General features: G+C 41.3%; 1 protein-coding gene and 1 non-coding gene across 2 annotated transcripts; one reads left to right on the top strand and one right to left on the bottom strand.

The window, feature by feature from the left end:
* Window positions 1–9,781: 9,781 nt before the first annotated feature.
* On the bottom strand, window positions 9,782–9,888 carry LOC119808625. The gene has a single exon (XR_005284534.1). It is a non-coding gene; the product is annotated as a U6 spliceosomal RNA (small nuclear RNA).
* Window positions 9,889–130,955: 121,067 nt separating this feature from the next.
* Ica1 (islet cell autoantigen 1) lies at window positions 130,956–269,786 on the top strand. The gene is made up of 15 exons (XM_038319065.1): window positions 130,956–131,023; window positions 149,564–149,648; window positions 152,326–152,491; window positions 158,138–158,210; window positions 164,944–165,067; window positions 170,838–171,036; window positions 229,486–229,611; window positions 230,713–230,811; window positions 242,558–242,655; window positions 244,505–244,557; window positions 247,405–247,467; window positions 247,573–247,611; window positions 255,689–255,958; window positions 267,528–267,617; window positions 269,601–269,786. Exons 2-15 carry the CDS (start codon window positions 149,632–149,634, stop codon window positions 269,720–269,722), a joined length of 1,539 nt encoding a protein of 512 aa, XP_038174993.1. The 5' UTR covers window positions 130,956–131,023; window positions 149,564–149,631; the 3' UTR covers window positions 269,723–269,786.
* Window positions 269,787–288,358: the final 18,572 nt, after the last annotated feature.

Here is a 288,358-nt window from a genome sequence, read left to right as displayed (position 1 = left end):
AACAACAGGAACTGAGTCTAGAAGCAGAGCCGGAAGCAAGAGAGCCAGAGCCGCTGCTTTTTAAAGCAAAAGAGACCACGCCCAAGTGGGCTAGTATCTTAAAGGTTATTGGTTGAAGGAGTGGAAGGAGCTCTCCCCAGCACTGTGTCCTTTTTGCTGTTTACACAAATTCTTAGGAAGCCTGTGAAGAAAACAATTGTGAAAACACTTGGTGGAATGCTAAGTTTCTCTGAAAGCTAGAAAGAAAAGTTGACATTTTATTTTTTAAAAAATGAACTATTCATAGCAAGTGTCTCTGTCAGGCCATTGGCAGTGGGGACAGTGAAAGGGGAACACTCAGGCGCTGGCAGAATGGAATCGTGTAGCACAATACTTAAGCAAATGAACAGTGTATGTCACATATCCTAGAGTACTTATGAAGACCTTTGACCGCAAAGCTTTACTTCTGACAATCTACTCTAAAAACTAAAGGGAAACCTCACTGTCAGAATACCATTTAAAATAGTTTTAAAACTGAAGACAAATACCTGAACATTTTTACAGTAAACTGTTGGGCCTTTTTGGCTACTCAACACTTAAATTTCCTTTTGATTTAAGGGCAGTCTCAGAAGGGCTAAGAAATCAGGACCTCACCTTCCAGAGGAAAATATTACACAGACTTAGATAATATTAAAATTTAATAATAATTGATTCTATAAATTAATGAATCACAACATTATTTCAATTAAATATTTACAAAGTGTCTTGTGAAATGCAGGGCATTATGCAGGAAGCACATAGTTGAACTCAGAGTTACTGCTTACTGAAAGATAATTGGTATGATTAGTTGAATGTTTTCCTCTAAGTTTTATATCTCAAAACTCTAATCTCCAATGCAATGATGTTTAGAGATGGGGGCTTTGATTAAGTTCAGATATGTCACTAGGGTGGGTGCCTCGTGATGAAGTTAGAAACCCAATATGAAGAGCTACCAAAGATCTTGCTTCCTCTCTTCCTCCCACCACAGGAACAGAGAGAAGATACAACCATATTCAAATTAGGAGGAAAGACCTTACCCAGGATTTGACATCCTCTTCATCTTCGATTCCCCAGCCTACGGAGCAGTAAGAAACATATCCCTAAAGCTCAAGCAGCTCAGTCTATGGGATTCTATTATTGCAGTAAATTAAACTGACAAATCAGAAAGGAATACCAGCAAACAGCTAATAATTTGGAACATTAACAGTCATAGAGACTCATCACAGTAACTGATGGCCCTCTATTAATGAAGTTACTTGAAGAAGTTGTTCAAGGGAAGGCCGTTTCTCCTCCTCCTTCCTTTCTCCCCACCACTGTCTTGCAGATAAATTGGGATTCTGTGGTGCGTTTTTGTGATACAGCTGCAAGGAAAACACTCAAAGAAAAAGTTTATACACCAAAAGCTGTATAGTATATAGATATGCATATATTATATATTATTATATAAGCAAAATCTATCTATCTATATAAAACATAGGAATTATATAGGGAAATAAACTCTGTAAATGCTTAAACAGGTGTACTAACCATGAGTACCTTCATCAAAGATGTAGGATTTAACAAATTCAAGAAGTTACAGTGATTTTAATCAGTATTTGTATGGCTTTTCTGAAACCTAGATACACAGCCTGGCAACATTAAATGACATTCAGATGCCAGGGCTAAAGGCAAACCATAGGTGTGCTTGCAAAGAACTTACTATATAGCAATGCCAGAATGGGTGAGTCATCTGCAGCTTGCCTATCTTTGTCCTCTCTGTGCTTCATTCACTCCAGCCTTGAGGGACGCACCAGTTAGAAAAGTGCTAACAAGGAGTAGAAAGCCATTATGTGGCTCTTCCCTTAGTTCAGTGTGCAGGATATTGGCAGAAGATCCGTGGGCTCTCAAATTGGGGAAATAACTACAACCAAACAGGCTCAGGTGAAAACGGAAGTGATTTATCCAAGTGGGCTCCTTTGTAAAAGATGAAGGACCATGGGGATGAATACACCAAAATCAAGGAGCGAGCTACCAAATACTCTTTAGTTGCTGCATTAGAGACCCCCAGTACCTGTAGAAAAGTTTTGTGTGCAACACAGGCTTTATTGGTCATGAAATGTTTGTGAAGAAAGGATCCCTACTTGATAGAGAGTCAGTGGGTTCTTGGGAAGACTTCGGATATCACAAGTATCTTCAGTGAATGTTTTACCAGTCTTCAAAGGACATCTGTGTCACTGGGGACTTCATGTCACTGGCCAGGAATGACAAATCTTGGCTGCACAGAACATCCATGATGTCCACCTGTTGGAGAGAATTCTGATAAATATTGATAAATTCTGAATCAAGAACATTTTATGGTTCTTTGAAACAGCCCCAAACATTTACAGAAGTTATTTCTCTATCTCTGTAGGTATACGATTATCAGCAACAGCTGACAGACTTCTTTTGCTGGCTTTTTGATTTGTGTAATGTTCAGTCTCATGCCAACCAGACCTAAATCTTCCTTAGCCACTTGCTAAAAAACTTAATTTTTATTTTCCATAAATTAAACTATAGTTATATAGATATAAACATCTATCACTGCAAGGATTTTTGCTGTTGTGCTGTTTTGCTTTATTTTCTGAGATACGATCTCACTCTGTAGCCCTGAGTCATGTTGAAATTCTCCTGCCTCTGCCTCTGCCTCGTGAGTGCTGGAATCATAGGTATGTATGGCCACTCCAGGCTGCAAACATAAGTTTAGAAAATAGCAGAACTTCCTGGTAATAATGAACAAGAAATAGAAAGAAATTAATTCAGAATAATATTAAGAGAAAACACATGGGTCCAAGTACAGAAAGAAAAAAAATCAATCCTCAGCTCATTCAGAGTCACTACAAATCCTACAGCCATTGCAGACTGATGTAGGTATGTTACATTCTGTTTGAAGAGCAATTCTTAAAAAAAAAGTGAAACGGTAAAATCAACTCCCAAATTACATGGAAGTTTCTACTTCTAGGAGACTCAAAGAGTATCCACACTACAAATATAACTTCCATTCTTAGGCTATGAGAATATTTAATATTTAATCTTACTTGTAGTTTGTCTAGAAGTAGAGAGAATGATTCTCTCTTGCATGTACCTGTCATGAATACGACATCCCTGCTCCTTGACGGCTAAATTCAGTATCACTGCCCACTATTGACGGTAACAAAAACCACGATTACAAATATGCACAACGTCACTTAAGAAACCACCATGCTGAGGGCAAGTAAATGGAATATGTGCTGTCACAGCAGGAGTGTCACCTGGAAGTTCTCTCTCTAACAGTGACTCACAATCAGCAAAGGCTTCCCCAATACCTGAAAAGGTGCAGAGAGCAGTTTCTTAAAGTACATGCCAAGTAAAGCCAGGAGCTTCCATTTTCTCCACTAATGTATTGGCAGCATCTGGGCCAGGACCTGCTTGACATGAGCTCTTGCAGGACAAAGGAATGCACGATTCCATTTAACTGTTGGGGCAGCCTTTGAAGGAGACATGTGAGACTCAAGGACTGTTAGTGACTGGATGCCGCTCTCTCAAATGCTGTTCTTGAGGAAACTTGATAGGCATCTATTATATCACTTTTAATGTAAACGAAATCTATTTTATTTCTATGTATCTCTCAATCAGAAAGGCCAGATGGAGTTTACCTTGATCTGATGAAGGGTCTTACAATAGTAGTGAACTCCCAGTCTCTTGACAAAACCCCTGATAGAACAGGTATTAAGGTAGGAGAGATTCATTGAGTTCATAGGTTCAGAAGATGATTAAGTCCACAGTCATGTGGCCCTGTGTCCTATAGTGGGTCAATGCACCACAGTGCAGGAGAGTGTTCCCCTCGAAGTGGCAGGGAGCAACGGGAGATAGCATAAGGGGCCTGACTGCAGTATACCCCTCAAGAACATGTCCTCAATGAACTACTTCCTCTGACTTGGTCCAGCTCCCAGTCCCCACCACCCTCTAACAGAGCCACAATAGAACAAGCATTGAGCACTTGGCTTTCGAGTATATTTGATATCCACCATGACACTTAGCCACCTTACCTAAGAATCACATGGATTCCCTTACTACAAACTTCGTTCAGGAAACTTTTAAGCAAGACATGACATAACGATACTGTGATCTGCAAATCAATATAAAAGTCACCTGGTGGAGGGAGGGGCTATATTCTCAGAATTTTATAATCCCATAAAATCAAACTGCAGACAACTCATGGAATTTTATGGGTACAGATGTGAAAATAGTTTCTCTGAGACAAAAGGCAAGTTGTTGCTCCTACCACAGGGAGCAACACAGAGCCTATGGAACCTGCTTGAGCCCTGCAAGCAACACTAAATGATGGGCCAGAGTCCTGCACTCACTCTGATCCTGACTACAACTTGTCCTCTGATTTCCCAGATCCTGTCAGTTCCTAACTTCCCTTTGACATTACACCTTTGTGCTTACAGTAACTAGCATTTACTTTTTACAGTTGCATGCAGAAACCCTTGCTTGTGGATCCCTAAAAATTAGAACATGATAATAAAGTACAGTTACAAAAAATCCATAATTATAAACTAAATATGCAAATAATATAATGTGAGAGTAGCAAAATGCACAATGCTGTGTCTGTATAAATTAGTGCAAGAAGTTTTAAAACTGCACAGAAGACACAGGAGATACATCAGACCATTAAGCACTTTTCTCTGAAAATGCAAAACTGAAAGCTTTTTCCTTTCTTTCCAATGTCTTCGTTCAATTTTCTATAATGAATACCTAATTCATTTATAATAGAAAATGCTTATCTTGCAAAAATCAGGTTAGCAGGAAAATAATAAAGTTTGAAAAGACTCCATATATTAGAAATTGTTAATGTTTTGTGTGCTAAGCTAGACTAAAATCCCTTCTAATAAAAAAATCTGTTAGAATAAATGAACCAATACAGAAACATCCCTTGAGTTCATTAAAAGTCACATGCAGCCTTTCTCTCTGGAGCTGTGCTGCCTTTATTATTCCTCCTGCTGAGCTTATGGAAATCACTGAACAGCACTATATAAAGGAGCATAAAGGGTACCATCAAATGGAACCCTGGAATCCAGAATCTGGAATTTCAGTTTCCTATTAGTACTGTAAAAAAAAAAATCACATACAGTGCTTGGGATACTCTGAATTTATTATCTTACACTTAGAAAAATCAGAGGTCTGTAGCAGGGGCTATGAGTATAGCTCAGAAATAGAATGTTTGCCTAACATTCACAAGACCCCAAATCACACACATACGCACGCACGCAGACACACACACACAACACACACACACACACACACAACCCCTAAAGCATCTGTTGACATACCAGCAGTGCTGTGTGGTAGTGATGATGATTACAGACCCTCAGGGAGAACTTCACATTTTCAGCTTCTGGAGGTATCCTGAATTCTTTGTTCCTTGGTCCCCTCACACCATTTAGACTGCTCTGACCCTCTTGCATCCCTCTCGTAAGGGCCCACATAACAGTGTATCAGTTCAGATAACCCAGGTAATCTCCTCATCCTGGGATCTTGAGTTGACATCTGTATCATTCCACTTGCCATGTAAAACGGTTTTTAGAGATGAATGTGTCTGCATCTTTTTCCAGAAGCGAAACTTTATTCTATCATCACGTGTGGACTTTCACGATCTCAGCTTGAATTTGGAAGTCGTTGCAAGGGGAGGGTTAGGCATTATTAGTCCCTTTGGGAGCTCCCCATGAACATCCCGTCTCTGGCAGCTACTCACAGTACACAGTCTGATGAGAGGACGAGGTGTCCCTTCCAGGCCTCGCAGGGAAGGGACCTCATGACTCTACATTTCAAAACAGAGTTGTTGCTGAATTATTTTTTACCACCAAGCTTTCCTTGAAAATGTTCAGGAAAATTGGAACCTCTCAGTATTTGGGGTTAGGGATCTTTGCTACGAGGCTGCCATGTCCTTCCAAATATCTACCACATATGACAATATTTCACATTTATGGGGCGACCTCTCCCAATGAAAGATTTTATAGCCGCCTATGAGAGAAGTGAAGTATGAGACATGGGTTGTAATGCAACTGACAGGCATCCTGTGGGAGAAAACAAGAGTAACAGCTGGGTTTTATTGGGGATTTACTGTTGTGTAATATCAACCATTGTTAGAACAACAGAAAAATGACCTCACTATTTTTATAATATATTGTCAATCTGGGTGAGTTAAGGAGAAATTTCACATTTTATTTATTTCATTTTTCATTAAGTCTCATGAATTATATTTGTCTACCATTTCAGGATTACAAAATTTTTCATATATGATACTTAATATATACATCATTTAATTAAGCAAATTTAATATATTTTTTGAGACAGGATTTCTCTCTGTTATATTTTAATATGCAGCCCCATTCATACATTGAAACATACTTGCCAGAAGAAACAGCAATGCCTTAATAAACATATGAAAAGATTTTCAACATCTTTAGCCCTCATGAAAATGCAAATCAAACCTCCTTCTCATTCTAAATGGAATAGCTACTACCAAGAAAACAAGAAATAGCAATACTGGCAAGAATGCACCAGAAAAAAGAACTCTGTACCTGCAGGTGGGAATGAAACTTGATACAGCCACTGTGGAAACCACTAAGGTGTTTTCTCAATAATTAAAAGCGTGTTTATCATAATAACCCAGCTATACCAGACTGTGGTGTACACCTGAAGGACCAAAGTTAGCACACACTAGGCACACCTGACACCCCATTTATTGTGCCATTGTTTGTGAAAACAAAGGTATTGACTCTTCATAGGTCCCTGTCAACAATTAAATGGTTAAAGACATATAAATGTGCAATGGAGTATTATTTGGCCATTAAGAATAAAATAATGTCATTTATAGGAAATAAATAATAGAGCTGGAGACGTATCTAACATCAAGTGAATGAGCAGTTTCCAACAGACAGTATCACATATTCTCTCTGCTCTGAAGAGGTCTTTAAGGCACGAAAGAAGGAAAAGAGGGGGTAAGTCTGAGTAACAGGAGAACGCCTGTTGCTTTGTACACTATTAAAAGGGGAAGTTTGGGTGCAGAGTAATATGCACAGGGAGAATGCTATCTTGTTATACAGAGGAATTCTGTTACAGTGTAGCTCACTGAACATTTTATATCTGGAGAAATGTTCTCCCTATTCTCTATAAGAAAGGTTCCATTTTTATTTATATACACATCCCATGACTACAAAGAAAGTTTCTCCATGCTTGTAAAGATGTGAGGTATACCATTCACAGCGGGAACCTCTACAACTTCTCAAAACAAAGCAAAGGGTAGTTGTGTCTTTGGATGCCTGCTGGACTCACCTTAGCTGCACTCACAGTGTGTGTGTGTGTGTGTGTGTGTGTGTGAGAGAGAGAGAGAGAGAGAGAGAGAGAGAGAGAGAGAGAGAGAGAGAAGACTAGTTATGTTTCTAAGTAAAAACTAAAAAGTCCTACTGCCGAGAAAACTTAAAAACCCTTCACAACCAGAGACGAGCATTCGTCCCCAGGCATGCAGGGCACATGTCAGTCCAGTTCTGTCCTGAAGGGATGAGGCTGGTTTCTGTCTCTAATGTTCCATGTGAATCAGAAGGCTGAACTGATGGGAAGTTGACTGCGCGAGTAGAAAATGCAAAGAGCCAAAGACTCCCCCGAATTCTCATCTGCCTGTCTTTCAGTGTCCTCTGAAGAGGAAGCATTGAACTCTCTCTCTCACACAGCTTAGAGAACAGATAAAAGCAAGGGAGAAATAAAGCAGACGCTGGCAGACAAGGATAAAGCTGCACAAACAGGAGCTGCACAGAAATCTGCAGCCTGTGTTATGAATTATGTCACAGTTATTGAAAACAGTGCTGCCCAAACAAAAATCCTCAGGCCATATGCCCTTAGACTCTTTGCAAGTCATTGTATAAAAATAGAATGCAAGGGATTCCGAACATGATGGCACATACTTCTGATCCCAGCACTCCGAAGGCAGAGGCTGGCTAGACTCTATGAGTCTGAGGCCATCCTGGTCCACATAGGCAACTCCAGGCCAGCCAGGCATACACCATGAGGTCATGGTGAGGGTCGAGGGGGATGGGACACAAGACTTGAAGGATTTTTTTTTTTTTGATGAGACTGTTATACTCACTCCACTTAATTATAAAATTTTCTACTCTGAGAGAAAAAAAGATTCCAAAAAACAGGGTTTCAAGGTGCCACAGTTTGGAAGTCGGTTGGGGGCACAGAAAGCAAACTATCAGAAAGTGTTTAATATCCCACTGGGGCTGGAGAGATGGCTCAGCTCAGCTGTTAAAGGCTAGGCTCACAACCAAAACATATAAAATATCCCACTGACTCTAAACATGCAGGGGTGACGAGAGGGACTGTAGAGTCTGCTAAGGTTCTGAAAATTAATTAGAGACTTTACATAAAACAGTACCAACCGAAACAAAAGTGCGACAGAGCAACTGCTATGGACTTACGTGTACTGCGTTTAAATGCACTTTCACAGAAAGATCAACCAGGGATGAATAATACACATGTCCACACATACTGGAGCTGTGTGATTGCTTTGCCGCCAAAGTAACATAGCTGTGTTGAATTCAGTGTTGTTAAGGAAAGTGGTTTTTCTAAGGCTGGTAAGGGGGAAAATGGGAGAAGAAGCATTCAAAGAGGAAAGCATCCAGTGTCGGAAGCAATAAGCCAATGTCTGAAATAAAATAGAATATTTTTCCTCTCATGCAAGCCTTGAAGGAGACTTACACCTGCTTCTCCCAAGCCCATTGTTCCTTTATCACCTTCCCACAGAGGTGTATTAGTAGCAGATTAATTACGATCATTCTTCCCTCCTGTTCATCCCCTTGATGTTGCCCTGGCTTCTACTTTCACGGCCTGGAGTTGCTCAAGGTAAACTCATGTCTAACATGTAACGCTGGTCTCACCTGAGAACATGAGGATAAGTGAGACACAGAGCAGGAGAGTGGTGGTCAGTCAAGAAAAACAGGAAGCCACGAAGTAAAGCCTGGTAGAAAATTCCCTCATTAAGACATGACATTCACTGGGTGACTGAGTTCTCCCAGCCATCTTACGCAGATGTGCATACCCTGAGCATGGCACTGAGGCTTCCTACAACCAGATGGAGAAGACGTGTGTGAAGTAACAAGAGCCAGAGCTATAGCCAGAGGGCAAAGGACCAAGGGCAGCTGCTGTCGCTATGACATGGACTGCACCCATGAATGGGAAGCTAGAAAGAAATAGAAAAGAGAGCCCTGTGGGCAAGCAGGCATGACAGATAGAGCTCAAGAGATTGAAGTGAGTGAAGTCACCGAGTGAGTCTGAGAGGCATCAGTTGGTAGCAGTCTCGAGCCTGGAAAACTGCAGGTTCCATGCCCAGCCTCAACTCCCCAAGAGGCAGAGCAGAGCATCCACCGTGGCACAGTGGTAAGTCAGTGGCTATCCAGAGCTCACGCCCTGACCCAGAGAGTTGACCAATCCTCCTCAGTCTCAGCACCCCTAGTGTGGGCTGGAGAGATGACTCCGTGGTTAAAAATACTAGCTGCTGTTCTGAGATCCTAGATTGGATTCCCAGCACCGATATGAAGGCTCACTGCTGTGACTCCAGTCCCAAATGACCTCATGTCCTCTTCTGGCCTCCATGGGCACTGCATGTATGTGGTTCACAGACACCCACACACATAAAAATAAATGCATTGTAAAAAATACTCTACCTCTGACTTAGTTATATAATGTCCAGATTGTCATTTTTTAAAAAAATATAGAACATTTCACAGATTTGCATGTCATCCTTGTGCAGGGGTCATGCTAATCTTCTCTGTATCATTTCAATTTAATTTAATATATATGCTGCCAAAGCAAGCAAGATTGCCATTTTGATGAGCCTAGGTAGTCAAGACTAAGCTGTGACCCACATTTTTCATATGGACAGTGAATCCGAGAGACAGAGAATACTTGGTACCCCCAAGGAAGCTTAGCAAACAGCGCGTTTCCAAGGTACCAAACAACAGGCTGAGGAAACTCATTATGAGTAAAAATGAAATGACTTATGAGCTCTTTGAGTCTATTCCAACTTAAAGTTGAAAGACACAAGAAGGGCCTCTGAGATCTGAGGCCCTTCACAAAGACACGTATCTGAGCAATAGATCTGAGTAGATGTGCACACGCCCTTTAACACCAACACCAGTCAAGGGTTCAGGCCCAAAGACCATGTGTTCCCAAGCCCCCATCACAGATTCTGACATGCATTTCCACTTGACTAAGTCAGTCACTCTGCATCCACAGAGGGAGTGCCCCATCACACAGGTCTTCTACCCTTCTTTCTGTGCATCTATTCCTGGCAGAGATGAAAGCCAAGATGATTGTAAACAGCCTGACAGCTCTATTAAGGCACAGGAAATGATTCTTAACTGGTTAAAGAAGTAAAAACAACTCATGCAGAGAGCAAAAACATTTCAGAAAACAAAATTAGAAAAACACATTATGAAACAACAAGCTATTAGTGCATATAAAAAATAGGTTGTGATTTTAAATGCCTTTTGCAAATTATTTTGCTTCTAATAGACTCAGATAGTCCCATAGAATTGGCCTATTACCCGTAATCCTTCCAAATACCACTATTTTAAGCAAAGTATTTTTGAGGACTTTGAATGGCTTGTTAAGAATCATCACCATAAAAAATGTTATCTTTCCATCTTTGATGCTTTCTTAAAGGTTTGGGGGAAGAAAAAAATCCCATCACTTCGGAAGCTAAGATAGGATGATTCCTGGGTCCAGCATTGGCTCTTATCACAGACAATAAAAAGAGCAAATAGAATGTAGCTTGGGATTGGGAATAGGCAGATTCCAGCCCAATTAGCATCACAAATGAATAGTTCTGTGCATCACAGCACCAGGTGATGCTCTTTAATTTGTCAGTTTATTGTTTCCAGTCTTAGTTCAGAGCTTAGCATTCTGATGAGTTATCAAGTTTTAATTGAGTGGGTAAACACTCACCTAGAAAAGTGGTTGTGTTCAAACTTCTCAGACCACTGTGGTAACATTAAATTTCCCAGGTGTGACCGAAGTACGGCATTCTGTCTCAGGTATTTTATAGTGTTTATGGCAGAAGTCACAAAACAAGCTGCAACAGTAGCCAAGGCTGCAGATGGCTTTTCTTTTTCTCTCCTTTACTTTGTCTCTCATTAGTTCACTTTTTTCTTCTTTTTCTTCTTTCCTCTCACCCACACAACTCCTGTCAGAACAACTTTTTTAATATTAATATCAAATCAAGAATTCCATATGTCTTCACATTTCCGAAGGGTAGAAATATGAGTGGGGTTGAATAGCTGCATAGTCTCCTAGTCTTCCAGTCCTTAGCTGCTTCTGTTGTGTACTTGAACCATCTAACCCTCTGCAGACAGTTGCTCATCTCTGCTGTCAGTTATTGGTACACAGAGCCACATAGTGTGATTCGGATATAAAAGATTTTATAACGTAACTTCTACAACTGGGCTCCTTGATACCTTTCTCGCCCTTCACTCACCAAGAGCACTCTAAATAAAATCAGTTGGTCAAATGTTAAGATAAAATGATGGTAAATCAATATCAGTAGATGCCATAGACACCCAAGTAGATAAACCTTGCCGATAATTTGCCCTAATGATATAGGGGTAGGAGTTGCTCTTGAAAGAAAGGAGGCATCTAGCAAAGAAGGAAAATTTTTGAGTGGATCAAAATACAGGGAGGAAAAAATAAGGAAGAAAATGCAGTGCCACCTACAACTTCACTCCCCTGGGTCCAGCTCAAGGACCACCACAAAAAAAAGGAGTTGTCTACCTATATTCATATAAGTAACTTTATATAAACCAAAAAGGTTGCGTTATTTGTACACACACACACACACACACACACACACATTCATGTAACATTTAAAGAAAAATAAGGTAATGAATTTTAAAAAGCTCAAGGGGATACATGATAGGGTTAGAAGGAGGAAAGGGGAAAAGAAAGTGATGTTTTTATAATCTCAAAAATATAAACTCTCAAGTTAGATAACAACAGATGATGAGAAAGAGGAAGGGAGAACCAGAGGTTTTCCCAGGAGGTAACAATGTCATACAATCCCTTGCCACAAGAACAAGCACATTCCCCATGTTTCAAGCAAGTCTATTAGTGGAGTCTTGATGCTTTGAATGCTCAGGCTCACCTACAAGTCATTAATACGTCCTAATCTCATCATCTTCTAAATCAACAGTTCCAGTGACATAAAAATCTTAGTTTCATTATTTCAGCTTATTCCCAATATTTAATACCAAGAGACATTTTGAGGGCACTAACAGGGCTGCTTGTCAGGAACTCCTTTTGCAGAAGGCTAAAAACAAGCCAGGAGTGACACTTGAAATTGATCATCCTTTTAGCCATTCTGTCAGACTTCCGAAAATTAATGAGAGGGCTGCAGGAGGGAAGTGGCTTACCAGAACATCGCGCAAATCTGCTGATCTCAACTCACTGAAATTCTGCTTACCTAATGCAAAGCTCTAAGCACTTCACTTCTGCGCAGTGCTTACATTCTACCCAAGTCTTCTCAGTTTCCTTCACATGACATTACTCCCTACTCTGGCAAGCAGCAGTGTAATATTAGAGAAAGCAGAAGTCTCTGCCTCTGCTGTCACATAGATGAGAGAGGAGAGATGCTCAGCCTTAAACTACAAAATCCCTGTGCTTATTAAAACTCAAGATTCAGAATGCCCACACCAATGATTCAGTCCTGTCAGTTGGGTGACGTCTACAGAGAGCTGCTAGAGAGAGAGATGCAATGAGGACGCTATGTTGGTGAAGAAATGGTTTCACGAGGAAGATGGTCTGTGGCAAAGGTGAAGTCCTGCTATCTGTAGGAATGACCCCTGCAGTTTTCCAGATAGCAATACAGTAAGTATGTCTGACCCCTGTATATTATAGTGCACCCAAAGGAAAAAAACATACAGGCACCCAAAACTTGAAGGACTCCATTGCCAAGGTAATCACCAAGTCAACATAACTGAGCACATATGTTTGTCCTTCACTTCCTTACAAATCCTGGGCCTTAGAGATACATCTTCAGCCCTGAGCTGTCTCAGGCCGCACAGCGCCTACTGGGCCTTTGACAAAACTGTTCTGATTGCATTTGCAGGCATTTCTTCCTCCTTCTCAAATCAGTTATAAGGGAGCTTAGACTTATGTTGCAATTCTTCTTTCAGTGACCAGTATTTAAAATTTTAAGAATCACGTTACCCACTGAATCAACTAGGCAGGGATTATCTGGGCTTACAGACACTGAAGTGGCAAAGGCAAGCATGGAGCCTGCACCAGGTCCTCAACATATAGATTCTGATGGCGAGTTTGGTGTTCTTGTGGGACTCCTGACAGTGGCAGCAGGTGTATCTCTGACTCTTGCCTGCTCTTAAGACTCTTTTCCTCCCATTGGGTTGTCTTGGTCAGTCTTGACATGAGAGCTATTCGCTTTGTCTTATTGTATCTTATTTTGTCCTGTTTTGCTGTCATCTCTTGGCAGCCTGCTCTTTTCTGAAGAGGACATGGAGGAGCAGTGGGTCTGGGGAAGGGAGGAGGTGGGGGCAACTAGGAGGAGTGGAGGGAGGAGAAACTGTGCTCGTGATGCATTGTATGAGAGAAGACTATTGTCAATTTAAAAAAATCTTTATCCCCCTCCCAAGGCTCATGGATGTTTATGGAAAAGGGAACAGAAAGATTTTAGAGGCTGTAGATGACTTCAAGAAAACATTGTTTTCGGAACATAGCAGCTCTGCTGTGCAAATGACTTGTGTGAACTCAAGTCAGACAAAAATCTCACCCTGGAGAGGGGATGTGGGTAGGAAATCCCACACCCGCCTGAGGAGCTATTGGCATTTGATAGCTACCTGGAGAGGGAGAGGTTTTCTTTAATGGTATGACACCTGGTAGGTAAACCACACTCCAGAAGACTCCATGTCCTAGAGTAGTTGGTACCTAAAAAAGCAGAACAAAACAAAGCAAAAAGCTTTAAATATCTGTACATAACCCATACTTTGAATTAAGTATATCCCAATAACTACTAAACAGCACTGCCTTCACTTGAAAATATATTTATAGTCTTAAAACATTCAGAAACCATCACAGCTAAGAACTAACAAAATAATCATGTCTACTGCTGTTTAGGCAGTCATGTTGGTGAGGTTTTGTGAGTCTAGCTTCTATTATTCATAGAAGACAATCTCATTGCAAACTTCCTGATCCACTGGCTCTTACAATCTTTCATTTCTTTCTCACAATCGTCTGTGAGCGTTAGGTGCAGGAGTTGTATAGCACATATGGCAACTGGGACCGAGCTTCACAGTTCTGCATTTTGACTGGTTGTGGTTTTCTTTGATGGCATCCATCTGATGCAAAAAGACATTTCCTAGACATGATAAAGTGGACAAGGAAAAGCTCACATGAGCTTTGCATAAAGAACTACCCGCAACTGAGGAATGCGAAGAGCAAGAAAAACGTGTGCGTGCGTGTGTGTGTGTGTGTGTGTGTGTGTGTAAAACAAGAGACCATGGATTTGAAAAATAGCAAGTGTGAGTATAGTATATGGAAAGGTTTGGAGGGAGGAAAAGGAAAAAAATAATGCAATAACTTTATAATCTCAAAAATAAAAGATATAAATTTAAAAAAACACAGGAAGTTCACCAAGAACATACTTCCATTAATTTCATAGAAGCTATGGATTAGAGTAAGTCACTCAACAGGAACTGGTCAGAGGGGATTAGCCCTGACCCATTTCCTGAGATGTTTGGTTAGGGTTGTTAGAATTAGAAACACTGAGAAGTAGGGACTCAAAGGCAGGGATGCATTCCAAATGGTGAGACGATCATGTACAAAATCGGGAGGAATGAGCAAGTTGGAGGCTACAGATCAAATGAAGCAGAGCTAATTTTTTAAAAGACGCTTTGGCAATTTATTTTAGTGCCTCTTGGTTTAAACTTCTTTTCTTACATTCTAAAATATAATACTGCTATCTTTAAACCCAAACAGTGGCATAAATCCAAAAGGGGAATGCATTGTCACCATGCCTCCATTGTGGTATTCAAAGTGGATGGAAATTGAACTTATTAAAAAATCCTTGCCATCCACTTTTCCTAGTTCTCTACCCTGGGCGTGAGCTGCTGCAGATCTGAGTGGAGAGTGAGGGAGTGGCGACAGGCTTATGTATGCATGACTGCCATCAGAATCAGATGCTTCATTTGTGGACACACAACACATAAAAGAACAAATCCAAGCACTTACTGGAGCGGCTGGTGATTACTGACTATTCATTAAAAAGGTATTTGGCTTTTTCCAATGTAACCTTCATGTTCTTTGTGAAGAAATAGTCCATCAGGCCATTTTCCTATAAAATATGCAGCTCCCTATTTATTCTTCTTCAAGAATCCAAGCCCTGCTTTATATAAAGAACTGTGTAAAGGTTCCTAAGGCCTAGGGATTGTAGCTAAAATACTGGAATCACATGAGTGAGAGAGGGGAAAAAAACTAAATTAAACTCTGAAAGGGATGCTGCCCAAGTTAATACTTCCCTTGTGCCCCAGTGAAACTCCCTCTGACAAGCAGGGCTAAAATGCATTCCTGTAATTGCTTCTTTCCTCTGCATTGCTGAGCAATTGCTTTGCAACTCTGCCCTCCTGGTGCACATACATAGAGTTATCATGATGTGATCCCCAAATGATGCCTGGACCCAGAGAGCAATGTCTTATAAATCCTGCAGTCAAGAAAAATGGGAAAGATTAGCGAGAGAAGTAATTCTGTCTTCAGTGTAGCAGCATCATAGGCTTTCATCCAGAAAGAAGAGAAATGCACCCAGAATACAATCGCAGCTTGCACTTGGCTTTATCTCCCCTCTCTAGACAGTAGCCCACATAGCTAAAGATGGCCCATCAGTATGCTTGGGCTTCTCGGCATCTGTTCCCATCAAAGAAACAGCAGAACACAAGAAATGTCTTACAGAGTCCAAGACATGCTTTCTATCTTCAGGTTATCCCCGGAAGCATGCCTCCATCCTCCCTGGCATCAGTCTCGGAAGAGGAAAGGTGGACTTGGAGACTCCCCTGGGTTCCTTACCTTTAATAAAGCAATATGCATGCAATATTGTTTCTCTATTTCTTTTTAAAATTATTATTATGTGTGGAAAATGTAATTGTGGGGAGCATGAGTGCCACAGCAATATGTGATGCTCAGAGGACAATTCTGTGGAGTTGTTCCCTCCTCCTCCTTTATGTGGCTATACGGATTGCCAAGAGTTCAAGGCATGCATGCTTATCCACCGAGCTGTCTCGCCAACCTCTGCATCTTTCTTTCTTGAATTCTTCCTGACTCTGTATATGCTTTTGGTAGGCGCATGTTGTTTAAATCCAAAAAAGGTTGTTCTTTTTTAAAGCTTTCTCTGATAAATTTTGACCCCTTTTGTCTTAAAAGCCATTTCTTTAACTGATGTTTGTAATGTTCAGATGTTTGGGGAAAAACCGACAAAGCTGCTTGGGTTGGCCAGATTGCAAATCTTCAGTCTCATCTCCAATGTGAATACCACCTAATTGGTGCTTGTGTTTAAGTGCTGCGTGATACCAACTTGAGTGTTTTGACCTGGAACAAGAGGGACATGCACACAGCACCTGGATCTTTAGCATACATAAGTACTTATTCCAGAAGAGATCATAGAATATCACTGCCCGCCCCCCCCCCCCATGATTAGGGGTTTTATCAGGACTACTGACTGTTTTTATTGGTAAAAGTGAACAAATTCTCCACTCCACAGCATAAGTTCTAAACATCTAGAAAGTAACTGGGTAGCTCCCTTGCTTTGATTTGTTCTAACCTAACCTACGTATGAAAAGCCAATTGATAACAATATTTTCTGTTTCTGTTACTCTCTGTAGCTGTTGAGTCCTCCAAACAACTAAGTATACATTATTGAAACATCTTCCCAGGATATTTTTGGCTTTTTGTGGCTGCTCAAATAATATTAAACTCCAAAAAAGCAGAACTTGGATAGGTCATATAAGACGGTAAAACTTCAATACTTTTCTTGAGAGACTAGTACTAAGATCATATAGAAAAATCAACAGGACCTTCCAACTTTATTACTTCTAGTTCCAAGCCAAACCATATGCCAACAACTGAATGCTGGGTTACATGTATGTGAACCCATGCGTTCTCAATGGGATTGACACTTTAGTTCATATCATATTTGTTCACTGGATAGACCTTAAAATAACTTAAATTATAATAGTTCACCCTGAAAGAATATCTATGACCCCCCAGGTTCCCAAGATCTATTTTCCAAGCTATATTTAGGTTAAGAAAGAAAAATCCCTACGGTTACAAGGACACATTGCCACATTGTTTCCCTTTTTTGAAAAACCCTTCCTGAAATATCTCATTCTATTCAATGATTGAACAAAAAGATAACCATTCCTTGTGGCTCAGAAATGTGGATGTCACTTCCCACTAAAGTTCGTTTTTGTCTTGCTGCTGGCTCAGCACATCTCTCCTGGCTGGCAGTGGGTAGACCCGCTGCTCTGACTTATTCTGTTACTTACATGACAAAGGCTAACCCACCAAGGTCAATGTTGGCTATAATCCATCATGTTGCCAATATGTCTGCCGTGATTGATGGGACATTGCCCTGCAGGATCTCTGACTTCTGTTACTGTTAAGGTTTTGTCTCTCAGCCACATCAGGAGTGGATCTCCCAGATACGGTACTGTTTATCTCCCAATAACCCTCTGGGTTAAAATGGCCGATGAACTGGTCTACATCCATAGAGAAGTAGGAAACCATTACCAGTGTTTCTAAGGACCTAAAAAGTGTGCTGAAGTGTGCATCACCTGGGGAAAGACCTGAACTTAGTCCCTTGCTTACATGTTAAAATGGATGCTTCTTGTGTAAAACCGTGGCCATGATAAACACATTTCAACCTCTAAATCTCAGATGATGTAAACAAGCCCACCAAAGTAGCATTACATTTTTAGCAAAGTTAACAATAAGTCAGGGAATGTTATAGCTTTTTTTTAAAGAGGGTGATAATCTTACTGTTGTGGATAATAGGCTATTGGAGACATAATGAAAATCCTAATCCTAGGTCAATAAACACAATACTCTTGATTTCAAGCTTATCCTTGAGACAAACCTGACAACTCCAATACAGACAGAAGCACAGAAGTCGATTATGGGGGAAATACAAGTAGTCCGTGTGTCTGCTTTCTCTTGGTCACCTCCTTTTAATCGATAGGACACTGAGTCTCCAGATTCCACTGAATTAGATTTACAAAGCCTTTCTTTTTTCTCACCTGTCGCTAAGAAAAATCATTCATGGCATCCTGGATCTGAACTAGTGGAGACTGTATGAATCAAAAAGGTAAAAAAAAAAATGCTCCCTCCCCCACGGAGGTTGTCAGCTGTCCCATTGACTCAGCTCTGCTCTTGGCTGATTTGGAGGCTACTCTGGCATCGCATCCAGAGACTGTCGTATAATAAGGCACGACAATGCGGACTGTTACCAGGGAGAAACAGAACATCTGGTCTGGAACAAAAGCAAAGTCCATTGCTAAGAAGCCGCCTGGCCATCATCACTCAAGCGTGAATATGCCTGGTCCTGTCACCTGAAAGACGGGGTCTTTGGAGCCAAATGAGAGAAGATAAAACAGAACCACAAGGGAAAGAGGAAACCCCAAGGGAGAAATTATGTGTTATTTTCCCATAGCTTTTGCCTAAATGTAGAATAATCTCCAACCAGCCCTCTGGGATTTTGATTTTTCAAAAACTGAAATTTTAAATCAGCAGCATTGCACTGGTTTGTATGTTCTGTGATGTGAGATCTGTGGGTTTCCTGTTTGTTTAGCTTTGTTTGGATGGCTAAAGCTTCCTTTGCCATCCTGCTGTTATAAACAGAGCTAATGATTGGCATGTGCTTCCTAGAATCGTTTTAACTGCCAAGGACCTACTGATGCAGACAGCCACTCTGAGACCAGTGAGAAACCTCGTGAGCGATATGCACCTGCCACATGTCTTCTCTGGGGCTGAGCAGCTACACTGGTCCCCGGGGGTGTCTGTGGCTGTCCAGGTTGCTTTTTAAGCTTATTGTTGTTTTGTTGCTGTAAGAATTGAACAACACCTTTAGAAAAGGAGAATCTGATTTCCAGTTGCCTTAAAATGCAGATTAAAAGGGGGTGGGGGGAGCTTGTCCTGTTGACAAAGCCCCTGTCAACGTGAGAGCCATTATACTCTATATAAGGTTTGTGTATTTCACTCCTTCCCAGAACCATCTGTCTGAATTTAATTCACTGATAATTTTATCAGTCTCCCCATGCTTTGCCTGAAACCTCTCCATTGCATTTTTTATTCTCCACAGATGTTAACTCTTTGAATGGCAGTCTCAATGCCTTTAGAATTTTGATGAAGACGCACGCTCTTCCTGAAGGATCCATGCCACAGGCAGCTCTTTCCCACTGCCCTGCTGCACCCACACCCACAGTTGCTCTTTCTAACAAAAGTTGTGCTTGTCCCAGGCAAGCTGGTCTACCTGAAAAATTGTATTCATAACACTGTTGAGGAAGGTACCTTCAAGGCACCATCCCAGGCACAAGAAAAAGCCCTTCAGATGCCTTTTGGAAACATATTATTAGAGTATATTTTATATGGGTAGTGCCAATCTTCTTAGCGAAGTAGCACATATATTATCTCGAGAAAATAAAAACTAACTCAAACTATTAAAAAATTTTAAAATTAACTATTTTAATAAATTGCTTCTCTTTTCCACAAGATCATGTTTTTTATCTTTACTTTTCTTCTTCTCTCTTTCTTCCTCTTTCCCTCTCTCCCTCTCTTCCATTCCTCATTAAGACGGGCTCTTGCAATCTTTCGTCTCAATTGGCCCACCTACCTCAGCTTCCTAAATGATTAGGATTATAGGCTTGCACCGCTGCACCTATCAACCTTAAACCTGCCTTTTATTCTGTCTGTGTTTCGTTTGTGTGAGAAATGCCTGAGAGAGAAATATACAAACATATCAAAGATTGAATTTTAGCGTATGATGACAAAGGTTTCAGTCATCTTCAGTCGGAGCTGCTCATCCTATGGTGGCCAGATAACAGAGAGCCAAGAAGCGATAGGATAACCTTCACAGGCACAGTAATAACTTACATTCTCCAGGCCCCAAGTAAAATGTCTTTGCATAGTGGATATCACATTTGCTTTAAAAATTTCCCAGTAAGCATTTCTAAGTATCCTCATTGATCAGGGTGTGGTTCTTGGCATGAAAGGAAATCAATAGGAAAATTCACAAGACACTGTAACCTAGACCCTTGTGATCTAAGAGGGAAGACAGAGCACAGAGTGATGATTGACACAAAGCGCCACTCAGACATGAGCAAGGGGGGATTTTCTTAACCAGAAACTCTGTGCAGACTTCACAGAAAAATATATCAGTGGCTACTGTGGTGAGGGAACCTAAGGAAGCTATGAGGAGTAGAGATGAGAATGGGAATGTTGCCAAGAATAAGAAACTCGGGTGTTAGGAGCACTTACAGAAGGGCCACGAGAAGTTCTGGGGATGCAGAGTATACACTCTACCTGGATCCCGAGAACATGAAGGGGCGAGACCAGAGACGCAGTTAGAGATGGCGGAGACAGAAAGACACAGCTGAGAGGATGGACACAACGTCGCCTGCGCTCTCAGAAGGTAATGGCAGTTTCTTGTGGGACAGATTAGGAAGAGAGACATTAAAAACAGGGAACAATTGGAAATGTCATGATAAGGAAAGAAATAGACGTTCGGGGTTAGGTCAGGTGTATTTGCAACGAAAGTCAGCAAATTTGTTCAGACTTTTGGGATGGGAGAGATGCCGTCAAGTCAAAAGACACTGGTGCGCTGAAGAAAGCACCGAGACTAATGGGCTTTGCGGGTTTGCGTCACTCTAGGAAAACACGTGGTCTTGTAGGCGTCACCACTCTTTCCCAGGTGAACCTGACCCAGCCCTTCCTGGAAATGTCTTCCTCACACTGAAGAACTGTGTTTTCTTCAAGCAGCACTGAAGCTGTTTCTTGAGCAATCACAAAGCCCCTGACACTGGTTTTGTGTCTCTGGAGTTCTAAGTGTCACTGGAAGGAAGCATCCTGAGACGCTGGGACAAAACAATGGCCAGAAAACCAAGGGTTGACTCCATGGTGTTCCAGACCTAAAGAATATGATCCAGGAGGAAGATGGATAAGCGGTGGTTTAATTAAAATGACCGATGTCAAACTTTGAAAGTAGACTACCAAGTACTTAACAATGAAAACTGGAGATGATGAGGACAGTTATTATAATTGGTCCTGAACAACAGCATGATATACTAGCTTAAAGTGTAAATCTCAGAATATGGCTTCTATTCATTTTTGTTGAGTTTAAAGATTGGTTATGTCTATCAAGCAGGCTTTCTGAGTAGAAAAATTCCATTTAGAGCAAAATTTACTAAAAACTTCTAAAGGAGCTACTGGGGAGAGAATTTAGCTTGATATGAAATTTGTTCGCCAAAATGCATGCGCTTTTCCTTCTGAATAAACGGACTACATTCCCATCCTCCCTGTGGTTAGGTAGACTCCAGCTGACCTCTGCCCAGTTTAAAACAACCAGAGATGATGTTATTCACTTGACAACCTTAAAAATTGCCTGATGTGATCCTCATTACTTGTCCTTAACTGTTTTCTGATAAAGTAAAATGTCAAAGCAATCCATAGCCTCCACACTGGCGGGGCCAGTGAAAGAAAAAGCCGAGTTAGGCTGTTTTCCCATCAACCCTTGCTGTACTGTGATGTGCTTGGGAAGAACACTTTCTGAAGTCAGTATGTAGCCAGTCACAAGTCACTGAGACTTGAGAACTGGGTGTTGTAGCAGGTAGCCTACCCTGCCAAATAAAACTTTAGGATTTATAGTCAGACAGCATGAGGGCTGAGGTTCAGCTCCTAACTTAAGTAACTCAGAACACATGGCAAGTGAGTTCATCTCCTGGAGCCTCATGGTCCCTACAAAGGAAACAGGGAAAATAGATGTGCTGTGATTATAAAATACAATATATATAATTTTGGCATTGCCTGGCAATAGAAAGACTATGATAGAAGGTAGCTATTAATATCTCGGCAGAGAGAAAATAATTTGTATGGCGTTATTAGCCAGTCTGGAAATAGTATTGGAAAGCGGAATGAGAAGCTAGAGTTGGAAGAAATATTCATCTCAAGCACTCCGTGAAAGAGATAACTATAATTTTATCTTCATCTGTTATGAAACTGATACTTCTAATTACAAGAACTTCTAGTTATTCTTAGAGAATGATAAAGGAATCTGAGATTTAGAGTTGGGATTCAAATTCCAGTTCTGGGTATCATCTTTGGTCATGACTAAATGACTGACATAGGATTTGCTCTCCTATTATAAATCATAAAACTAGACCAAATATATGCAGGAACTGTTGCCAGGATTTGATGACAAACTTCCCAGTTTGTATGAATCTCTTTGATACTCAACAGAAGAAAAATACGTGAACCCAGCTTTATAGGGATTCAATATTTCTCTCTAAGGCACTTTCTGAACTCAGGTATCCTAACCGGACATTCTTCAGGCAGAGGCTGGAAAGAGAAGAATTTTCCAGGAAAGACAATGGAGAAAGTGCAGATACAAACGCTAAGACACCCAGAGGCTATGGCAAAGTCCTGGGCAGCATGCGAGCTGGGCAAAACTTAGTGAGGCTAACCCTAAAGTAGCTGCAAGGAATTGATGTGTCAGTGAAATTTTTAGAGGATGTGAAGTGGGAAGGGACTTTGGAGTTCCAGACTGTCAGCATAGTACAAAGAAATTTCAGTTAATATCTTGGGCATTTAGTTAAGACCCTAAGAACCATACTCTCAAGTAAAGGACAGGCATAGGACTGGAAGGGGAAAATATCCCATAAATCCTCTCTAATAAAATCCCAAGCCCCAAGTTTCTCAGCCTAAGAAATACTCAAATACTGAATATGATTATACTATATTGTGGGGTGCTTACTTTGTATACTGCTGGGTGCCGAGCTCCACTTCTGGGTTCTACCTGCTATATAACCTGTCATTCTCCAGATATGGGAACTTAAATTATCCTCTCAGGCTCCATTGTGCAATGGATAGCACGTTAGATTTCTAAAAATAATCCCATATATTATCAAATGCCTCAGGGTGGTCTCATCATCAACTCTCCACATTCTAGGATCTAAGCAGTCTCCCATAAACCAATGGCCAATCTAATAAAAATTCCACAGCCTTTAAATACATAATCTACAAACCAGATAACATCCACAATGTCCATCATACATTTTTAAAAGTACTACACTTGTAAACCAGCAATGTGACCTAAAGGTAAATTTTAAAAGTGTATTCAGTAGAAGTAGTTCCCCAGAATGATGTAGGAATTGGAAATGCCAGAGAAACTCTTAAAACTCTATTATAGGCATGTTGAAAGATTTAAAGGAAATGGTAACTAGAATGAGTGACAAAATATAGCCTATCAATGGAAATATTGGAACTCTAAAAACAAACCAAGTGGAAATTTGAAAACTAAATACTTGACTATATGAATATAAAACCTCACTGGATATGTCTAAGAACAAAAAAAAAAAAAAAAAAAAAAAAAAAAAAAAAAAAAAAAAAAAAAAAAAAACCAGAAACAATAGCACCAAAGACCTTGGAAATGGATCAGTAAAAACCACCCCAATCGGAGAAAAGAAATAAAAAAATGCATTTAAAAAGGGAATAGCACTTATGTATTGTAAGACACAGTATGTTTAGCACCTAAATGTTTAGCAGACATGTAATAAAAATTTCACAAAGAGGAAATGAAGAGGTCAGGTCTTTGAAATACTTAAAGAAATGGTGATAAATATCAACCCACAGACCCAAGAAGCTGAGAGGCAAATTCAAGATAGAACAAATATACAGATGAGCATACTATCTAGAAAATGATAGAAAAGATACTTAAGCCAAACGTTTCACCAATAAAGCAAAATTACTACACACAGGAAGAACAAGAACGGTGTGTGTGTGTGTGTGTGTGTGTGTGTGTGTGTGTGTGTGTGTGTGTGTGTGGAGATCTCAAGATGACCTTAGGTGTTATACCCTAGGCCAGACCCACTATAGTGGCATTTAATTTGTATTTTACTAAATAAATCTTGTCTGAGGATCAGAAAAATAAAAGAGCCTCACTGGCCAACCTTACAGACCAGGCAGCAATGACGCACATCTTTAATCCCAGTAGCCACAGTAGCTTGCTATAGAAACTAGGCAGTAGTGGTGCACGCTCTTAATCCCAGATCTAGAGAGGATTATAAAATGGGAGGAGACAGCTCTCAGTCTCAGTTTCATTCTAAGGTTTCCTGGAGGCAGGATCACCATTTCAGACTGAGGTCAAAGTAAGAGCCAGTGGCTGGCTGCTTTGCATTTCTGGTCTTCAGACTGAGCCTCAATATCCGTCTCTGAGTTTTTATTAATCATTCTATAATCTACCTTTTAAAAAAATATCGGCTCTCTCACTGACCTGGAATTGCCATGTTAATTATTCTGAGTAGACAGCAAACCCCAGGCATTCACTTGTCTCTGTCTCCATAGTATTCCATAGTACATGCACCACACATGGTTTCTTTACGTGGATTTGGGGGACATAACTCGGGTTCTCCTGCTTGCAAGACAATACTTTACAGATTGAGCCACCTCCTCAGCCTCCCAAATGCATCTTACTTCTCATTAAAAACCAAAGGTTACACGACTGTGAAAAGGGACATTTAAGCGGGGCAGTGGTGGTGCACACCTTTAATCCCAGCACTTGGGAGGCAGAGGTAGGCGGATCTCTGTGAGTTCGAGGCCAGCCTGGTCTACAAGAGCTAGTTCCAGAACAGGCTCCAAAGCTACAGAGAAACCCTGCCTCGAAAAAAAAAAAAGGAAAAAAAACTTGAGTCCAAGGAACAAAGTGGTCCCACAGGACAGCGATCAGTGACTATTATATTATAAAGAACAAATTTTAGCCAGTTGACACAGTGTTCAGAAACAGGCATAGTTTAGCAATAAAGAATAATCTCCCCATCTTAAGTGATGCTCTGGTTATAATTAGAAAATTAAAAGAGCAAGACCCAAAAGGTTAAGACTATTTCCAAGAATTGTAACTGTATCTCAGAAGAAAACACAAAATATCCAACATCCAAAATGAAATACACAATATCTGGTATCTGATCAGAATTTGCCGAGAGCCAGAATATACAACCCACAATAAAGAGGAGGATAAATCAATAGAAAGCAACATGTAACTGAGACCAGTGGACCCAGAGGGGAGGAAAGATGGTGAGGAACTGGGAAGAGTCGAGGGAGGAGAAACTTTAATCAAGACATATTGTATGAAGAAAATTATCTATTTTCAATAAAAGGAGGAAAAAGACAAAAATATCACAGCTGTGACTGTGTTCCCTATGTCCAACATGGTCAAGATGCTTGTGAAGTGAGAGGAAGACTCAGAGGACAAGAGGTTGGGGCATTGAGACCTCGGGAAGAGTTCTCTTGGTGGGAGAGGTACATATTAAGTGTTAGGAAAGAAAAGATTGTTAAACTTAGAGAAGCAGAAGCAAAAATACACAAAATGAATCATGAAAAAATAAAGCTAATTTAGAAAACTAGACTATCCATGAACTCTGCTAAATTCAGCTGGTTGGATATTCATACATTAGAGCCACTAAATCAAAGGAAAGTGACCCGAACGACATTTGGAGATATGATGACCAAAATCTAACTTTATGAGAATCATAACCCCAGAAATCAAAGAAACCCAGAAAAACCAAAGCACAGGAAAATTAATTTAACTACTAAAATATGGTTGCCAAATTTGTCAGAGCCAAAGATAAAGATAGAAGCCTAAGAGCACCTGGGATTAGGGTGACATGTAGAAAAGAAAAGAAAAGAAAAGAAAAGAAAAGAAAAGAGGTAAAAACGAAGGCAGATTCCCCATCAGAAACAGAAGAGGCAAGAAGAGGATGGGCAGCTTCTGAGAGAAACTGAAAGAAAAAGGACCCATCATTCTATAATTTTATATGCAGCAAAAGTATGTCACAAACATGAACGCAAACAAAGATTTTTTTTCCATACATAAAAAAGCTGGAAGTGTTTATCACAAACCTGCACTGCAAGACGTTAAAAGAAATCCTCCAGGCAGAATGAAAAAGATCTCATGCAGAAATGTGGATCTAGATAAAGAAATGGAAACACTAGAAGTGGCAGCTTCATGGAAAATACATAAGGCTTTATCCTCATTTAAATCCCTCTACAAAGAAATTTGCTATCTTAATAAAAACTAATAGCAATGTACTTATGGGCTTAAGGCATATATAAATAAAAAGTATCACAAGAATAACCCAAAGCCTATATGGGGGAAATGGAAGTTATTATTGTAAGATTATCATATTACTATGGGGAGTTACAGTGATTCCAAATAGACTATAATAAGTTATGGGTGCATAGTTAAATTCTAGATCAATATTCTCAGAAAATATAAACATATGTAATTCAAGAGACAATAAAAAATATATTACAAAAAACATTCAATTATCCCGTTTCTTTCTTATTTGTACAAGTTTATCTCTTAATTACACAAGTTTTTAAACTCTTTACTTCAGTTTCTTGATCTCTAATTAAATACATTTTAATATTGTTATCCTTATTAATATGTGTCTTAAGTGCCTTGAGGGAAAAGACAATATATTTATTAATTTTTATATTACTATGATGGAATATTCAATGATCTTCAATAGTGACTACTTTCCAAAACTTTTTGAAGTCAAATGTTTTTAGGGACCCCAGTGCAAAGACCAGTGTGTGTTAACAACCCCAGCACAGAGACCAGTGAGTGTTAGGCACCCCAGCACAGAGACCAGTGAGTGGTTTTCATTTTCTTTCCCATTCTTAGATGTGAGATACATTTAAGACAAAAGAGTCCTATATAAAAAGAACATGCTGATAACTGCGTGAAGTCATTTGACATCTAGACATTAATGTGACAACTTGTCCTATTTGGTCCCCAAATAATATAGTTTCTTCTTGTAAGCTCATGGAGTGACCACCAGATGGCAGAAGGTGTGTGGTCAATCAAGAGGTTAAAGACATGCTAACTGGAAGAAGACTTGGATCCCAGACCCTGGAGAAGAGAATATTTGGTTGGACTCTTCCTACTAATGTAATTCAAGTCATTAGACAAGTCTATGGCCCATGAGATACTAATGCCTATGTTCCCTCTGCTTCTAAGCAGCCAGAGCCCACAAGTCCACGGAGAGGTTTGGTCCAGCACAGATTCACATCAAACAGATCTCAGATGCCCACAGCAGGAAGAAATGAATCTGAATCTAAATTCAACTGACTCAGATTCAAGAGCAGTAATAAAGAATAACAGAAGTATATCATAGAACCCATGTATTCTGTGAATATTCCTAGAAGGATGATGGCGTACAACACCAGCTTTCTAGTATTCCTGAGAAAAATATAAACCCGAGGATAAATAAATCACTAGACAAACCCAATATGAAAGTCAATCTGCAAGGTAACTAATAGGGTTCTCAAAGGAAATGGAATTCGTCCCCCATAAAGGACATGAAAGAGGCTGACAAGTGGCAGGTGAATGCGATGTGTGATTTGTGGGTGTGTATGATGTGTGTGGTTATGTGGGATGTGTGTATGTGCTCACGTGTGCAAATGTAGGCACCCATATCACATACCTAGAGGTGGACAACCTCAGGTGTTTACTTCCCACCTTACTTGCAGCTAAGTCTCTTGTTTAATGTTACAGATTTCAGAATGGTTGGCCCACAAGCCTTGGAGGATTTTCATGTCTCAGCATCCTATAAGAGTACTGGAATACAGATGTATGTTTCTAAATCTGGCTTTACAAGACTTCTGAGGATCCATATTCAAGTCTTCATGCTTTTGAAACAAGGGTTTTATCCCCTAAGCCAGATCTGTGGATTTTCCTCTCTGATGTCAACTTCTAAATGTCTACAGATGGCACTGTTGGGACAACTGTGCATTTGTATTGAGTCTACTTGTTATTTCTGTATTCATGTTAATGTCTTGGTTATGATATTATCAGTGGCTACATTGAAGCATGTCAATGTCTTAGAAGAGAAAGGAGTGTGTCAGAAAATCTACAGTTAATTCTGGAATGGTTCAAACCGGGGAAATTATATGTTACCCTGCAACGCACAAAGAGGTGCTTTGGATCTCTTCTGAGGCTTGAGCACCATAGTTTGTAGGCCTCTAGATAGTTATTTTTAGGCTAAATGGCAACAGAGAGGCTATGCAAGCACAAAAGTGACAAATTGCTAGTGGTTGACTCTAGGTGTTGAACTTATTTGATTTTTATTGCTCTTTTCTTGAATACTTCTTTCTAGGAGGCTGAACTTTACTTGAGGTGTTTTTCTACCTTTGGTGAAGAAATTTTAATTACTAATAGCACACCTGTTCTAATGGCAATCCATTATACCAGGGGAGGGGAGAGTGAGCAGCAAACCAGACATGATTATTGATGGAAGCTTCAGTGATTTGCTGAAAGGAAAGCAAATCCCCCAGCCCAACTGTGTTATCACAGAAGGTGTTCTGTGTTAGCCATCTGTCAGAGTCGGGTAAAAGTTTATACATTCTCCATCTCTACGCCTCTGACTGTGCATATTTCCTGATAATCTCTGGGTTGCAGAAGCATCTCAGAGCAGAGGGAAGATCCTTTTCCTTTGCACACAGGCTGCAGCGTGGGTCTTTACTCTCCTGGGTTGCCTTTCTAGTCTAAACTTCAGAAGTGACTATCAGTTCATCTATGTTCCTGGATGCTCTGTGCTCTGGCTAGGACCCATTTGTAAGTTCACATGTGGACTTCTTGGGACAGCAGCAGGCACAGTTATTGTAACTAAGTCTCCACCTGGGATGGAAGTGGGTCATCACATCCACCTCTGAGAAAGGGCAGACTTAAGAGCTGCTCTCAGCACCCAGGCTGTTCTCGCATATATAAGCACACGTTAATCCTTTGCAGGGCTTTACTATGGTTTTTTTCTTTTAAGTGAGAAACTTAGTATGGAGTCTGTGAGCCACTAAAATATGTGTTTCTAACAAACACCCTCTTAGCAAACAGCACGTCTGTAGTCCTCTCATTCCCTGTATTTCATCCTCAACCATATGAAACCAGAAACCCACAGAAGGACTTGTCAGATTTCAAAAGAAACAACACATTCTGCGATGGACCTTCCAGGGCTCACAGTCCTTTGGGTCTTCTTTCTACTTATGCATGTGTTAGGCCCTGTGCTATTTGTAAAAACAAAACAAAACAAAAAACGCACCTGTATTTTTTTCCCTGCATTGTTATTCTTTAAGCAGGGAAGGGGAGCACAAACCTCAAACATTTCAAAGTGCTTGAAAATGTTGTTGATGTCTCTGTATTTCTGTTGTTTTACCTCTAAAATAGGGATAAATTGCTGAGGGGGCTACATAAGACCTTTTCTCAAAAAAAAAAAAAAAGATATTCTTGTATTCTAACCAGAATGTTAAGGTGAAAAGGAAAAGAAAAATGTTGTTCTAATATTTTATATGTTTTATAGAAGTTCCTGGGGTCACTGAAGGTAAGGGCCATGGTGACCAGATGCTATACATATTTCTGGAGGAAAAAACTCATCAACATTCCTACCTAACTGTGCAGCTATGGTCTACAGTAACACCTGCCAGACACTATATGTCCACCTGCACAACAGTAACACTGTTATGAAAGTAACTAACTGTTCTCTGATTGGGACATGAGGCCCCCTACAAAGAGATAATTACATTTCTGGTACTGTAAACTCAGAAAAAGAAAGAAAGAAACATGGCTGGGATGTCTTAGGCCCTAAAGGCAAGCCTGTCAGTGTTGTCTAGCAAGGTTGTCATGGCAACAAATTACTTTCTAAATATTTATGTTTGTAGACAAATAATGGAAACAAGTTTCTAAGCCTTAGCCAGAGATGCCTCTCTTTTCAATAAATGGCAGTGGTCACACAGATTCATAGTGGATCAAGGTTCCAAAAAACAGTTATAGTTAAGTACTCAACACTAGAAAGATGTTTATGTCACCACCTCTCAGACTCAAGGATCACTGCTGTGTGGGATGAAGAACCAGAAGATGGAGAGAAGCTCTGTGGAATGCTGACTTCTGGGCATGGCATAGCTGATGTATTCATGGCTGCACAGCAGCCTGGATGCCTGCAATGGGTCTATATGAGACTGGGCCCGTTCATTTCAGATTATGGATTGGAAACAGGCCTCAGAGCCCTACCTCCAAGCATTTGTTGTAGCATGACTGTGTCCATACACACACACACAAACACACACACACACACACACACGCACATACACACACACATGTAATCATGCACACAAATACAAGTGCATGATAAATAAATGCATAAAAAGAAAGAAAATGGCCACAGATAATACATAAATCACACACATAGAGTTTCTATAAAACTTTATTTACAGTCAATATAATTTAAATGTTATAGACTTTTCATATGCCTTAAAATATTCATTTTCAATTTTATAGACTTTTCATATGCCTCAAAAGTATTCATCTTCAATTTTTGTTTTAAACATAGAAAACTACTAAGAAGACATGAGTTAGGTATAACATAAATTTAACCTAAGTGGAACTTAACTTCTGAATGCTTACATTAAATGATACTGAAGTAAAAGTCAATTTTTTTTTGCTTATTTATTTGATGAGTAGGATGTTTTGCATGTATGTCTGTTTGTGTACCACATGTGTCTGAGTAGAACAGAAAAGGGTACTGGATGCCCTGGGACTGATGTTACAGCCAGTTATAAACTTCCATGTAGGTGCTGCTGGGAATCAAACCCAAGTCTTCTGGGTGAACAGCCAGTGCTCTTAATTGATGAACCATCTATTCAGCTCCTGAAAGTCAATTTTAAAAAAAGATTGAAGCAAACTTTAAGTGCTTCTTTTTTTTTCTTTTATTTTTTATTTTTCCATTCAATTATTTATACTTCCTTCCCTCCTCCCAATCCCCTCCAGCTCCCTCACACCACTGTCTCCCTCTCCTGCCTTGCTTGAGAAAAGACAGGGAACCCTGCCCTGTGGGAAGTCCAAGGCCCTCCCCCCCACATCCAGGCCTAGGGAGCTGTGCACCCATATAGACTAGGGTCCCAAAAAGCCAGAAGATGCCGTAAAAACAAATCTCAGTGTCTTTATCAATGGCTTCTTAGTCAACCCCCATTGTCACCCACAGAGAGTCCGTTTTGATCACATGCTCATTCAGATCTGGTCCAGCTGGATTTGATGAGCTCCCATTAGAACAGGCACACTGCCTCAGTTGGTGGACCAACCCCTTGTGGTCCTGACTTCTTTGCTCGTCTTCTGCCTTTCAACTGGACCTTGGGAGTAAGTGCTTCTCTAAAAGCTAGCTCATCATCAGTAATTTGTTTTTCATTGTTTCCTAAAACCAAAAAAAAATTCTAAATCTATCAAGAGGACATAAAAATTATTTTCAATGATTTAAAGCTATTCAACTGGGCGTGCTTTAAATAGTCTTAATGACCTGAAGACACCACTCGAGAGCACATTTTTGTATAAATAACACGTAAGAGCACGGTCATTTGTGTAATGAACCTCCTCACTTGCACAGCTTCAGGGCTACCATGCCTGTTCGTTTAGAATTCTGGGTTTTATCCCATGCATAATGAACAAAAGCTTAAGAGGGGAAATCAGTTAAGTTGAATGAAGCTAAACGTCCCCAAAGGAACTATTATCATAGAATTCTTTAAGGAAAATGCAGATGGTGAGACGGTCGGTAGGAGAAAGCACTGAACTATCTTTAGATCTTTACCAAAAAAAAGCCTTTGCTTTTAATCATTGTACCTGTCAACTTTCAAACGATAACTGAGTAAAAACCTGGACACTTGACTGGCCGAAGCCTCTAAGAATGCAGTTAAATACCACTGTAGCTCAATGGTCAGAAATCCTGTGGCTTTCTCCACCCGCCAGTGTGAGGTGCAATGCCCCTTACTAATGTGTTAGGCTAACTTATGATTATCTCTGTTTTCTGACCGTGAAGGTCACCGCGACCTGTTTTTCTCCAGAGCGCTCTCAGCACTTGAAAATCCATCGTTGCTTCTATCACCCGTATCTGGCTCAATAGAAACTATCTTTGAACTTTCCTTTAAAGCAGACCTGCTGTTGTATTTAAACAAACGTATCATCGTTGTCTAGGCCAGAGGTGTGGCTGTGAGCAGATCAATGGCAAGAGCTTAAGAGAGCTAGAAAGAGGCCTCGGTGGGTAAGAGTGCATGCGACATAAGCATGAGGACCCAAGTTCAAACCCTCAGTGCCCACATAAAAAGCTAGGCATGACCACACTTCGTACTACTGGGGAGAGGCAGGAGGATTGCAGGGGCTTGCTGACCACCAACCTAGCCAAAAAGCGTGGTGAGTTCCAGGTTCAGGGAAAGCTCTTGTCCCATGGGAGGAAGTCTGAGAATGATGCAGAAGGACACCTGACTTTTTTTATCTGACTGCTGAGCATTTGTGGTGAATGGCCACATAGGCAGAGGCACACACACACACACACACACACACACACGTAAGCACACACACAGAACTGAAGAGACACAGAGACAGAAAAGCTAATCTATTTTGAAATGAAACCATAAAAGTTTAGAGGAAAAAATAAAGAAGACTCTGAATTTTACTTCAGGGGCTAGAGATATGGCTCAAAGTTCAGGGACACTCTGTGACCTTGGGAGAAGACCTGAGTTCCATTCCCAGTACCTTCATCAAGCTGCTCACAGTTGGTCCATAACTCCAGCTCCAAGGAATTTAACACTTGTAGGTTCTGCAGGCATCTGCACGCTTGCTCACCTGCACATGCCCACACAATACCCACTCCCAGCATGCACATAATTAAAAATAAGTTCTTAAAATTAACTTTAGCAATTAAATAATTGCCATATTCTGGGAAAGTAGGACTAGGGTAAAGTGGGGTTTGAGTGGGAACAGGTCAAGCATTCTATTTTGCTTGTGAATTTGTCCCCTGGCTCCTACAGGACAATGATCCCAGCCTTGCCGTAGAGCTTAAGATTTATACAGGTTTTCATATCAATAGGTATCTACTCGCCAGCGATAGCAAACTCAGGAGATGACGGTGCTGCTGAGACGGAAGTCCAGTTTAGTCAAACGCAAGCCAGCTGAGGAGATAGAAGGAACTGGTACTCCTTGACTGTCTTTGCTATCAAAGGATAGCATGTGTGTTTTTCCTCTGCTCAGAACATTGCAACCAGTCTGGGGCTAGTTCCTGCAAGTCTTCCGATAAATATATCACTTTCTGTAAATTAAGCACCACCTTACACATTCTTACACAGTCTGAAGGTCACAGATATCCTGGCTTTAGTAAAGTAAGGAATGAGTATTCCACAGCTAAGTTCTTATTTAGGGTTAGCTTTTCTTTAATATTAAGAATTAAAAATTGAAAGGAAGCAAGTCTGCAAAAGACAACTCACAAAGGAGTGGCCGCTGTCATACAGATGCCTGAGTCCCTCCATAAAATGATGTAATATTTGCATATAGTTTATACATAGAGTCTCAAAGGCTTAAATGATCTGTAGATTACTGAAACACCAAATACAATACTAGTAACTATAAAAATAGTTGGTAAACAAGAAAGACTTTCAAATTTTAGAAAACCCTTATTGCAGAACCCACAAACGTGGAAGAACAACTATATTAAATTTGAGGCACTATATTAGTTTTTTGGAACCATTAGGACAAATGAGCACAAACCATATGACTTCAGACAATGGAGGTTTATTCTCTGTACTACAGAGACCAGAAGTTTACCACCAAAATATTGCCAGGGTAGTAGATTTGTAATGGTTTGTCCTAGGCCTTCATCTGCTGAAACCTGAAATGAACTCTTGAATTAACAGGAAAAAAATTGTATGATGATTAAGAATAGAAAAGTACTGTATAAGTAGACACGATCGCCGGGCAAAAATTGGGAACTTGAGGGTGGGGCTAGACGGGGCCAAGGGAAGATGGAGAGAGAAAAGCGTGAAGGGGAGAATGGGGGGAGATCGGAGGAATGGGATGTTTGGGATAGAGCAAGGGTGGATATGGGAGCAGGGAAGCATATATCTTAATTAAGGGAGCCATCTGAGGGTTGTCAAGAGACTTGACTCTAGAGGGGTTCCCGGGTTTCCAGGGAGATGCCCCCAGCTAGTTCCTTGGGCAGCTGAGGAGAGGGAGCAGGAAAAGGCCAGTTCCTATAGCCATACTGATGAAATTTCTTGCATATCACCATAGAACCTCCACCTGGCGATAGATGAAGAAAATGACAGAGCCCCACATTGGAGCACCGGACTGAGCTCCCAAGGTCCTGATGAGGAGCAGAAGGAGAGAGAACATGAGAAAGAAAGTCAGGACCATGAGGGAACCTCCACCTGGCGATAGATGAAGAAAATGACTGAGCCCCACATTGGAGCACCGGACTGAGCTCCCAAGGTCCTAATGAGGAGCAGAAGGAGGGAGAACATGAGAAAGAAAGTCAGGACTGTGAGGGGTGCATTCACCCATGGAGACGGCAGGACAGAACTAAGGGGATCACCAACTCCAGTTGGAATGGGACTGATGGAACATGTGACCAAACCGGACTCTCTGAATGTGGCCGACAGTGGAGGCTGATTGAGAAGCCAAGGACAATGGCGCTGGGCTTTGATTCTTCTGCATGGACGGGCTCTGTGGGAGCCTTCTCAGCTTGGTTGATCACCTTCCTGGACCTGGGGGGAGTTGGGAAGACCTTGGTCTTAACATAGAGTAGGGAACCCTGATGGCTCCTTGGCCTGGAGAGGGAGGGGGGGGTATGGGTGGAGGGGAGGGGAGGGAAGGGGAAGGAGGAGGGGAGGAGATGGAAATTTTTAAATATAAAAAAATAAACCATGAAAAAAAAAGAAAAGTACTGTATACAGAAAATGGTGGTACCAAAGTCAGTTGCTCCTCAAAGGAGTACCTTTCTTGCTTAAGGGTTTTTTGTTTTGTTTTGTTTGTTCTTTGGTTTAGCTGATCATTTTTAAGAACTGCAGACATGGGAGAAGCCTAAAACACAGAAGTTTTGCATATATAAATGTTGCAAAACCATATATATGAATATGTAATCTTAAGAATATATATATTCCAAAATCTTCATTTACCAATGACAAAATCATAGGTCTGCCTTCTGGTTAGACATGTCCTCAAGCCTCTGTTTCAACCTTCTTGACCAAAGTTACTTCATTTTCTTTGTTTTTTCCTTGACAAAGTAAAGAGAAAATGTGTTTTTCCTCCATTACAATAACTTAGATTTAATTCCTGATGCTGCCACTTTTGAGCTGAGAAGTTTGAGATGAATTTGGCCTCTCCAAAGGATCAATTGTTTAGGACAGCTGTGAGGGAGTAACACTAATGATTTGGAGCTAGGTGATATTTTTCAGGATAATGGTGTATTTTTCTACTCCAAAAAGTAGCCACAAAGCTGGGGTCTCCCAGTTATCTGCACTTCTGACTACGTTGTTGGAAAATAAGAGATTCCTCGGACTTTCCCAGGTTTGAGAATATGCTCAAACAATTCACAGAATTCAGGAAAGCATTATACTACAGTGTTAGTTGAGCAAAACACAGAAATAAGAATTATCTATGATAACTATAAGAGGAACTATCTGAAGTGGTGTACAGTGTGAACCTTCTGTGACATCCCTCTATGGGATCAGAACCTAAATTTTGATTTTATTGAGGTTTCATTATACCAGTACCACTGACAGAATCCTTCATCATGTGATTAAACTCAGTCTATTGCCACCTTGTCTTCTTAAGAGGCTGGGTTCCTACTGCTTGACTCAAAGCCCAAAACCTCTCAGGGACGGATGGCTGGTCCTTCTAGCATATTCAGTCTTCATCTGGAAACTACATCGGGGCCGCCCCACTCACACTCAGAGTCCAGCGTATAACACTCTTATGACTTGGAAATTCCAAGAGTTTAGAGACAACATCTGATACCCCAAGGAGAAAAGAAAACCCAAGATACTGCTAATGGCAAGACCTGCCTCACAAGGTTGTTGTAAAGATTAAGAGATTATAAATGTAAAGCCATTGGAATATTGTCTTCCATTCTAGACACGGCAGCTCCTATTAGTCACTAAACATTAAATGTTTCCACACAGACTCAGCAAGGTGCTATTATATCTCACTTCCATGCAATATTTTCTGCTGGGCACCTATTTTCTCAAAATCTAGGTGATTCTTAATATCCTTAATATCAGTATGTGTACCAAACAAAATACTGTTCTTATAGAAATTCCAAAAAATGTTGATTGCATAATCTCTATAAATTAGTGTTCCTAATCAAGCCTCTTGTTACAAAAAACCAAAACAAAACAAAACAAAAAAACAACTGTTAGTATGCTTCTCTGCTGCTGTAATAAACACATCTACCAAAAACAACGTGGGTGACACAGTGGTTTGAATGAGGTGTCACCCGCTGTCCCTGGTATTTGAATATTGGTCCTCAGTTTGTGTTGTTTGAGGAGGCTTAGGAGATGTGGTCTTTGTCATAATAAGGATTTCTCTAATGCCAAACAGGAGTGCGATTTACTGGATTGCTCAACCTGCTTTTGTAAAGTACCCAGGGCTATCAGCCAGGGATGGCACTACAAATTGTGAACTGGGCTCTCCCACATCAATATTCAAGCCAAAAATGCACCACAGACTTGCCCTAAGGCCAGTCTGTTGGGGCTATTTTCTCAGTTAAGGCTCCCTCTTCCAAAATCTTTCCAGCTTGTGTCAAGCTAATTAAAAATAATATTAATGTTTTAAGAAGTTTTGTCAGAAATAGAAGATTGTTTGTGGAAATGACATAGGAGCAATCATGAACACTGATGTGTGCTTATAATCTTAGCAGTTGGAAGGCGGACAGGAAGATCATGAGTTCAAAGCCAGCCTAGACTACAGAAGGAGATTTTTGTCTTAAAAAACAAAAATCAAACAGTTAGAGGGAATAGGAGAAAACTTCAGCAAGGTTGCCTGGCAATATTTTTCTTGAGAAAGCAGGATATTTTGAGGTGATGTTTTTGTCCTCCCTTAATTCTTCAACTTCAGATTTTAGTTAAGACTAAATTCCTTATCAGAGATAGTTTGAAATATGGCTTCCTTTATATTCCATTTAATTTTACATCATTTCTCTGTGGTGAATTCTCTTGGCTATAGAAACCCTTTTTTATAGATAATTGAGTCTGTGAATGAAATCAAGACAGTTGAAGGAAATACAGCTTATTCTCTTCCCAGAGTAATATAAACCTGGCCTCCTTCCTGGAACCAGTAACACATGAGGCAAGTGACAGTCCTTGATTTCTATCAAAGACACCAGACTGTTCCCTGACAGTTGGGGGCATATTTCCAAGCTGCCTCATCTACTCCCCCATCTATTCAGGGCAAGCAGCCCTCGGATAATAAATGATGGGCAGCTGAAGCCACTAACAAAGAAAGAATGGATTGATAACTTATCTTCTCGGCACTAAAATCTGGGAGAAATATTCATTAAGCCCACTGTGCACAAAAGACACCTAGATCAAAGAAAGAAGGAAGGACAGGAAATGGAGAAGTACAAAACAAAGAGACAGAATCATCAGGAAAAACGGGCAATGTTCTCTGCTCTCAAGAAGTGGCACTAGAAGCACACAAACTCCTTAGCTAAAATCACAGAAGGGGTCATGTTCAGCTTTATTACAGGAAAGCAGGGCTGTGCCTTACAGATCATTACAAACAGTGCAGCGCGAGGAAAGTGGTGACATACACAATCAAACTGGCTATTGAGGCATGGGACCACGGAGCAGCAGCAATCACCATAGAAAGCAGGGCTGTGGCAATGCCATTTTAAATCCGTCTGATAGACAAACTGTATCGGTTAAATTTTCTCAGGGTGAATGAGTTTCAAACTCGTTATCTACAGAGCAGGCTGTCCCAAGATACCACTTTATTTATCCAGATGGAGATTGGAGACTATGGGTAAACATCACAGCTCCAGCCTCAACATGCTTTGTAGATAAAAAGCCAGTACAATATTTGCTGTCTGTGCCTCTGCATAAGGGTCTTATCCATTGCAGAAGGAAGGGATGGTGAGTCAGGAGAAAGCCCATGCTTTAAGAGGCAAGGCACACAGGGCTGTGAAATGGCAGATGCATTTGCTATGCAGATCATAAGGATGCAGGAAGTCCTTTGTGTCATTTAATGTTCCCTCTCTCCTTTTTAAACAGCTGGGAAGAATTCTAACCCCGCCAAGCTTTCTAGAGAGTAAGATTTCTTTTGTATAGAGGTACCAGCTAGCCTAAACACCCAGCAAGGTAACTTCACAAAATGCAGGTCGTAAAATACATATTTGTATTATGGTTGGATTTTTCTCTCTTCTCCTATTCCAACCTCTAGTTAGTTTCAGCTTAATGAAGTGAAGTGTCTAAAATGGAGCGGAGGGACAAGCTGCTTCTGCGAAGGTACAATAAATATAACTCTTAAGGGAAAGGCTGTTGGAGAAGGCTGGAAATGTTGTCTGTGGAGAAGATGAAAACGAATACAAAATTTAAGCATTCAATATAAAAATTTCATCAGCACTCCTTTGAGCAGTTTGCAGATATTGGTTGCGTTTATTGAAAGGAACAGCTGGATTTGGACAAAACAAAACACTCTGTCTTGAAAAATGCCCTAACTATTCTAACGAAAGTTGAATTTTATCTACTTTCTATCTATGTTATTTTCAGTCCAGTCCATTTCTCTAAAGGGAATTTTTCTATTTCACCTAGAAATGAGAATATTGTGATTTAACAGTTTCCTTCCCTGCAAACACAAACACACACACACACACACACACACACACACACACAGGAAAGAGAGAGAGAGAGACAGAGAGAGAGACAGACAAAGAGAGAGACAGAGAGAGACAGAGAGAGACAGAGAGAGGAGGGAGGGAAGGAGGGAGGGAGGGAGGGAGGGAGGGAGGGAGGGAGGGAGGGAGGGAGAGGAGAGACAGAGAGAAGATGATTATGTGTGCCTTGTTTATTGGGGTGGAAGGAGGGTGCTGCATTTGGAATTTCTTGGCATAAACACTTGAGACTGTGGGATTACAATCAGTGTGGGATCTTGTGGGATCTTCATCATGTGCATTCAAATAGCTAAGAGACATCTTTGTTGCTGCCTCTTTCTTCTTTCCATCTGTAAAATAAAGAACGGAAATTACATAATCAATTTTGCTCAAAATGCCCTCTTTTCTGAATCTTTTTTTGAGGGCTGTAGAATGGTACAACCTTCTTTCCTTTCTTCCTTCCTTGCTTACTTGTTTGTTTGCTTGCTTGCTTAAGGCAAGAGATCTCGGTCTAACTGAAATATTCTTTACTAAAATCCTGTTCTGCTGTGTTTAATCCTCATGATAACCCTATAAGTGGTGGCTGTTTTGAAAAATTTTTAAGTAAAATATTAATCAAACCTACACAGTTCAAATATAATTATCAAGATCTCATAAGTGCAAAAGTAAAATTGGTCTAGCACACCCAGGTCGATCAGACCACAAAGCTATTTCAACCACTCTTTAGAATATAACTAATATAATATAATATAATATGATAATATCCTGTGACTTCACTGTGCACTGATAACTGAGAGCTAAGCAAGGTCAGCTAGCTTGCACAGGGTCAAAAAACTAAAAGGACTCTAAAGCTGCAGAGAAACCCTGTCTCGATAAACCAATAAAAAAAAAACCCTAAAAGGATCAGCTTACAAACCTGATCCAGGTTTGTTTCCATTCCAAATTCTGAATTATCACCTCCAACCACAAAGCCTGATTTAATTAACATGCATTCAAATAGCCAGAGACATCTTAACTGAACAGAACAGATACATTTCCAAAGGACACGAGAAAATAAAACAGAGAGGAGCTAAAGATTCTATCATAGGGGCTTCTGTGTCATCCAACCCTTTGATCATGAATTTAGATACCAAAGTGGTATCGAAATGGCCATTATTCCCTGTTCCTGGGAACTAATTTTTTTTAATGTCCAGAGTTTGATGCTTTGTGGGATGTGGGGGCTGTGGTGCCCCCTTAGTCTGCACTAACTGGCCCACAAAGCACGGAGCACAGTTGCAATTAAAGAGGCCAGTTCATTGTCCTGCAGAGGTCTCATCATTCAAGGCCCGGATGGCTGAACATCTTTTGTCATGTGAATGGCTTGCTGCTTAAAACTTTAGCCCATCGTAAATAGTCATAGGCGCGTTGCAGTTGCCTTGCACAGGGAGCATGTACATATATTTTGTCCCATCAAAGATGACTTGAACAGTTCTCCTCCAATTTGCTGGGAGAAAAATGGCCTTAAAGCTGAGATTAAGAAGGGAGAAACTTCCAATAAAAGGGAATATTTTTCAAAAACTTGCAAGTGACTGCAAAGCCAGTTAACACAGAAAACCTTGTCACCCTAAGTATGCCATTTGTTATCACACACGCCGGAATACATCTATTCATCTTCTTTTAATTGCTTCGCTGTGCTGGAAGCACAAAGCAGCTCACTGATGCAGAGACGGTGAAAGAATATTTTGTCATGGAAACTTTGAAAACACTTCAAAGCAGGAGCTCCTCTTTGCTGACATGAAACCTTCTAGCTGTTTGTTGAGCATTGTATTGGGCTGATAAGAGTTCAGAATGAGAAGGCCTTTTCTTTGGCGGGCTTTTTATCTTCTCTTGCTTCAGGTGGTTAGGAAATGCCTGCAATTGTCGAAGCAGAATTTAGGAGACTAGTAAATTATTTTTCTTTTTTCTTCCAAAAATAGCAAATGAGTGAAATTATCTTTAAATCATCAGGGAAGTACATAGTTACTGCTCTGAGTGTATCTGATATCAATCTTGGAGTCATATGTCTGGGTAGCGTATGCTTATGTACGTGTGTGTGTGTGTGTGTGTGTGTGTGTGTGTGTGTGTGTGTATGTGTGTGTGTAGGTGTAGGTGTATAGGTGTGTGTATATGCACACATATGCGTGTGGAGACTGGAACTTGACACCAGATATCTTCCTCAGCCACTTTTCCTCTTGTTTCTAGAGGCTGCATCTCCCACTGCACCCAGGACTTTATCTCTCCCTCTCCAGTGCTCTGATTACAGGCAGTTGCTGGGGCACTCAGTTTGGTTTGTTTCTTAGTTTGGGTTTGGCTTATACGGATGCTGGGGGTGCAAACTTAGGTTCTCATTCAAGTACTGTACTAACTCTGTGTTTTTCTCCCACTCCCTCTTTGGACAGTTTTGAGTTCACTGATTGTCTTAGGAATTTTGCTAGAAGTTACCTGAAACCAGTTAGGCCCTTATACAGACAGCTCAAACACCTTGGGTTGTTACTAAAGCAAACTGACCCCCAGCTCAGAGTAAAAGGGTTTTCCTAGGGACATAAAATAAGCTTCACTAGCACAAACTGCCAGCTAAGCTCAGCGGAAACTTTCCCACGATTCCTCTCCATCTTGGGACTTTCTACTTTTAGCAATGGTTCTGTCTTCCTTCCATGAGCACATTATAAAAGCTTCCCCTCTCCCCTTCTCAGAGGGTGGGCTGTGCTGTGCTGTGATGTTGTAGGATTCATGAATCACCATTTGAATAGAGTCTTTAAAATAGTGACGTGTCTAAATGTATCTTTTAAGAAATAAACACTGGGTGTGTATATATTTTAAATTATTGTTTAAGCCTCTGGTGTGTGCAATGATCCATGTGTATTAACTGTGTTATTTCACCAATCTTTACATTAACTAACTGTAGTGTCAATATATAGATAACCTCAATTTCACTGATGACAGTATTGGCAACTTAATTATTGATGGGTAACAAAGGTCAGTGAGCCAAAAGTCAGGGTGTTCACAGCAAGACACAATGACTGGCCTGGTTCCTAGTCAGACAAAATCCCTGAACCCAGAAACAAGGGACAGCTTGAACATGAGTTTATTTTTCCAGTTTCTTTCCTTTTGACAACGTTCTGCCAGTCTTACACATAATTTGTTCAGAGATACTATCATTAAATGGAAATTTCATTAAATACTTCTTCACTTGCTGCAATGATCATAAGATTTCTACCCTGAATTCTCTTAATATATAGGTGACGGCTTATGTGGAAATATTTTGCATTCCTGAAATGAAGCCACCTTGACTCTAGTATGATGTAAATCTGATCTGCTGCAGAACTCAAGCCTCTCATATTTTGTCAAGATATTTTTGAATCTGTGTTTATCAGGGATATAGGTCTATAGTTTTTCGCAGCATGGTCATGCTAGCCTTATAGAATGATGTAGAAGAGTTGCTTGTCTTTGAATTTTATGAATTTATGAATTTATGATGCTTGAGAAACATCAGCACCAGTTTTTTTCCAGGTTTGGTGAAGTCCAGCAGTGAATGTATCTGTCCCTGGATTTTCCTTTTTTGGAGACATTTTACTACTGATTTGACCTCAGTATTTGCTCTTGTCCATTCTTGTTTACCAGATCCTTTTGATTCAATTTAGTTAGATAACACATGTTCAGAAATGTCCTCCATTCTTCTAGATTTTCTAATTTGTTAGCATACAGTTTCCAAAATAATCTGGAATGATTTTACATTTCCGTGATACCAGTGTAATAGCTCCCTTTGTCTTTATTTTATTTACTCATCTCCCCTCCCTCTCCCCTTCTCCCTTTTCCTTTCTTCCCTCCCTCTCCTCCTCTAGTCTAGCTAAAGATTTTCCAAATATATCAAGACATATAAAATATTTAACAAAGAAAAATATTATTTAAAAAATCTTAATTATATATTCATCCTAAAATCTGGATTTTACCTTTGAATATTTCTCTTATTCACCCTCAGCTCTATGTGGGAGAGATCCACACTTCCCTATCTGTAGAGACAGAACAGTGGGTGCTACAATATTGTCTTTCCTTTGCCTTGCTGATGGCCCAGGTCTCTGAATGTTACTGATTCCTTTTTCTCTACCGTTGGATTCGATGTTCTCCTACAGTCACTGCCTAACCATAAAGCTATACATCTGCCGCTAGAGTTCTTTATGAGGAGCAGATGAGGCCTGGAGGCCTCCATTTGATCATCTACTTCTTACCACTACTTTAAAACATTTCTCTCCATGAAGCAATCTATCCTCAGGTCATAGCAAATGGAAACAGAAATTCAGTTTTCCTTATTAGTAAGTTAACTCTAATATTTTTCTATAATAATTCACAAGCAACTTAATACATAAGCTTGGTGTGAGAGTTTAATTTGAGTATCTGCTAAATGAGTCTGGGAATCACCGAGAAGACACATCTTGGGCATGTCTGTGAGGGTTTTTCCAGACAGGATTAACTGAGGAGTGAAGACCCTGCCTCAAAGTGGGTGGCATCTTCCAAAAGACATCGGAGACAAAGGAGTGCAAGGAAGAAGCAGTATTGGCTGCCTGTCTTCACCTCCCCTTCTGAATGTATCTCTCAGTGCATGTTGCCACCCTCCATTAACATCAGATTCAGTCTTCTTCAGCCCTTAGTATGGCATCTCCAGGACTCTCCAGGCCCTTAGCTGAGTCAAGTCTGCTGCAGTACTCAGCTTTGTGACAGGAGCCGCTACCAGATTCTCAGCCTCACCAGCATGCAAAAAGCCATGGCGGCACAACTCTGTCACCCCTGCATAGACCAGTCTAAGAAATCCATGTGTGTGTGTGTGTGTGTGTGTGTGTGAGAGAGAGAGAGAGAGAGAGAGAGAGAGAGAGAGAGTTTTATGTTTTATTATACATACATTTCATTGATTATATCTCTCTAAAGAATCCTAATATATTTGGTTTATAAACCATAGATTGAGAGAAATCTTACATATAAGTAGAGTAAGACATTACAGAATTAGAAAATTCTACTTACAAACATACTTTGATATCAGAGAAGTTTATAGGAGGATCAGTAAAAAAAGACTGTTAAACAAAAAATTACATCAAGATAATACTGTGGAAATGAGGGGAAAAGAACAATATAAAATAAAGGACTCCGGGAAGAATTTGTTCTGGTACTTTTTAGTGGATGAAGTCACTGTCATTAGGTCCCACTGCACCAATTTACACATGACTAATGTAATACTTTTATTTCAAAAGGAAAAAGACCAGTTTAAGAGCTCACAAATGCCATACGGATTTGCTACTCTCAACAGAAATTGGAGAAAGGAATAGAACCCTTAAGGATGAGTCCCAAAGGCCACTATGTAGCTATCATGGAAACAGTAAATCTGTATAATACTGATTTTCCAGTTCCATTACTTTTGTTTCATGAAAAAAAGCTCTCATATAATTTATTCTTGTTGTTAGTATTATTGTCATATGGGAAGATATCAGCTCTTTAATGATTTAGCTTCTAAATGCTGTGATAATTTCTGTCCTTTGAGTGACCCTGCCACTTCACCTCTTCCTCTGTTATAGGATGGAGGGTAGAAATTGCAGCAAATCAAATCACAAAGCAGTGGAAAGGTTATTGTGTTAGGAACTGCTATTATCTTTCTGACAAAAATTATAACAAGCACAGGAAATTGTGCAAGTGGAATCCTTTAATAACTTACCCCTCAGAAATAAAGGATACTACCAAGGGTGCAGACTTTAGAACTAACAGAAATGGTTGGTGTTCAACAAAATGTCATAATTCATGTGTAGAATTGATTTTTGCAAACTTTTTGCTGAGGCTGTCAATAAATGAAATGACTGTTAAATCTAGCAATGGTTAGAGTAATAGGATGCTTGTCAACTAAGAAGTTGAAAGATGCTTCATTGTTCACTAATATTTCAAATGCTTGCCTGAGCACAACTTAATACAACACATTGTGCCCTGAATTCTCAGCTTAACACAGCCCCTCATGTCCTGGAATTCTGTAATTGTTTAATAAAGGTTGTGTTCACCCTCGAAGAATTTTGTGATAGCATGTTAGCATGTTCTCATCTGTATACTTCTTTCAAATGGTGATCTAAGCACACGTGTGCACACATGCACACACACACATACACCACACTGTGTTTTGCAGTGAGATGACAACCCTGATGTTTGATGGTGGCGTACTTTACTTTCTGACATGTGTTTATGAGTTTAGACTTTATAGAAAAATATCACTGTCGTGGGATGTTATTGCTGGAAAATGTGAACAAACATCGGTCCACTCCAGATAGAGAATTGAGGATAGGCTAAAGGACGGATACAACCAAAGCCAGACTTGGGGAATCAGTGAGTTAATGGGGTTGCTTAGAGAAGCAGAGATTTCTCAAAGGCAGGTGTATCACCAAAAGCCCACTCCAGCATGGGTGACAGATCATGAAAGCCAGGAATCTAGAAAAACACACTGCACAATTTCTGGGCTGTAAGACTGCCTCATTTTGGCCACTAGGCTGGTCTGAGCCTCTTTGGGGTAGCACACTTAGGTCTGCTTCTTTTAGGTGACTTAGCTTGTCTGTGCTTCTTCCAGGCCACTTGGCTCATCTGGGGCTCTTGTAAAGCTCAGCTTGTTTGAGAGTGTCTCTCAGCTGTCTTTACAGATTATCTAAGTATGGGGAGGCAGGACCGAGTGTATCGGGTCAGTTTTAGGGACTTCCTGAAGCCTTTGGGTTGCTTACTTCCTGGGCATAAGAAGCTTCCATAGAGGAGAGGATGTATCATTCATCCTCAGAACATACTATTGTTCCACCTCCTTCCTAGAGTCTTGTGTCTCAACAAGTTTCCCTCTAAAATAGATGGTTTTCTCTGAGATTAAACTGCTGCATAGCAGTCATTAAGTAAGGAGTTGCTTCAGACATATAAATTGCCAGTTATCATAAAACAAAAATTGGTATTAATGACTATAAAGATAAATTTATCTTGCATTTATGGCTATGCACCGTGATATATGTATACATTACACATCTTATCCTGTTGCTGAAGCACCATGACAATCTTTTGAAGTCGATAGTTCTATTACATTCATTTTAAAACAATAAATCTAATTTAAAAGATTAATTAAATCGACCAAGGACATTTTCTCAATCATATTTTTATTAATCTATCAATATTTCTTTCTCAAACAAAAACATTTGTTTCCATTTTGCAAAAAAATTATTTTGACAAAAACATGGTCATTTTTTCAAGGTCCTTTCTTATGATACAACTTGGTTTGGGTTTTTTTTGGTAAATACAAACGGCTTTACTTATCACAGTAAAAATCAATAAGATCAGGAGACAAATAGGTGAGTTACATAAGCATAATTTCTAATCAAGTAGGTATATATTAAATATGAAAACATATATTTGAAGGAGAGTCCCTTAAGCACTTATTTGATACAACTTTGTAACAAAGATAAAAAATGGCCATCCATATTAGATATCGATTTCTCACCTACTATTCTACTACTGTAATGAGTAGACTCACAATTTGTAGCCTCTGAGGGATGAAATGTTCCTAATGTTTAGGACTCTCTGGGTTGAACAGATCACTTGAGGTAATCAGCCAGGTGCAGCAACATTCTTCTCTTAGCCCTTGATAAGCTTCTGTCGTACTGAACATGATTCTGATGGTTCTGGAAGGAAAGAAAGGACAGCTAAAGCAAGAAGTATACTAAAGTTCCAAATAGAAGCGCTTGCGCATTCTCTCTCTCTCTCTCTCTCTCTCTCTCTCTCTCTCTCTCTCTCTCTCTCTCTCTCCACCATGTGTGTGCAGATGCATATACAGATGTGTAAACATACACTCCTCACTTCTGACATGGCAGCCCATGCTCCTTGCCCATCATTTTTATGTGGGTGATCAAGATTGAACTCAGTTCTTTACTATTGATGATTAAGCACTTTACCAACTGAATCCACTTCACTAATATTTATTGTTGTTGTTCTGTTTCATGTTTTGACACAAGGTCTTACTATATGATCCTGGATGAACTGGAACTCACTGTGTAAATCAGGCTGACCTTGAACTCACGTAGATCTTCCCACCTCTGCCTCTTGAGTGTTGGGATTAAAGGTATATGCCACATATGACAGTTTATCCTTTTTGTATTTCAAATTTTCAGCCCTTTGAACATGAATAATGGATGTTAAAAATACAGAAAGGCAACAAGTTCATGTATAAAACCATATTGGCCTTTATATAAATCCTGATGAATTTTTCAAGATCATTTAAACTGTCAAATGATTAGAAAACCAGCTGGGAACTACAGACCAAGATACTTTGGGGTAATAGGCTACTGAAAAAGAAAGAGAGATTTCTTAGAAAAATTTGATTCTAACAGATTTCACATATCCCTCTATAACTCCAATCCAATAGCCTTATCTGATAGCTGTTGAATAATGACATTTAAATTCTCCTGGACTATTATCATAGCTTCAGCAGCCATCTTTCAATGTAGTTCTTGCTCATTCAATTCCTATTATAATTTCCAGTGAAATAAAATATCAAAAAGTCATTCAAATTCATAGACTAAAGATAGATCTATAGTGACAAAGTAAAGTATAGGATAGAATTTATTAGTTTGATAAATTAATGAACATGAACAGTCACTCTGAATAATCGTGCCAAGGGAACTTTTTCTCTGTGTGGTTGGCTATTTTGGGTCTGATTTATCCATGTAATTGCTACTGCTCCTCATTTTATTTTGCCCATGTCAACACAACCAAGTCTCTACACTTGATTTTGAAAGCTTCACTATTTCATGTCACGTTAGCAAGTGAGACACACATAGCAAATTCTGGACAGGGTTCTGGTGACAAATGACTTCTATGGTTTGCACGTGTCTCTTCAATGACAGCTGCTGGGAAGAAGCATCACCTCCCAGCTGCACAACTTGATCCTTCTCTCCCTTGTGAATTAGGAGGAATTGAATGTTTGGCTTTAAAGTGGCACTTCACACTCCTCTCATTGAATATCACAATCGTGCCCAGACGAAAGGAAACAAAAAAACCCATCATTGGCAACTGATGGGAGAAAAAATAGTCCTCTCATTACAGGGATAATAAGCAGGATGTTCCCCCCGCTCCAGCCTTGCTTCTTAATTCTCCTTATTGTATTTTATTAAATGATGCAGTTTGAAATTAAGGCTCTGGCAACCTTCATGCACACTCTGCATTAACAAGCAAAACAGAAGCTCAGAAGAGCAGTATCAGCCCCTTCCAAAGGCCATCTGCTTTCTTCCTGTTACGAAACTTCAATTCATCAGCACAACTCTGAAGAAAATATTGATAGCAGAAATAGAAGCTTGCATTCTGAAACTAGTTGGAGGCAGGATTAGTGAAGCATTAGTAAACCTGGTTAGGTTGTGTTAATTAATAACTAATCCAGAGCTAGTCACTATAGTCTTTCAATCTTTTAAACTTTACTTACCTTGTTTATTCAACAAAATGTATTCAAGGTTCTCAGTAGTAAGGTAACCTTATTTCCTCATCATCAATGAAGAAAATGATGCCATCATCTTTGTTCTGCCTGCCTAGTTAGGTTACTGGAAGCATTACTATAAAGTCTATAGCAAATTAAAATATATGAACTTGTACCAATGAGCAACCAGAGAAAGTACATAATCATTCCATATCCTATGCAAAAACTTAAATCTAAATATGATTGTGACTTAGTGGAGAATTTGACATCTACCATCACAAAATTTTTGGTAATTTTCACTGATAAATCTGGTAACATATTATTTTACCATTTCAAAAGGGAAAAACCAGTGATCATAGAGTTTTTAAAATGTCATTATGCATGCTAGGGAAATGTCTCAATGATTCAGAATATTGACCGCTCTTTCATGGGATCGTGGTTCAATTCCCAGCACTCACACAATGTTCTCTAATTCCAGTTCCTTCTGGTCTGCATGTATAGACACATAAAAATTAGTCTCAAAATAAATTCAAGAGCCGGGCAGTGGTGGCGCACGCCTTTAATCCCAGCACTCAGGAGGCAGAGGCAGGCGGATCTCTGAGTTCGAGGCCAGCCTGGTCTACAAGAGCTAGTTCCAGGACAGGCTCTAGAAACTACAGGGAAACCCTGTCTCGAAAAACCATATATATATATATATATATATATATATATATATATATATATATATTTAACAAATAAATAAATAAATAAATTCAGAGTTTGCCAAGCACAATGTCTTGGAATTCTGATCTAACATCATATATCCCTAAGCCATGATGAAATAAGACAGGATCATGAAGATTAATTTTGTACAAAGAAGAAGACTGCATTAAGATTAGCCAGTGGATTGAGATGTGCATATTTTTAACACAGAGAATTCCAGGCACTCCTAACAAACTCATAACTTATCTCAAGAAAAATGGTTGTCACAAAGAAAACCTAAAATATGTGATGGTGACTTAGCAGTTAAACACAAAGTAGACAAAAACTCAATGTTGGAGGCTAGAGAAAAAGAAAGTGAATTTTAATGACATATTTGGGAAAAATAAAATCCGGACACTCTGGATTGTGGGCCACATGGATTAGAATCCGCATGATTTAGAATAAGAGCATCTAAGAGTCATATTTGTTGTGTTTGAAAAAGATGATATGAATGTATAAACTCATGAAAACCCCAGGTAATTTGCAAATGTGGTGCGGGAGAATAGTCTGTAATCTGTCAGTCATGTTTTAAATAAAATGCTGATTGGCCAGGCAGAAAGTATAGGCGGGAAAACCAGACAGGAAGTAGAAATGATGTAATGGGAACAGGAAAATTCTGGGAAGGAGGATGTTGATTCTTCCCACTCCTGCCCAGACCACCTAAGCAGCAGGATGTGATCTGCACCACTGAAAAAAGGTACTGAGCCACATGGCTAACAAAGATCAGAAAAATGGGTAAGATGTGAGAGTTAGCCAGTGAGAGGCTAGAGCTAATCAGCCAATCAGCTTTAGAACTTTAGAGACCTATGTGTGATTTTCTTTGGGGCTAAACAGTTGTGGGGTAGGGGGCAAGACAGAAACCCAAACAAGCAGACCTGGCCGTGTTCATGTTACACAAATAGAAATAAAAGAGAGATGACTAGTTCTCTACTGAGATGCTTACATGTTAGGAAAGCGAGTGCCGCTAGACTCCAAGCACTGAGACTTGATGTATTGAAGAGCACAATACACAATAAGCACAATATGGAGGACTTAGGACAAGGATGGGGTTGAACATGTGAACTTTCTAATACTTCAAGAAGCCATGGTGAAGTTGAGAAAGGAATACATGGAAGAGAGAAAGCCATCAAAGCACACTTTATAACTGTGTTCAGAAGAAAGTTCTTGATGTACTTGGTGCTCCATGGAACGTATTAAGAGTAGATAAAGCAGAAGCCTACTGTTTGCATGGGAACTGTTTGTTAAAGAAGCCATAAACCTGGTTAAAAACATTATTGCTGACATCTGAAGGCTTGCAATATAACTATTTGATGACCAGGATGCCAGGAAACGGGATTTTGCTGCGAAAAGTGTAGCCTCAAAGAGGATATAATGTTCACTATGTTGGAAAATTCCCATGTGTTGTGTGAGCTCATTGAGAAGCTGGCTCAGAAAATTGCATTGCACTCCCCCTGGGTTCCAGATCCAACAAATTTGTCTGAATGTTTCCTAAAGCCAAATTAAGGGCTGTACCCCAAGCCCTGTGACACAAGGGAAGAGAATAGAAACAGAGCACAAAAGTAAATATAGTGTGAGAACAACTAGCAGATAAACAAGTTCCAATGGAATGGAGGCAGAATTTCAGCCATGAGAAGCTCACCTGTGAAAAGAAACCTCAGCCAGGAACCTTAGCTGACAACCTTAACTTCTCCAGTTGGTCATGGATAATTGACTACTCCAGTTCCTTCCTCTTCTGAGATGTTCCTTGAACCTTGCTGAAGGAGATCTTTAGAAGAATGATAAGGGAGTTTGAAAGGGGAAAAATAAATATATATGTGTAAATATATGTATATATATGTATGTAATGTGAAATTTTCAAAAATAAAAGAATATTTTTTGAAAACTTCTCTAAAGCAAAAGCTAAGGTAGATTGGAATTGTTTCAGAAAATAGCTAAATATGAGACACAAGCTAGTTCTGTTACATGGTCATCCTTTCCTGAACAAACTGTTGGGATTTGAGGCCCTTGTAACTGATACCAGAGTGCCAAGTGGGGAAGCGCAAGAGCAATGGTGGCCATAATCGAGCTCTCTACAGTGGTGCCCAGCATAAGTAACGGGAGGGCCCTACCGATGCTATTTGGCTCATTGGACTTTTGATGAGCCTAAAGAACTAGAAAAACAGCGTCAGAAAGAGGCAAATTTACGCACAGCAAGTTCTTGCATAAACAAATGAAACAACAAAACTTCTTGTGTCAGCTAACTTTTATTGTTTAAAATATCTTAAAACATGATGTTACATTTCAAGAACCAGTCATTTCTCACACCTCTAGTTAGATGGTGTGGCTCTGAGGACCTGAGTCAGGCTTGATTTGTCTTATCTGCACTCATGAATCTGTGATTAACTAACAGGTCAACCGAGGCATGCTGAACTAGGAAACCCACTCTGAAGTAAGACACCTTTCATGTGTCTCTAAACCCTTCTATCAGTCAAGGTCTCCCTCACAGGACAAGTGAAAAGAGAGACAGAGAAAAAGAACAAAATAGCACAAGATTACTTGAGGCTTGGGAATAAACCTGGAATGCCATCATTAACTTTGCCAAACTGTCTGTCGAACCAAATCAGGAGGCCAAGCAGCATGTAAATAGTGGGGTTGTCAACTCCCTCCCTCAGTGGGAAAAATGCAGTCAATTTCAAGGAGAGAGATTTTGAGTGGGCAAAGATTGAGATTTTACTGAGCTCTGGCATACGCAACGTTGTTTTGTTTCCTTCGTTTTACCTTTTCTTAAAAGTAAAAAGTTGGTTACATTCTCCTAATTTCTCAGAAATTGAGGATTGAGAGCCATTGTCTGCTAATCATTGTCTACTATAACTTCTCAGTTTCAGAAACAAGTAATCTGAGGTCTACAGAAGCTAAATAATTTGATTAATGTTTCATAGGCAAAGAACTAGAAATTATTTCTGGTTCAGATTAGCGCTAAGAGCACTGCCTGCTCTTCCAAAGGTCTTGAGTTCAATTCCCAGCAACCGCATGGTAGCTCACAACCATCTGTAATGAGATTTGGTGCCCTCTTCTGGTCTGCAGGCATACATGCCAGACAGAATCTTGAGAATACTGTATACATAATAAATAAATCTTTAAAAAAAAAGCACACAAGTTATTGTTCTCCCTCCCAAAGACACTTTTAAGTCTGAACAAATATGCTTTTTCTCTATATGTTATCATTGCCATATTTGCTCTGAAACCATCCTGTCACTAACAGTAGCAACCAAGACCATGTTTCTTGGGTATGGCTCCTTTACTGAGGTCTACTTTGCTCTGCTTCTATCTTGTATATTCTGTTCAGAAATACACATGCCTGCCTGACAGTGCACCTATCGTTAGAAAAGAAGCATATGTTGAAGTGACCTGCTGCTAAGAGCTCCACATTCCGAACAGCAAGCTTCATAATGGGAAGAATAGCTTCAGATCTTCCGCTGCTTTTACGACTCATCTCTTTACGGACATCCCAGAACAGTTCACCTCATTAGCCATTATAGAGAGTTTAATTCTTCAGTTAATCTGGTGTTCATTCGGCAGAATGAATATTAATATCTTTCTAATGTAATTTTTAATTAAATATAGCATCCCCATGATTACACCCAAAAGATCTAAATAGAGTTTGAAAGAGAATACAGACACTATCACAATCAAAATCAGCAAATTCTGTTGAAATGCCTTTCGAAGGGCTGATCACCTATGAAGTAAGAGAATAAATTGTGAGATAATGTGAGACAGATCTAATTAAGATAATGAGCTATGATTATGGACATGATTTTTCAGGGTTAAAGCTCTTAACAAAAGGCAATCTATGGATATATTTTAACCATCGTCTCTGCTCTATTTGCTTATATTAGCTATGCTTCTTAAAAAGGGAAAACATTCATCAAAAGTAATGACCCTGAGACTTCGCAGCTACAGGATTTCAACTATTTTGCTATCACTGATGCATTTAATAGTTTGACAGACTCTTTTCTTTGTAATTTCGTACATTTGATTAAAATAGCATCTTTTCAAATCATACCATGCAGAGGGAGAGAGAGACATTAGGATCAACATTCTCTCAGGACCTTGAAAAGTATATTATGGGAGACATTTTGATTTAGCTAGCACGGATTTGGATGGATATTTCTGGAACAAGCTAACTAATTAGCCTGGCTCCAATAGCAGTGGCAGGTGAGACAACCAGGGGAAGGGAGTAATTAAGCTTTGTAGGTATGTCGGAGAGCCATCTCTGCTCCCTCTTGAAAGTGGCAACTCAGAGCAAGGGGAGGGGGGAAAGAAAGAGAAGCCATGTCTTCTTAGCTCACCATGGTTAAGAAGCAGAAAAAAAGTGTTTTCTGAGAAGTGGAAAACTAAAAAGGAGATTCTTGGAGGGGCCCTTGGTTGCAATATTTAACAAAGATGCAGCACTGCCCATTGAAAATTAAATCATTCACTAAAAAAGATGCTAACAGCTCTCCTGGGCCTGTCCACCAGCGCTGGTCCTCAAGGAGAAACATTTTAATATGACAGTGAAGCTGTATAGAAGGAGATTCCAGACTTAGTCATCAGCACATCCTCTGTGCTTTACAGTCACATTAAGAAGCATCATCCCGTGGTCTGTTTAGTCCCTGGGACACCCTGAGACAGTCTACAGCAAGGACAGTGTGACGCTGACACTGGCAGCAGCAACAAGGCAGTTAGGGCTCCATTAATTCTCCCGCTTCCAAGACCTTTCTGATAGCCCTCAAGGCTACATTCATAGCTGTTCACTGAAGTCTCAAGGCCGCACGGATCTTTGAGATCACATAACAAAGCAAAAGGGCAGACTCCAGGAAGAAATAAGGAGCGCCTTGAAAGCACACGAGTTAACTCCATTTTTCCTGGATTTTTACTGAATTCATTTTGCCTTCTTTTTTCTATTATATTACTCACCTATCTTTCCCACTCTAATCAATGCCTGTGTGGTATCTTGGAGAGAATATTGCTAATAATTCAAATTTGCATTTACAGTACTGCCACCAGTGCCTCTCTGACCCTTCATTTCCTTCGTTCAGAAAGCTGTCATGTGAGAACTAAATGAGGTTATGAAATTCAAGCATATTGAAAATGATAAGCCTCTACATAGTCACCAGAATCACAATGCCAGTGTCTCCTCTCCTCCATGTTAGAAAAGCCCGGGAAGCAAAGCCAGAAGCAACAAACACAGAGCCAGAAATCAGTTGGCACTGTGAGCAAGGACTGCTATTTATTTTCACGTTTGGTTTTTTCGGACACTTCTTTCTCTCCGGGCCTGGTGAGAGCTGTAGGACCTGGGAGAAGTTGAGCATGGGCACTGGCTCTTTTAAGTGCTGGGACTTAAGTCCATCAAACTTGCCTCAGGACCATGACCCATTCCTTCCCCTTTAGCATCTTCGCTCATCCTCATTGAATCCATTTTTGTCCTCTCTTCCCTAGAGACTCAGTAAGAGCAGAAGGAGTAGTGTGGGCTTTGTAGGCAGAGATCTTATTCTGTGACTTAGTGAGTGAGTTGCCTCTCCAAGCCTGGGTGGTTTGTTCTCCCCTATAAAATGAATTTCTAGGTATAGCCCTGCCTACTTTAAGTTAAAAAGCACCTTGGGTGTGGATTTTCAGCCAGTTTTCCTTCTCTCTTGAGCCTGTCCTTTGTTGTATCAACGATGACATGCTGTATTTCACCAGTCTTTCCCAGGATCCACTTACGTGCTGAGTCATTTACCAGTTAGTGGTTACAATCCAGAACACATGATCTCCCCTCCCCGCCTTTTGAGCAACTGAATACTGGCTCAAATTGAAGAATGTGACCAAAGTGGCAGCTTGTTTCTTCCCATCTCCTGTCTCTACCAACTGTTTTCCTATCTTGTGTGACCATTTCTACAGATCTCTTCCTTAGTACCCAATATAGTAATGTGCACTCAATATTTTTTTTTTTTGCACTCAATATTTTTACCAACACAATTCCCTTCCTAACTGGTCATGGCACTGTGAAGATCAGCACAATGCCTTGACCATCATCTCTACATTCACAGAGCTGGGGAACATTATTTTTTCATCCATGACAGGCCCTCTTGCTTTATCTTTCCCTCTAGTAACATACATTAATGCATCCTTTAGGCAAACTCAGGGAATTTGGTAGCGAGAGAAGAAATTCTGCTGTGATTCTCTTAATTTTACATTTTCCAGCTCTACTCAAATAAACCAGAGATCATTGTGAGGCAGTGGGAAGAAGAGGAAATACTAGTTAGTTGGTGCACGTCTAGAATATAGATCTATAATCCTAAGTAGTATTGCTACTCACGTGTATCTTGGCATTGTTGTTCAGTTCCCTGTGTCCTCACACGGCTACTCTCAGCACCTAAAAATACAAACCTTGTCTTCTTTACTTTTGCCTTCCGTCTCATAGAACGAATTTAATCAGGTGCTAAGGAAACGAACTGTTTCTATATGATACAAGAGCTGAAAACGCTGAACATCTGATTTCAATTAAAATGAATACTGTTCCAAATGCCGCAAGCTATCCCAATATAGCACAACAGTAATACGTGTTGTGTTTTGACAACTGCATGCTGTGTTATTCCAAGGAATCTGTAATTTGATATTTTTACCGTGCGTTTGTACCTTATTCACATTTCTTTGGTGCTTTGATCTCAAGGTTACATATTAAGGCTTCCGAGTTCTCACATCTAAGGCCCTCCAGCCGCAAACTGTGTCTCTCTTCCTCCTGATGGTATTTGTTCAGTCTTCTGTGCTGACAACTTTTATTTGGAAATATTCTACAAGGAATAATTGCAAGCAAAAAGCACATCCAGGATTTGGTCAACCTTTATTGAAATTGTAAACCAATAGCATGAAATAGCATATTTTATAGCATGTGACTGGAAAATAGTTATTATTTTTGAAACTCAACAAAATTTGTTTTCCTTTTATACCAGGAAGAAATATAAATGCATTGTTTCTCTAGCCTGTCTTATAGATATTCACCACCGGACAAAACAGAGGGGATTGTCTTGAGCAACAGAGTGTAGTATACAAAATCAATTTCACTTAAGGTTTTGCCCATTTAATTAAATTAACTTCTGATGTGGGTGTGGGAAAGAGAGTCCGTTTCACAGCATAGACTTTACGCTTACCTGAGACATCTGTGGTTCTTGCCTTTATTTTACTTATTCCCATATCTGATAGCTAGATTTTATTAAAGTTGTTCTTAACTAAAATGAAGTTTTTTACTCTAAGTATACTATTGTGTATTATGCTGACAGCTGTTTATTAAATACGCATTCCTAATCTTTTTAAGTCAAGAACAGATTCCAGTCAAATGAGTCCAAGCAGGATGGACAATCTTCAGCTTAGACTGTATGCTAACAATTACTAGGTATATCATCTAGATAGTTTTGTTTTGTGGGGTTAGTACTAACCTAAAGCTGGCTGTTTATAACTGGATAGCAGATGTTGTATTGACGTTTTCATCAAAACTAGAGCCCGTAATAGCATAGCAAAGTGCCATTTCATAGGAAATGCATATATGCATCTTTTTCGATATTTCCCTAAGAGATGATGAAAACTAGACAAAGTCCTAGATTATTGAAGAGCAAAGAAGACCTACTCCGCAGCACCCCAAAGTCCCTGCATCAAAGAAAAGAAATAGAGGCCGGGCGATGGTGGCGCACGCCTTTAATCCCAGCACTCGGGAGGCAGAGGCAGGCGGATCTCTGTGAGTTCGAGACCAGCCTGGTCTACAAGAGCTAGTTCCAGGACAGGCTCCAAAGCCACAGAGAAACCCTGTCTCGAAAAACCAAAAAAAAAAAAAAAAAAAAAAAAAAAAAAAAAGAAAAGAAAAGAAATAGAGACTGGAACAAGGGACCCCAAGAAGCTCAGCCATCATCCTGTGAAAATTTAAATTGATTGTCCACCCTTCAGCTCCGTAAGCAGTGAAAAATGGATTTTACCTTTCTTATTTTTTTCCAAGGGAGTGTCTAGAAGGAGTAATACTACGACATAGAATTGAGGTTATTGTGTTGTTTTGTTTTGTTTCCTGATGTGGAGAAAGTAGAGGGCAGGCGGAAGAGAAACATTTAAAGCCTAGTCAGCAGGCTCACGATGAGTTCTTTAGCACAGGCCTTACTGGTTTCAGATGGGAAGCCACCAGAAGTGCACATGGGAAACACAGCCCAGAATTTTATACGAAATGACAATGCAGTTTAGGTCTCTACAGGATAGAGGTATTAATGTTGGCCAAACCATTTGTAGATCTGACTTAGCAAATCTTATAAAACATGGAAATGAATTCCTGCTCCAGAAACATGAAACGCCTTCTCGATTGTGACTGTATCTACTTGTCTGAACAATCCAGCTTAGACTCCAACTCATAACTGACGTCTATGTACGACTGTAGCCTTAGGTCTTAAAAGTAATGATACTTGCCCGAGGGAAAAGACAGCAGTTGGCTTAATCTTAAACAAATTGTGGTTAGTTGAAAAATGCAATAAATCATATTTAGTGTAAATAAGATTTTTCCTGCACACACGGGAGTATTTTTTATTCCCATTGCCAGTCCAAATAGTTCTAGAATTTAGGCTTTGTCATTGCATTCCCAGAACACAGCAAAAAACAATGACTCTTCTGATCTGGCTTGCCAGGTGTTTTTACCCACAACTCATCTCTCTTCATCCAATCAAACAAATAAAAGAGGCCTCATAGCCTTTCTCTCCCAAAGCTGCCTTGGAAATAGGTCAGGAGGTCAGGGAGCGGTGCTCCTGGACTAGCAGATGGGGAGCTGTGCTCCTGGGCTAGAAGACGATGAGGAGCTGTGCTTCTGGGCTAGCAGATGAAGAGGAGCTGCGCTCCTAGGCTAGCAGATGAGGAGGAGCTGTGCTCCTGGGCTAGCAGATGAGGAGGAGCTGTGCTCTTGGGCTAGCAAATGATGAGGAGCTGTGCTCCTGGGCTAACAGATGATGAGGCAATGTTCTCCTGGGCTAACAGATAAGGAGCTGTGCTCCTGGGCTAGCAGATGGGGAGCTGTGCTCCTGAGCTAACAGATGATGAGGAGTTGTGCTCCTGGGCTAACAGATGATGGGGAGCTGTGCTTCTGGGCTAGCAGATGATGAGGAGTTGTGCTCCTGGGATAGCAGATGATGAGGAGCTGTGCTTCTGGACTAGAAGATGGGGAGCTGTGCTCCTAGGCTAACAGATGAGGAGCTGTGCTCCTGGGCTAGCAGATGAGGAGCTGTGCTCCTGGGCTAGCAGATGAGGAGGAGCTGTGCTCCTGGGCTAGCAGATGAGGAGGAGCTGTGCTCTTGGGCTAGCAAATGATGAGGAGCTGTGCTCCTGGGCTAACAGATGATGAGGCAATGTTCTCCTGGGCTAACAGATAAGGAGCTGTGCTCCTGGGCTAGCAGATGGGGAGCTGTGCTCCTGAGCTAACAGATGATGAGGAGTTGTGCTCCTGGGCTAACAGATGATGGGGAGCTGTGCTTCTGGGCTAGCAGATGATGAGGAGTTGTGCTCCTGGGATAGCAGATGATGAGGAGCTGTGCTTCTGGACTAGAAGATGGGGAGCTGTGCTCCTAGGCTAACAGATGAGGAGCTGTGCTCCTGGGCTAGCAGATGGGGCCGTTGACACTGGTCTTCAGCCGAACACAAATGGAAAGATGCAGCATGAATTATGATCTTTAAACATTTTCAGTGCCTTCTTAGAAACATCAAGGCTACCCAGAGCATGAGAGATAGTCAGGCCATAGTGGAAACTGAAAGAACTCCAGAGAAAGTGGGCTGGTTTTGCCTGTTGGGCATTTGTTTTGGTTTTTGAAGCAAGGTCTCAGGTAACTGAAGTTGAACTCCAGCTTATGTAGCCAAAGAGGGCCTTGAACTCCCGATCCTCCTGCCTGTTTCCCATGTGCTGCAATTGCAGGCATGTGCTAACCTTTTTTATCAGAAGGGCCAGTTCTCCACTGCACGGAAAAAGCAGGAACACTGGGCAGCTAGGGAAGCAAAAGTGAGAGCTCTGGGCTGCTGAGGTGGGAAACTCGGCCTTGACTTTAACGGCGTCAGCCACGAAACACAGAAGAAGCAAAGCTCCTCTCAGCTCACCAGCCCACTCCTTCCTGAGGATGTCTTCCTTTTCATAGTAAACTGTCCCTTTCCAAAAAGGTTTCTCTATACGAAGTAATGGAAACACTGCTGAAATAAAGACCTACATATTTACTATGCCAATTCTTCCTATACTCAATTAAATTGCATTTTCAGTAGAATCTCAGTCAATTTTCTAGCTCTCTCTCCCCTCTCTCCCACCCCTCTGTGTGTGTGTATGTATGTGTGTGTATACCTAAGTTGACCATTTGAAATTTTTACAAAAGACAACAAACCAATAAGCTTAAACAAACATAAATAAAACAAAGTTAGACAATTTACTCTATCAATTATCAAGGTTTATACTAAAGTTTTAACAATTAAGCCGAAGTGTTACTGCTGTCTGAACTGACAGACAGAACAACAGAAGACCAGAAGCCAGAAAGTTCCCATGCGCATAGCACAGCCACTTGATTTATGATAAATATGGGAAGATTAGGTCAGCTGCATTTTTAAATGGTGCAGAGTCACTTGGATATCCATCTGGGAAACAATGAAACTTGACCTTATTTCACATCATACAAAAACAAAAAAATCAATTCCTGATGAATTGCAGGTCTAAAAGTCAGAGGTGGGAGTGTTCACAAATCCAAAAGGAAACAACTTGGTAACCTTGGTAGGCAAAGATTCATTTAACAGCACAAAACTACTAACCTTAAAGGGAAGATTGGTACACTGAACTTCAATAATTTTAAAGATCTCTGTTTATCAAAAGTCATCACTTAACAGCATGAAAGGGTAAATTACACAGCAAAAGAACATGCACGCGATACCAATAGCAGACGAGGATACAGATTCAGGATTTTATTACGAATGTCTGTGAATCAATACACACATGGCCTGACAAGTGGACCAAAACTATTAATTAAAAGCTTTAACATAAAGTATTTTATTTGTTAGAGAGAAGGGATAGTGTGTTTTACTCTAATATTAATGTCGAAGTTAGAAGATCCACAAGAGCAAATATATCAGTGGAACACTGGAAGATGTTTCTATAAATAAGAAGCAGGAGTTGAAACGGTAATCTTTTGTGGATAACGTATTGTTAAGTACAGTTCATCGTACTCACCTGATCAGCTCGGTGTCCTCATCTATGACAACTTTTCAACATTATTGCTTGCACACAGATTGACCTCACAAGTGAAGGTGTGCATTGTAAACAAAGTAGAAGAGTAAGCTAAAGCCAAGATCTCTTTGGAATAGAAAGAAATAATGCTCATTTAACAAACTAAAGAGCCACTAGAAAACGCCATTTCATTATTCTCACATGATAAATACTTCCAAACAATTTTTTGAAATAAAAATGGCCCACAATTAGAATTTGTCTCCAATATCATTCATTGACCAAGAGCAATTGTTTCAAGAATGTTGATCTCTGGGGGTTTGAGCAAGAATAGTTGCAAAGGCTCATATATATAAATTCTTAATCACCAGAGAGTAACACTACTTGAAATGAATTAGAAGGGGTGACCTTGTGGGAGTAGGTGTAACTTTGTTGGAGGAAGAGTGTCATTGGGGTGGGCTTTCAGGCTTCACAAAGCCAAACCAGACCTAGTGTCCCTCCCTCCCTGCGGCCTCTGGATCTGGAGATAGAACTCTCAGTGACTTCTCTAGCACAGTGCCTGCCTGCATGTTGCCATGCTTCCTGCCATGATGACAAACTCCGAAACTGTAAGCAAGCCCCAATAAAAATGCTTTCTTTTGCAAGAGTTGCCATGATTGTTGGGTGGTTGTGGCACATGCTTTTAATCCCAGTACTCAGAAGGCAGAGGCAGGTGAATTTCTACAAGTTTGAGGCTAACCTTGAATCCCAGGATAGGCTCCAAAGCCACACAGAGAAACCCTGTCTTGAAAAAAATTAAAAAATAAGTTGCCATGATCATGTTATCTCTTCACAGCAATGGAGTACTAACATCATATTAAAATACCTCTTTACACAGCATACTTTGTGTTTTATTTAGAGTATGAAAAGTCACTCTATTTAATGCCACAATAATTTTGGCCATGGAGTATTAAATTTCAAGAACATTAGTAACAAATAGTTTCTAACTGAGCAGTCTCTAGAAACTGCAAAATTTGTTGACACAATGAGCAACAGAAATGAATCTTAAAGATATTTCACTGAGAAAATGCCAATTTTAAAGTGCACACTGTAGCCTTATATTTATATAAAATTCAAAATCATGCAAAACCTATCTAGGGTGTCAATAGTCAAATAACATATGCCTTACGGGAGAACATCATTAATGAAAACTTCAGCCTCAGTTTTAGTGACAAAGGAATAGGAAACATGTATCATTCATATTTTTGCTAAGATCGCTATTCCTCTAGCTAAAAGTCATTAATGTCTGTGAAATATCTGTTTCTGAAATTCTAAATAAAAAGTGCAGTGACTGTCTAAGAATTAACTCAGCAAAGGCTTATGTTATTTTACAACAAAGGTAATAAGGCTTGAGGTAGAGTCAGAAGGTGCCTGACTCAAATCCCAACTCCATCTGTTTCTAACAGTCTGGCCTCAGTCTATTTGCCGTCTCTAAGTCCCAGTTTCCTAAAACAAAGAGCAGAAATCATATTAACCAACTACTAGGTTGCCATGCATAGTAATAAAAAGCAAGGCTATGATAGGACCTGGTGGGTAGAAATTTTCTTTTTCTTTTAGGACAGGGACACATGTAGGGTGGGATGGTCTTGAACTTTCCATGTAGCTAAGGATGGAATCTATTTCCTAAGGGCTGTTATAAGAATAAACTACCACGTCTACTTTGTGAAGTACTGTCGATCAAACTCAGGGCTTTGTATATTCAAGGCTAGCACTCTATCAACTGAGCCACATCGAAGGTTCTTTCCAACTTCTGCATGTAGTAGAGACTCTGGTAGGGTCTCTCCTCAGCTTCGAACTTTCATTTCTTCACAGACCAGACCAGAGATTTGATAAATGACTCAAAGCCATATAGGTCTTGAATTTTACCAAAGAGAAGATTTAAAAGGTGCTAACTAAAAACTTATAATACCAATCTTAAGAACACAAAAGCAGGGAGATGATTTTATTTTATATAAATAAAATATATTGTTATTTACAAACGTTTGTAAAGACTCATTTGAAAGTCACCATAGGAAACACATCACGATTGTTTTAGTATTCCCAAGCATAACGATGTAAATTTCTATCTTTATTTTTATCATCAGTTAATTAAATGTACTGTCTCAAGGAGATGCTTGAATTAGTTAACTTCCTGCAGTCATATTCATTAATGTAAATCCACCAAGCTCATTATTTTAAGATTTCAAGTAAGCTTCTTCTTACAGATTCTGTGATGAAAACTAGGGGGAAAAATCGACGAAATTTACCTGTTCACATTTGAAATTTCTAAATTGATCAATGTGTGCAATTTCCTGAGCTCTCTGTGTGATACCCCAGATTTATGAAGGTATCAAAAGAGTGAACAAGGCATTCTACAGTCCCTTCGTGTTCATTCTATTACATTTTTCCTAAGTCTGTCACTCCAATCTGATTTCACCTTGCTTGTTAGGCTACTGGTTTGGCTGATACCACAGGAAACCCCAAAACCACAAAACCCCAAAAGAGTCTGGTTACCAGAAGTCTCCCCCATCTTCAAAGCACACCTGAACTATGCTGCCTCTCACCCCAGGAAAACTCCTCTCTCTGTACCATGTCTTCAACTAATGACCTTCTTTAGAATCCCAACTACTGTTTAGATTATACACTCCCTTGACAGACTCCTATTAAAGATCTGTCCTCTCTCTCTTGCTATACTGTAAATTCCTATAAAACACAAGGGAGACCTTCCCCAGTCAATTTCACCAACAGTTTAGGCTCAGTTTTGCTTCTGCATATTGAGTGAAAATGTCTGCCTAGAGACACAAGTATCTACCATAAACAGCCTGCCACAAAGTCTACCGTAGGCTACAGGCAAATTGCTCCCACATGACACAGCTACAGAAAATCAAAGCCTGTGCAGGGAGAAGCAGGGAAGTACCCCGGGCCCCAGGCAGAGGCACCAGCAGAAGTCCTACATCTTATATAGCACGTAGTATTTGTCTTTCTATCTTTTCTTATCCGGAAGATGAAGAGTATACTGTCTCCCATGCTGTTCTGAGTTCCAGGAGGGAGCTCACATGGCCTTCCTCCTCAGCAGGCTTCTTCACCCACTAGCATGTTTCAGGACACAGTGCCAGCAGATCAGAGCAAGGTCGATGTACTTGTTCCTCCACCTCCCCTGAGGGCAGAGTTTACGTCTCTACCAAAGGTCTCAGCAACTCTCTGCACACAGCTTCATTGCGTTCAGGTCCTGGAACTTCCCTGCCTCAGTCCAGACTTAGGAGCGGTCGTGCCACCCACAACCACTGATTTTCTTCTACGCTTCCAAGCACTTTCAGAATTCTTCAGATTGCTCAGTATGAACTGGCTGTTTCCTGGCAGGTCTCTGGGTGACACAGATGTTTTATTTATGATCTTACAGTTTTGATACTTATGATACTGAGTATGTGCTTCCTTGTTTCCTTACACAAATGAGTGTCACATGATAACGTGTTCTCGTCATGATTCAGGGTCATCAGGACTCTGAGAGATAACATAATTATTTATCTGCTTCTTCTATCTACTGTCCTTTGTGCTTTACGAATATTACCCCATCTAATATTTCCTTTTACGCTCATATCCAGACACAGTGGGGTGGGGGTGGGAGTTGGAGGGATGACAACTGAAAGTGGCCTGTGGCCCATTGTGTGAAATCAAGGAAGCATAGCTGTTGAGTAGTAAATAGAAATAATTTCGTTTCTAAGGCCTGGGGATATGGATCTATACGTAAAATGCTTGTTACACAAGTGTGATAAACTGAGTTCAGATCTCCAGTGTGCATTCATGCACATGCATACACACACACACACACACAAGCAAGCAAGGCATGGCAGCATGTGTCTGGGTGGGTAAGGACAGAGACAGGAAGATTCTGGGGTTTGCCGGTCAGCCAGCCTAGACAAAATAGCAAGTCTCAGGCTTGGTGAGAAACGCTGTCTCAAAAACTAAGAGGGCCAGTGAACAACGTAAATCTCTGGCCTCCTCATGGACATGTTTGGGCAGGCACATTCATGCATACACAAAAACACACATGCATACCCTACACATGTCAACACCTACACACACATGTGAGCACCCCCCCACACACACACACACACAGAGAGGAATATGAAACCAAGAGTATCTCACTGTCAAACTTGTGTCCTTACCCAGTAGATGAAATAGAATTAGTGCCCCCCCACCCCCGCACCTCACTGCCCTGAATCTGGAGAACTGTGTAGTAGATATATTGATTATTGTAGTTAGTGACACACATTGTTGCTCTTTTGCAGTCACAGTGATGATCTAATTGATTTAAAAATGTAATTGCAGCCCCATTGCAAATCTGGCAGCCACTGTCCTGTATGTCCCCCTCCTATAGCATCCAGCCTTGCCTATCTAATTGACTTCTTATAATTCACTATTGGTCAAGTAATATAAAATGTAGCCAAAAAGTCTTATGTGTAAAAATAAGACTTGCAGTTCCTTGGCAGAAGACTAACAGGCTTTGGAACCTGGAGCTATGTTCATGACTCACAGCTATGTTTTAGATAATTCTTGTCATAGTTACTTTCCTCATAATCCCAACAGACTGATAGGAACAATGTACAGACAGATGAACTTACTCTAACAATTGTACAATTTTATTGGTACAATTCATCATGGCAAAATAGGCATGGTAGAGTCAGCAGAGATTCTGGAAGAACTGGAAACAAGTCCTCAGTTATCCACATCCTCCTTGCAAAGCTCCACCTCCTGAAAGTTCCCTAACTTCCCAGAAGAGCTCTACTACCTGGGACCAAACACCTGAGCATATGAGAGATTTCACACGAAAACCGTAGTAGTAGTGTGCTACATTTTAATATAGAATGAAAACCACTGTTGTACCCGCACTAACCCACATAGCGTGGAGCACACAGATGCTCGAGCTGTCCCAACTGAACCTATCTTCAAGTTGTCTCACTGAAGGCAGCAGAAGCCTCTAGACAATTCCAGCTCTCAGCCATTGAGTCTCTTCTAGCCGCTAAACTCTTCCTACCTGGCATCATGGAGCAAAGATCTAAATCTGTCAGCTCTCTCTCTCTCTCTCTCTCTCTCTCTCTCTCTCTCTCTCTCTCTCTCTCTCTCTCTCTCTCTCTCTGTCTCTCTCTGTGTGTGTATGTGATTTATATGTGTATGTATATGTGATATATATATCACATAATATATATATATATATATATATATATATATATCACATATACATTTTGTTCAGGGAGAAAATTAGATCATCCATTCAAAGAGACTCTGAAAAGCTAAGCTGAACTATGTCCCTTAACTTTGCCCAGCCTAGACTCAAAAATTTGGTCTTAATAACCCACAGGAAAGGTAACCAATTCATCAGTGTTTCAATCTAAGTAAAAAGCAAGAATATCACAGCTCTCTGCAGAAAGTTATACAATTAATAACACCATAGTTGGCCCAATTGACAATATAAATAACCAATCAAAATGGTGTTCTTACCTTTCAAAAGAGAAGAGGGGATGAATGACAGAAAAGCTTCATTGTTAGAGTAAGGAGTTGAGTAATTGATGTGGGATTCCCCTCTTATGCTTATATGTGAATATGTTTTATTACCATTTGTTAATAAGGAAGCTTCTTTGACCTATGGCAGGGAAGAATATAGCTAGGCAGGAAAACTAAACTGAATGCAGAGAGAAAGAAGGCAGAGTCAGAGAGATTCCATATAGTTGCCAATGGAGAAAGGCACCAGAACATTTCCAGCAAGCCACAGCTTCATGGTGATGTACAGATTAATACAAATAGGTTAATTTAAGGTATGAGAGCTAGGTAGGAATTTACCTAAGCCATTGTCCAAGAAGCATTGTAATCAATATAGTTTCTGTGTAATTATTTGGGTCTGGGTAGATGGGAAATAAAGGCACAGTATCAGTTGACAAGTAATAAACAGCCATTTCATTGTAAGAGTCATTACCAACTCTAAGGTAAAACTTTATACATATGTTTGACCACATTTTGCTATTTGCTCTTAGCATTAACTTAAGCTACCTTCTCTTGCCAACAATGTCCAGCTCCTGCCTTCTGTGAATGGACACAGGAGAACTTATGACAGCCTTTCCTTAGGAACACTCCCTGAATCAGAGACCTAAGTGTGATGCATTTCCAAAGCAGTGTGGGCATTCATCACCAAGAAGACCACCAAGTCCTGTGCACAGAAGCCATGGCACAAGTAAGGCAATTCCAGGACAGGCAGGATGCATGAGATGGGGGTGAAATGAGAACATCACCAGGAAAGTTGACTGTCAGCGATCCACACGGTGCTTGGCGGTATGGTAAGAATAACTGGTAGAAGGTGACAAGGTGGGCTCAGTCCTCTGCTTGTCCTACCCTGTGATGAAACTGTCACGACAACACAATGCACACACCAGAGAAGATGTGGGATCTGATAACTAGCACAGCAAACACAAATGAGGAGATTTCTAAACATAGTAACAGTAAGAACAAAGGTCTTGCAGATGACACCCAGTGTTCAAGGACCATCCATCCATAGGCTACTTGAGCTGGGACACAGGAGGAGTAAACACAGACAGATACAAAGAGAAGTCAGAGGTTAAATAAGGAAGGGCTTTGGAAGCTTGATCTTTCACCCTGAATGTTGCAGTATACTACTGGGGGTGTCTGTGGTAAAAAGATGTTATCTAACTTCCCTTTAGTGGGATTTCTCTGGATGCTGTAGTAAGAACAAGTTGAAAGCCCAACACTGAGACAAGGGAAAAGCCGAGAAGAAATTTTACTTTCTCTAGATCTATTGGTGGCTTGGCCTGTACAGAGGCAATGAAGAAACTGTGGATTCTGAGTATATTTTGAAAGTAAAACCAACAAGACCAGCAGGGTGACTCGGTATGGAATGATCGAGTTCTTCATTGCTTTTCTTCACAGTGCTTATTGCTTTCTGACATACCAAAGATTTATTCTTCAATGTTTTTACTTTCCCTCCTCCATAAATAAAAGCCTCATGAAAGTAGACATTTTTGTGCCCGGCTCATAGTAGGCATTCAATAAGTGGTTGCTAACTGGATTAATTTATCTGGAGTATTTAAATCATGCATTATGGTTTCTTAACCTTATCTCATCCCCTTCCATTTGCAGACACTGTTTATTATAGGTTTGATCTCATCGCTCTACCATGAGTCACTTTGGCAAATTCACTTTAAATTGATCGACACTGTTTGGAAAGTGCCACGTAAATTATCTCCGTAGCTTGACTGCCCTGCTCTGCTAACTGGCACAAACAAACTGCTTCTGATGTGTAAGACATGGCATTAGGTCATGGCTGAGCTCTAATTGACTTGATTTAATTAGCATGGGTACCGGGGATGCACATTGACAAAGGCAGACCATATAATGGTCAGTCTTGTGCTGAGGTAATGTCGTACCTGGGTTCTGTTTTGAGTATAAAGGCCATTGATGGAGCTGTTTTGACAGAGCCATTCTGAAGCCAAGGACAACATAATGAGGCCAATTTAGGGAGATGACCTTAAGGAAGGAAGACTGACACGAAGGCTGCCGGAGTTCTATCTTTCGTCTTCCGTCACTTAGCTTTATTTTTCCGCTCTGAAATGTGCTTAACAGAGATCAAAGACGAGATGGTTCAAAGATGGGCTGAGTGGAATAACCGAACCTGTGTGTCCCTTCCAGTAGCGCTGGTATTGGGGAACGGCCTGCAGCAGTTCACGGGCACCTTTAGTGTTTCATGCATTCCAGGCAGGGCGGGGGAGGTCCTGGATGACCTCTCTCCTGCAGCCTCCTCTTTGAGTCTCTAGGCCTAAGAAAGGTGAAATGGCCAGCTGGGGTGGGATGCTGAAATCTGTGAAATATGTAACACAAACACCACCTGCCAAATAACTTTACTCTGAGTTCATTAAACCATCTAGTTGATTTTTATTTGCAATCCATGAACTGGAGCAGCAGCTCCTCTAGAAGTTTAGAAGAGTTCCATGACTAGGCTGGAGAGAGGACTGGAGAGGGCAGAAAACACCAGAAACAGGGCTGGAGGGGATTAGCTTAGCTTTAGGCTACTTCACATCTCCTTCCTCAAAAGGGCATCTTCTTAAGCTGGCTACAACTTGTCAGTTTAGGGGTACAGCTATTCTCTCTTCCCTTTCCTCCTCCCCTTTTCCTTCTCCATCTTCTTTTCTCTGAGTTCTCAGATGTGGAGGTAAACAACTCACAGATAAACTAACTACATTGTATCTGACATCATAAAACTCATGTATAATGCACTATGTGTATGCATGTGAGCAGAATGAATACTTTGTTTATATTCTGCTGCTACAAAAAAAAAAAATACAGCAGCTTCCAAACATCATGCATTAAGCAGCTGTTGCTTCTGAGGATCAACTTAGCTGGTCCTCTGTAAAAGGTTTACAGTCACGGTGTTTGGTGTCTCTGTTCCTTTCCAGAGCTCACAATCCCTCTGACAAACTCACTTGGTAGGTAGCAGCACTTAGCCCAGACCATCCTAAAGCCTGGCCACACCCCGGGGAGTTTTGCCATCTTAAGACAAGCAGAAAAAGACCTCAACTCAGAAAGGAACCAAGTCCACCTTTAACAGCTTTTATCTGATCAAGTCTGGCCCATGTGTAAATGATGTTATGTTCTATGATAGCACAGCATTGCCAAAGGAGTGGCATCTTATCACATCTGCCAAGTTCTACAGCTTAGAAGCAAGCCATGTGTACTACCTACACTAAAAAGAGGGCTCTTATGAAAACACACTGGTCTGAGAAAGAAAAAAATCCACTGGGAGTCACTTTAAACTGTGCACAGCACTGCTTAAGATTAGTTTAAATTAACTGTATGCTTTGTTACAAGTATAAACTGTCTCTGTTAAAAATCTAGCCATTATAACAATGAATAAAATGGAAACTCAAAGTTTCCAGTAATTGGCTAAGGGTCAGAAATAGAAAACAGATTTTATATTCTGACAACCTTGTCAAAATATTCTATTTTGTACTACACATTGTTCTAGGCAAGGCCCTAACAAAGACCAGTTCCATGATTCAATAGAGGACATCTAAACCCAACATGTCACTTTCTTAAAAGAAAGAACTCTGGAGGAAAAAAAGAAAAAACTTGCCAAACTCAGATTGTAAGAACTGGGCTCTCATTTAAATGTAAAAATAAAGTGTTCTTAATATGGGAAAGACATAAGTTAGAAAATGTTTATGTTAGTCCCTTGATAACCTAAAATGGCAAAGCCCTTGAGAATGCTCTGAACAACTTCTGGTAGATCCTGCCAAGGAGACCTTTCTAGCAATGCCTTGGCTACAAGGCCAGCAGAGCACATCTACAGAACTAATTCAAGGCACAGTCTTTAAGTCTCTATTTCTTTCATCTGTAATTTGGTATTTTAACCATAATGTACAATGAAGAAGTATTTTTTTTTCTGGTCATGGCTACTTTGGGTTATAATGCCTCTTGTGTTTCAAAGTTCATTTCTCTACCTAAATTTGGGGTGTTCTACTGTAATTTTATCAAACATGTTTCTATTCCTTTAGTGTGTATCTTGGATCTTTTTTTCCCTAACCCTTGTTTTCCTTCATTTGATGCCTTGATTATTTTCCAGGCTTCTTAAAATTTGTAACCATGTTTGTTGCTTTTCTGTTTGACTAATGATAGTATTTCCTTTCCTTTGCTTCCTATTTTTAATTCTTTCTTTTGCTTGATCTAATCAATTAATAATTCTTCTCATTTGATTTTTATTTGATTTCTTCAGTTTTTAAGTCTAGCATTTCTGTTTGATTTTATTTTCAAAAATCTCAAATTTCTTGCTGTTCTATTCCACATTGGTAACTTTTACATCTAGTTTCTGAATTGACTTCTCTATGCTTGTCACTATCCCCTTTAAAGTTTTTTATCATTTTGACAAACATTTGAACACTTTGGCATTTCAACTACTTTAATATCTTTGAATTTGATTATTGAGGATTATAATATTTTGGAGGAGTTAAGTTACTTTTTAATGTTTCTTGTGCTTCTATGTTGCAATATGTTCATTTGTTGAAACAGACCTCTCTTCCAATTTAATTTGGGTTCTTTTTGGTGAGCAGCCTTTTCTTGAGGGCTCAATTCCCAACAACATTACAAAAAGGAGAAAAGAAACTTCTCATGGAAGAGTCTTGCTTCTGCTATTTCTTTGATGATCTAGACCTGGAGCTGTCGGCAGATTGTTTTCTCATTTTTGAAGATAAATTTCTTTCTCCCCAAATCCTCTCCTGCAATCTTACTACTTCCTTTGTGACTTCTGATGCTCTTCTCTCCTTTCCTCTTCTCTCCTCTCCTCTCCTCTCCTCTCCTTTCCTCTCCTCTCCTCTTCTTTCATCTCCTCTGCTCTCCTCTCTTTTCCTCTCCTCTACTCTTCCCTTCTTTCCTTCTTTCTTTTTCTTTCTCTCTTTCTTCATTTCTTTGAAATATAACCTATTCTTTGTTTCTTAATTCCTTTCATTCACCATGGTAAATGGAAGCAACTTCTCATTTATTATTTTAGTCTAAATGTCTTCATTCTCAACAAACTAAGCAAATGTGTCATTAATCTGAATAGACCTTCCTCAAAGAATGCAGTTCTTGAGAATACACTCACATCCATTTCCCTGCTCTTTAAAAAAAATCAATTCATTCATTCACATAATGCAGAACAGTGTTTTGTCTGCATGCATGCCTCTACATCACATTCATGCCTAGTGCCCTTGGAGGTCAGAAAAGGGTATGGGATGCCTTCAAACTGGAGATGCAAGCTGAATCAGACAGTTTTATGTTGCCATGTGGGTGCTGGGAATTGAATCATGTGCTGTGGAAGAAAAGCCAGTATTCTTAACCACTGAGCCATCTCTTCAGACCATCCTTTTCTCAAAGAAAGAAAGAAAGAAAGAAAGAAAGAAAGAAAGAAAGAAAGAAAGAAAGAAAGAAGGACTATTCCAAGGAATTTAAACTGCATCTACCAGCAGCTTTTTATAAAATACTTTAATGAATTTGGTAGTGATTGAAAATGTCATTACACTTAAGAGTTCTGTAAATAACTCAGCAACCTAAAAATACAAACAATACTCTGAAACGTGATGTCATGAGATTATACTACAATTTTTGCTATAATCAAGTAAATCTTGGATAACTCAAATCAAGTCCTTACTGCTAACTTAAAGTGAACAACACTTTATGTAGATATGATAAATTTTGCAGGAGGGAAGAAATACAAACAATTGTGTTCTTAAAAGACTATTCTGTGATTTCCTCAACAGATATTTGTGGAGTGCCTACTGGAGCTCACACAGTGTTCTATGTCCAGAGAAAACAAAGGTAACCTAATAAGCAACATGAGATTGTGGAGGCAGAAAACAATTAAATAAAAAATCAATATATAGGATTACTGATGATGACAACTATTGCAGAAAAATAATAGAGATATTGTAATAGAGTGTGATTGGATGTGTAGCTATTTTACATAAGCAAGTCAGGAAGACTTCTCTGAAGAGGCAATGCCTGAAAAGACTCTTAAGTTGAGCTGAAGGTATAGCTGAGTTGTAGAGTATTACGGAAATGCACAAAGGGTTGGGCTTAATACCCAGCAAATGAGATATCTGAATGCAAGAGTGAATTAGACAAAGATCTTACAGAGACATGTTCTTGGCAGTAGTAAAAGCACGCTTCAAGCTCTGACAGTCCAAAGTTAGGTCAGAGTGACTGTACAGTGAGCAAGGAGAACTGCAAATAATAGATTTAAAGAGGTGGCCATGGGCCAAAGTAACACAGGGTCTTAATGGTTAATGATAGGGGGCAGTCTGAATTCTAAGTGTAATGAGAAGTAATTGAAGTTTGAGTTATTATGTATAAAAAGTTCTTATATCATCTTGACTATGTACTTTAAGTGATTTGAACATATAAACTCATTGAATCATCATACAAGGTCTATGAAAGAGGTAACATGTCTTTTCTATTATACAAATAAGAAAAGTAAGCCCAAAGAGATTTCATGGTATATCATCTCAATGTTTTTATATAGTGTAACCAGAATTTCAATGTGCACAGACTAATCTATTTTGTTTTGAAATTCACTTTGCTTCCGATGTATAATAAAAAAATAAGAAGATGAGCGGGGCGGTGGTGGCGCACCCCTTTAATCCCAGCACTCGGGAGGCAGAGGCAGGCGGATCTCTGTGAGTTCGAGGCCAGCCTGGTCTACAAGAGCTAGTTCCAGAATAGGCTCCAAAGCTACAGAGAAACCCTGTCTCGAAAAACAAAAAACAAAAAAATAAGAAGATGAAAATATTCCAGGACAAAGATGAAAGTGGGTTAGATCTTGCAGTGGCAATGAAAGTGAAGAATGGACAGGTTCAGAATATATTGACAAAGTAGAATAAAGATGATAGTTTATGCACTGAATATGCAAGGGTCCTGAAAACTGAGTGGACATGAAGGAAGATATGGTGAAAACAAGAGGGAGAGCTACAGACAGAAGGAGAACTGGAAGGTCACATAAAAAGTGAGGTACATTTTACATGTTTACACAGATACTGAATGAACAATAGCTTGTACAAATATAGAGTTCAGTCAAATGGTTTATCTCCATGTACAGATTTAGTATTCATCAGCTTATAGATGTTGTTTAAAGTAATAAGACTGAATGAGATGACAGAAAGGTTGAAGGTAAACACACAAGGAGTAAGCCATAGGCATCCTCTCTATCCCTCACACAGTAAGTGTCAAGCATAGGAAAAGGAGCTAGCAAAGGATGCTTAGAAAATACTAGTAAAGAAAACAGTTTTAAAAGTTTTGGGACTCACACCCTGATGAAGAAAATCCTTCAGTCAATGGCCTTTGAGAGGCTAGACCAGGTGGGGGGTGGCTCTTGGGGTACCAAAAAGCCTGCGGGAGCGCCCGTTCTCTCTCTTCCCATTTGCCACACCAGGATGTAAGATCCCATTTCTGTTTCCTCATTGTGACCCGCGAGTGTTTCCTTTTAATGAAGAAAAACCTTAGTATACCCTATTCAGAGCTAGTATGGGATTATTGGATTCACATTCCCCCCCCATCTGACACATTCTGCTTCATCCCCCCAAATCCAAATGAAATCATTTCAAGAAGGATGCAGAAGCCCATTGCCAAGTCATCAGAAAGGAGAGGTAGACTGAAGCCAAGACTTGGCATTTGAATTTACAAAAATAAAGGTAATCAATAGCTTTGACAAAACCAGTCTAGAAAAAAAATGCTGAGACAAAAATACCGATTAGGGTAGAATGCAGAAATATTAGGTGTCAAAGGGGGTAAGTGACAAAAAAAAAAATGTCTGAAAATCTTCACAAGAATTCCAGTGTGAGGAAAGTAAATAGAGAAATAGGAAAGTCTGCATGAGGTCTTGGAAGCCAGGGAAATCCAGATAACATGACTTTACGCTGAAACAAAACAGTAAAAAAGGAAAATTAGGGATGCAAGGTAAAAAAAAGATGGGTAGGGTACTCAAGGAAGAGGTGATAGGGTGAAAAGTTGTCCCCAAAAGAAACAAAAGGTTCATGAGATCAGAGACAAGACATCACATATCAGTATTGGACAAGGTTGTTCAACTTGTTGGCACAAAGATTGTCAATATTTTCTAAATGAATCAAGAAGTTCTATCCTCAGCTAAGGGCACAAAGAAAGGAAGTCCCTGGAGTTGAAAGTTTAGAGATACAGAGAGCAATCTGTGTGGTATACGTATGTGCGAAAGTGAGAAACTGAATACACAACAAGGAAATGAAGGTGGATTACATGTTTTATTCTTTTGACCAAGAGGAAATGACGTTTCCTTACTGGACCTTGACAGAGGCCTGATAAGTGTCCTCAGTGGTTTCTATAACAGAACTACTTTTGGTCATGTCTGTGAAGGTGTTTCCAGAAACATTTACCTGAGAGAGGAAGAACCACCCTAAATGTGGGGTTCAGGATCCCATGTGCTGGCAAAACAAACTGAATAAAAGAGGAAATCTGATGGATGTCTGTCTGTATTCCTCACTCTCTGATTCCTGGTCAGCTGAGATGTGAGCAAGCAGCTGCCTTATCCCATGCTACCATAGGATCACCCATCCCCATGCCCTTCCCATCATGATGGATCAGATCACGTCAAACTGTGAGTCAAGAGAAACTTCTCTTCCTTGTTCAATATGTGTTCACCGAAATTAAGAAAAGAGGAACTAGTACAGTGAGGTGCCATTGAAGAGTTGTGACAGCAATGAAATAAAGATCCCAATAAAGTTTTTAATTTGTGGCCATTATATGTCAGATTAAATGAGTAGACAAGGGTGAAGGTTAAGTTTGACATCACTATTTCAGAGGCTGTACAGGAGTTACAGCAAGGCCTAGGATATGATCAAAAGACAAAGGAGGAATCACCTGAAAATGAGGAATCAAGGGATCTAAGCAGGACCATTGGATGTGTCGCATACATTCTGTTACTAAAATAAATGAGAATAGAAAATGAACAGTGATGGACAGAAGGAAAATAAGCCCAATGCCAAGACCTAAGTTAAAACAAATGAACACAAACAAGGAACAAACAGAGGTTCTGTAAGTACCCCTAAATGCATGTGCTTCTGAGGGAAAATGGACTGGGAAACAGCTGGAATAAGGACATGAGACCGACCTTAGACATAGATGTGGCAGTAACGCATTCTGCATCTCAGAGGTTTCCAGGGACACCCAGATCTGTGGGTTAGAAACATAAACAATGCATTCAGAAAAGAAATTGGATTTTGCTGATATTGACCTGAGTTCCAGGAGACATTCCTGAAAGGTCTAGAAAGCCAATGACACAAACAGGAAGTGATACTAAGCCTTATAAGGACAAAAACTCATGATGATAAAGGCCTAGGGGGCGTCTGGGGATGACCAAGATAGACAAACAATTATGTATAAACCTCTGGCACCAAGAGCTCTAAAGCAAAGTGAATCCTCACTTCTGACTGGCACCTCCTTCCCAAGATTAAACAATATACTCTGTAATAAAGTATGCCACCCCTGCCACAGCCTGCAGAAAAAATAAAATGTTTTTCGCTCTTACTTTCCTCTCTCATCATAGATATGAAGCCGAAGCCAGAAAGTAACCACCTGTAAAGCCATGAAGTACCTTCATCATAACGGGTTCTATTCTTCCAGTCTCCATTTCTGTGAAAAATAGTTATTCATGCACCGAATAGATGGCTTCATTCACTCAATAGCATAGCTGACTCAGACAGTGTGTAAGACAGAAGGAATCTATCTTACTGGCTCAATCCCCAGTGCTAATTGTATCTAATGCCGAGTAGATACTCAGGAGAGATTTAATGAAAGAAAACATTAACACAACACCAGTATGTTTGTTACTACAAAATGAGATTTATAATAACTTAAAAAATTATATTAAGTATATAACCAAAATCATGTGACCTACAGATGAAGAAACACTTTCCTTGGCTCTATCAGTAAAAGGCCGCTGAGATTTATAGTAGATAGTTGAAAATATGTTGTCCTTAGATTCTCTTTAGGCATCTGAAAAGACACACAGCAAAAGTTAAGTTTGCTGTCTTAGTTAGGGTTTCTACTGCTGTGAAGAGACATCATGACCAGAGCAACTCTTAAAAAGGAAAGCATTTAATTTGGGGGCTGGCTTAGAGGTTCAGAGATTTGGTCCATTATCATCATGGTAGGAACCATGGTGGCATGCAGACAGACCTGCTACTGAAGAAGGAGTTGAGAGTTCTATACCTGGATTAGCAGGCAGCAGGAAGAGAAAGAAAGCCTGAGCCTGGCTTGTGCATTTGAAACCTCAAAGCCTATCACCAATGACACACTTACTCCAACAAAGCCACATCTGCTCCAAGGCCACTTATCCTTATAGTGCCACACCCTAAGAACCCACGGGAGCCATATCTATTCAAACCATCACAGTTGCTAACGCCAGTGATGTTGTAGTGCTATGGGCAGATCTTGGGCCAGTGGTCTAGAGAATAAAGACTAATAGTGACTTTTTAAAAGATGCTAAGTCACAGTAAAGTTTAGGAAAAATATTACAAAGTCAATAAAAACATACCACAGCAATGACTAGTTAAAAAAAAAAAACTACTTAAAGAAGGCAACCAGGAAAGGTCTGTCTGAGAAGGTGATATTTATATTTTAACTGAGACCTGAAAAAAGAATAGAGGAAAAACACAAAACACACACACACACACACACACACAAAAGAAAAAAAAAACTAAGAGAGAAATAAATGAGAAAAATCCTTGGATAAGATATAATTTTAAAAGCCTGGTGTGGATGGAACTGTGTGGTTGGGGTTATAAAGGAAAACAAAGGTTGAAGGTCACCAAAGTCAGGAGACGATTACTGTGTTGTAGAAGGCTCTTAAAGACTCTTAAGACCCACAGCCAATAAGCAGCAATAATATATCAAATATTGCTAGATGTTAGGTACTAAGAGAACTGACTCACATGTATCCTTGACTGGGGACCAACATCTATCACTGTGCCTTCTGCCCTTATCATGTGTCATGCTCCTCTTACTACACAGAAAGAGGTCATTTTGGAGCAATATTTTAGAAAGACAATATTTAAGGGAAGAACCGACTGGTTATTCCAGTATGTCTGGTGAACTAAGGCTCTCTGACTCACTGTAGAAATGAATAGATGATAGCAACCCTAACTGCTGCTCTAAATAGCAAAAACTATAAATAATTCAGGCATAAAATGGTTAGTGTTCCCAGAGTAAATATTTTCCTACAGTCATTTATAAATAATTGAGACTTCTGTTTGAACCACCTGTCTTTCTGTATTCCTAGGAAAACTAAACTGAATATACAGTTGCCTGTGACTCCACTTCCTGTTTCAAAAGCCACAGCAAAGAAAGACAAGGAAAGTTTTCTGTGTGTTCTACCCTGCTGAATCGTTTTTGTCATGGACATCACAGAAGCTGTGGGCACTACTGAAAGAGGAGTTGCTGGAGGGGAGCTGGAGCTGGCAATTTCACCTTCTATAGTCTTTGAATCTGTTGTACAATGTGAAGACTACAGAATTTAAGGACCTGCTCTCGTTCTCTGTCTCTCTCTTTCTCTCTGTCTCTCTCTCTCTGGGTCGCTGTCTCTCTCTCTCTCTGTCTGTCTCTCTTTCTCTCTGTCTCTGTGTGTGTGTGTGTGTTCATATGATGTAAGTGTGTATGTGTGCACATGTGTGCCAGCACTCATGTGTATAAATGTGGGCATGCACATGTCATGCCATGGAGTATATTTAGAGGTGCAAGAACAAACTCAGGGATTGGCCCTCACCTCATATGAAGCAAGACTTTATTATTTTTCTGCTGTACACATGCATCATGTTGGCTGACGTGAGCTCCTGGAGACTTTCTCATCTCCCACCCAATTTCCTCTTGGCAGCATTGGGATCACAGATGCCTGTGCAATGGGTCCAGCACTTGTGTGGGCTCTGGGGATTTGGACTCTGGTCTTATACCTTCATAGTAAACCTTTCACTCACAGAGCCATTGTCATGGTTCAGAAACTGGATTCAGTCCCTTACTTTGACCCATATTGGAGTCTTAGGAAAATTCTTTTTCTTGCTAAAACTTGAACTCTTCTTGCAGACATTATAGGAAAAAAACAGCAAAAAAAACAAACAAAAAGAATAATATAATAATTTCATAAACTCCTAGGAAAAAAGAGAAAATAGGACATTATAGTAAAGACTGGGAATTATGGAATTCTGAGTCAATAGTTCGGAGAAAGACTAAGATGAGGGAGGTGGTCACTCTAAACTGAAGGGAATATTAACACTGCACATGGAACAAATGGTGAACATTAAGTGCAAAGTCAACACTAAGCATTCCATAGAAATATGCTCACTCGTGTTCGCTGATGTACAAGAACTATGAATATGGACTGAGAGGATCAGGGATGGAATTCAAAGCAGGGGTGAGCACCCACGATGGTAGAAGAAACTAAAACATCAGCATCAAAGAAAGGGAAAAAAATAAAGATTTGCCCTGCCTCTGTTTACAAAAGGAACAAACGGCAGGTGGTCAGTGGTCAGCTGGGGAACTGCTAGCCTTTTCTTTCTGAAGCTCGGTTCTGCTGTCGGTCCTGCTGTCCAGTACAGAGGCCAGCAGAGAATAAGACTTGGATGAATGAGAGAAAAAAGCCAATACACTTACCTTAAAATTTAAGCTGGCTCAAATCCAAGCAACTGAAGGGCAACTTCTTCTGTTAGGAAGAAGTAGATACAAAGACAAAACAATTTAGAGTTTTGTTTATAGTGTTGCTTTAAAAAAGTAAAAAGTTAAAGAACCATTCACTGAAAAAAAAAGCACGTCCATTCACATATTTGTAGAAACTTTTTTTTAATTTATGATGTAAACAGTAGATCACAAAGATCAAATCTAAACAGTAAGATTTCCATCTGGTGTTTGATACTTTACATTATCACATGGGAAAGGCAGCCATTTTAAAATACAAGACTTACTGCGCCATTGGGGAAGCCTGAAGTATACTAATAGTCATTGGCGTATGCAGCCACCAGATGTCACTATTGGTTTAAACAAATACACTAGATCTTGCTCCAGGCTAATTCATGTGATTTCGGTATCTCTGAAAGCTGGGAGCGCATCCCAAACCAGGCAAGTCGTGAAACTAGGATCTAATTACTTTCTGGAACAAAAATCCAGACTGAGTCTAGAACCCTCAAACACCTTCTAGAGCTTTTTCTGTTCTATGTTTTTGTTTTGTTTTGTCTTGTTTGTCAAGTAAACAAGCCCAATGATTGCCCCTTAGGCTAGGATGCCACAGAAGAACCATATCAAAAGAATTGCCTGTGTCAAGTGTTAGTGTTTATTCATTTAAAAAAATGCTTCTGTCTTCTGCATTATCAACTGGAGATGACCTTCACAAAGATCTTGCTCATCAAAGTACAGTTGAAAGGGATTCTTTTTCTATAGGTGACATTTCAACAGCAGCCCCTAAATAGAGTTCATACTTATAAAATTTACAAATGAATTTCGGATCAAATGGTACACCTAAGATTGGTTTTTAATTTCTCCATTGTAAACAGAAGAAGTGCTATGACGCTTTGCCCCTGAGCTCTCTTCCCCTTTACAGGCCAGGAAGTGGTCTTCCGTCTTTGCCCTCACTTCAGTATTCCAACATGTAATTAATTCTCTCTGTCCTTTTCATCTTCGAGACTTCTACCCCAGTCGCAGGGAGGAAATATCTAAGCTCTTTCTATTCCTAATACACATATACCTTGGAAGTTGTTTACTCCATGGTAGCTCTCAGCACTGTGTCCTCCACTGTGAAAGAAAACCTCAAACCAACAGTGTTGAGACCCAAGCAGCAAACACGAGACAGCAAAGAAACACATGTGCGCCTGGAAGACAGAGGAAGAAACCCCAAGGAGGCCTTTGCTGCAGGCTTGTTTTTACGAAATCACATGGCTCCAGTGCTGTGACTTTTACAGCCATGTGAGTTTGCTTTTGTTTTGTTTGGCAGAATTACGCTCGATATTCAAAATGACAAGGAACTGTGAGTTGAGAGGGAGCAAATCACATCATCAATTTACTTCGCTCCTAGAGGTAATCGTCAGAGCCCGAATATAATCTGCGCCTTCAAGCAGCGCATTGACGATCGTTTAAGTATGTTCAGTGCTGTCATTCTGTCTAGGTTTCTGCAGGTGCTGCTGCTTTTTGTCTTTAAGATGCCATCAGTGTGTCTCTCAGACATGCAGCGTTCTGCCATAACACATTTCTGGTCAATGAGTTGAGTAATTCAGAACTTATGAAAATATGTTGTTCCATTCCCTTGCCAAAGAGGTGCATATTACAGCCATTAACATAACTGCAGTGATGTGATTTCATCATTTTCAGTGGAGTGTAAAGCAAAAATATAAAACTGACAGATAGGAGCCAGGTAAAGACATGGGCTTTTCGTAAAAGGTCATCATTAATCATGGTATCTCCATGAGGAACACCCTAGATAATTGTGATGATCTGCAAAAAGTACATTTCAGTGATTTTTTTTTTTTTTTTTTTTTTTTTTTTTTTTTTAGAAAATCTTGCCCATCTTACCCTTTTATTTCAGACTGAATCTTTTCCTGGTAGCTCATTTGATCTCTTGTTAAAGAGGTGGTTTAAACTAGATCATTTATCACATAAACTGTGATAAGCTTCAACCGCAACCTTGGATCTTCAAGCTTAAATCTTACCCCAGAGATTTTGATATAATTGGCCTGGGTATGCTGGAGTCATCAGACATTTGAAAGCTTCCTCAGAGATCCTAATGGGCAGGCAGAGATGAAAAATACTACTCTGAGCTTTACATTGTGTGCATGCATGTGTTAATGCATTGATGATTTGCTAATCTCAGTGCTATTGTAAGTGGGTATGCTCCTCAATTAGATGAAACTTGTATATGAGAAGAAAATCAACCAAGTTAAGAAAATATGACTAAAAACTAAAAACACCTCATAACCAAGCAAAAACCACCAGAATGGGACAAAACAAACAGGAAAGAAAAAAAGAACCAAGGAAAAAGTACAAGAAAGACATATAGACACAGAGACACACTCTCACAATACAGAAATCTCACAAAAGACCAACTCAGAAACCATAATATATAAACAAAAGACATAAGGTTTAAGAATGACCAGACAAAAATTATGAGACAAACACCCTCCAAAACCACCAGTGAGTTTGTACTGGTCATTGACTGCTGGGCAGGGGCCTGCCCTGAAGTGTGGTTTGCAACTATCCTGAAGAAAACTAAACTTTCCTTTGCAAGAGGTTGTCTATTGGAGAGAGCTTGTGCTTTGGGATGGGCATCTGTTTCCTCCCTCAGTACTGGGATCCCATCTGCCTTGAATCTGTGCAGGCCCTGTGCAAGCTACCTCAGTGTTGAGTTCACACGTACAACAGCCCTGCTCTGTCTAGAAGGCCTTGTTTCCTTTGTGTCTTCCATCCCCACTGGCTCATTCAGACTTCTTTTCTGTAAGGTTCCCAGAGTCCTGAAGAGAGGGAGTTGACCTGGAGCCTTCACCCCTTCTGACTAGTGTCTATGGTACTAGAAGGTACTCAGCATGCTATCAGAGGAGAAAGGTAAACACAAATTCAGATTCAAACCCTTTGATGTACAGTGGTGACCTGCATGACACGCTGGTACAACAGTGGCACAAACGTTGTGGGAGTAACCAACCACCATCTGATTAGATTCCAGGCCACTCTGTGAGTTGGAATCCATGCCTTACACTGCTGAGATGGTTAAGAGCATGAGACTAGCTAGGCCATGGACCTAGGAGAAAGCCAAACACTACTGCTCCACTAAAGGAATACAGCAATAAAATTACTCCTAATTAAATTCGGCTTTATTCATAATCAGTGCCTCAATGGGCCATCATCTGAGAAGCTTTTTCCGCAGTAGATGGGAACCAATATAGAGACCCACAACTGGACAATGCAGAGTGAACTATCTTGGAACATTTAGTCTTAAATAAGATGTCTCCCCCAAGAGTGAATTCTAAGAAATAGCCAAAGAATAGTGTTTGGGATGAGAGGAGATGGAAAATTGAATATAAAACAATTTACTGTTGCAGGATTGCTTAGAATGTGCATCCTGTTAATAGATTGGAAATATTACAGACTTCCCATGAGGCCTGCACGCATGTTGAGTGATGCAAAAATCTCAGACTCTAGCCTCCCCTCAGTTTTATAGTCTGTGCTCTTCATCAAAAAAAAAAATCAGACAAGACCCAAGGAGTACAGAAGACAGACAGAGCTTATCATAGAATAATAAGAAAGCATTCTGACTGGTAAAGGTAGGTAACAGCCTGAGAAACAGTTGTGCCAAACTCCATGAGTAAGCAAACTGCAATGTTTTCTAAAACTGTACGAAACAACATTTTTCTGTTCAAGTGACTGACAGGTCTATTTGGATTAACTGCTAAGAAAGGGTACAATAATATGGATTTGTTTTTTAACCAGAAAGTGTTCTGCTAGGTTGTAAACTTACAGTATTTTTGGAAGTTCACAAAGTCATCTCTCCACCCAGTGGCAGCGATACAAGGAAGCTCCCAATCTTTGAGTAGCAATCAGATCCTGTTCCTGATTTTACAGGGTGCTGATTATGGGGGATGGGAGGACTCCATCCTCAATGGCCCTCAAGAGTGATTTTAACTAGCCACCTAACATGCTGTTCCATGACAACGCACTTTAACAAATGTGACCCAAGGGTCTAACTTTCAAGGCAATAACAAGTAATGCTTGGAGCAAAAGTGTTATCCAAAACTTCCACTCTGCAGTGCTGATATGTTTGTTACTTGCTATTAGGCATTCCCCTCTGAATCTGTCACTAGAGGATCACCAGATATTTGGAAGTTACTGGGCTTTCGATCTAATGCTTACTCCCCTAATGGTTGAACTTCTGAAAGGGAATAGGATCATAAGGGTACTAACTTCATCAATGAGCTGATCATCATTGGCTAACCCTGCTGAATGGGCTACCAGGAAGTAAACCAGTTTGGAGAAAGTGGGCCACTGTGGGGTTGCCTGCTTCCTGGCTGGAATATAGCAAATAGCTTTTTTCTGCTGTGCCCTTCCACAAGATGTTTTTTTTTTCCCCTGCCAGAACTCTGAAAGTAAAGGAATCCTCTAAAACTGATTGGGTTTTTGGTTTTTGTTTTTGTTTTTTATTTTTTGACATAGGGTTTCTCTGTAGCTCTGGAGCCTGTCCTTGGAACTAGCTTTTGTAGACCAGGCTGGCCTCAAACTCACAGAGATCTGCCTGCCTCTGCCTCCCAAGTGCTGGGATTAAAGGCGTGCACCATCACCGCCCGGCCCTAAAACTGAAATTGTTAAATCTATAAACCAGAACATACCTTTTCTCTTTTAAGTTATTTACGCCACACATTTTCTCACGGTAATGAAATGCTGATTAAAGCAGCCGTTTCCTGCTAAAGGCCGTGCCTAGCGGCTAAGAATCCAAACTCAAGGTTTCTTAGATTGCACCCAGCATTTTTAATAAGAATTTCATAGCTGCATATAATGTGGTTTCAGCACATGTATCTCCTCTTTCCCTCCCTCCAAATTCTCCCTTATCCCCACCATAGTTTTCGCTTCCACTGAGTCCTTTAGTGTTGCCAAAGCGTACATAAGTATAGGGCCACTGGCTGGAGCATTGCTAACCTATCACAAACTACATCCCGGAAGAAAACTGACTCTCACTCCACCACCAGCAAGCAGCGACAAGCGGCTGCTCAGCTACAGGGAGGCTCACGAGCCCCCTCCTAACTAAACTCATAACCAGCACTTTTTACTTAACTTTTGCATTCAATTTAATTAATTTTACCACGTTTTTTTTACTTGTAAAACAGGAAATGTATCATGCTTGATGATATTAGACTTGCTATGCTTAGGCTATTGTTATAACTGTTGTATATAAGAGACTACTAAGTAATACTTAAAAGGAAGCAAAATCCAACCACATAAATAATGCCAAAGAAAAACTTGGAGAATATAACCTATAACTTCTGAACCCTCTGATCCACCTTGAGAATATGAAAAGTTTAAGAAAGAAGGCCGTCTCTGAAGAGACACCCAGGGACAATGTCTGCCTTGTTCATCGCCTCCCACCACCCCACTCTACAGAGGATTCTAATAGGCTCATTTGGAGACGCTAATGCTGCACTTTTGAGATTCTGAATCTGCTTTCTACCTTCAGCCCATAAAATCTGGCGGCTAGGGGATGGTTGTATAACTGCTCTAGGGGGAGGCTCCACCTACACTTTCAGAGTTTTCCAGAGTGAAACACATCACCATGTTTCCTTGGCACCAGAAGAGGAGGCAGAGAGGACAGCAAGCATCAGTGTGGTCCCAGAAGGCAGCAGCAGATGATGAGGTGAAGTCAGACTCCTAGGATCCCAATCAAGAGGGAGAAGGGTCCACCTAGAACTGTAATAGCTCTTCCAGGCAACAGTGAGCCAAGGCAGGAAAAAGGTCCTCAGGGAAGGAAATGACCTAGATTCCCGAAAGAGCCCCAGAAGGAAGACAATCTACTTTAAATAAAAGAATCCAAGAAGGGCAAACAGAGAAAGCTAATGAGAGTCCCTTTCCAGGGCCACGTTGCAGGGAAAAGAGGCCCAGGCTGGGCCACGTGAGCTTTCCATATTAAATTAAGATCATAGCTTGGTTAATGTCTTAGGCCTACAATCTAATTAGTGAATGGGTTCTTGAGTTCATGATCTTAATTGACAGTAGGAGGGTCTATTACTTAAGCATGAACAGAAAAGCATAGTGTCTGGAAAAATTTCCATCCAGCACCACGTAATGATTAGTGTACATGTTTTTTAAAATGATGGGAAGAAGAACTAAAGATGATTTGGTGAGACGCCCAAGTCCTGAGGTTAACACACCAGGAATACTTGTGTGTGCATGTGAGTGTGTTTGTGTTGATAACAGAATGTTTGGTGAATTGCCTGAACTAAGGAGTGATAGTCTCAGCTTTACATCTGCGCCATGAGAAAAGCAGTTCATGGACCAGAAACATGGACCTTGTCTGGGAGCTTTAGTGCCAGTGTCTTCTCTGGCCAGCTCCACATTGACTGCCCAGAACCCGCCTTTTAACAACACCCCAGAGGGAGCCGTTTCATGTGAAATTTAAAGGAGCATAGCTTCCCAGGAGGAAGCAATCTCAGCCTTCCTAAAAATGTTTCATGGGATCTGGGTTCCTGAGAAGTGTGATTTTCTGTATCCGTTACTGCTGATACCACAGGAATACACATGAGCACTCCGGCATTACCATGCCAGGTTCTTCTTGTCTCTCTTCTCTTCCTAGGCAAGCAGTTAACTTTTAACCTGGCTTAATATGTCATCTCCGCACTAGTGCATACGGCGAGGAAAATGGACTGGAAAGCTGGTGTCTCCCACCTGGTATTCCCAGGCTACCTTGCAGTAACCCAGGAAAGTTAACTATCTCCATGGCTGTTACCAGGCAATATGCGCCTATTAGCTTGTTTTTCATAGCTTGTTTTCCACTGTGGCCACTGGCTTTTCCGAGTTTCAGGGTATTGAATGAGAGACAGCTCTGCAAAGCACCACAGCCCGAGGAAAATGCGCTGGAGTGGTTTCTTCTACAGAAATGGAAACAAATCACTGCTTTGAATTCTTCCCTCTCTCCTTTCAACTTCTCCCACTGACTGGAAAACCCCTGGCTGCAGATGGAGAGACAAACTCCCATCTAAACTGGAGTAAGTAGACACAGGCATCAACGTGTAAACAGGTTTTATGTTCGAGAGCCAAATAAAACAGAACACAGCACCAGAAAGGCTTCCAGGCCCACACACCATGTCTCAGAAACCTGAGTTCATGGTATGTAGAGAATGCCAAATAAATTTTGAATAAATAAATAAGACATAGATGCACCAGTGAAATGAACTGCTTTGGAACTCATGTCCTTGAGTGGCTTCACATCCCGAAATCACCATGTTTCCCTGATAAATGAAGTCTCCATGTAATAGTGCTTGTTCACCCCTTCTTAAATAGGACCTCACCTAGTAGCTTGCAAATTCTATGCTTTTTCAACAAAACAATACTGAGATCCAGAAAGGACCGCTATCTCAAGACCACTAACAATAAACAAGTTCAAATTCATTTACCATGGAGCTGCAAATCCCTGAGCAACATCCTAATTCTTGGAACCCATATATTTCCCCCAGTATAACAGCATTAGTGCATCTTCCTTGTGGGGCTACTGGGATTTAACTAGGCCAGCATCTGTGGATGTGGAAGCAATAGGCCAGTATGGAATGCGTAGCAAGTCCTCCACAACTCCCTATACATTTCCTACTACCCACCAGCCCCAACACATTGGTCCACCTCCCTGTCCTTACTAGATTCAAGAATGACTTGAAACTTGTCCGGATAACTTTTAAAGTATTTTAATTTACTTATTAATAAATACATATTAGGTACTACACCATACTTCTATGTGTGCATCTTGTTAAGATGTTCAAATCAAAATAAGCACATCTGTCTCCTCATTGCGTCTTTATGATAAAATATTCAAAATCCTTTCTCCTGGCTTTTTCAAGACATGTAGTCTGTATCACCCACAGTCATCCTACTATGCAATGACACACTCGAATTTTCTTCCATCTAACCTAGAACCCAGGGACCAGCTGTCTACCTTCCCCTTTATAATCCTGAGCCTCTGGCAACCCCCACTTAACGTCTCAGCTTCCTTAAGATCAATGTTTTTAGATTCCACGTTTGAGTAGTCACATGGCCTGACTCTCATAATCATAACTGGATTATCCTTTAACCTAGCATCCTCCATAGCCATGTATGGCTGCGAACAGCAGAGTTGCTCTTTATGGTTGGAGTATTCCTTTGGTGTATGCCTCAGTCTGGTGAGGCATATAATCCTTTGGGATTACACCTACTCACCTGGTAATAGATAGCTCATTTCCATTTCTTGGTTATTTTGCACGGGGCTGCAGTTAAACTGGGAATGTAGATATTTCTTGCACATACTTTCGCTTCCTTTGGCTTCACATTTAGTAGTGCGATTGCCGGATCATACAGTGGCTCTATTTCCACTTTTTTTTCTTCTCATTTTTTTATTAAAATTTTCCATCTCCTTCCCTCCTCCTCCCCCTTCCCTCCCCTCCACTCCACCCATACCCCCACTCCCTCCCTCTCCAGGCCAAAGAGCCATCAGGGTTCTCTACACTATGTTGAGTCCAAGGTCCTCCCAACTCCCTCCAGGTCCAGGAAGGTGAGCAACCAAACTGACAAGGCTCACACAGAGCTCGGCCATGTCGTAAAGATCAAGCCCATCGCCATTGTCCTTGGCTCCTCGGTCAGCCTCCACCATCAGCCACTTTCAGAGAGTCCGATTTGGTCGCATGTTCCATCAGTCCCGTTCCAAGTGAACTTGGTGGTCTCCCATTAGTTCTGTCCTGCCGTCTCAGTGGGTGAACGCATCCCTCATGGTTCTGACTTTCTTTCTCATGATCTCTCTCCTTCTGCTCCTCATCAGAACTTTGGGAGCTCAGTCCGGTGCTCCAATGTGGGGCTCTGTCTCTATCTCCATCCATCGCCAGGTGAAGGTTAAGGCTCACAGTGAGCCCGTCCATGCTGTAGAGTTCACATTCATTGACGTTGTCCTTGGTTTCTCAGTCCTCCTCCACCGTCAGCCACATTCAGAGAGCCCGGTTTGGTCCCCTGTTCCATCAGTTCCATTCCAACTGGACTTGGTGGTCTCCCGTTAGATTTGTCCCACCGTCTCAATGGGTAAACGCACTCCTCACGGTCCTGACTTCCTTGCTCATGATCTCCCTCATTTTGCTCCTCATCGGGACCTTGGGAGCTCAGTCCGGTGCTCCTATGTGGGGCTCTGTCATTTTCTCCATCCAATGCCAGGTGAAGGTTCTATATTGATATGCAAGATATTCATGAGTATGGCAATAGGATCTGGACATTTCTGGTACCCTCTCCTCAGCTGCCCAAGGACCTAGCTGGGGGCGTCTTCCTGGACACCTGGGAACCCCTCTAGAGTCAAGTCTCTGCCAACCCTAGAATGGCTCCCTTAAGTAAGATATATAATTCCTTGTTCCCATATCCACCCTTCCTATATCCCAACCATCCTATTCCCCCAAGCTCTTCCCATCCTCCACTTCACACTTTTCTCGCCCCATCCCCCCTCCCCCCATCCCACCCCACCCCTATGTTCCCATTTTTTGTTCGGCAATCTTGTCTACTTCCAATATCCAGGAGGATAACTATATGTTTTTCTTTGGGTTCACCTTCTTATATAGCTTCTCTAGGATTTTTACAAATTATAGGCTCGATGTCCTTTATTTATGGCTAGAACCCAATTATGAGTGAGTACATCCCATGTTCATCTTTTTGGGCCTGGGTTACCTCACTCAGGATGGTGTTTTCTATTTCCCTCCATTTGCATGCAAAATTCAAGATGTCATTGTTTTTTACCGCCGAGTAGTACTCTAATATGTATATATTCCACACTTTCTTCATCCATTCTTCCACTGAAGGGCATCTAGGTTGTTTCCAGGTTCTGGCTATTACAAATAATGCTGCTATAAACATAGTTGAACAGATGTTTTTGTAACATGATTGGGCATCTCTTGGGTAAATTCCCAAGAGTGGGATTGCTGGGTCCTGGGGTAGGTGGATCCCAAATTTCCTGAGAAACCTCCACACTGCTTTCCAAAGCGGTTGCACAAGTTTGCATTCCCACCAGCAATGGATGAGTGTACCCCTTACTCCACATCCTCTCCAGCAAAGGCTATCATTGGTGTTTTTGATTTTAGCCATTCTGACAGGTGTAAGATGGTATCTTAACGTTGCTTTGATTTGCATTTCCCTGATTGCTAAGGAGGTTGAGCATGCCCTTAAGTGTCTTTTGGCCATTCGAACTTCTTCTGTTGAGAATTCTCTGTTCAGTTCAGTGCCCCATTTTTTAATTGGGTTCATTAGCATTTTAAAGTCTAGTCTCTTGAGTTCCTTATATATTTTGGAGATCAGACCTTTGTCTGTTGTGGGGTTGGTGAAGATCTTTTCCCAGTCAGTAGGCTGCCTTTGTGTCTTAGTGACAGTGTCCTTTGCTTTACAGAAGCTGCTCAGCTTCAGGAGGTCCCATTTATTCAATGTTGCCCTTAATGTCTGTGCTGCTGGGGCTATACGTAGGAAGCGGTCTCCTGTGCCCAAATGTTGTAGAGTACTTCCCACTTTCTCCTCTTACAGGTTCAGTGTGTTCAGACTGATATTGAGGTCTTTAATCCATTTGGACTTGAGTTTTGTGCATGGTGATAGATATGGATCTACTTTCATTCTTCTACAGGTTGACATCCAGTTATGCCAGCACCATTTGTTGAAGATGCTTTCTTTCTTCCATTGTGCACTTTTAGCTCCTTTATCAAAAATCAGGTGTTCATAGGTTTGTGGGTTAAGATCCGGGTCTTCTATTCGATTTCATTGGTCGATTTCTCTGTTTTTATGCCAGTACCAAGCTGTTTTCAATACTGTAGCTCTGTAATAGAGTTTGAAGTCAGGGATGGTAATACCTCCAGAAGTTCCTTTATTGTATAAGATTGTTTTGGCTATCCTGGGTTTCTTGTTCTTCCATATAAAGTTGATTACTGTCCTCTCAAGATCTGTGAAGTATTTTGATGGGACCTTTAAAGGGATTGCATTGAATCTATAGATTGCCTTTGGTAGAATTGCCATTTTTACTATGTTGATCCTCCCAATCCAAGAGCAAGGGAGATCTTTCAATTTTCTGGTATCCTCTACAATTTCTTTCTTCAAAGACTTAAAGTTCTTGTCAAATAGATCTTTCACTTCCTTGGTTAGAGTTACCCCAAGATATTTTATGCTATTTGAGGCTATTATGAAAGGTGATGCTTCTCTGATTTCCTTCTCTGCTTCCTTATCCTTTGTATATAGGAGGGCAACTGATTTTTTGGAGTTGATCTTGTATCCGGCCATGTTACTAAAGGAGTTTATCAGCTGTAGGAGTTCTTTGGTGGAGTTTTTTGGGTCGCTTATGTACACTATCATATCATCTGCAAATAACGAAAGTTTAACTTCTTCCTTTCCAATTCAAATTCCCTTGATCCCCTTGTGTTGTCTTATTGCTATTGCTAGAACTTCAAGCACTATATTGAAGAGATAAGGAGAGAGTGGACAGCCTTGTCGTGTTCCTAAATTTAGTGGGATGGCCTTGAGTTTCTCTCCGTTTAATTTGATGTTAGCTGTGGGCTTGCTGTAAATAGCTTTTATTATATTTAGGAATGCCCCTTGTATCCCTAATCTTTTCAAGACCTTTATCATAAAGGAGTGTTGAATTTTGTCAAATGCTTTTTCAGCATCTAATGAGATGATCATATGGTTTTTTTCCTTCAGTTTATTTATATGATGGATTACATTGATAGATTTTCGTATGTTGAACCAGCCCTGCATCTCTGGGATGAAGCCTACTTGATCGTAGTGGATAATTTTTCTAATGTGTTCTTGGATTCGGTTTGCCAGTATTTTATTGAGAATTTTTGCGTCGATGTTCATGAGTGAGATTGGCCTGTAATTCTCTTTCTTGGTTGAGTCTTTGTGTGGTTTAGGTACCAGGGTAATTGTAGCTTCATAAAAGGAATTTGGCAATGACTGTTCTGTTTCTATATTATGAAATACATTAAGGAGTATAGGTATTAGGTCTTCTTGGAAGTTCTGGTAGAATTCTGCATTGAAACCATCTGGTCCTGGGCTTTTTTTGACAGGGAGGTTTCTGATAACAGTTTCTAATTCTTTGCGACTCACAGGACTATTTAGATTGTTCACCTGGTCCTGGTTTAACTTAGGTATATGGTACTTATCTAAAAAAGTGTCCATTTATTTTACATTTTTCAGTTTTGTGGCATACAGGCTTTTGTAGTAAGATCTAATGATTCTCTGAATTTCCTCTTTGTCTGTGATTATGTCCCCCTTTGATGGTGTAAATCACAAACAATCCCACACCAGTTTGGAATTATGATTAATAGAATGGTTATTTATTTAAAGGGGAAAAAACTTACAGATCACCGTCCCAGACAACAGCCCTCTGCGCAATCAGGAAGGGAGCCTAGTCGTCAGAAGCGGAGCCGGAAGCCAGAGAGAGAGCTGAGGGAAGTGGCCGCATTTTTAAAAAGAAAGACCACGCCCCAGTGGGCTGGTATCTCAGCAGCTATTGGCTGAAGGAGCAGAAGGAGCTCCCACAACACCCCTTTTCATTTCTGATCTTATTAATTTGTTTGTTCTCTCTCTGCCATTTGATTAGTTTGGCTAGGGGTTTGTCAATCTTGTTGATCTTTCTCCAAGAACCATCTTTTTGTTTCATTGATTCTTTGGATTGTTTTCTGTGTTTCTATTTTGTTGATTTCTGCCCTCAGTTTGATTATTTCCAGTCTTCTACTCCTTCTAGGTGAGTCTGCTTCTTTCTTTTCTAGAGCTTTCAGGTGTGCTGTTAAGTCTCCAATGTGTGATTTCTCCGTTTTATTAAGTGGGCACTTAGTGCTATAAACTTTCTTCTTAGCACTGCTTTCATTGTGTCCCATTGGTTTGAGTATGTGTGTCTTTATTTTCATTAAATTCAAGGAAGACTTTAATTTCTTTCTTTATTTCTTCCTTGACCCAGGTGTGGTTCAGTAGTTGACTGTTCAGTTTCCATGAGTTTGTAGGCTTTCTGGGGGTAGCATTGTTGTTGAATTCTAATTTTAATCTGTGGTGATCCGATAAGACACAGGTGGTTACTAATATGTTTTTGTAACTGTGGAGATTTGCTTTGTTACCGAGTATATGGTCAATTTTCGAAAAGGTTCCATAAGCCGCAGAGAAGAAGGTATTATTCTTTCCTATTTGGGTGGAATGTTCTATAGATGTCTGTTAAGTCCATTTGGTTCATTACCTCCATTAAGTCTCTTAGTTCTCTGTTAGGTTTCTGTTGGATTGACCTGTCCATTGGTGAGAGAGGAGTGTTGAAGTCTCCCACTATCAGTGTGTGTGGTTTGATTGTTGCCTTGAGTTCTAGTAATGTTTCTTTTACATAAGTGGGTGCTTTTATATTAGGGGCATAGATATTCAGGATTGAGACTCATTCTGATGGATTTTTCCTGTAATGAGTATAAAGTGTCCCTTTCCATCTCTTCTGATTGATTTTAGTTTGAAGTCAACTTTGTTAGAAATTAGTATGGCCACACCCTCTTGTTTCTTAGGTCCATTTGCTTGATAAACCTTTTCCCAACCCTTTACTCTGAGTAGATGTCTGTCTTTGTGGTTGAGGTGTGTTTCTTGTAAACAGCAGAATGTTGGATCCTGTTTTCATATCCAAGCCTGTGCCTTTTTATAGGTGAATTGAGTCCATTGATATTAAGTGATATTAATGACCAGTGGATGTTAACTCCGGTTGTCATTTTTTATTTGGTAGTAGAGATTGTGTGTTTCCTTTCTTTGAGATGTGCTGGTGAAGGGTCGCTAGATGTCTGAGTTATTTTGGGTAATGCTGGACTCCTTTGTTTGTGATTTTCCTTCTATTACTTTCTGTAAGGCTGGATTTGTGACTACGTATTGTTTAAATTTGTTTTTATCTTGGAATATTTTGTTTTCTCCATTTATAGTGAATGAAAGCTTGGCTGGGTATAGTAATCTGGGCTTGCATCCATGGTCTCTTAGTTTCTGCAAAACATCTATCCAGGACCTTCTGGCTTTCATGGTTTCCATAGAGAAGTCAGGTATAAGTCTGATAGGTTTACCTTTATAAGTTACTTGACCTTTTTCCTTTGCAGCTCTTAATATTCTTTCTTTATTCTGTATGTTTTGTGTTTTGATTATAATATGGCAAGGGGATTTTTTTTTTTTTTTTTTGGTTTTTCGAGACAGGGTTTCTCTGTAGCTTTGGAGCCTGTCCTGGAACTAGCTCTTGTAGACCAGGCTGGTCTCGAACTCACAGAGATCCGCCTGCCTCTGCCTCCCGAGTGCTGGGATTAAAGGCGTGCGCCACCACCGCCCGGCTCCAAAGGGATTTTTTTTTTTGATCCAGTCTATTTGGTGTTCTGTAAGCTTCTTGAACCTTAATAGGAATATCTTTCTTTAGGTTTGGGAAGTTTTCTTCTATTATTTTATTAAATATATTTTCTGAACCATTGAGCTGTAATTCTCCTTCTTCTACGCCAATTATTCTTAGGTTTGCTCTTTTTATTGTGTCCCAGATTTCTTGAATGTTTTGTGATGCGAATTTGTTGGATTTGCTGTTTTCTTTGATCAGTGCGTTTATTTTCTCTATGGTATCTTCAGAATCTGAGATTCTTTCTTCTATCTCTTGTATCCTGTTGGTTATGCTTGTTTCTGTAGTCTCTGTTCGTTTACATAGATTTTCCATATCCAGCTGGTCCTCGGTTTGTGTTTTTTTTTCCTTGCCTCCATTTCAGTTTTCAAGTCTTGCACTGTTTCCATTATCTGTTTGATTGTTTTTTCTTGGTTTCCTAGGATATTGTTTACGGATTTACTCAATTCTTCAAACTTTTTGTTATTCTTCTCATCCATTTCTTTAAGAGAGTTTTTCATCTCCTGTTTAAGGGACTCTATTACTTTCATAAAGTCAATTTTTTCTACTTCTTCTTGATTAGTGTGTTCAAGTCCTCCTGTTGTAAGTTTGCTGGGTTCTGGTGCTTTCATGTTGTTTTTCAAATTTTTGGAGGAATTCTTGCATTGGCGCCTGCCCATTTCTTCCTCTGAATAATCCCCTATGGGTCTTCTTTTATGAGTTCAATTCTCCTTGCTGGCCAGGCAGCTCACAGGTAAAAGGCCTACCTTGCTGCAGGCAGGTTATTGACATAGAGGACCTCCCACCCGCCTGGGTGCACTCAATTCCTGGTCCTGGTGCTCAAATAGGCTGAGCTGTGGGATTTTGTGGCCCCAAAGACAGGAGGATGAAGGGGGGGGGGGTTCTGGGTGCAAGCTGGGAAGGGACAGGAAGAGAGAGGCAGTATCCGGGGAGAATAACCCCTGCAGGAAGACCTCTATTTCCACTTTTATTTCTCAAGGATTCTCTAGTTGAGGCCACTTTTCACTTATAACTTACCATGTGCCCTGATGTATGAAGTCTGACATGTGTTCTACTGATGTATACCTCCTCTCTTACAGCATTACTGCCCTGTTTTGAACAATAGCTATGTTGTGGATATTGAAGTCAGGCAATCTAATGTACAGTGTTTTGCCCTTTCTCTTCACAAATGCCCTGACTAGTCAAGGTCACATTTTAAAAAATAAAATTTTGATATTTTTTAGACTCTATAAATAATGTCATTGTTATTTTGATAGAGTGCCAAGAATCTGTAGATTACTTTGGGGTATATGGGCAGTATATGAGTATATGAAGAATTAATAATATTAATTCTTCAACTCATAAGTAAGGAATATATTTTCATTATTAATGTCCCTTTTAATATCTTTTACAAATATTTTATAGTTTTCATTGTGGAAATATTTTATATGTTTGATCAAGTTTTCCTTTTTGTAATTAATATGAGTGACTTTTCAAATAATTCTCAGTTGGCATATAGAATTGTTTATATTTTATGCCCATTAATATATTTAAGCTTTGCCGAGTTAATTGATTAGTGTTAGTTTTGTGATGGAATCTGGATCTTTCTCTAATTAAGAACCTGCCGTCTGCAAACAGTGACGATTTGGCTTCATTCTTTCTCATTTGGATACTCTTTATTTCTCTTGCCTAATTGTTGTGGCCAAGACTTCTAATATTATGTGGAATAAAAGTGCTAAACATTAGCATCTTGTTTGCACAAGATCTGAGAAAGAAAGCATTTATCTTTTCCTTATTCCATGTGATGCTAGTTTTATATGGTTTTTATCATGGTATATTATAACAATTGAAATTGTCTAATCCTATAATTTATTATAAAAAAGATATTTAATTAGATTCCCTCTTTCTATTTTCAAATTCATTTTTTCATTCATCTATACTCATTCAAAAATCATTTATTGAACACTTTATATGCATCAGGTATAATACAAATGCATCTAACTAGAAACACACTTCATTAGGTGAGAATTCCAGAGGTTTTGTTGGTACAAAGCTTGCCTAGCATTTACAAAGCCCATGGTTGAATTCCAATGACTGCATAAACCAGGCATAATGAAGCATACCTACAAACACAGCATTCAGTAGGTAGAAACAGGAGGATCCAAAATGCAAGGTTGCTCTTGACTATGCAGTGAGCTGGATCCCAGCCAGGGGTACATGAGACATGTCTAAAAACAAAAGAGAGAGAGAGAGAGAGAGAGAGAGAGAGAGAGAGAGAGAGAGAGAGAGAGAGAGAGTGACAGAGAGAGAGACAGAGAGAGACAGAGATAGACTGACAGAGTGACAAAGAGAGACAGAGACAGATTTATAAAAAGTTTACTGTTATAAAGCCGCTTGCTATTTTTTCAGTTTTAGATCAAGATTCATTTGCAAAGAAGTTTGTGTGAGCAGACACCAGTAGAAATGTCAATGACAAATAACTCTGGAGTAACTATTAAATACAAATACTCATATAGAAGTCTTCATAGAGAGTCATGTTCAAACTATGCTATTAAAAAGAACACCTGATAGTGTATATATATGTATATATAAATTTATATTATATGAAATGTCAGGTATTATTTGTAAACAGTATTTTATCATTATATCTTCTAGGGAGAAAAAGTTCAAATCACAATATGAATCAGAATGAAACAGCTACCAATGTTTTTAATCTCCATTTGGTGAATAATGTCATTGTTATGGTGTGAATTCTCCAGCACATGAAGCTATAGTTGCCATGATTCTCCCTGGAACTGACCGTTCAGTATGGCGCAGCACAATCTATTTAATCCTGCTCACTAACGAATTGTTTGCATTGGTATTCTTGTTTTATTTCCTGATGCTGTGATTAAAAACACTCTGATGAAGAGCAACTCAAGTGTTTCATTTTTTAGGTTACAGTCCATCATTGAGGGAAATAGGGCAAGAATTCAAACAGGAACTTGAAGCAGAAACCATGGAGAAATGCTGCTTGCTAGCTGGTTCCTTCACTGTTGTTCTTATGCCAGGCTAGCTTTCCTTACAGTGCAGAACCAGCTGCCAAGGCAGAGGTGCCATCCACAGTAGGTTGAACATGCATCAACTAACAATCCAGATAATACCACACAAGCATGCAGACATGCCAATCTGATCTGGGCAATTCCTCAAGTAAAGTTTCTCCTCTCACATGACTCTGGGCTGTGTAAAATTGACAGTTAAAGCTAACTGGAACACTTTGGTACTGATAATTCTTTAGATACTTCAAATCCTATTAAATTCAGTCATAGGACTCAGACTAAGACAAGACCACTGTCTTATAGAAAACTACAATGCCATTTTATGCTTTGGATACAGCTTTTATTGCATGTGATTTCATAGCCTTTACTTCCTTTATGCACAGAAAGAGATCATGACCCGTGGGTCTTCAGCGTGTTGTCTGGTCCAGAGGCTGTGTTCTGTACATTTTAATTCAATAAAAGATTCTGAACTGAACTAGAAATTTGTTTAAACATGTCCATTTTCCAGAATTTGAGAATTTATTGTAACTTTTCCTTGCATGCATGTTGTGTTCCCACTAATAAATATTAGACAGTGAAACAAGCTCTATTTCATTTAAAAAGTACCAGCAAGTTAGCTACAGTTTTTCTGTAGCTAATATGTAATCAAATATATAATATGATCAAATATATAAATAACTAAGTAATTCTAAAGTAAGATTTAAGTTTGAACTCCCTTGAAACCTAACTTGAACGCCCAGGTGCCACACATCCCACCATCATTGTGTTCCCTACCAAGAGTAAACATTCAAGTACAGATAGGAAATAAAGTACATCTTGGTAAATGTTGAAAGCAGCCAATACTCACCAAGACAACTCTTCTTAAGAAAGGTGGGTTGGAGAACACTGCTTAGACGGAGACATACGAAGTATTGTTCCTGTTTTTATTCTGCTCTGGACTGCTTTCTATTTCACTTTTCACTGCAGCGGATGAGTTATGCTTACAGCAACAAGGGAAGAAATCAATATAAAATCCTTCCTTAGCGCCAAACTAAAGGAAGGAGGCAGGCAGCGGGAAGGTACACACTTATCCCCTTGCCTGTTGTAAAGCGGACTTGTCCCTTGCTGTGGTATGTGGCAACAGCCTAAGCTGAGCTGTTCTGTGCTTTGGAAACAAAGAGAAGGTTACTGGACAGTTTCCCATACAGGGAAGAAGTTTCTAGCTGTGCTACCGCATCAGAGTCGGGATTAAGGAAACAAAAGCCTGGGAAAGAGGAGGCAGAAAAAATGTAAGAGTCAGAAGGAATGGAGGGCACCCAGAAACGAGGCCCTCTGAATCGGCAATGAGCAAAGCTCACATGAACCCACAGAGACTGAGACATATGCATAGGGGCTGCAGAGGTCTGCACCAGGTGGGGGGCCCTGGAACTGAAGGGAGAGGTGGACACGGGCCCTGTCTCTAATCCACAAACAATCTCCAGTTGATAACCACTCACAAACGAAATTTTAGTTTCTTCCAAGGGAGTCTCACCAGGGAAACAAACTATCTCCAGGGAAGGCTGCAAGCCCAGCAGTAGGTGGCCAACAGAAAACAAACTCAGCATCATCCTTGGAGGTTCCTTGTCTAATCATCTTTTGTCAGGGCTCTTTTTAAAAATTTTAATGTGTTTACTTTGATTATTTTACAACTATCATCATTACATTAATCTCAGTAAATAAACTCCACTGTGAGCTTTGAACCAAGAGAGGAAAACAATGTGAATGGGCGTACCCCAGACATTAACTAAGTCCCTCCGACACTAACTCTGCCCAGTTCACATGCTCGTAAAAGAATGACCTAATTTAAATGAGGTTCTAGCTAATCATATTAGCCAGTTATCCCTTAGGGACTGAAGCTAAAGGTACATCAGAAATGAACATGCTCCTCAGTAGGTACCCTTATGGGAAGAAATTGCTAGAATCCCGCTCCCCTTTTACTGATAAAGATTCCCTTGCAGGATGGACAGACTGAGGTTCCCTTTGTGTGGCGTCATTAGTGGTAATTAAAGGTCTATTTAGAAGTTATACTCAGTCTTCCAAGTTCGTGGAATAGAGTTGACTTAAAGTACAGAGAAGGGGAGACCCTAAAGGAACAAAGGTTAATGGCAAGTTCTATCTAGATCCTAGGGAAGGTCAAAATCAAAGTTGGCTGTGATAAGCTGTGTGTATTTCCTTTTGCTTCTCATACATTCTTGTTTCTCTTGCTCATGAGCTACCTTCATCCCTCAGTCCTGTCTGCTTCTACTCCAGTTGACTTCGTCGGTTAACTCAGAAACTTTTCTTCTCTTACACTTGTAATGTTTTCTTCTCTTAGACTTGTAAGATTCTAAGCCTCAACCCTCAAGTCCACCTGACCCATCAGGATCCATCATCCAATCATTGACTTTTCTTGTGTGGCATTTAATTCACATCCCATCATTACTTAGGTCCCAAATAGTGATCTTGTTCTGATCTTGATCAGGTGTTCCTATAAATGAGCCTTTTATTTCACTCAGGGAAGAAAATATCCGGAATCTGCCTTTCTGAGCCTGACTTATTTTAGTTAACATACTGATTTTTTTTACTATTATCCATTCTCAGGCTGCTGTCATGATCTCACTTTTCTCTATGGATAGATAAAATTGTATTTTGTGTTTACCATATTCCTTTGTCAGTTTATCTGTAGATAGTCATGTAGGCTGATTCCCTTCCCTTGTTACACTAACTTTTGAAAAGCAATTTTAAAGAAGGAGGGAATGGGGTCTTTTTAAAATACAAGTCATAAATGGATGGCTAGGCAGCAGCTGAGTCCAATCAGTTGGTGAAATGTAAGCAGTGTGAGCCAAAGAAGCCAAAGTCAAAAATGCCCTCGCAGCTGCTCTGAGATGCTGGGGTACTGATTAGCTCACTGCACTGTCTTTGGTCCTCCTGATCGCGCCCAAACACAGCTGACTGAAAGTAGTGGTTTCTGGTTGATGAAATCATCTGTGAAATTTTTCCATTTTTGATTTATTTCTTATTTCTCTTACTAATTTTCTCATGTGTAATCTATGCAGATCTAAAAACAAAACTTAATTTGAAAACAGTCCATTTTCAGTGAGTAGAATAATTTTACATGACTACCAAGAGGTTTTCATGGTTTAGCCCAGTTTTGCTACTAAATGAAAGTCCTGATTTGAGCAAGTTGATGCCTGACTGAATATCAAGTTGCAGCTCACATTCCCTTATATTGACTTTGCCATCTTAAATAAAAGCATTGCCAGTCAAGTTTCCTGTAACTTTTTTGTTAACTTTAATGAAGTTTATATGCACATACAAAACACACAGATGATTGCACTGAGAACTTTTAGTATTAAAAGAACTGCCAGTGTACTTATTTGGCAGCTAAGCCTCTTAGAGATAAGCATGCTACAGTTTACATTTGTGATAAGATTCACTTTTGGGTAAGAGGGTTTTAAGATATTTCCTTGTGAATAGCCAATGGGTATATGTGTGAAAAAGTACAGAGTATTGTGTAGATAGTAAAGATATGGTTTTGAATTCAAAGGATCTCAAAAATAAGATGATGTGCAGTTTCTCAAATGACCAAGGAAAATAATTTGGCTCACATTAGGAATGTTTTCATTCTCCTTACTGATTTGAATTAATACCAAATACCAGAATGTAAGGACAAATCCAAGTCTAATGTATTGATGAATGAATTTTAATTAAATCTTATAAACAGAAAAAATCTCATTTAACTAAGAAAGCTTCTTACAATTGAGGAAGATAATCCCAAAGCCAGCTTCTGGACTCCATATACACCCAGACAGGCAAGTGTACCTACACACATGTGCACATTTACATGTGCTACACAAATGTCTTCCCCACAGATAAAAATTAATTAAATAAATTCATAATTTTAATTAAGTAAATTTTTAAGAGAATTCTGCTTCATAAAAGACTGGGCAATAAAAATATTTGCCAAAATTTGAAAAAATCAAGGGCATTAGAAAAATTAAGAGGAGCAAGACAAAATTAATTTATGACAGTAATTAGAGAAGAATAAATACCATTAATGCAATATCTGGCAACGAGGCAAGAAGGAACTAGTTTCAGTAACAGAATAACAAAATTGAAATTAGGATGTTTTCTGACATAATGTGGAGTAAGAGAGCTGATGTCCTCGTGCACACACAACATGTGAGCTGTTTGTTTCAAGCTGACATTTCCTTCATGTTGTTTCTTCGGGAAAACTAAGCCTGAAGAATGTCAACCTGTGATTTGTAAATTGTGCTCATACTAAGTCACATATGGAAGAGCAAAGTTCAAGAAAAATAGAAAAACGTGTTTAGAAATGATGTCTCTCTCCATAAAAGTGTTGTTCCAGCTTCTCTGAGACATGGACAAAGTGACAGTTCATCAGGAAGGGTTGACAAGAAGGTGCTATCATCTTCCCGAAGAAATTCCTTTCCTTTGATAGACAAAGAACGAGCAAAGAACACAAAACTCTTCCAAACTCATAGGACTCTCAACTTCAAAATATGGGAAAGAAGATCACTTCTCTAAGGCAAATAATTTCAAAATCAGATCTTTCAATGAAATATTAATTCCTCTATGCCACTATGAATATAATTTTCAAGTTTATTTTGTATAGCAAATGTTAATACCATTTCTTATCTGAAATGCCTTTTTGACATATTTTATGTTCTGTAAAATGCAAGCCTATTAGTAAAGAGGAAAAAAATCAACAAAGCTAAGCCTTACAAATTTGAACTGAGAATTTTGACAATCAGGACAGACCAAAGAGATGTTATTTCATATTTGCATCTACCTGTTCCTTCAGAGTAATTCAAAATAATTAGTCTCTTAAACATTCAAGGTTAGTGCATTTCCAGTTGAGTTGAAAATAAGTATTAAACCAAAACACATGGTTTCTTTTTGGTTCTGTTGTATTCTTAATGATGCTGAGCCAAACATCTGTCTCAATCAGCAGCAAATTATAGGAGGCAGGAGCTGGGTGGTCTCCAAATTCTATGGATATTGAGATGAACAGCCTAGTCTTGTATTCTATTCTCTCAGTCTCTAATTTCATATCTTCAGAATTAGTCAATGAATATATAGTAAGACAATTGATACAAGAAGGGAGGGAAGTAAGGAAGAGGTAATGGAGGAATTTTGTGATGTAAAGTGTTTGTTCATAGAATCTCGAAAACTCATTGGGAAGAACAGACTAACCAAGTGATACGAGTCTCCCAGGACCCAGAAGGTATTTCTCATCTGTAAAACAAACAAAAAAGTGCATCTGGTTTCTTGAGACTCAAGAACTCTCACCTAATTAACTCTTTCAGACTATATTAGCTTGAATGCGGGCAGTTGGGCTTTTTATAAATGAAATTTAACTTAGCAGAAATATGTGCCCAATCCCTGGTAGTGACTTGACAGAGATGGTTTGCACTGTTTTCTTAGGGTCACTGTGAGTTGTAAGCTACCTCCTTCTTCTAATTGACCTAGTATTGAGAATAATTTCTATGACCATGGAACCGATGAGAAAGTACATTCCAAACTTCTGGTTCCTATTAAAACCAGTGGTGCTTCTTGGATCTTACCTTGAAAATAACAAATGAGAACATTTGAATGCCAAGGCCAGAAATACATATTTTTAACAAGCCTTCCCACCACACAGGTAATTATCAGCACTACTCAAGTTTAAGAACTTCCATTCATATATAATGAAAAATGTTAGATTTCAGGGGGAAAAAAGAATGCTAGAGAGGCATTTTATTTTTAAGTATTGCTCATCTGTGTCTATTGATCATGTGCAGTCTCTATATGGGACTTTAGGCAAAAAGGGGCACAGACAACAAGCCATGAAAGAACCCATCATCCAAGCAAGAATGTTAATAAAGGAAACAGAAGATTACAATATACTCTGGGAAGTCTTAGGACAGGACTGAGAGCAGGGAGCTTTGGCATCGGGGGTTAGGAAATACCTAATGCAATTGATACCTAGGCTACTGTGGAGTGGAAGCCATTCAGACTAAGATACCATAGACAGAAGTGAAGGCCGTGTACTCAGGTAGAGCAAAAGTTAAATACAATGACACGAAATCCATGGGAAGCATGGCATTTGGAGACACCTGCAATGCTGGTCCTTGTTTGGGAGATGACAGTAGTGAGGTCCTGGGTGGAGGTTAGGATGGAGAAGGTAGGAAGGAAACATGAATGTGGCTGACACAGGTCCTCACCTTCACCATAGCCTCTGTCTTTCAGTACCTGGTAAAGGGTAGATTTTTCTTGCTTTAAGGACAGAGAGAATAAAGCAAGGCATTTTAGGGGTCAGAGAGATGGCTCAGTGGTTTATAGTACTTCTTCCTCTTGCAGAAACTCCAGGTTTGGTTCCCAGAACCCACATGGTGGCTAACAAGTGTCTTTATCTCTGCTCCGGAGGATCTGGTGCCATCTTCTGGCCTCCTTGGGCACCTGTACTTACGTGGTGCACAGACCTCCGTGCAGACAAAACACCCATATGCATTAAAAAATTGAAGAATCTTTAAAAGAGAAAAATCTAACAAAACATTTTCTCATCATAACAATGAGTCTGGGCTTGGACATGTGACCCAGGTCTGGCTAATGAGCTAAGAAGTTCCCAAGGCTTCTCTTAAAGGTAACTCTCAGAAAAGGAAAGCCACCATCCCTCCTTGGCCATCAAGAAGCTGGAACTGCTACAGCGATCCTAGAATCAAGAAGAGACCCTCTCCCTCCTTAGCTGGGTATAAGTGGGTGAGTTAGAACATTTGCTTTAAACACAAAGGACCTAAGTTCACATCTTTAACACCTACATAAAATGCCTGACCTTGCTAGCCAAATTTGACAAGCTTCAGGTTTTGTGAAGGACTCTGTCTCAATAAATAGGATGGAAAGTTTGTTGGTTTAAATGGGAACGGCCCCCATAGGCTCATGTGTTTGCATGCTTAGCCCCCAGTTGGTAGAACTGTTTGGGAGCTTGAGAGTTAAGAAGTGTGACCTTGTTGGAGGAGTGTCTCTGGGTGTGGACTTTAAGGTGCACTCTCTCTCTCTCTCTCTCTCTCTCTCTCTCTCTCTCTCTCTCTCTCTCTCTCTCTCTCTTTCTCCCTCTCTCTCTCGGCCTGATGCCTGCAGGTCAGGATACAATGCTCAGCTGCTTCTCCATCACCATGTTTACCTACTGCCTGTTGCCATGCTCCCAGAATGGTAATGGACTAACCCTCTGAAACTGTAAGCCAGCCCCCAATTAAGTGCTTTCTTTTATAGAATAGCTTGGTCACGGTGTCGCTTTACACCAATAGAACAGTAACTAAGACAGAAGAGATGAAGAAAGACACCTGACTCTGATCTCCACACACCTGCACACAAGTGTGTAAACAGATGGGTATGCACGTGCACACAGAGAAAAGCTAGAACACAAGCGTAAAGCACCGACCTAGCCACCATCACTTAGCTGAGCTGACAAAACATCCTTGAAATTATTCTTTTCATTATCTGTATTTCCTGGCATGTGAGAAAAGAAAATGACATTATTTAAGCAAAAATGCTTATCATTTAAGAATTTTGTTGTATATTCATTTACTATAATTGTACAAATTCCTAAGGATTTTATTAAGACTGAATTGATGAGCCAGAGCCAGGTCACAAAAAGATATACAATCTCTTTGAATTCATGCTTTTCTTAAAATTTGTTTCCTCCTGAAAGTGGGGATTACATTCAGGTCCTCAATCATGCTAGACAAATGTTCTGACATTCTACACCAAACTCAACTCTTCTTTGTGGTATAGAAACATATTTCTAACTAATTTTGGTGAAACTGAGCTGGTATGGAACTTTTTGGGGTTATTCCCGTAATTTAGGAGAGACTGAAGAGTCCTCCTAAACTCATAAGCCGGGCGGTGGTGGCGCACGCCTTTAATCCCAGCACTCGGGAGGCAGAGGCAGGCGGATCTCTGTGAGTTCGAGGCCAGCCTGGTCTACAAGAGCTAGTTCCAGGACAGGCTCCAAAAAAGCTGCAGAGAAACCCTGTCTCAAAAAACCAAAAAAAGAAAAAAAAAAAGAAAAAAAACTCATAGAAATACTTCTACAACCAAGATCCAGGGACAACATGAAGTAGAACCCCTGATCCCAACCAATATGGTGATCGCAACCTCTCATAGAGGCTCCTTTCCACAGTTGGTCTCACCATTCCAGGCGGCTGTCGAGTTCCTGTACCTGCTGAGAAACATGACTGTTGTAGTCCCAAGCGTTTCCTCTTTTGGCTTCTCCTCCCCAACAAGCATTGGCACATCCCTCTTCAGTATTAAAGGGTCTAACTGGGCATAGTGACACACCCTTGTAGTCCTAACTACTGGAGCGCCTGAGAAAGGGGGATTGTTCAGGAGTAGTTAGAGCAACACCAGGAGATGACATCTCCAGACTGGTACAAAACTGGCATGATCATTTGAGGGGTGACAATGTATTTTTGTTTGGATTTGAGGCCTACTCCATAAGAAGGAACATACCTGGTACTATAATGTTTAGTATAATGAAAATCAGTGGCTGCTGTTTTGAGAAGACATGGGTTATTATATGAAAGTCACAATACATGGCATGGGATAGCTCCCTAGGAGTTCAGAGGCTCTCCAGAGGTCTCCAGACCAACACAGGCTACTGTCGCTGCTCTTAGTTACGCTCTTAATTACATGATCATACCTTATTGCTGAAAAAAAAATTCTCTGGTCCCAGCACAGAGAGAAATCAATCTCAAACAACTAGGAAATGCTGATTTGTTTTGATAGCACCTGAGGATACAGTGCAGACTGCAGACGGAGAAACGACTTCAGTGGTCTTAGCCAGCACCGACTTCGCATGCTGCAGTATCAGCCTCCTAGTGAAATGACTCTAGCAAGGCCACAGGCCACTTTCTAAGATAACTTGTGGCTGCAGGAGGGGATTCCATGTCTGGTACTATAAACCTGATCAAAAGCTCATGGCTGGGCTAGTCCTGGGCCTTAGGATAGAACCTGCTCTTGTTACTTAGCTAAGTGGTCATGTTGTGGATTTGCCTTCCAAATACTCATGTTACCCATAGACTTGAGCTAATGCTACCTTTGGTCCAAGATGTTTCTTTTAGCCATGAGCAACAGTCAGTGGAGAAACACATAACTCTCAAAGTGCTGAGAATAATATTGTAGGTTCTCAGCCCTAAAATGAGACATATTTATCAACTCACACTGAGGGTCTACCAGAAATTAATAGTTGTTGGGGGAAAGAGAATCATTCTTTTTTGAGGGTGTAGCTACTGACAGATTTCCCATTTTCTGATTTTGACCCCATGCTCATACGAATATGGGCAGAATTAATTGGACTATCAATTAATTGTGTTATCAAAAGAATATTTTTAAAAGAATGTTTATTGGGAAAGAAATGAGCAGAGTTGGAGAGAGAGAGAACATAAAAGGCAGACATGATCATATTCACTGTATACATATATGAAATTCTCAAGAATAAAAAACCTAAAATTTACTTAATTTTTGTTAATGCGTATGTGTCTAAGTGTGTGAACATGTATGTATGCATACACACATATGTTTATGTATGTGTGCACACACATAGTATTTACACACACAAATACTCTAAGGCCACAAGAGAGTGTTGACTACCCTGGAGCTGGATTAAAGTCAGTTGTAAGCTGTCTTGTGCGATGCTGGAAAAAGTCACATTCTCTGCAAGTGCAGCGTGTACTCTTCAGCAATGAATCCAGAGCCAAGAAAAAAGTATTTTAATAAAGAAAACCAAAAAAATAACTTTGACTGGGGACTGTTGATGTTATGATAAATGGACACATGGGAAATATTCTAAATATTTGTTTGTGCCCATCGATTAGTGATGTTCTCAGTCTTGATCAGATATGGTTCCTTCTGCAATAGGTAATAATTAATACAGAGACTTACAACTGGACAAAGCACTAAGAATAAGTGACTTAAGTGTGTTAAACATTCAGCACTAAGAAGGACAGCTACATCACCCTCCCAAGGTCCAGGAAGCATCATGGGAAAGGAGACCCAGGATGTCATGAGCAGGAGGACAGGACAGTGAAACTGTTCTGAGCGTGCAGTAGCTGATGAAATCCTGAACACACAGCAGCTGTTCAAAAGCACAAGACCTGAACAAGACCAGCAACACAGACAGGAAAGCAGGGAGACTGGTGGGACGAAGAAGGGAGTCTTCAGGAATGGGGAGGGGGAACAGAGCAGTGAGGGGGAGTATGCTCAAAATACATGCTTTCATATATGAAATTATCAAAAATTAAATTTTAAAATGTTTTAAATAGAGACCTCATCTTAAAAAACAAAAAAAGTTTATTTCGTTTCCATGGATTAAAAAAAAAAAGAGCTTCTTGTTTTCACAGCTGGAGATAACACCCCACAAGGAGCTACCAGGAGACTTTAATCAAAAGAAAGGAGAAGCAGTTAAAAGTTTAGTTTAGAAAGATTAGCGTGACTTTTGGCTAGAGAGTGGCTGCAGCTCCAGGAGGAAGGCAAGCAGACACAACTGTGGTCAGGCGGGGATGGCACAGGTAAGGTGAGCACCTCTCAACCCCTCTAACCCTCTGAGGTGAGTCCTCCCTTGCAAACTGCAAGAACCAGCAGTGCTTGGCTATTCATCTACTGCGTGGGAGGAAAGAATGGGATTCATAATTAAAATTTTAACTAAATTCTTTGGAAGGAGATTAATCAACCTGCTAGCTCTTCACATACTCTAACCTCTATTTTAAAGTTCAGGTGAAAAGCCAAAACATATTCAACACTGATTTAACACAAAGGTTATTAATAATTTGCAATTTTCTTTAGGGCTTAAATATAAAATGTTAGAGTCAGTAGTCAATCCATATGATATTTCTCTATCTATACAATGTAGTGTGGTAGAAAATCCTTTTTTATTCTATTTTTTTTAAAAAAAACTATCTTTTCTTATTTTACATACCAATCCCAGTTCCCACTCCCTCCCCTTCTCCCCCCTTTCACTTTCTCTCCCCAAATCCCCATCCACTCCTCAGAGAGGGTAAGGCACATTGCTTTAAGGAAGGTCCAAGGCCCTCCCTACTATATCTATGCTGAGTAAGGCATTCATCCAAAGAGAATAGGTTCCAAAAGCCAATACAAGCAGTAGGGATAAATCTTGGCCTCATTGCCAATGGCCCCAAAGTCTGTCCCAGCCATACAACTGTCACCCACATTCTGAGGGTCTAGTTTTGTCCTATGCTGGTTCCTTCCCTGTCCTGTTAGAGTTGGTGAGCTCCCATTAGCTCAGGTAAGATGGAAAATCCTTTACTACTTATTTTCCAGAAAGAAGATGGGATATCTGAGATCAAAGACAGATGAAGCCTCAGGCTATATCAAGATGTCAGCAAATGAAAATGAACTACAGGAAACAAAATTGTCCAGCAAATCAAAGAATGATCAAATGAAACTATGTATGACAGTGAGTAATTACCCCAACTGAATTATGAAACTTTCTGCTCCTGTAATTTAAAAGCAAATTAGGTGCTTCAGTTATTATTGGTAAAATTTTTTTAGACATGCAAGATCTTTTGCTACCTTCTGATCTGTTCCAGGTGGGTGTTTCCTAAGGTGGTCTATAAAGCAGCACATCACAGGGAAGAAAGAAAGTTGACAGGAGCCCGGGCTGAGGAACAAAGGAAAACAGGAAGGAAGAGAAGAGAAGGAGGAGGCTGATTTCCTCTGTACCAACTAATACTTTCTACTTCTTGTGGCTCAGTATTGGGACTGATGAGACAAGTTGGCAGACGGTCCCATTATCAAATTAGCCACCAGAGCCTGGAGACTGTCTTCAAGGTCAATGAAGCAGACCTGAATAATAACAAACTTGAGAAGGAAGCTTCTTTTACATTATCCATCTCCTGCCCCAGACTAAGAATTTTAAATACATTAAAGGTAAATATATATATATATAATATATATATATATATTATATATATATATCCACATGCATTCTGAGATGAATTCCTAATAACATTTCAGAATAATAACTACCAATGTTTTATATGTGAACACATGTGCTTTGAAGTAATAAACAATAGCCCAGTAGCTCCCAGGCTTGGCTATATGGAGAAATCACTTGATTGAAGATGATGATGATGATGATGATGATGATAGATAGATAGATAGATAGATAGAAAGAGATATCTCTGCTGCCTCTATAGGTTGTTATTTAATTGTCCCTTGAGTAGAACAACTATTATTTAGTAAATTAATTTGCTAATTATTTAGATATTTTGAGCTATGACATCATGTGCTTGAAGCTGGCTTAGGATGCCTGGTCTTCCTGTCTCTGCCTCCTGAGAACTGGGATTACAGATATGGGCCATCACTCTTAGTCAAGTTTTGGGGACTTTAAGTGTGAGTCTGAGAGCAGACAAGTTTGTGAAATACTAGATTATTTTCAGGTCATCTGCATGTTAATTTGTGGACTTTGAGCTCAGAGATTTTGCCGTCAAGTCAAAGTTTGTGTAGTTATATTTGGCATAAAGCTCTAGGTAACAATTATCTCAATTAATATCTGCTGAGAGCAACTAAAAAGGGGTTTTCAGCTTCTTCTGGCTATGATTTACCATGGTCATTGTCAGAATTTAGGAGCCCACCCTAAAACTTCTAATGAAAAAAAGGAACTAGATACAGGTAATTTCCAAGTGTGTACAGATTGGTTGTGGCAGTTTGGTTTGAAACGTTATCGTGAAGAATGTTCTTAGACCTTGTGGGACATGGAAGAAGAGCACAAAAAGGGGTTAGAAAGGGAGACTGGGATTAACGAGGGAGTAGGAGGGACGAGGGGAAAGGAAAATCTACTGGAACATTGTTCCAGAGTATCTTAATGATGGCTAACGCCTTGTCTGCTCATCTTAATAATAGTTTTCATTGTGGGATATTCCATCACACCAGGAACCCTGAGTTTGTGTTTGGTTAGTGAAATAAAATTGACCTTGGTTCAGGGGCAGAGCCAGCCGCTAGTTGACTGGAATTAGCCATTGGGAGTCCAGAAGAGCAGCAATTTGGATAGAGGAGACACAGGAAGGAATAGGACGGGGACTTGCAGTTTGTCGCTTCTTTTTTGATTCGGACCAGTGAAAAGACACCTCTTGCTTAGTCGCCTGCCAGAAAGGAAGGTTATCTGGCTGCTTCTCAGCCTCTCTGATCTAGAAGGTTTTCACCCCAACATCTGACTTCTGAGTTTTTGTTGGTAAACAGAATGATAGAGACTTAACTTAAACCTACTTATCACTACCATTGGGTGGGGAGGGGGACAAGACACTTGGGACTGAAAATCCCTCTGGGCCTCTCCTGGGTGGCCAGCAGGATGTTGACTATGGGGCTGTGGGGACACAGATGGTAATTAAAATATCAGCAGATTCATGTGCAGCTGCTAAGCTGACAGAAAAACATCAAGTTTTAAAATAAGTATCGGACATATAAATATTGTTACTGGAGTATGAAAGTCTGGCATGAAAAGCTGAAGAATTAGTGCAGACTTTACCAAACACAACCAAGAGAACTCACTTGCTTATCCACTCTCCAAGGGTGTTTTTAAATGTACAACTTCCCTCATTAACTTCTATTAAACACCAGAATCCAAAACTTTGCAATGAATATGACAGAGAGCACAAGGATGATAATATAGAGCCCACACTCTAAATGACCTGAGTATGCATGTAAATGTTTTGCTGAAAATTTTTGAAGCATTGGAGAAAAGTCTACTTAGCTTCTCTTAGTCCCTGTTTTCATCTGGTATAGCTTTGGTAGGCATTCTGGGAAGTACAGTAAGTACCTGGGAGAAACAGAAAAAGCTGCAGAATTGTGCATGGGTCAGGAGGTCTGGAGCTGGCCTTAGCAAGTAGAGATGACATTTATTCTGTGTGCATGAGTTCAGAAAGGAGGGTGACTGTGGGGGATGGAGAACAAAGGAGACAAGCAGAAATCAGTGTTGCAAGGTGCATAAGGCAACCAGGGCAGCTGATAAAGGCTTGGATGTCTTGATTAGGCTGCTGATTATGGTGTAAACTTTGGAAAACTTTAAAGTTGGGACTTCAGTCATTCAAAATAATATGCAATTAACTCCATTCTTGAAAACATTCAAGACATGGCTTCTGTTTTCTATTATTTCACTTATTCCTACCCCATCCCATCATAACTGCAGGCACACTCAATCCTATCAGAAAGCAGCTACAAAGAATAAGCACTAACAATACTTACTTTCTGACATTCTAACCAAGTTATAGTAATCAAATACATAATCTCAGGTGGAAAGAAGTTTTTAAATTCTGCATAAGAAAATTTTAATTCTACACAAATTCTTAATCGAGAGAGAGACAATGAAAAATGAAGGAAATGTGGAAGAAGAGCTGAACAACATGAACAAACTGATTTCTTATAGTGAGTCATAAGCTTGTAAATGAGCAGAAATTCTTAGTTTTGTTTTGTTTGGAGACAGGGTCACATGTAGCCCAGGCTGTCCTTCAACTCTCTAGGTAGTTCAAGATGACCTTGAATTTTTTATCCACCTTCCTACCCTTCTCCAGAGCTGTGGTTACAGGCATGTGCCACCATGTCCAGTTTAGCTTGATCCAGGGCTTTGTTACCTGCTGTGTAAGCGCTCTCCTGACCAGATTAAATCCCTAGCTCATGAACCAGTACTTAACAACTGTGGGGGTTAATCTGGATGGCCAGCTCAATGGGATTCAGATGAACTGCAGGACATATGGGTGAATGACTGTTTAAACTGAGGTGTGGAAACCCACTCTAATTTTGAGTAACACCCTTTTGTGAGCTGAGTTCTCAGACTGAATAAAATGGAGAAAGCAAGCTGAGTATAGGTTTTCATGGCTTCCTGCTTCCTGCTTGGGATTGGATGTGATTAGCTGCCTCAACATCCTTCTGCAGTGACTTCTATGCCAGGATTTACTATACATACTTAGTGCTGTAGACTGTATCTTACACTATGAAACAAAGTCGGCTACTCATCCACTAAGAATTTTGTTCCAGTTATGAGACAAATAACTAATGCAGAAAATCAGCACTGAGAGGTGAGGCTGCTGCTGTGGTACGTGAGACCACATTGTGGGCCTTTGGAAGTGGTTTACAGGAGAAATGTGGGAGACCTTGGGACTTGGGTTTTAAAAAGACTGAACACACCGTAACCAGAACTTAATGGGCCATCCTATGGAAAATTTAGAAAGCCAAAATTCTGCGAGAAATGTGGGCACTAGAATCCTGGATCACGAAGTTTCAGAGAAACAAGGACTCTGTGGTAGATGGGGCTAAAAGCCATTATGGAATGTTCTAGCGAAGCTTCTGGCAGTATTCTGCTGTATTCTGAGAACTTGGGTGAGACTGAATACAGGAGGAATGGGGTGACATGTTTGGGAGAGAAAAATCTCAAGACAGAACAGCACCGAGGCTGGGGCATGGTTATTGCTTAAGGAGGTCTAAACTGAAAAAGAGCAACAAGTGGGGCAGAAAGACAAATGCGTTTTTCCCTAGGGAAAGAGCTCTGGCGATAGCTGCAGCTGAGTCAACTACTGAAAAGGAGACTGTAGCTGTTAACTTGTTCTGCACTGAGACAGGAGGCAAGGTGCATTGATGACAGACCCACCCATCAAAGGCTCCGGTTTGTGAAACTATACATTCATTTTAAAGAAGAGAACTCAAACTGAATTTGCCTCTGAAGACATTCCAGCTTTTTGAAAACAATGCACGAGGGGAGTGTTCCTCTTTGGTCAGTGCACCGAGGTTTGGCTCCATTGGAAGCTGCAGGAGGTAGCAGTGCTGTCCATGTTGTATGAAATTCGCAGACATAAACAATAAGAGATTGAAGGGATGGTGGAGTTTTGTACTGTGATCCCAGAGAGCTGATGAGGCCAGAAAACTTGTATCAGGGTCTAAGTCCCTACAAGGAGACCATGAGACACCACTGAATGAAGTTATACAGGTGAGATCCAGATGCAGAGACCTGAGGATGTTAGAGACACTCTATACCAGGGAGTGTCTACTAAGGAAAGCTGTGTGCATTGAATGGAACCTGATCAAGAGAGAGAGGCTAGGCTTGCTACAGGCACAATGGGAGGCCAAATGATTTCATCAGGAGCCCCAAACATTACACATAGAGCTGCAATATTTGGTGTCTGCTCTGCTGTGCTTGGGTCTTGCTTTGGTCTGATCGTTATTTGCTACGGTTCCATTCTTCTCTTTTGGAAAGGTTGTGTTGATTATGTATCATTGTATATTGGAAGCATGTAATTATTGATTTATAGATACTCCCTGGAGTCTCAGCTAAGACTTCTACTTCAGGCTTTTAAGTAGTTTTGCAATTGCGACCGTCAAAACACTGATGCCAAGAAAATAAGGTCACTTGAGACTAGAGGGCAAGTTGAAAGAACTTGGGCCAATGTAAAGGTGTCTCCAGCAGGGAGGGTCCGTGGTTAACACTAAGCAGCTCACATTCCTTGTGCAGCAACTGGGAGGGAAGAAGTCATGGACTTTTATCACTGGGATACTCAGCACAAGAGGAATTGTAAAGGCCATTCCAGACCCTTTAAGTCCTGGACATTACACACCTAGAAATTTGGGAGATTATATTTCCCTCATTTTTTTCTGGTGTCAAAATTTAAAACTTCGTTTTCATTAACTATAAAATGCCTTTATGACAGCGATTTTAAAAAATAGCCACACATTACCACAGAGTATAAATAAAAATATAACTTTCCCTAACTTTCAAACCTTGCCAAAGAGCCTCAGTTAATATTTTAGTATTATAAGACTTTAGAGTAACATATAAAATACCCACTTAAATGGAATCATATTTCACATGAGGTTGTGCAAGTGGTGATTTACATTTTAAAAGGAAAATGTCTTAACCTCATCTCTCTTAATGGTTGTCAGTGGCTCAACATGAAAATATATCATAATTCAGTTAACCTATCTGTCTTTTAGGTGGACAATTTACTACTTTCAGACATTGGTCGTTCATCCACAGACATTCACACTGTAATTGTATGTTGTTTCTTCAGACAAAATATTCTAAGCAGACATGTCAGTCAAAAGATATAAACATTAACATTTTATAATATTGCTTGATTTCTTTCTATAAAAATATGTAAATTTTTACATCAGACTTCAGTTTATGGGACTGTGACACCCTTGTTTCCCATACTGTCGCCAACCCCATGCATTATAATTTTCATGTCTGTCCATGTCATAGGATTTTCAAAACAACATTATTTTAGGATTTTTGTAGTCTTTTTTCATACTGACAATTTCAGTTGCTTCTTTTATGAGTTACCTGTTCCTGTCATTTTTCCATTTGTTAGGTGGGGTATTTATAATGACTATCTTTGATATAAAAATAATTTTCTGAGTCAAATGAGTTAAAATTCAAATGTGGAATGTCCTCACTTAGACTTACATGTTGGGACACATGTCTCCAGCTACTGGTATTGATTGGGGATGTTATGAGATCTTCAAGATGTGGAAGCTAGCTGGTGAAAGTCGATTGTTTTGGGGAAATCTTTGGGGCTTATAGTCCAGCTTGGCTCATGTTCTGTCTGTGTGTCCAGGTCCCAGCAGAAGTAAATAAGTAGCTTAATGCTCCTGCCACCACAGCCCAAGCCACTCCGCTGACCAGTCTTACTTGGTGTGATGGACTGCACCCTCCTTCCCTGAACCAAGATGAAACTGCTGACTTAAGTTACTTCTTGTTGGGTGTTTGGTCACTGAGATGAAGAAAGAAATTAATATGATATATACAGTGCATATTTGTGAAAGTATGGTCAGAACTCATAATGGGAATCAAAGTGAAGTAGAAGACACCAGATATTTGACCTTTTCTGAAATAGTTAAAACAGACCCCATGTTACTCAAAACATTGGACATTACGGAAAGAAGAGCAGAGGTCCTCAAGAAATGAATGAGGTGAGCACTAGGTTGGGGTGGGAGGAACTTAACTCACTACCTGGAGAAAGTTTCCAGGCCATGATAGAAAGAAAAATACGCAGGCAGAGAAAGCAGTCTTCCTGAGTAGATGTGAGACTGGGAGTGTGTGCTTAGCAAAAGGTAAGGCACTAATGAAGGGGGCAGCATGCAGTCTGCGGAGCTTCCTTCTGAGGCACTCCGTCAGGGAGCACCCTTCACTGAGGTGACGAACTGCTAGTCTAAAGTCTAAGCTGTGTTAGTATTTAAAGGGTAGAGTGGCTCAAACAATGCCAAGTTTGCGTATTAGCATTCTGCCGCTGTGACAAAAGTGCCTAAGATTAAGAATTTATAAGGATGAGAGACTTTGCTCGTTTGGCTCTGTTTCTTTGGATTCTATGAAGAAGCAGAGCATCATGGTGGAAAGTAAGCCATGGAACAAATTCGTTCATCTTATGGTGCCTGAGAAACAAAGACAGAGAGAAGCAGTCAGCTCCCCTCTCAAGGATACTCCCCCATTGACCCAGCTTCCTTCCCTAGGCCCCACGCAAAATGTTCCAGCACTTCCCAACACATGGCCTTCAAGGGACATGTAAGATACCCCAACCATAACAAGTTCTTTTCCTTAAAGCTGTCCAGAGCAGTACCAGATTCATTCTTGACCAGTCTTGTTCTCACTTACATGACCAAGCTGATCCACCCAGCAGGAAAAGGGGGGTTTCATTCAGGAGTTTCTTGCAATAGCATAATCTAAAACATACAACTGTTTGGGTTTTTTCTTTCCTTTCCACTTTTTTAGTATTATTTTATAAACAATCTTATTTTACATGCCAATCTCAGATCGCTCTCCCTCCCATCCTCCTTTTTTCTTTTTTTTTTTTCTTGCCTTCTCCCCACCCCATCTCCCTTCTATACCTCAGAGAGGGTGAGACCTACCATGGGAAGTCAACAAAACTTGTCACATCACATGAGACAGGACCAAGGCCCTCCCCTCTGTATCTAGGCTGAGCAAGGCATCCTTCCACAGGGAATGGGCTCCAAAGAGCCATTTCATGCACTAGGGATAAATACTGGTTCTACTGCTAGTGGTCTGACAAACTGCCTAAGCCACACACCCATCACCCACATTCAGGGGGCTGAGGTCAATCTCATGCTGGGTCCCCAGATGTCAGTCCAGAGTCAGTGATCTCCTACCTGCTTAGGTCAGCTGTCTCTGTGGGTTTCCCCATCATGGTCTTGGCCCCTTTGCTCATATTTTTGCTCCTCCTTCTAAAAGACTGGACTCCAGGAATTGGCTCAGTGGTTAGGTGTGGATCTCTGCATCTGCTTCCATCAGTTACTGAATGAAGGTTCTATGATGACAATTACGGTTTTTTTCAATCTGATTACAAGGGAAGGGTAGTAGTTAAAGTACCCTGTCCACTAAGGCCGTAGCTGAAGTCACCCTTGTGGATTTTGGAAATTTTCCTAGTATCTGGCTTCTCACTAACCACATAATGGCTCCCTCTATCAAAGTATCTCCTTCCTTGATCTCCCTCCCTGTCCTTCACCCAACTCAACCTCCCCAAACCCTCATGTTCTCCTCCCTGCTCCATTTCTCCCCTCCCTACTCCCGTACCACCTTACCTCCCTCCCTCATCCCATGCTGCCAATTTACTCAGGAGATCTTGTCTATTTTTCCTTTCTGGGGGATCCATGTATGTCTCTCCTAGGGTTCTCCTTGCTTCCTATCTTCTCTGGGGTTGTAGACTTTAGGTTGGTTATCCTTTGCTTTATGTCTAATATCCACTTATGATTGAGTGCATGCCATGTTTAGCTTTCAAGGTCAGTGTTACCTCACTCACGATGTTTTTTTTCTAGTTCCATCCATCTTCCTGCAAATTTCAAGATGTCATTGTTTTTACTGCTGTGTAGTACTCCATTGTGTAAATGTACCACATTTTCTTTATCCATTCTTCGGTTGAGGGGCATCTAGGTTGTTTCCAGGTTCTGGCTATTACAAATAATGTTGCTATGAACATAGCTGAGCAAATGCCCTTGTGGTATGTATATGCATACTTTGGGTATATGCCCAAGAGTGATATTGCTGTATCTTGAAGTAGACTGATTCCCAATTTTCTGAGAAACCACACTACTGATTTCCAAAGTGGCTGTTCAAGTTTACATTCCTATCAGCAATCGAAGAGTGTTCCCCTTACTCCACATCCTCTCCAGCATAAGCTTTATTAGTATTTTTGATCTTAGCCATTCTGGCAGGTGTAGGATGGTACCTCAGAGTTGTTTTGATTCACATTTCCCTGATGCTTAAGGATGTTGAGCAATTCTTTAAGTGCCTTTTGGCCATTTGAGATTCCTCTGTTAAGAATTCTTTTTTTAGATCTGTACCCATTTTTTAAATATAAACCTTTTTATTATTATTTTTATTGAGCCCTACATTTTTCTCTGCTTCCCTTCCCTACCTCTCCCCTCCCCTTTAAGCTTCTCTCAAGGTTTCCATGTTCCCAGTTTATTCAGGAGATAATTTTTTAATTGAATTATTTGGTATTTTGATTTCTAGTTCCTTGAATTTTTTGTATATTTTGGAGATCAGTCCTTCATCAGACGTGGGGTTGGTTAAGAATTTTTCCCATTTGTCAGACTGTTGTTTTGTCTTGGCGACTGTGTCCTTTGCCTTGTAGAACTTTCTCAGTTTCAGGAGGTCTCCCATTTATTAATTGTCAATCTTAGTGTCTGTGCTACTGGTGCTCTGTTCAGGAAGTGGTCTTCTGTGCCAATGAGTTTAAGATTAATTCCCACTTTCTCTTCTAAGAGGTTCAGTGTACTGGATTTATGTTGGATTCAGTTTTGTGCATGGGAACATATATGGATCTATTTGCATTCTTCTACATGTCAACATCAAGTTATGCCAGCACCATTTGTTGAAGATGCTTTTTTCCATTGTATAATTTTAGCTTTTTTGTCAAAAATCAAAGGTGTGTTCTTAGGTGTGTGGATTGACATCAGGGTCATTAATTCAATTCCATTGGTCCACCTATCTATTTTTATGCAAGTACCAATCTGTTTTCATTACTATATCTTTATAATAGAACTTGATGTCAGGGATGGTGATGCCTCTGGAAGTTCTTTTATTGCACAGGATTGTTTTGGCTATCCTGGATTGTTTGTTTTTCTATAAAGTTAAGTACTGTTCTTTCATGGTCTGTGAAGAATTGTGCTGGGATTTTGATAGGGATTGCATTGAATCTGTAGATTGCTTTTGGTAAGATTGCCAGTTTCACTATGTTAATCCTACCTATCCAACAACATGGAAGAGCTTTCCATTTTCTCATATCTTCTTCAATTTCTTTCTTTAAACATTTGTTTGGTTAGAGTTACCCCAAGATAGCTTATGCTGTTTGAGGCTATTGTGAAGGGTGATGCTTCTCTGATTTCTTTCTCAGCCTGTTTACCATTTGTATATAGGAGGGATACTGATTTTTTTTTTTAGTGAACCTTGTATCCTGCAGCATTAATGAAGGGGTTTATCAGCTATAGGAGTTCCTTGGTGAAATTTTTCAAGTCACTTATATAAACTATCATATCATTTTCAAATAGTGATAGTCTGACTTCTTCCTATCTAATTTGTATCCCCTTTATCTCCTTTTGCTGTCTTACTGCTCTAGCTAGAACTTCAAGAACTATATTGAATAGGTATGGGGAGAGTGGACAGCCTTTTCTTTATCTTGATTTTAGTGAAATTGCTTTCAGTTTCTCTCCATTTAGTTTGATGTCAGCTGCTGTCTTGCTGTATATTGCATTTATTTTGTTTAGGCATGCTCCTTTTATACATGATCTCTCCAAGACCTTTATCATGAAGGGATCTTGGCTTTTGTCAAAGGCTTTATCTGCATCTAATAAGATGATCATGTGTGTTTTCTTCTTTCAGTTTGCTTATATGGTGGATTACATTGACGGATTTTCATATGTTGAACCATCCCTGCATCTCTGAAATGAAGCCTACTTTATTATGGTGGATGATTTTTCTGGTGTGTTCTTGGATTTGGTTTGCCAGTATTTTATTTAGTATTTTTGCATCAATATTCATGAGTGAGATTGTCTGTAATTCTTTTTTGATTGAGTCTTTGTGTGCTTTGGGTCCCAGGGTAACTGTTGCCTCATGAAAAGAGTTTGGTGATGTTCCTGTTGTTTTTATTATGCTCCTTTTGTTTCAGTTTGAGGAGTATTGATATTAGCCTTTCTTTGAAATCCTCATTGAACTCTGCAATGAAACCCTTTGACCCTGGGCATTTTTTGTTTGGGAGACTTTTGTTGACTACTTCTATTTCCTTGGGGGTTAAAGGTCTATTTAAAATGCTTATCTGTTCTTGATTTAATTTTGGTATGTGGTACCTATTCAGAAAATTGTCCATTTCTTTAAATTTTACAATTTACAGGTTTCTTGAAGTATCCTGATGATTCTCTGGATTTCCTCTGTGTCTGTTGTTATATCTCCCTTTTTCTTTCTGATTTTGTTAATTTGGATATTACCTCTCTGCCTTTTGGTTAGTTTGGATAAAGGTTTGTCTATCTTGTTATTCTCAAAGAACCAACTCTCATTATCTCATTGATTCTTTGTATTACTTTTTTGTTTATATTTTATTGACTTCAGCCCTCATTTTGATTATTTCCTATCATCTTCTCCTCCTCCTGGGTGAATTTGCATCTTTTTATTCTAGAGCTTCCAGGTGTGCTGTTAGACACTAGTGTGAGATTTCTCCAGGCTCTTTATGAAGGCACTTAGTGCTATGTGTTTTCCTTTTAGCAGTGCTTTCAAAGTGCTCCATAAATTTAGGTATGTTGTGTATTCATTTTTATTTAGTTCTAGGAAGTCTTTAATTTCTTTCTTGACCCAAGAGTGATTCAGTTGAGCATTGTTCAATTTTCATGAGTTTGTGGACTTTCTGCAGTTAGTGTTGTTGTTGAATTTCAACTTTAAGCAATGGTGATTCGATAAAATAAAGGGGGTTATTCCATTTTTTGATATTTGTTTAAGCTTACATTATTACCAAGTAGGTGATCAGTTTTTGTGAAGATTCCATGAGGTACTGAGGTGTACTTTTTTTTTTTGGTTTTGGATGGAATGTTCTACAGATGTCTGTTAAACCCATTTGAGTCTTAACTTTTATTGGTTCCTTTACTTTTCTGTTAAATTTTTGTTAGGCAGACCTGTTCATTGGTGAGATTGGGTGTTGAAGTCCCCCACTATTAGCATGGGGGGTTGATGTGTGATTTAAACTTCAGTAATGTTTCTTTTATAAATGTGGGTGCCCTTTTGTGGAGGGCATAAATGTTCAGAATTGAGACTTCATCTTAATGTATTTTCCTTTGACAGATATGAAATGTCCTTCTTCATCTTTTTTAATTAATTTTAGTTTGAAGTTTATTTTACTAAATATTAAGATAGCTACAGCAGCTTGTTTCTTTGGTCCATTTGATTGGAAAATTTTTTCCCACCCTTTACTCTGAGGTAATGTCTATCTTTAAAGTTAAAGAATGTTTCTTGTATGCAGCAGAAGGATGGCTCCTGCTTTCATACCCATTCTGTTAACCTGTGTCTTTTTATAGGTTAATTGATATCTTTGATATTAAAAGATATCAATGACCAGTGATTGTTTGTATCTGTTATTTTGGGGTTTGCATAAATAATAAATAAATAAATATTTTGTGGTGGTGGTATTGTGTGTGTATTTTCCTTCTTTCAGTTTTACTGGTGTGGGATTATCTATTGCTTCTGTTTTTGTGGCTATAATTAGCTTCTAATACTTTCTGTAGGACTATATTTGTGGAAAGGTATTGTTTAAATCTGGTTTTGTCATGGGATACCTTACTTTCTTCATCTATGGTGATTGAAAATTCTACTGGGTTTAGTAGAATGGGCTGGCATCCGTAGTCTCTTAGTGTCTGCAGCACGTCTGTCCAGGACCTTCTGGCTTTCAGAGTTTTCATTGAGAAGTCAGGCGTAATTATAATAGGTCTGCCTTTATGTTACTTAGCTTTTTCTTTTGAAACTCTTAATAATTTTTCTTTATTCTGTATGTTTAGTGTTTTGATTATTATGTAGCAAGGGGACTTTTTTTTTGTCCAGTCTACTTGGTGTTCTGTAAGCTTCTCATACTTTCATAGGCATATCCTTCTTTAGGTTGGGAAAGCTTTCTTCTATGACTCTGTTAAATCAATTTTCTGTGCCTTAGAGCTGGAGTTTTTCTCCTTCTTCTAGCCCTACTATTCTTAAGTTTGGTCTTTTTATTATGATTTCCCAGGTATTTTGTCTTAAGAGTTTGTTGGATTTAACATTTTCTTTGACCAATGAATCTATTTCCTCTGTCATACTTTCAATACCCGAGATTCTCTCTTCCATCTCTTATATTCTGTTGGTTATGCGTATATCTGTAGGTCCTTATCATTTGCCCAGATTTTTCATTTCCAGAATTCCCTTGGTTTGTGTTTTTCTTTATTACCTGTATTTCAGTTTTCAAGTCTTGAACTTTACTGTTTAATTATTTTTTCTTGAACTTTACTGTTTAATTATTTTTATTCTTGCACTTTCCTGTTTAATTGTTTTTCTTTGCTTTCTTTGTTTTTTTAAGGGATTTGTTGATTTCTTCCAATTTTTTGATTCTCTTTTCCTCCACTTCTTTATTTTTCATTTCATCTTTAAAGGCCTCTATCAGTTCCATAAAGTTATTTTAAAAGTCATTTTCTTCTGTTTCATCTGAATTGGGATGTTCATGTCTTGCTGATGTAGAACCACTAATTTCTGGCAGTACTATATTGCTCTTTATTGTTGAATGTGTTCTTACACTGCTGTCTGCCCATCTCTTCCTCCATTTGACACAGGTGAGGCCTGTAGCTTAGGAGGTCACTCTTCCTCCAGGTTTGTCCCTCTGGTGGATGCTGATATGGCTCTGAGGCTCCTCCAGGTGTAAGTGGGGCCAAAGTTCTGGTAGTCACAGATGCCATGGGTGATGGTTAGGGGTGTGGAGAAGCTGCTCCCAGGTCTCTGGGACTTTGCTGGGTGGGGGTAGGGCACAGGATGTGTCTCTGGGGACTAAGGCCTAGAGAGTAGAGCCCTCCAGTTGGGGACCCAGATGCTCACGTCTCCAGGTGGGGGCAGGGCCAAGGCCTGTTTGGGTTTTGTTTAGTGTGTGTGTGTGTGTGTGTGTGTGTGTGTGTGTGTGTGTGCGCGCGCGTGCATGTATGCAAGTGTTTTTTCTAATCATATTCTTCAAGCTAGATGAGATCACATGGACAGACCTTGTTGAAGGAAATCTAAAACTGATAGTTGTAGTGTGGAGCTGTGAGCAGGCCTGCTTTTCATCCTGCCTGGCTCCCAGCCGCCTGGCTAGCTTTACACTCGAAATAATAACACACAAACTGTATTCATTTAAACACTGCCTGGCCCATTAATTTCAGCCTCTTACTCACATCTTGACTAACCCATATCTAATCATCTTTGTAACACCATGAGTGGTGTCTTACTGGGAAAGATTCAGCACATCTGACCTGGTGGCTTGCTTCAAGGCATCTGTCTCCCTGAGGAGAGGCACGGTGGTCTGCCCCAGAAAGACAAGGCAAGGCGATTTATTAAGTTCCCTTCTCAGCATTCTGTTTGTTTACTCCGCCCACCTAAGGGCTGGCCAATCAAATGAGCCAGGCAGTTTCTTTATTAACCAATGAAATCAACAGATAGCTAGAAGACACACCTACATCAGATAGTGTTTTTAGCTGAAACCTTACTAATGCAGATAAAGGAGAGCATAAATACTGGGGAAATAACAATCTCTCCCAAAGCAAGTTTGTAGCTGAGTTAAAAGTAGATGAGACATCATCTTAGATTAAAAGAACTGGGAAATAGGGACCACAGTTCCAGAGCAGCTTCAAGTTCCTGATTAAATCAAATATTCAAACCATACTTTAGCTGGCCTCCAAGTATAATCAGTGCCAGAGTTCTAAGTGGTTCTTGTAAACCCATCTTGCATAAAGTAAAGGAGATCCTAAAAAACCTTGGAAGTTATATCCTAGTCTTTCTAATAAGTGATGTTTTGATTTTGGTTTGCTTTCAATAGAAAATGTGATCTCTTGAGGGTTTATTAGCCTTCTGTCTACCAAGCCAAGATACAACTGTGAACTCTGGACTCACTCTGCTCAGCTTGGTATAATTCCTAGTGAGAAGCAGAAAGATGTGCCATCACTGCCCCATCATACATGACAGACAAAAGTCTCCACCTGCAGTGGAGATGAGGTCCTTATGTGGGATTCCCCTCTGTATGTTGTGAATACCATTTGTGAATAAAGAAACTGCCTTGGCCTATTGATAGGGCAGAACTTAGGTAGGTAAGGAAAACTAAACTGAATGCTGGGAGAAAGGAGGCAGAGGCAAGGAGAAGCCATGTAGCCGCTGCCAGAGACAGACATGTGTAAACTTTGATAGTAAGCCACTGCCATGTGGAGATACACAAATTAATGGAGATGGGTTAAATTAATATGTAAGAGTTAGACAATAAGAAGCTAGAGTTAATGGGCCAAGAAGTGATTTAAATAATGTAGTTTCTGTGTGGTTATGTTGGGGCTGAGCATCTGGGAACCAACAAGCCTCCTTTCTTACAAGGTCCTATTTAGATGACACCTCCAGCAAATTCCTTGCAGAAATTCTAACAAATGGTAAACAGGGTGGAAAGGCAGAGCCACATTACTTGTGCAGAAATCTAAGTGGTTGCAACAATGAAAATAATTACCTTTCTCTCCATGTAAATAAGCCTTTTCTCTCCATTGTAGTCTTGATTTTGAAATGAAAGGAAGTTAATTTTAATTAATGAAAGTTAATGTTAATTAAACATGTGTTCTATTTTTATATGCACACACCAATTTGCTTAGAGATCTCAGCAGCACTGTGGAGAGTCTAACAAGTGCATTGTTCTTCTGCATGCACAGATCAAATTACCACAGAAATTAAACCAAAATTGATTAATATGCAATCACACTCTTGAGTGTATACAGCTCCTTTAAAAGTATAATATAGTTGGAGATGGACCTGAATGATTTTTCTAGTAAGCGTTAACCTTTATTTCAATTTGTCATGCCAGTAAGAATCAGGAAAAGATTTTAATGATATTTTTTAAATATCATTTTCCAACCTTCATTCTTATAGTTTGCTTAACTTTAGTCAATCTAGTGATTTTAGTTATTAGTTTTGGGTCTTAGACATATGGACTACAAATATCTATCTGCTGGGGCAGATATTACTGTTCACTTTCCACAAGAAAATAAATTTTTAAAATGGCTGAGAGTAAGAAAAATTTAAAATATTAAAGATATATAGCAATAATTCCTTAAAACTGATTGTATTGTATGTGAATTAGTAATACAGATGCTATCTGTGTTGCTATGTGAGAGGTGACTCTGTTATTGTCCAACTATGCTGAAGTTGAGACATGAATGTGAGAGAGGGACTTATCGGGGAGGTGGTGGGGATGTGAAGGAAATAAGAAGTGAGGGGAGTAGTAATTAGAATGTTATATATAAATATATATGTATATGTATGAAATTGACAAAAAGTTGACTAAAAGGAAAAACAGATATCATGAACGTTCCCTCCTAAAAAGCTGAGTTTCTTTATAAGTTAGTTGTGTATTGGGGAGGGAAGGGCACGTACTTGTGAATGCCCATTCATGTAGAGGCCAGAGAACAATTTCTGGTGTCATTGATCACTGTCTACATGTTTTTTTGAGAAATGATGTCTCATTGCTCTGGAAGTCACTAATTAGGCTAGATCCTCGACTGCCCATACCCAAAATAATCATTCAGAAACTATTTATTTGCAATACTATTTGGCCAATAGCTTAATCATATTTCTAACTAGCTCTTATATCTGAAATTAACCCATTTCTATTAATCTGTGTATGGGCACGTGGTTGTGATCTACCAGCAAGGTTCTGTCTGGTATCCAGTGTCTGTCTCCTTTGGCGGCTATTTGGTTTCTCCTTGACTTCACCTTCTTTCTCCCAGCATTCAGTATAGTTTTCCCCGCCTAGCTCTCTTTTGTCCTGCTGCAGGCCAAAGCAGTTTCCTTATTCATTAACCAATAAAAGCAACACATATACAGAAGGACTTCCCACACCACTCATGCATAATGGAAACTACTTAACCATCTGGCCTATCTCCAACCAATATACAAACTATTCTTATGAGCAAACCACTTACCCAAAACATCTCCTATGTTAGTGTTTCTAGAAGAATTAAAGTAGAACTTTGGAGCCTTGGTACAGGATTCTTTTGTTTGTTTTCCTATGTGAGGATCAGAGAGGGAGCATGGCTACCTGGTTCACCTCCACACACAAAAGCATCTCTTGCTACTAAGCCTAATACCATAAATGTGTCATTACTTGAATATGTACATATTTAACAGGACTTTTCTTACTGTTTTATTGCTGTGAAGAGTCTATGATCAAAGCTACTCTTATAATGTGAAATATTTAATGCATTTAATTGGGGGTTTGCCTACAATTTCAAATGTAAACCCTAAGGCCCGCCCCTAGTGACACACCTCCTCCAACAAGGCCACACCTCCTGATCCTCCCCAAACAGTTCATCAACTGGAGACTATGCATGCAAATATATGCATCTGTGAGGTGTATTCTCAGTCAAACATCACAGGACTGTTCATTCCTTCAACAGATGGGGCTGATTATGCAGTGAGATGGTATGGCTGTTCTTAGCTTATACTTCTTTCTGGAAAAGGTATTGGTTGTGCTGTGTGTGTAGGTACAACTCTTTGTGTGTGTGTGTGTGTGTGTGTGTGTGTGTGTGTGTGTGTGTATGTGTGTAGAACTACAAACACAGTCAGGCGGTGGTGGCACATGCCTTTAATCCCAGCATTCAGGAGGCAGAGGAGGATCTCTGTGAGTTTGAGGCCAGCCTGATCTACAGAATGAGTTACAGGACAGGTTCTAAAGCTACACAGAGAAACTCTGTCTCTAACCAAAACAACAACAACAAAAACAGCAAACAAAAACTACAAACACCATCTTTTTTATAATTTTATACAGCTTTAGCCGGGCGGTGGTGGCGCATGCCTTTAATCCCAGCACTCGGGAGGCAGAGGCAGGCGGATCTCTGTGAGTTAGAGCCCAGCCTGGTCTACAAGAGCTAGTTCCAGGACAGGCTCCAAAAAAGCTGCAGAGAAACCCTGTCTCGAAAAACCAAAAAAAGAAAAAAGAAAAAAAATTTTATACAGCTTTATTGACATATAATTCACAAATACCAGTGTTTGGTATATTTACAAGATTATAAATATGTGAAATAATGTCACTGTTAGAAATTTGTTGTCAATCAAAACAAGAAAAATAAAAACCCATGTGCTTTGGCTTTCCCTCCTTATCCACCCTAAATGATCACGGATAAACTTTTGTCTCTGTAGAAGTGTTCCCTATTCTAGACTGTAAAATGGACTAAATAGTATCATTTGCAGCCAATTCTGACTGACTTCTTCCCCTCAGAAGGCTTCCATATTTCTTCTAAGTTGCAGTGTGTATCAACACATTGATACTTTGAGACCTAACAAATTTTTACTGTGTATATATAGTACACATTGTTTATTCTTTTGTTCACAGACAGGTGGATTATTTGGGTCTACTATTTTGAAGTTTTTTGAAGTTACAGACACTCGTGTGTAAGTATTTCTATATTTCTATAGGACAGATCTAGGTGTGGAACTGCTGGGTCATGTGACAGATCTTGAGAATTGCCTGATTATTTTATCTAATGGTTGTAACATTTTTCCTTCCCACTAACAGTGCGGGAGGTTTCTGACTTCTTCACATCTCCAGATGGATTTACCTTTACATAGTATCATTTGGCTAAGGGTGGCAAGCTAGTGGAGGGTAACACTGTTGCCACAGCAAGCACATGAAGGCTAGGCTCTTGTGAGGATTAGTCCTCATTGTCAACTTAACTGATCCGGAATTTCCAAGAGATGTGCGGATGGGTGTACCTATGAGGGTATTTCCAAAGATATTTAACTGAGGAAGGAAGATCCACCCTGAATGTGGGTTCTATTTTCCATGTCATTGCCTGAAGTCCCAGCTGGGGGAAAAGGAATACATGAAGCTAAGAACAAACTTTCATCTCTCTCTGTGAAAGAATTTAAGGACACAGAAGGTAATCATACTTTTTGCCAAATTATAGTACAAGTGACCTCTATTTCAGTTTCCAATAGAGTCCTGTTCCATTTGGAAAGCTGACTATGGACCCAATATGATCAACCAATTCATAATTGCTGCCACTGTGTGTCCCCTCATATAATAAGAAAAGTAACTAACGCAGAAAATTGGTGCTAGGAAGTGGGACCATTGCTGTCATGGATCTGAGCAGTAGGGTCCCTGCTGTCACAGACCTGGCCTCAGTAGTTATAAGATTCTGTTTGCAGAGGGATGTGGGGATGTGGAAGGGTTTGGAGTTGCAGACTAGAGAAGCCCGAGATCTGTGAAGGGAGGCTAATGGGTCATTCTGGCCAAATTTAGGAGACAAGTATGCTGCGGGAAAGGTGGACACGGGGAGCCCAGTGTGAGAGCTTTCAAAACGGAAAAGGACTGTATCGGGAACTGAGGTAGAGGCCACTCATGCTCTAATGTCGCAAAGATGATGACTAACTTCTGTGTCCTGAAACAGTGAGTGAGGCTGAAATCGAAAGTCCTGGACTAAGTTGTTTGACAGAGGAAACTTCAAGACAACATAATACCCAGACTGTGAGGTGGTTCACGTGGAGCACTCTCAGCTCTACAGGAAAAGAGCAGGGAAATTAGAATTATGGCAATTTGGCCAGGAAAGATGTATAACAGAGTTTGAAGATGTAGCCAAAGAAGGCACAGTTAACTTAAAGAGATTAGTGCCTTCACTGGAAAAATAGTAAGGAGGATAGCCTGAGAGCAGGACCCAACACACAGGAAGTTCCAACCTCTAAACTGTAAATTTGTTTGAAAGAAGAGAGAAGAATTGAGAGTAGCACTGAGCAGGTTTCCTGTTCAAAAACCTAGAGAAGTAGCACCAGATTCAGCCACAGAGCACACAAAGACTTCTAACATCTGTGATAAAAAAAAAAAAACAAAAAAAAAAACAAAACTAAGAACAAGCCGTATCCTGAGCTGACAGTAAACCTTAGAAACATCATCCACATGTTCCTGCTTTTACAAGTATGAATAATATAAGAGTTATGAGGTCATGGAAGCTTATAGCAAGGTTCCAGAGAGTCATTGAGACTATGCAGTAGGTGGATCATTAGATTCTTGCAAGGGGCCCTTGAGAGGCCATTGTGTGACTCTGAGGAAAAAATCTGAGTTGCAATGGAAACGGCAGGCTGGCTGAGATGCCAGGACTTGGGGGAAGAGGAGCATCCACCCAGAAAAGTGAAATGAAGAGTTGAGCTGGGTCAAGGGAGGAGCTACATGTGCTTCAGGTAGCCGACCAGAAGAGGCAGGGCTTCCTAAGCGTGTGAATTCCAGACGATGCCGCCACAAAGCCCAGATGCCTAACCTGGGCCTGTTGAGTGTGTTGGTCTTGCTTTGGTACAGTCTTTCCTTACTATATCCCCATTCTTTCCTTTCAGAATATGGATGTTATTCTTTGCTTTGGTGTATTAAGTAGGTGGCCTTTTTGTTTTGTTTTGTTTTAATGTTTCAGGAGCTCGGGGTTAAAAGATTTCCCCTAGTCTCAGAAGAGTTTCTGGACTCTGGAACAATGTTGGGACTGTTAAGAATTTGTAAACATTTTTCCCTTTTTATTTTTTTTAACTATCTTTTCCATTTTACATACAAATCCCTGTTCCCACCCCTCCTCTCCTCCCATTACTTCCACCTTCCCCTCCCACCACACCGCCCCCATCTCAGAGAGGGTGAAGCACATGACTTTGAGGAAAGACCAAAGCCCTCCCTGCTATATTTAGGCTGAGCAAGGTATCCCTCCAAAAAGAATGGGTTCCAAAAGCCAATACAAGCAATAGGGATAAATTCTGGTCCCACTGCCAGTGTCCCAGCGATACAGCTGTCACCCACATTCTGAGGGACTAGTTTGGTCCTATGCTGGTTCCTTCCCTGTCAGGTCAGAGTTGGTGTGCTCCCATTAGCTCAGGTAAACTGTTTCAATGGGTGTCCCCGCTATGGTCTTGACCTCTTTGCTCGTATTCTCATTCCTCCCACTCCTCAACTGGACTTTGGGAGCTCAGCCCAGTGCTTTGCTGTGGCTCTCTGCTTCCATCAGGTCCATCAGATGAAGTTTCTATGGCAACATTTAAGATAGTCATCAATCTGACTATAGGGCAAAGCCGAATCGGGCACCCTCTCCACTCTTGCTTAGCGTCTTAGGTGGGGTCATCTTTGTGGATTCCTGGGAATTTCTCTAGTGCCATATTTCTTGCTAGCCCCATAATGGCTCCCTCAATCAAGATACCTCTTTTCTTGCTCACTGCCTCTGTCCTTCCCCCATCTTAACTATCCTGTTCCCTCATGTTCTCCTCCTCCCTTCTCCCCTTCTCTTCCCCTTCTACCCTTCTTTCTCTTTCCACCCCCATGCTCCCAATTTTCTCAGGAGCTCTTGTCTATTTCCCCTTCCCAGGGGTGTAGGCGGAGACTGCTTGTGTGTTCCTGGTCGCCCAGACCCCAAAATTACACAGAAAGTATTAATTAAAACACTGCTTGGCCTATTACTAACTCCTACATCTTAAATTAACCCATTTCTATTTTTTTTTATATTTTACCACAAGGCTCGTGATTTACTGGCAAAGTTCTGCCATGTCTGTCTCCTTCAGTAGCTACATGGAATATCCCTGACTCCACCTACTCTCTTGCTATATCTCTTCCAGCCTGACTATATTCTGCCCTGCTATAGGCCAAAGCAAATTGTTTTATTAACCAATGGTTGTAAAACATATTTACAGTATACAGAGGAGAATCCCACATCACAGGGGAATCTATATATGTTTCTCTTAGGGTTCTCCTTGTTACTTAGCTTCTCTGGGATCATGGACTATAGGTTCCTTAGCTTTGCTTCACAGGTAGTATCCACTTTGAGTGAGTACAAACCATGCTCGTCTTCCTGGGTCTGGGTTACCTCACTCTGGATGTTTTTTCTAGTTCCATCCATTTGCATGCAAATTTCAAGGTGTCATTGTTTTTTTTTACCACTGAGTAGTGCTCCATTGTGTAAATGTACTACATTTGTTCAATGGGATTCTTCTGTTTTCATGTGACTAACAAATTGCTATGGTAGGTAGAAAGAATCGAGTTAAGGGGAACTTTGGGGTACTGTATTCATTCTTGGTGCTTCAGTCAGTCATTTATTGGGTACCTCTGGTGTTGAAGAACATAGCTTTGCATTCCATTCAAAAACTATCATCTTACATTTTTATTTATTTTGATTTCCTAGGGATCAAACCAGGGCATTGCATGCTAGGTAAATGCTATACCAGTGAGCTTCATACCCAGCCCTAATCATGCCTTTTTTTTTTTTTTTTTTTTTTTTTTTTTTTGGTTTTTCGAGACAGGGTTTCCCTGTAGTTTCTAGAGCCTGTCCTGGAACTAGCTCTTGTAGACAGGCTGGCCTCGAACTCAGAGATCCGCCTGCCTCTGCCTCCCGAGTGCTGGGATTAAAGGCGTGCGCCACCACCGCCCGGCTAATCATGCCTTTTAAAACCCACTCTCTCCTGAGATTAGGTAAGGTCTCTTGGTTCAGACAACCGTAGGTTCAACCCTGGCTCTTTACCACTGAGCCACGTCCTTGCTTCCACCAGTCTTCCTTATGGCGCTCGAGCAGTATCTTCGCCCTCAAAACAGGGATAATAATTTTACCTACAACGCTGACCACGGAGAAAGACGCAGTGTAAAAGGCTATATTGACGTGGCATCCAGCTTTATGTTAGCTGTGAATTTCTGACTTGTTAATATCATTTTCCAGTAATTTCTCTTTCCACCCGCTGAACTGTTTTTTAGCAATGACTACTCAACAAACTCACCTATAGACATAAAAGGAGGGATGAACCCCAGCAACTATATCAATAAGTGTTAGGAAGCGCTATTTCACACCCCTTTCCTGTGATAGACAAGGTACTCCAGAAACTGTGATTTGGTTCTTGTGACAAAGGGTAAGAAGGGATGAAATGCTGTGTCAAAAACGAGTCAGTGACACAGGTGTGACATATGGATGTGAAAAACAGGTGTGAATACACATAGCCAGCTGTTTTCCCTTACCACAGTCTTTTGCCTTTAAGCACAAATTTGAGTTCCAGAAGCAAACCTCTACAGTTCTGGCATTGACCTCATGAAATCCCATCTGTTCAAGACGCCAAACTCTAAAGGAAGTAGCATGTACTCCTAACAGTACAAGGAGGGAACTGTAGGGCGGTCTCTGCCTTGGCCACCTGTAGACAGGTCATTGTGACGCGAATGCTACAGACACGTGGAACACCTGCCAGACAGCAGGGGCGGGGTTATCTCCGACAGCAAGTTCAAACGGGAAACCCTTAGAGATGAGGGTCACGCAAGACCCTAAGGAGTAGAGAGAGGGACTCTGGCTCCTCTCATCCCTGATTCGCCCCAAAACAAGGTGAGACCACCACCCTCTCCCCACCCGGATCCCGGGGGTCGTGGCAAGAGCTGTCGCCCGTCGCTGTTCCCGTGGGTGGGAGGCTGCGGGTGCTGGCGCGGTGCGGTAGCGGGGTGGGGGTGCCCGTTCGGGCCGCGGTGCTGCGCTGCGGCGTGCGCGGGCTCGGCGCTGCTATTCCGGCTGGCGGCGGCCGCTGCAGGAAGGACCGCTTCCTGCGCTCCCCGCCCCTTCCCTCGCCAGAGCTGACGCTGACGTCGGCGCAGGGAGCTGGAGGGACGCTCGGATCTCCGCCGGGAGGCTCTTAGGGGCCGGGGCTCCGAGGTACCTGCCCTCCGGGACCGGGACGGGGGCGAGCCGGGCGGGCTGCATGCTGCAGCGGGAGACGCCCGGCAGCCAGGGCGATTGGGAATGCCAAGCCAAGGCTGCCTCCGCTGCCCTTTGCGGGCGGCGGGTAACAGGCGGGTCACCTCGTCCGCCCCGGATTCGGGTGCGGGAGGAGCATCATTCCCCTTCCCTCCCGTGGGTCCTCCCTCAGGCCTGGATCCGTGGAAGATGCGCGCGCTCTAGGAGCGTGCGTCAGTTCCCGGGAAGCGGGAGGGAAGCCCCGAGAGCACCTGCTCCCACACCCAAGCCGCATACCCACAAGTCCCGGGCCTCCCTTTCCCAGGCGTGAGGGCCTACCCCCGCCCCGTCCAGGTCCCCTCTGGACAGGGACTAATGTCTAGGGTTGACTTGTTGCCTAGTTCACCTGCAGCGGTATCTGACGTTTGTTTTTGCTGCTCCTCCATTGCTGATTTTTGGCAGGGGTGGCCAAGAGCCGATGGGTACTTTTTTTTTTTTTTTTTTTTTTTTTTTTTAATGACTGGTACCAGAAGGCCTGTGGTTGGCACCTGCGGGCTAGGAAGAGTCACTGAGCATGCCACGTTCTTGTAATCCCTGGCGCGCGGGTTTCTTTGGGTGTTGCGCTGCTGACTCCGCCTTTCCTGCCCTGAGGTTAATGCTGCTCCTGTTTCCTCTGAAAGTATATCCTGTTAGGCCATTCTTCTCTCAAGCAGCTCTCGTTAACCTCTCCACTATCTTTTGACTTGGAGAGTCCCAAAGCTCCCCAATTTCTTTTTAGGGGCCTTTAATGCCCCATGCCCAAATGTTGGCCAATGGTATTACCTGCCCCTTTTGGAGAGAAATTAATGTTTAGAAAGGAGATGATATTTTCCCCTTTTTAGGCAGCATTGCAAATCATTTAAGAAAGGGATTGTCCATCAACCTGGGGGGCAGCCTTTGATGCCTAAGATCTGGTAACTGAAAATTATGTGAACCTGGAGAAGACATCTCACCAGCTTGTTTGAAAGTGGTGATGAAGGAAGGAAGGCACTCAGAATATTTGTTGACCATTGTGGTCCTATAAACGATAACTTTCTGAAAACATCACCGTTTATTTCAGCACTGTCTCTCGAACTGGCTCCCATGGTTCTCTGGTTTAAATCTGACACCTCTAGAGCTCTGAAGTTAGGGAGTAAAGTAGGACGTGATTATTAAATCCACGCTCCAACACACACACGCGCGCGTGCACACACACAAACGCACACACTGTTTATTGTTTTGTATATTTGCCTGTGCATGATTTATGAGCACGCTTAGCGCTTAGCATGCCGTGTCCCACATGTGAAGGTCAGAGAGCAACTTTGTGGATGTGATTGTCTTCTTCCTTCCACATTTGCATAGGTTCCTGGGCTTAAATTCAGGTTGCCAGCTTTGTATCACAAGTACTTTTACCTGCCAACTATGTCACTGCCCACCCCCAACTGCTTTTGTTTTCTTTTTAGATTTCAGTTTTTATTTTTATAACATCTTTGAAGAGAATATTATGGGTCAAAATAAGTTTATGATTCTTAGTCTCTCAAACATGTGATTGGTCTTAGCCCAGTACATGAGTTTTGATTGCAAGAAATGCTATATAAAATAATATTAATATTATATTAATATTAATATTATTATTATTATAAAATAGCATTTCTTATCACTTAGGAAAATGGTTGCAATGTTATTAAAAACGAATCTTGAGAAAGCATAGCAGTTAAACTAGAGTTCTGCTACTTGCAGTAAGTAGGGAAGACTGAGATTAGATAGCTGATCCGTGTTCAGCCAATGAAGCTAAAGATACCAGGTGGTAGTTGCTTGTGATTTTATACCCTTTTCACCATCTGGTCAACCTAAGTACGTCTCTAACTGCTGTGTCTGAGCATCCTTATTTCTGTATCTGAACATATGAAAATTACATTAAATCTTGTTCCCCAGTAGAAAATCTTCAACATGACTATTTTCAATGCATCCAATAACACAGGTACATTTTTTCCAGGTAGAAACAGTTTTATCAGTGGAAGGGGCGTGTCTTAGGGTTTCTATTGCTGTGAAGATACACCATGACCAAGGCAACTCTGATAAGTAAAATATTTAATTGAGGGGACTTGCTTACAGTTCCAGAGGTTCTGTCCATTATCATGGTGGTAGGGAGTATGGCAGCATGCAGGCAGACATGGTCCTGGAAGAGTAATTGAGAGTTCTACATCTTGCAGGCAACAAGAAGGAAACTGTGACATTGGGTGGTATCCTGAGCATAGGAAAGCCTGCCCCACAGTGACACACTTCCTCAAGTAAGGACATACCCATTCCAACAGAGTCACACCTCCTAGTAGTGTCACTCTCTATAAAATTATGGGGGGGGGACAATTACATCCAAACTACCACAGGGAGGGTGACAACTGTGACAAGACCTAGCAGAGTAAATCAGAGTTGAGCACGAGCTCTAGAGTTAGAGGAACCTGCAGGAGAAGATGGGGCACTGATGGGTCACCCGGATCAGGACGCAGGCTTCCTCTTTACTGGGTGATTTGACAGCTGGAGGCCTAAAGCTAGGTGGCAACAATAGAGCTAGCCAATGGTCACTAGTGTCTCACTGTGATCAGCTACAAGAGATGTGTGGTCAAAGGAGTGGAGTAGATTATAGTTTATGAGTCTTATTACCCCCCACACCCATCCAGACGCCTCATAGAGCCTCAGACTCCAGGACTGATAGAAGTGAAATCTTTTCCTTTGTCTTGGTTTCCAATTATGTTTTATTCTGCCATCATATATAGTGCCAAGGAAGACTGCAGAGAACATACAGGCTTTAAGTCTTAGTTTGAGCAGGATTGGAGCCTGTACAAAAATATCTTCCCAAGGTTCATGTGCTAAAGGCTTGGCCATCAATATGGTGTCAAAGGCTTAGCCACCAATGTAGTGTTCAAAGATGGGGTTTGGAGAACTGATGGGATCCTGAGAGCTCTAACCTAATCTATGGATTTGTTCGTTAATGGATTCATAATAATGTCAGTAGTGGAAGATGGGATTTAATTGGAAGAAGTGGTCCAATAGGGGCATACCTTTCAAGATTATGTCTTATCAGGTCTTGCCTCTTTTCTGTTCCCTCACTCTGTCTGCCTCCTGAATATCATGACATGAGAAATCCTGCTCTGCTCTGTCTTTTAGCTTCTAGGTTGACTTTCTTTAATATAAAATTTGTATTCCTAGAGAAATTTATACAATGTATTTTGATCCTATTTCCCCCTGCTTGACTTCTACTCCAGCTTCCCCAGGTCCACCTCCCACACCTTGGCACCCTCTGAGTTTTTAAAATTACTGATACATGCCTACATATATAAAAACACAACTACTGAATATGTTTGGTGTTACTTGTATGTATATGTTTTATGGTTGGCCACTTGCTATTGGATAACCAATCAGGGGAGTGGAGAAGACTTAATTAAGTTTTCCTCTCTCGCTAGTCATTAGTTACCCGTAATTTTCCATCTAGGGGTGGGGCCTTGTGAGACTTTCCCTGTCCACATTGGCTTGTCATCTGATGTTGTCATTGTCTGGGGTTTGTTTAGACTTCAGTAATATTGTTGAGAGTTCATGGATATGATTTCCCTGTGATAAACATATAAAAGACCTAATCTTGCACCAGACATCCTGGCCCTCTGCTTCTTAAAATCTTTCCACCTCAGGCTGGAGAGATGACTCAGTAGTTAAAAAGGCACAGACTGCTCTTCCTGAGAACCAGGATTCAATTCCCAGTGCCCACATGGCAGCTCAAGACTCTGTAACCCCAGTTCCTCGCACAGACATACACGTAGGCAAAACACCAATGCACATAAAAATAAATAATTTTAAAAAATCTTTCCACCTCATCTTCCATGGTGTTTTCTGAGCCTTAAGTGTGGGAGGTCGTGTTATAAATGTGTTATTTGGGGCTGGGCATCCCACAGTAAGTTGTTCTCAGAGTTCTGATCAGTTATGGCTTTCTGCATTGCTCTCTATCGACTGCAGAAAGAAGCCTTGATGAGGTGCGAGAGCTGAACTTATCTGTAGATATATGGATATGATTTACGATGCGATTGGATAATCACTCTGGCTTAGAAAAGTAGCAGTTGTGGGTTCTCCTCTAGGTCCCAAGACCATGGAATGGGAGAGAATGTTTTCTAGCTATATATCTGATAAAGGATTAATATCCAGTATATATAATGAACTCAAAGTGAAGAGCCAAGAAAGTAATCCAATTGGCATATAGTTCTCAAAAGAAGAAAGAAAAATGTCTAAGAAATATCTCAAAAAATAGACAACATTCTTAGGGACATGCAAATTTGAAAGGCTCATAAACTGTAATCTACTTGAGATTCCTTCTTGCCCCATCAGAATGGCTAAGATCAAGAAAACAATTGACAATAAATACCAATTAGCATGTGGGCAAAAGGAAGACCCTCATTCCCTGTTGGTGGATTGCAAACTGGTGCAGGCACTCTGGAAATCAGCATGAAGAATTCTCAGAACTCAGAAGTATATCTACTGTATCGCCCAGATATACTACTCCTTGGCACATCCTAAAGAACTGCACATCCCACTCCACGGAGATTGGGTCATCCGTGTTCATTGCTGCTATAGTCACAGTAGCTAGGAAATGGAAACAACCTAAATGTCCTTCTGATGAAGGATAATGAAAACATGGACTTACGTTGGATTTTAGTGAGCTGTAAGGGGAAAATAAAATCATGAAATTTCAGGTAAGTGGATAGAACTAGGAAATTTTATACTGAATGTGGTCATTCAGACCCAGAAAGCCAAAGGCATGGTCTCCCTTATTTGTGGTCCTTGCTCCAGATCCTTACTTGAAAGTACATAATGTGAAGTAGGCACAGAAACTAAAAATATCGGATAACCTATAGGAAGAATAATTACGCTAAGCAGTGTAAACCCAGAATTAATTTCAGTTTATGTGCTAGGTGATTGCAAAGGCATTGGTAGTATCAGTACAAAATAGAAGCTTGCTATTAAAAAGGCATTAGAAATTGAGAACCTTGCAGTTGTCACTTTTAGAATATAATTATACCCAAAGACATGAAATTTAAAAGAGTAAAAGCCAAGGCAATGGAGTACTGTGGAGTAGCAAAGCATATACATTTCGTGAGGGGATACTGACTATACAAATACCGATTCTTCTGAGCGTCTCAGTTGAAGAGCAGTAAGGCTCTCTAGTTCTGGTGGTGAGAGTATTAGGAGGAATCTCTAAATCATGCTGCTCATATACACGTTAAGAATTCATGCTTGGTATCTTCACTGTTGCTCCCTTTACTTCTCTGTTCCCAAGATACGTCACGCTTAACAGTGCTGGAAACTTTTTAGCGACTGGACTCTGTTATTTAGAAGAAACCCAGGCTTCTATGTGATGTTTCCGGGGTAGGCATCCTGAGGCAGAAAGCAAACTGCCAGTTTTGATAAGCGGTGCCCCCTTTTCTTTATTGATAGAAGTGAGTCCCTCATCATTTGAAAGTATTGTTTGGCCCATTGCACTGTTGTGGCCACAGGTCAACAGAAACGGAGCCAGTGCTTATCTGATAATTTCTGTAAGCCTCATCAGCCAACCTCATTTCAACCTAGGCTGGTGTGAAGTGGTTAAAAACAGGGCAGAAATCCAAAACTGGTTTCAGTTTTCCAGTTATTGGCCAATGAGGAAGTTATTTTGTAAGTTTTTTTAAATTTCTTTTCTTTGCTTGCAAATTGGGAGTGGGTGGCTTCCCCTTGCTTGTGTCCTGTAGTGACAGCTTATAGTCGTAGATTTGTCCAGCACTTACTGGTGCTGTGCTTGGTGCTAGGGAGCCAAAGATGAAGTTGAGGGCTCCTGCTCTCAAGAGGCCATGAGGAGATACAAACAGGACTAACTCGTGCAAGAGAATAATGAAGCGTGGTGGCATTTCCAGCCTGAGACAACTAATCCCTAACTGGGAGCCCAGGAACGGGGAGATCCCTGAAAAAATGCAGTGGAAGGCTTGTGTTGGGTTATGGAGGCTTCCCTGGAGATATGTCTCCTGAGGAGATTCTAAACGCATGGAAGGGAGAACTTTTCAGGGGGCAGAGTATATACTCCAGGAAGTACTAGCTGTCTGAAATGTCCAGGAGGACAGTTCTTTGTGACACAGTGCAACCTGAGGGAAGCCGGGCAGTGGTGGCACACGCTTTTAATCCCAGCACTCAGGAGGCAGAGGCAGGCGGATCTCTGTGAGTTTGAGGCCAGCGTGGTCTAAAAGAGCTAGTTCCAGGACAGGCACCAAAGTTACACAGAGAAAACCTGTATCAAAAACAACAACAACAACAAAACACCTGAGGGAAAAAGAGTCCTGTGTTTTTGCCAAGAATTTTAGAGTTTCTCTAATGGCAAGAAATAGTGATGAAAGCCTTTTGAGTTGCAGAACAAGCAGCTTGAATTAATTTGCATCATATGGTAATTGTGTAAACAGTGGTGTACGGGCCTCAGATGGCCCAGGCCAGCCTGGCCGTGTAACAGAAAGGGGAAGGCTGCTGTAGGAGAAATGATAGATCATGGGAGCAAACATGAGAGAGATGGCAACTTCTCAAATTAGGCCCCTAGGTAGAGTTAGGACTGCTACCAAGCATAGAGACTGTGTAGACATGGGAAGAGGGAAGATTGGGTTGGAGATGTACTGAATTTGAAGTCTATGGAGCATTCCTGTGAGGTCTCAGAGAGGAGGGGGGTAGCTCAGTAGTAAAGAGCTCACTGTGGAGGGGGGCAGCAAGGGGATGGGAGAACGGGATGGTGAAATGTGTTGAACTCATACTCTGGAGAGGTGTTTAATCGTGGAAGTCATTGGAATGTAGCTGGTGACTGAAGTGTGGAAATACATGAAATCACCTAGATAAAGCTAAGTGTGTCCTAAGACAGCTAAGGCAGAGCTTGGCATATAGGTAGTGTGATACTTGAGATGTGGGCACGGAGGAGGAGGAACTCTCAGGAAGGTTTAGCAAGTAGAGTGTTTTCCAGAGGAATCCTCCAGAGAAAGAAGGGGCCGATACCTTGTGGTAGGAAGAACTTGAATGCAAGCAAAAAGGTGAGACCAAGGGAAGTGGACTAACTTGAAATAGAAGGGCTAATAGGAGGCCGAAGGTCACAGGGGTCTGCGGTCTGACTGTCTCTCTTAGTGGAAGGACAGGGAACCACAGTGGCCATAGTGCTGGGTAGTTGTAAAGAAGTACACACGGAGAGCAGACGCTGACAGGTGTCCAGGTCAAGTAAAGGCCATGGTTTCCAGTGCGCAGGAGTAAAATGTGTACTGTCCCTTGCCACCCTGGGGAGCTTTCTGCCACCTGCTGGTCCCCGACGTCAGGAGTCTCCTCATCCCGTGCTCTGGCATTGCCCTGCCCCTGAGCAGCATCACGGCAAAGCGTATGTGTTGGTGCCAGGCTAGCCCTCCCTTCTATTTCTTGCTTCTCTCTGTCCTACTGACCTGGAGGTTTCATGCCGTTTCCTTGTTATCGTAACTGGGCCAGCCCTATCAGGTATATACACACTGACCTGTCCTTCCAGATTCCCATCAAAGCAAGCAGCCTGCCATATGAGCTCTGGGCTTTGAGACTACTTAATCTCATAAGCATATTCGCTGAGAAAGAAGAAAGAATCTGAGGCAGGTATCACGTACAGGTTCTCAAATGACATTAGCGAGGTGGCCAAGTCAATAGGCATACCCCAAAATATCACTTTCTCTTGCTTTGCTTCTGACTCTTAAGGTCTTTGTTCCTTGCTCACAGGCAACTCTAAACTCAAACAAGATTTAGTTGCCACAGTTTAACCAAGGAAAGTCCTGGAATGTGTGCCATTTCCAGAGAAAGGAACTATGGTGTCTTGTTTACCGGGCCTCTGCACAGCACTGACATTTTATAAACCGCATCCTGGTGTGTGTTGACTTCAGCTGTCTTCGTCTAATGAAACAGACTTACTCTGCCCTGGGAAATTTCCTTCAGCCACGAGCCTCAGTTCCCTTAGCCGTGAAAACAAGGCTGGACTCAATGATCTGAACATTCTCTGAGAGCCTACAGTCATAGACACATCCTATTCTCTTTAGGAGGCTTCAAGTGATAAACTGAATTTTAAAGAAAAGCCTCTGTCACCATCCCCTGATGGCTAGCATTAATCCAATGTGCCATTTCATATCATTGTGGACTCTATAGTCACAGTCTTGTTCTTTCCATTATGTTAACCATTCTGTTTGTGTATGACTGTATCTGCATGTATTTCATCTCTAAATTTGTATCTATTTTATATCTGTATTTGTAAGTGTATAAAGAGATAGATGATAGATAGATAGATAGATAGATAGATAGATAGATAGATAGATGATAGATATAAAAATAGAAAGGGATTATTCTCATATTTTTTAAAACATAGTACCAGAGATTGAACTTAGGGCCTCTCATTTGCTGGACAAGTACTTTACCCCTACACATCTCATAGCCCATTTGGTAGCTTTTATTTGGAAATACAGTCTCACTCTGTAACCCAGACAGGCCTTTAACTTGCCATCTTCCTGTTTTGGTTCCCTGTGTGTTCTATTACTCTGACAAATCTTTCGTGAGTCAACAAGTGCCTTATGTAGGCCGGACCAAACTAAAAATGCTAGGGACATGTATTGGATGATGATTTTATAGGTTAAGTCACTTTAACATATATGAATATGTTTGTTAATGTTTATGACAAAGTAAAATCACCAACTCTAGGAAGGAAATGGATTCAAAGTGTCATGTATTTAACACAGAATAATGGTTACTTATGCTCAATGCTGATTTGCTAATGCCTTAGACCAAGGCTGTCCAACAAAAATACACTGATAGCCATGTAGATAGGATTTGAAACAGTCTAGTTGCTCTAAAGTGTTCTGAGTTTAAAACACTAAATAAAAGAAAAGATGAAATTAACTTTTATGTTACTCAATACATAAAATTATTTTAGTATGAAATACAAAGCTATATAACATATATATTGAATATAATTAAATATAAAATATATGTATATTTTTAGATGTGTATTACATATTTCATTTAATATTTGTTTTATTATATAAAGGCAATATAAAATCAAATTTTATAGAATTTAAATATATATGGCTATATAAGTGCAATACAAATGATTTGTATAAATAAGATGGAGATTTATTAATAAGATATTTTGCTTTGTTTTACTTTTCTTCTTAAGTCTTTGAAACTATCAAACTATCTATGAGTTTTATACAAACAGTATATCTGAATTCCAATTAGCTGTATTTCCAATGTTTAGTTCCACATGTGGCCAGTGGTACTGAATAGTCTTACATGAGAAGGTTCATTTATCATAGATTATTCTTTTTTTTAAATATTTATTTATTTATTTATTTATTATGTATACAACATTCTGTCTGTGTGTATGCCTGCAGGCCAGAAGAGGGCACCAGACCCCATTATAGATGGTTGTGAGCCACCATGTGGTTGACTGGGAATAGAACTCAGGACCTTTGGAAGAGCAGGCAATGCTCTTAACCACTGAGCCATCTCTCCAGCCCCTAGATTATTCTTTTATAAAAAATTTTAGACTTGTTTTTATTCTTTAAAGTAATATTTGCAATAGCATTCCAAGTGTTATTCTTGAGTCTTAATTGAAATGCAATTTAAGAACAACGTTTTGTTCAGTCATTTAATAATGCCCTGTACTGATATTTGAAGGGAGGTTATTTCTTTATAGATGTTTCTTCCAACATTTGTCTGTCTTGGTAGAGTGTTCTTCATCTGTCACCTTCACAGTTCACCTTTTCAGGTTAATGGTTTAAAGAGAAGCACCGCCATAAATATAGATTAAAATCTGTATGCTGCACTTAAATTAGCATTTGAAAGTCATATAAACAGATGAAATCAAAGGTGATATAATTTACACAGCAAATCCTCTCCTCTGTCTCTCTCGTTTTCTCTTCATCGGCAAAGGCCAACTATTTGCTCTGTTACTGTTTCTAGTGTCCCAGTTGACTAATCCACATTTTTATATGATTCGCACTTACAGATTCCCTTCAGGTCTGTTATCTCCAATTGTCAGCCTCCTGGTAGGGCTGCTACATTTTTCTATAGTAGAAAATTTCCCTAGGGTTGTCCTTTGAAAGCAGGGCTGTAGCAACAGAAGAGGAGTGAGGCCTAGATAGACCACACCCCTTGTGAGCAGTCTGAATTTTCTAGTTTATTTTGACCCTTTTCCCAGTATTCCTCCATGAGAATCTGACTTTGGACCTCAACTTAAACAAGTTATCTCCAATTTTGGTACCCAATTTCCACATCTTAAATCAGAAGACGTTGCATTTATTATCTCTATCTGGGCTTTCTCTTTGTTATCAATATTTCTGAAATTAAAATGGACTGGATAGTTTTTGTGAAAGAGGACATTCTTGTGTCAGCTAGCCTAGTAGTTTTTACTGATGTGTGAGGAGACTTAGAGACTTGGAGAGGCACAGCTTTTTGGTGTGGTCGTGGATGTGTCGGATTTTACTGATATTCAGGAGCATTTTAGGAATCATTAAAATATATTTATTTGGGGAAGTTGATTTGAATGGTTTTGTGGAATCATTAATGTTAATTATGCCCTGTACACTGGCTGGTTTTATGTGTCAACTTGACACAGTTGTCATCAGAGAGGAAGGAGCCTCAGCTGAGGAAATGCCTCCATGAGATCCAGCTGTGAGCTATTTTCTTAGTTAGGAACCAGAGGTGGAGGGCCCATGATGATTGGTGGCATCCCTGGACTAGTGGTCCTAGGTTTTATAAGAAAGCAGGCTAAGCAAGCCAGGGGAAGCAAGCCAGTAGGCAGCACCCCATCTATGGCCTCTGCATCCAGTTCCTGCCTCCAGGTACCAGCTTTGCTTGAGTTCCTATTCTGACTTCTTCCAATGATGGTCTATAATTGAGAGGTGGAAGCCAAATAAACCCTTTCCTCCACAGTTTGCTCTTTGATCACGGTGTTTCATCGCATCAATAGAAACGCTAACTAAGACACCCTGTATGTCAATGTCTGCATTATTCTAATACGTGAATAAAATGATCATTTGAAAATATACTAAGACCATCAAATCATTAACATGAAATGAAACCCTGGCAGTGACTTGCATCCGTAAAGTTTAATAAAAACTCAGCCCTCTCTTAGCTACTTTGAATAAGGTCAGAATTCTATTTTCCTTGTGTAAGAATTTTCTGAATCACAAAATTAAGGTATGATCTTGCCCCACATTTACTTGTGAATTTATGAAATGTCAAAACAATTTTCAGGGGACATAAACCTAGAAATAGAATCTGCTGAATGTTCAAGTAATCATATATGAAAATCTAGAGAGAAGCCCTGTGATATTGTAGAGAGAAAAACACCCACTAAAATCTAGTCAAAACCGCTGTCATTTGTTTAGCCTGTGGAAGGTTAATTGAGCCTCCTATGCTCTGTGACACTCTCTCTTCTCAACCACATGAAGACACAATCTGATGAGCCAAGCTTTTAAAATAATAAATGCAATTAACTGTGCCTGGAGAAACTGTTCCTTTTTTCAGTGTTCTTAATGAAACTAGTTTAATAATTATACTCAAAACATACTCCTAGTCATAAGAAATTATAAAATTTATTATTGACATATGGGAAAGTGGCCAGAGATAAACATCTAGAATAAAAGAGTTGAAAGCATGCTCTGCTGAAAGAATTGCAGACACTCAGCTAAGTGTTACCTGGACACCTAGGCTGCCTGGTGCTTTTCTAATGCTTCTCATGAGGCAAGCCCCAGAGCCGGCATTGCACACCCAGGCTTATAGGTCTGCACTTGAAAAAACAGGGCTCCACTCCATATGTCTGTTGTAACTGGCATTCAGCCTGAACTTACACACCAGAGAAGTAGATGGAAAGACTTATTCCAGATTACTTGGAAGCAACCAGTGGTCAACTAACTGAAGACAAGTAAGGTACAGTTGAGATTTATAAAATAATTGCCTAACATGTAGGTTTCAGCATATGAAAGTTACTCATTTTAAAAACTGGTCATTCTTTAGATGAGATTAAGCTATTAAATAATATAGAAATGGTGCGAGGATATGGGATTAATTATTAACTAGTCAGAGGGAAGCTGGAGCCAAGAGGCATCAGAAGCTTAACCTTTGTGACAGATGCGCAAATGACTCCCTCCCCAGCAAAGGCAGCATTTAAAAGATACTCACTATAAATGGGAAAGAAATACCTGAGTGTCCACTCTGGTGCCTGCTGGATAAATTTAAGTGATGAGAGGGCCCGAGTGCCTTCAGGGATAGGCCCTGCATCTCCCTGGTGCATGTGCTTGTGTGGTGATGATGCATAGCTGCATATGGCTGGTTGCACCCATCATTGCTCTTTTCTTCCCCCCATATCCACTCACACCATATTCCTGGCCATAACCACGGATTCTTAGAGACTTGACCCAGAAGCCATGACAGAAACCAGTGCTGCTCCTTCTCTTCAGTGTTGCTTGCTCTTGCTTGCTATGCGTTTTCTATCACAGATCATACTGACAATTCCCTGACACAGCTCTCCTGTGCAGTTATATGCATATGGTCACGGATATCTGTGATATATACCGATGTGCAGTTTTTACTAAGGTTTAATTGTAAAGAATGGGTCTGTATTTCATCAGATCCAAGAAGTCATTGTCATGAGGCCTACTATTTATGTTCCTTGAAAGAAAGGTGACTGCCAAATATTTGGCAAGGTAGTGATGATTGTGACACATAGCTGGTTTCAGAGATGTTGAAGTGTGGACAGATTTGCGCCCTAGATTTGATGCTCTGTGGTCCACCAGTGCTGGTGTTAGGGAGGAATGGTCTTACTGAGGGGTTCTTCCAGCATGCTACCTCATTCCTGCATGATGGCCCACTTCTCAAAGAAACTTGAATGACGATATACACAGCAGAACTGAACAACTCTAAGATAGTGACATTTTTATCTAAAATAGAGAAATTTTGAATAAGTAATAGAGGAAAATTAAAAATTTTAATATGCAATTAAAGGCACTCTACCATAAGCTCAGGTCACACCCAAGAAAACAGTATCTGTATTCATGTCCTTCATCCAGCAGAAGAACTTTCCATTGACTGGGAGAGAAAATTCTACCACTGAAACTGGAAGGGGAATTATAAACATGAAGGTTTCTACAGGAAACATGACACACTTAAAAAAATTCACAAGGAAGTGAGTTGCCTATTAAAACATTCTCATGGGTTGACAGCATCAGAGTGGCAGAATGATGATCAATCTTCCCTTTTTTTCATGAACCTTAGAATTAGATTATTTTCATAAATTTTATGTACTCAGAGGTGCCACCAGCTAACTTCACTGCTGTGAAGACTCATGGGAGAGTGTTTGAGGCCAGAACAAGTGTTCATTACAGCTGAAGCCAGCCTGCTTGGAATGAAAATACCTTCCTCTTACCATGTTGTCAAGAAGAATCCAGTATCATGTCAGCAAGGCTAGACTGACTACGTCAGTACGTAGCAACAAGTTAGATTCTACCTCAGCACTCGGTGAACCTCAGATTATTGTAGGGAGAAAACCAAGACTTTTGTTTATGTCCATGGCTATTTTAAAAGTGATGTTTATAAGACAAGTGTGCAAGTAGTTAATAGCTTTTATTTATTTGTATTGGGGAATCGAATTGAGAACTCAGTACAGGAAGCATATCTAAAGAAGGAAAACGGACATAATGATTGCACAAAACCCCAATACAAAATATGAAGTGTTCCTCTTCCCTGTTCCTAGGTTCTCCCCACAGGGCAAGACGATCTCTCAGTCTCATGGGGGTGGCTAGAATAAACCAGGGTTTTCATGCCTGACCCTGGGCTATGAGGCAAACATATTGAAACCCTGTTAAGGTGCAGCTTGCAAAACTCAAGGAAGTAGGTTGGTTGTCTTGGCTATCATCAAAGTGGCAGGAGCTGACCTCCAAGCAGAAAGGTATCCTTTCCTTTTACTTCTGTCCTGGCCAAAGTTCCCACTGCCCAGGGAATCACTGCTTCCTTGCTAGGATTATTTTGCTGTAATAAAACTTATCTTCATTATTAACTTTTACAGCCCAACATCTTTGAACAGATCTATCATCACCATCATCATCATCATTTTATCATCGTCATTGGCGAACTGCTTTGCCTTCCTTGAGAAAAACGCAGACGTCCTTGTGGACAAGGTATACTGATTGAGATATCAGTGTCCTTGTCTTCATGGCACTTGAAGTCTACAATCAGTTTGAAACTATTGACAACTTTGTTCTCTCTTAGAGTGAAACATTTTTACAGGAGAATTTATAAAGTTCCATATGGTTGGTCCTATTGTACAAGCCTGTATGATATTTCAATTGTCCTTACTATCAATGGTACTCTGTCTAACACTGTAGCCACTAACCCCAGGAGACTATGGACCCTTCAGTGGGGCCAGTCTGAACTGAAACTCAATGTGTAGGTAAAATATACAACTCATTTTGGATTCAGTTCCAGTGTGAATGAGAAATATAGCCTAGAAATTTTTATATTGATTACTGTTTTCAAATTGTAAAGATGTTAGGCTAAATAACAAACTAAAATTAGGTTTCATTGTTTCTATCTTACAATAGCTGTCAGATCATTTCTAACTACACTGTAGCTGAGAGTGTTTTCTTATTGGACGGAGCTAATTTAGATGATAAGTTGGTTCCAGTCAAAGACAATGCCTATTTCATATTAATTAGTCTCCAATGAGTGTTTAACTAAAATGTCAAACTAAGATGAAAGGGTTATAATGAAAATGAAAGACTTACAATGATTTTAATTTTATCTATTTTGTTATTATTATTATCTCATAGAGGTATGAGAAAGAGAGAAGGGTAGGTCGTGAATAGGTAGGCTGTGAATGTGGGATTCAGTTGGTTTTTTTCCACCTTGTTAGCAGTTCTGGGGATCGAGCTCAGGTTGCCAGGCTGGTAAGGCAAGCATATCTACCTGTTGTACCATGTCAACAGCTTCAGAATGGTTTTGACTACTGATGGTGGCGCTGTCAGTTTAGGAAATGATAGAGCAAATTGGGTTTAAAACATCTAAGATATTTATTAGTTGACTTGGTGTGTGGTGTTTGAATGTGTGTAGGAAGAGACGGAAGCTCTGACTGAAGCTGCTTTAGCATGAGATACTCAGATATACCCGCATGGTTTACCTATTTGATTACCCGTGTTTTTGTTGCATCTTTCCATGTTTCTTTAAGAAAGATCCATGTCCAGAAAGGGTTTCCTTTAGTCACAGTTCTTAGATTTTAATATGTTTAGAAATCGCATTAATATGCAAATTTAGTTGTAGCTATGAGTTTACAGACCCTATGCCTGAAATTCTAGTTCAGTAGGGAAGGAGTCCAGAACTGTAGAGTGTAACACCCCAGAGCAGCGTGGTGCAGTAGCTTGGCAACAGCACCGGGGGTACACTGCCAGATGGTGTGTAATCTAGTAGCATCCAGAGAGTCTGTGTAGGAGAGGCAGTTTGCTCACTGATATTTGTTGTTGGGCTAAAGAACTAAAGTGGATAGATATTTTAATGACCAAAATTAATCAAAAATGTTACAGCAAAGCAATCAATCAACAGAAGCAAAATCAAAGACCGTCTATTTAATGGGGGAAAAAAACACAAACCATATAGATGTAGTGTTCAAAGAACTCAATATCAAAAAATAGTTCAATTTTAAAATGACGAAAGGACCAAATAGACCTTTGTCTAATAAAACAAACAAATTGTCAACAAAACTACAGAAAGATGCCCAGCATCACTGATAATCAGGGGAATGCAAACTAAAACCAAAATGAGCTGATATATGATAATGCCTGCTGGAGTAAAGTAACTCTTAGTGGCAAAGGTATGGAAACTTAGGACCATATGTCCTGCTGCAGGAATGTTCAGTGTAGAAGATCAAAATCAAACAAAACAAAAGGTACCATAGCTATTCCACTTCTGATTGTAAATCATTTGTATAAGAGAAGAATCCTGAAGAGGTATATGGTACATATGTTCATTGCATCATTATCCATAGTAGCTAAGTGTGAGAGTAACCCAAGTGTCAGTGGTGCATGGACACACACACACACACACACACACACACAAAATGAACTATTAGCGCTAAAGGGGAAGGAGAGAGTTGATTCTTTCATTCTATAAGGAAATCATGCAAAGTGAAAGAAGCCAATCACAAAACACAAATACTACTTGGTTACACTAATAATGAGGTATCTAAAGTTGTGAAATTCACAGTCAGAAAGTTTGATGGTGATTGCCAGGGCTAGACAAGAGATGATAGTGAGTTGCCAGTTCTATGGGTATGAAGTTTCAGACATGCAAGATGAACCATTCTTGAGATCTGGTGTGCAGAAATGCCCTACAATACACTGTCATGTACATGTAAAAAACTGAGAAAGGAATTTTAGCCCAGAAAGATGTGAGTTTGACCCCAGGACTCACATAAAAAGCATATGTCTGTAAACCCATCTCTGGGGAGGGAGAGACCAAGGAATCCCTTGTGAATCTCTCGGGTCTCAGGGAGAAATCCTGCCTCATAAAACATGGTGGACAGCTTTGACAAATGATATCGACACATACGTGCACACACATTAATGCACACACTTGCATTTATATACCCCAAAACAGATTAAAAATCAGTTAATCAGTTGATTTAACAGTTCATGGCAAATCAAACTCAGTGGAAAAGTATAGTAATTTCAATTTTTGCGCATTTTTATGATAATTTTTGTTGGAAGTGTCAAGTGACTGTATAGTTGGAACATGTCTGTGGAAGTAAGAAAGCTTGAACATAGCTTTGAAGAAAACGCAGAGTGGATGGCAAAGCACACTCATCTTGAGTGTCCTTCCCGAGGCTATTTCTCTTGATGCCTGGATGCCCTCCATGAGGAAGAGAAAGGAAAGGGGTGTCAGTGATGGGTTGCTGTCATTTCAGACACTCAGGAAGAGTCCATTATTCCCTGTCATTGCAATAATTGCTGCTGAAAATTTAAATGCTCACTGCCATTTTCTTAAAACATTTTAAAACAAAGACCCAACAACAACAGCAACAGCGACAAAACCCCCTTGTGATTTTAAGAGCGCTAGTTAGCAGACCTGCCTGATATTTACTGATCAGTTGATTGACAGGCATCCAGAGTGCTGGCATGCATGCTGAGCACACCCTTGGCAGCCAGATGTCTTATGTCAGGCGGAGGCCCTTTCTTTCCCAGAATTGCTTAGCAAGTTGGAGTGCTGTCCGAGCAGCTGGTGGGCTTTGCCCTTGGGACTGGCCTGCTTTCATGAGGGGAGCAAGCAGATTGAGGCCAAAAACATTGGTGACTCCCATATTTACTAAAAATAGTTTGCTGACCTGATGTATGTATATATCCTTCTCCACTACCGTCTTAGAATCCTGTATCTATCTATTGGATCTTTGAGGATTTGGGTTTTTAAATTTTTTGTCTTTTGTTTTTGAAATGTTCTGATTTATCTCTCTAAGATCTTGAGTATGAAATACTAAGAAGATACTAATACTCATCATGTGTCTTAAACACTGAGATGCTCCATATATACTTGAGAGCACTGTACAGCTCTCAAACCATATCCTGCAGCCTCCCTACCAGTTTCTGCTGCCTGGAACAAAAAGGTCATCATTTCTAGCAAATTCTTTATATCAGAAGAGCATAATACTCTATTAGAATGTATAATGTTTGTGTTTTATATATCAGTTAAAGTAAATTTAATTTAAAATTATATAAAAGAGGGCAATAAGACTGGACCAGTGAGATGACTCAGCAGATTATGGCTCTTATCACCAACCTAGGAACCTGAGGTAGATCCACAGAACCCAGATGGTACAAGCAGAAAATTTACCCTCAGTGTCCTCTGATCTCTATGTGAGCACCATGGCATATGCATTCACACATGCGAACATGCTAAGTTAGTGTTTTAAGCATTGTGATCTTAACATTTTAACATGCACAGTTGGTGTAGGTCCATATTCTGCACTCTGGCCTCACCACAGTTGACCCATTTATTTGTTGCTGATTGTTTCTTTTCAAACAACTGTATGTTTTATAAAAATATGAATGCTAAAGTCCTTGAAGAATGGTTTTTAAAATAAATTACACAATATTGGTCTTGTCAATGATATATAGCATTATTTCATGTATTTTAAGCTTTATATAAATGTCAACATATTTGATATAGTCTTACACACCCTGCTTATTTTTTTATCATTATCCTACCTGTTCTTTTCCTAAAGCTTCATTTGGGCTATTCGCTCCAGCATTACTCAGCTAAGCCATTTTTGACACCAATACCTGGCATTATTGTAGAATACTATTTGACCCTTATCATGCAACTAGATCTGGGCTAGACTGAAAACGCATCATGTGTTGAATCAATGCGTAGTTGTCACATAGTGTATAACTATTAAATGCATTTGTTTTATTTCAGGATTAATATAACATATCACATCTTGCTTTTTCTCTGCCCCTCCTCAAATCAACAGTAGAAAAAGAAGCATGTCAGGACACAAATGGTAAGGAATCTGTTGCCTATTTTTCCATTGGAGAATGATAAGTGGAAATTACACAGTTAATGCTCAATAAATGAAGATAAAATGGGATGATAAGGAGATTTTAGCAAGAAATAACCACCTGTCTACTTTCTGATGTGAGTGTAGCCTGGTTTACTCTCTCTGATCAATGTGGCATAAAAACCAAGCAACAGAAGTGTTGCAAATACTCAGGTCACTTGTATTTGATAAGAAATTCACTTGGGTATACATCTGCTCTTAGGAACCCACGGGTAATTTTTCTTACCACCATTTCATATACTCTAGTAACTCGATGCATTTTTGCTCCTGTCTTATTTATAGTTTCCACTGTTGGAGGCCCAGTGCGACGTTATGTGGGGTACAATATTGCTTGATCAGCTTTATTGTATACACAACCTCATCATTTGTGAACATTCAGAAACTAAGCATAGGTAGACATGGCACTCGAGATAGCTTTGTCATGTTTGTGCCCATAAAACATCTAAGCAGCATGTAAGCCTCTTAGAAGTTCTTTCCTTGGTATTTCTTAGCACAGTGAAGCTGCCACCCACCAAACAACAAGAATGTTGTCAAGTTTCATTTTCTTTAATTTGTGTCATAAAATATATAATAATTTTATTTTCATATGTTAAAAGTTATATGAAATATACTTTTAATCCTTCCCTTCTTACCAAGAAAACTATCAGGCCCAAAGCCCTCTGTAATATCAACTTTTAAACTTCAAAAGAATTTTTGCATATCTTAAAATACAAATTTTTATAAAATAATAAACAGCTAAGGTTATTCTTGAGCATTGTCGTTGAACATGCATCCAACAGTTGTCAGAATATTATTATATTCATTTCATCTTGCCTCATTATGTACCTGAGAGGGCTCATCTCAGCACCACCACAGTGACTGCCATGTCCTGGAATTCTCAGTACTCACTCCTTTAGGGACCAGAAAGCACCAAGATGTAGGTAGCACCTTTCACAGCTCAGCTTTGGAGCTTGCTGAAGATACACTGCAAGGTCTTGCTTTTCATTCTCTGTGACTTCGAGCAAGATTTTTAGCATTTTGAAATCCAAGGTTCCCATTTGTTAAATGATGGTTATATGTACTTACTAGATTTCTAAAGCACTCCTGATGTTGTTTTTACTCCATGGGACTTTTTTCTGTTGAAATATAATTATGGATGAAAAAATAAAAGATCCAATACAAAGTCCATCAAATACCTCATTTTTTCAGAATCTCATTTCCCTGAAATAATCTATTTGGGCTAGATCCTTCCAATCTTTTAATGTGTATTAAGAATTGTCATCTTTTTCACATATGATATAACTCTTTTATCTTATTTTCTCTAATATGAAACCAAAATAAATCTCTGAGGTAATAAAGAAAGATATTAATAACTCTCACATAATCCTACATCCTTTAACAAAATAGTTATCATTAAGGACAACATCAGACAGATTTTCTGACTTTCTGAGATTAAACCTGCGAATTGACCTTGTAAGCAAGCATAATGGGCTCACAAATGAAGAGTGTAAATCATCAAGTTTTAGATACAGCATTTTGCTACAATATTACTAAGCAGCTCCTGCTTTAGAATGTCAGCTTGGCATATCTAGAGTGGCGATGGGCTAGGGTGGCAGGAAGGAGGATTTGTTGAGTTTTTGTAGCAGGAACTGAACCAAGTAGGATGTAGACAGAGCAAGGGGGAGGGATGGAACACCAAGGAGAAGGGATAGAGCACCAAGAACAAACCTCCTCGCGGTATTCGGGGTCCTCTGATTACTCTTATGGAATGCGATATCATTCCCAATTGTCTTCCTAATTCTTCTTTACATATTTTTATTTGCTTCTCATTACAGTGTTCCTAAGAAATGACTTCCTATCTATATTTTAAGTATTTATGTTGAATAATTTAGTTTTTCAGCACCCAGAAATCCCTAACTGTAGAAAACTGTAGAGTTTTTTCTTTTGCTTTATTGTTGTAAGAACAATTAATAATAAATCTACACTCGTAATAGAGTTTAAAGTGCACAATTCTGATTGTTAACTGCATCCAGTGGTAGCAAATCCCCAGAGCTTACTTTTTTTTAGCATAACTATAACCTTACGACTGGGTTAGCCATTCCCCACATTTCCCTTCCCCCAGACACAGCCACCATTCTTCTCCCTGACTCCAAGCCTGACAGTTTTAGATGCCTCTGTAGCAGATTTTAGACATGCTATTTTTCAGCCCCTTATCTACTCTTCTGCTGTCACCCCACTGTGGCATGATGGAGGCGTGGAGAGATGTGCTGCTGTCTGTCCTTATCTCTGACTCACGGGGCTGTTCTGAACTAGTTACTGGCTTCCTTGGCCTCACTCTTTCTAACCCCCAAAAGGAATGTGTGCCCAGCCCAAGATACACAAATATACTCTTTTTGATGTTGAATTTCTTGATTTTCTTAAGATTCAGAATTTTCTCACACTTTTAAAATTGTGGAGCAAGTTAGAAAGAATTAACTGATTTTCATGGTATAATAACCCCATAAGAACAGAGGTTATTTGTGTGTTTATCAGTAACGTAAACGTACATGAGAAAGTTGTCATATCTAGCTAAAATACTTCATAGTGTAGTATCTTAATACTTTTAAAAGCCATGAGTAAGATAACCCTCTACTGTTTTTAGCAGTTATTCCTGGGAACTGCAGGACCGGTTGTCTCAAGATAAGTCAGTTGTCAATAAGATGCAACAGAAATATTGGGAAACAAAGCAGGCCTTTATCAAGGCAACAGGGAAGAAGGAAGATGAGCATGTTGTTGCCTCTGATGCAGACCTGGATGCCAAGCTGGAGGTAAGCTCTTCAGAGCCCTTGGGCCCAGCAAAGCTGCCTTGCAAGAGTCAAAACCTTAGAGCAAACTTGCTAGGTGGTCTTAGTTTGCTCATGTTAGACAGTGAGGGAAATATAGGATCAGATCAGACCAATCCTAGCATATTTTCAATCTACAAATTCTGACCCTAGTACACCTCTTTTAATGTGTTTTCAAGCACTGTGTTGGAATGCACGGTGTGTGGTAAATTCAAGGAAGTGTTTGTTGAAGTATTAAACACAATTAAAAATCTCCTCATTATATCTGAGGAACTAGAATTAAACATTAAAACCAGGCAAATGTTTAGCCAATGACAAACAAAATGACTTGTAGAGTCTAGAAAGGTCGTTACTAAGTCATGGAAAATTCTAGAATGCATTAACCATATAGCAAACGATTTAATAATCCAGCTGTGTTGTGGAATCTTTGTGTACACTGTAAAGATGTGTCTTTGCCAAGGTGTCTTCTCTTGATTTAATGAAGAGCTGAATGGAAAATAGTTGGCAGGAAGAGGTTAGGCGGGACTTCCCGGGGACAGAGAGGACACTAGGAACAAGAAAGGCAGAAATGCCAACCAGACATGGAACAAGTGGGACACACAGACAGAATGGGATAGAGGTAAAAGTCATGTGGTAAAATATAGATTAATAAAAATATGAATTAATTTAAGTTGTAAGAGCTAGTGGGATGAGCCTAAGCTAAGGCTGAGTTTTGATAATTAATATTAAGTCTACATGTCGTTATTTGGGAGCTGGTTGGTAGACGGAGAAAAACTTGTGCTATGCTTGATCTACTGCATGAGTTTGAGTTGAAGGCCTGCTGAATCGTTTTCCTGCTGAGCATTTTTGCCTGTCATTTTTATTATATTTTGAAAACAAGCATCAGTACTGAGTGGCAGGTCACAGAGAAAAAATATGTCCCATGGATGATAGTTAATAGGATCGCTTACATTTAATATGGTAGCTAAAAGAGCTGAACGTTCATTTAACTCAGACTGCAGTTAAAAGCTGAAGATTTCAAAGCCTTTGCTAGAAGGGTGGCTAAGTTGTAGCAAAGGCCTTAAGGGATGTCATGTAGATGTCAGTTACAGAGGAACTTCCTTTGTATGGAAGAGGAGTGCACCCATATTATGAGTCTGAGGGCGGAAACAGACCCAGGCCAGACTTTCTAAGGTTAGGCTAATGAGAGATGGGCTGGCTTTGAGATGCCCTGCACAGTGGGATATGAGCCCCTTTTGCCCCTGCAACAAGAGTGCTTCCTTGTCCCAGCTATTCTGAGGGTTGAATGAGTGTAATTCAAGTGATAACAATAATTTTTTGAGTGCTTATCCTCTTGGCAATCCCCTTTCTGAATGTTCCTGACATACCTGGCCTCTGCTTCCCTCCCCTGGATCTTTTTTTTCTTCTACCAATCTTGTGCTATTCACCCGATGCTCCAGCCATTATGGCTTTTCCTCAGATCTCTGAATACAACCAGCTAGTACAGACTTGTCAAAGCAGTTCCGTGGTCTGCCTGGACTCGTTTCTCTACGTCTTTCCTTGACTGACTCATTCTCAGTTCTCACAGCCTAAAAGTCACTTTGAAAAGCCTTACCTCACCGTGCTGTTTAAAGTCCCTGGGTGTCTACCCACGGAACAGCTGTTCATTAACATATGGCCCAGCTTCATTTTGCTCAGAGTACTCATTTCTGCGACAGAAATCCCTATGGAGGGTAAACAGTCAGTCTAGAACTAAACCCTTCGGATGCACGTTCCACGGGAAAACCTCAGGTGTAAGTTTGTTTGCGTACCTTTCTTCCACTAGGAGGTCAAATTCCATGTCCGCATTAATCACCACTGTGTCCCCGGCCTGTTCCAGGCACAGTTTCCAACTGAATGACTGTGTAAATAGTCACTATATGTTAGGACAAACAGTATCAGCTCTTAACCCTTTCTCTCCTGTTATTGGAAATTGTGAAATTGAAGCTGATTGGGTGCTATTTCAGGAGAGATTGTACCATGGAACAGAGTAGAGAGAAGTGTCTTTTCTGATATTTGTATCATAAATACAGTTTAAACCATTCTACGTTGCATATGCTTTTCATGTCTCAGATTTTTTTTAGCAAGCTAGTAAGTATAAGCATTTTCAAAAAAAGTTAAGCTTGGCATAGTGGTAGCCTTGTAATCCCAGCACTCTGGAGGTTGAAGCAGGAGGATTGCCAGTTTGTGCTTCACAGCCAGACCCTGTTTCAAAGATATAGTAATTTAATATTTAATTTAGTTTGCTACTGTCTTAAACAATACATTTATATGGAAGTTTTTCCGGCAGCATATTTTTTGAAGTAACTATATTTTCATCTAAACAGCCACTGTCTTGGTTCATGCATCCAAAGTAACTGGCCTGTGACTTCGTGTTTTGTTCACCACAGGGATTTCTATCGCAAAAAGTACTAATATAGTTATGAATGTTAATAGAGAAAATGGGTCCCTCCGTAGAACATGAGAATGACGTGCAAAGTATTATGGAGTGTTCTCATGCTGAATTACCTGCAGAAGGCTAGTTACTCTGCTGGCCCAGAAAATCTGTACCCATACCAAGCTCACTTGATAGATTAGGAGCTGGGGAAATGTTTGATATGTAAGCACATGGCCTGAGTTTGGGTCTCCGGAACTCATGTAGAAGCAGGACACGGCGGTGAAGGACAGGCAGAAGCAGTTAGATCCTGGGGGCTTTCTGGCCCGCCAGTCAGTGAGAGCCCTTGTCTCAGACAATACGGTCGTGGGCCACTGTGGTGGTTCAGTGAGTCCCAGTATTTGCTGGACAATCTTGACAGCTGAACTTTGATCCCCAGAACCCACTGCAGACGGGGAGAACTGACTCCTGGAAGTAGTTTTCTGACCTCTACTGCACAGTGTAGTACTCTCTCTCTCTCTCTCTCTCTCTCTCTCTCTCTCTCTCTCACTCACACACACACACACACACACACACACACACAAAATAATGACAAGTTAAATAAAATTTAAAAATAAGGTGGTTTGCCACAAAGAAAAATAACATTGACCTCTAGCGTTCTTATACACATCCAAATATCAAATTAATAAATATAGCCAGATGGTGGTGGCATACACCTTTAATCCCAGAACTCAGGAGGCAGAAGCAGGAGGATCTCTGTGAGTAGAACTCACTCTGTAGACCAGGCTCCAAAACTACACAAAAAAACCCTTTCTCAAAAAATCCAAATAAATAAATAAATATAGTGATTCTAATGCATTGAGAAGCTAATGTATAAATATGCTTGGGTTTGGTCTTTAGTAGCTGCCAGGGCAGAGGAGACTGTTTTGATTATGAAAATGCTTGCTTTGAGTGTGATTCACAAGTGAATACAGTTGTCAAAACTCACAGAACTGAACATTTCCAAGCTGGGCCTTTTATTGTACCTTGACTCTAAAAGGTCAGCAGTAACAATGGACCATATCATTTCTCTTACGGATTCTGAACATATTTGCTCTTACTTTGGGGGTTTGTGGCCCAGAACACTGCTGTCAGGAGTCTACAAAGGAGAAAATTCTGATGGTTTTCTGATTTGTTTTTAAATAAGACTTTTTCCCCTAAATATATTGAAGATGTAATTTAATAAATAAGTAAATTTTTTCTTCATTAATAGAATAAAATAAACTTTATTTTATTAAACATTCTTAAGAATGAATTTTAATTGTTTTAAATTCATTCATTACTTTTGTTAGATAATTTGGTCATATATAATATAAAGAGATCATCAGTTTTCACTCAAATATTGTAAGTACTTTATGATTACCAGGTCATATTTTTATGTTGGCATGGCCAATAAACTATATATGAAGGGGAGTGACTCCGTGGAGGCAAGATGTTTATCCCCTTTTGTAACTGAACCTGTCATGGTCCCTGAGTCCACAGACAGGGCTTTGAGAAGTATGAAGTCTGTGATATTAGTCAGCTTTCTGTTACTCCACAGCTATTGTGAGTGGAAAGGAGAAACAAAGTTGTTTTTGGCTCAAGGTTACTCAGCCCTTTGCTTTCAGTGATGTTGTGAGGTAGCTTTATCATGACAGGAATGCCTGGCGGAAGCAATATGTTTGCCTTCTAATAGCCTGGAAATAGAGAGAAGACTGAGTTCCTAACGCCCCTTCAAGAGCATGTCCTCTGTGACCTCACTTCCAACCACTAAGCTTTTCTTAAAGGTCCTACCACTTCCTCCAGGCAGACAAGGTTAGAACTGGGCTCTGGGGAGACATTCACTCTCCAAAGCAAAATATCTATTATTTTTGAGTGATCTGTTTCTGAAGGAAAGACCAAGGCGGTTAGTTGGGATTCTCTAAAGGGACAGAACTAGTAGAAAGAACATATGTTAAAAGGTGGATTTATTGGAGTGGCTTTCTGTGGTCTGGCTCGTCCAGCAAGGGAAAGAGCAAGAACCAGTGGCTGTCCGGCTCACAGGTGGCTGTGTCAGCTGGCCTTTAGTTATGTTAGGATCCTGGAGAAGTAGGTTCTCCACAGGCAAAGGCGTGCCCCAGTGTAGTGTGGATGAACTTGCCAGTGAGGTGAGAACAAGCTGGGAAAAGGCAACAATTTCCTTCTTCCGTGTCCTTTTATGTGGGCTGCCACCAGAAGGTGTGGCCCAGGTTTGGGGTGGGTCTTCCGACAGCATATGATCCAATCAAGAAAATCTCTCACAGGTGTGCCCAACCATTTTGGTTTTAATTGATTCCAGATGTAGTCAAGTTGACAACCAACATTAGCCATCACAACGGCCATGAATTCAAATCTAGTTAGATCCTTCAGTACAGCTCTCCTGCCTCCTCCCTAGGGTTCTTCAGCATGGCCCTAGTGTGGCATGAGGTTGCCTCACTGTGTATTTTGTGATATTACTAGCAGGTAGGTGTTAATGTTTGTTTTTAGCATGATAACATTTTGACAGATGTGTTCTAAATAGACAGAGTTCTTCCAATTGTTTTGTGTTTGCTTTATACAGTTGCTTACACATGCTGTAAAGTCTATTAGGATCATAAAATAACTTACTGTCATCTTTTAAGTATAATGCTTAGCCTGCAGAAGTTCCATTTTGACAAAGACAGTGGGTGTTAAAGATAACACTTTAGGCTAGAATGAATGCTGGTCTCTCGTGTGCCAAGCCCTATACTGGGCCCTACCCTCGTGTTTTGTTTTTCATCTGTTATTCCAAGAGTCTGGAGGGGATAACTGTTCTCTAGAACTTAAATAGCAGAGATGGTCAGGTTCAGCGGGCACAGATTATAAGCCGTTGGTCACTGTGTGCTTCACTACATGTGACATCAGGCCGTTGGTCACTGTATGTCATGTGACATCAGGCCATTGGTCACTGTATGTCATGTGACATCAAGCCATTGGTCACTGTCTGTGTCACTACATGTGACATCAGGCCATTGGTCACTGTATGTCATGTGACATCAGGCCATTGGTCACTGTATGTCATGTGACATCAGGCCATTGGTCACTGTATGCTTCACCACATGTGACATCAAATAGACTTTTGGGGTCTTGCTTCTAGCAGGAAATGGAGTATTGTGGTTTTGTTCGATGTGTATTTTACTTGCACTGTTGCGTGTTTCACAGCATCTTATTGTGTTTTATTGCAGTTATTCCACTCAGTTCAGAGAACCTGTTTGGACTTGTCTAAAGCAATTGTACTCTACCAAAAGAGAATATGTTGTAAGTATGACTTAAGTATGATATTGAGCAAATAGTGAGAAAGAGCAGTCTATTTTTGCTTTAGTGTATTGTATCATAAGCTCAGGAGCTACTTAGGGGGTATTATGTCTTTGTTCTTTCAAATGTGAGGAAGGTCTCTGCTAGTTCCACCTTTGATTTACATAGGCTCTTTTCAAAGCAAATATAAGACTCAGGGGAAATTTTTACTGGATCATCCATGAATGCAGACATAGTGTTCACTCCCCAATTATAAATATTCTTTCAGTTTCAGATATTGGACTTTTTGATTTGGGGTTATTTTTATTTGACTTCTTTGTTATTTTTTTCTATTATTTTTAATGACAAGGTAGGGAGAGGAGGCACAATTAGCTAATTCATTGAATATATTTTATCAGCAAAACTATGTACAGAGTTAAAATCATATCTCAACCATGGGGCTAGGGAGATGACTCAGCAGTAAAGAGCACATGTTGTTCTTCCAGTAGACCTGAGTTTGGTTCCCAGCACTCACACTGAGCAGACATAGACACATGTATGTTGTAAAAAGGAGCCGGCTGCGTTCCCGCCGCCTGGCTCTCCGCTAGCTTACACCCGAAATAATTACACAGAAACTGTATTCATTTAAACACTTCCTGGCCCATTATTTCTAGCCTCTTATTGGCTAACTCTCACATCTTGATTAACCCATTCCTATTCATCTGTATTTGACCACAAGCTCATGGCTTACCAGGAAAGATTCAACATGTCTGACCTGGCAGCTTCATGGCGGGCAGCTCTCTGTCTCTGCCTCCTTTCTCCCAGCATTCTGTTCCGTCTACTCCGCCTATCTAAGCTGCTGTCCTATCAAAAGGCCAAGGCAGTTTTCTTTATTCAACCAATGAAAGCAACCCATAGAAAGAAGACCCTCCTACACCACATGAAACTCCAGGTACAAGGAATATAGTGCTCTCTTCTGGCCTCTGTGGGCACCTGCATCCATATATCACACACACACACACACACACACACACACACACACACTGTCCCAGCAATAAAGTGGTCTTCTGACTGTAGCAGAGATTGGCTGTTGGTTTGTAGGTAAGCCATGTCATCACAGCTGAGAAAGGAAGGAAGAGTTCTGCACTGTCTAGAATGGCCAGGATCCCAACTTTGATAGAGGACTGAAAACAGAACCGTTAAAGTGAGGATGTTGTTTTGCAGCTGCCATAGAAAAGAAATACAGAAAATCTCTGTGAACTGACATGGGGTGATTTCTAAGGTAGCATTTAAAAAGAAAGGAAGCACAGATACATATAGCATGGTGCCAGCTGTGCATGGAAAGGGGAGTTAATAAAATGTAAGTGTGTAAAAACAAGGATACATGCAAATGTGCATAGAGCATGCACACTATGCTGAAGAAATCCTGGAAAGATAAATCCCAGTGAAAGGAATTAGATCTCATTTGAGCAAAACTGGAGTTCATGAGAAAGAAAGCGGAGGTAGGGAGGGGTAAGAGCAGGGCACAGGAGGTGAGGGCATAGCTTTACCTCAGCAAGGTGCACAGTAATTCTGACTTTAAAAACCATAGTGACATTTTACACACTCACAAAATCCCTAAACCAGAACATGGCATGGGGGGTGGTGTAAAGTGGAATAGAGACAGTATCTGATGCACTGAAGATAGCATCGCTGCGCTGGCTGGATGAGAAAGAAGAAAATTAGCTTCAACAACTCAAAAGACAGTATCTTTAAGAGGGGAGTAAGGAGCGACACAAAAAAACTGGAGCAGATAATTTATTGATCTTAACTAAATGGACCAGCAATTCTAAAACTACTTTATGTATATGAGAGTAAACAACTAAATGTAGTATAGTTGAGAACCTGTGTAAAATGAGGTTAAAGGTCAAGGAGTAAGGTGCTATACAGCAAACATGGACGGGAAGAATTTATGGCTGTTAACCTGTGCAGATAGATGTGCACAGAAAGGAACACGGATTAACACATGTGCCAGGGTCTGTGTGTCTATAGCTTTATATCCAGATGCCTCACAGCATCTGGAAGCACCAAGCACTGAGTGCACCTAACATTCAGATCTTGTTTTCTAAATACCCTCTCCACACCTTTGGGGAAGTGACTGATTTCAGGCCCAGCACAGGGAAATTGAAGGTGAGTCTGGAATACCTCGTAGTGCCAGAACCTAAAATGTCCTTGAGGAAGGATGGGGAATTAAGGGGCACAGAAGCAAGTCTGTAGTCAAAGCCACTTCCAATTCGCACAACAAGATAAATGAAAGTAATAAACTATAAATCATAATAAATATTAACTACTGGTTATACCTGTATGGAGATAGATGACAGGTAGACAGATGGATTGGTGTAAACTGAAAGATAAATAAATCCTTTTGCCCCTGGTTTGGTTTCTGTTGCTGTAATAAATGGTGTGACCAAAAGCAACTTGGGGAAGAAAGGGTTCATCTCATCTTACAGCCGACAGTCAGTCATGAAGGGGAGTCAGGGTACAGCCGTGGAGGCAGGACCTGAGACAGAGACCATGGGAAGATGCTGCTTACTGCCTTGCTCTCGCTCTTGCTTTTGCTCAGCCAGCTTTCTTCTACAGCCCTGGAGCACCTGCCCACGGATGGCAGTTCCACATTAATGCAGGCTTGATTCTTCCACATTAACCACTGGTCACAGCAATGCCCCCTTGGGCCAGTCCTATGGAGGCAACTCCTCAACTGAGGTTTCCTCTTGTAACTCTGGGCTACTCTTAGAAGGTGTCAAAGTATTAAAATGCAAGAAAGCCAAGGAACTTTGAGAGCGTGGAAAAGATGGAGACCCAATACCTCACTGCTATGTGGGATCCAGGGCTAAAGTCTGGAACAGAAAAAGAAATCTGGTAAAAGTCCAAATAAGGACTGTACTTTAGTTGATAGAATTGTGTCTATATTAATTTTCTGAACCTCGTGCCATAATAACATACAGAAAACGAGAGGAGAAGCTGGGGAAGGGTGTGTCACAATTCTGCATACTGTTGGTACTTTTAAGTGTACCATATTTTCATAGAGTTAAGAAATTATAGGTTGGATCATATTGCTACTTTCTTTAGACCACTGCAGACAAACTTATCACAGGTTATAAAATTAGAAAACATCTAGTCCCACCTTATCCCATAGGCTCCATTTCCTTTGCCTCCCAGGCAACAGGAGGCCTTTGGGTCTCAGTGTGTTCCTCTGCTCTGAGTGTCGTTGCCCTAATAATACCAAGAATGCCTCCTCTTGTCACTCAGAGTTCAGCTGCTGTGAGAGCGTTCCCTCACGACCCAGTCTAAAGCAGTCACTTTCTTGCTCAGTTTCTCTGGCATTTTTCCTTTTGTGTCTTGTGTCTGTGATTATGTGTGCTTCATTTTCTGTCACCCGCCACTGAATCTGAGCTCTGGAGGGATGGGAACAACCTCTGTCTCCTTCATCACTGCAGGATTAGCTGTAACTCTGAACCGTTGATTAACAGTTAAGGGAAATGTTTTCATAGTTCTTCAGTTGCTTCATATCTTTCAAGGACGCATCTGAAAATATAATCAGCAAGTAAATGTTAGTGGGTTTTTATTTGAAATTTTATGACCTGGTTAATTGAATCTTTTGAATGAGTGCAGACTTTGAATTTTCTAATATACATGTTGCATGGGAATGACCATCTTGTCTGGGAAGTCCGGCCTTGCCTCTCACAGAGCTCAAGCTCTCTCGGAAGCTCTGCCAATTAACCAGGCCAGCACAGAAGGTCAAGCATGTTTGCCACCAAGTTTAATCCCCAAGTGCATGAAGTGACCAAAAATTATTCCTGAAGTCTTCAACCTACATAGGTTATTTAGGAGAGATTCATGTCACCAAGTGTGCATTCAGGTGTGCTGAATTAGTTTCTTTGGGACTCAAGTTAAATGTGTTCTTTTTTTTTTTTTTTTGGTTTTTTTCGAGACAGGGTTTCCCTGTAGTTTCTAGAGCCTGTCCTGAAACTAGCTCTTGTAGACCAGGCTGGCCTCGAACTCAGAGATCCGCCTGCCTCTGCCTCCCGAGTGCTGGGATTAAAGGCGTGCGCCACCACCGCCTGGCTTAAATGTGTTCATTTTTATGTGACTTGAGTGTTTAAGGTTAAAAAAAAAGTGACAGTAACCTGCTGTTTTTATAAGTGAAAATGGGAAGTTTCTCTCCATGGAAAGGAAAAAGTTCTTGGTAGAGATGAATAAACCCCATATTAGTCAATGAAGAGACAATACACAAGGCATCGAAAAAGAGCATGCAGAGTTTTTTAAGCTACATAAAACTATGAAATGGATATCAAACAAGCATTTTAAATGGAATACAGTGTGTGCAGTGACAAGGCAAAAATCACAGCTAGTTCATGTCACAAACATTTATTTAGTGCCATGAATATAAGACTCTCTGTTTGACCTGAGAAATACAAAGTGTGGTATAGTCTGTGAATGCAGAATCGCACAATGAAGTCAGATGCAGACCAGTCTATGACACTGAGCCCACCATAGCAGGTGCCGACACATGAGCCCAACGGTCACTGCTGTCCAAAAAAGAGGGCGACTGGCCACTTGTCAGAAGAAACCTTTAAGTGGACTTGGATCTGTGAGACTGGATCTCTCCTCAGTACCCTGACTGACCCCAGTCTCTCAGCCCTCCTGCCTCTAGCTTCCCAATGCTGGAATTATAGGTCTGTGTCACCACAGCTGACATTGGGAATTTGGGTTTTAAGAGAATACTGTGAGGATGGGCATTATCTATCCCATAGATGGGGTTATCTAAAGCCCCTTCTCCTGCCTCAGGACTTCCTTCTGCAGTTCCAGGGCACTGCTGAACAAGGGCCATAGACACATGGTTCCCACTCAGCCTTCTGTAGTTGTTGTCGGAGAGGTTGGTACTAACAATAGGATACAGCTTGAAGTGTGGTGAGACTGGTGGGTTGGTGAAGTAAATCGACCTTCAGACAACAATAGAAACGGATCAGTTTTACTGAGTACACCTTGCATATGCCCTGTGTGAAGAACTGGCTTCAGGAGACAAGGGTTGTGAGCAGGGTTGTGTCAGAGCTTCATTCTTGATGAGGGTAAGTGTCATGTGGTTCCCACCGTGTCCGTGTAGGTGGGCACTCATGTCGCTGGCCACTGGCGGCTTGGATGGAGTGGACACTGTTCTCTGCTTTGGGAGACTTGCCTCGTAGGAAGTCCCTCTTAGGCACCTTTCCTATCTCTCAGTCATGGTCTTCTTGCCCCAGTCTGGATGACTCCTGAAAATGGACAAGAATTCTAGTGACATTTCAGATGTGGTTACAGAGACAGATGGGATATATGTGTGCACCTGTAATCTCAGCATTCGGGTGGCAAGAGGCAGAAGGATCTATAAAGATTGGGAAGTCGAGGCCATCTTGAGTTAGATAACAAGATTCTGTCTCAAAATGCCAAGATTGGGGTTGAAAAGATGGTTCATTTGGGTAAAACAATTGCTTCGCAAGCAAAGCAAGAAAACAAATTAACAAGAGGACCTCAGTTTGGATCTCAGCACTCAGAAAGCTAGGTATACCCCCATGTGCTCCGGTTACCCCAGAGCTGGGGTAAGTAGGGAGGTGGAGTCAGGAGGATTTCTGGGCTCACTAACTTCTAGCCTAACTCCATGTTTGGTAAGAGAGCTGTCTCAAGGGAGTAAACGCAGGGTGGCAGGGCAGGACACCCACCCTTCTTCTCTGACTTCAGTCCATAACTGGTGCCCATATACCATACCAATTCAGCTATGTCATTACAAGCGATGCTGCTCAATGGTAGGGTGCTTTTATTGCAAGCACAAGGTCGTGTGTTCAATTCTCCAGCCCTGTGTTTATGGAGTAGATGATAGAGAATGTTTGCGTCTCTTTGTGACTGCTTTGTGGATGCTCTTTTTTTTAAATCACTCTCTAGAATAGGGAGAGTGTTACTATTATAAATAATGGTGCTGATCATTTTTGTGGCTGCTTTGTGACCTCCTGAGAATGTACCTTGTACTACTGAAGGTAAAGAGCAGTATCAAAAGAATCATACAGTTCCCTGACTTTTTATATCTTCTACCAATCAATCTGTAGACAGCATGTGCCAAATCACTTTTCTACTAAATTGCCCCCATCTGGACTCATCTCTAAAAATAAAGCCAAGTTTAAGCATAACCAATTCAGTTTTGGTTCCAGCTCTGTATTTCTAAAATTTACCAAATGGTCAACCCGATGGCCTACCCACCTTCAGTCCCCACTTCCAACTCTACCTTGCTTCATCATGGTTGAGGGATTTGAGTTGTTTTACAAAGGATGGAATGTAACTGGGACTGCAGAGATCAAAAAGTCAGCAGGAGAGGATAATGGGAGGCAGCCACCAAAGGTCCTCACTGTCAGCTGTGACAAACCCAACTCCTTCATTTCGACTTGAAGCAGCACATTATGGGCTCGCTTTTCAGTACAGAGGTCATTTTCTGGTTCTGATTACAGGGCACCAAACTCACTGACAGATGTATTCAAGTGAATTTGATCTCCTATTGTAAAAGGAAGACCAGCATGGAAGTTAAATGGCCGGGTGGGGGAGGTGGAGAGACTCACCTTGCAGCCTGCCACTTGGATTTAATTTCCTATAATCTTTGCCTCTGGAGAGAGAGAGGGCCTCGGGATTTGTCTCTCTCACTTTCTTTGTCGTAAAAATGCTAGTCATTCTCAGCGACTTTCCCTGTTTTCTCCATCAGTCTTGTCTCAAGAAGAGAACGAACTGGGAAAATTTCTCCGATCCCAAGGCTTCCAAGATAAAACCAGAGCAGGAAAAATGATGCAAGCCACAGGCAAGGCCCTCTGCTTTTCCTCGCAGCAAAGGTGTGTGACCTTCTTTGGGGCTGTGCTTTAGGGGATCCAAAGAGAATCTGGGACCCACTTCTTCATAAGGGGAAATCATGCCGTCTAAAACACTTTAGCCTAAGTCTGAGGAGTAACATTCTATACTTAACTGGCTTCCACTTCCTTTTAATTAGATAGCGTGTAAGATCGGTTTTCCTCCTTGCTAGTTAATGTTTTGTCTTCTGCTCCCTGGGAGGCAATATATATGCCAATCATTGTGAGTGTTTGACCTTCAAGTTGTTCATAATAATCAGTCTGGTCCCTTCTCAGCATTTGATTAAAGCAAGATCCTAATGAGACTGACTTGGAAGGTTCCCTCTCTGCCTCTGTGGGCTAATTACTGGCAAAGGGGTGGTTATCAGGATGCCCTGGACCACACTCCTCAGGTCCATGGTCAGCAGCAGCACCTGGGTGACTGTTCGAAGCAGAATCGAGTCCCCACTGCCTACCATCTCCAACTCTACATCACAACCAGATCTGCAATTGATCCTGATGTACATGAAAGTTTGACAGTCTCCAGTACAGAGGAAATTGTGACAGAACGGTTGGATTTCAAAATACACCCATGACCAATGTTTATGGATGATGTTAAACAACCCTGAGCTTTGTGCCACACAAACTGCTCTTTGTGCCAGAGACACACTACTCACTAACAAGTCTCAGAAAATGTCGCCATTAATATCGTGCAGAGTTATACCTAAAGAAAGTTTGGCATGTGACTTCCAAGATTATTTAAGCTTCAGAAATTCACTTACTCAAGTTGTCCCACCTTCCCCCCCTCCGCCCCTGTTTACCCTAACTGCTTTCCCTCCCTGTGGTCCAAGAGCAGGTCATTGATTGACAAGTCCCATGAGCATTCCTATGGAAACCCAAAAAAAGATGGAGCTAGAAAAGGTACCAGCAGTATCTATAGGCTTTTCAGTGACCCCACTATTGGACATTGTGGTTCTTGCTAATGACATTTGGACCCCGGCTTGTAGGCATTGGTCAGAAATGAATGTATCCATTTCCACCAGTTCTCTACCACAGTTTAATATTTTAACAGTATTTTCTTATAAATCTTAGATTGCACATTTAATACTTAAGACAGACAAATCAAAAAGAGAAAAATTCTGAAACTGGTAAATTATAACCCCTTACTATGTAATTCTTTTGTGTATATGGCCTTGACCAGTCTTACAAGCATAATCGATTCCTGGAAAAACAGAGTAAATGCGCTTATGTTAAGCATGAAGTACCACTGGATTTCAGAGGAGAAAAATAGTCCATGTACAAAAATTAATGCCTATTCATGAAAAGAAGTATCCAAATCCAGACCACCTTGAGAGTTCCTGTTATTAATCACATTGTTAATTTTTCTACCCTATGCTATTTGGTTGCAGTCTGGATGATTATGAACCAAAATGATCCCACAACGTACAAATACAGCATCTTAAGTTAATGTATCTTAACACTCTCTCTCTCTCTCTCTCTCTCTCTCTCTCTCTCTCTCTCTCTCTCTCTCTCTCTCTCTCTCTCTCTTTCTCTCTCTCTTACACACACACACACACACACACACACACACACACCAGTGAAAGCAATCAATGAAACAATGTAAATGATACTTGAAAGTATCTACCATAGACTACTAGCAAACTGCAGTCTACACTAATTTAATGAGGTGAACCAGCTCTGCAGTTTGGAAGGTGGCCTCTTACACAGTGGCTTCACTTTCCCAGCTGCTCACGGGTCACATGATATCCCACCTAGTTCTCCTAAATGTAAAGGAAGCAGATCAACTCTATGAAATTCTTCTGCGCTTGAATTCTTAGTTGAGTGAACACGATTTAGAGTGTGCAAGAATGTTTCTGAAGATTTATTTTAATTGTGTGTGCACATGAGTGCAGATGATTGTAGAAGCCAGCACAGGGTTCAGGTCCCCTGTAGCTAGAGTTACAGGCAGTTGTAAGCCATCTGACATGGGTCCTGAAAATTAAACTTGGGTCCTCTGCAAGAGCTCTACATAATCTTAATGGATAAACCAACTTTTCAGCCCACAGAATAAGTTTTTTAGCATAAACAGCACCATAACAGATAGTTTTTGTATGTTATAGTGTATGCTGATAATTTAGTAAATTGATATTTTATTTAATAATGATAATATTTTTATATTTCAATGTTTGCATCTTTAAGAACAAAAGTAAAAATGCAAAATTAAAACAAACAAAAAGCAACTCCACAGGATTTCTGGGCATGTTCTGATACACATGAGCCCGCTGTTTCATTCTTTTTAAGGATATTGGTTTTGTTAGTGTGTGTGTATGTGTGTGTGTGTGTGTGTGTGTGTGTGTGTGTATGTGTGTGCATCCACATTGTGTGTAGGTGCCCACAGAAGTCTGATACCTGGGAGCTGGAGTTACAGGCAGTTCTAAGCTGCCCACCCTGGGCACTAGAAACAGAACTCAGGTCTTCTGCAAGAACAGTACTTACTGTTAACCACTCTTATCCAGGCTCTCTCTTAATTTTTTACCATTAACTACTAAAGGATAAATATTTTAAAGTAGCCCTTTAGTTATTTTACTAATTGTTTCCACTGGGTAGATTTTCATAAATGAAAAGGTTGGCCAGTCTTGCATTTTTCAAATTATTTAATGATTTTTTATTGTTTTTATTGAGCTATATTTTTTCTCTACTCCCTCCCTTTCTCTCCCCTCCCCTTCTACTCTCTCCCATGATCCCCATGCTCCCAATTTACTCAGGACATCTTGTTTTTTTCTACTTCCTATGTAGATTGGATCCATGTATGTCTCTTTCAGAGTCCTCTTTGGTGTCTAGATTCTCTGGGATTGTGAATTGTAGGCTTTTTTTGCTTTATGTCTAAAAGCCACTTATGAGTGAGTACATATGATATTTGTCTTTCTGAGTCTGGGTTATCTCACTCAATATGATGTTTTCTAGCTCCACCCATTTGCCCACAAATTTCTAGATGCCTTTTTTTCCTGCTGTGGAGTACTCCATTGTGTGTGTGTACCACATCTTTTTTATCCATTTTTCACTCAAGAGCATTTAGGTTATTTCCAGGTTCTGGCTATGACAAACAAAGCTGCTATAAACATAGTTGAGCACACATCCTTGTGGTATAATTGAGCATCCTTTGGGGTCTTGAGGAAGGTTGTTTCCTAATTTTCTGAGAAATCGCCATACCGATTTCCAAAGTGATTGTACCAATTTGTACTCCCACCAGCAATGGAGGAGTGGCCCTTTACCCACCATGAAGGATGATATTTTCAGTTAGTAAGAATGGTATTTTTTCTTGGTCTAGATTCGTGTTCTTATACTCCAGTGAATGGATTTTCACCATTCTGATTTAAATGGATCAGCTTTTGGCAGTGGTTCTCAAACTTTACTACAGTTCCTCATGTTCTGGTGACCCCCAAACCATAAAATTATTTTCACTGCTACTTCATAACTGTAATTTTGCTACTGTTATGAATCGTAATATAAATATCTGATATGCAGGATATCTGATATTGATAGGTTGAGAACCACTGGTTTATGGCATCCTGGCAGGGATGAGTGTTGAGGAGGGTGTTTAGTATGCCTTTTCAGTTTCTAACATCATGTCATTCTAACTTTAAAGATATCTGTATAATCTTCAACATTCCAAGGAATCGAGAGTACTTTATTCAAAATACTCATTTTCAGCAAATGTGGGGAAATACACGAAATCTAAAGGAAGAGAAAAGGAGTAAGAAAGTGAGCCGCGTCCTCAGACAGCCATCTGAGGACTGTTTATGTCTTCAGATAGAAGTCCTCCGTGTTATAAACCTGCACACCAGTGACTTGTTAGGCATTTGCTTCTGCTGCACATTCTGTTGGATGAAAGGCAAGTAGTAAATTTAAACCAGTATAAAACACAAGCTTACCTCATGGCACAGTGGCATAACTTTTGAGAAGACTTCTGTTTTTTTAGATTTATTTATTAATTGGATATACAGTATTCTGCTTACATACATGCCTGCACACCAGAAGAGGGCATCAGATTTCATTATAGATGGTTGTAAGCCACTATGTGGTTGCTGGGAATTGAACTCGGGACCTCTGGAAGAGTATCCATTGTTCTCAACCTCTGAGCCATCTCTCCAGTTATCAAGGTAGGATAGCATGAGCCAGCTGCTATCACAGATTTGTTCAACACTTAAATAATACACTACAGACAAAAGGAAACATGGAGGAAATAGCAAAAGAGATTTTTTTTCTTAAGGTATATTCCAGATTTATCATTTCAGAGTGCTACATACATGAGACATTGTAGACTCTGATGGATGCCAGGAGCTGTTTTCAGAACACCAACACCATCATTCCCTTTGGCTGAGTAACTTGGGATGCAAATGGAACCTTAAATGTTCATCCTATGTTTAAGTTTTTGCACCTATGCCCTGAAACTTCATAAAGAATGTTTTGCATGGCTGGAGAGGCGTCTCAGTGGCTAAGAGTGTGTGTTGCTCCTCGTTTGAGTCTCAGCACCACCCAGGTGGTCCACAGTCACCTACAACTCCAGCTTGAGGGGAATGACATCTCTAGCCTCCGAGGGCGCCTATACAGACACACACACGGATAATTAAAAAGAAAAATAAGCCTTTGACAAAAGAAAGAATATGTTTTCAAGGTTTGGTTTATCTGACATTGATTATTTGGCTTTGAATATGGAAGAGGAAGCATTTTGTACCCCAATTATTTTACTTTAAATTAGGATATGCCTTTCTTTTTTAATTAATAAGTAACAGTTTTTATGGCTTACTCTTATAATAATTTTACACTGTACAGTGTACATTCATTTCTGGTGTGATATTTGTTTATTTACTGCAATGCTTGAGATTGAACCCAGGCCTTTGCTAATGCTGAGCAAGTGTGTACCACTGAGCTGAAGCTCTGGCCCTCGCTCCATCCCACTTTTCCTCCCTCCCCACTCCTTCCCTTCATTTCTTTTCTCTATCTCTTCCTCTTTCTTTCTGTCTCTCTTTCTTTTTAGCCAGGATCTCAGGTAGCCCAGGTCTGCTGAGACTAATCTTGAACTTCTGATCCTCCTGTTTTCTGCTGGGATTAAACCTGTGTCCTACTACCATACCTAGTTTTGTATTATAGCCTATCTGATAGCACTGATACACAACTGACCTTAGTAACTGTGCTCTTCTTTCCCAAATCACTTAAAAATGCTTTGGTCCGTGGGTCAGCTCTGTTTCTATTAGAGCGGACTGCAGGTGATCTGGCCTGTGAGGACCAATCAAAATGACCAAGTCAAGGACACCATAGTCATGTCTGCCCCATCTCTCATTATAGGGCCCAAACTTCAGAAACAGAAGAGATAGGGAGGAACCAGGAATGGAAATAGGGATGGCCAGGCCTTTACTCCCCATCATTAATCTAGGATTGGTTTCAACCTCAAAGACTGTACAGGCCTAGGGCCACCCAGCAACACAAACAGTGCTGGCCAGCGGTCCAGCTCACTAAGAACGAAAGGATCACCCAGCAACACAAACAGTGCTGGGCGGCAGTCCAGCTCACTAGGAACTAAAGGATCAGAATGTGAGCTATGTCTAGATGGTTCTCACGTTCACACACACTTTAATTAATGTCTGCCATGTCTTGATGAAGCGACTGTGTTCTAGACAGTGTCCTAGGTTCCTGGGTCTGTGAGGAATGCAGAACACGTTGGGTTGGAACTGCTGCTGGTCTGCATTTCGTAATGGTAGTTGGCCCTCCTGTGCAGGTTGGCTCTGCGGAACCCTTTGTGTCGATTCCACCAGGAAGTGGAGACTTTTAGACATCGGGCCATCTCTGATACCTGGCTGACCGTGAACCGCATGGAGCAGTGCCGGATTGAATATAGAGGGGCCTTGTTGTGGATGAAGGATGTGTCTCAGGAACTTGACCCAGACCTCTACAAGCAAATGGAGAAGTTCAGGAAGGTAGGATGTTCTCTGAAGGTTGTCAAAAGGGGCACCTGCTAGAAGGCAACCAAGTGCGATTTGAATCCCTCTGGTGAGGAAGACATAACTCAAACACACCAAGGATGCAATTAATCATTGCTGGCATTTTTTTTTAATGTGACAGAATACCAATTAATGTGATATATAATTCTCTAAGGAGAAGAGAAGAGACAGCTGGAAATTGCAAGGATTTAGTAGCTGGTTTTAATTGAAGTCAGATTTTCATATAATGTGCACTTTTTATAAGGTTGTCACTTGTAAATGCCTCCCCATGCATAACTAAAAATCCAGGATAGCTCACACAGATCTAGAAGGTGAGAACAGACCATTTGGCAAGTCTTTTTAATTGCTAATTCATGTTGAAGTTTGTAAAAATAAAAACAATCCTTTTGTGATCTCTCCAGAGACACTGGGGTCTAGTTGTATGATTTGCAAGAATGCCCTTAGCCTTCCCTGCTATTAACCTCTTCAGAAATTTCTCCGAGGAAAATAAGAGCTGAAGAGACGAATATTCTCTTAAATTCCCCTGGAATAACTGATGAGCAACCGAGGCATAATCTTTAGTTCCTTTTTCTAAAACCCACATTGTGTTAGTATGTAGCCATTTGGAGCCTTTTGTCACACAGGAACGCATTCTACCACTGGGTGGCAGTCGAACACTAGTATTTAATGAGCATGTGGCATGATTTTTGTTGTATACAATGTTGGTAGTTCTTTGTCTGGGCGACTGGGTGTGTTTTAGAGTGTAAAAGAAAAAAATCTGCCAAATGTTACACTTGACATATTATTGTGTCAACCCCTTAGTTATTTTAACTGATCCATTGGTAATGAGAAATATTGCTTAATAGGCTTAGATTCCTTTTTAGGGACATCACTTTGGAACTATGAGTCTGGAACCCTGGCTGGTTACCATGCTAGGTGTTAAGAAGTGTGGGAATGAAGAGTTGGGAAGAGCCTCAAGTGCTCATGCAGTGGTTCCCACTTCTTGCCCTAGATCTTAGACTGACAAATTCCTTTCAAAGTTCAACTTTCTCTCGGTTTGCAATCCAGACTCCCTCCCTGTCATGGGAGCCAGCATCATTTCTCTCTGGTCTTTTGTATGTCAGCATCTGCCTTCTCAATAAAGCAGGCCAGTGCCCAGGCACAGGTGGACTGAAAGTCTTCATCAGTGTTGTAGTTGTAGAACTCATTCATTTTCTGAAAGAGGAAAATCAGGCTTATGGTAGTGAATAAATTAAATGTTTACGGTTTGGCAATGAGATGCCGGTGAGCCCAGACTGTTCTGCAAGGTTGCTGACTTTGAAATTAGACCAGTCCTTTCTTTTGTCATTCGTATTTTGTTTGGGGATTGAGGAGAATGGGGTGGAATGGGTAGAAAAAAGAAAGAGTAAGAGAAAAACAAAGCTGCCTCCAGGACACACTGCCGACACTGTTTGACTTAGTGTCACCTTAATGCTTGCTGTTAGCGACACACACTTTTTCTTTCGAGGATGAGAAGGGTAACCATGGTAGGTAACTCACCTAAGGTGCAGACAAGGAAATAGAAGCCTGAACCCTTGAAAATATATACAGTTTGCCCACTCAGAGACAAAGAAAAGAAAGTCAATATATCTGAAAGCGGCAAAGGCGCTTTCATAGCGACACCTTGCCTGTGACCCGTCCACTCAGGGAACAGTTCTGCGGTACCTCCAGCATGACAGATAATGCAAGTAAACAGTTCCTCGGGAAGGCAGGAGACGTTTGTGTGGATTTGTGTTTATTTGGATTGTTTGGTAAGGGTGGTTGCTAGCTGTGGGATGGTGAAACAAAAACCAAGAACTTCGTCATTTGGTTTGAACATTGAAACATTTCCCATCGTCTAATGCCATCAATCTCTTGATTCTGGAAAATATGGGTTTGGGTTTTTTTGGGGTTTTTTTTTTTTAATCCTTTGCCTTGCAGTTGTTGCTGAAGCTGTGCCTGCCTCCCTAATCCTGTGTGTGCTGGATTCAATTTGATAGCTGGATGTGGTGGACTTGGATTGGGAAAAGGAGTATTTTTTGAGAAAGACTGTCTTCAAAAGTGTATTTAATTAGACTGGACCCTCCACGAGGACAGGGGAACACTTGGTTCTCTCTAGAGCCTAACCCCTGGGTCATCTTGCAGCCCTGGTTAGCACTTGTATGTCAAGTGGCAGGATTCTAAGCAGAGTCCAAGGTGCCAGAGTCAGCTCTTTTCAAATCACTCAGCATTCCCTCTCGTGCAGGTGACCGCCGGTGCTTTGGAAATTGATAAATATGATTGATGGTTCAGGTGAGAAGTAGGAGCACCGAGGTGTGGCTTGCTGCTAACTCTCTAGTGTGTAAAGTTTTCTGTTCTGCGCTATGTATTTATAATTCACTCAATGTAAGCTTAAGAGTCCTGGTCCCAGTGGGAGTCCACCTTAAACAGAGTGTCTGTTTATCTCTCAGGAGTGTGCTACTGAGTGTGCTACAAAGACTTTTGGGACAGTGACCCAGCTGTGCTTGAGGTGTGACCTCAAGGGTCCTGTCTCTCAGTGTCATCTCCTCCCCACATTTCAGCCAGTAAAGCCTGGACTTGAAGTTTGGCTGAATTCACCTATTCACAGTTATGGCCCCCTACTTGGAATTTTTTAGAATGCATTCATTCATTTATGATGGCTCATTCAACAAATGATATTGAAGCCCAGCTACATGGCAGTTAGCACAGAGGAATACAGCATAGCAGTAAGTCCTGTCTCATGCAGTCAGTTGAACATAAAAGAAGTAAATTCAAAGCAGTTTACTGAGTGGTTGTCTGAGGTGGAACACAACTACAAATCTAGACTGGGGATCCCAGATAAGCAGCACCCCACAGGAAACAGAAGAGTGAATAGTTTGATGGTCCATGTTATCAGCTTGACATCTAGAATCACCTGGAAGCTGGGTCTCTGGCCTTAATTACATTAATTGATGTAGGAGGAGCCGTCTTAATTGTAGACAGTACCATTTCATGGGTTGAGTCCTGGAGTAAATGAAAGAGAGAAAGTTGAGTGCATATATGAATCCATTGTTCTTTTCTGACTGTGACGGTGATAATGACCAACTACTTCAAGCTCCTTCTGCCTTGACTTGTTGCCGTGATAGACTGTACCATGAACAATAAGCTAAAACAAACCCTTTCCCATTAGGTTGTTTTTGTCAGAGTATATTCTCACAGAAACATTAAAAAGCCAAGACAAATAGAAGGGATCTAGATGGAGGGAGTGGGAGACAAAGGAGCAGAGTTTCTAACTGAGGGGTCAACTTGGACAAAGGTCCAAGGTAGAAGCAATATAGCATCTGGATCCAGGGCCCACGTGAGGTTATTTGTAGAGACAGAGGTACCTACACAATGGGGCAGCAGAGGGGAGCAGGACTAGAAAAGAAGGGACATCTATGAGGAGGAACTGGAAGAGTGTCGAGAAGGGGATAGGTCTAGCAAAATTTGTGTTGCCACCAGCTCAGTCAGGTTTCACGATAGAACAGGGAGTCCAAGAGTACAGACCAGATGGAACATGGTATGACCGGGTCTCAGCGGGATGGAGGCCGGAGAGAAACACACTGTTCTGACCTCTGGCAGACTCAGTAGAGAGTCGCTCTAATTACAAAGCTGTTTATTATTTTTAGAAATAAGTAGAATAAACATAAATGAATGTCAAATTGGAAGTGAATTTTCACCTCCAGCCAAGACTTTCTCTCTTTTCCCAGCATTTCCCAAATGTCAGAAAACTTTTCAAATAGCGTGGTCATGGTGAGGAAGACAGACATGATGAATGAAAATTTAAAATTAAGCAAAGCAAATGATCTGGCACCCTTTGCAGCAGAGAGGCTGCGGACAGCTCTCCACATCAGCATTAGGAGTCTTTATTAAGTGTTTGCGTGGGGAGCTAAAGAGAGGAAATCTCGATCCTAGCCTTCTGGAAGAACACTGCTAGTCATCTGCTCCTTGTCAAAATGACTGGGAGGAAGGAGATACCTGGAGAGTGAGGCCCCTGGAGCCCCACTGCAGGCTGAAGTGTAGGTCTGATGGGTGGATTTCATGGGCGGGTCTGGTTGTCTGTGTGCAGTTGGAGGCTCCTCCTGACGGCATGATTCACCCTGGTACCACGAGGTATTTTATGAGCAAAGTTAATGTGTGATATATGTGCCCTTTGAAGGCAGAATAAAAGGGTATAATTTAAAAATAGAAGTCAGCTTCTCAGAGTAGATTACATCAGCTGAAGTTGTAAGCCCCAGCAGAACCTCTGAAGCCTGTGCCCTTGAGAGCTCCTGTGGTCAATTAAGTGTCTTGTTTTTCTTGAAAGTCAGAAATGGGATGGAGGGTAATTATTCTAAATGGAATAAAAGCTGTGTTGGGTGTAAGAAACTAGCTCTGAAGTCTCTAAAGAGATAGTATGGAAATGTAGCCCTGGTATTTGTGGGACTCTGCCTTTAAAGACAAGGGCATGGCAACCAGGGTTATAAGCAGAGCCATTTACTAACTAGTTTAATAAAATCCTGCAGCATTTGTCCAGTGTTTGATCACAGTAATTCAAAAGGATGTCTAAAAGGCATTCTAGAACCTCTAGGGATATACGCTGGGATTCACAGGCCTGTCTGCCTCTGTCAGAAATACCATTTGGTTGTTGATCCTAATCATATCATCAAACAACACAGCACAGTACGGCTTATTAACAAACATTGGCAATTTAACTAGGGAGAGTCATCGGTCAGTGATGACCTTGTGTCCTAGTGGTGAAGGTTTGAGTCGAAGAGTTTGATCAACGACTAATAAAGAACGATATTGATAATAGATGGTTCTTTTTTCTCCTGTGAACAAAGACTTGTGTTAATTAATTTGACAGCTTTATTAATTACTGCTGAAATCATTGGTTCTTGTCAGAGGTCAGGCTCTTTCAGCAATTGAGAGCAGCTCGCAGGGGAGTTGAAGCCTCTTAGTATTACAGGATTGCCACCCCTCCCTGCCCTGTGATAGAGACCTTCAGTTTACACCTTGCATTACTGCTCTCTGGATTAAACTGGTTCCTACTTCAATTCAATGCCTGACTAGGTCTGGCATCAACAATCTGGGTTGAGCGAATAGGTAATATTTTGTTTGATCTGTACCGTAGGACAATGTTAAGTATCTAAGCAGAATTTAACCCTCCTGGGCTTTTCTTAGTTCTGGTATAAAAGGAGGAAGGAAACTGGCTCCATTGTCTCTTCTGGTTTTGCTCATTCTAGAATTCTGTATATGGGTTGAGCCCTTTTATGAGGTGAGGTGAGAATTCCTTTTATAAAGTTAATACTCTTTTAAATACATCTGTGTCGTAGTTGTTGCTGTTTCGTGGTTGGTTCTCGGTGTGTGCCTGTGTTTGTTTTGCTTTGAATGTTTAATTGAAGCACTTGTTATTTGTGGTACCCAAGCATTTTGCATCTTGCTGCCAAAATGCCATAGGAAAAGCCTGCCATTTTCACATGGCACAACTTGGAAGGGAACTAATAATTATAGCCTTGCTTGCAATTCTGACTTTCATGAGATGAGGCCTTGGGGCCTTTGCGTGTCATTATTGATTTTTCTCCGACAGAACTTGGTAAATACAAAAAACCTGCTTGAGGGCTGCACTAAGACTGTTTAGACTAACACCTGAAGAGATAACTCTGGCAGAGATGGTAGTAGCACCACAGCTGCTTCTCCTGACTAAACATTGTTGGGGGGGGGGGGGGGATGGAGGGTGGAGCCTCTGTCTGAGTCAAGCTCCTGTTCCCAGCACTGCTTGCACCGTGTGCAGACACTTGGGTCTAAGTCTGATTTTGCATGTATTCAATGCAATCACCAGGCTTCCTCCTTCTGTAACACTGTTTTCCTAAGTCCTAAGGCTCTGGAAGCTCATCTGTGAAGACTGTAGCCACAGGGAGGAACAGCTACTCACTTTGTAGTAATTGCCTTGCACCTCAAGGACAGTCTCATCCTGTTGCGTCCAATCACCTCTGTTGCTGAGGCTTTTAATCTTAGATGCTGGAAAAATAAATCACAAGATCTCTCTCCTAATTCTTGGCCATCAGAGTCTTTGGTGTTTATAAGCTGAGAAAACTCATCACGTACAGATAGTGTTTCTTCTGCAAGGGTCAGCAGCCTGTGACCACAGCCCAGCCACCTATGGTTGAGGTAACACTGGGAGCGGCTGTTGTTGACACATACCTTTGCTTTGTGTGGTCCTCACTGTCTTCAGCTGATTTCCAATGCCATGGCAGAGTGGAGTAACCACAACACAGGCGGGAGGCCTGCAAAGCCAGCAATGAGTCCTGCCCCTCACAACTGCTGACAGAGGTGTTACAGCCATAGTGGGCGCAGGCCGAGATTAAGAACTTGATTATGTTAACTTCTTAATTGGGATCAAAACACATACATTTTAGCGTCTTAGCCAGGTCTCTTTGAGCATTATTCTTTTGGGCAGATACCCAGGGGTTGTTGGCTCACATGGTAGTGCTGGTTTCAGTTTTCTTGGAGGGCCTCCTGTGCTGTTCATGGTAAGAAGTTTTGCATTAGGAAGTTGGCTTGCTCTCTGTTTTCTCTTGTGCAATATTCAAATATCCTTAAAACAATAGTTCATACAAATGCAGAGGTGTATCTGGTTCTTACATATGATGTTTTATAACAGTGCAGCCTTTACCCCTGGAGTTCCTAATTCTATAAATGGCTGATCTGTGTTGGAAAGAATCAGTAGAGCCTGAGAAGTGCTGGGACCTGGGAGATGCTGCTAAGTAGCACACAGCTCCCTTAGTTCTGGCCCTACTCCATTGTTTTCTTGTTATTTCTGAGTATTTTAGCTGTCATATATTCATTGCATATGGTACTTTGCTTTATAAGGGCATTTTAATATATAAGGTACTTTGAGCATATACTCCCAAAGCCCCTCCCACTGGTCCCCTTTGTAACCATGTGTGATTTCACTTCTACTTTTGTGTCTTATCCTATACATTCACAATTGTATCTATAGAAAATATGGGATCTAAAAATGAGAGGAAACATGTTTGCCTTTCTGATGCTGTGTGGTTAATTTTTTTATACTCTACATATCACCAAAATCGACGCCACAGGTCCATTTCAGTGTCTGGGCCCTTAAGGACGTTGAGACCTGCAGAGAAAGCTGAAACTGTATGGGAACCCAAAGCAGCTCATACTTGGCCCTCACTCAAGAGCAAAAGAAGGAAAACACAAAAGCATGCAATTAAAGTTTCCCGTGAAGATGCCCACGTTTGCTAGATGCTTACCTCCTCTAGGACGATGCTTAGAAGCTGTGTCTCAGTCGTGGAAAGTGCTAAGAGATTTTTCTCCGGGCGCAGACAGAGCAGCAGCGTGTATGTCTTCTAAAGCGTTCCAGGAAGGGAAGTTTACCCCAGATGATGGGCGTGGAAGTGCAGCTCCAAGCCCCATTCTTTGGTTTCACCCAGTCTTCATGAAATTGCCTGCTAATCAGCATGATTTCGTGGGAGGGAGACAAGGATGGTGCTGCAGACAATGTGGCGGGAAGAAAACAGAACGCATGCCTTGCTGGATAGGTCTGCACAGAAGCTGTAGATTGTGTGGAAATGTAAACTGGGAAATGACGGTCATCATATTACTTACTCCTTTGGCTGAAAAATGTCTGTCTTTGTTATCCTATGATAGAGACAATACACTGGGCCCGGCTTTTTATTTAGCAAACATACAATGCAATCTTTGTGTCTGGCACTATTTCAAGCTATTTGCTCATATAAACTTACTTAATCCTGCTAATAAACAAATCAAGAGGATACAGTTATTATCAACATTTTGCAGATGAGGAGACAGGCACACGGAGGAAGGAACCTAGTTAAGGCTATCTGACTCACCTCAGGACACCGACTGCAGTCTTCCAGGTACACAGAATCATGGTGCCTCTAGTTCCATGAGGGTTCCCTCCTCTTTGGAAGTAATCCAGATGTTACCCCTTTTTATAGACATAGAAACATCCAGGCTTGGGGGGTTAAGAACCTGACTGTGGTCCCAAACAATGTTTAGTCTCTTTATTTACAGAACACAATAACAAATTGAAATCCAGGGGTACCATGGCTCCTTAGCCGCAAACTCGAAAGCCCATTCCCTAAGGACAGAATGCTGAACAAAGTACTGAGCTCACTAGCCACGCTAAGTCATCCCCCCCCCCCCCCCCCCCAGCCTGTGGCTCCCACACAGGATGTCAGGATTCCAGAGGATGATTTCAAAGAAGCACTTAGCAAGCACAGTGCAGTGCTTGCGCTCCGTGCACAGTGGCCGTTTTGATATCCACTGTGTTTATTACTGCCTCTCCAAGAAAAAATGTTGACATCCAGAGAAACATGCTAAATAAACCTCCTGAGTAAGGAGGGGTCTGACTGGAAGGGCCCACAGCCTTGGCTTGTCCCCTCAGCATGCACTAGAAGAATGCTACTTTGTATTACATACTGTCTGATGAATTTGTCAGATAAGAGTTTCATGGCACCCCTATGCCTTCTTCCAACATAAGGTACAAGGGATTCTTGAAGTGTCAACCCCAAAGTTTTCTTCCTGCCTGTCCCCTCACTGCCTCAAGCTGCTGGTTGTTCTTAATTGTCCTTTGCTGCAGTGTGAACAGCAACCCATCTTTGTGTCCTCGGGAACGTTTACTCCACCTTGCAGTCTACTTTCAAGTGGATGAAGTCTTTGGGGGAAAAGTGGCAGTTGAGTATAACTCTGCATTTATCCGTGGATTAGCTAAAGAATTAAACAGCATTGTCTGTGCCTTTCCCCCAATACACCTTCACAGCTTCTTATTATGTCTGCTTTTAGTTAGATTCCTTGGCAAGAAGAATTTAAATTTAAGCAAACAAATGCTCATGGTGTGTTTACATCTTTAAAAGTTTTAGGATATTTTTGGACGAATCGAGTAAACATATTTACACACATCCCCAAAATAACAAGGCCATTTAAGTACATTTCTGTCGTATCCTGTTCTGGTTCCCAGGCTGGAGGGTCATTTTCCGCGGCTGGCAGCAATTAGTCACTTGCCACATGCAGGTCTCCAGTCTCTAATTATTCTACGTTGAAAGTACTTGTTGACTTGGTTCCCTCCTCGTCTTCACTGCCCTTGCTGGAGCAGAGTCTTCCTCAGCATGGAGGTCTGTAATGGACTCCCACCCTCCACAGAAATGATAGTCCTGACTCCACAGCATGAGGCTGACTGTGTCGTGGTACTGGGTGAAAACGTCTTCTGCCTCTCACTCAGACATCCGCAAGTGCAGACTCACAGCATGCACGGACTAACCACCCCTTTTCCACCAGCTTTCCTCTGAGAGAACACTCCTGCTACCTGCACATGACAGGTATGCATGAAAGACGAAGCCTTGCTAGAAGGCTTCTCCATATTCTTCAACAGCCTTCCTGATACAGCCCTCTCTCCCCCCCCACCCCCGAGAGTCCCCCTCATTCTTCTATTGTGCCTATAGAATTCTAACGCACCCTTTAAAGTCACCATACCCTAAGGAGCCTTTGTTGACTTTGCAGCGTTCCCATTGTACTCTGCAAGGCCTGTCATGTCCAATGAGTATTTATCAAATGAGCGAATTGGTAAATGCATTGATTTGTTTCCTTGAAGACAGAAGCAGAAGACAGCACATCTTGGAACCCCAATTGTCTAATAAACAAATACAACATATGTCTGATATTTGCTTTACTGAAGGAAGATTATCCCTACTATTGGGTAAAAATGAAACATTAATATTCAACCAAGGAGTCGTTTGATTGGAACAATCTGGAAATTATCTACACATAGCAACTCACAAAAATAAAACTTCTGTTATCTAGGTTCTCTAAAAACATTTTGGTATGGGCTGGATAATAAGTGTATTATATAAAACTGAAAGAGCTAATATAGTAAATATTTAAATTCATTTTTTAAGGTAGGAGCAAACGCCAGCTTCTTTAGGGAGAAGTATTGACTCTACACATAGAATGTTCATCTAATTGTCTGGGGTAAAAGCTTGCTTAACTCCCAAGTTTCAAGGTGAACTCTGAACACAAGCGAACGAAGCATGTGCTTGTCTGTGAGGATAGTTTTCCTTTCGCCAAACCATGTGGCTTTTCTTCCTAGGTAACATCTGCAAGCTGAGACTTTCTTAGGTGACCATATGTAAACCTACAGACCGTACCCAGTTAGAACCATCAGATTCTAGGTAGAAATGCTGTCAGTTACTGGGCCCATTTCATAGAAAGATCATCTCTCGGCCCCTCAGCAGCTGGAAGGTTTTGGAGGAATTCATTATGCCTGCGTTTCCATCACATTGTGCTCTTGGCTGCAGGATCAGGGCTGCCTGGTGCTCATGACAACTACCCCCAACCACAGTCTGTTCCTTTGGCCTGCCTCTCTTTTGGAACCTCCTGAAGGAGGTGTCATCTTAGATTATAGATCGCTGGAAAATCTCTGTGTTCCCGTGGTATGATTTTCTCCTTACTGTCTTTGGCTTGCCGACTTTGTCTCCAAGTCAGTCATTGCTATGCACCCCACCACATCACCCTCTTCTTAGTTACCAGCTCAGATGTCGGCTAATCCTTTCATTTTCCATGATGAATTACTTGCAGTTTGTACCATCTTCTGGAATTCAGTACAAACGAAGACAGTTGTATCCAGATATGTTCACCTAGCATTTTTATTTTAAAACTGTTATGTTTTAGGGATCTATCACCTATTATTTACGTTTGTTTTTTTAATGATGATTTATTTTGATACGTGAAATAGAATGTGGGTTTTATTTAACCTCAAATAGGAACAGTAAATCTACTATGCCCTCAATACCAATAGCTTTACAGAACGGCAAGCTGCTTTTGTTCAAGTCAAACAGCGTTTTCTCGGATCCCATTATTCACAGAACTTCCGGAGACATTAGAAATAATGGTTCAATGTATGCAGGGTGTCACTCTCGAGTCCAGCTGGATTTACAAGTGACTACAGAGAGTCACTATTCCAGAAGGATCTATAGCATTATTGCTGCTTTAAAAAAAAACATTATTTTCTCTGTTAGATTGTCATAGAGGAATGAAGAACAGATTTAAATGGTACTTCTTTTAAATGATTGAATTATTATTTGCTAACTCTCAGTAAAGCCTTCCCAGTGAGATTTATGCCAGAAGCACCAACCCTGAAATGGAGTTATGATGGTTTTGCGGTTTTCTTTGTCTGCCAGTAACTTTTGGAATCCTATGTGTCTGAAGTCCTAAGTCTATCAGGACACTTGATTTAATCCACCTAAAGAACAACTGAGTAGAAAACTGGTATTTTTCCCATATACTGGGGTTTCTTTTTAAAAGATGCTGAATGATTGCTTGGTTCTAATACGCAGCTAACAGGAATATGGGAGGGTAGGAAGCCAGACTGCCCATTTATATCCTGGTCATACCTTTGAGCATAAAGTTTTCAGAAGTTCCCAGTATTATAAAATTATCACAATTGTAAAATTCTGCTTCACCTTCAGCAGTTAGCCCAGACCTGACCATAAAAACAAAATGAATGAAGGTCTCTGATAGGAGTCCACAAGTCCAAATGGGCCAGTGCTGTATGGTCTGGAGCAACCCTGAAAGAAGCAAGCCCTCAGAGCCCTTCATTATAAATTTGAAATAAAAGCACCATGTTCATTAATTGAGCTATGTTGTGACCACCCTGTGAAATATGACCTTAGGAATGGGGAACACTTCACAACTGAATGGTTTTGTCTGTTCAAACCACCACTCTATGTCTCTATCCATCGTTTCAAATCCTCACCCAGCTGTGATTGCGAGACAGCCATTGTCATTTAAACACTGGCTCCTTGTTGAAATAAAGCATATTTCTCAAGAGAGATGAGTTACACAAACATTTAAAAATAAGGGTTTTTTTCTGCTTTGTTTTTTATTGAAAATATAATATAAATATAATATTCTAATATAGTGTATGGTCTTCCCTCCTCAACCTCCCTCAACTTCTCCCAAATACCCCCACCTCTCCACCTACCTAAATCCATACCTATTCTTTCTCTCTCTCACTAGAACAAAAGCAAGTATCTAAATAATAATAATAATAATAATAATAATAATAATAATAATAGATACAGTAGAAACAAACCAGAATAGGACAAAACAAAGAAACAGAAGAAAAAGAACCAAATAAAAGCCCAAGAGACACACAGAGAAATTCCATAAAAACACAAAACCAGAAACCACAATATATACACAAAAGACTTGTAAGGGGGAGAGAAAAAGTCCCGACAAAGCATTATGAGACAAAGAACCTCCAAAAATGTCATTGAGTTTGTTTTGTGTTGGCCATACACTGGTCACCATGAGGTATGGCTTCAATAGTGGTTTGTATACCCAGGTTGGTGTTGTGAAGAAAACAAATAATTCATTTGTGAGAGGCTATCGATTGGAGATAGCTGGGTTAGGGATGTGAGCCCGTGTCCAATTCCCCTCTTGGTGCAGAGATCCCATTGGGCCTAGACCTGTGAAGGCCCTGTGCATGCTGCCACAGTATCCATGAGTTCTTGTGCGCATTGATCCTGCTGTGTTTAGAAGGCCTATTTTCTTTGGTGTCCTCTATCTCCCTGGCTCTTAAAATCTTTCTGCCTCATCTTCCACAGGATTCTCTGAGACTTGAGGGGAGGGAATTGATGGAGGCATCCCATTTAGGACTGAGTATTCCAAGTTCTGTCTCTGAATACTGTCTAGTTGTAAGTATCTGTATCAGTTCCCATCTATCATAAGGGGATGCTTCTCTGATGATGGCTGAGTGAGACATTGATGTATGAATCTAGCAGAATATTGTTAGCAGTCATTTTATTGATGCATTTCTTTAGCAGAACAGTAGTACTTTGTTTTTATTTTCCTGTAGAGCCCTGGCCTATTTAGTCTCAGGTTCTTGGCCACCTGAGCAGTATCAGGAATGGGCTCTATTTCATCCCTTAAATCCAATCAGATATTGGTTGGTTGGTCCCACAGACTTTGTGCCACTACTGCACCAGCACATCTTGCATGCAGGTCACCATCGTAGCTGGGTTGGTGTTTACCTTTCTCCTTTGGAAGCATGCAGAGTACCTTCCAGTACTGTAAACATGATTCAACAGGGTTGAAGGTTCCAGGAAGGCACCTTCTTGACGTTTCCATGGTTGTTGAGTTGTGTAGGTGTTGTTTTCAGTAATAGGGACTTACCATCAGTTTGTGGAGAGCAATCAATAGTCTTGGCAATAGCTTGGGTAATTTTGAGGTTCCCATGAGGCCCCTTTGGCCAACAACTTGATTAGATGTAACCCATGCCCAGAATTGAAGGTTTCACTTGGATGGATCTCCCTAGGAAAGGGAAATAAAATAGTTTTGGATGTATGGAGGGGGGAGAGAAGGAGGACTGGAATGGGAGGATTGAGGGGAAGGGGGAATGAAAAGAAGAAGGAAAGGAATATGGGGAGGGATAGCTCAAACAAAGGGCTATTTTGAGGGGTATGATCTTATGTATCATATTGACCTGTACAGTTGAAGCTTCCTAGCAAATGAAGGTGGGCTAAATGGAATTGTCAAGTAACAAGGGAGATAGAACCCCAACTGGACATCTCTAGTCACCAAATGTTTTGTTCTTTTTAAAAATCTTTGTTTGGGGCTCTTAAGGTGGAACACTATTATGCTTAAAAGCAAGAATAGTTCATGAATAGTTATTCATTCACTGAGAGAAATCCGTATCAAGAGTCTTGGGAAAAATATTACATATACAAGCAGAAAAAAATAGGTGGCATACTTATAGATTGATAGGTGTGAAATAATGATGGTAATTCTCAAATAGGGAAATTAAAGAGAAGCTAGCAGAAGAAAATATATTTTACTCAGATATTTAAATGGTGGGTATTTTTATTTAAAGTCCTTTCCCATTTAATTTTCTCCGTGTTAAATTCAAGAGAGGTAGATGCAGGAATCGCACATAGCCCTGATGCCTCCACGGCTGGAGTCACTTTGAGGGATGATAGAAGAGGAACAGATATGAGAACAAGGCTGAGGTGAGGGTTCACAATGCCTTTCAACTTCACTGCCATGTGTTGCCTATTAAAGTAATTGATATGAAAAATAATGATATTAATAAGGTTAAAGGACAGATAAGATTTGGTAAAGGAGAGAATAACAGAAATTCACTTAAGTTGGCAAATATTGAAAATTGTTTATTTGGTTTGGTTATTAATAACAATAAGGCAAGAGAGAAGACAGGCTGTGGGGGCAGACAGTGAACCTGAGTCGCACGGTGATGTCATGTGGACAGCTGGAGGAAGGAGGTGGAGGATGAGGTCATTTTTGAAAGCCATCGGCAGGGAGAGCCATGTGAGGAGGTTAAGTCACTTGGGAAAGAAAGGATCAAAAAAGCAGCGCCTGCGGGGAGCCCTCTGAAACTGGCAAGGATGGTGGGAACCGGGCTTCTGAAAGCCTTCTGTGTTCTAGGGAACCTAAGTACGCTAACTCATACTTATTCTGGAAGAGGGAAGGTGAGAAAGTAAAAAACTGATGTCCCCCACATCGCCCCAGTTTTTTCCTGGAATGAACATGTTCTGTGTTGTGTACCAGTGAAGATACAGAGACAGCCTTGCCCAGGAAAGAGCTAAAGGGCCTGGGGGTGGAGGGACAGCTGTGCATGGCAGGAACCGCCATCTCCCAAAGCTTCCATAGTCTTTCCTACAGGGTGTATGTTCACTTGTGTGTGTTCGTGTGTGTGTGTGTGCATGCACATAACTGTGTATGCATGTGGAGGCCTGTGATTAATGCTGATATCTTTCTTCATCAGCCCCCACCTTACATCATAAAGCAGAGTCTTTCTCTGGATGCTGGCTCAGCAGCGTGGCTAGTCTGCTCTGGGGAGTCCCTGTCTGGGCCACCACAACCGTCCAGCTTTTATGTGGGTTCTTGATATTTGAACCGCAGTCTTCAGGGTTGCACACTGGCTCAGCTAGACCATCTCCTCAGCTTCTAGTCTGTTCTCGACTCTGGCAGTTCTTTCTCTTCCTTCTCACTGGTAACCTCCAGGCCTTATATCCTAAACCCAGAATGTCTGTGCACTTGTGAGCCCTAATTTTGTCATTAACATTTGTTTTGAGAAGCAGTGTCAGTCGCCATCAATCCAGCCCTCTCTCTCTAGCTCCACAGTGTTCATTTAGTACTAAGTTAAATTTTAAGATTCTCATTAATTTCTTTTCATGCTCAAGTTTTAAACAAAAAAATTGAAATATGTGTGGATTCCAAACAGGCATCTTTCTGCATGCATGTTCTAGTCATGACTCCATCTGACCATGTGTACATATCAGTATAAGACCCACGAGGAGGCATAAGGGTATGTCTCCTGGCCTCCAGCGTTTCCTCAGACGGTGCAGAAGACTGCGGTTTCACTAGAATTTTATCATGGCTGCCGCAAACCAAATGTTTGAGAGGAAGGCGCTGAGAGCATCTTTAATTTGTAAGATTTCCATATCTTCTTCGTCCAGGCTGTGCCTGACTGCATCCTGAACCTCTTTCTCCAGGTCCTGCCAGGAAAAGCCAATGATTCGTAAATTGAAGCTATGTCAGCTAAAGTTTTTATTGGTGCTTATTATCCAAGGCCCCGTCTGTTTTTAATTCTCTGTCGAAAGAACCAGCTTTTTTCTTTTTTTTTTTTTTTCCTTTTTTTCTTAAAAACAAGTCTTCTCTTCAAAAGTAAAAGGTAACAGCTAACAGTTGTGAAGCCAGGCAATGGGTAGGCGTCCTGGGTTATAGACTCCCTCTTCTTCCTGCTTGGTGCATTATTAGCTTTTAGGATCAATATCTTACATTCCTTATATGCTGCTCCTTTGTCCCTTCCTCTTTGTCCCTGTTCTTCAATTTCAGCTAGGAAATCATGTAAATAAAGCATTGAGAAAATTGTGAGGCAAGTGTTTTGAAAATAAAAATAAAGATTTGATGGACCTTTTCCCTTCCTTCAATCTAGAAAATAAGAATAACTTGTTAGAATGTTAAACATAGGTTGTTCATTTTTTAATCTAAAGATGCATCTTTTTAGTAGCACAAAAGCACAGCAGATATTTAAACTCCACAATGAATAATATGATAGGTTTATGTAAGATAATTAACATATTTGAATTTTTTCCCAGCCTAGGGTTTTTCTTAGCATTCTGCCTTATAGAGAGATGGAGCATCCATTTAAATATGTACATAATACAGAATATTTCTAGCTAAATATTTGTAAAATGCTCTTGAATTTAGCATACTGTTTCATATTCATTACTTCATCGAGGCTGCATAGAAATTCAGCAAGGATGTGGTTTTTCTGTTTCATTGGGCCATGGTGCTCTGAGTTGACCACGGCCACACAGCCACACGAGATTTCCAGGCCAGGTGTTTCGCTCCAAAGCCAGTATCCCTCCCACCCCTTCTCCCCCGATTTCTTCATGATCCAAAGAAGGGGTGTGTGCAGTATTAGTTGCTGTGAAGGACAGTGCTCCTGAGGGGAAGGACACCCTGCTTTGTATTAGAGTAGTATCCATGCCTTCTTCCAGTGAGTTCTCTGTTCCCTGAACTCAGTGTTGTGACCCGAAGAGTTGATGTTACCAGCACCCTTAAGGAGTCCTTGGGATTTTTTTTCTCATGAAGGCATTTACCAGAAGCTCAATATTCTGAACATCTAGCTACATTGTCTATATTGAGCATTTAGTGTTTCTCTTCCACCTTGTCTTGTGACTGCACATTTGAGGTGAAATGTCTTGTTTTAGAGCATGGATTCCTTAGAGTCAGGTGTCCGGATCCTATAAAAGTAGCTTTACACTTGATGCCCCAAACCCGGAAAGAGGTCAGAGACTGCTAGATGGGAAAGTGGAGGTCACCAAGGCAAGCTACTCAGCCTCAGATCTCGTGTTCACTGGGTATGAAGGACCCAAGGTCAAACCTCTAATGAAAAGTTTTTACTATTGAAGTCACAGGCCCCACAGCAAACAGCCACATAAAGAGCAATTGTCTGTGGGTTCTCGCTACTCAAGTGACCCTTCACTAAAGCGTCTCTTGCTGGCTGAGTTTAACAGTCCCCTGAGAAGCAGATTGGAAATGGAGAATCCTGAGTCTCACTTAAGGATTATGACTCAAGAGGCTTGGGGTGGAACTCAGAGATGTGATTTTTAAGAAGGTCAAGAGAAATTCCCTTGTTTTGCTCCTTCCACACACTTTGAACAAGCTTTTCCCAGGGAAATATTATGAAGCAGCTAATGGCTGATCCAACAAAATGTAATTGTCCACTTACAAGACAACCATTTAATAAGACAAGTATCTGACTTCTTATTGTTAAATAAACATGAATTATACCAAAGTAGGAGGGGGAGTCAACTAAATGACCTGACATCTTATATATAGAACTATGTCACTAGTGGTCTGTGTAGTGTTAACCATTGCATTAGCCCCAGAGTCTGGAGAATTGTATACCACACACACTCAAATGTTACATGTTTATAGTATTAACCGTGTTAAATGAATCTTTCTTCTCTTAGCTATTTCCTCCTCAAACTAGTGTTTGCCACATTGGCTCAGAGAACTGCAAACACTTGGGCCAGTTAACATCTAGAATCCTCAGAAGCAGACAACTCCAGGAGCCCCACAGTCCTCACTGGGCATTGCCCAGGAGCAGCATGGCAGGGCAGTGTCCTGACATGCATGTTGGAAGTGCCTGCCGGATTGTGGTATGCACTTTTTCTCTGCTTTCTTCTCCATCAATGATGTTTGTTGGCCAAAGTTGACTGGTTCTCATAGGATAAGATCCACTGAGACACAGCAGGTTTTACCACCAAGTCTGGCAGATATGTCTGTCTGCATCCAGCATAATTTCTAGGAAATGTTATCCTAGCTTTGAGGTGATTTTTGTACCAACTTTAGGAACAAAATGTTTACTAATCTAAGAAAGAGTATGAGATGACTTAAAATCAGAAATTCTCATTTGTGCTTCGCAGTAGTGGAACACAACTTTAATCCTAGCAATTGGGAGGCAGAGACAGGCATATCTCTGAGATTTCAAGGCCAGCCTGGTCTATAGTGTGAGTTCCAGGGCAGCCAGGTCTATATAAAGGAAACCCTGTCTCTAAAAACAAAATAAGAAGAGGAGGAGGAATAGAAGAAAGTCTCATTTATTTTCAGCATGACATTTGTATGCCTATATGACTATCATAAATGAAGACAGTTAGGAATATAGTTCCTAGTTATTTTTAAAAAATATTCAACCATTTTTTGAGACAAAGTTTCTATGTGTATCTCTGACTGTTCTGGAACCATTTTTACTCAACTGGGTAAAGGAAACTTTGTTGTTGAATGTAATAGTTGAAATGTTAACAAAATTAGCAAACACATCATTAAAAGCTTATTGCAAGCCAACTACACTTCTAAGCATTTCGTATGAACAGTGTACTAACATGTTCCAAGGCAGGGGTACAATTTCCTCTTCACAGAGAAGGTTTCGAAGCTTATAGGGTTTAACTTTCTTGGTGTGACACTGTTCAAATGTGGGAGGGCCAGGAAGGAATGGCTCTAAATTTACTAAAATCACATGGTCACACACGTCTTATTTTCTGGAACTAAAGCAGATTGTTTATAAGCATGGTAGATCTTTCTAGACTTGTTGATTCACTCGGGCTAAGAAGCCTCTCTTGTTTCAGTTTAAATGTTAAATCCACTCAAAGTTTGCCTTTGTATTAGTGTTGTTTAAATGATTCCTTTGGGAATTCTGTTCTTCCAGAAATCTATTATGTTCTCCTCCTGGAAGGACAGTGGTATCACCCTGTCCTAAAAATACACAAGTGACCTCGAGGCCACTCTGCCTCTGCAGGCTCCTTGTTTCTCTCGCTCCAGCATGACCACTCCACACCAGTATTGTATTCCCTGAAGCCCATGGCTGAGGCAAAGCTAAATCTCTTTCTCCCACACCAGCAGTGTTCTAGACACTTCAGCCATCTTCCTTGATGAATCACCTTGGCAACAACTCACATGGGTTTCAGTTTGGCCACCAGACCAGGGGGACTTCCAGGTGACTACACTCTTGGCCTCCTCTCTTTTCTCCTCAGGACATCTGAGATCCTTTGGATTTACTGCTTCTTTTTATTCTCCAAACTTCAAGGAAATAACAGGGAGCTGGGCTTCATTTTTCCTTGCCCGCTGCACTGTTTGACTTCAGTGTAGCTGGTTGCTTTTGAGCAGAAGCAGACCTCAGTACAGCCTCGTGGATTCCCAAGCAGGTGTTTAGTAGACTCACTTTTGGCCTCTAGTTTTCCCTCAGAGCTCTTCTTACATAGCACAAAGTTGGGTACTATGTTTCCTTGCCCAATTTCCTAATGCCCACAGTCATAGAAAAAAGGTTAATAGACTTTTCCATTTCCTCGTTTGTTATTAACCCATCACCACCGCCATTAGATACAACCAATGACTAACTTTTCCAGGCTGGCCTTGAACTTGTAATTGTCCCATATAAGCTTCCTGACTGTCTGGGACTATGGACCTGTATAGCCAGGCCTGACTTGTTTGTTTATTTTGAGCAGTGGTTCTATACCAAGGATGTGCTCAGCACAGAGCATGAGAGTGATCAATGCAGGGGTAATGGCTGCTAACATTTCCTGGGTGTTTACCATGGACTGGATTCTGGGTGAAGAAATGTTGCATTTTTTTTTTAATTTTTCCTAGTTATCCTGTGAACTAAATAGTATTCAAGCCCCTATTTTTACTCTTTTCAGTAAGACACATCTTAACACTATAGCGGGATATTTTGGGGGTGCCTCCTGTTAAAAGTGCCCACACTCTCCAGGTACAACTGGAACCACTGGGTGCTGTCATCAGACAGGTTGCAGCAGTGTTTGGCCATAGCAGTCTTGAAGTGAACCACCAATGTGGAAAGAGTCTAGGGCAGCTAGGAGAATCCTGCCATTCTGTTACATCTATAGGTTTTCAAGTAGGCTGGGACAGAACTTCATTTGAAAGTATTACATGTAGGCACCCATGCCTGGTCCGGCGTCCTGTGTCCAGGGTCCTCTCCCGATGGGGGTATATCTCTGTCCATGTGGTAGTTTCATGTCTACTAAAAGGTCTAGAAGGTCATTGATTAACCCAAAGGTATCCACCTCATCAGAAGCATGCTTCAGTAATGACATGTGCATGTTTGCTCCAAGGCCAGGGCCCGGTACACTCTGTGAGGAATTTGAGCTCAATGGACTGTGCCTTGTGACTCCACTCTGTTGATTTTGGTTTCATTGTCCGTTTCAGTCAGAAGTGTGTTCCTTTTTCATTCATTCTGTCAAGCGTTTTTACATTGCCTATTTGTACCAGAGTTGAGAGATTCTTATCTTTCAGACAATGCTCATCTTTAAAAGCATGTTCCCAGTTGTCATTATCTAGAGAGCCAGGTCAGCAAGGCCTGATCTGTTCTTTGCACATCTTCTGCTATTTCTACTCAAGGTGAAGTTCTTCCTTGAAATTGTGGTGAGAATTGGGTTCCACTTAGTCTCCTAGAAGAGGTTCCCAGGGGGTCAAAACGACCCATTGCTGAGCCGTAACTGAAGAAGTGGTGCAGTGGTGAGGGGATCATTAATGTAAAAAAGGACCAGGGTTCCCCAAGGAGATGTTTTAAGACTCATCATAGCATGGAGGACATGCATGTTCCCCTTCTCTTGGAAAACATTGTGGCTTGGAACATTTTGATTTGATTCTGGAGCAAACAGTTATATTTCCGCAGAGAATAGTCACGTCAAGGATAAATTGACTATGTCATCAGCCACTTGAGGCTTACTTCTATTGCTTGACCTTTTTCTGGTGCTTACATGATCATCTCTTAAGTCAGTCTCTTATGTTGGATAAAATAATAGAGCAGAATTTAAGACAGTGCCCTCTTCAGTTATCTGGTTTTATTTGGGAAATAAGACCTAAAACTGAGGGGGGAGGGGGGAGGGGAAAGAGAATAGAAAAAGGGATAAGAAGAGGGAAAAAAGAGAGGAGAGAGAGGAGAGAGAATTCTTAGTGAATGTGAGAAGACATATATAGTTCCATTGAAAATGGGGAAATTTGGGTACTTTATTATAAACTAAGCACATTTCCATTAAAATGAAAATTCTCAGATAAGAGAAAGATTCCCTAGTCATTCATTTTCTGTTCTTTGGACAGCAGCCCTGAGTGCTGTGAGAAATGTGTAGAAAAAAGGCAGAGACCCCCAGAGTTTAACTGGTTCATGCTCACACTGGGGAGCCTGGGGGTCCTTGGGATAGATCCAGATCCATGGCTGACTTCAGATCCGGGTCCCTGTCAACTTGTGAATACTCAGAAGCAGTTGTGCCACTTCTATCAGCAAGGTTGGGAAATGGAAGGGAAAGAGGCTGAATTCTAAGGCTCTGCTTATCTTTAGAGACGATAACAAGGAAAAACAAGTGCTATGTTCTTTAGCTTAAATGGGAAAGCTGGCAGTATTGCCAAGCTTAGAGGAAGGGTTGATATTTGATATGTCTCTGTGTGTGTGTGTGTGTGTGTGTGTGTGTGTGTGTGTGTGGTGTGTGTGAGATAGAGAGAGAGAGAGAGAGAGAGAGAGAGAGAGAGAGAGAGAGAGAGAGAGAGAGGAGAGAGAGAAGAGAGAGGGTTGGGGATGAAGAACATGTATACATGCTCGTACAGACACACAGACATATGTTTGTTTAGAACCAATAGTTTAGCTGCATCTAGCATTCTTCTCACCTATCTACTAAGGCCCTCACAACTGTGTTCTGGAAACCTGACTGATCACGGAAAGTGATTAAGAAAGACAGACACAAGTAACTAAATGAAGATGGAATCTCGTGGACTGTACGCTCAGACACTCGGTGCATTTATTATACATGGCGTGAAGGAAGAAGTGGACTCACTCATCTCAGTGTGCAGGGTGGGGTATCTCTGTAGGGCAGCTGTCTGGATGGGAGCATGACCACACAGCCATCCAGAATGAAGGGAGCTGTGCTTGGTAATTCTTGCATGCACTGTTTTTAGCTAAAAGTCAACCATTCCTCAGTATCTGTACTTTGACTAGGGAAAAGCCTTGCCATTCCCATGAGTTTGAGGCGCCGGTATTTTTTACAAGACCGTGCTCATGTCAGCAATAAACATTCAGCTGGGATTTCATTCAATCTCCAGACCTGGCTATAGGATTAACCCTCAGTGGGGAGCCAGGAACTCCCCAGCTCTGTCCTTCCACAAGACACTCTAGTCTAGCAGTCCTCACAGATTTATACTTCTGTGTTCCTCACACATCTCCATTGTTTCAAATAACCTTTGGGATTCCTCTGTGCCATCTTTCAATGCTTTGGAAGCAATTTCATGAATTCTTTCTCTAATGAGCATGTGACGGTATTAGGCAAGGGTAGGGTCACTAAGGTTGAGGAGTACCCTATTCAGTACACTTAGCCATAAAAGTGACCAAATCATAGATTAGTGCAAAGTGAAGCATTCCTCAAGATTTCCTCCAGATTCTCACATCTCATCACCTGATTCTATTTTGACTTACATTATTCTCAACAAGGCTCTTTACGAATGATCTTGGGTTGCTTGTAATAATGTCTGGGAGAGAGTATTGCTTCAGCTCGCTCTTGCCATTAGAGCTAAGCATTCATTCGCTCAGCCAATGTTTTGAGACCCTGCTATGTGCTCAACCTCAGAACACAGTACTGAAAAAAATCGATATGATCTCTGCCCCCATGGACCTAATAGGGTTATAGACATGTGATAAAAGATTCATAAGAGAATATGGGGTAACTTGTGTCACCATGGTACACTATGAGAGTATGTAATGGGGCCCTCATAAGACAGAAAGCTGAAAGCAGGCTTCTCTGTGTGGAGTCACTGTTGTAATGTATGAGGGACAGCTTGAGCACAGCCAAGAATAGCAGCCTGAAGGTGAGTGCCATTTAGACCCAGAGCAGCTGAAACTACACCCTAAGAAACACCATAGTTCCTTCCTTTCTCATATCTTCTTCATGTCAGAACCCACCAGATTTGCAGATCAGTGTTTTCTGTAAGTGTCTTTGCAGGCCTTATGACTTGCCTGGACCTCAAGTCTCTACCCTGAGTTTCCTCCTTTAAGCCTGCCTTCTATACAGCCCACCGTGATCAAAATGAAACCCAAGTCCAACCACAGCACGTCTCTACAAAGTACCTGCTGAAGCCACAAGATCAGGTTCAAGATGCTGTGGGTTTTGCCTTGTCCACATCTCCAGACATGTACCTCACACACCACTTCCAGCCTCATACTTTATTTTGCAGAAATACCAAACTGCTTTAAACAATGAGCCTTAGACATGGAGCGTGTCACCAGTCAATAGCCTGTGTGTGTTAGCAGACACTCCTTCATATTGAGGGCCAATCTGAGCCCACGCATGAGTGTTCAGCCTTTTGATATGCAGTTTATGCTTTCATTGCTGCACTTGTTTTGTGCCCTATATATGATTCACAAGTACAGCTCAGTATACACCAAAATAATCATAGCAGTATAAAATGTGACACAAAATATTGGTGAATTAACTCAGAATTAGTGGCTTTATTAATGTAAACAGTGCAGTGCTTGAAAAGGAAAGCCCTAGAAAGTGTGCCAGTATGGCAAGTTGGACTTAAACTGATTTAGGATGTTATCTAAGATGGAGCCTGGTTGAGTGGGACACACTGTTGTGAGTTTATTGTCTATGATGAAGCACTGCCGTGTTGTAGTAGGAGCTGTTGTTCTCTGCAGAAGGACATTTCTATAAAATGTCCAAGAACATGTAGTGAATTAACTGAAGGATTTTTCAGAAGAACAAGGCAAAATGATGCTCTCATACTCAGATGAAGAAATTGATCAGCCTCCATTTGGGAGACTACACTGAGTGAGTCAGAAACCTCAGTAAATGTCTATTCTGCTAAGGCAAACAAATAAAAAAACCTGAAGAGGTAGCACACTGCTAAGAGCCAGCTTCTCATGTCTGGTCAGGAAAGGGACTAGGCTTACTCAAGAAGTCAGACAGTGGTGGACATGCCTTTGCTGCCTTGAGTTCATTCCTTCCCAACACCCCATGCAGAGCTTGGTTTAACATATTTCTGTTTAGCTACTAATGTGATCTATAAGTGTCTTCATTTTGCACAATTGAAAATAATAGATTTCAGTAGAGTATAAAAATGATTACAAAGCCTGGTATAATAAAAGGCTTAGAATGGGTTTGCTACAATCTTCCACGTGGACAGCCTTCCAGCTTTTCAGTCTTAAGTGCCAGTCACTTGGCTTTAACACACAGAGCCATCTTGGTCACCTAGAACAGTCATCTGCACACAGGGCTAAGTCCACATTTTCAGTAAGGTTCTTAAGGGTTCTATTCCTGATACCTTTATTTTGGAATTAAGTTTCCAACACATGATGCACTTTGGAAGATGCATTTGAACTATCGTACTCCCTGTTCCACACTGCCCCAAAAAGCAGCCCTGCAGCTTGAGGTTAGTGGAAGAACCTGGGAACTCACTAGACCGTCATCTAGTCTTCCTCTTCTTAATGCCACTGTTGCCTCCAGTCCCGAGGTACCATTAACTCTTTAAACTCAAAAATAATTCTGGATTAGTCAGATAGTTTCTGTTTTTGTTTTTGTTATTGTTTTTATTTTTTCCCTGTTTGGCTTCTTGATTCTCTAAGTTATATGTTTTTAAGCTTCCTTTGTTTTTTGGTAGATATAGTTTCCTTTCCCATTCTTTTTGCTCTTGTTTTGCGTCAATTTTTGTGATTTTTAGTGATTAACACTAAATGGATGGCTTCAAGTCTTCATCTTTAGTAGGAATACACCATTGCTTTAGTTTTCTATTTTTATTTTGTCTTAAATGCAGTCGGAAAATGGTAGACATACTTTTTTATGAAATTGAAATATATAGTATCCTTTTCTATATCATGTTTTCATCATTTCTGTAGATTTATATCCTTTCAGTTGATATATATATATATATATATATTACATATAGTATTAATAAGAGTACTCTTTCAAGCAGTTTTAAGTTCATAGCGAAATTGAGAGCTAGGTAAGAGGGTTCCTCTCTGTACATCCTCCCCAGGGCATCCCCTTCACTTGTATACACAGTCTTCCTCCATCGCATCCTCTATCAAAGCAGTGCATTACAGCCACTGAGCCATCAACAACGTTCTCTTCCAGCTAAGCCTGTGGTTTACAGTAAGATACATTCTCTGGGGTTTGACTAGCGTGTGGTGATAAAGATGAATAATCATTCTGGTAGCACACAGCACAGTTTCACTATCCTAAAATCCCTCCCACGCTCACGAGGCTGCACCCACAGCTGAGGATCTGTTGACAGTTGACAGTTGCTTGGGGAGGGCCACTCAGTTTTCTTCAGAGCTACGGCTTCTGGTATACTCTTGCTCCAGTGAATGGCCCCACACCTATATATGTAGGGAACATGAATTAGACTCAACGGGCTGTAAAAATAAGAAAGGGGGCCATAATGTTGGGGGTATGAAGAGAGAAGAGTCCAGGGGAATTAAAGGCAGGGCAGGAGGTTAGAGATAATTGAACTACGTAGTATGTACTTATAAAATTCACAGAGTAAATATTGTTTAAAGGCAAAAGGAAAAGGATATGGGACCATAGCTCTCTCTTCCCTTTTTTTCTTTCTGACCATGACCTCTGGCATTATATGCTGCCTCCTCATAAGCTCCAAACAACCGGACCAATAGATTGTATACTAAAACCATAAGGCAAAATAAACCTTTTCTCTTTATAAGTTGATTATCTCAGAGATTTTTGTGTAGTAATGGAACTTGACACAACATTGAGTAGTATTCCATTGCCTAAATCCACTGTTTATTCACCTACTGAAGGGACTCTTGGTAGCTTTCACATTTTGGCAATTATGAGTAAAACTGCTATAAAAATTGATTGTAGATTTAGTTTTCAACTTTTTGGATAAATACCAAGAAACCCAGTTACTAGATTATATGGTAAGAACCTTATTGTTATTTTTTTGTGTTTGTGTACATGTCTTTGTACCACATGCATGCAGTGCCCTCAGAGGCCAGAAGAGGACTTCAGATCCCCAGGAATTGGTAGAGACAGTTGTGAGCGGCCACGTGGGTGGTAGGAATAGAACCTGTGTCCTGTGGCTTTATTCCAGTGCTCTTAGGCACGACACCATCACTTCAGGCCCTCAAACTTAGTTTTATAAGAAACTATGAAACTATCTTCCAGAGTGATCATACCGTCTTGTTTTCCCACCAATGGTGAGCATTCCTCTGTGTCCTGCTTGGCATTTGATGTCTTCAGTGTCTTGAGTTTTATCCACTGCAGTCAGTGTGCAGTGCACCTCATTTTGTTTGGATCCCCTGTGATGTCCTGATGCTGGTCTCTTATTGTATGCTTGCTCACAGTAATCATAGGTCATCTTTTGGTAAAGGGTCTGGGTTTGCCTACTTTTAAAATAAAATTGTTCATTTTCTTATTGTTGATTTTTAAGATCACTGTGTGTGTTTATTGAATGGCAGTTCTTTATCAGATTTGTCCTTTGAGAATATTTACTATGTCCAGCATTGCGAAATTAGCAAAGAATACAATTAAATCCCAACATTCAGGGTGTCCATTTGTCATAAGCATTTGCTGTTACGAAGAATTAATCTAAAACCAATGTTGATTGTTCAACATTCCACTGTATGAAAATCCATGATACTGGGTCTTTGTTTCTTATTTTCATGTATGATTTGTAAATAATGCTGCATGAGATTTTTGTGAAAAACTTTCAGAAAACTCTGAACAGTTAAAGATATTTTCTCTAAGAAAATCATGATGAAGAGGCACCAACAAGGAGGCTTCAGTCAGGCTCTAAAATTAAGTTACAAGGAGATAGCTTCTTTTCACAAATAATGTTATTTTATGGGTAAAAATGAACTTCACAAAAAAACAAGTAATATTGGTTTGGGTCTGGTTTTGTAAGTCATCTTTACTGATACTGAATGCTTTTGATCTTGATATCTGACCTACACAAAGTCAAAACAAAGAAGCCAAGCTGTTCTAACCCTGTTAAGCACTTTAAAGTCAGCTAGAAATCTTAACAGTAACTCCACCCCCGAGTTATGGATTCAGGGAACCTAGGTATAAGGTAGGCATGTAAGAAATGTGTGTGTGTGTGTGTGTGTGTGTGTGTGTGTGTGTGTGTGAGAGAGAGAGAGTATGTATGTGTGTGTATGTGTGTGTGTGTGTGTGAGAGAGAGAGAGTATGTATGTGTGTGTATGTGTGTGTGTGTGTGTGTGTGAGAGAGAGAGAGAGAGAGAGAGAGAGTGAATAGCCAAAGCAGTCCCTTCAAAGCTGTTTCTGTGCCATTGATTTGTTCCCATTATTCTTTAAGTCATCATTAAATTCTTTGTCTTTAAACCTGATACAGTTTTAAGAAACAAAAGTGTTACAAAAATATTTTCACTTTGAAAATAATTATATAAATGGAGAAGAGGAGAGGGAGTACCAATTGGAAATAGCATGGACTTTGAATCCTTAAAGCCTACCTCCAGTAACACACCTCTTCCAGTAAGGCCACACTTCTCAATCCTACCCAAACAGATCCACCAACTGGGCACCAGGCATTCGAACATATGAGCCATATTCTCAATCAAACCACCACACATCCCTTGTAACTATTATTGAGTCTAGATTCTACATTTGGGAGTAAACATGTCCTTTTTCTCACCATAATTCATTTACCCACTTACTGATTGGATGATTTGAGTGGGATTGTCTCTTAATCATTTAAGTTCTTTATGTATCTTAGATATCAAGCTCCTGCCAGATGTATAAGGAGCAGAGACTCTTCCCGATTTCCAGGTGTCTCTTCCCTGGACCATTGTTTCCTTTGTTGTGCAGAAGGTTCTCAGTCCCATAGAATCCCACCTGTCAGTTCTTGCTTTTGTTCTCTGAGTTATTGGAGCCTCGTAGGAAGTCCTTCCCTCATCTGTGTTCCCTATTTGTGGTGGTTTGAAGGAAAATGGCCCCCAAACGGAGTGGCAGTATTAGGAGGTGTGGCCTTGTTGGAGGAAATGTGTCACGGTGGGAGTGGGCTTTGAGGTCCCTTTTGCTCAAGCTTCCCTCAGTGAGACTGCAGTTGACTTCCTGTTGCCTGCAAGATGTAGGGCTCTGAGGGCTGCATCACCATGTCTGCCCGCATACCGCGTGCTCCCTGCCATGATGATAGTGGACTGAACGTCTAAAAGTGTAAGCAAGCCCTCTCAAATGTTTTTCTTATGAGAGTTGTCACGGGGACTAGATCTCTTCACAGCAACAAAAGCCCTAACTAAGACAGTTTTTCTTCAGCAGTTTTTCAGAGTTTCAGGTTTTGCCTTAAGGTCTTTGATCCCTTTTCAATTCATTTTCGTATAGAGTTGGAGATAGGGGTGTGGTTTTGTTCTTCTGTGTGTGGCAGCCACATGTCCTCAGCACTCTTGTTGTCTGAGCATGTTTGCTGACATTCAGATGGCTGTAACCGGGTGGGTTTATTTGTGGTGCACTCATTGGCTGTTTTGTTTGAAACCGCATCGAAACACAGACTTTGGTCTGTATTTCCCTAAACATTTCTGAAACACCACCACCAGAGTGCCCATTGCTCTCTGCTCACAGTCCTCAAAAGCTTACATAACCTGCATCACCAAACTTTTCCACATTCTGAACCAGTTGCAAAGGCCTATGGCCTGCTTGGTCACAGTAACAGTGACGACCTTGGTGTGTTCTGTACTCCTTGCTTTTCTCATCATGGTGACAGCATAACTGACAGAAGCAGCTTCAAGAGTTTTACTTCTGTGCACACATCAGTTCCATAATGGCAGAGAAGGCAAAGCACCTAGGGTAGCTTGGTCTGAGCCCCAAGAGCTTGTAACTGCCACTTCTCTGTCTCAACTGATAATGAAGCAGAGAGCTTAGCTCGAAGCAGAAGTGGTTATCACCTTCAAAACCTGCCCCCAACAACTCACATCTGTTAAATGGGTCACAGTCTCAAAGATTCTATAACTGCCCAAATAGCTAGGGACCAAGGGTTCAAATACAGGAGCTTAGGGGAGGTATTTACATTACAAACCGTAAAAGTTTATGTGTCTGCTCTTGTGCCGGTGCCATGTTAATTTTGTTCCTGTGGCTCTGTGGTATAATCTGAAGTGAGGTATTACAATAATTCAGGCATTGTTCTTTCTACGTGCCATGGCTTGGGCTGTTATAGAGTTTTGTGTCTCCATATGAATGTCAGGATGCTTTTTTATATTCGATGTTTTTTTAATTGACTTTTCATACATATAACGAATGTTGCTGAAATTTTGATAGGGTTTACATTAAATCTGTAGATCCCTTTCAGTAATGTAGCTAATTTTACAAAATTAGTTGTACCAATCCATGAGTTTGGAAAGTCTTTTCATCTTCTACTGTCTTCTTCAATTTATTCTTTGAGAACTTGAAACATTCATGTTAGAAGACCTTCACCTCTTTGTTTGACTTTATTTTTGAAGCCATCGTGAGAACCGTTGTTTTTCTCCTGACTTTCTTATTGTGCACATTACTGTTACATAGAAAATCTACTGATTTTTATGTTAATTTGGGATCCTGCTGCAAGGGTTCTCTAACTTAGTCTTTTAGAGTTTTTCAAATGTAGGCTCATGGCATCTACAGACAAGGCTAGTGGGACTTCTTCCTGTCTGTATGTCTTGTGTTTTATCTTGACTTATTTCCCTAGGACCTTAAGAATTACACTGAATGAATATGTTTCCACTTGTCTTCTTCCTAGTTTTAGAGAAAAATATTTCAGTTTTTGCAACTTTGAGATTATTCAGAATTCCTTCCCCTCTTTTTCTGTGTTTACAAAAGGAAATGGCAAATGTATTATATGTACCCATTTTAGAAATCTGGGAGGGAGGTATCCAGGAACACAAAGAATTCTTGTACCCCTTCTACACATCTGAAGTCGGTTTGGTGACCTCATGAGATGAATTTGAAAATAATTGCCTTATAATACTGAATTTATAAAACAAGCATTCAGTACACAAAAGTATCAAACAATTGATATTGAAATCGCTAAAAGATAGTGTATTAATAAATACAGTGTTGGGCAGTATTATAAAATATATTGTATTCATAGTACAAGCATCATGATATAATTTTAATGATGCATTGACATAATTCTTTGCAGGTTTAGTGAGCCCAGTCATGTCTCTCAGGCCCAGCGATCTAAGAGTAGATGGTGCCAGGCTTACTGTGTGTGCATGTAATAACCGCAGGGTAGACTGGAGTGGAGGGCAGATGGGCAGCTCTATCCCTGCGAGCACAGAGGGGTCAGACAATAGTTCCTCACATCTGCTGGCTGTTCTGTGACTGTGGGATAAACAATGCTGACGACTATTTAGTCATCGTCATACTGGAGTCACGTCCCTGAGGATTCCCAGAGCAGTCAAAATTTAGAAGCTAAATGTTTAACTTTCCAGAATGTTTAACTTTCCTGCACTAGACAAAGCAAGACTCACAGAAGCAAACTTCCTTGTTCACTAAACACTCAGTCCAGAAATTGAGAGATCACACATGCAACAGTGAACTTTGCACCGTTGGATGTATAAACTTCACAAGCCAAAAATAGGCTCTGCTTCTGAGCCAAGAGCCCCCATTTCTAACGACAAACGTATGGCAGTTAAAGCCTTTTAAAAGGTAGGTTTCGTTCCTCCTTTGTCCCTCTGCCGTGGCTGAGCCGGGTTAAGTCTGTTTGAACCAGGGAGAAGAAACACATTGCCTCTTTAGGGTTTTCAGAGGCATCCAAAGAAAGGTACTAAATAACCAGTTCTTTTAGATTTCAGAATCCTCCAGGGGGCACCAGAACATTCCAGTGCAGTTGACCATATTTCATTAAAGCCAGAAAGGCTGTGTTGCCTTATTATAATCGGTTCCCTATGGTCACTTTTCCAGTTCTGTTGACATTTCTCCTCCTGTGTTCACTCACAGCGTTTGTGAGTCTATGGAATATTTTTGCCTCTCTGAAGAGGAGGAGGAAGGAAAAAGTTCATCCCTTGGATGAGCTCTAAGACACTGGAGCCATGTCTCCTGCGGGCAAATGCAAAGGCTCTCAGCCCACTCTGAAGAAAGGATTTTTCAAATGTTCCCAGTCTTACTGGGGAGAAAACGTTGAGGAAACTGAGAATTCCATTCACATCCTCAGCCTAATACTGCACATCAGCCACCCTGTTATTATCATTATTAATAATAAACACAGTGACGTTAGACCAGCGTTCATGGTAGATTTTTATATGAATTTTGTGCAAAAGCAAGAGGTTGCCAGGCTACTGCATAATATTACTCAGTTCTGGTCCAGGAGTACTGAATTCCAGCAGGCTTCCCGAGCCTGTCCCTCCAATTAGTGGCTACTTCATTACGAATAAAGAACCCTCATTACTGTGGGCCTTCAAGTGAAATAGGATCCCGTACCTCTTGAAATCTGTCTTTCTAAGTACAGACAGTTCCCAACTTACAAACAATCCACTTAGGAACCACCAAGGCATTCAGAAGCTGCTGAAGCCTCCTGCAGCTGCTGCCCGGGCCCCCTGCCTGGCCCCCTGCCCCGCCCCGCCCCCGCCGGCTCTCCTGGTCTGCTCAAGCAGAGCTGCCCACCCCATTGCAAAGCCAGCTGCCCACCTGCCCTTCGGACTGCAACTCTAGCTGGGGCTTCAGGGAGGCCTCTAAGCTACTGCTGGGTTTATAGTTGAACTCAGCTCTGGGGTAAATAAGCTTTTGTGGCCTGGCCTGGGAACCGAACCACCATTACAAAAGGGGGATGGGGTGGAGGGAAAAAATCTTGCATCCATGGGAAAATGTATTTTGCATCCCCAATACCCAGCTGGCAAACACAAGAGTGACTGAGAGCTGTCTTCTGTCTCCGCACATGGGGAGAAGGATCCTGCTGTCCTAGGTTCTGGGCCCAGCTCTAGCTTGAAACCCACTGTTGGGCCTCAACAAACCCTTTGATCCCCGTGGGTCTCACATCGACTGTCAAACAATAGCATTGGTGTAAATACACCCTAAGCCTCTGTCTGGAATAATGACTTCAGTTGATCAGGCTCTACTCTCATTTCTTTCTTCCTTTCACTCCTTCATCCATCCATCCATTCAGGGGCATTTTACTCAAAGCCCTTGCATTGTGCCAGACTCCAGGCTTAATGTTGAGGATGCAGTCAAACAAGACCGGTCGTAGCCCTCAATGGGCTCAGTGTTCAGAGGGAGAGACACATGTCTAAGCAAATGCTTATGAACCAAATGCTGTGATTGAGATGCGCCCTGGCTACTGTGGCTCATTCACTCTGGTTTTTATTTTAATCATCTCCTCTCCCCAGTTATGGAAACAGATTCACTGGGAAGTCAGGCTTCTGCATCTGCCCTTATGGCAGCTTGGCTTAGGCCTCTGGCCCTCCTCCCTGAATCACCGAGAAAGCAAATACAGGGAATCTTTCCATCAACTTACAGGTATTATATCTCCTTCCTGCTCAGTGGAAGCACAGCCTAAAGGCTTTTCCTTCCCCACGGCCTTACTTTACCTACAGAAACACAGAATTGTTTTTGGATTAACATCTGGGTTGCCCGCAACCCTGGTACTCACCCTGACCTGGTTGTGTTGGTCCACACTTGTAATCCCAACACTCAGAGGCAAGAGGATTGCAGTGGGTTAGAGGCTAGCTTGGGGCTACAATTTCAGGCTAGCCTGGGCTCCAGAGTGAGACCCGATCTCAAGCAATAACAACAAGTTTCTGTTTCCCTCAAATGCTTCTAGATGCACGCACATGTCCTCTTCCACATATTAATCTCTGCCTGTTCTACCAAAAGGTCCTACTGGTTTCCTATACCTACTCCTCACTCATTATTAAAAGTAATGCACCTACTTGTGATTCTAACAGGTCCATCTGTCATTGGAGGTGATATAACACAGGGGAGAAAGTCTGAGTTCTGACTCTGGGCCTTGAAGCCTAATATTTGAAATTATGTCATTATGAAAGTTCCTGAGCAAGGAAGTGGTCCCAGGGGAGTGGCTTGGGGGAAGATTGCTTTGGTAGACCCATGAAGGGTGCTTTAAGACCAAAGAAGAGGGAAGATGCTTAAGAGAGGCTTTGTAGTAGTGATAATAAAAGCATAGAGCCCAATAAAATGTGTCATTATTGTTACAAAATTATATAACTTACATATCCATCAATATAAGTAGTTTGCTAATTATAACTAGAAATCATACCTTGGATGGGTGGACAAGTAGGTAGATGGATGGATGGGTGGATGGATGGATGGATGGATGGATAAATGGTAGATGGATAAATTTAATCAGACCATTTTGTTTTTAATATTCTATATTAGTCTGTTCTGTGCTTTTAATTAAATGTGTAGTGTGTGGGAGTTTGTGCATGAGTGCAGTCCCTCAGAGGCCAGAAGATGTCGGATGCCCTGGAGCCAGGGTTACTGGTAATTGTAAACTACTGATATTGGTGCTGGGCAAACTCAGGTCCTCTATAAGAGCAGATAGTGTTCTTAACCACTGAGCTGTCTCTCCAGCCCGTGTTCAAGACTGATTCTGAGCTAATTCAATTTTTTAAACTAAAGCACAAAAGTTTTTATATATCTTTTTTCCTGTTTTTTGTGTCCTAAAAATAGTTAATCCAAAACAATGCTAAGTAGGCTTTCAGATCTCTTTCATCTCCTTGCAGTGTGCCCTGAGCTCCTAGGCACATGAGGTTTCAATCCATAATAGATCATTAGATCTTATTTCAAGTGTGAATTATTCTTGCAGCACTAAATGTATTCTGGGGGGGGGGGGATTATTTTAAGGGACCTGGAAACGGAGAAAGCTATCTTGTGACTTTTAGCTGTAATACATTTCCCCAAGGAGTATGGTTAAAGCTATCCCACTTCCACCCTTTTCTGTTCTACTTCTTAACAAAATGGCTAGTTGCATGAATTCAGCTGTTATTTTAAAATAAAGAGCAGAGCCCCTTCTCTGTTGAATGCATGGTGTCTTATTGATATAAGGCTCAGCTGGTCTAGTGTGTTTGCACTCTCTCTAGTCCTCCTGGAGCCTAAAAATATATACATCTATAACTTAAGGCCCAACACTACTCTATAGAAATGGAATGGGGCATGCATTTCTCTGGGACAGCAAACATTCAAAGTTCACTCTCCTACTTAGGTTCCACTTGTACCAACAGAATGTATGGTGATTCTGACCTTGGTTGTGAAAGATAAAAACCCATGGATTTCTGAATACAGAAAATGCTAGAAAAGTAACTAGCTCTTTTTAGTTTGTTAGTAAGAAAAATATCTTAATAATTACTCATTGTTGTCAGAGACTGCTCCTTCATCCCCTGCCACTGAGACTTGAAATAACCACACAGAAACTATATTAATTGCAATACTGTTTGGCCAATAGCCTAAGTGTCTTTCTAGCTAGCTCTTATATCTTAGATTAACCCATTTCCATTATTTTATATTTTACCATGACATTCATGGCTTATCAGCAAGGTTCTGGCAGCTGTCTCCTCTGGAGGCAGCTACATGGCATCTCACTGACTCTGCCTATTCTCTCTATATATCTCTTTCAGCCTGGCTTTAGTCTGTTAATCCATTGGCCGAAAGCAACTTCTTTAGTAACTAATGGCAAAAAACATATTCATAGCATACATCACCTCCCCTTTTCTGTATAAATAAAAAGGAAGGTTTTAACTTTAACATAGCAAGATTACATATAACAAAACAGATATCAAGCAAGAATTACAGTTAAAACATTTATATCTACTTTATCTTTTATAATAACTAAGGAAAACTATAATTTTAACTATCTGTTCTTCAGCTCCATCAAAGACTCCAGAAGGATATAATATTACCTAAGTAAACAGGAAGTGCATTGTAAGCAACTTCCAAAACTCTAGAATTGACAAAGACATCTCGCTGCTTGGACAGTCACCCACAGTTCTTCTGTAACATTGGGGCACCCATCTTCAGCCTATATCATCCATATAGTATTTAGCAGACTTTTCCATGAAGCAGGAAATTTTAAAGACAGTTCTGCCTATATTGGCAGTTTATCAGTCACTTTCTTCTGTGTCCTGTAGAATGTCTGGCAGACTCTTTCATGAAGCAGGAATCCTGAAGGACTGTCTCACCTTTCTTAGGCAAGTTCAGCAGTCATTTCTCTGTGGGTCCTTCATATCCAGTTTATACAACATAACATCAATCAGTCTATGCAAGAGCAGTTTCTTGCCCAAATGGCTAATAAACTCCATAAGGAGCCTCTTCGATGCCCATCATCCACTTGAAGTAGATTGGTGCTGCCAGGAGCAGATGTGTTCATTGTCATAAAAACTCCTAAATTCTTAAACATTTTAAATGCCATATCCTGTAGGTCTTTGAAAGGTTTGAAGATTATCTAACAGAAATATATCTCTATGTATCTAGAAAACCTAATTAACATGATTAAAAGCTTGACTATTATAGATGACTATCTATTAATAAAATTATTAATTTTATTTATCTATTAATAAAAACTATCTGTTTTTCGTAATTATACATTATATTTTTAAATGAGTTGCACAAACACAATACCTTTATCAAGAGCAGAAATATACATATAACAAAATTGACCTTAAATCTGTATCAATAGACCAAGAGCCATACCAAAGCAAAGTATTCATCTCTCTAGTATATCTCCCTTTAAATGTAAACAAACATTTATAAACAATATTAGAGAATTTGGGTGTAGTTCTCTTCAAACTGCTTTGGCCTATGATAGGGCAGAGCAGAGCTAGGCAGGAAAACTAACCTGAATGCTAGGAGAAAGAAGGCAGAGTCAGTTAGAAGCCATGTAGCCCCTCTGGAGACAGAGACCAGATACCGAACAGAACTTTACCTGGTAAGCCACAGCCATGTGTCAGTACACAGATTAATGGAAATGGGTTAGTTTAGGATATAAGAACTAGTTAAAAATATGCTTAAGCTATTGGTCAAACAGTATTACAAATAATATAGTTTCTGTGTGGTTATTTGGGGTCTAAGCAGCAGGGAATGAATGAGAAGCCCTCCCCCAACAACTCATGAGAAACTTTGTTAGTGAAAATACAGTTGATAATGAAAAATAAAGATTCATCAATCTTATATTTATTTTCTTCTAAGGGTGCTTTTTCAGTGCATCTTTGTGTTATTATACCCATGTCCCTAATTGTCCCATCAGTCTGAAATTTTGTTGAGAGCAAAATTATACTTTATACATAGCTCTTACATGTTTTATACCTGTACAGATAGATGTGACTGCCTTTCATAAATACAAATGACATAAATATTTATGGTCATAAATACAAGCTGTTACACATAACTCTACATAATAGTCCCAAACATGACTTTCTAAGAAAGCTTCTCAAATAGATTCATCTCTTATTTATCTTATACTTACTTTCTAGTTCTAATGGTAGAGATTCAGAAAAGCTCAATAATTTACCAAGAACTGCAAAGCTAGGGAGCCTCTCATCTGGACATAGAACCCAGACATTTTAGTCCCCAAATTGGATGCCTTTCTGCCCCCAACACGTTGCCATGGGAGTTAATAACCATTGATGGCATATCTGAAATTATTTGAAGATAATTCCACAGAAGCATTCTTCTTCTCCTAACATACAGCAGACTCTTCATGTTAGTTTCCAGGCAGTATTGTCAGAGAGGATAGCACAAAAGACTGCTGGAGTGGCAAAAATATTCTGCACGTGTTTCTGAGTGGTAGACGTAGGCATGGGCGCATGTTTAAAAGTTCATGGAGCTGTAAACGTCATAGTTTATTCTTGCATAGAAGTTATACCTCAGTGAGAACAGTTTAAAAATAGCTGATGATGTGAAAGATTAGAATAAAATGAGTTTAAATTAGAAATCCTCAGAAAAGGAACCTGTGCCTTTGGTGTTTCTCTATGCAACATTTTTATTTCTCCACTATTTTACAAATATATCTTGTAGATCAAAGTATTGAAAGAACATGTCTCTGAACATTGTAGAAAAGGGACTCCTGCTTTCCAAGGAATATATGCTTAACATTTGGAAGCTAGTTTGCAGAGCTAAAATAACACCCTAAGAACATCAGAAGTTCAATAAGGAGACTTCAAGGACTTCTCGGTTGTAAGATTGTGATAAACAAAAACACTGAAGAATTAGCTAGCAGCTTTCAGTTCCATACTTCCACATCCTTCCCAATAATTACACAACATTTCTAATTTTCAGTAACATTAAAGTGTGGAAAGATCTTGAACACCTCAGTGATTTTTGATACTTCACTAATCACCAGATACTATTGATAGCATTTTTGTTGATCAAGCAAGGGATAATAAAATAAATCTTGGAGTAGTTCTCAATTTTTACAGTACTGTTTAACCCACTTCCAGTGTTATACCTAGAATCTTAAGTCATTTAATTGCCTTTTAATTCTATCCTTGCTTTGTTAAGATAGTCTGGGCTTGATTATGGTACAAAGAGATACCCAAAATAGTTCAAGGAAGGTATCTAAGTTATCAGGTGTAGTCCAAGGAAGGTATCTAAGTAATCAGGATATAATCCAAAGAAGGTATCTAAGTTATCAGGGTGTAGTCCAAGGAAGGTATCTAAGTAATCAGGATATAGTCCAAAGAAGGTATCTAAGTTATCAGGGTGTAGTCCAAGGAAGGTATCTAAGTTATCAGTGTCTTCCATTAAAAATTCAAGACAAGCAACCACTTTACAGTCCTGGACACTCACCTTCCATCACTGATTGATATGACAGCCCAATCTTCATAAAAGAGAAAGAACACATATCTTATAGGGCACACCTGGGAATGATGTTGCTCAGCCTATTCCACTGGAAAAACTGTCTCATAGCTACACTTCTATGGGGGAGAGTCAAGAAAGATACAGACGAGGAACTGGATTTCAGAAAGCAGCTTCCTGGCTCAGCTGCAGGAGCACTTTCTCATCCCAGGGAAAGACTTGTGTTGTCAAGCCTGTGCTGACAAAGGAATGATTGCTGATCAAAACATTACAGATTAGGTGCATACAAATGATGCGACCCAGTGTTCCAAGGCTGCTGATCCGGAACTAACTGGACTGTAACATTTCTATCAAGATGTGGTCAAGAATTGCTGCATGCCTAGTCTTCCCCTCTATCCCTCCAAGGGGACATTCTACAAAGAAAAAAACTCCCCCAAGCAGAGACATGTTCTGAAGAGCAGTTAACCATCCTGTATGGGATGACGTGTGTGTGTGTGTGTGTGTGTGTGTGTGTGTGTGTGAGAGAGAGAGAGAGAGAGAGAGAGAGAGAGAGAGAGAGAGAGAGAAAGAAAGAGAGAGGAGAGAGGGAGAGAGAGAGAGAAAGAGAGAGGAGAGAGGGGTCATCATTAAACATAATAAATGTAAAATGCAGAAATGCAGGCAGGTTTAGCATATTGCAGACAAGAAGTATTATCCAATTATTAACTTCTCCAATAATGCATAGATATGAATAAATGATCAAAATAAAATAGCCAAAAGAAATAATGACAGTATTTAAAAACTCTAGTATATGGCCTATGACATGGCTCATCAGGCAAAGATGCTTTCCATGCAAGCCTGAAGAGATGAATGTCATCCCTGGAACCCACAAAAAGGTAGAAGGAGAGAATAGAGTCTACTTCTACATGGGAATGTGTCACATGCCTCCCATCACACACACACTAATTTTTTTATTATTTTTTTTCATTTTTTTAATTTATTTTTTTTGGGGGCGTCTTCCTGGACACCTGGGAACCCCTCTAGAGTCAAGTCTCTGCCAACCCTAGAATGGCTCCCTTAATTAAGATATATAATTCCTGTTCCCATATCCACCCTTCCTATATCCCAACCATCCTATTCCCCCAAGCTCTTCCCATCCTCCACTTCACACTTTTCTCTCCCCATCCTCCCATCCCCCCATCCGACCCCACCCCAAAGTTCCCAATTTTGTCCGGCAATCTTGTCTACTTCCAATATCCAGGAGGATAACTATATGTTTTTCTTTGGATTCACCTTCTTATTTAGCTTCTCTAGGATTTTTTACGAATTATAGGCTCAATGTCTTTTATTTATGGCTAGAAACCAATTATGAGTGAGTACATCCCATGTTCATCTTTTTGGGCCTGGGTTACCTCACTCAGGATGGTGTTTTCTATTTCCATCCATTTGCATGCAAAGGACACTGTCACTAAGACAAAAAGGCAGCCTACTGACTGGGAAAAGATCTTCACCAACCCCGCAACAAAGGTCTGATCTCCAAAATATATAAGGAACTCAAGAGACTAGACTTTAAAATGCTAATTAACCCAATCAAAAAATGGGCCTCTGAACTGAACAGAGAATTCTCAACAGAAGAAGTTCGAATGGCCAAAAGACACTTAAGGGCATGCTCAACCTCCTTAGCAATCAGGGAAATGCAAATCAAAACAACGTTGAGATACCATCTTACACCTGTCAGATTGGCTAAAATCAAAAACACCAATGATAGCCTTTGCTGGAGAGGTTGTGGAGTAAGGGGTACACTCATCCGTTGCTGGTGGGAATGCAAACTTGTACAACCGCTTTGGAAAGCAGTGTGGAGGTTTCTCAGGAAATTTGGGATCAACCTACCCCAGGACCCAGCAATCCCACTGTTGGGAATTTACCCAACATATGCCCAATCATATTACAAAAGCATTTGTTCAACTATGTTTATAGCAGCATTATTTGTAATAGCCAGAACCTGGAAACAACCTAGATGCCCTTCAGTGGAAGAATGAATGAAGAAACTGTGGAATATATACATATTAGAGTACTACTCGGCGGTAAAAAACAATGACATCTTGAATTTTGCACACACTAATTTTTTAAATTACTGCAGAGCACAAGGACTATGGGTAAGATAAAAAGGAAACATTGTTCTCTGCCATCTACTGATCTGTATGCTTCTCATATTAGAGAGAAATTGATAAGACTGGTACTCTGCCCTCAGTCTTGTGACCCAAGTTACTACTTCCACTAATGACCTGAAAGAGGAAGTGAATCCAGTCAGTTAAGTTTTCTGATGACAGAATTGGTTTCTTAAGTTAAAAACAGAAAACAGGGGGAAAAAATTACCAACTGAGTAAACATGAAAAGCATTAAGATGTGAATGCTGGCCTCTGCAGTCGGAAATGCATCTGCATATTGTTAATTATATGGTTTGGGATAGCTTAACTGCCTGTATTTCAGCTTCGTGTACCTCTACCTCTGACCTGTATCTGAGGATGTGATTGTATATTGAGTAACAGCTGGACTTCTAATACAAGAAGCTGGATTGACAAACTTTTAATGCATTAGAGTGGTTCACAAAATGGCAGAGGAAAGCAGTCTCTGAAGTGCTACCACTATTGTTTGGGATCTGAGATTTAGCAAAATTAAGAAGGTTCAGTGATGCAGTGAAATCGACTCCAAGTTGAGTAAACTTGGGATCATTGCCTCATGTTCTAAACCCCAGTTTCCTTCTTCCTGACTGAAATAGCAGCAAAACCATATTACAGGGGTGTTCTGCAATTCCACTGGGAGCCTGTATATGTGGATCACAGAGTGCCACTGGGGGCAATGGGGAATACTCTAGAACTTGGGCTTTGGAAAGCAGAGTAAAGAAAAACTTGGATGGGCTTGGTCGTTTGTGAAACAACAGCGCCTGAGTAAAGGTCACATGACATACTTTTACAAACATGGGTGGGCTGAGTTTGTGGGGTTGTCTGATGTCCAGATGAAGACACAAACGTTTGTCTAGTGTGAATAGTTTCCATGGATGTGGAGATTCTGTTTAGAGGTTCTCTTTATTGTCCTACAAATTCAGCACAAAGCTGGAACCTAATGTTCTCATGGCATATCCTTTATTGCCAAGTTGTTAAAAGTCATAGTGCATGGCTAGGAGGAAGTGAAGTGACAGTCACATCTTCCTTGTTGTGTCAGAAGCACTGTTAACCTCCTAACCACAGAAAGATCCATGTACTGGTCCCTTCTTTTTCTCCTTTTTTCCACTTCTTTATTGACTTCAACTTTCCCCCTCTCTCAAATCTACCTGTGCACCAAGCTCCCCAACTTAGATCAAAAGCCGGCTCAGCCAATACATCTGTCCAGTTCTTTATGGAGAACTGCCTGCCCCTCCACATTCCCTTTCTAGCTCTGATTCTTTCTTTAACTGAGGTCCTGAACATGACAAGTCCAGGCATTGGGCTTTATCACCATGTAGATTCTGGACTTATAATCTCCAATACCAGTGTTGCCTACTGCACCCCCTATCTCCTTGTTCTTCTTCTAACACCTCTATTTAATTTTTGACGTGTATTTATTTATTGAAATGGGACATGCATGCGTGTAGAGGTCAGAGCAAAGCAGTTTGCAGTAGCTGGTTCTGTCCTTCTGCTATGTGGCTTTGGGGATTGAACACAGATCATCAAGCTTTCGGAAAGCCCCTTTAAAAGTTGATCTATGAAAACCAGCCTACAATCACAATCCCAGAGAACCCAGACGACAACAAGGACCTAAGAGAGACATACGTGGATCTAATCTACATGGGAAGCAGAAAAAGACAAGATCTTCTGAGGAAATTGGGAGCATGGAGACCAAGAAAGAAGGTTGAAGGGGAGGGGAGAGGAAGGGAGAGGAGCAGAGAAAAATGTATAGCTCAATAAAAATCAATAAAAAAGTTGATCTATATTGCCAGTCCCTATCACATCTTATTCTTCAAAACATTTCTTTGCCATTTAGTTGCAGTTTTCTCAAATATAATGCTAGACCACTGCTATTAAGAATTGATGCGTTCATTCTCTGGACCACAGAGAATATGCTCTTTTTTTTTTTCTTGCCTTCTTAGAAAAAAATTCCATGCTATAAGGTAAGGGACAGAAAGTTTATGAATATATTCAAGTAGTTAATTTCTATGTACTAGTTCCATGATGAAAGCATGGAAAGGCGCTGGGAAAATGGCTTTCTGTGTTAAAAAGCACATACTATACAAATATGAGGACCTGAGTTCAAATCCCTAAAACCCATGTAAAGGCATAGTAACACTTCTGTTATCTCAGTGCTCCTGTAGTAGACTAGAGATCAAAGCTGACAGTCCACAGCTGCAGGCAGGCCAGCCAATCTGGAATGTGCAGTGGCTGGCAAGACCCTGTCTCAAACAGGGTGGGAGGGGAAGAGCAGCACCCAAGTTTGTCCTCTGGCCTCCACACATACTCTGTGACCAGAGGCTCCTCTTGCACACACAAGCTCTCTGTAAATATATATTGCAGACATTCATGTCATGATGTGCACATTTTCATAAACCTTTATAAGCTCATCCATTGAGTTTAAGATATTGTATATTTGTAGACAAAGCTACAGACTAATAGGGGTGTAGAGGGTAATACACAGCATTACAGGATATGACCAGTTCCTACACAAAGCACGTGTACTCCACCCCTGTGGCCTTTGCACTCACCATTCTTTCTGCTTGCAGTTCTCTTCCTGCATGACATCTGAGTGGCTCCTTTCTCGTTTCTTCCTGATTTCTTCTCCAATATTATTTTTCAGGAGACTTTTGTAGAATTCTATCCTAAAAGAGAAAATAAAAGCCACCACCCCCCAACTCCACACTCATTGCTGTCTTGCACTTCTTTCATTCACACAGTAGAAAGCAGTTAAGAAAGCACACGATTAAATGGATCCCTTACACATCCAGCCACCTGGAACTTGTAAGTGTTCAATAACATTTCTTGGGAAGAAGAGAAGAAAGAAGGGAATTGAATAAATGTGAAGTTAGAAAAGTTGATGATTAGCCTAGGCTGAAGTTCAAACGCATTCAAGTAACCACACTGGAGTGAATGTGAAGCAGAACCGTGGGAAGTCAGGCCCACTACTAGGAACAGGTGACTTAATTGCATGTTGTCTTTCTGCTTCATGTGTGTTTGTATGACTTGGGACTGACTAGCTTTTCTCCTATCCCAGCAAATCCTGGTTTGACAGGAAAGACAAAATAAGCAGTTCTCTCTTTCTTCAGAGCAGTGTCTTGATTTGGGTATTCTCCACAAATTACCAGTGAAGTTGTTGAGTTTATAGTTGTTCGTCTTATTGTGACCTCATACACAAGGGTATAGGTGTATTTTCATCATTGCCTGCATTAGCTTTGTTGATGCTCACATTAGCTAATAAGTGACTGCTGGGAAACTCTTCAGCTAACACCTGATCCTTCTGATGTGACTCCAGTAATAGCCATCCATGCTTTCTAGTATGGTGTATTTCTTGATTACCTTCTGCCCCTGCTGTCATAGCCATGTAATCACTAGTTGGGTCAAGGAGCCTTGCTTACCTGCATGAAGAGGTGCACACCAGTTCATTGCTTGCACATTAGCCATTCTGTTTAGACCTTGAACATACTGAGCCAGAAAATACATTTCAGATGATTTCGCCTTCACACAAAAGCCAAGAAAGCAGAACCACTAGACCCCTGTTTTATTTTTATGGCCATCAGGGAAAAAAGCATTTAAACTGTATGGAGTAGAGAGAGCCCTACAGAAACACTGAAGCTCAGGGTGTGAAACGGGCTGATGTTCAGTAGTTGTATTCAGACACATTTAGTCACCAGATGTGTGTGAGCGGTGCCTCAGAACTCATGTCTGCAAGGCCTGAAACACTGCCAGTGAGCCCTGGGAGCTCATAGATGCCAGAAATAGCATGACAAGCAAATATTGTCCTATTTTTACAAACTCGAGTTTGATACAGTAAATCCTACTGTGGTGTTTAACCAAGCCTAAAACAGATTGCTGCATACAATAAGCACTGTGTTGCAACAGCCATATACAACTTAGGAAGGAAATATGACTGTTCTGATGAATTTACTCTGAGTCTACATCAGAATAACCGTACCTTCTCACTGTATTTGCTAGGTTTCATAGTCCCCTCTATCCATAAACTGCAATAAAATGCAGAAACTGTACTGGAACTGCATCTTTTCTGGCTAAATGTAGTTTGTATTTAATTTTTAGAGCCCTTTATATGTGAGTGCTACTGTCATTGGCATCACTCCTCCCTCCTGTCCTCCTCCCAGTGGCCCCCTCCCAAAGTCATGGCCTCTTTTTCTGTAAGTCTCATTACATATATATTTGTGTGTGTGTGTGTGTGTGCGCGCGCGCGCGTGAGCGGATTTACATGTGTTCTTGTATTTGGTTAGGAATAAAAGAGCAAAGTCATGAACTATTAGTATGGAGATACTGAGATACTAGAGAGACACAAGGCTAGGAAATGTGGACAACTGGAAGCTGACAGATTTGACAGTTCCCATGAAATGGATTTGTCTCTTGAAATACTGCACACTTCTAAGGCTTGTGCAATCGGAGCACTTGAGATCTAGCAACCTGTATAGGAGTTCCTCCCTGTAAGGCAATCGATTCTTCCACTCTCCACAACCTTTGATCACTTGGAGCTCTTCATGTAGGTACAGCCTTGTAGAACTTTCCCGTCCACACTGGCTTGCCATCTGGTGGTGGCATTATGCAGGTCTTGTTCCAATAACCATATTATTGAGAGCTTTTGGGTACGTTCTCCCTGTGACGTCGGCGAGAGACAGGATCTTGTAAAAGCAAGGTTTGGCTCTATGCTATCCGTAAGGACCACTTTAAATCTTGTGTGCTAGACAAGTATTCTACCACTGAGTTTGCACCTAGCCCCCAAGTAAGTTCCTAAAAATCGAAATCACAAAGAATGTTATCTGAAACTACAACAGAGCTAAGCTATAAATCAGTTGCAAGTATTTAACTGTGTCATCTCCCAAATTATTAGAAATAGAAAAAATATCGATCTGCATAGCTCATGGGTCAAAAGAACACATCACAGGGGAAATAGGAATGCATTTTAAGATTGAAGAAGGGAAATCACAACATATCAAGCTGAGTGGGATGCACATAAAGTAAAGCTTTAAGGGGAGCTTGTACCATTGAATGTTAGCTTTAGAAAATAAGAATGTTCTTGAGCTGTAACCTACTTCTCAAAAACTAAAATAAACAACTAAAAAAACCTATCCTACTATAAGAAAAGAAATTACTAAGAGCATAGACAAATCAAATTATAAACAAAAAAAATGTAGAAAACCAAAAGCTGGCCCTCTGAATAAAAATCATTCAAATGGACACCCTGCCTAGATTGACTGGGAACAAAAGAGAGAAGCCATGCACTGTCAGCATGGAGACAGCGAGATCCTACAGATGCTTAGATGGAAGATGACAGAAGGGAGAGCTTCCGGCCCACAAGGCCAATAATTCACACAAAATGGACCAATTCCTCAAAATACACAAACAAAAACAATAGAGTGTCTGTTTACTAATATATTTTATTTGTAACTAAAAGCCTTTCCTCAAAGAAACTTACAGCCTCATTCTAAGGGAAGCACAACAAGGAAGAGGAGTAAACTCTTCACTGATTTCTGGTTTTGTTTGTTCCGGCTTCTGTTCTATGGTTTGGAGACAGAGTCTTTCTGTGTATCACAGGCTGGCATACAATTTTATTCTCCTGCCTCCAATGGGTGGGAGGGGAGACAACTGAAAAGGCCATTTGAAGAAAAAAATACATAATAATATATCTCATTGATATGGATAATAAATATATTATTAAAACTTTAGCAAAATAGCACTCAAAAGGCTGAGGCAAGATGATTAGAGGTTTGAAGGAAGCCTGAGCTACATAGGAAATTCTTCCTTTTAAAAGAAAAAAAAGAACCAGGCAAGGTGTTTCTGGGGGCAAGTTAATGGAATGTTCTACATTTGACTGAGTGATGCTTATGCAAGTTTGGGAATATAGTGAAAGTCAATGAAGTTTACACCTTAAATGGTGACCTATGTGGCATGTGGGCTGTAGCTCAATAAAGCTGTAAAAAATATTATTAATGAGTGAATTCCAAGAATAGATAAGAGAATAGTGTTGCTTGTCTGAGTGTGGTTACTAAAGAGTGGAGGTCAACTTAAAGTCCGTTCATCTGCTCTGTGGAGGAGACCAAAAGCAACAAATCAAATAGCTGGTACAACAGAGACAGAAAGATCTCCTGCTACAGTCCAGGTCCATTCCCGACAAAAGTCCTCATCATACAAAGGGCAGAGAAATATATGCTCAGGGTGATAATGGGGACTGATAAAAAAAAACACTACAACGAAATGCTTGGCGATGAAAGACTGCTTCCTCCATAAAAGCATTGACTGAATCACCTTCCACTCAACGTTACTGTATCAATATGGAAAGACAAAAAAGTCAATAACATAAATTTGCAAGGGAGAGGTTTCTCTGTCTTTATTTTCAAGGAACATTATATGGATGGGGAGAGTACTGCAGAGATAAATGTAGGAAGAAATCTAAGGAATCTTAACGAACATTTAAAACTAGTTTAACAATATCACAAGAAATAAGGTAACATCACAAAAATCAATTGTCTTTCTCATAATGATTTTCTGTGAAAGTTTCTAGAAATTACAATACCATCAACAAAAGGACTGGAAAGATGGCTGTGGTTCAGTGCCCAGCGCCTACATAATGGCTCACAGCCATCTGTAACTCCATTTCAGGAGAATCGGGTACCTTGTTCTGACCTCTGCAGCAGTACTTTCTCATTGGGACCACCAGCCCACCAACAATGCAAAGCGACTTATTAATTATTAAAGCTTGCCCATTAGCGTAGGCTTGTCCCACCAGCTCTTATAACTTAACTTGACCTGCTTTTGTTAGTCTACATTCTCCCACAGGGCTCCATTACCTCTACTATGTACAATACATCCAGCCTTTTCAGCGTCTTCCCTGACATCTCCTTGGTGTAATCTGTGCACCTAGATTCCTCCTTCTCTTCCTCTCTCCACAGAGATCCCACCTATCCTCTTCTGCCTAGCTATATTGGCCATTCAGCTCTTTATTACACCAATCCCAGCACTACATCTTCAGATAGTGCACAAATATCCCACAATGGGCCTCACCATATATCCCTGGTTGGCCTGGTCCTCATTGTGTAGACTAGGCTGTCTTTAAACTTATAGAAATGCATCTGCCTCTGCCTCCTCTGTGGAATGCTGTGGTTATAGGCATATCCTGGCCTGAACAGTTTTGTGTAAGTGTCTGTGTATATGAGCTTGGTGTTTGTCTAGGCTTGTGTGCCCTGACGCATGTGTGGACCAAGGACAACCTCATAGAATCCACTCTCTCTGTCCACCTTTATGTGGGCACCAGGGATTGAGCTGAGGTCACAAAACTGAGCCATCTCACAATCCTCAAAAGATTTATTGTAGAAATGCATAAGGTTTGTGTAGAAGGCCCAGAAATAGCCAAAAAATACTTGTGAAAAGAATGAAATCAAGTCTGGAAATGTACTCAACAATAGAGCATATGGCTAGCATATGAAGCCATAGATTTGCTCCAACACACACACAACCCAGAATAGCAAAGTCATAGGACTTAGACTTCTTGACTGTAAGACTTACCAGAATTGATAGTAATTATCAAGGTATTGTGTTGGCATAAGAATGGTCACATCAAATAAAAGGAACAGAGTAGAAAACCCAGAATTGAACCCACATGCACATACCTTGCTGATGTTGCTGTGGATTCTGGAGTACTGCAATGGGTGATTGGATCTTTAAAAAACAAACCAACCTACAAAACCTGATGCTGTAACAGTGATATATCCACAAACAAAGTGGATCTGTACCGTATCCCATACCATACTCAAAAAATGGACTAGAAGCCAGGCAATGATGACACACATCTCTAATTCCAGCACTTGGTAGACAGATCTCTGTGAGTTCAAGGGCAGCCTGGTCTACAGAGCGAGTTCCAGGTCAGCCAAGACTACACAGAGAAACCCTATCTCAACAAACAAACAGCAACAAAAGAACACTGAAATGGCTATAAATATAAAGATAGTTTTTAAAAGAAACATTAAATTTCTATAAGACAAAGGGTATGGAAACAATGTCTGATGTCTTGAGCTAGGGAAAGGTTTGTTAAGGCTCAAAGAACACACACTAGAAAAGAAAACTTGGTAAACTGGATTTTATCAAAAGTGAAACAACTTCTTTTCAAAAGACATTATTAAGAAATGAAAGGCACTTTCAGACTTGAAGAAAGTATTTCCAAAGTTATATCTGATATGACTCGTATTCAGAATACATGGGGGACTATTGTTACTCAGTAATCAGAAGACAAGCCCAGTTTTAAGACTAGACAAAAGCTCTGCATAGACATGTAACTAAAATTATATAAGATAAGTAAAAATGAAAAGTTCAGTGGCATGAGTCATCAGAGAAATGCAAATTAAAGCCGCAATAACTGTGACTACTACCTCTCCAATTGTAAAAAAAAAAATGCAGAAAGATTGTAGTAATCAAAAATGGAAAGGGATGGTTATAAGGAAACTTGTTGGAGTCTCTCATAGAGTTTGTGAACAGCCTGGGTTATTCTCCACTAGATCCAGATAACAGGGAGCCATTTTTCGACTCATTTAGGCAAAGGAGGGAGCTGATCAGAGAGCTCTTCCTTATCTTCTCTCTACTTCCCCTGTATCCTTTTGGTCCTTAAAACATTGTGTGTGTGTGTGTGTGTGTGTGTGTGTGTGTGTGTGTGTGATGTGATGTGCATAGGTGTATATGTATATCTGTGGTAGGATAGGGTATGTATATGTGTCTATCTGTGGTGTGTGTTTATCTGTGGGTGTGGTGTGTGTGTATAGGTGTTCATGTGTGGGTGTGTGTATGTGTAGTATGATATGTGTGTATATAAGGGGTGTGTATGTGTATATTTGGTATGGTGTGTGTGTAGGGGTGCATGTATGTGTATCTATTGTGGTGTGTATGGGTGTGTGTATATGTGTATGTATCTGTGGAAGTGTGTGTGTATGTGGGGTGTGTATGTATCTGTATTGTCATATGTCTGGGTGTATATATGTATGTATGGTGAGGTATGTTTTGTATGTGTATATCTGTGGTAAGGTGTGTGGAGGTATGTGCTATAGAGATGAATACTTTGCATTGGTATGAATGTTGGTTATTGATACAAATTTAAGGTCAATTTTTTTATATTTATATTTCTGCTCTTGATTAAGGTATTGTGTTTGTGCAATTCATTTAAAAATGTAATTTATAATTAAGAAATACAGGTTAATAGTCATCTATAATAACAAACTTGTTAGTTAGGTTTTCTAGATCTACAAAGATGAATTTTAGATGGATAGATATTCTTCAAATCTTTCAAAGACCTTCAGAATATGGCATTTAAATGTTTTAAGAATTTAGAACTTTTCATGACAGTGAGACAAATCCACTCCTAGCAGCACCAATCTACTTCAAGAAGATGATGGGAGCCGGGCAGTGGTGGCGCATACCTTTAATCCCAGCACTCGGGAGGCAGAGGCAGGCAGATCTCTGTGAGTTCAAGACCAGCCTGGTCTACAAGAGCTAGTTCCAGGACAGGCTCTAAAGCTGCAGAGAAACCCTGTCTTGAAAAACCAAAAAAAAAAAAAAAATGAAGATGATGGGCATCAAAGAGGCTTCTTATGGAATTTGCTAGCCATTTGGGCAAGAAACTTGCCTGGATTGCTTGACTAGACTTGCAAGACCCACATAAAAATGACCGCTGAAGTTGCCTAAAGAAAGTGAGACAGTCCTTCAGGATTCCTGCTTCATGAAAGAGAATATCTGCCAGACATTCTGCAGGATAGAGACGAAAGTGATTGACAAACTGCCAATATAGGTGGAACTGTCTTTGAAATTTCCTGCTTCATGGAAAAGTCTGCTGAATACTATGGGCCTGTAGGCTGAAAATGGATGCTGCCGAAGAGCTTTGGGTGACTGTCCAGGCAGAAAGATGTCTCTGTCAATTCTAGAGTTTTGGAAGTTGCTTACAATGCACTTCCTGTTTACTTAGATAATACTATATCCTTCTGGAGTCTTTGATGGAGTTGAAGAATAGATATAGTTTTTCTTAATTATAATAATAGATAAGTAGATATAAATGTTGTAACTAATTCTTGTTTAATAACTGTTTTGTTATTTGTAATCTTGCTATGTTAAAGTTAAAACCTTCCTTTTTAATTTAGACAGAAAGGGGGAGGTGATGGAGGTTTTCTCTCTGCATCCTGTCAATACCATTGGTTAATGAAGACTCTTCTTTGGGCCTATTGCAGCACAGAATAGGGCAAGGCTGAAATCCCAGAGGAGCAGAGAGTAGGCAGAGTCAAAGAGATACCATATAACCATTGGAGGAGAAAGACACCTGTGTCAATACCAGTAAACCACGAGCCTCGTGGTAAAATATAAAATAATAGAAATGGGTTAAGTTAAGATGTAAGAGCTAGCTAGAAATACACTTAAGATATGGGCCAAGCAGTGTTGCAATTAATATAACTTCTGTGTGATTATTTTGGGTCTGGGCAGCCAGGAAAAGCATCCACTAACAGGTATGGGTGTGCAAGCACACACACAATGTACTATATATGTAGTGAATATATAGTAACGTTTCAACATCCAGGTATGGGTGTTAGGTCCTTGCATGGGAAAGGAAAGGAAGGGAAAGACACCAGGTGTCTTCCTCTCTTTCTACTATATTGCCTGGAGGCAGGATCTCTCTCTGAATTTGAAGTTCACCTCTTGGCTAGGCTGACTGCCCTGTCAACACACCAAGGCTGGGTTACCTGTCACCATGGCTTCTGTATAGTTACTGGAGACTTGAGCTCAGTTAGATCCTCATGACTGCAAAGCACTCTCACATACTGAGCCACCTCCTCTCTGCCTCCCTGCTTCTTTTCAGTTTTTCTCTGCAGACCAGTTCTCTGTGCATCATCAGAAACTCGAATGTCAGGACTTTCTGCCTTTAGAGCTTTTGCCAAATTGAGACTAATTTTCCTTGTTTCACGTTCAAATTCCTAAGAAAAAAGGATCTGGTTTCTCCAGTTGAGACCACCATGGTGCATTATGATGGATTTAACTTGGTTTAAAATGCTGTGATATTGGGGGCTGGAGAGATGGCTCAGTGGTTAAGAGCATTGCCTGCTCTTCCAAAGGTCCTGAGTTCAATTCCCGGCAACCACATGGTGGCTCACAACCATCTGTAAATGAGGTCTGCTGCCCTCTTCTGGCCTACAGACATACACACAGATGCATAATAAATAAATAAATATTTTTTTAAAAAATGCTGTGATATTTAGTGCTAATTGTCAGTGGACAGAATCTGGAAACACCAGGGAGTTGGGCCACTGTCTATCTGTGGGGTTATCTTGGCTATGTTAATTACTATGGGAAGACCCATCATGAGCTGTGGGATGAAGCATTCCTTGATCAGGGGATCCTCGACTATATAAACAGAGAAAGCAAGCTGCATGCTAGCATACATTCATCCCTCTGTTTCCTGATTATGGCTGTGATAAGACTAGTGGCTTCAAGCACCTTGATGTCCCTGCCAAGGACTGTATCTTGAACTGTGAACTGAAATAAATGGTTTTTTTTTTCCTTAACGGCTTTTGTCAGTATTTATAACAGCAACAGGAAAAGAAACTAAGACAAAAATTGTGGCTGAGAGGTAGGGTTGCTGCTGTGTTTAACCTGGCCACGTGATTCTCAGACCCGGAAATGTTTTTGTGGTTGGAATGTAATGCTGTGTTTAACCTGGCCACGTGATTCTCAGACCTGGAAATGTTTCTGTGGCTGGAATGTAAAAGAGTTCGCAACTTTGGGTTAAAAAAGTCACTGAATTCTGTAGACAACTCAATAGGACGTTCTGGTGGGAGCCTAGAAGGATCTTGAAAGAACTACAGACAGTTGGGGGCTGCCTCATGAGGGTTTGGAGAGGAGCAAAGACTCCATTGGAAATTGGAATTGAGACCCTCTGTGTGATTTTTTGGGTGAGAATTTTGCTTTGTTCATTCTGCCTGTGTCTGAAAAGTTGAGTGAAGTTAAATTTAAAGACAATGGATTAATTTGTTGGAGGAGGAAAGATGTATGATCAGATAAGGTTCTCAGGAAGAAGGGTGCTGGTAATATGGCAGTGGTGACTGCCGAAGAGATTAGCACTACCAGAGAGAAACCTGGCCTTCGGCAATGAGAAAAATACTTTGGAGGACAAGACCCCCCCTCCTGCATCAAAGAACCCAATTTGCAAAAATGTAAATTTGTGTGAAAAGAGAAAGATTGAACTGAGAATGGGCTAGTAGTGGGAGATGGGTTTCCATTCTTTTAAAGCCACTACCTAGGAGAGAGAGAGAGAGAGAGTCAGCACACCCAAGCTGATGTGTCTGGGGAAAGGAGTACATCCCAGAGTGACTACAGAACTTAGAGCTTTTATCCATATGGCACTGCTTTAAAGGCATAAAAGATGAAAGATTGCAGGGATTGTGTGGAGCTGCTGAGGACAGGCAATGTATGACAGGGTCTGAGTCTCAGAAACGCTTGGACCTTGGGGCATATACAGAAGAGAGCTGTAGGCAAAGACTCGAACTGAATAGGATGTAGTTTCATCGCACATGTCCTCCCTCCTCGAGGCCTCTCACCATCACCACTTCAGTCTAAAGCTCTGTCGTCACCCCCCTTGACTTTCCATCGTCCTTATCCACCTTCGTCTCTCTCCTCCTGCCTGTCTGCACACTGCACCAATGGAAAAATCTTGGCTCTCTCTTGCTTAAAAGCCTCCAAAAACCATGTATAGGTCAAAAACTAAAATTCTAAGCCCACAAGTAAGTCTGCCAGGATATGACCTGACTTTCTTCTGCCTCCTCTCACACCGCCTTGATACATGTTCTCAGCAGCCGGGATATGCTCATCCACTATCAGCCTATGACCTGCTCTACTGCCTCTTCCTGGGGCCTTCTCATTACCCCAGCACTCACCTTGCGACTGGAGTACTTTTCACACTGGTAGCTGTGCTCAGTCCTTTTAGTGTGTGTGTCCTTGTGTGTGTGTGTCCTTGTGTGTGTGTGTGTGTGCACGAGAGAGAGAGAGAGAGAGAGAGAGAGAGAGAGAGAGAGAGAGAGGAGTGAGAGAGGAGAGAGAGAGTTATCTCCTGAAAGAAAATCTAAAATTAAGAGTGGAAATCTTTTCTTTTGTTCTTTAAGGAAATAAGACCCTTAGAAAACAACAAAAGTATGCTCCGGTTACTTGGTTGTGGGGTAACATGAAGCCCTGCCCCCACAGGCTAGCCAAAGCAGAATGAACTGAGGATGGATCACTTTGCTTTTACCCTGGGTAGTTCAAGTTGGGGGCTAAAAGGTAAAATTTCACATTAGGAGGAATGAGTTCAGAGATATGCCTTGTCGTTTTGGCAGTGGAGAGAGCCATGGCTGCTTTCTTGAGTAAATTGAATTTCTGTTGCCCGGGGAAGACAAGACCCAGACTAAAAAGGGTCTAATATGCATAATCACTTCCGAAAGTTTGGGAAATAAAAAGAGAAAGGTGGAGTAACAGAAATGAAATGAAGAAATAAACAAAAGGTGCATTTATTTGAATGAAAAAAAAAAATTTAAAGAGCCCTGAAAACCACAGGCACTCCTCAAGATGTTTATGTAATTGAATTGAATTTGTATGGATGGAGAGGAATAACAATGAAAACATTCTCACTCGGTGCTTCTGAAGGCTTGTGAAGTTGCCCTCACAGTGGGGGTCTGTGCTTTGCTGGGTCCTTTGAGTTTTGTTCTCCTCTAGCAAAAAGTGGGTTTTAGAGAGGAGACATGGGACGCAAACTATTAAACAAATTGTCCTGGATTCCAAATGCCCGGCACTGTCACATCCTCCTTGTTTGGCATGGAAAGGGCATAACATTTGGGAACTCAGCAGTGCGTTAAGTGTTTTAATAATCATTGTTGACACACAAAGCATATGGCCTCTCAGAACTCACTGAGTCAAGATCAAAATCCTCTTTATTTCTAAAATTACCCTTCAAAATCTGAGCAAAATTCTCTGAGGCACATTTCAAACTATATGCCTTCATGAGTTTTATGTTATAAGCAAGGGACACAAGTAAGCAAGCAAGCAAGCTCTCTCATGGAATGTGAGCACTGATCATATAAAGGAAAAATCAAAATTTAAACCCAAGGAAAGAGTCCAATTTGCATCTTATTAGAAAAAATCTAGAACTTCCATAGAAATAAGGTGGTCTTCTGCATGCGTAGATTTGCTTTAAGAGCCAACTCTGGTACTGGCTCTTACAAGAAGCCCTCAGTTTCCTGACTGTTTACATCAATAATCTGTGGTTATAATCACACTGTGAAATAAAACCACCAGAACACTCAAGTACTCACAACAATTAACATTTCTTTATTGCTCATAAGTCTATGGTTAACAGGGTGTTTCCAGTGGGGGGGGGGGCGGGGGTTGTGGAACAACTCACACACTGGTCAGTAGCCAGCTATGGGGCAGGGAAAGATTGTTAATAATGGCTGAGCCCCCCTCCTTAAGTCTCTTCGTGCCATGTGGCTCACACCCCTCCAGCTGGCCAATCTGAGTGTGTTCTCATGGCCATCACAGAGGAGGCAGAGGGAAAGTGGAAACACGCTGGCATTCCCGTTTTCAAGTTTCCCATCTCCTTACATCTGTTAGCCTCTCTGTCCAACACCAAGTCACATGGCTAAGCCTGATTTCAGAGTTAGAGGAGACTACAAAGTCACAGCGCCAAGTATAGGAAGATACAATAAGGACACTCCTTGGGACTTTAATGCTGTCACCCTACAATGATGGCACCACCCAGCAATAATAATGCCCACACTTTACAATGGCCCCTACCCTAGCAGCACGCCTCATTCACTTGTCTGTGCTCTCTCTGATCTCAGCTCTACACTGTGGAATAAGTCTTTTTGCACACTATGAACAAGTGTCCCTTGAACTGGTTTAATAGGAAACTAAACAGCCAATAGCTAGGCAGGACTTAGGGGGCAAAGAGGACACTGGGAAGAAGAAGGCAGAGTTGCTATCCAGATACAGGAGGAAGCAAGATGGGCAATACAAAGGTAATGAAGTCATGAGGCAGAAAGTAAATTAATTTAAGTGATAACAGCTAGTTAGAAACAAGCCTAAGCTCTCAGCAGAGCTTTCATAATTAGTAAGAAGTCCGCGTTGTTCCTGGGGAGCTGATAGCCCTGATGAAAAGGGCTGACGACTGTTCTATTCTTACACTTCTCTCATGGTGTTATAATTACTAACTCTTCTCTCCTTCTTAGAAGCTGAGGATGCTCATAACAATGTGCATCCATTCATAAACATCTAGTGACTACAAGTTATAGTAGGATGCTCTTAACAATGAATATGCATTCTTAAACATCTAGTGACTATATTAGGATGCTCATATGTGTTATTTCTTTGCCGATAATCCCTGCCATGCATAGCATAATGCCTGACTCATATGTACTTCATAACATGTACTGAATGAACACATACGCAGAAGCTCATGTCCCGAACACGTTCATTCCCCTTTAAAGGAAAAGCCTTCTGAAGACAGATGTCTTTCAGGATCCCAGTTGAAGAGGCCAGTCTGGTTGAGTGATGTTAACCTTTGGTAATCTACAGTAAAAATTTCTGCTGCTAAAATTCTATCCATCTGGATTTCCTCTTCTTCCCTGACCCCCAGTTTTATTCTTAAAGACTTAGTAGCTGGGCAGCTGCGCGTAGCTGCGCAGAGACCTGCGGAACACGTGTGACCAGGGCGGCGGGTGAACAGGCGGTGCAGCGGCGGGTTGACGGCAGAGACACAGAAAATAGACATAAAGCTTTATTAAAGGAGAGAGGGAGAGAGGGGGGGAGGGAGAGAGAGAAAAAAGAGAGAGAGAGAGAGAGAGAGAAAGAGAGGGGGGCGCGTGTGCACACGCAAAAGGGGGGCAGTGAGAAGAGAGAGAGGGAAGAGGGAAGATTCAGGATGACTTCAAGAGACCAGAGGTCCGCCTGCCTCTGCCTCCCGAGTGCTGGGATTAAAGGCGTGCGCCACCAGGACCAGCCTGGTCTACAAGAGCTAGTTCCAGGACAGGCTCCAAAGCCACAGAGAAACCCTGTCTCGAAAAACCAAAAAAAAAAAAAAAAAAAAAAGAGACCAGAGGTCGCTGGGAGTGGGCGTGGAAAGGGGCGGGGACCAAAAGAATAACACCCAGAAGCCCATGTTCTCTCCATCTCTTTGCTCCTCTCAGAGGATGCAGAACATCAATGATAGTTGACTCATCTTAAACTCAGTAAGAGCTCCCAGGAAGTGAGATTTGAGTTTCCACTCTGCAGTAAAGAATAATCAATCCCCAGCATGTGTGTGCTCAGAGTGAGAAAAACTGAGAAGCAGCAGCTACTGCCCACTGGTCTCACCAGCACTACAGACAGAGAATTGAGAAGAAGTCTTAGAAAATTTTTGGTGTAGCTCTTCATGTAGCCATGATTCTTGTAGGTACTAATTCTGTCGATGTGGTGGTAAATGTTTAGCCTCATTATTTTCCAATTGCCAACAATCCTAAAGGGGAACTTGTATTTCTAGGTAGAATCCAATTTTAGGCTTCTTGATTTTTCCAGGCAGTAGGTAAGGTGTTTGAAGGAGCATAGTAGCATGGCTACTAAGTCAGAGAGCCAACCCTACCCTAATTCAGCCCTTGCCCTGATGAAGGCTTAAGTCATCATTGACAAGGGAAGGTCATTATAACTGCTAAAGGAGAATATCAGCATGGAGTGAGTAAATTAAATCAATTGTTCTATTTATACATATCATTCCTATTATTGTATAATCCCATATTACCCTGTAAACTGTGAATACGTTATGATTGATAGTGAAATAATTGTAGTTATATCACATAATATATTTACTTTCATGAGAAAATAAAGGCACTGCTCTCTTTTTAAGAGAAACTTGCACACCTATGCCACAGCCCTTGTGTGAGCATAACAGGGACAACTTGTGGGGGTTGGTTTCCTTCTTCTATTTTAAGGAATCCAGGAATTGAACTCAGGTCGTCAGGCTTGGTAGCATGTGTCCCTATCCATTGAGCTATCTGGCCAGCCCACCAAATCACTGTTTCTGGAGCTATTTTAAAAGGCTTTAATTATGGAATTCAGAAATAGCATGGGAAAGTTCTCCATTTGGTCAACAAGTATGTATTCAGTATATACCTTGCACTCGGCTGCTAGGTGAGGTAGTGGTGGACAAAAGACACATTGTCTATGATGCCTGGACCAGTATGGTGGAAAAGCTATAAATAATAAGTCAGAATCACTTTTAATACTCATCTTGCCAGTTTCTAGGCTTCAAAATTTTTGTAAAATAATTTAATATTTGAATTTATCAAGTTGGATGCATTAAATATGTATAGATTTTATCCATCAAAAATAACTCACTGAAGTATCATTCTTTTTTTAAGTGACTGCCTTTCCTCATCCATAACATAATATGGTGACACTTTGGAATAGAGGGAGGGGAGATTTTGACTTCATGGTTTTTAAATAAATATATATGTATATATTTAGGCAGGGTCTCATGTAGCCCAGACTGGCGTCAAACTCTCTAAGTATCCAAAGATGTTCTGAAACTTCTGACCCTCTCTCCTTCATCCCCAGTTTTCTGACTTCAGGAGTGAACCACTGTTCATGCTGTGTTGGGAGAGTGAGGCTTCATGAATCCGACTTCAGCCCTATACCGACTCAGTTCTCCCCAGCCCTCTCAATGTCAGAACTCTCCTTTCTTATAACAATACATCAGTTAACATCTGCACAACGTTCCTGGCCGCCCCTCCTTCCCTGAACTACAGTGCACTTCAAGGGTGGTGAGAGGTTTGCTAGTGTTCACCAATCAAAAAGAAAAATTGAAAAACTATTGGTAGCAATGGTTTAGGCTATGGCAAAACTCTTTGATATAATGCCTTAGTTGGCTCCCAAAACAGCAAAATGATGTTAATAGAAAAAAATAAAACCCAAGAAAGTATAGAAATCAGTAAATAGGACTGTATCCATGATAGTTTCTGCATTTAGCAAATGTTACCCAAGATGTTGATGTTAGGAAGTCCATTGAGGACTGGGCGGTAACTCAGTATCCAGTGCCTTGGAACATGATGGAGCCAAGAGTCTTCAGCATCTGGACATCTCCAAACTTCTCCTCTCTATGACTAGCTTGTAATTGCTCTGAGGAGACAGAGTTATTAATCTCATTCTGCAAAACATATAATTTGTATAGTAAGTCTGTTACAAAATTGGTCATCACAGTTCTTATCTAGGTATTTTAGAAGTTGAAGAATGGAGGTCAGAGCAGCTCACTTGCCTGGAACTTTGAATGGAGTTTTCTTATGTAAGACAGAAAAGCCCTTTGCGGGTCTTTCCTCACCTGCAGATTTTAACCTCATGAAGGCTCCAGTGTCTCAGAGACTCACTTTTTCTTTCCTAGGTTCAGACACAAGTACGCCTTGCAAAAAAAAACTTTGACAAATTGAAGATGGATGTGTGTCAGAAGGTGGATCTGCTTGGAGCAAGCAGATGCAATCTCTTATCGCACATGCTAGCAACATACCAGGTAACAAAGTAATATCTGTGTTAATGAACAAAGGACTGCCAGAGGCTTAGATAATGGGAAAATCTGTGTTTAGATGGAAAGAATGACCTGGGCATCATGGATTCTGAATGCATCCTCTTCTCTGCCCTTCAAGGCCCTGCAATTTAATCAACACTATAGTCCCTATGTGCTGTACACACAATGGAATTTTCCATTTCCCTGCACTTACTTTGTGGGTCCTTTCTGCCTGGAATACCTTTCTTCTTTCCCCAAGCCTTTTCCAGCTCTTGCTCTGGACTGCTTTAGCACAACGCTCCATGCTGTGATTATTCAGCACCCTTGGTTTGTCTCTCTTGACACCAAGGTCCTTCAGTGCAGCCCTGTGTCAATCCTCAGTGCTCATGACTCTGAACAAGTGTGAAACACCAGATGCTCAGTATTGTAGGAAAGTGAAAATTATTATAACCCAATTTCTTTTCCTCAAAGAATTCAAAGTTTAGGAAGAAAACTGGGGGCTGTAATATTTTACTGTATTTCCTAAATCCCTAGAAAAGATATTCTAAACAGAAAAAAAACTTTTAAGAATGCCACGGCAATACATACCTGTAATCTTAGCACTCAGAAGGCAGAGGTAGGTAGATCTCTGTGAGTTCAAGTCCACTCTGGTCTACAAAGCAAATTCCAGGTCATCCAGGGACACACCATGAGACTGTCTCACTATTACCACCCCCTTGTAAGAAAGAAAGAAAGAAAGAAAGAAAGAAAGAAGAAAGAGAGAGAGAGAAAGAAAGAAGAAAGAAGAAAAGAGAAACGAATGCCAATGAGACTTTGAAGAAGGAGAAATCAAATGAGATGAATGGTTAGCCCTGGGTTTTGGAGAATGGGCTGAGTGGGACAAAGAAGATGAGGGTGAGGGTCCAGGTGGTAGGAGCAACCTAAGCATTGGTGGGAATTTAGTTGGATGACATACCAAGTCTGAGTGAACTATGGTAGAAACAGGTACAAAGATGAGTGCAAATCAGATAAGACAACCTGGAAAGTCATAGATAAGACTACCTCTCTGGGACCAGGGTCAGAAATGGGTGTTTGAGACATTAGTGATCTTACCATCTTTCTTTACAGACTACTCTGCTCCACTTTTGGGAGAAAACTTCTCACACCATGGCAGCCATTCATGAAAGCTTCAAAGGTTATCAACCATATGAATTCACAACATTAAAGGTATGAAAACTAGAGAGACAGCTAGCAAATCTGTGAAAGGGCAGTTTTGTTTGGATTACAAGGCAAACCCAAGGCAGGGACAGCTATGCCTCTGACTGAGCCTCTCATTATACATTGTGATAATCCATACTCATTTGACATTGTTGAAGCAAGATTGCTCAAGAACAAGTAACTAATTACTTTTTGTTTAGGTTAGTTTTATTTTCTCATTACCTAGGTTGGAATTTAGACTTTGTACATGCTAGACTGTTCATACTCTACTGTTGGAGGAGGGGGCATCCATGGCATCTCTCTGACTCTGCTTTTTTCCTCCCAGAATTCAGTTCCGTCTTCCCCACCTACCTAAATTCTGCCCTATCAACAGGCCAGGGCAGTTTCTTTACTAACCAATAAAAGCAACACATAGACAGAAGGACCTCCTATATCACTCTATGACTGAATTACATCCCTACTTTTTAATTATTAAATCTGAACATGCTCATCTGAGAAGATATATTTATTTCCTCCATTATTTCTGAAAACTATCCCTTTATTCTGAAGTTATATTCAGCATAGAATTGGAACTTTCCATAAGACTATAGTAATATTTTCTAATTGAAAGAGCAACATTAAACCCAAGGATTCTTGCCTCAAAGTGGATTTGTGCAGTGTCTGATTCTCAGTGTTGAAACTGATTTGGAATTATCTCGCCCTAATGGTTGCTAGAAATGAATGCACATCAAGATAAGAAAGTGATTTTCATTCCAGAAGGATTTTAAGAATTGATGGGAGAGAACAGTGGGTGCTTTGTTGTTGGGTTTTATATTTGAAAGAAAACTATCAGGAAAGAACTTGTAAAAGCAAACCTTGAAATTACTCACTTCTAATTTTAAAGCAATTTATAAGGGTCCACTTTGCTAAGAAAACATTAAACACCTATCGCTTCTTTTTTTGCCTTAAAACCTTAAAATGCATCTTTGATTTTAAATGTTTACAAGTCACCTACAAATCTACAAAAAATACTGAAGTAGAAGCCTTCAAAGACCTTATGTGAAAGTGAAGGTCTCAAGAGGGACCCAGGAATGCCCACTTGCCCTGAGTAGTATCCAAGCTGATCCAGAAAGAACACCTGGCCATGGAGCTGTTCCTCACAGTCCCTGCCTTGCTCAGTTGCTCAGCTGGTATTCACGGACATGCCTCCTGGCGAATGCCCCCTGTGTGTGCACTGTTTCACTCTGTCAGTTGTGCACACTTGCCAGGAGAGGCTTTTCATTTCTTATCCATCCCGTCTGTGTGTCATCTGCCAAATGTCCCATGCACAGTCAGCAAGCAGCCTCTGTCACACTGGCAATGTTACTGTTGGACGCGGCTGCTTTTCTTCTTCGTGATTTACAGATGTGCTCAGCAGCTTAGGAAGTCGTCCTCCTGAGCAAGGCAGATCACATTTACAGCTCAAGCTACTCTCAGTTCTTAGCCTGGCCTGAGCAGACCGCGGACCACCCTTCCCTGGGACACTTCTGGGCCATCCTGATTGTTCTGTTGTTGTTGCTAGGTCACCTTTCTTTTTATACTATCAAGGATTGAACCTAGGACCTCAAACAAAAAACACTCCACTGCTTACTTGTGTTCCAAGCTCACATGTTTTAATTTTCATCCAGTACCAAATGTCACTGTCTTTTGAAACAGAAATTGACCAGAAGACAAATAAAACAGCCCTGACCTCAAATACAATTAAAAAATTCCCAGTATGTGAGTTTGTTGTATATAAATGACAGTATGAACTCAGGATGCTGAAGTTGTTACCCAAGCATGAAAGAACACACGTGTATCTTGGCTTCCTGGACTGAGGAAAGTAAGACTCCATGATCTTTGACTGTGCTGTTTACCCTACAGAAAGGATCATACTGCTTATGTCAGAGTATTACTGAGCAGGAATTTAGTGAAAATTTGACAGTCGTGATTTAGGACATAATTACAAATATTTTGGGCACGCAGCTTTTATATCTCTTGACTCTCCCTTAAATTATAGCTAAATAATAGTGCATAGCTTATTTATAAAATAATCTTGTAGGATAAGTATATCTCTTAAAATATAATGGTGTCAAATTAATAATAAGTATCCAAAAACTCATTAAATGGGCTGTTCTTTCATTAGCATGAAAAAAATGACATTGATCTAGGCCTTCAGTGGTAACACAAGCTGATAGATAATTATGTGGGCTCCCACTGGACATAATAGAATCCTGTTATATACAGGTCATTATTTTTTATAGATAGACATACTTGTGTATCAAATTGTATGCCATAAAATGTAAAAAGGAAATACATTAATTCCCTATGTGCTCTGATCGAGTATGATGATGCTGTTTGAATATCTAGAATTCTTGTTTCAGTAAACATATTCTGTATTTATATAATTTTTATTTCATCCAAATGATCTTTCAAAAGCTATATAGCTTTAGAGTGGCATTCTAGATTGATAATGGGTAATTTGAAATATAAATAAATGTTTTCACAATTAATTTGTCCTCCAGGTTTACATAAGCAAATAGCCCCTTAAATGCCTTTTGGGATTCTGACAGGAAAGAGAACGTTGTCTTAGGAGAGGTTTGCCAAGCAAGGTCTGGTAATGCAAAGCAGGCCATTTGCTTTCTTTGCTTCGGGGTGTATTCTGAGTGCGTTGGTAATTGTGCCTTTGCAGCTGTATTTCCTGACTATTAGTTTTATGCTTGATGAAGGATGATAATTAATGTGTTAAACACTTGGTGTGTCCTGTTTGAGAGGGAGATTTTATTACAGCAGAAATATATGGCTATAGCTCATGCTCCTGGAACTTCAAATAGACCTTCCCCTAAGAAATATATAATAGATCTTTTGTGAAATAAATTCACTATAAAAATGAATCTCTACCTCATATATTCAAAATATTCAAGTGATGATTTTGACCACTTACTGGAAATGCTTTTATGGAATAACTATTACTATTCTGTCCAGGCCTGAAGTGATTATAGTGATACTACCTTGGGGAGGGGTAAGGATCATCTCAATCTAAGGATATGTTTTTAACATTCAATGTTATAGAAAATTTAGCTTTCATATGTAATCACACAAAATACAAATCTGATCATTATAATGGCTCCAACTAAAATAGAAACATTCTAACTCCAAATGGCTACATATAAAAGGTGAGTTTTCCCAAGCTTCTGCTTTCAAACAACAAATACTGATTGATTCATTAAAATGTTACTAAACATGCATATTTTACATGGATTACCATTAATGTATTAATTTTACACTGATTCCAAACCTGGGAATACCTTTCACATGGCAGGAATTATCACATCCTGGGGCCAGGCATGTAATGTTACTTGCTGGATCTGGAAAACGTTGTCCCTTTTCTGGGGGAGCAATTTGGATTAGAGCTGAAAGCATTTTTAGAAACTAAATGGAATTCTGTCTCTTTAGGAGAGAAGTGCCTTCTTAAGTTGGCAGCCCTCAGATGTGGTTGTTTGCTTCATCCTTCCAGCTATCACTTAGGCATTTCTCTGTGCATCCAGGGCAGGCGACAGCCACAGAGGAGTCAGGAGGCTTACCCTGGCATCCACAGTGCCTTTTACATCAATCGCCATTCCCTCCCTACCCAGCGTTCTGACAGCGGGTGGAGCTGAACATTTTTATAGGGATGTTAGGATAAGAGCTAGGCCCTTTACAGCAGAGGTTGGGGTATGGGCCCTTTACAACACAGTAGTAGACACACACTACTGAAGGTGAGTTGAAGGCCGCATGCCCTGCTTTGTTTGTATTACAGGGCCAGTGAGGTTCGTTTTCATTTGTTTAAGAGAGAATCATAACCTGCATTGACTTTAAACTCATGTTCCTCCTACTTCAGCCTCCCAAGTGCTGGATTATAGGTGTGTATTATTAAAGCACATTTTTTTAAAATGTGAGATAGTGTTTCACTATGTAATCCAAGCTGGCCTGAAACCCACACTCCTCTCATTGCACACCTGAGTGCTTGGATGCCGTTTTGTTTTTGAAGCCATTAAGGTGCTTGTGTTTAACAGAAGCGGTCAGCTGCAGGGTATAGCCCTGTGATACACTTCCTGTCAGTGCTCTAGGAACGAACCCTAGATTTTTTTCCCCTTTGCTCTTCACGTTTTCAGATAATATGATAAAGCACATAAGAGCACAGCCAGCCAGCCCAACTCTGGCAATGCCCAGCTGTGCCAGGGGTGGTGAAGGCAGGAATGAGGAGGTGGTAGTGGAGGAGCTGCTGCTGCTGAGGGGGTTGGCACAGTGAGCTGGTGGAAGAGGCCGCGAAAGTGAAGACTGTTGGTGTTGCTGTGGGTGTTGGCTTATAATGGTAGTGGCGTTGCTCTTACTGGGACTGGTGGGAGTGGGGGAGGAGGTCGTGGTGACAGGGATATTGGTGGTGGTGGTGGGGACGGCTGATGAGATGGTGGTGGCAGTGGTGGGAGTGGAAGGCATAGCAAAGGCCTTCACCATCACCAGTGGTGATGCTGCAGACGAAGCCAGCCACAGAGAGCAGCTGGGAAGAGGTTTGTTTTGTTGGGGTTGCTGGGTCTGGCAGCCCAGTTTCAGTTCTTTTCTTCCCGTTTTCATTGTGGATTGTTAGTTTGACAGCCAGTCTCGCAGGCAAGGTTGTCAATGGCAGATCTTACCAGACCTCAGTGAGGACCAGCCTAGCCCACACTCTTCCTGGTTTCTCCTGGACATCTGGCAGTGTCTATTCCCAAACCCGTCCTTCAATCCCACAATCTGGTCTGCTCTCAGATAATTCCCACCAGGAGTAGGAAAGCCAGAAAGGCAGGAGGGTGTACCATTCATTAGCCCAGCTAGCTCTAACCAATACCAATTGAATTTGCAACTTGCACTTGGTGTGTGCCAAGATTTACCTCTAAGGAAACCAGAACTTAAAAACTTAACTGCAAACATGTTCAGAAATACCACTGGAACAGCTGTGGCTGTCCCTTCTTCTCTCTGGGGTGTGGGTCCCAGCTCTGGTGCATGGAACATCATCCTGGAGACCAAAATACTCTTAGGTTTCAAAAGACAAAAACATCCTTTTCTGAGTTTTGTTTTTCTCAAATGCATATGCCGAGCAGCCTTCTTCCACCCACCTCCACGTTTCTCAGCCAATCACTTGAGCATCCACCAACAAACCACATGGCTCTGTAGCAACTTGCTTTGAAAATAATGCCATAATAGTTTTTATGAAAATTGAGTAAATATCTCTGCAATGCTATTTTAGTTAACAGTCCCAACAAGGCAATTACTCATGGCGAGCATCCAGAATATTTTTTTTATACTTTAAAGAATTTTTTTCTCAGAGTCCTTACTTTACAGAGTTCCTAGCAATGCTTTTTCCTTTCTTTTTCCTTCTTCTTTTTTTCCAAGCTGTTCCAGGCCAGATCATTGGAAAGAACAAATTTGGAGGCATATCCCAGTCATTGGGGAGAAGGGAATAGATGAGCCTACCAGGGCCACCACTGAAACCGCTCTGCCTTCTGGTGATTGGCATGATTTCTCCCTGGCAGCTGGCCACTCGGGCTCTTCTCACAACAGGGTGGGACTTCTCCTGCCCCTACCTTACTTGTCCCCTAACTTCTCTTTGCAGGAAGGAAAAGAATACCCCCAACTGTTTAGGTAGTTATTCTGTGCCAGACGGTCTGCTATGAAATAATGTCTAGGAGAGTTTTTCATACAATATGTGTGAGTCTTAAATGTACCTAGCTTGAGGTTGCAATTAATAATAGCACTGTTAGGTTCAAGCATTCGCTTATAGAAAGTGCCTGTGTTTTGTTAACCCTCAAATTATCTTTGGAACACATGGGTATGCTCAGTCCTATTCCCATGTTTCAAATGAAACTGGAGCTCAGAGACAGCTAGTAATGTGCCCACAGCTCTGGCCTGCGCAATAGCTCTGGGAACACAGAAGTTCAGGCATTTACCACCATGCTACGACCTGCTTCCCACAGGCACTTCTGGCTGTGAGGCAGGTGAGCGAGCGGGAGAAAGCAGAAATGCCACCTTTAGAAGAACAGCCATAACTTCCAATTAAAAATAATACTTTGAAGTTTTCTCTTGTAGGTGAAAACTATAATTTATGTGGCAGCCCCTCAAATGCCTGGGAACGTGTGGCTCCTCTTTAAGAAAGTGGAATGGCTTCCGCTTCCCGTCCTAACCACTTCTTATTAAAGGGCAAATGGAGGAAATGCGCTTGGTTCCTCTAGACTTTTCTTAAACAGTGCAGTTTAAAAGACGAATTCAAGTCTAGCTTCTAATTGTCTGTGGCTGAGTGGCCTGGGGCAAGTTACTTTACCTCTCTGAGTCTCCATGGTCATGCCAGGAAAGCAGCAAAGCTTAGGAGGCTCTTTGAAGCCAGAGAGTGTGAACCCAGAGTGTAGAACCCTCCACAAGATGACCACTGAACCCACTGGGCTCCCTCTAGATCCTTCAGAGTCCTGACCAGAAAGATTTGTACTGTTTGGTACTATTCATTCTCCCAGTTTAGCTTTCTAATGGTCCCTAAAAGTATATCCATGGAATTATCTCCATGTTCTGGTGGGTAAACTGAGGCCTGAGACTATTGAGAACCGTGTCTATGTCAAAGCGTTGCTTGATTTATCTCCAAAGACCGCCTCTTTCCAGCACACTGGAATTGCCGTCCACCACCAATTTCCCATGTTACTTTATAAGATTATATGTCTTCTGATGATAGCTTTCCCCCTCTAATTTTACTTTGCTCTGTTGTTCTACAGTTCAGTTCCCAATTAGCTCTAGTACTAGATTAGTGGGATCCCTTTTATGGTGTCATTTGTCCGGGTGGGGGAAGCATGTGGTAGGGAAGAGGAGGACATATGTTCTAAAGGTCCAGGAATCGCATGGCTGATACACAACATGTCCTCTGCTTTTTATTCCTCATGTGTTACTAATTACACACACACAAACACACACACCCAACTGAATGCAGCATCTTTTGACCATACGAAACTATTTTAGGTGCTTTTATTTCCTTTTTTTGACAATTATTTGGCACCTTCATTTGTGTATAATATAATTAATGGAAAGTAGCATAAGAAAATAAAGCATCTAATTAAGAACTACAGGAAATGTTATTCCGTTGTGTAAGCTGGGCTTCAATTTGGGTTATTAGAACTGGCTGCTGGCCTTTTGTCTCAGGAATTTGTTTTGTTGAGCAGTTTTGCTTTCTTTCAGATGAATGTTGCTGTTGCTTTTATTTTCCTAATACAGGAAGTAGTAATTCCCTTTATTATAATAAGCTGTTTCCTTTTTAAGACACGTTCACAAGCTGGGTCTGCACATTTCCTTTGCCACGCTCATCTTCTTATACATTGTGTGTGTGCTTCCTGGAGCCGTTTGTGCACTGATGGAAACGGTTAGCCTGTTGTCGTAGCCTGACCAGGGAAAGGCTACTTGGTCTGAAAAAGCCTTGTCAACCACAGAGAACCTTCCAATGAGGGGAGTGACCCTGTGCGCTGCTAATATGCAGTGCTCTTCACAGGCAGTTTTGAGCACAGGGCTGAGTGGGTTGAGGTTTAGAAGCAGAATGCTTCGGAGTTTTCATTTCTGGCCACGGATTCAAATGTGGCTTCTGTCGGCCGGCAGTTGGAAATAGTTCTGTTTGATGGCTGTTTCTTCACACACAGCCCCAGAACCTCTTCTGTTCATTCTGCCTGAGTGCGATGACATTCAGAAAATGCTGTCACTCCCGACTTCTGCAGAGGCCGTGGGGTCAGGTGTTTTTTTGTTTGTTTTGTTTTGTTTTGTTTGTTTGTTTTAATCTAAATTGTGAACTTCAGAATAATCTGAAAAGTTCATTTCTAACATCCCTGACGCCCAAACTCCCCCAAACCATTTACCCACTCCCCATGGCCTCTGGTCGAGGCAGGAGAGTTTCCTCTATCCTACAGAACACTGTGCACTGGACAGTCACACCGGAAACTAATTTTCAGGTGGGCTCGGGATGTGAGCCTTTGAACTTGCTTTTAGAGTTTTTTTTTTTCTTTCAGCATACTCCATCTTCCCTGAGAAACAAGCTTCATGCATAGTTCTGCCTTTTGTCTTTTGATTTCACTTTGTTTGATCTACATGTCCTACTTCAGACTTGCCCATTGACAGTGGCCATGCTGGCGGGTGTACCGCTCTGTGAATGTACTGGAAATCTTTGACTTACAACTTTAGAAATGTTTGAATTCTGTGGAATGCAGATTGTATCTCAGATAAGCTGATGTGTGTGAATACAATATTCTCCTTCAGTCAAAATTCTCAAAGCAAATAAATAAGCCGATGTGTTTACTATTAATTTTCCCGGTGGTTTTATAGGCCTCTTTATAGAATTCGCCCTAACCTTTAAGTTTCTTAGCTAAATAGATCTAATTTTTAAAGTTGGCATTATATACACTAATTTTTCAACCAACAAGTACCTATCTAGCACTTCCCAAGCTGCAGAAACTAAATTATCATAGGGACAATAGTAATGTAGGAAGAGAAGAGCAATTGTCACAGGAATTATTAATAGTAAATTAAAGTAGCAATTGGAACTGCAGCTATTCTGTTGGGAAAGCACAATAGTGTCTTAAGTGTGACTGTGGTGACAGGGAGCTAACAATTGAGTCCCTGCTAATGGCCCAACAGGGGAAGGGCTTGAAAAGAGGCAATGAGTGGTTTACATTACAATGGGATTGTCTGAGAGCCACTCAAGTGTGGTCAGGAGGGGAGGTGGGCTGGAGACAGGAGGAATGAGAACCATGCAACTGTCAAGGGCATCTTGGGGTTTTAGACAAGGGCCGTGGCAGCTAGACGCAGCCCACTGAAGCAGACGTGTCCATGGGCTGCCCAATGTTGATTGACACAAAGGAAACACAATGAGAAGATAATTGAGCGAACCAGGAGGTCTGGACAAGTGTCATAGGATCTAAAAGTGAGTCCTGGGAGCCATCAGAACATTGGCTGAAAATACTCCTGCCTTCCCTCTGACCAGAGTTGAACCATTCTATGGAGAATAAAGCTTCTGTTAGAGTGTGTATGTGTGTGTGTGTGTGTGTGTGTGTGTTGCCATGATTGGCAAATGTATTGAAAAATATGCACTTGACATCTGATGAACTCCCACTTTCGGTGGCACGTTTCTAACACACTTGCACACCCACACATCCTCACACTGCTTTAACTGGCTGTTTTAGTGTATAAAACAAAGCCATCTAGAGCACAGTCCAGATCCATTGTGCCATTTGTTCTAATCCTGTCCTTTGTAGCATTTTCCCCTCCTAGGCCAGTCCACAGCCACTGACCATGTATTGTGTGCGGTTGTCATGCATTAGAGACACAGAGTACAAAAGTGTGAGGGAACAAAGGAGGCAGAAGGGCCAATGGGGACGAACTGAGGAGGAGAATGTTCTCCCTGTGAGGCACTGCTGGCCGCATGATGGGATCTCCTGAGACTTTTACTCTTGCCGATTACATCACAGCCACTGTGGCGTCTTCACACAGGGCACACCGTTCCTACCTTTGGGTCTTGGCTTCGAGCTTTTCTTCTCACCTACTTGTCCATGACTGGTTTCTTCTCGCCATTTAACACCCAGTTGAAGTGCCATCCCCAAGAGAGGACATCTCATTCACTGAAATAATCTGATCATTTTTTGTCTCCCTGTTTAAATGATCCGTCTGGACACATCACTTGCTAACACTTTTTCTTTTCACTGGTATCCTAAGAAATCCCAAACGACATCTTACATGTGGTAGACATGCAAAACCTATTAGTTGAATGAATGTACGGATTTAATGTCCAGAGGCAGGGAGTCATTAATGATAATGGCAACGCTGCACAGACAGGCTTCATGCACTAAAATGCTTCAGAACTTAAATCAAGGACACAGACTCAATGAAGGGACCTTGGATAGCAAGATGGCTCGAAGGCTCATACTGGCTGTGAAGCTTATTTAACAGGGTGAGTTTATTCCCTGGAACCCACACATGGGAAGGAGAGAATTCCTTCTTTGAGTTGTCCTCTGTCCTACACACATGCACCGTGACACACTCCTACCTCCTACATACAAAATAAATAAATGCTTAAATAAATATAAAAACCTTGATTGTACATTAGAATATTGGCGAGTGAATGCGCACTCATATATTTTAATATTAAATTTCACAACATGTAAAATATTTTATATCTTCAACTCTGAACTGTTTTTATACACAAATTATGTTGGTTAAGAAAGTACATAGTATCTATAAAAAGGCAGATTATAGATGCAACCTGGTCTCAAAAGAATGTTCTCAAATCTGGAGTGCTCAGCGAAGTTGTGTGGAAAGCAGCGGTAATTGATTTGGGCTTTGAAAGGACTTGGGATTTCTGGGGTGAGCAAGTGGGGAGAACAAAGATGGGACGGGAACAATACGCACATGGAAGACTCCAAGGAGCCGGCTGTAACTGAATAAAAGGGCATGGTTTGCAGATAGCGAGAAGCAGCAGGAGCTGGTGAAGGTAGCATCACATTTAGGTTACTTAAAATCAAGCAGAGAGAGGTTTGTAGATTAGGCATGGAGAAAAATAAGGAACTATTATAAATTCTTGAGAACAAGGGTAGTATGATGGCATGGATATTTTAGGAAGATTACTCAGTGTGGGGAGTGAGCTAGGCTGGCAGTTGAGGGGTGGGGGGTAACACCAGTATCCATCTGGTGTCCGGAGGAGACTCCAAAGTCAACCTCGACTCTGCTTTGCCTGGTCACTCCAGTCAGCCATCGCTAATCAATCTGCGCTGGCCCCAAGCCTGCCTGCCTCCTCTGAGTGTCACAGTGGAGAAATGCACACAGGGATGAGAGCAGAAAGGCAGGGAGGCCCAGAGGATGCAACCTGGACTTTAGTAGCTCTGAGAATGTAAAAAGGGTGAATGTCTTGAGATAGTCCTTTTGTCTTGGTAGGTTTTGTGTACATCATTACTCATTGTTTAAATAAACATTTGCTTTCTCTTTCTGGGTCTCTGCTACTGGTGTGTAGTTTGTAGGGACTTGCTTCTTTAAAACAAAAACTTCCCTTAAATATTTAATAAACCTTTAAAACAGTAGCTCTAGCAAATGATGTGCCAACCAAAACAAAGAAGAAAGAAAAAGTAAAGTCTGTTGCCTGTTTTTAATCTGCAAAGGCTTGGGGAGACACCTGCTCTGTCCTTCCGTGGGAGTTGAGCTGTCAGAATATGTTAGGATGCTATTTTGTTCTTTTCTTTTAAAAAAATAGATTTTCATTAGCTGCTATTCTTAAAGATGAGTTTTAAATTGCAAAATAACAAACAAAATTACACATCAAATGCAGTCATCTCATCTTGGGAGGCAGCGGGGAGCCTCTGCTGTGTGACAGTATGGGCTACAGGCATAATGCCATGTTTATTCTAGCTGCATGTTGTCGCTGGAAAGCAAAGTTCACAGTGACCAAAAGGCCTTTTCTGAATAACTTATCCCACAAGGGAAAACATAAACCCCTTGGCAAATCAATCCTCCCTTGTAAGCTGTAATTCTTGGAACAGTGTGAGAACATTGTTGCTTCAACATAGAAAGCTTTACCTGCGTCCACATGAGCCGGACAACCCCCGCAAACCTCTGACCGCAGGTGCAGGTACAGCACTGACTGCAGGTGAATATTTTTACTGATGACTTTTCTTCAACATTCTCTCCCTCCTCCCCCCATTTTTTCTCTCTTTCTTTCTCCTTGTGACTTACGATCAAGAGCTTACAGGATCCTATGAAAAAGCTAGTTGAGAAAGAAGGGAAGAAGAGCACCCCACGAAGGGAAAGCCTGGAGGCTGAGACACAGGAGCCTAAGCAGTAAGTCCCCAGCCCCTTCCTCTGGACGCATGCGTCCTTCTCACAGGTGAGGCTAGTGCAGTCCTCATAGCCATGCCCAGTGAGCCCATGGACACCCAGGGGTCAGGCTGTCCTCACCATCCTGCTGCCTTGGAAAGAAAGACAGGTGTCCCCGTGATGGCTCCTTGGGCTCTCTGCGTCATCAGCACTCACGAGAGAGCCTAGATGGGAATCCCCCCACCTTTCCTCTTCTTGAAGTCTATGGCTTATGAAATTGCTTAGCCATGCGTGTAGTCTAGAAACGTGGGATTGTGGCCTTTCCCCCCCTCACCACTCTGGCTTTCTGCTCTCCTCTCTGAAGCAGAGGATAGCCCAGAGTGCAGGAGGAAGTGGCTCCCCGGCCTCCGTCATTTAGAAACACTAAAGTGACTATACAGTGCAAATGGCACCCGATTCCTAATCTACCCAGGGACAGGAACTTGGAATGCAAGGCCAGGTCTGTGGAGATGGGTAGCCTGTAGAATCAGTTGCTCTGGACCGGCTGGCTTAGGAAAGCACAGGAGCCATCGTTCCCCACTCTATGCCTTGTCTACACACCCCCAACATTTAGATGACAGCTTTCTGGTTAGACAAGCTGACATTTTTACTCTAGTTCTCAAAGTTTGGGATATGTTTTCAGTTCCATAGACATATCTGCTTCCAACTTTAGCCCCTTTTTAATTTTAAAGAAAACCCTGGTAAATTTCTCTGGTGCAGAACACAGACAAGTTTTCATAGGCTGTGATGTGGACCCTCACAATTGCCTCCTGGCAAGGAGCATCCAGTGACTGCCTGCTGCATGCTGGCACAGCATAGGTGCTGCCGCATGCTGGCGAGGAGTAGGCGCTGCTGTGTGCTGGCACACTGTAGGCACTGCTGCATGCTGGAGAGACATAGGCGCTGCCCCATGCTGCACAGTGTAGGTGCTGCTGCATGCTGGCACGGTAGGAGCTGCTGCATGCTGGCACGGCGTAGGCGCTCTCCCACGGATCCACCATGTATTCAGTTTACCATGTCCACATGGTATTGTGGTGAACCCCATTAGAGGCTGCACCAGAGTAAGTCCCACACAGCATCCTTTTATCATGTAAGTGAATATAATCCAAATAAAGCATTCATCTTTACTCAGAAGAGAACTGCATGGGACTCTCTCGATGTGTTGCCTTTCACTAATTTGGGTTTCTCAAGTATCTTAGCACCTCATCTTTGAGAGCTCCAAAAGCATACCAGTCACTATTGTAAATGGTAGTAGAACGTTACGAGGAATTTTGTTCAGAAATAGCAGGTAAACGCTAGGAAGTACCAAGTGGGTGTGGGGTGCTGGAGGGTCTGCCTGCAAAGTCCTGGGAAGAGTTTGTTCCAACGGGCAAGTGCGCCTGGGTTTGGGAGGAACCCTGCCCTCAGCCTTCTGTGTAGTTTTCCATCTCCTTTAGCATCAGGGATGCAGAAGTAATCACTGCCAAGCCATCTCTTTCTATGGTTTTTCATAGTGGCAGCTATGTAAATGCACTGCAGTTATCCCTATGTGCCTGTCAAGATGTTGACAGAGTATGTGCCTTATGGTGAAGCCATGCTCATGTATGAAGATGCTGTGCAGTGTTACAGAAAGCAAGAGTGCTATTTCTTTCACAGAAAATAGATGCCGTACAAATGACTCTTCTTTCTGTGTCTCCATCTCTCTTCCTCTATCCCTGTCATGTGTGTGTGTGTGCGCTCGCGTGCGTGCATGCGTGCGTGCGTGCGTGCGTGTGTGTGTGTGTGTGTGTGTGTGTGCGCGTGTGTGTGCATAAATTTGCAGAACTGTGTAACTCGGCCTTCTTTTTATTTTAAGATTAATTTCTTTGGAGGATGAGAACCAGCACAAAGAATCTTCTCCTTGTAAGGGTAAGTTTTAATTTCCATTTCCATTGCTTCAGAGACCCTGCTGGAATGCACAACAGCCAACTTGTTTCTCTTTCTGGTAAATTACCTCTCGGTTGGTTTTTTTTTTTTTTCATCTTAAGAAAAGGCTATATTAATCTGCTTCCTGTAGTCTCCCATATTAGTGCTGCCAACCCTTTAGTAGTACCAAGAGACATTGTGTGGTTTGAACCAGAAACTTCGGCATCTTCCATGTGGTAGGACATGGCAGATAGCCACCCCTTTGCAGGAGATAGGATTTCTGGGCTGCTCTGAGTACTAATTTCTGTATCATGATAATTGGTTTCTCTTATGACAAGCCAGCTTAAACTGGATTGAAAAAATAAAAGAACAGGTTTCTTTAAGCAAAGCAACTCCCCAGTGAGTTCTCCGGTCCCAGAGATAGAGGCAGGAGAAGTCACACATCCAAACTAAAGCAGGGAGATTATATAGCCTGTAGGTGAGGGGTGATGACCTATTTGCCATAAGCTGGGTTTGCACCCAAGTGAGGTCAAAAACTTAGCACTTTTGGCGGGGATTGGACTGCTGGCAACTTCAGGGGAGAAACTGCCCTGGTTGCCAAGAATGGGGAACTGGGCTTTTTGGCACCTTTTCTTTCCTGGAGTTTCTCTGAGAGGGTGGAGTCTGGAGAGAGAGGCATGAGATTTTCTGGATCAAGCAGGAGTAAGCTCCAGGTTCCAGCCCAACAGGTAGCCCTAGCTCCAGGTCTTAGTGCAATCTTGATATCACATCCAGGTGTGATCAGTGGTGATTTCTGGGTGGGCATTCCTCGTTGTTGAAGGCAGAATTGCTCTGACTTTCCCCTCCCAGGTGAATCCTCAGGTCACATTAAAGGAGTGGCACCAGCTACCCCAAGGTGAACTGAAGCCTGCCTGAGGAGGAGGCTTTGCACATCGGGAGGGGCACTGATGTGGTTTTCTGCTGTCACTGGCTCCTGCACTGCTGCCAGATTTTCTGTTGACTCCTTATCATAAAGGTTCAGACTATGGAAAATTATAGTAAAACCAGTATGTATCAGTGTTGAACCCTTTACCAGGAGTTTAAATCTTCAAGATGGAAAGGTGGTTTACATTATGTAGGTAACGAACGATGTTCTATCAGTAACAGAAATCATCCAGCCTTCTGTTCAGACAGGCCGTCCTGGGGACACTGTCTCATCTTCCCTGCCTTGAGCCAGGAAAAGAGATGTGCGAAGCAAGTCCTAGAACTGCTCTTGTGCTCCATTCCTCTTCATCCTGGCTCTTCCTACTTTTCCAAATGGATAAAGCCATTTGCTATTGTAAGACTTCTCAAAGGAAAAGCTATGTTTGAGCAAAGGAATGAGCCAGAAGAACCAGGAAATGTAAGAAAAGCAAAATTCTAGAGTCTGAGAAAAGTAAGGGCTAGGCTTGATTTCATGGCCCTGGACAAACCGTCCGTGTTGATCCAGGCCTCCAACTCAGTGCCCCTCTGTGAACCTATGGCATGAATATTGTATGGGGCTCAAGGTCATAGAGTAGAACATACTTAGTTATTTGGGAAAATGTCAACTCCAGTTTCTTATATTCATAGAAAAGTTTCAAATCTATATAACTTATATAGATTTGTACAGTATATGAAAATGCAAAGTTTCTCTTATATAATTTAATTGGTGTGATATTTGCCTACTCTTTTGAGATTTGGATCATTTAAGTGGCATCTGTCTTATTCTGGGACCTGTTGAAGGTCGGGTGAACATGAGCAAACTGAGTTGAGACTGTCCTGTCATGTGCCTACTCACGCATGTACAGCCACATTTGATTGCTTATTGTGAGCCACAGTTGGTTCGAGGGACAGAGTGTCCCCACACCCCTTAGTCCCTGCAGATGCTACTTTCCACTATCAGCGTCCAATCCCAGCATGGTGTTTATATAATCAATGAGCCTAAGTAGAAGCCCCCTTATCACTCAAAGTTCACTTGATATAATCTTCCCTTCCAGTGTTCTATATTTGATGGGTATTTTAAGCATGAAATAACCTGTTTCTTCCATTAGAGTGTCATACAAAGTATTACCTGCCCCCAGCCTTCTGTCACCACCAACTCGCTGCCTTACCCACCAGGCATGCTCTTAGCGTCTACTGGTCTTTCTAGCATCTCTGCAACTTTCCTCAGAATTAGAGAATACAGGGTTTTCAGCCTTTAAAAACTAAAGATTCTTAGCCGGGCGGTGGTGGCGCACGCCTTTAATCCCAGCACTCGGGAGGCAGAGGCAGGCGGATCTCTGAGTTCAAGGCCAGCCTGGTCTACAAGAGCTAGTTCCAGGTCAGGCTCTAGAAACTACAGGGAAACCCTGTCTCGAAAAACCAAAAAAAAAAAAAAAAAAAAAAAAAAAAAAAAAAAAAAAAAAAAACTAAAGATTCTTTATTGCGAATTCAATATTCCCTTTTTCATTTTAGCCAGGCCTATGTGGTTAATATTTGTTAGTGATACCAAGTAATAGCCGATGACTTGTCATTCATTTTCCATGGGTGAATATAGAAAGAAAAATAGAGTATCGTGTGGGTTATCTATCAAACAAAACAGAGATTCTTTGAAAATGTCAAATTTAAATTTACTTAAATGAATTGAATAAAATTGAAATTCCAGATTTAAATTTAGAAATCAACAGAGACTCCAAATTTAAATTCATTGAGAGCCAATGCTGGTATAAAGGGGAAACTGAGGATCACTGCCTTACATGAGCTAGCTGAGACTTTTCATGCATTCTAAGAGTGTGTATTTACCTCACACATAACTTATAAAAATGTACCACTGTGGGCTGCTCATAACCAACTGCATGCGTTGTATTTCAGCTGAAGAAGAGAAAAGTACTCTGTCTTCTATAGACAAAAGCCCTGCGCATGATGCATGCTCAGGTAATCTAAAGACAGACTTAGCAGCTTTACCAGTTTTAATGATTTATTCAAACTCTGAGTGAAATGGAGTTGACTGATGCTTTGCTTTCTTTCTCTTCTCTTAAGGACCAATAGGTGAACTATTAGACATGAAACCGGAAGAAGGTAAAATTTACACAGTCTTTGGAGTTTATAATTTGATTAAATTAAGTTCTCTTTTATTGGTGCAAGAAAATTCAATAGTTATCTTTTTAATAGATTTACAGTTCTAAACAAAAAATTTAGGTAACAGCCATTATAAATTACCTTACCTATGCTCAAGCAAAATATAATATGTATGTTATTATCATTTAATTAGACAATGTTTTAAAAGCTGAAAATTATGACAAAAGGACTATGCTGTAATAGAAAAACTAACTTTCCAAATGAGATATGTGGAAATTTTGAATTTTGTTCCTCCCATCAATGACCTTAACTAATTTGCTTCATATACAAACTCTGTAAGCCTCAGTTGTTTTTGCCTGTAAAATGGAAACAAGCATAGTAGCCTCGCCAGGTAACTTTCAGGAATGGAACTCAGGTATGGAAAGGTTATTTTGTGGTTTCTGATGCAGGGATATTCTTGGAATGATGGCTTGTTGAGAAAGAAGGATTGGGGATGTTATCTAGATGGTATACAGTGCTATATGTTTATTGAACCTTAGTAAACCAAGTCCATAAGACTTAGAAATCTTATGCTGGCTACCAAAAGAGAATTCAGGACCCTGAATTTAGATGACATTTATGGTACTGGGCAATCTAAGGAAACTGGGTAGTTTCGGTGTAATCAATCCTAGCCTTTGCTTTTCATTCAAACAAAGGTTTCCTTTAAATGATTTACTAGGAGTCCAAAATGCCTCTGAGACTCTGAGCCAAACATCAGAGAATCCCTTGGCCTGGAGATTGGCATTCTGTCCTGATCATACAGGTTCCTTACATCATAGAAACTGACCCAAGCCACCCTGTGGACCTCGGTTAACCAGGGTATGATTCAGCTCAGTCTGAACTTGGCCTGTTAGACCATGTGCTGTTGTGAAAGATGCTTGGGAGAAACATTAAAAGGAAGGAAGGAAGGGTGGTTTGTCTTGGCTCATGATTCCAGTCCATGGTCTGCTGGCTTTTTAACTCTGTGGCAAGGCGGAAACTCTGTGGAGGAGGAGCATGGTGGAAAAGATGCTCACGGGAAAGGCCCGAAAGTGGAGCGACAGGAAGGAACCAGCGTAAGACACGCCCCCAGCTAGCCACATCCTTCATCTCAGCACTTCCACAGATCCACCACCTCCCAACTATTTACTTAAAATTTGAGTCAGTCAGTGGGTCAGCTTGATTAGGGCAAACCACATGGTCTAGTTTTCTCTGAAACACAGATACCCCTAGAGGTGTCCTTAATCATCTCCTACATGGCCGTCAGTCCAGTCCAGTTAAAACTCAAGATTAACCATCAAGGTATGGACAGAATCGACAGAGTATTAGAGAAAAAAAAGAATCTCTAAAAGATACAAAGTCACTATAAATTTGCCAAGAACTTCCCAGGACTTGGAATATAGACTCACAGGTGGAAGGCTTCTTGCCTTGTTAATGTCTTACTGAAGGCATCATGCTATGCAATATTCCATCAAAATGGTGCAGATTGGTAAACCAGAAACTGTACCAGTAATGAAATGAATGAACAAACAGTGTGAGTGGCCATTTGTAGTCCCCATTTTTGTAAGGACCTTTCCCCTCTGGTTTAAGAATAAAAGATTTTAATGAAATAAAAATATCCTTTTTAAATTATTTTAGAGTACTGAAATATTTGAATCTTACTAAAATGATATGAGCATAGTACAGCAAGCCCTAAGTAGCTGCCACCCAGTTTCAACAACTTAACATTTAATAAATATATTCATAATCATATGCATGACCCAACTTATTTTGATGGATTGATACTCCTCCCAACCCCAGAGTCTTATCTATATGGTTTTTCCTTTGTTCCTAACTCTATTTAATTTTATTATTTTAGTAGACTTTATTTTTGAATAGGTAGTATATTTACACTAGTATAGAAGATAATAGAATATTATATTTTAAAAACTCACCCCCCATTTTGGTAAACTGGCTCACACTCCATCTTGACAACGAAGTGCCTCTCCTATGCCCCCAGCCTTCTAGAGCTTTCGTACTCAGATAAAGAAAATAGGAGTTCGTGTGCTTGCTTCCTCTTCCTTTTTAAGGGGTAAAAAAAGATGTGGATTTTTTTTTTAAGTAATGGTAGACTGTGACAACCTTAGCCCCAAAGCCAGCACCTCCTCAGGGAATTAACTCAGAAGGGCTACTGCTTGCAATAGTCTGCTGGCTTTCACAGCTTCCTTATGTGCCAAGGCCCATCGGATGAAGATTGACATCTGCTTATTGAAAGCAAGTTTCATGCCCTGTTGCTTTTAGCTCTAAAGATGAAGCTAAACATGCTCTTCCCTCGTACAAGTACTGGTTCTCAGGCATACAGATGGAGTCACGGGACTCCCCAATCAAATGCAATGTCACATAAGCCACCCTGTCCCTTTATCACTGCTGCCGCACAGAGCTCTTGGATGGGCCTGAGTGATGCTCTCCCCTGGCTCCCACTGCATGGTATCTGCACTAAAACCACAAGTATAAAGATGCTCTTGACACACGGGGAACTTGTGGTGACTGAAAAAAAGAGAACGCTGCTTCTCTGTTCACTTTAGAAAGGATGTCTTTTCAGAGCTGCCGCCAGCCTAAACTCTGAATTAAAATGCGGATCGTAGTACGCTAAACTTTAGATGCGAAGAAATCAAAAGCATGTGATCCAAGGATGGCTGATTTTATAAGACTTGGGACCTCTAGCCCCAGCTCCACTTTCTTCTCCTAAATCATAAAGTAATAGAAAACCAATGCTTGACCACACATATAAAAACATTTTAATAAAATACTGGTGACATTGTAAGATCTTGCAAGTGGATCTGAAGTCACCATATACCACACATGGCATGTGGCCTGGATTCATGAATTAGAGCATGCAGAAATCTTTGTGTTCCTCAAGTTGGGCCCTCCCCCCAAATAACATACTACTGAACAAAAAGATGTAGTGCAAAGCAGATGAAAATTTAATGAGTTCAACTTCCCAAATCTTATCAGTAAGCCTTTACCAAAAACAAAAGATCTAGGCCAATGAAAAAGCTGAACAAAACTATTGTTTTTATTACAAAAACATGTTTGTTTTCTTCACATGCTCTGTTACTGCTTGTGTTTCTAAATTCTGGCCAGGTGTAATGATGATAGTTCATTCAGCAGCTAGCTGAGGTCTAGGTGATAACCTATAGCCCACAGCGATCACGTGCCCCATAGTGATCATGTGCTATCCCACGTTGCCTGGCTTCTCCGGAGTCACGGATCTGTCACCTGCAGGCATTCTTACTGTCACGTGAGAGATCTGATTGCTTTGCCTCAGGACACACAATGACCAAGCGCTAAATTCCATCTGCTCTCATAAACCCCTCCTCCCTTCCTCTCAGCATTCTGGGAAATGCTGGTGACCTGGGTCACCTCATGAAATAATTATGCACTTTTTCTTCAGAGTGCTGGGAAGAACTCATCCTTTACACATTAGACAAGCCCTCTACCACTGAGCCACACCCCCCAGCCCAAGGACATAGGCTTTTAAAATAACGTACTGAAAGCAGGAGTGTGTCAGCAAACACCTGGAATCCCAGCACCTGGGAGGGAGAGGATTAAAGTTCAGGAGATTAAAGCCACCCTCGACTGCATGACATGTTTGAGGCCAGCTCAGCCACATGAAACTGCTTGATGAAACCAAATAAATAATAAAATAAATGTTCATAATCATGTAGTAGTGTGCTCTACGTGGGATTATTCCTATAGAGATTCTTAAAGACTTGATCCTGCCCTGCTAGGAGGTGACTTGCTAAGCTAATACTAAAGCGGAGGGGCTGGGTTGTAAGAGTCAGGTGTTTTTGTGTGTGTTTCTCTTCTTTCTTCAGAAAGCACATATGAACACGTATCCCACCCCGGTCCCTGTCAGTTGGGATTTTTATTTATTATATTTTTAAACCTGAAGGGAGTTTTTGAAAGCGGCATTCTTGAATTCCAAACAAGAACAATCTGTTTGCAGAGGCTGAGAACTGTTTTTCTGTGTGGACAGTATGTCAGGTGGTTTTCTGCTGTCTTCCCCCTCCATCCTTTGGGTGACAGGAGGGTAGTGTTGGTGTTTGGGGTTTCAGCGGCTCTGCAGCCCTGTGGCCTTTAACATTAGTCATTCTGTGGGGCGTGGGGAACAGGGAGAAACCCAGAGAAGTCAGCCTTCCTGTTTCACACAGATGAAGGTAAATCAAGTGACATTTATCTTTTTGTTGTCCTGTGTTCTCGCCTTCTGACTGTGTAGTTGTTTCCGTCTTCTGTGCCCCTAGTTTATGCTGAGGTCATGAAACTCAGTATGATTTCAGAAGCACTATCTGGACCAGTTTTCCACACTCTGCCTAAACCTGAGTTTCCTCTACTTTTGGGCTTTTTTTTTTTTTCAGTCTAGAACTCGCTGGTTCAGGACCAGTTCTTCTAGGGAATGTTTCCCAGGCCCCAGGCTTCATATTTCTCAGTGTTGAACAAGACAGCCATATGGTGGTTTTGGCTTCTTGGCCATTCTGCCTCTGTGTCTGCATGGTACCTCGAAGAGCACTCTGGCCATAGAAACCGTCACATATTCACAAAGCGTTCTGAGTTTGTGTGTGAGAACCCAGTCAGTTCTCTGTCAGCATACAGAAAAAACAAAAACCAAAACAAAACCCTACCTATGTTCTGAAGGAAAAGCAGTTCTCCTCCCCAGGGAGACAACATTGTTAGGTGGCCTAATACCACTTCAGCACTGGCAGAGCATGCAGGCATCCTGCATGCCACCGTTGGGAGAGCTACCTTACACCTTATCCCAGAAGAGCATGTGCAAGTGTTTGGACGAGGAATGATATCACAGTTGGTGTAGGCAAAGGAGCAGGGTGGGAGGCCGACCCATGGAGCTGTAGCTGCCTTACCAGTATGCACACCACAAAGGATAAGATAAGACTTTGTGGTCAGGAGTTGGAGAACTTGGATTGGAGGCAGACACTTGGAGACGCCAAGCCAAAGGAAGTTGTGGCCCACAACTCGGTAGCCGTCTTTGTTGGTCTGCGTGGGTGGATGCGCTGACCAGCCTTCTCCCGAGGACATTATGGCATCTCTCCATGCTTTCTTTGTCTCTGGTTGAGTGGTAGTTTCCAATGAAGATAAGAGCAGCTCAGTTCTCTGGGGCCTGCTGACAAGCTTCAATCCTCAAGTCCCGACTTGTCTGGCTGCAGACCTAAACCTGTCCATTTGGACTTGTAATTAAGTTTCTTTTACAAGTTATGCATAGTAATTTCAGGCATCTTAATTATCAGTGTAATAATCAGGAGGTTTCTGGGTTTTATGGTTCAAGTCAGTGCCAGTTTCCTTGCTTTTAGCTACACAATAGGTTCCCTTAGAGGACCGCAGTTCACTGTGTGGCCTGCCTTAACTGTTAAATAGCCAGGACGTGATGACGTTTTTATTTGAAACTTTTTATTAATAAGTTTTAAAACAAACAAGCAGAATGATAATGATAGACCATCCTCAATAGTGAACTTCAGTCGAGATGGCACCTGAATCTATGACTGACTCCAGAGACTGTTTCCTCAGCTCCGTGACTCAACTGTTTGTGTTTGGTAGGCTCAGAGTTCATTTAGTTATAAGGTTGAAGCCTGTGTTGAAGTGGGTTAGCTTGGAATTTTGCTTAAAGTGCTCTCAGCCATGTAACTGAGGGTGTTCAGCAGGATATTGAGTCAGGCGAGATTCAGGGACTGGCTGAGTGCTGTCTAAATTCCCTTTCTGCTTCTTGACATTGTTTTCCTCTGTATATTGACTTTATTTTCGCTAACAGCCTCCGATTCACATCTCTGGATCTGAGAAGCCCAAAGAAGGATGGGTCTTTTCCATCCACTTCTTATATAGCAAATACAAAGACACCTCTAGTGCATGTCATCCCGAGTCAGTCACTGTGGCCTGAGAAGATGGCGAACTTTGACCTGCTCAGCCACACACACACACACACACACACACACACACACACACACACACCTGTAGTGGGTGACCAGGATCACAGAGGGACAGTGTGCTTCTCACGGAAAAACACCTGAAGGAAAGGGAAGAGAAGCTAGTTAGCAGAAGCCACTCATGTCTGTGCTAAGTACCAAGACATGAAGCCTAAACAGTAAACATGAAATAGAAGTTTTATAATTGGCTTATGTGTAGAGGACTCAATGCTTATGATTTGTTGTTCTGTGTTTACTGGGATCTTAGCCATCCCAGCCACCACAGTGATGCCTCCCCAGTTCAAACTGAAATGACTGTCCAAGGAAAGCGCATTGCTAATTCACTCAAGGTCCAACCCAACAGGTCTCGTTTATGTGGGCTTGACTCAGTAATCATATGACTTCAACCAGGCCAGAAGGAAACCAGGAGAAATGGTTTGGGTACTCCAATGTCAGCAGAAAATAGGAGGTACAGAGATTTGAAAAGTAACCACAGGTTAAGATGGTGAGTCTGGGAGAGACTGAAAGACAGAATTCATAAGTAAAGGCTTATGTTGAGGGACACACCTGATACATTGTGGGTGCTGTTCCCCAGCATCTTTCTGTACGGCGGAGTGTAGATGAGCAGATTGCCTAACCTCCCTGCCCAGCCTGCTGGCTCCTGCTGAGCAGGGAAGCCTCTTCACAGAACTAAATTGCTGCTTTTCTCATAGCACACCTACAGGCTATGTCTGGCTGCAAATGTCTCTGATAACATAAACAATAAAAATGCTTAAATTAGGCACTTGTCTGATTAAAGTGATGTTTTGCCACTATTTTAAACCACGGTGATACGAGTTACTAGATTTTTCCCCCTTCTTGATTTATAGCCAGTTTGCTGAGTTCATAAAAAAAAATCCCCTAAATCTCTAGATCTTTATGTTACATGTGGGTGAAAATAGATCCAGCAGAAGAACAGAGAGAAGTTTTATTTAAAACAAAAACCTTAGAATCATCATAGCTGTGAATATATTTGAGGAAAACATGATAATTTTATTTATCCTGATCATCAGAATTTCAGTGTTGCTCAGAAAAACATAGGAACCATGATATAATAAAAATGTTTTCAGTTTGGAAGTGGCAATTAGATTCCACAAACGAAGAAACACTTGATACACCCCTCAGCCCCCAGTCTTAAAATAGGTAGGAAACCTCAATGACAGAGCTTGCCATGGGATTTCTGAGAGTTGTGTCCATTCTCCTTGTAAATACTGGGTGATGTCTGGTCAGTGTTCAGATGTGAGAATGGGTATCTCTGCAGTCATCCGGGCTGATGACTTCAGAGTAGTATCCCAGCTTCATGACATTGCACGCTGGTTCTCGGGCCTGGCAAAGGTCTGCTGACGGTGACTTGGACCTACGTTCCCCTCAGGACTAGGGCTCACTGCCAGCTGTCAGTGCTTCTGTCTGTGGCCCATGAAGTGAGCCTGTCATTCTCTGCTTGAGTACTCAGGCACACCAGATCCACCTTTCCTCTGCTTCTTGCAGCTGTTGTTGCAGAGACATCTGTCTTGGTTGTTGATGCATCCCCTGACATGCTCCCCTGGGCCAGGGCGTGGTGAGGTTTCTCCCCAGCTTGGGTGGCAAGACAGGCTGCCGCATGGTTTGTTGGCTGCTCCAGCCCAGGCAGCGTGGATTGAGGGCTTATGTGGGAAGAGCTGGGAAACCTTACAAACAAGGAACTAAGATCACCAACAGCTTTCAGCCCTGGATTCGTTTCAGACCTGGGGAATGTTTTGTCAAATCTGCTTTTATGTTAAGGGAAAACCCAAACCCTAGATGGGTGTGTGTGTGTGTGTGTGTGTGTGTGTGTGTGTGGTAGAAAACGTTTCAGTGTAATGCTCAAAAACAGGATTTGCTTTGGATGAAGGGGGACAAGAAAACATATAATTCAAAATTTATTTTGACCTCCGTTTAACCAAGCGTGCCATGGGATGCACACATCTCTGTTGTGATTGCTTTTCCTTAGATCTAGCCGTCATTCAGTCTGTCCCAGCTGGGCCCCATGACGCTCTTCCTGATGCTCGAGCTCGGAGGTCACATGCTTTGTGCTTTTTTGCCTCCACCAGCTTGCCTGGGTCCTGTGGCTGGGACCCCAGAACCGGAAGGTGGGGATAAGGATGACCTCCTGCTGTTGAATGAGATCTTCAGTGCTTCCAGCCTGGATGAAGGAGAGTTCAGCAGAGAGTGGGCTGCCGTGTTTGGAGATGACCGGCTGAAGGAGTCAGCCCCCGTGGGGGCCCAGGGAGAGCCAGACCCCAAGCCCCAGATCAGTTCTGGATTCCTTCCTTCGCAGCTTTTAGACCAAAACATGAAAGATCTCCAAGCCTCTCTCCAAGGTAGGTTCCACAGTGACTAGAAACTTGACTTTGCTTCTCCATCCTTTCCCACCCTTAATACAGAAGTTTATTTGTTCTCTGAGTATGTTTTCTGTATTTTTACTTTATAACCAGTATCTTTTTATTTTATTATTAGTGGTAGTATTTTTTATGATTGGGTTTTTTTTTTTTTTAATCAAGTGACTTTTTAGCTGAAATCTTCAAATCATACCAAAACTTTAAGGTATAGTGTCAGGCACAAGAACAATTGTTTCTCATAATTTTTCCCTCTGTCAGTACTTCCTTAGGAAAGTTAGGGGAGGCCCTCACCCTTATTTTCTCTCTTGGATTTAAGGAAGTTTGTGACATGCACAAGAAGATCTTGCCTTTGCAGTTAAAACCCTGTGATCTAGTCATCCCTGACTGCCCATCCTGCATCTCCCACACTCCCATGAGATGTGCTGCCTAGATTCCTGTGGACACGCCCTCTCTTTAGTGCATTTCACTGGATCTTTTAGCTTTGTCTCCTCTTCTATATTCTGTTCCCTCTTGTTCTCTCTACACCTTGACCTGTCCCTACCCCATGTATGAGCCGACTCCTGTTCTGACTCTAGCACATTAAGTAAACCCCATTGCCACCTCTGAGCAGAGTTTCCACCCTGAGCAGACATGCTCTCTCCTCAGAAGGGTTCAGGGTGCACTGGGGCTCAGTATCAGGCCACATGCTGGTTGAGCGTCGCTGGTGTGTCCCCCACAATTCAGAGTGCGATAACAAAGCTCGTTGGTGAAGTCTGAATTTCAAAAACTGGTCTCGAGAAAGAAACCATTTTCTTCTCTCACGATTTTTTTCCTCCTCTCACGTTCCCTCAGTCGCGAAAATAGAAACTACTCATATTAGGAAATGTTCAAATTCTTTTGGTTTTTCTATGAACTTAAGCTATCTCCCTAATAAACATGTTTATCTAGCACTTACAGTGGAGAACAAATGGCGGAGTGGGGATGATTAAGTAATTATGGGCTATTACAAGCACTGGTCTTGGGAAATGAGATCATTCATACAGGAGCTGGTGGGCAAGACCGAGAAAGTCTTCCTTTTCTCTGAGCTACCTCTCCCTTTCTATCTTCCCTGGGAATCCTGTTCCACAGCTGTCTCAGATGGTAGTGCCATGGAGTTGGAGGTGGCGGGAAGAGCAGATGCATTAAGTGTATTCTGCTCTCTGAGTTTCATCTCTGGTTTCACCTCTCCTTCACTGGGTGAAGCCAGTGAGCAAGTCTGCCAGCTCTTTCAATGTTTACCCTAACCCTCCTGACAGGCCTGGGAGACTCTAGAGGCCAGATTCTCAGCCCACCTCTGTGAGGTTCTGCCCTCCCTCTGGCCCTGTTGCCAGAATGATCCTTACAAGGCCCCCAGTGTGGAGACTCTGGTACCTTGCTGCCACGGGAGCAGTGGTGGCTAACAGTCACTGCAAGAGTGAGAAAGCAGAGCTCCAAAGCCTCTTCCTGGACAATGTGTGAAAAGCTCTGGTCAGACATAACCCAACTGCTGTAGCAAAGGGGTGACTGTGGGCTTTGCACTTACTTCAGCCCGAGACAAGGCACCAAACCACTTGTGGGGCAAGGGAGGGAGGTGTCCAACAGCAAGCGAGAGATGCAAGGTGTGGCCTGGGAAGAGAAAGAGGCTCTACTTGGGGAAGCCTTTATTTGCCAGGCAGTCTTATTTGAGGTTGCGTCCTAAGGCCTTAGCAAGCATCGGTGAATGGAAGGCAAAACTCTCTTCCTTCCTGGAATTCACTTTCTAATAGGGAGAAAATAGGGAATGATAAACAATGAGAAAACCAACACAACAGGTTAGAGAGGACTCAGTGGTAGACAGAGGAAAATGAAGCTCGGAAGAGCCAGTGTTGTGGGATGCCAGGGGAGCTAAACAGGGTCTTACTGGGAAGGTAAGAGCCAAACAAGACTGGATGAGATGAGAATTAGCTACCTGGGCAGATAGCCGTTGTTGACCCCATAAGGTAAGACTATACACAGCATGCCAAGGTCTATAGGAGAACCTTTCTTGGAGCTGACTGGGTAGAGTGAGAGGCACTAAGGCAGGGGGAGGGGCTCCAACACTGTGAGACAGACAACATTATAGGACGGGCCACATATGGCAAGAGAAGCTAGGCTCCATGGGGCCTGCACACACTGGGTAGATCTCTGGCTGCCTTTCAGCAGCCATGTTGAAGACCAGCACGGCTTCCTCAGCCACCAGACAATATGATCTTTGTTATTTAGCAGCATCACTTTGGTTGTTAGAGTCTCCTCTCTTCCTGTGGACTTCTAGCCAGCCTCATGTTAAAGTTATCTGGTGACTATAGAGTTGCCTTTGCTTTGTAAATGGGTACCAGCAGAATGCCTGGAGGATTCAATATATCTAGGGGAAAATGTCTACATGGTTAAAAGAAAAATATAGCCCATTCATTGTCCCCCACAGCTCCATAATCTCAATGGGAGGAGCTTTCATGCTAACCCAATGCTGCCCTGATTCAGGGAACTTTCCAGGTGCATGAGGTATAGACACAGGAAGGCTGCTGGCAGTGGCCAAGTGCTTGGAAGGCTTCTGTCAGGATTCCAGAATCTCATCCCCCAAATAAGAAAGGATGAATGTGAGCCTGGTATTTTTTTTCACTGCATTCATGGGTGAATGGAGAGTCCATGTAATGTGTATGAATAGTTGTTTGTAAATATGAATGTAATGATGACTATTAAACCCTGGCCACAGTATATTAAAATGGATTCCTCCAGTTAACCAGATCATGTCAAAAGCTAAATTCAGTAACAACTGAAATAGTTAAGAAACTAAATTAAGCACAGGGAGGTGAGGCATGTTGTCATATTGGCTCAGCGGCACAGTGTGGGAGAGAATTGAGTCCAGCTTTGTTTTGTGGTTGCCCCTTTCCTCCTCACACTGTAGGAGTGGCAACTCTCTCTGCAGCTCTCTGGGTTATTACTTCATATCTAAGTAGGTGAGGTGTCGGTCTAGACTTCTTATCCCAGCAGCACCTTGTCTGTGGGTTAGCTCCCATCTCTGAGAGGCTAAGGTGTAAAATTGAGTAATTCTATGAATCTACCAGCCATAGACAGTAAGATAACATCAGCTTTTGCTCAAGACAGCACATGCTGGGTGCCAAGCACTGTGTTCTCTTATTACCTATGCCAACTTATCCATTTAACCTGCTGCTTCCTAGGCAAACGATATCACCATATACACAACAGAGATTAGAAAACCAAGGAAAGAAAGAGTTTGTTGGCCCAAGGTCATTCTTAGGGTAAAGGCAGACAGATATTGAACCTGGGCAGTCTGACTAAGGAGATGAGCCCATGCCTGCCACAAGGACTTCTGAGACCTCTCGGTGTGATGTCTGACAGCATAGGAACTTTTCTCCAGACCCTTCAGGCATCTGCTTGCTGTCTCATGAGCAGGGCTTATAGTGATCAGCCTGCCTGTGGGTTTCCTGGTTTCAGAGAGGAATCACAACTCCAGGACACCAGGGCAGACACCAGGATAAATGGAGTTATAGAGAGACAGGGTCATTATCCAACAAAAATTGAATGACGGTCCAGAGTAGAAGAATTGAAATTGAACAGTCACGACATCTTTATGGGTAATTGGCCATGCCCATGCTTTGTTTCACCGTTGTCCTGGCTCAGAAAGGACTGAGACACCTGCAGAGTCAGGTCAGAGGACAGCGTAGAGGGCTCTGCATGCCTCAGTCGTTAGGGGTTCCCATGCTTTCATTCTTATCTTCCTCTGGTGTGGAAGCCGCTTGTTCGTTCCCGGCAGCTCAGACTCCCGAAATAATCACACAGAAACTATATTATTTGATTCACTGCTTGGCCCAGAGTTTAAGCGTATTGCTAGCTAGCTCTTACATCTAGAATCAACCCGTTTTCTTTATTTTATATTTTATCACAGGGTTGTGGCCTCCCGGTAAGGTTCCAGTTGGCAGCTTGCGTCTTTCCCTTCTGGTGGCTCTATGGCATCTCCTGACTCCACCTCCTTTCTTCCAGCATTCAGTTTAGTCCCTCTGTCTCTCCCTACCTCTATTCTGCCCTGCCAGGCCCAACTAAGATTCTTTATTAACCAACGTTATTCACAGCATACAGAGAGGAATCCCACATCACTCCTCCTCTTCTTCCTCCTCTCTCCCTTCCTCTCATCCTTCCTCTCTTCAGTCTTCCACCTCCTAGAATGGTTTCTGCCTGCCTTCCCTTTGGCCTCTCCTCATTCTGTCCTGCAGCCCTCCAGGAGACTAGAAAGGAAGAAAATAAGTATGCCTCCTTCCTGCCTTGCCCAAGCTGTAGGAGTTCACAGCAAAAAAAAATACATGTCTGATCAGGTCATTCTAGAATGTTGAAGAATCGACCTTAGCTGAAATTTCTGTGTTTCTGGAGGTGTGGCCTGAGAGGGGTAGCCTGGCCTGTTTTCTGTTGATGACAGCCCTAATGAAAAGCAACTTGTGGATGAAAGGGTTTATTTCATACAGTTCCGCTTCATAGTTCATTATTGAGGAAAGTCATGGCAGAAACTCAAACAGGAACCTAGAGGCAGAACCAGGAGGGAAGACTGCTTACTGGCTTGTTCTCTGTGGTGCATTCAGCTTTCCTTCCTTTCTTATCTCTCTCTTTCCCTCTCTGCCTCTCTCTCTTTCTCTCTCTGCCTTTCTTTCTTTCTTTCTTTCTTTCTTTCTTTCTTTCTTTCTTTCTTTCTTTCTTTCTACTTTAATTTATTTTACATTCCAACCCCATTCCCCATTTTCCGTTCCCTCCTCTCCTCCCATTCTGTCTCCTCCTCCTCAGTCTACTTCTTTGCTGTTTCTGTTCAGAAAGGGGCAGGCCTCCATGGGTATCAACAAAGTATGGCATATCAAGGTGCAGTAAGACTAAGCACCTCCTCCTGCTTGTACTAAGACTGGACAAGGCAACTTGGTATGAGGAATAGGTTCCCAAGGGCTAGCCAAAGCCTTAGGGACAGCCCCTGCTCTCACTGTTAGGAGTCCCACAAATGGACAACACAACCTGCCTTCTTTCCTTTTGTAAAGAAAAGTTTTTAAAAACAATCTTTTTTATTTTACATATCAATCCCTGTTCCCTTTCCCTCCCCTCCTCCCACCCTCCCACCTCCTCCCCCACTCTCCATCCATTCCCATGGGGAATTAATGAAATCTGGCACATCACTTGAGGCAGGACCAAGGCCCTCCCCACCTAGGGAATGGACTCCAAAAAGCCAGTTCATGCACTGGGGATAAATCCTGGCTCCATAGCCAGTGGCCCCACAAACTGCCCAAGCCACGCAACTATCACACACATTCAGAGGGCCAACCTAGTTTGATCCTATGCAGGTTCCCCAGCTGTCTGTCCAGAGTCCCACTAGCTTGGGTCAGCTGTTTCTGTGAATTTCCCCATCATGGTCTCAACCTTTTTGCTCATATTATCCTCCCCTCTCTACCACTGGACTCGGGAGCTTGGCCCAATGCTCCTCTGTGGATCTCTGCATCTGCTTCCATCAGTTACTGGATGAAGGTTCCATGGTGACAATTAAGGAAGTCATCAATCTGCTTACATGGGAAGGACAGTTAAGATATCCTCTCTACTCTTGCTTAGAATCTTGGCTAGGGTCATCCTTGTGGATTCCTGGGAATTTCTCTAGTGCCAGGTTTCTCGCTAACCCCATAATGTCTACCACTATCAAGATATTTTTTTCCTTGCTCTCCCTCTCTGTCCATCCCCCCAACTCGACCTTCCTGATCCCTTATGTTTTCATCCCCCTTCTCTCCCCCCCCACTCCCCTTCCACCCTCCACCCTCTTCCCCACACTCCCTATTTACTCAGGTGATCTCCCAGGGAGATCCATATAGGAGAACTCTTAGGGTTCTCCGATTTTCTGGCTTCTCTAGGGTTGTGGACTGTAGGCTGGTTATCCTTTGCTTTATGTCTAATATCCACTTATGAGTAAGTACATACTGTGTTTGTCTTTTGGGGTCTGGGTTACCTCACTCAGGATGTTTACTTCTAGTTCTATCTATTTGTCTGAAAATTTCAAGATGCCATTGTTTTTTGACCTCTGAGTAGTACTCCACTGCATAAATGTGCCACATTTTCTTTATCCATTTGTCAGTTGAGGGGTATCTAGGTTGTTTCCATGTTCTGACTGGTATAAATAATGCTGCTATGACATAGTTGTGCAAATGTCCTTACGGTATGAGTGTGCATCCTTTGGGTATATGCCCAAGAGTAGTATTGCTGGGTCTTGAAGTAGATTGGTTCCCAATTTTATGAGAAACCACCATACTGATTTCCAGAGTGGCTCAGCCTGTTTTCTTATGAAACTCAGGACCATCTGCCTCAGAGGGGCACTACCCAGAGTGGGCTGGTCCCTCTCACATCAACCATTCATCAAGAAAATATTCCCATAAGCATGCCCACAGGTTACTCACACGGTGGCCATTCCTCAGCTAAGCATCCCTTGTGTTTGTATTTAAAAAAATTAAACAGCACTTGTGGCTAGGCCTTCCTGAACCCATGAAGTGATGAGAAAATTACACCTTCCTGGGACTTCTAAATATGAGTAGGCAATCCGGCCAGAGAACGCATACCAAGCAGACACTAAGGAAGCTTTGGAAGGCTTCTTCTTTCAGAAGGAGACCCCGGTTCAGGAAAGAGTACTAGCTGCTCAGCATCAATGCTCCAGCAGATCTTCTAGCTCTGGATTGTGCAAACCAGAGTTAGAGCTCTCTTTCAAGTCGTGGAGCCTTGGGCGTCTGCCGGGTAGTCCTCATGGTGCCCAGTTTTCAGATGCTGCTGCCATCTGGGTACACGTTAGGCTTGGGTTATCAAAAACAAACCTGAGACTGAGCTCATCTCTTTCCCCTCCTGAGTTAGCCTGGTGCCAGGTAACTAACATTTCCAGGACTCGATGGAAAAATGTCAAGGGAAAGAGAGCCAGGTGTATTTATGGCAGGAACACAGTGGGCACTCTGCTTGGGCCCATGGGATTGTTAATCCCGTCAGGGCAGCAGAACTTTCTAGGCCTGCTGAGCAGCAGCTACAAGGCAGAGCTGGGAGAGCTGCAGGATTCAAATGCTCTGGTGCTATATAGAAGGAACCTTCGAGACTGACTCCTCCACCCACTCTGTAGATGAGGAAATCCAGGAGCCTCAAAAGGTCATGAGCCTTGCCAAGTTCTTGCACTTCCCGCCAATGTAGTGAGGGCTAAATTTTCAGCTTGGTTTACAAGGTCCTTTAGTATCTAGCCCCAGTTTCATGACTGCCCACAACTCCCACACCTTCACTTAGCATGACTCAATGACATAGCTGTGCCAAAGAACCAGATTTCTTTTTCGGACGGTGGTGTTGAGATATAGACCAAACTGTCCTGGAACTCACTAGGTAGCCATGGCTAGCCTGGAAATTTTAGTAATCCTCCTGCCTCGACCTCTCCAGTGCTGGGATTACAGCCATGCACCCCCATATTATGAACCGTATTTTTTATCCATCCTCAGAACTCCAGTCATAGTGAGCTGTAGTGCATCCAGATCTTTCCACCAACAGGCTTGATACGCGCTCTCCTGGAGTATGCCATCCACACCTACACACGCATAGTGCTGTACTTGGCTAACTTCCCCAACGCCTGTCTGTGTCAGTCCATCCCCACCCCAGCAGTCTGTGCTAGCTGTTTCTCCTCCTTACTACCATTACACCCTGTACTTAAATCACCCTCTTACCTCACCTTCTGGGAAAACTGATTTCATGTGTCTCTTCCTCGGGTTGTCATAGAAACAGGATTCACAATTGTGCTACTTACCATATTTTCAGGTCATAGCTCAGTGCCTAGAATTCAGTGGATGTTTAAAAGATACTAGGAGCTGGGCAGTGGTGGTGCACGCCTTTAATCCCAGCACTCGGGAGGCAGAAGTAGGCGGATCTCTGTGAGTTTGAGGCCAGCTTGGTCTACAAGAGCTAGTTTCAGGATCAGGCTGCAATACAACACAGAGAAACCGTGTCTTGAAAAACAGACAAACAAATGATACTTGGAAGGATGGATGGGCGCATGTGTGGGTGAGTGTATGGATGGATGGATGGAAGGATGGATGGATGGATGGATGGATGGATGACGGATGGATGGATGGATGGACAGATGGACGGATGGACGGATGGACAGATGGATGGATGGATGGCGAGCAGTAAGAGTGAGAACAACTGGCAAAAGACATGGCGCTAGGTTAAAAGGTGACAAACCTATGATGTGAACTCCTTCAGATGACACTTTAGTGATTACTTGTATGTGCTGAGCTTGTACAAAAATCGAATACAGCGTCGCTTACTGCTCTCTAGCTTTGCCGTTACTTAGTTTTACCCACAAGACCCCCATCCACTTGTACTGAAGCCCAGTGAGACTGCAGATGTGCCACGCACCTGAAGGGGTTATGGCTTCCCTTGTTGTCCTTCATAGACACCCCCAGGCTGAGATAGCAGCCCTGCCAGCCTTTCACTGTAAGTGGTGAGGCACATTCACAGCCATGTGTTCTCTGGTTCATATGTTCTGGCTCTGCTTGCTGCCCTTGCTGGGCAGTGTTAGTTCTGGCTCACTGGTGTTTTCCCATGTGTACGCAATGGGAGCAGGGCAGCTCTAGCGAGTTTTTATGTGTGTTTCTGCAAATGGGTAGCACATGGACATATCAAAGGAGCCCAGAGCTGGATGACTGTTTGTTCCTGAGCTTGGGGCTCCCTCCTGTCTCCACCCTTCGCTACCCATCTATTAAAAGAATTTCTCTTGATGTAGGGAGACATCTTTCCAGCCACACCTATATGCTAATGCCTCTGCCAACTACCACTGACTAGGGAACAGTAGATGGCAATTCCTGGAATACTAGCAGCTCTAAGTTCTCTTGCCATAGCAGTTTTCCTGACAGAAGCCAAGACATTTGAAATCTGGTTGTTGTTCCAGCCATAATCATCCTCATAGCATCCTTTCCCTAAATAATTTCCAGGGCCATACAAAGGAGGCTGGAATTGCCTTAGGGATTTGTTCAATAGCTGCTATCACATCGGTGCCATTTTATCTGACCCTCCCCATAAGCATATTCATGCTTATCATATCATGCATATCATGCTTATGATATCATGCATATCATGCTGCTACATGGATATGTATGCTAGCTGGGCATGTATGTGACTCTATATACTGGCTGTTAATTTTGCAGACCATAGGGAGGAGCCATGATGTCTTTAAAATTGCTGAGGAACACTATCACACCATTTAGGCCCCCAAAGAGGAGATCACTTCAAGTTCTCCCTCCCACATGTATGTCCTCTGCGGTAAGGAAGTCTCTCCTTGTGGATTCTCAACGTTGCTTGTGTAGCTTATAACTGTAGCTGAGCAATAATACCCAATAGTACATTGTCACAGAGGGATTCAGCTCGATGACATTTGTAGGCTGGGGTATAGTTCAGGGGTAGAGGATTTGCCTAGCATATACAGTGCACTGAATGTGATCCCTAGCACCCCACCAAAAAAATACATTTTTTTTTACTTTATAAAGAAATCTTGCATCATCATCATCATCTGCTTACGTAGTATGCTCAAAAAACACAATTTTGGGTGCTGACAAGATGGGGGGACTGTTACCAAATTTGCGTTGACCCCTCAGCCTTTCCCGTAAATGATGCTACCGGGCACACATTTGCCCCCACAACTTTCCCTTTCTGCATTGACTGCTTCTATGTGCTTTGGGTCTAGAAGGAAAATGGTTAAGGACCAATTTTCTAGGAACTGGGCAGGTTTTGTTATTCCTGGATCACACCAAATGGTGGCCATTTAAAATTGCTTTATTGGAGTATAATTTACATGCCATAAAATTCACTAGCTGTAAGGGAACAGGTCAAGGATTTCTTGTAAATTCATATAGTGAAGTTGGAATCCCAGCATCCCAGAAGGCTCCTAAGACACCAGAAGCTCCTGGTGGTTGCATATGAATCATGCTGACTGTATGCCTAAGTACAGTTTCGATGAATAGCAATGCTGTTTAAAAAATCCCTTCTGTTTTCCATTGTTTTATACCAAAGAAATAGGCTGTAGACCGTCTGTTTCATTACTTGTCAGTCTTCATTATTAAGTCTGTGTATTGCTCATCTAAAATGAAGTACTTCTAGCTAGTGAGTATCAGAGACCATATGTGCAGCCAAGTATGAGGTTGCCATCTCTTAAGATATAACACACCAAAAGTGTGCTTCTTGCATTTAAAGGGGGACTTAAATACTTTGTCTTAATTCAAGAGTTATATAGCCAAACCCCCACTGTGTGCCAGGCAGTGTCCGAAATGATACAGAAATGAATAATAAATGACCCAAGGCTTCAAGGGTTCATGATTCCTAAATGTGGCAAAAATACAAACTAATAAAAATAGTATAATTCTATAATTGAGTCCACTGGAAAGTGTGGACATTGGAATAGCAGGATAAATAAATGTTGTTCATTTCTATGATTTCTGTAGAATATAACTAGTGACATCCTTGCACTGGAAACTGTATTCCCTGACCCATCCGAACTCTCCAATCCAGACACAGTCTGTCTTGAGGACTTTGGTGGAGACTATTATTCCTTACAAAGACATCTGAAACACTGTACGCAAGACCATCTCTGAAAAAGTACAGAGTTTTAGGCATAATGATCCCCATAGTGATGCCCTCCCTGTTTGACATCGACATTTCAACATGGGCTTGATCAGGAAACAGGTACCTGGTCTGTGTTACATATTTTGAAGTGTTCAGAAGGAAAGCTTTCATGCCTCTTTCAAGAGATAAGACCTTGAACACAAAGAACTAAAGCCGAGTTTCAAAGATGTATATGGTAAATTTCAAAATTAAGCATGAGTCCTGCTAGGATAGCCAGGACAAACAGTTGTGGGCAATGGGACTTGTTTCCCTAAAGCCAGAGTGCTGAAGGCGCCAGCATGCTCTGCAGGCAGGGCACAAGGCTATGACAGAGGCTGAGTGACACAAGTCAGATGCCATTGTCAGGTATGGCCTAAGTTAGTGCTCACATAAGCTCCCCCCACTCATCTATGTATGTAACTGTATTAATTCAACTTCCCAATGTACAGGAAATAGTTGCACATGACACTCTTGGTAGAGGTGTGTGGTTACTAGTTCTATTGCTATGTTTATTCAATTTTAAGCCTTCTCCACTTGTGACAGGAAACCATGGCTCTTGATTTTCTAACGGTTTTTGGTGTGGTTATGAAATCACCATTCTCGGCAAGAAAATGGGTCTAAAACACAAAAGGCAAAACAACACTCTGATACTAGCAGCTTCTTGGTTGCCTTTCAAAGTCCCTGTCTTCCTTCCTTTCCCATGTATTTCAATTGGATATGACCCCATGCTTCTCTGGTTCCCTCAGATTTTTCCCTGCCTGGGAGAAAGGTCTAGTCACACCATCCTCTGCCTTCTTGCTGGAGGCATGGGTTAGAACCATGCATGTGCCCAGCAGCTGCTGAGGTGTCGTGACTGTTCCCGCCAGATCTAATGTCCTTTGGTTTTAAATATTAGGCTGGTCAGAGAGCAGAGACAGTCCCCATGCATGGTCATGGCCAGCACCAAAGACAAGCAATTCAAATGACAACAGCTCTGCACTGAAAGGTAACAGTCTTACCCCTCTGCCATGACAGCTCTCTTCTTCCCAGCAGCCCTGTTGCTCTTCCTGTATTTCTTTACTAGCTTGCATTTCTGCATCTAGACCTCAAGTGCTGGGCTGTAGGATGCGGAGCTATGCATGATGCTAGAAATGACACTCTGACTTTTTCCTGGCTCACTGTCATCATTCTAATGAGCGTGTGTCCAATCTGTTTATCTCCGTGTGATCCTTGCGATGAGAAGCTCAAGACCAGTGTGCTTTGCTGACTTTAAAAATGCCGTTGTTCACCACACAAGGCAGAGAGTGAGCGTGCCCCGGGAAGGGTGGGGCTTACTGGCTGTCAACCGAGGTCCTTTCAAGATGGTGAGATCTGTTTTCTTTTGGGACAGGCCACTAAAGTGAGCATCTGTTGGACAGATCTCATGTGTATTCACGGTTCTATCTCTGTTCCTTTGGTTATCACCCCCTTTCTCTTTGACCATAGAGGAAACGTCCGCCCCATTATCATCAGAAAGTGTTCCTATGGTGTTCTAATAATTTGCACCTGGTTTTGCTCCAAGCCGAGACCTGGGGATCTGAGGATTGCCTTAAAGTGCAATCACCTGCCTTAGCTTCTAACTGCAAGGCTGTGATCACTCTCTGCAGATCTTCTCAGACCTTTGTGAGAGGTTATGAGGAAGGGGAAGTAAGTGTGTAGCATATTTTCACTGGAGCTATCTTTATATCCTCTATCAGGAATTCAGATAAACTAATCCATCTACATCAGTCTTGCCCCATACAGTATCCTTATCTGACCTCCAACATGATGACTTGAGATTCTCTCCAGTCCAGGGGTTGCCAGGGCTAACCACATAGAATGTGTGTTACCTGTAGCAACCACCTATTCAGAGAACTATTCTGGCTACTAGTCTTGCCATTACTAGCTATTCCTATGCATCTCAAATCTTATGACATAATTAGGATATCCATTGATTTTGCTATAACAAAGTAATAAACCTATTGGGTATTGGGTATTCTGATTAGAAATGGGGAGATGAACCTAAGGTATAAAGTTACTACATTAACTATCTTAAGAGTTCAGTGTCATTTTGAAGAATCAAAGATGGTTTGTGTGCCTCTAATCCCATCCTATGCCTTTACCCTCTGCAGCCAGGTGGCAAGCACATTGCCAGCTGCTCCCTGCTGGAAGGGCACCCTATTAGAGAGACATGTATTCATGCTTCTGACACCTGCACCTGTGGCCGGGGCGGGGAAGCATGGATTTCGGAGCCAGTGAAGTAGGTGCTCACATGGAATGATTTATGTGAGAGAGTCGCAGCCGGTTTCTAAATCACTTGCATGAAACAGTCTTTTGAAAATTCTCTCCCCATCTGGAAGACACTTCGGCTGTCTGACCATGGTATTTGGAAAGGTAGGGTGGCTGCTTTGGTGAAACAGCAGTGGAGTAAGGGGCTCCAGTGAGGCCAGATGAAGGAATTTCAAGCCTGCCAAGGGAAGGGAAGGCACTTCAAGGGCCTTTTGCCTTTGACAGGAAAAGGTAAAAGGGGCAATGTCCATAATGGCAGAGTGACTTGGCATGGGTATGACCTCCTCTGGGCCTGTGCCTTTGAAGGGTGAAAAGAGAAATGGCAGATTGTTCCTGACCCAAGGGACTTGAAGGGATCCCTCCAGCAGACACCGGAAAGTACCTTGCTTCTTCAGCCATTCAGTGTGATTTCTGAAATAGCCGTGCTGTTTCCTGGTTGAGGCAGAAAGACATGTGTGTGGGGTTTTAAGCAGTTCTGTGAACTGAAGCAGGAGGTATAGCTACAGGTGATGCTTAGTGAATTTAGAGAGAACACAGCACCCTCCTTCTTCATGAACCCTCAAAAGAGTCAGCCAGTCAGGGGACATGGAATTCCTGAACGGGCATGGGATGCCTAAGCCCAGCATGGCAGAGGTTGTCCTCGAGAAGGTGGTTTTATTCACGTTTCTCCTTCTTTCCCCAGAGCCTGCCAAGGCTTCCTCGGACCTGACTGCCTGGTTCAGCCTCTTTGCTGACCTCGACCCCTTATCAAATCCTGATGCTGTTGGGAAAACTGATAAAGAACATGAATTGCTCAATGCATGAGTATGCAGCCTTCATTTGGGAGCCCTCGGGCCGCTCCACAGAATCTCCTCCAGGGCTTGCAGAAGTCTCAGTATGCTGTTTTAATATTTATGTGCAATTTTAATAAAACGAGAGGGTCAAGGCCCTGTTTCTATCCGCATAGTGATTTCCTCTTACTTGGTTTGCTGTTCTCCGTGTACATTGCACAATACAGGAGTCACAGGCCACTCCTTGCTCTTGCAGACACCTCATCAGAACCATTGCTGCATCAGTACGCCATGGTGAAATCCCAGTCTAACTTACACACCTACATGTGGGCTAACATAATATGTCCTTGGGGCCACCAGGAGGCTGACAAAGGTTTGTGCTTGCTTGTGCCCTATCAACCTCAGAAGGGGCTTCAGGAAGAACCTTTCATCCCACCACACCACCTTCCACTGACCTCTGGGTGAAGATCAGGACAGCCAAAGACTCACACAGTCTCCCACCACACTTGACTGTGGCCACATGCGTCTTTCTGCTGTGTAGCCCTTTCTGTGCTGCATATTTGCACATCCTAACGTCTCCATCTTTGTAGCTGAACTTGAAAACATGTATCCCAGTAGCTTCTTGTAGCATTCTTCAATAGAAAAAAGTAAACACTAAACAGAAAACATCATTCGACACACCAAGTCAAGTTGTGGATTCTGTGTGGAGACCAGTTGTGCTAAGAGAGGCACTGTGGATGGTGGGCTAGAAGGGGCAGGTTCTGAAGCTATTGAATAGACCCTGTACATCCCCAAATAAGGCAACCAGGGTACACGGGCTGCATGGGATTTTTGTAGGATCAGAAAACGGTGGTAACAACAGATTGACATGTGGGCACAAACAGTTCAGATACTCTTTCGGTATCACAGATCCTAGAGTTGGCACAGGTGGCCTGCCATGTCAGGTCCCACACATTCCCTGAAGTTGATGTACACCATGGCAATGCATAAGATCCTCTGTGAGAGGCAGAAGGAGCAGTGGTCCAGCAGAAGGTCCTCTGTGCTAGGCCAGGCAGGTGGCCTCTCCTGGGCCCTGTTGCCCAGTTCAGAAAAGGCTTTCTGGGCCATCTTCAGAAACACAGGAGCACTTCATGGAAGGGCTTGAGGGCTCGACAAAGCACTCTGAGGGCTAGAGACACAGACTCTTAGAGGTGCCTTCTTGGGATGGGAATGGGAATGGTCTGGGAGACAGCTGGGGCCTTGGCCGGTGCAGGCTATCATTACTAGAATCTCCTCTAGCAGATTTCTCAGCTCTGCGTTAATGTACTTTCAAGTTGTCAAGACGCAAAATCAGAACCCACACTTCAGAGTTCTCTAAACATAGGCACGCTTGCCCTCCACCTCAGCCACCATCTGGGACGCTAGAACAACCCTACTCAGTCCTGTCTAATCATGCCAGGAGGGTACCCTACCTAGGTGGGCTTTAAGCACATGCTTCTACCATTAGATGCTGCCACCCGAGAGTAACCTTGGGAGCAATGGATTAATGATTGCCAGACCAAGCTGTCCTGTGTGGAATGAGGACTAAGGGTCCTGGTTTCACCCCGGGTTACATCTGTTAGCAGCCATAAAATACCCCAGAAGTCCCAGTGAGGAGGCGACTCTGGAGGGCCTGTCTGACTCCATCCAGGCAGTGGGAGGGAGGTGGAGTTCTTCTGTTGTGAATAGGTTACTTAGATGCAGTAGAAGGCTGCATCTAAGACCATCAGTGACCGAAGGACAGGGGATCATAGTAATAGGCTAAGCTTCACCACAAGGAAAAGGAAAGGGTTGCTCATAGGAACATTTTCTCCCTGAATTTTCTTGATGTGAAAAGGAAAAAAAAAAAGAAAAAGACTCAGTCTCCTTTCCCCTCTGCAATCCACTTGGGCAGCCTCTTGATCCCTTTTGAGAGGCATGTTTTGATTCCGTGCACACAAAGCCCCTCGGCCACCTCTCCTGTTCAAGGAGATGCAGCTGCTGCTTGGTTGCCTTGTCCGTGGCCTGTGCACTGTGACACTAACCCTGTCTCTGACATGAAGAAGACAAAGTGTATTTACCATCTTTGCCAACAATCCTGCTTCATCTCCATTTCATCACGGGCAGCTAGCCTGAGCTACACAGTGACACTGGAACCTGAGACAAGGATAGGCAGCCTCTTCCTCAGCCTTTCTTCGTTTTTCCTGCTGTTCCTGATGGTTTCAGCATGACCTTGTGCCCCCTCCCTTTCCTCCAGTGAACAGATAAAGAATGCACATGCGGAAGGAGGGGCCGGGAACGATTCTGTTTGTGCCTGCCTGCCTTCCTCAACTGGCACTGGCTCCAGATATACGTTATGGATTCATTCCCCTCAAAATGTAATTTTAGAAATGTCAAGTTGATTCTGAGTTCTGGATGAGTGAGAAAAGCACCCGTCAGCCTCAGAATTAGAAATCACTGATTTAGAAAGGGTGACACTTTTTTTCTTCGTTGCTGGAAGGTTTTCCTGAAAAAGTGTGTTCTGCCTGAAGCCAGCGCCCCTGGGTCTGAAGGGGAGGCCAGCCCATTGTACTTTAGCCAATTCTTAAAGCGGGTGTGGGGACAGGGCTGAGGGCCCTGTAGGTACTCTGTGAGGCTGCCCAGGTACCAGATAACACCCACCATGTCCCTCTTACCTTCTACAATGCTCCCCACCCTGCAACTTCTGGAATCAGCTCGATTTCCCTTTTAGGAGATGCTGCACCAAGACCCCACCCCAGAACCCCTCTCTGGCAAGGGCTCATGACTAAATACTAACACTGTTTGATTTTGCCAATATATCAGAGCTGCACCTGGCTTTGTGATCAACTAGTGTCCCCCATAAAGGCCACCATGAATCCCCTGCTTCCGGATTTGACTGCTTCCTGTTCCTCACAGGCACCCTCAGTGCAGAGATGTAGGTAGGTCTCCAGCCTTGTTGGAACACAGATTCCAGCTTGGAGGCAAATCCAAATAACTGACCGTGGCTGCCAAGAATTCTGCGTTGTCGGGAAGACTTCTAGTAAATGAGCAATGTTTATGATGGGTGTGGGGGAACCAGCACCACCTCAGACCTTGCCTTTCAAGGAGCTTTTAAAGTTAGCTTTCTGTTTTATCAAAAGGAACTAGTGTTCTGGAACCTTCAGGGAGGGACATGTGTGATAAGAACAACAAAGTTCAGAGCCTAGTCATTACCAAAACGCATTCCAACTCAAACTGACTTAAACATCAAACCTGTAAATCTGGCATTCACAGAAGGTGGAGGCAGGAGGACCATGAATTCAAGGTCATCCTTGGCTATGTATTCAGTTTGAGACCAGCCTAAACTAAAGGAGGCCCTGTCTCAATAAATAAATACTTTAAATGTATGCCAGTAGGCATATTGCTCAGGTGAGTTTCAAGCCTATAAACATCATAGCTGGATCTAAAGGTTCATATTTGAACTCTTTCTCTCTCTCTTTCAGCTCTGAGTCCATTTCTTCAATCCACCAGACATTTAGCAGGAGACGAAATGGCCACCAGTTTCTCTAGTCGAAGTTTTGGAATATACCACATGTGGGTCCTGTGTCTACTCTTGATTCACTGGGATCAAAGGGTAGAAAACAGGCTGTTTGATAGGCTTCCTCCAGGTAAAATGGGATGTTATTCCTAGGAGAAAACAAAATGGAGGAAGTGCAGAAGAATGCACTAGAAATTTGCTCTGGTTTCTCTACTGAAATGACTTCAAGGAGACAGTTAACGCTGCTGGACCCTAATATCTTCCTCAGGGACGGGGGTGAGAAGGCACAGTGTCAACATCTCAGACACTGGGAGTTGGGTAGAAGGCGTATAGCAGACTTGTTTATCTAAAATGGGGGGAACTTATGTACTCTCCCAGCACCCAGGCGCTCTAATGACAATTGATAGTTGACATCACGTAACCACCCCTCATTGGTTAGGCATGGTCAGGGCCTCTGACAGCGCCAGGCAGACTCCAGGTTGGCTTCTTTTAGCCTGGTAGCCTTAACTTCCTACACTCAGAGAAGAATGAATGGCAACAGGACCATTAGAGAAGACGGCATCCTGAGTGACTGTTAAGGCTCCTCGCCTTCCAGGGCCTATTAGGCATTATGGAAGTAGGCATTATGGAAGGGTCAGATGCCCTCTGCGTCCGACACACTTCTATCCAGATGAGGAAAGTAAGGACCAAGGAGCCACCAATAAAATACTCAAAGTCAGTGATATCCTGGGACTGGAACCCATGTGTTTGGATCCCAAGTCAGAGCTTCTTTTATATCCAAGTGTTTGCTGGATATATCAAGCTATAGGAAAGAATGCAAAGACAGCCAAAGCTCCTGTAAGAACCACTATTTACCCCCACACACATTTCTTATTTCTCTTATCTGAAGCCATTTATTAAATATAGCCTTTAAGGAAAGATTCAGGAAAGCAGTTGAGGGCAATAAACAAGAGTTTATCTCTAAAGCCAGAGATAAAATCTTCAGTGAAGTCGTCTCTGCCAGCTGTAGGTCATAGCCCTCTCTGAGGAAAGTAACAGTCTCTGTCCAGTGGGGTTACTACAGAGTAAGGACCTCCACTCTAGGACCCTTCTGTGGTGACCTCAGCTCATAGCAGCCCAAACTGTGGGAACAGGCATTGCCGAGGCTCCCTCAGTTCATGAGATGATTTATTAAAGCGAGGGAAAGGGGCTGTTCTTCCTCAGCCACCTGCCAGCGGACCCACCAAGCTCTATTTTCTTCCCACACTGTTTATCAGCTCATTCCCAAATATCAGAGGAATGGAGAGGGGTGCGCCTTCAAAGTCTAATGAAGAGCTCGGGGTACCGCTCCACCAGGAGGGCTAGTGCGGCACGCGCAAAGCCTGAAGTTTGACCCGGAGTGACACAGTAAGCCGGCTTGGCGGGACAATCCCAAATCAGGAGGTGGAGACAGAGGATCCAGCTCAAGCTCATCCTCGGCTACATACAAATCCCAGGTCAACTGGCTACAGGCAATATTCTTCCCCCCTCCACCCCAGTATATCTATATCTACCTATATAATTTTACATAACATTCTATATAAATTTATAAAATTATAACTATATATAATTGTATATATATATTACATATCTACTTTTTAAAAGAAAGTCTAATAAACAAGTGTTTTCTGATTTTTCCCATAGATTGGACAAGATTCTCTGCTGAGGATAGGGGAAATAAATGGGTTTTTGTTGGATTCAAGGGATACAATACAATACTTGCCAATTTAAAAAAGGTTCTTTTTTATTTTATTTTGTTTTTGTTTTTTACAATGAATCACTCACTAACCAGAACACATTAAAATAATGAGGATGCAGAGCACTTGGACCCCCTCTAAGACTGTTGATTGGAGGGCGAAATGGAGCAGCTATCTGGGGAAAGAGTTTGGCAGTTTCACAGAAAGCTGAGCACATACATGCTGTACAACCTGACAATCCCACAACTCGCAATTTACCCTGGAGAGAGGGAAAGAGAAAAAATACATGTATGTATATACACTCACACGGAAGCCTCTATGTGAGTGTATAGCAGCTTGATTCATCGACTCCCTAACTGGAGGCAGCCAGATGTCTTCCAGCCGCTGAAAGAGTAAAGCGGAAAGTCTGTGACGTAGGCGTAGAGAAGGATTATTTCCCAGTCAACATGAGCAAGCTACCGACACACACATGAGGCTAACTCACCTGAAAGCATGCACCCGAGATGATGCCGTATGAAGAATGCTTTCATCTGTGGATTCCTCCCCCAAGTCCACAGCCCAGTTTAGAAACAAGAACAATACTGAACAAAGTCAGAAAAGGGCTCTGCATCAAGTCCCAGATCGGTACCTTTCGAGAGCACCCACATCTTGAAGAAGGCCACACAGCCAAACATGGAACCTGGAAGAAAAATGACATTACTGGGCAAACCAATAAGTTCCAAATGAAGTTAACAGTTTAGATAATAGTACTGTGCCAATGTAGGTTATTAAAAATTTTAATAAGTGTCATACAGTTATGTGGGATGTTAATAGGAGGGAAGCCAGCCAAAGCTTATGGAAACTTTTTATTATGTTGCAACTTTTCTATAAATCCAAAATTGTTCCATAATAAATGCTGTATCTTTGTTTTTTACCCTCTATGGTTTCCATATGTATAAAACTTGGAAAAGTCAGACCTATAGGGACAGACATCAGATCTCGTGTGTACTAAAGACTCAAGAGGAAGGGTGGTAGCGGACTACAGAGGGCACAGAGAAGTTAGGTGGACAGAACTCTGCTGGGGTTCTGTTGATGGTTACATGACTGCCTGTATTTGACAGACTTGGTCAAAGTAAACACTGAAAAGTGTGAATGGTACTGAGTATAAAATATGCCTTAGTAAGTGTGTTAAAGGGAAGAGACTATATTCTGGATCCACCAGTCCGTATTAAGCAGGAGAGCCCCTGGGAATCTAGAAGGCAGCGATGCAGGGGAGAAAAGCAGACGAGCCTCCAGCTGCAGGGAGCAATGCTACTCCCAGCCACCTCCACCTGGGTGTCAGCGAGCACGGCAAGCTGACCACCAGCAAACATGACCATGCAACAACATTTGAGCTTTTAAGGCACTGAAGCAAGGGAGGGCAAGCTGGGGACACACATTGTATGCTTCATCCAAAGACTAGCACATTCCCTAGGAGTGGCCATGTGGCCCAGCTCAGCTACAGGGGGCTGGCCCAGCTCAGCTGCAGGGGCTGGGAAATAGCTTCTGGCAGATGGAACAGTGCACAAATCCTACACCGATCTGGAAAAAGGGCCATGGTCTTCAAAGCTTGTTTTGAAAATACTGCACATCAATCTATGGCAAGAAGGAAATATGCGAGTATTACTAAGAGAATTTTTATTCTGTATTAAAATACAAAAAATTGAATGATGGACATCTCTGTCTCCTTACAGAAGATTGGAACAAAATTTTTGAAGATGTACCATTATAGACCAAACATTCAAGATACCTCCATATTCATGTTCCCCCTTATAAGCATTCCTGGCTCCTGTCATATCTGGAAGGACACAGATATTCACCTCGTGACTCATGCTCTGAGCCACAGGGCCACTTGGTCTCATCAGATGAGCTCAAGAAGCCTGGTGGAACAGCTCGTCACCCGAAGAGTTACACCGTTCCAGATTCTTCCTCCTTTCAGTCGGGCTGGTGTTCACTTAACTCTGTTCATTATTAAAGCAATGGCCTAGGGTACCAGAAACAATGCAGTCACTTTAAAGCTACAGGAATGTCATGCAAGCACAGAGGAAAAGCTGGCAGAGCAGAGCCAAGCTATGGAAAAACAGGGCACCAGAACTAGATGATGAAGCCTATTGCTGAAGACACCACACACCTGGATTATAAACTAGATATAGAATAGGCTAGAACTGAACTCCTCTCCATTGGATAGCTTTCATGGCGCTAGAAGGTGGTAGTGAAACTGTTAGGAGTGGAAGATTTCAGTGATCTCCAAACTGCTGGGCAAGATGTACCCTCTGTGCTATGATGGCACAACTGTTGGGGGTTAACCAGCCACTCTACAGCTGTCGAGGCCATCTCCCAGGAAGGAATATATATGGCTGGTCTGCAAACCCAGTCAAAATCCTTGCCTGGAGATGCCATAAACTCCCAGGAAGGAACTTACTACTGTTGTGTAGCTAGATTGATGTAGTACCAAACTACCTTCTAAACGTCTGCATTTATATCCACAGATAAATGCTACAATGGGCCTTACTCAAACAAGCTTCACTTTGCAGTGAATGGCAGTGGATACAGAGACTCATGGCTGCCAAAGTTGCCCAGAATAAGTTGCCATTTATACTATCCTCTCAAGGCTCAGGAAGCATCATAGAAGGGCCGACAGACATGCCACAGCCACTGCGATCAGCAGCTGCGGCTACCTGCATAGTTGTATAAATCAATATCTGTCATGGGTAGAAAAAGAATGTGTGGTACCGTACACCTCCCTGATTAACTATCGGCTACTAATAAATTCTGGAGTCATTGTCATTAGTAGTGTACCCAATGGTGAGCCCACGAGGCCTCAACAGATAATTTCAAACCCAGGGTCACACAGGTTAGTGGGTCACAAAACAAACAATGAGTGTGAGAGATTTGTAAGAAAGGGGGGGATGCAGGGGGAAGGATGGGGGTAAGAGTAATCAGAATATATTATGTACATGTATGAAATTGTCAGAGAACAAATTTAAATAATAAAAATAAAATTTAAAATGTGGGTCACTGAGTCACCTTAAGGACTGTCATTGAACTCCTGATGCTCATCCAAACCTCTTTGAGCAATTACACCTCTCTGCACTCCACTCTGAAAATAGGATCTTTGCCCTTAATTAAAAAATCAACACCTAGGTTTTGTTCTCCAACCACTCATGTTACTGATCCAATGGCCCTGCTATGTTCAACATTCCAAATGCTTGCTCTAGAATCCTTAAATATTTAGCCATAGTTACTGAACCCTCCATTTGGTCTTCTGGAGAGAACAGTTCAAATCAATCAAATTTTGGAGTCCCCCATGGTCTGAATCAAACTCACTCCTCCGTGCTTGACACTCTAGGAGTATATATACAAGCCCATCAGAATGCCCTTTTCCGCTATAGTAATAAGATGAGCAACTTCCTCATGACTCATTCTTATGGTTTGCTTGAGAAATATCCTGCATGGGCTCATGTGTTTGAATGTTTTGTCCTCAAATGGTGGCACTCTTTGAGAAGGTGGCGGAACATTCAGAGGTGGATCTTTCTAGAGGAAGTGGGTCACTAGAAAAGGCATTGAGGTTTTCTAGCCTAGCTCTACTTCCTGTTCACGCTGTGCTTTCTGACTGTAGATGCTACGTGGCCAGCCAGCCTCCCGCTCTTGCCACTACGTCTTCCCTGCCACAGTGGAGTGTACAGAAACAAACCCTGCCTTCATTGACTGGCTTTGATGGGGTCATTCGGTTGCAGCAGTTAGGAGAGTAAACCAGTCCACTCACCTTGTTCAAAAGTTGATCAGAAGGGCTCAGGAGCACAGAGGACTCACAAATTGGCACTGGGGAAATGAGAGATGTTAAACTCACAGGGTTATCTCCTCAGCGGAGGGCGTGTACACCTGTTTTCTGCACAGAAAGATGGTAGAGGACGTAGTTTATAGCCTGGTGACCTGTGCTATCTGTAGGGCCGGTCACACCTGAATCCCACAATTGTTTACCCCAGATCCTTCCTCCCTCAACCTTTATCTTGACTATTGTTTCTCAGTCAATAGAACCCACCCTGAGGGGAGACGTCACACAGGCCTTGTAGCTTGGTGACCTCTAGGATGACCTAGACCACACCAGATCCTTCCCTAGACCCTTAAGCTGTAGAACTCATTCTTATGGAAGAGGTCACAGGCGCTTTGCAAAAGAGTTTTAATGTAGTAAATCTTTAGCGTTATGATTGTGACACCAGGAAACTTGCTGTACTTAAATACACCTAGAATAAACTGCCTTGATGGAGGAGGGTCATCTGTCTATGTGTTACTTTCATTGGTTAATAAAGAAACTGCCTTGGCCCTTTAATAGGACAAAAAAATTAGGTAGGCGGAGTAGATAGAACAGAATTGTGGAAGAAAGAAAGCAGAGTCAGGCAGACGCCTCAGGCAGTCACCATGCCTCTCCTCTCTGAGTCGGACGCAGGTTAAGATCTTCCCTGGTAAGCCACCACCTTGTGGTGCTACACAGATTACTAAATATGGGTTAGTCAAGATGTGAGAGTTAGCCAATAATAGGCTGAAACTAATGGGCCAAGCAGTGTTTAAAAGAATACAATTTCCATGTAATTATTTCAGGTAAAGCTAGCCAGGCAGAACGAAAAGCAGGCCCGCCACTCCTCCTACTAAACTGCATGGTATCAGACTCTGTTGAACTGGATCTCCTTCTTTCCTCACTGGCTTGTTACTCTGCCAGTGTTGGCACTTGCTGGGGCCCCACACAGAAGAACTCTGAAGCCAGAGGGGTCTTCGCTGGCTGACTTTCCAGCAGCCAGGGAAGACGCCAATCATTTTGGAAATTCCTCTCCCAGAGAGGTTGGATTGTGTCTCGACTCTCTAGCACTCAACATCTCCAGCTACTGTAAAGGGAATTCTTTCATTAATTTTTATCTAAGTGTCTTCATATTGGCCTCTCATCCCTGAGGTGTGGTGCTACAAAAATCAGTTCTACTTTCCCAGCCCCCCTAGCCACTCTCCCATCCCCAGAAAAAACTCAAGTTCTCCAGATTGCAGCCCTTGAGCAATCAAGACCCTCGCTCCCATTCTCCTCTGCAATTTGTCTTGCCTTCTGTCAGCTGAGTTATAGTCTATCTGGTCTGGAGATATATGGACCTCTTCAACAGTTCACCAACTGAGATCATATGTAAGGATTTGCAAAAAACACACCTACGTGTATTTTTACCAGATGAAACGGACTAGCGTTTCCATAAATTCCCAAAGGAGCTGTTGAACAATGAAAGTCAACAACAGATTAGTTCAGAAGATACCAGGGTACTTGGACCAGCCCTCCCCACCCTGCCCTGAACACTAAGAACACTTACCGTCTGTGTGCAAATAGGGTTGAGATTCCCCAATGGTCCCCTTACCAGCAGGGATGCCCCAGTCTTCTGTAATCTTTCCTCTTTCCCTGCCCTTAAAGGCTGAGATAGTCAAGCTGTGCCTCCATAGTCAAACTGAGGTATATTTTTATTCTGCCAATAGGAGCTGCCATCTTCCCTGAGCTGTGACTTTGGCTCCTGTGGAAAGGAGAGAGCAAATCCTCACCACACACTAGCCTAAGCTCTGGTTACCTGCAGTTTTCCTCCCATCTGTTACGTGCCCTCACAGACAGCCCTAGCTTCTCCAGTGGTGAGCCTGTGATGAGAAGCCCAGAGCTAAACAGGCTTGTTTTCTGACCTATAAACTTGGTCTGCGTTAAAGAAAGGGTACCGCAAAAAGACAAGGAAGGGGCTGACCTGGGTTGAAGCCTCAACCATCTGAGGTTTCTGGCATTTTGTTTTCCAGATCTAGGCAGGACTTGGGGGAGCTAGACCCCCAGGATCACAGGTAAGATGATAGCCAAAGTCTTCTGAGTAGTCACCGGCAGAGCTGCCACAGAGGGGCATTTGACTGCACCACCCTAGGAAACCAAGGAGAGCTGCAAAGGATGTATAGAGGAGGAAGTTCACTGCGCATCTGTTGAGTTAATGCCCATATAACTATCAACTGTGTGTGTATGTGTGTGTGTGTGTGTGTGTGTGTGTGTTCTAACTCCATTAACTCCTTCTGACCTTACACATTTGGTGGAAAAAGCAAGTATTGTCCACAAAAGAGCTACTCAAGATCAGACACTATGCTCATTTCATATTACCTCTGCTTTGGTAAAGAATTTTTTAATATGCATGCATACTCTGGTCATTGGAATAAGAATGCCACCCCCCCCCCATAGGCTCATAGATTTGAATGCTTGGTTACCATGGAGTAGTAACAATAGCTACACTATTTGTTTAGGTCAGAGGTTCTCAATCTTCCTAATGCTGTGACCCTTTAATACAGTTCCTCTTATTATAGTGACCCTCAAACATAAAATTACTTTCGTTGTTACTTCACAATTGTAATTTTGCTACTGTTATGAATCATAATGTAAATGTCTGCTATGCAGGATGTCTGATAAGGGAACCTTGTGAAAGGATCCTTTGAGAGCTGCTAGATTAGGAGGTATGGGCTTGTGGGGTTAAATGTGCTGTTGTTGGAAGAAGTTTCAAGGGCTCAAGCCGAGCCCAGAGTTTCTGTCTTCCTGCTTCCTGTAGATCCAGATGTAGGACTTTCAGCTACTTCTCCAGCACTGTGCCTTCCTGTATGCTCCTGGCCGCGATGATAATGGACCACACTCTGAAACTGTAAGCCAGCCCCAATTAAAGCTTTTCAAGAGTCGATGTGGTCATGGTGTATCTTCACAGCAATAGAACACTGACTGAGACACACACGTTTGCTTAGTTGTCCCATGTGAGAAGCGTGTCACTGGTTTTTCACACACACACACACACACACATAGATACACACTGGGGCATGTTTCGAGACAGGTTTCTCTGTAGCTTTGAAGCCTGTTCTGGAACTAGCTCTGGTACACCAGGCTGCCCTCGAACTCACAGAGATCCGCCTGTCTCTGCCTCCCGAATGCTGTGATTAAAGGTGTGTGCCACAACCATCAGGCAGCTTTTCACATACTTGCAGAGTCATACAATCATGGCTAGTCTCTAATCCCAGAACATTATTTTTTCACTGATAATTGTTTCATGTATTTGAAGGTTTTTCTTTTTTAACTTTCTTTTATTTATTCTTTTTTTTTATGTCATGCCTCCCAATCCCACTCATCTCCCTCCCACCCCCAACCCCCAGGATAAAACAAAATAAAATTTAAGAGAAAAAAAAAAGGAAGAAGGGGAAAATCTCTTCATGGAAGCCACAGTGTGACTCAGTAAGTCATGCAGTGAGTCACCCTTTATCCACACATTTATATGCATGCGTTCGTCACGAAGAATCATTGGTCTGGTTCAAAACCCCTGACACTGGGCCCTGGCTGGACATCCTGTTGTTTCAGAACATTTTTATTGCTTCTAAAAGAAACTGTGTACCCATCCTCTCTCCTTCCTCAGAACCTAGCAACCATCAATCTCGCTTCTGCCCAAGGATTGTTCTGTTTGGAAATTTCGTTATCAGTGGGACTGTTTTGTACCTGGCCTGCTTCACTGAGCGTAAAGTTTTACAGGCTCATCCATAGCATCTCATCATTTTATCAGCATCTCATTCTTTCTTCTTGCTGAGTAAAATACTCAACTGAATGCAGTTACACATGCAATGCATGTGGCCGTTTGGGCTGTTTTGACCTAGGAACTGTAATGCATTTGTGTACAAGTTTTCATACAGACATGTATTTTGTTTTCTTCAGCGTATAAGCAAAATTGCTGAGTCGAATGCTAATTACACATCTCTGACTGTTACCAACCCACATGCTGCAGCCAGGCCAATGCTTTTACTTAAATGCTTTTACGAGTGTCCCTGCCCGTCTCAGAGGTAGCCGCTGGGCACCTGTTGAACACGATCAAGCAGCTTCCAGAAAGTGTACTACAAACACGATCTTATTCGAAAGCAAATCACTCCATCATTATCTGGCTTGGGGACAGTTTTCTAGATGAGGTAGTTGAAGAAGCATAAAAGAGAGGGATGATTTCTGGGCCCTCTGACTGCCCAGTTAATAAACCCATCTCACCACAGAAGATACGTTAGCTGAAGCCACACACCAGGAAATGCTCTACTCTAGACTTAAGCTCAGGCTGTATCCCAAGCTGGCCTCAAAGTCATAGTGACCCTATTGTTTTAACCTTAAAAACACCGGACACACAGGCATGTGCCCACTCTCGAGTCAGTTTGATCTGGACACCTGCTGCTCATTTTTATTAAAAATGTTTCCTCGCTGCTATTGCGTCTTCCTCTCCCTCCTTTCATATTTGGGAATTATTGAGCTTTGTTTTCTAAAGGATTAGATTAATAGGTAATAGTAGTCAAAAATTTCAACAACAGCAAAGCTAATACTAAAGAATTATCCACTCACACATATCCACCACTGGTTTTTGGCAATGTCTTTATGTCTTTTTGCTCACGTGCACATATTTATAGGGAAAAGTGGCTTCATGGGTTTGGGCCTTTAGTGAAGAGTCAGGAATTGCTGCAACACATGCTGCTGTTCACGATGAGTGCACCAGTCTGTTCTTGCGGAAGATAGTTTTCTAGACACCTGACAGGGCGACAAAACGCCCGGATAAACATAAGGAAGGAAGACTGTGCTTTCAGAAGTCTGAGAATGACGTTTCTTGACCCGTCACTTTGGGCCTGTGGCAACACACTACATCTTGCTGGTTGGACATAGAAAACCTGTTCTTTTTGTGGTAGCCTGGAAGCCAAAACGGAAACAGAGACGGGCAGGGAATTTGATGTCCCCTTCAAGGACAGGGCTCCACTGGTTAACTCCCTCCTATTAGAGCCCATCTCTGAAAGGTTCTACTACTTTTCAGGAGTGCCACCTGCCAGAGACTGATCCTTTAACACACAAAGTACAGACCACACCGAACTTTATCCTTTTATTCTCTGCCAACTGCACGGCAACAGATCGCTTTACTTGACGTTCCTCTGATTACTAGCGAGGCTAACATTTATTTTCTCGTTACTCACTTCCCTCATTTTCACCTCACCCTTATGTCCCCTACCCTCTGCCAAAAGCCAGAGAGACGGGTGGTAAACAGTGGAGTAGGCAGAGGGAGGAGGACTGCCAATCATCCCGCAGAAGTTCTCAAGGCTCCTTTGTCTTTTACTGATCATCACAAAAGGAATACATGCTTGTCCTAAGAACATAAGTGAAATACTTCCAAGGAGCGCATGAGCACTGTAAGTCCACCTACCATCCTACCACCTGCAGGGTGAGTCTCAGCAGCAGCCACTCAAGGCTGTCTCAAACTTCCTCCCTTTATCCTCCCGCAAGACCTGCTATTCGGGCTACACATTCCAGGGAGCAATCAGGCGGGAAGGTTAGGGATCTGGGTAGGAATGGCTGCTTCCTACAAAGCTTCCCGGTCTTGCTCCAGGGTGCTGGCTGGGAAGGAAGCAGGAGAGACCACACCAGTTGTTTGTCTGTAATCAGAGGAGCAGGTGAAGGGAAGTCAGCTAAGATTACCCGCCTGCCTTGACTCCCGTCCATATGAAAAATGACAGGCTGCTCATTGCAGCATCTGAGTGGTGTCCTTTGTTAACTTCTGTCCCTTGAGTGCAATTCTTTTCCTTTACAAAGTGGAATAGAAAACCTAAGAAGAGGGCTGGCTTTCCCGCGTGAACCCTTCTCCCTTTTGGCAAGCCCTTATGGAGCCCTGCATCCACTTTTATCCATCTTGTTTCCAGACAGTGGTTTGAAATAACATCCATTGCCAGCAGGGCCATAACCAATCCTCACTAAAGGAATGCCACTGAAGCTATGCTTCAATCAGATGCCAAGGCCTGAGCAGAGTTTATAGTGTGAAAGGGAACCTATTCTCGCTATCATAAAATCTTTCAGAGGAAAAATGATCTAAATGTTTAAATTCTTAGTGCTCAGAAACTGGCTATTGTGAATGAGAGAAATCCTCACCAAACGGATATGGAACCTCTGAAAAAATAAACCATATATTTCTGCTTTGTCTTTGAGAGATGCAAATGCCTACAGAATGGGAAAGTCCACTTCAGAGGCAGTGGGTTACCAAGGGAACAAAACAAAACAGCATAAGATGTTCAAATTGGGTATGGTAGTGCATACTGAAGCTCCAGCTCTTTGGAGGTTGAGACTGTAGAATCATGAGTTCTAGGTCAACCTGGGCTAGTAGAAGAAGATAAGAGTTTAAGGTTAGAAAAAAATCTTTTCCTGACCTTCATCTTCCCCTCTCCTTATCACCACTCCTTAAATCTGATCAACTGCTCATCTCTTCTGCTATCATTCCCCAGGAGACCATTTCCAGGAGTCTGAGGTTCTTATGCTTCATTGTGTCTCTTAGCTGGTCTACTGTTAGGTTAACTTTAGACACACACAGTAGAGGCTTACCTTCATGTGATTTTCAAGTAATAAAACTTTCTATGAGAATGCTTTGTCATGGTTAATATTTGTCCTTAACTTGTCTGGATTTAGAATCGTCTAGGAGACACATACATTCCTGGACATGGCTGTAAGGGTGCTTCCAGAAGAAGACCTACCCTGAACATGGGCAGCACCATTAAGCTGGGGACTTAGACTGAAAAAAAAAAATAAGAAAAGGGTATTGTGAAGGAGGAAGTTCTGCCTCACGTGTTTCCATTACCATGGACACCTTCCCCACCATCACATGCTCTGCGCTCAAGAAATTCCCACCTTAAGTTGAATTTTGAAGGTGTTTGGTCACAGTGATGAGAAAAACCAATGAGTGAAAAATTGGTACCAAAGAAGTGTGATCATTAATACAAAAAGCATGGCCAGGGGAACCAGTTTACAGAAGGAGCATGGACTAGTTTGAAACTGTGGGTGAGAAAGGCCAAGAATACCATAGGCAAGCTTAATAAAACATGCCGGTGGGAATTTGGAAGACCAGAGTGCCTAAGAGAAAGACAGATAGTAGAGGCCAGCTCAGGAGGTTTGAGAGACAAAGAAGAATTCCAGTGAGAACTGAACTCTGGGCCACTCATGCTACATTATGTATAGCAAAAGGATCAGTTGATATTCTGCTAATATCCTGAAATTTTGAGTTGGGATGAGTTAAAAAATGATAAACTAAGTTGTCTGGAAGAGCATATATCAAGACAGTGTGTCACTCCACAGTAGGGAATGTGGTATGGTTGGTGCCTCCTGCTCTTAGATCTACAGTGAGAGAAGACACGCACGTGCACGCTCACACACACACACGCACAGACGTGAGATAAGGACCACAGGTTTAAAGACATAGGCATGGTAGGTGGGGTGAAAGCAACTATACTTGTTAGAGAAGTTAGTATCATTAAAGAGAAGCATTTGACTCATAACCCATTTATTCTTTTTTTCCATCAACACATGGATGTTGTCACCTTTGGAAAACACATCAGGTCAACCAGGGCACTGGTCTAGACCACAGACAGCAGCAGTCCCAGTCTAGCGAAGGACTCCTTGTCATTCCACTCTATTTATTGAGATGAACATAAAAGTTTTAAATTAATTATTCATTTTTATGTGCATGGATTTTGGTCTGCATATATATTTGTGCACCATGTGCATGCCTGGTGCTCATTCAGGCTTAGCAAGGGCATCGGATCCACTGGAAGTAAAGTTACAGATGGCTGTGTGCTGTCATTTGCTGAGAACCAAATTTAGGTTCTCTGGAAGAGCAAGTATCCAGTCAGTGCTCTTAACCACAAAGCCATCTCTCCAGCCCCAGACAGATGTAAGGTTTAAAAACACAGTTTTTGCTAAAAATCCAACCCTACTTAAAGACCCTGGTGCTGTAGTTCTTGATCCTATTGCCTCTGCAATTATGTAGGAAAAAATGAATTTTCAGGCAATTTGCGGACATTTTCAAAGTATTATAATGGTACCATCAATTTTTTTCCTTTTTCCTTTTTATTTTATAATTGTATAATTTTTACAAATTTTCACCTCCTCACCTCCTTCCAGCTCCCTTTCTTCCCCTAATTTCCCCTGCCCCTCTCTCCCCAGTTTAAGGAGCAGTCAGGATTCCCAGCCCTGTGGGAAGTCCAAGGTCCTCCCCGCTCCATCCAGGTTCAGGAAGGTGAGGATCCAAACAGACCAGGTTCCCACAAAACCAGTACATGCAGCAGAATCAAAACCTAGCGCCACCGTCCCTGGCTTCAGAGATATGGTGAGAGTGGACAGCCTTGTCTTGTTCCTGAATTTAGTGGAATGGCTTTGAGTTTCTCTCCATTTAATTTGATATTAGCTGTTGGCTTGCTATATATTGCTTTTATTATATTTATGTATGAGCCTTGTATCCCTAACCTCTCCAAAACCTTTATCATAAAGGGGTGTTGCATTTTGTCAAATGCTTTTTCAGCATCTAATGAAATGATCATATGGTTTTTTCTTTCAGTTTATCTATATGATGGATTACATTGATAGATTTTTCTATGATGAACCAGCCCTGGATCTCAGGGATGAAGCCTACTTGATCGTAATGGATAATTTTTTAATGTATTCTTGGATTCCGTTTGCCAGAATTTTATTGAGAATTTTTGCATCAATGTTCATGAGTGAGATTGGTCTGTAATTCTCTTTCTTGGTTGGGTCTTTGTGTGGTTTTGGAATCAGGGTGACTGTAGCATCATAAAAGGAGTTTAGCAATGACTCTTCTGATTCTATTATGTGAAACACATTAAGGAATATAGATATCAGCTCATCTTGGAAGTTCTGATAAAATTCTGCATTAAAACCATCAGGTCCTGGGCATTTTTTGGTTGGGAGGTTTTTTTATGACAGCTTTATTTCCTCACGACTTATAGGTCTATTGAACTTGTTCACCTGGTCTTGATTTAATTTTGGTAAATGATACTTCTCTAAAAACAAGTCCATTTCTTTTACATTTTCCAACTTTGTGGCATATAAGCTTTTGTATTAAGGCCTAATGATTCTCTGAATTTCCTAAGTGTCTGTTGTTATGGCCTCCTTTTCATTTCTGATCTTGTTAATTTGCATGTTCTCTCTCTGCCTTTTGATTAGTTTGGATAAAGGTTTGTCAATCTTGTTGACTTTCTCAAAGAACCAGCTCTTTGTTTCATTGATTCTTTGGATTGTTTTCTGTGTTTCTATTTTGTTGATTTCAGCCCTCAGTTTGATTATTTCCAATCTTCTACTCCTCCTGGGTGAGTCTGCTTCTTTTTCTTCTAGAACTTTCAGCTGTGCTGTTAAGTCTCTAATGTGAGCTTTCTCCATTTTTTTTAATGTGGGCAATTAGAGCTATGAACTTTCCTCTCAGCACTGCTTTCATAGTGTCCCATAGGTTTGGGGATGTTGTGTCTTTATTTTCATTGAATTCAAGGAAGACTTTAATTTCTTTCTTTATTTCTTCCCTGACCCAGGGGTGGTTCAGTAGTTGATTGTTCAGCTTCC

The sequence above is a fragment of the Arvicola amphibius genome, chromosome 2 (genome assembly GCF_903992535.2).
Source record: "Arvicola amphibius chromosome 2, mArvAmp1.2, whole genome shotgun sequence".
Taxonomy (NCBI): domain Eukaryota; kingdom Metazoa; phylum Chordata; class Mammalia; order Rodentia; family Cricetidae; genus Arvicola; species Arvicola amphibius.
The sequence above is the reverse complement of the archived record's forward strand: the minus strand, read 5'-3'. Positions and strand labels throughout refer to the sequence as shown.

What these genes read in the sequence shown, in the direction of transcription:
- Ica1 (XM_038319065.1), top strand. An exon ending in TGCTTTTCCTCGCAGCAAAG is followed by an intron (nt 165,068 to 170,837) that starts GTGTGTGACCTT and finishes CCTCCTGTGCAG; the next exon opens with GTTGGCTCTGCGGAACCCTT. An exon ending in AGACATGAAACCGGAAGAAG is followed by an intron (nt 247,612 to 255,688) that starts GTAAAATTTACA and finishes TGCCTCCACCAG; the next exon opens with CTTGCCTGGGTCCTGTGGCT.